The sequence below is a fragment of the Dasypus novemcinctus genome, chromosome X, assembly GCF_030445035.2.
Source record: "Dasypus novemcinctus isolate mDasNov1 chromosome X, mDasNov1.1.hap2, whole genome shotgun sequence".
In the NCBI taxonomy this organism is placed as follows: domain Eukaryota; kingdom Metazoa; phylum Chordata; class Mammalia; order Cingulata; family Dasypodidae; genus Dasypus; species Dasypus novemcinctus.
The window spans coordinates 106,043,633-106,314,375 of NC_080704.1; the positions used below are offsets into that span (position 1 = coordinate 106,043,633).

The 270,743-nt window shown below is 39.2% G+C and overlaps 1 protein-coding gene, 1 long non-coding RNA gene and 1 pseudogene across 3 annotated transcripts; 1 reads left to right on the top strand and 2 right to left on the bottom strand.

Moving 5' to 3' along the window:
- Positions 1 to 57,786: 57,786 nt before the first annotated feature.
- On the bottom strand, positions 57,787 to 157,629 carry LOC139438026 (uncharacterized). The gene is made up of 5 exons (XR_011647888.1): positions 157,313 to 157,629; positions 156,155 to 156,255; positions 130,294 to 130,403; positions 70,599 to 70,737; positions 57,787 to 57,895 (listed from the first exon to the last, which is right to left on the bottom strand). It is a non-coding gene; the product is annotated as an uncharacterized lncRNA (long non-coding RNA).
- A 127-nt stretch (positions 157,630 to 157,756) lies between these two features.
- On the top strand, positions 157,757 to 187,352 carry CSTF2 (cleavage stimulation factor subunit 2). 2 transcript variants are annotated; one of them, XM_058292175.2, is made up of 15 exons: positions 157,757 to 158,127; positions 159,135 to 159,213; positions 159,648 to 159,817; positions 160,509 to 160,645; positions 161,129 to 161,248; positions 161,363 to 161,500; positions 163,782 to 163,905; positions 168,635 to 168,697; positions 173,983 to 174,042; positions 174,779 to 174,920; positions 175,711 to 175,886; positions 176,154 to 176,446; positions 179,942 to 180,052; positions 180,862 to 180,987; positions 184,690 to 187,352. In XM_058292175.2, the coding sequence occupies exons 1-14, from the start codon at positions 158,070 to 158,072 to the stop codon at positions 180,982 to 180,984; spliced, it is 1,794 nt and encodes a 597-aa protein (XP_058148158.1). In that variant the 5' UTR covers positions 157,757 to 158,069; the 3' UTR covers positions 180,985 to 180,987; positions 184,690 to 187,352. The 2 variants fall into 2 exon arrangements, with proteins under 2 accessions (XP_058148158.1, XP_058148160.1); XM_058292177.2 differs by lacking the exon at positions 173,983 to 174,042 and having other exon boundaries at positions 157,812 to 158,127.
- On the bottom strand, positions 180,199 to 180,313 carry LOC111759973 (U6 spliceosomal RNA; annotated as a pseudogene).
- Positions 187,353 to 270,743: the final 83,391 nt, after the last annotated feature.

The following is a 270,743-nucleotide window of genomic DNA, read 5'->3' on the forward strand; positions in this document are numbered from 1 at the left end:
GATTATCCATCCATCCTTCTATTTTTCAAATTTTCTTCTGAATGTTAGGCCAAGACCCTTTCACAGAGCTGACTTTTAACATTCCCTGAGCCACAGGATTATCAGGGTTCATCCCTGAATATTTCCTCACTTGGTCCCTCAATCATTGCAGGTAAGCAGAGGGAGTTTCATCTTTCTCCTGGGCTAATTTAAAGGCCTTATGCAAGTTTTGAGATTTGGGTGTGGCCAATTTGGTCCCCTGTATAATGAGGTCTCTAAGATTTTTCATTTGTGCTCTGTCCCTTGGGTAATTATTATCCCAATCAGGGTCTGTGTTTGGGAATTTCTGTTCTGTTGCCATTAGCCCTGTCCAGGCAGATGCTGCCTTTCCCACTCCTTCATAGCTGCCCTCCATACCATTCTTCTTTCTTCTCCCATAAAGAAGATATTCAGTATGGACATAAGTTTAGGCCAGGTGTATAAACTAGGAACTAGGAATTGATCTACTTATTTAGTCAGCCCCAGTGGATCTTCCATTAGTGATTTCATCTCCTTTTTGAAGTTCCTTACTTCAGTAATTGTCAGTGGGGCATTTACATAGCCAATCTCCCCTGGCTCCATTGGTACTTTTCTTAGCAGATACAAAGGCTCAATGGAGTTTTGTTCTTTCACTCTCTTCTCCTCAGATGCTCTGGGAAATGGAAAATTTTATATATCTTTCTTACACTGTTTCAATTCATTCCTCAGATGTTGGTGGGTTGTAACCAGTGTGGCTGTTGGCCCCGCTTGATTCTCCAGTTCCCCAGGGTTTACAAAGGTTAAATTTGGTCTTCCAAATCGAATGGCCCTTCTCCTGGGAGGGGAGGGGGGACATAAGGAGGAGGGAGGTTACAGGGGGTTCCAGGGTTTAGTTTTTACAGCTTTTGTTTCTGCAGCCTTCATTTATGCAAGCTTAGTCTTGGGGTCTAGATTTTCAGGTTTCATAGGATAGAAAGTGGCCCCCTTTCCCTTTAACCAGCACATGGCATAGTCAGACTCTTTTTTGGAGAAAGGTGTTTTTCCATTAACATACAGTACAAGGTCAGCACAAAGCCAATCCTCATCTGTCCTGTATTTTGGCCAGAATACATCAAGTGGTAAAATACTTTCCTTGGTTCAGATACAACAGCAGTATTTAATCGTTTTCTTCTTGTCTTTTGCCTTGGTTTGATTACTATCGGTCCAATGCCTTAACATCCTCCCTAATGAACTATCTGGAGGAATGTCTCCAGGGAATCCTACAGATACCCCCTTCCCCTTTGTCCTGGTCAACTGGCTGCCTCTATTTCCCATTCTAAATCTTGTCTGGGTCTCTTTCTCTTGAATCTTTTTCTTTTCTATTTCTGGCCCTTTTCCTCATGGGAGAATGGAAATGTGAATTGGGACTCTGCACTCACTTCACACCATATGTCACGGATCTCATGCATGCACAGTGAACCTCAGATTCATCAGAATTCCTGACCACCAAGGTAATTCTTAATAGCCTTTGTTCTTACCTTGGTCCATGCATGGAGTCACCTGGTCAGGGAGAGGCAGATTTTCCCTTCCCTTTTTCTCATCCACAGTTAGCAGATCTAAGCATCTATTTTCAGGCCTCTTTGCTGCCAGAGGTGAGGCACCTGCCAGTGGAGTCCAAGATCACTTAAACAGTGGCATGTGCCTCCCCATCATCCACCCCAGGGGTCTGCTCCTGAAGCTTCAGAATCCCGGATGAGCCCCCAAAGCTGTATGAAAGAAATCTTCTGGAAGAAAATAAGGCTCACCTGATTGTGGAGAAAATAATTTATTATCAATCTTGCAAGAAGGGGTGCACAACCAGAAAACGTGGCTGGTGCCCCAAACAAAGAAAATGACATAATTTATACCCCTAATCCTAGCACACAAACCCTTCCTCTGTTTCTCCATAGATTGGATACTTCAAAAGTTACAACCTATCTGAGAAGATCTAACTTTTCCACACAAAAGTTTATGATTAACCACTTCCACCATTACATTCCAACCATTTTAGTTTTTACCTGCTCCCCTTTGCCAAATGAGGAATGGAATTTAGTGCTGAATTGGTATTGACTTAGCTCTTTTTTGAGCATCTTTTCTACTGCATATAGGACTGGCTTAAGCTGGTTTCCTTTGTTCCTGCTTAACCTAGGAGTGGGAGATTGAGCCAGTAGGCTGCCAGGTTATATTAATTAATATTTTCTTCTTCCCTGCTTTATATTACCTTTATGTGAAAACTAAACTGATCCCATTCTTTTACATGTATCAGTACTTCCTTTTTTATTGCTAAATAATAAAATAGCACATTTTATTTATCAATTCATCAATTGATAAATTGATCACTTTTTTGCTGTTATGAATAATGCCATTACAAACATTTGTGAACACATTTTTGTATGGACATACGCTTTTGTTTCTCTTGGGTACATACATAGGAATGGATTGTTAGGACATAAGGTAACTCCATGTTTAAACATTTGAGAAACTGCCAGACTACTTTCTAAAACAGCTGTACCATTTTACACTCCCACCAGCAATGTATGGGAGCTTTAATTTCTCCACATCCTTACCAACACTTGTTATTACATGTCTTTTCTAAAAAAATTATAAACCTAGTGGGTGTGAAGTAGCATCCCATCATGGTTTTGCTTTGCATTTCCTTAATGATAATTGAATGATGTTGATCATATTTTAATGTGCTTATTACCATTAGCATATCTACTTTGGAGAAATACTTATTCAGATCCTTTGCCCATTATTAAATTGGTTTGTCTTTTTTTATTGAGGTATTAGAGTTCTTTATATATTTTACTTATTCTTTTGGAAAGTATGGTAGATGTGTAGAGAAGAAAAGAACATTCAAAGTAAGTAACATGGAATTGTATGCAGATGCCAACAAGCAGGCTTTGATTCAAGAGAAGAGTATAGGGGAAACGGACTTTGGCCCAGTGGTTAGGGCGTCCGTCTACCATATGGGAGGCCCGCGGTTCAAGCCCCGGGCCTCCTTGACCCATGTGGAGCTGGCCCATGTGCAGTGCTGATGCGCACAAGGAGTGCCCTGCCACACAGGGGTGTCCCCCGCGTAGGGGAGCCCCACGCACAAGGAGTGCACCCATAAGGAGAGCCGCCCAGCACGAAGGAAGGAGCAGCCTGCCGAGGAATGGCACCGCCCACACTTCCCGTGCCACTGACGACAACAGAAGCAGACAAAGAAACAAGACGCAGCAAAAAGACACAGAAAACAGACAACTGGGGGAGGGGAGGGGAATTAAATAAATAAAATTAAATCTTTAAAAAAAAAAAGAAGAGAGTACAGGTCAGAGTAAAATGTGCTGAATTGTACTGAGACTGAGGATGGGTCCTTTGTATCTATGGCCAAGACTAATTAAGTACAGGACTGGTTTGTCCTTTGGAGGTTTGTAATGCAAGGCTGAAAACTGGAAATGCCAAAAAAAATCTTGAACTCATTAGGCTACATTCTAAGTCAAAGAAAATAAAACAATAACACTAATAGTGGATACATGTAGCACTTCAATTTTAAGTACTATTCTAAAACACACATATATTTAGTCCTCACAAAAATCCTATGAGGTAGATACTATTATTCCAATTTTTCAAAGAAGGAAACTGAGGCACAGAAAGGTCAAATGACTGTCAGGATTTGAGGCTAGATAGTATGGCTCCAGAGTCCATGTTCTTAACTACTACTCTATATTGCCTCTCAGTAATAAACAAATATATATATGTACAAATACATACACATATATTTATACACACATATATACATAAGTGTAGCAGTTTGATATAGTTATGAATTCCAAAAATAGACATTGGATTATGTTTGTAATCTGGTCTATTATTGGGCACAATTGAGTTATTATTAAGGCTTTGATTGGGCCATGTCTTTAGGGCATTGAGTCCCCAGCCCTTGGTGGGTAGGGACCACAGATAAAAGGTATGGAAAAGGACAGAGTTGGAGCTTTTGATGCAAGGGTTTTTGATGTTGGAGTTTTGATACTGGAGTTTGGTTCTGAAGCCTTAAGCTGGAGCCCCAGGAAGTAATCTCACAGAGAAAAGAGAAGCCAGCCCCAGGTAAAGAGGAACTCTGAGCCCAGGAAGAAGCAAGCCCTTGGAAGAAAGGAACCATGAACACAGAGAAAAGCAAGACCCTAGAAGGGAGGAACCCAGGAAGCTTGAACCCTTGCAGATGTCAGCAGCCATTTTTCTCCAACACGTGCAAATAGACTTTGGTGAGTGAAGTAACTTGTGTTTTATGGCCTGGTATTTATAAGCTCCTACCCCAAATAAATATCCTTTATAAAAACCAACCAATTTCTGGTATTTGGTATCAGCACCCCTTTTGGCTGAATAATACAATTTGTGTGTATATATATACATACTTAAACACATATATAGATAAAAGGGTATTAAATGAGACTTTGTTTTTCCCAAAGTTTTGACTGAGGCCTCAAGATTGAGTACAGTAGGAGATAGTTGGCCTTACAGTTTAATGAGAGGCACTAAACACATTCCCACAATACTTGCTAAGAGGTAGCCAAACTGTTACTTCAATTATCAATCCCCACCACTAAACTCCAGTTTATATTAGAAAATATTAGAGATTAATACAAGGATGGGAGAGAATTTTTTAAGGGAATTCAAAGAAGTAGAGGGCACTAGGGATCCCCTGCTCAAATCAATCAAAAATGTCTAAATTAAACCATTCAGAGAGATTGGAGATACTTATAAGAGGGGAGACTAGCATTTTTCTCTAGGCTGAAGACTTGCAGAGCTACAGAAATTTTAAGGCCTGTACTGTGTTGCCACTGAAGCAGGAAAAATTCATGGGAGAACCTCACAGGTGCCCCATGGCATTTGGAGAAGATAAAAACTTGTACTTTACATTTACCTGAACAAGTCTGAAGGCAGAAGCCTGGTTGAAATTGCCCACATGACAGGTCAAAGACAGAGGTCTAAGTTACAAAGGAAGAAATTTGTGTAGGCAAGAGCCAAGGGAGAAGATAGAGCAAGCAGTGTTCACATTGGAATGATGAAGGGAAGAAAGGATGGGAATGAGGGGATCTCTAAAGGAGCCACAAAAGCACACCACAAAGAAAGGCAGCATTTGGTCATCTACCTCACAAAGGGTGCTGAGACAGATTACACTACCACCAGTCAATTAAGACTCTCTCTTTTCCTTTAAGACTCCTCCCTACCTACCTCAACCTCAGAGGATCCAGAAATAGCACAACAAGTAGGGGAAGAAGTGAAACAAGGATAATGAAAACATAGATCAAGTAATTTCTTTTTCATTGGATATCTGTGGGATCTCCAGGTAGGCTGCTCTAGAGGTTGGGGGCAGAAAGAGAAGCTTTAAATTGGATGTGGGATGGAAGTTTTAAACTTGAGAGGTTGAAATGTTTGATACCTGCAAGTTATATTACTGCCAAAATATCAAAGCAGGGGACATCCAGGAAAATGGTTCAAAAGTAAGGAGGCAGAGTCTGAACCTCTCGCAAAAAAAAAAAGGTGGGGAGAGAAGACAGGGACCTACCTAAAGGAGCTTCGGATATATATAGAATGGGAAGGTGCTCTGAGTCATCTAGAAGGGTACCAGAAAGATAAAGAAGCCAAAGTAAAATCATGAGTTGCTCACCCCAGTGGCTGGAAATGGTACATATACACTGCCCTCAGAACAAGTAGCCTTGGTGCAACCTCTGGCTTGTTTCTGCCAATGGACTGGGGGGGGGGGTGTTCCCTGGAAGGAAGAGGGGTCAGACGGTGGACGGTGGTTTCTTTGCAGTGAGTTTGGTCAACTGAGCCTCCTTTGAATCTGGGAAGGGACCCTGACACGAAGGGGAAAAGGGAGTGGTATCTGCTCAGGCAGGCTGTCATGCACAGCCACCAGGGGAGAGAGAGGAACTATATTAGAAAAGGACAAGGGCCTAATCAGCAGGACCCTAGAAAACTGTAGTATAAAATGCCTAGGGGAGAGGAGGCATATAGGTTTCTGAAGACTGATTAACCTAAGGAGACAGTTCATTTCAGTGGAGGAATTTTGGCGTAGCATATGTGAGTCCCCTGGTTTGATTCCTTGGTCTCTTTAGAGATGTGGAGAAGTGATCCACTGGGTTATCAGAAATCCAGCTGATACTGTATGACATGGAACATATAGAAATTCTTTTTATTTTAGATTTTCTTGGATCTTTATATTTTTTAAGGTTTCCCTGTAGCAGGAGCTGACTTGACCTTTCCTGGATTTTTTGTGGCCCAGTATCCTTTCAGCTTCTGCTAAAGGGCAGTTAGTAAACACCCAGAGTTATCTGAAGCTAGCTGAAGCACCTGTTTCAGGGCTCCAGGAAACCAGAAGAGCATCCTGAAACATCCCTGAAGGAATAGAAGGAGGAGACTGCCCATCTGCAGAGAATACTCATAAGTAGAGTGCTCCACACCCCAGTGGCTGGTGACCAACCTTCACTGGAGGTACAAGGTACCTCAGGAGCTGTTCCACAGCTGGAATTGGAAGCACAATTTCCCAAAAATGGGGGAGGAAGAGATGGTTGGGCACCAACTTCAGCTACTGATGAGTAAATTCAGCAGGCTAAAGAATAATCCTGAGAACAGCTAAAGTCTGAGCCTGTCCAAGTCAGAAAGAGTCCAGGAGCTGCCATCTTAACTCCATGCCTGGCATGAGTGGAAGCATGGTGGACTGATAATCACAGTGCTGGTGGGGACTGGCTTCTTTCCATCCAGATCAGATTGCAGCTCTATTCTAGGCCCCAGTGCCATCTCCAGCAGGGAGGAAGCTGTAGGGACCTGCACCAGCCTCTCTGGGAAATTACCAGCCAAGCCACAGAGGCTGGTGATTATGCTACTCTGACAACACGAGACACCCCAGGAGTTGTTCTGTGGCTGGAATTGGAAGCTCCATTTCCCAAAAACAGGGGAAGAGGAAATAGTAGGCTGCCAATTTCAGCAACTGATTGGTAGACTCGGCTGGCTAAGATATAACCCTGAGAACAGCTGGGGTGTGAATCAGCCCAAGTCATAAAGAGCCCAGTGGCTGCCATTTTTTACTCTGCCCACAGCCTGAGGGGAAACCAGGACCCAAAATCATTGTGATGGCAGGAACTGGTTTCTTTCACGTAGATCAGCCTGCAGCCCCAGCCTAGGCTTTAGTCCCACCTCTGGCACAAAGGAGGCTGGAGGGCCCTGCACCAGCCTATACAGGTAACTGAAGGTAACTTTGGCTGGAACACACACTGCATAGATTGCAGCCCACACCGGCAGCTCTACCCCTGCCCCAGGCAGGGGAGAAAGGGGAGTGAAGCTTCATTAGTCCCTGTGGGCAACTACAATCTAGGCCTGCATGAATTGGATTATTCCACACAGCTGTGACTCTGACCCTACCCATGGCAAAGGAGAAAGTTGGAAGAAGCTTCATTGGTCCCTGGTGCAATGAGGTCAGCTTCAGCCTCCACAGTTTACAGGACGATCTATATGCTTGGCTCCTACTGCACAACCAGCAAGGAAGAAAGGGTAGGAAGCCTTAAACTAAACTAAAGAGAAAAAAATGCACCCAGAATAAATACTCCAGTAATTCAGAATCCAAGACACCAACAAAAAATTACAATCCACACCAAGCAACAGGAAGCTATGGCCTAGTTAAAGGAACAAGATAAGCCTCAAGATAATAAAAAGGAGTTGAGACAACTAATGATAGATGTCCAAGCAAATCTCCTTATAAATTCAATGAGATGACTGAAGAGATTAAGGATATTAAGAATACACTAGGAGGTGGGGCAAGATGGCATCTGAGTGAGTGCACCTCATAATCTCTCCTACAAAGAAGCGGCTGAGTAGGGTCAGAGTCCTGCTGGAGTGGGCTGTTTTGGGGGTTTGCAGGGCAGGAGGTGTCTGGACGCTGATTTGGTGAGACAGTGACAGAAGAGTTTCTTGCAAGAGGTAGAATTTTGGGTTTCTGACACGGAGGTCAGAAGTTGTGGGTGGGACCCTTCCCCCTAGGGCTGGTGGCTGTGGTGATCACTGAAAACTGTTGGTTGTGCTGTGGTGTTCCCAAACCCTGTGTTTCCTGGATGCGTGGTTCCCAGGTCCGTGTCCCCTAAACCCCTGTAGCCCATGCTCCACAGACTCACATACCTTAAGTCCGCAATACCCTGGACTTCCCATTCCTGAATCCAGTGCAACCTGAGGTCCGTCTGAGGTCCATGATTACCCTAGCCCTCTGCTTCTATTTTTTTTCTTTGAGCTTGGAGGAACATACCAGCTGGCTTGGGGAGAGCCTGGGAAGAAAGGAGAGGTGAATCTGCTGAGAAAGCCCAATTGACCTAAACGCCCTGGGATAGGAAACTTGGTCTGGGAGAAGGTGGAGTCAGAAAACCAACTAGCCCTCCCCTAGCACACCTAAGGGGGAGGGACTGTAGGATGTGCTTTCCAAGTTTCCAATAGCATATTTGAGGTTTCTGGTGAGGTGTAGGTGCGCTGTCGCTGGAAATAAAGAGTCATTGTCTTCTGTGTTGAGTTGGCTCATGAAGGACCCACTTGAATCTCCTATTGGACTGCTCATGCAGCTTTTCTGCTACCCTGGGAGAGAGGGAAGTGAGGAAGGGGGAATGTCAGATCCCTAAGCATTTTATTTAGTTGCAAAGATGATTCCTAGCTTGAGACTTTGATGTGTTTTTTGTTGTTGTTGTTGTTGCTGCATTGTCTCCTGTTTTTTTCTCTCTCTTTACCCCCCCAAGACCCTTTTTCTTTTTTTCAATTTTTCTTTCTTTGCTTGCTTCCCACCACTTTTTTGACCCCTTCACTTTTTTCTCTTTTTCTTCCTTTCTCTTCTTTTTTATTTTTTTATTTTTTTATATAACAAATGCTGCAGGGAGTGCTTCACATTTGCTGTGCTTCCTCATCCTCCCTTTCCTCTTTTCCGTGCGTATTGATTTTGGCCACCAACACTACACCCTTTCCTCTACATCTTTCTATCCTCCATCATCTATTGTTTCGCTTACATTCCACCTCCCTTTTTTGGCCCCCAAATTATCTGACTTTTTATTTCTAATACCTTTGATCTGTTTTCTTTTATTCAGTCTTTATATTATTGTCTTTCTTTTCAATTAGCAAATTTATTTGCAAGGGTAAGAGGTCCTGAATCACCAGAAACATGAAATAATAGTGATGGTTTTGGAATTGACAAAACACAAAAGTTGAAAAGAAATTGAAATAATAAAATAAAAATTTAAGAATTTTTGGCATTATGTCTTTCATCACTGTAAGATCTGTTGACTTGTATGTACAGTGACATTTTCTTCCATATATTCCCCCAGTGTCTTTTTTTTTTTTTTTCATTTTATCCTCAAAGAAGCTTTAGGTTACAGAAAAGTCACATACAGAACATAGGGGATTCTCATATACCCAACATCCTGCCCCCTTTGCCCTCTCCCCTATTAATAACATTTTGCATGTGGATGTACATTTGTTAAAATTGATTTATAAATACTGAAGCATTGCTACTAACCATGGTTAATGATTTACATTATGGTTTACATTTTGACCCATATACTTTTATAAATTTTATGAAATTTAAAATGGACTGTATCCAACCTTGCAGGATCATGCAGAACGATTATAATGCCCTAAAAATGTCCTATGTTCCATCTATTCTATTCTACTCTCACCCTCCCCTTGGGGCCTATGGTAACCACTAAGTTTCATTTTTAAGAATAAGTTTCTTTTTTTAAATCAGTTTTATTGATACTTATTAATAAAGCATACAATTCTTCCAAGGGGTACAATCAATGGAATTTGCTATAATCACATAAAATCACATGGTTGTGTATTCATCACTTCAATCATTATTAGACTGAAGTGATGAATTATTATTTCAATAATAATAATAAACAAAAAAAAAGAAGCAAACTAGAAAATTCTTCACCTTGAAGAATAAGTTTCATACGTAACCTGCAATAATATTAAGGGCTTGACATATTGGTCTGTTTTCTTTTATTAGGCACTACCTATATTCTAGAGAGACTCTTGCCCTTCTATTTGAGAATATAGCAGGACTCCCTAGGATGGGAGTTTAATATTTTCTTGTTTATTGTGTGGGTATCCACCCACTGATATAACACACTATACAAGATGAACACTTACATATTCTATAGAAGCCTTCTCTAGGTGTGCTCTGTCCTGTATGCCCCCCACGTCCAACACCCTATATTTGTAATCCTCCCCTGCCATATTTGCCAAAAGAACATTCTCAACACTGTAGTTTTAACCACAGATGTGCAAATCCCCAGCTTGTTCTTTTTATGTATTGTTTTTAGAAGGTAAAGGAATGGAACCAAGGAACTCCCATTTGGGAAGCAGGTACTCAACTTTTTTTTTAGATTTTAAAAATTTATTTCTCTCCACTTCCACCCCCTCCCCCCAGTTGTCTGCTCTCTGTGTCCATTCACTATGTGTTCTTCTGTGTCCACTTGTATTCTTGTCAGTGGCACTTGGAAAATGCATCTCTTTTTGTTGCGTCATCTTGCTGCATCAGCTCTCCATGTGTGCGGTGCCACTCCTGGGCAGGCTACACTTTTTTTGCACAGGGCAGCTCTCGTCCCCTTACAGGGCACACTCCTCATCCATGGGTCTCCCCTATACGGGATACACCCCTGCGTGGCATGGCACTCCTTGTGCACATCAGCACTTCATATGGTCCAGCTCATCACACAGGTCAGGAGGCCTTGGGTTTGAACCCTGTTCCTCCCATGTGGTAGGCGGATGCTCTATTAGTTGAGCCAAATCCACTTCCCTCAACTTCTTGAACTACATTCACTCTCCTTTTTTTATTTTTAAAGAAGCTTTAGATTACATAAATGCTACATGAAAAAATACAGGATTTCCGTATGCCCCACCACTTTCCCCTTCCACACTTTGCACATTAACAACATCTTTCATTAGTGTGGTACATTTGTTACAATTGATGAACACTTACTGAAGCATTGCTACTACTGACTATAGTATACATTATACTTTACACTCTGTCCCACACAATTTTATAGGTTATGATGAAATGTATAATGGTCTGTATCTGTCATTGCAATGTCATGCAGGGCAATTCCAAGGTCCCAAAAATGCCCCCATGTTACACCTATTCTTCCTTATCTCTCCCCTCACAACCTCTGGTGGCCACTGCCTTATATCAGTGATAAAAGTTCTTCCATTGCTAGAATAAAAAGTCTGTAGTAGAATAATAAGCCTACTTTAGTCCATTGTTCATTCCTCAATCTTGAGGATTTGAGGATGATGATGCCTACTCTGTTTCTAATGGAAAGGGGGCTTAGATCCCAGGGGACGGATGGAAATATCTTGCTTGCAGTTGCAGATACTTTCTGTTCCTTGTGATGGGAGTTGTCCATTATCATCTCCTTGTTAAGGGTCCCGGGTGAGTTCAATGAATTGGAGAGTAGGTGTTGCAACTCGGCAGAGATTCAGGGCTCAACTGGCACATAAATGGAGCAAAGATTTAAGCCTCTGGGACATATGTTTAACAAGTATAATGACAATTATAGGTTCAAATAAAAGGGGCAGAAGAGCCATGCATTGGGAAACTATAAATGAGTCTAATTCTGTTACACTGGGGGGCATAAATACCAAAGTAAGGTCCACTGAGAGGGTGCTGAATTCCTGAGCTTTTCTGCCCTGCTTACAGTGTCTGGATGTCTCTAAAACCCTCAGGATCTCCACTATTTGAGGCACTGTTTACTGTGGCTGTCAATGAGATCCTGGCAAGACATGTCATCCTGACTCACTTTGAAATCTCTTAGCCATAAAAATTCATTTGTATTTAATATTTCCCCCTTTTGGTCAAAGTCTTTTTCCAGATGCATTGCTAGTTGGCGCTTGGTAATAATCCCTTGGTGTCAGGGAAGCTCATCCCAGGAAGTTATGTCCCATGCTGGGGGAAATGTAGTGAGTTTATTTGCTGAGTTTGGCTTACAGAGAGCTGTATTTAAGCAACAAGCAGGCTTTCAGGAAGTAACTCTTAGGCAATATATAAAACTAGACTAAGTTTCAATTTCACAAGAACAAGGTTCATAAGTACAACCATCAATATCAAGGCATGGTGTTCCTTTGCTAGGATCTGCCTGTGTACTTGAGGGATTCTTGCCATTCTATTAGAGAATGTAGCAGGACCCCCCAGGTTGGAAATTCAATACAGTATTCTTCCCATTAATGTGTAAGTCTCCACCCACTGAGACAATATCCCATGAACACTTGAACATATTCATATGCCTTAGAGGCATGCTGCAGTTGCACCACTCCCTACACATCCCTCCATTACTGAGAACCTGCAAAAGTGATCCTCCCCTGCCACAGGTGTGACCCTTCTGTAATCTAAAACTTCTCCAAAAATGAAGCCAACAAAATAAATTTAATAAGAAAATGAAATATTTTAAGATAAAATAAATACAAGAATTGAAAATTTAAAAATTTAAAAATTTTGAAATAAAAAAAATTTTTTTATAACATTGGGTCTTTCATCACTGTAAGATCTGGTATCTTGTTTATACAGTGACAGTTTGTTCCATATATTCACCCAATGTCTTATTTTTTCCATTTTATCTTCAAATAAATATTAGGTTACAGAAAAGCCACATAGAAAATATTGGGGATTTCCATATATTCAATGTCTTCCCCCTTTTCCACTCTTCCCTATTAATAACATTTTACATACAGATCGTACATTTGTTACAATTGATGTACCCATATTGAAGCATTGCTCCTAACCATGATCAATGGTTTACATTATAGTTTAGATTTTGTACCGTATATTTTTTTTTATGGGTTTTGATGAAATTTAAAATGGCCTGTATCCATTAATGCAAGAACAATTCTAATGCCCTAAACACACCCTATGTTCCATCTATTCTATTCTTCCCTCCACCTCACCTCAGAGCCTATAATAACCACTAAGTTTCAATTTTTGAAATTTATTTTTTAATGTATTTATTTCCTCCTCCATTGTTTGTGCTCTCTGTCTGCTTTCTGTGTCTGTTCATTTTGTGCTTTCTGTGTCTTCTCATCTTCTTTTTAGGAGGCACAAGGAACTGAGCCCAGGACCTCCCATGTGGTAGGCAGGTGCCCAACTACTTGAGCCACATCCATTTCCCAGTTCCAATTTTTGAAGAATATGATTTATAGTTACTTGCAATAATATTGAGGGCTTGACATATCAATTTGTTTTCTTTGATTAGGTACTGACTATATTCATGAAGGACTCTTGTCCTTCTAATTGAGGACATAGCAGAACTCCCTATGATGGGAGTTTAATATTTTCTTGTTTATTGCGTGGGTCTCCACCCACTGATATAACACACTATGACAAGATGAAATACTTGCATATTCCATAAACCCTGATCCAGGTGTTCCCTATCCGGTATATCCCCCCACAACTGGCACCCTACACCAGTAAAACTCCCCTGCAATATTTGCTAAAAGAACATTCCCACCGTTAGTTTTAACCACAGGCATGCAAATCCCCAGAGTTCACCTGCACCTTCCGCCAACCCTCTCCCCAGTTCCATGGATAGTCCAACTCAACCTCCCTCACAACCATACTCCCCCTCACAAACCAGCACCACTGAACCCAATCACATCACTGCACCACTCTCAGGCCCAGTCACTGCCCAATCACACCTTTCCAACTTATTATAGATTATACCCATATGGGCATTGGCCCACCATGCTCTACTCCATTTTGGTCTCCTGTTACCCTATCTTACAGACTCTACATCTGTGAGTCTGCTCAAGTCATATCAGTGAGGTCATATAACATTTGTCCTTCAGTGACTGGCTTACTTCACTCAACATAAGGTCATCAAGATTCGTCCATGTTATCCCATGTGTTAATACTGCATTCCTTACAGCTGAGTAATATTCCGTTGTATATTTATACCATGGTTTGCTAATTCATTCATCTGTTTATGGTCATTTGGTATGTTTCCAACTATTGGCAGGAGTGAATAATGATACTATGAACATTGGTGTGCATAAATCTGTTTGTGTCCCTGCTTTCAGTTCTCCAGGGTATATACCCAGCCGTGGGATTGTTAGATCATATGGCAGTTTTATACTTAGTTACCTAAGGAGCCACCAAACCATGCTCCACAATGGCTGTACCATTCTACATTGCTACCAGCAGTGGGTGTTTCCTTTCCTCCACATCCTCTCGAACACTTGTAGTCCTCTGTTTTTTAATAGTCACCAGTTTAATAGGTGTAAGATGATATGGCATTGTAGTTTTGATTTGTATTCCCCTAATAGCTAATGATGTTGAGCATGCATCTTTTCATGTGCTTTTTAGCCATTTGATTTCTTCTATGGAGAAGTGTCTATTCAAATCTCTTGCCCAATTTCTAAGCGGGTTGTTTGTCTTTTTATTTTTGAGATGTAAGATTTTTTCATATATGCTGGGTATTAGGCCCTTATTGGATAGATGTCTACCAAATATTTTCTCCCATTGAGTAGACTGCGTTTTCACTTTCTTGACAAACTCCCCTGAAGTACAAAAGTTTTTAATTTTGAGGAAGTCCAATTTATCAATTTTTTCTTTCATTGCTCACAGTTTGGGTGTAAAGATCATGAAACCATTTCCTACTACAAGATCTCATAGATGCATCCCTACACCTACATTATCTTCTAGGAGCTTTATGGCCTTGACTCTTATATTTATATCTTTGATCCATCTTGAGTTAATTTTTTTAGAATCTATTTTTTAATTATCTTTTTAAAAGTTAATAGATCACACTAAATCTTACATTAAAAAACATGAGGTTCCCATATATCCCCCCCTAACCACATCCCCATCATTTTAATTGTATTTTTGAAGATACATAGATCGCAAAAAATGTTATATAAAAATATGAGTTTTGCATATACCTCCCACCTCCCCCACCCCACTCCTCCCACATCAACAACCTCTCTCATCATTGTGACACATTTATTGCATTTGGTGAATACATTTTGGAGCACGCTGTACCACATGGACAGCAGTCTACATTGTAGTCTACATTTTCTCCCATCACATCCAGTGGGCCATGGTAGAACACACAATGTCCAGCATCTGTCCCCACACTATCACCCAGGACAACTCCAAGTCCTGAAAATGCCTACACATCACATCCCCTCTTCCCTCTCTCCACCTTCAGCAACCACTGTGGCCACCCTCCCCACATCAATTCCACAATCTCCCCGACCACTAGTCACAATAGCTCTGCAGCAGAGTACCAGCAAGTCCACTACAATCCATACTCCACTCCTCCATCCTGTGGACCCTGGGATGGTGATGCCCACTCCACCTCTATATTAAGAGGGGGCTTTGATCTCACATGGTCAATGGACATGATTCTTCTGCTTGCAGTTGTAGGCACTCTCGGGTCCCTGGCATGGTGGTTGACCATCCTCACCTCCCTGTTAGTTGACCTGAGTAAGTCCAGTGAACCAGAGAGTAGGAGTTACAACTCCACTGAGGCTCATGGCCCAGCTGGCACATGGACAGTCCAGAGATCCAAGTCTCCTGACTATACACAAACCGCAGTGCCAACCACAGGTTCAGTAAAGGTGACACAAGAGGCATGTGCAGAAAGGTCACACCTGAGTCCAACTCCATCATACTCAGGAACACAAATTCCAAAGTCAGGCCCACTGACATGACATCGAACCTCAGAGCCATCCACCACAACCATACAACCCGTGGGTCTCTGTAGCCCTCAGGAGAACCAGTAGCTGGAGTTGTACCTACTTTGGCTGTCTCTGGGGTCCTGATGAGGCATGCATAAGCATGACCCCTCTGATGACCTCCTGACTCTTTTTTGAAGACTCTTAGGAATATAAACTCATTTGTCTTTCCATTTCCCCCTTTTATTCAAGGTCAAAAAGCAGGTTTTTTTTTTATTTTTTATTTTTTTAATATTTATTTATTATTATTATTTTTAATTACATTAAAAAAAATATATGAGGTCCCATTCTGCGGTCACCCCTCAGGCTGAAGTGTGGTTTGCTGGCCTGGCGAGGGGAGCAGCCGCGGCAGGCCAACCAGCTGCCCCATAATAGGGTGGCTGGTCGGACTCACCGCCATCCCTGAAGGAAGCTCGGCATGGGCGCAGAGTGCCCTCGGGTCTCCCCTTCTCGGCAGCCATGCTTCCGCGGCCGCCCATCCTCCCGGATGGCGCCACACGATGCCTGTGGGGCGGCACCCTTCTTCTTCTTTCTCCCTGCGCAGGCGCAGGGCGGAAAATTCCAGTCTGCCCTTTTCCCCTCCCCCGACAGCAGCAACAGCCAGGCGTGGGCGGAAAAATCCAGTCTGCCCTTTTCCCCTCCCCCGACAGCAGCAACAGCCAGGTGTGGGCGGAAAAATCCAGCCCGCCCTTTTCCCTTCCCCCGACAGCAGCAACAGCCAGGCATGGGCGGGAAACTCAAGTCTGCCCTCCACCCCAGCAACAGCAGCCACCAATCCCTAAACCCTGCCCCTTCCCCCAGCAACAGCGACAGCCAATCCCTAACCACCACCCCTCCCCCATCCAGTACCGCCCACTGACCTTTCGCTGGCAACCAATCAGAACAGGGCGTGGCTTCGACCAATCAGCCTTCCCCAGCCCCTATAAAACTGTTGCCTCTCCCTCAATAAAGTGGACTTGCGTGTTTACCTTGTCTCCGCGGTAGTTCTTCTGCCGTGCGCCCTCCAGTCCTGAGAGCCCCCGACAAGGGCCTGGCCTCCCTTGTCCCCAGTTCGTCACCTGCTTCTCCGGGTGACCCCTTCGTCGCCGGCTTCTCCGGGCGACCCCTTCATCGCCTGCTTCGCCGGGCGACCCCTTCGTCGCCGGCTTCGCCGGGCGACCCCGTCAGCCAAACCGCGCAACCCCTTGTGAGACCGATCCCTCGTCTGCTGCCGGACCGACCCCTCGTCCCAGGTGGGACCGACCCCTCGTCCCAAGCGGGACCGACCCCTCGTCCAGAGCTGGACCGACCCCTCGTCCGCAGCCAGACCCCACCTCTACCGACCGAGCAAGCTCTCGCACCATTCAACCCCACCGCCCCCGCCCCCCACTCCCCCCACAGCAACACTCTCTCCCATCATCGTGATACATCCATTGCACCTGGTAAGTTCATCTCTGAGCATCACTGCACCCCATAGTCAATGGTCCACATCATAGCCCAGTTTTTAACACATGGTCCTACATGTGGGCTGAGATATTCTGCTGGTCTGAGTTACCCTTTTATTCAAGGTCTCTTTCTAGTTGCATCACCAGTTAATGATTGGTAGTAATCCCTCAGCACCAGGGAAGCTCATCCCTGGGAGTCATGTCCAATGCTGGGGGGAATGTGATGCAATTACATGCTGAGTTTTGCTTAAAGAGTTAATTTTTATATAGGGTGTGAGATGGTGATCCTTTCCAATTCTTTTGGATATGGATATCCAGTTCTCCAAGCACCATTTGTTGAAGAGGCCATTCTCTTCCAGTTTAGTGTGCTTGGTAGCCTTGTCAATTATCAGTTGGACATATATGTGAGGATCTAACTCAACTCTAAAATTCTCTTCCATTGGTCAGTATGTTTAACATTGTCCCAATACCTTTCTGCTTTGACCATTGTAACTTTGTAGTATAGTTTAAAGTCAGGTAGGGTGATTCCTCCAATTTCATTTTTATTTTTCAATATGTCTTTGGCTTTCAGGGACCCTTGCCCTTCCAAATAAATTTCATACTTTACTTTTCCAATTCAGTAAAAAATGCTGTTGTAATTTTTATTGGGATTGCATTAAACCTATAAATTAATTTGGGTAGGACAGACATCTTAATGATGTTTTGACATCCAACCAGAAAACATGGAATATTCTTCCATTAATTTAGGTGTCCTTTGAATTCCTTTAACAATGTTGTGTAGGACTGCACAAATGTAAAGGACTGCATACAAGTCCTTTACATATTTAGCTAAGTTTATTCCTAGGTATTTTATTCTTTCAGTTGCTATTGTAAATGGAATTTTTTTCTTGATATCCTCTTAAGATTGCTCATTATTGGTATACAGAAATGCTACTGAGTTTTGCGTATTGCTCTTATAGCCTGCCACTTTACTGCTCTGTTTATCACCTCTAGAAACTTTGTTACAGATTTCTCAGGCTTTCTATATATAAGATCATATCATCTGCAAATAATGAAATTTTTATTTCTTCCTTTCCAATTTGGATGCCTTTTATATCTTTTTATTGCCTAAATGCTCAAGCAAGTAGTTAAAACATAATGTTAAATAAAAGTAGTGACAGCGAGTATCCTTATCTTGTTCCAGATCTTAAATGGAAAGCTTTTAGTATTTCACCATTAAATATAATGTTAGCTGTGGGTTTTTCATATATAACCTTTATCATGTTGAAGAATTTTCCTTATATTCCTATCTTTTGAAGTGTTTTTTAACAAGAAAGGTACTGTATTTTGTCAAATGCTATTTCTGCCTCCATAGTGATCATCATGTGTTTTTTTCTTCTCAATTTGTTAATGTGGTGTATTGCATTGATTGATTTTCTTATGATGAATCATCCTTGCATACGAGGGATGAAACCCACTTGGTCATGGTGTATAATTCATTTAATGTGCTGTTTTGCTTTTGTTACTGTTTTTCTAATTTTTAAATTTTATTTAATTGTTTTTTTAAAGATACGTAGATCACAAAAAAAATGCTATGTTAAAAAATATGAGTTGCCCTAATACCCCACACCATGCCCCCCCCCCCACTCCTCCTACAACAACAACCTTTTTCATTTTTGTGGCACGTTCATTGCATTTGGTGAATATATGCTGGAGCACTGCTACAACCCATGGATTATCATCTACATTGTAATTTACACTCTCCCTCTGTTCATTCAGTGGGTTATGGCAGGATATATAATGTCCTCCATCTGTCCCTGCAGTATCAGTCAGGACAACTCCAAGTACTGAAAATGCCACCACATCACACCTCATCTTTCCTCTCCCTGCCCTCAGCAACTACCATGGCCACTGGCTCCACATCAATGACACAATTTCTTCCATTACTAAAGTCACAATAGTCCTATAGTAGAATACCAAAAAGTCCACTCTAATCCAAATTTTATATCTCCATCCTGTGGATCCTAGGATGGTGATGTTCACTCCACCTCTAAATTGAGACAGGGCTTAGATCCCACATGGCTGATGGATGTGATTCTCCTGCTTGCAGTTGTACATACTCTCAGTTACCTGGTGAGGAGGTTGATCAATTTCACCTCCCTGTTAGCTGACCTGGGTAGGTCCAATGAACTGGAGAGTAGGTGTTGCAACTCTGCTGAGGCACAGGGCTCAGCTACAACAAAGATAGTCCAGAGATTCAAGTCTCCTGGACATACACCAACCCCAGTGCCAACCGGAGTTCAGTAAACGTGAAGAAGAGGTATTTGTAGAAAGGTCACATCTGAGTCCAACTCCATCACACTCAGGAGCACAAATTCCAAAATAGAGCCCACTGGCAAAGCACTGAACTCCAGAGCCATCTGCCCTGTCCATAGGACCTGGGTGTCTCTGTAGCCCTCAGGAGCACCTCTACCTGGTGTTGTATCTACTTCAGCTGTCTCTGGGATCCTGCTGAGGTGTGTGTAAGCATGACCCCTCTAATGTTCTCCTGACTCATTTTGAAGTATTTTAGCCATATAAACTCATTTGTCTTTACCATTTCCCCTTTTCATTCAAGGTCTTTGTCTAATTGCATCACCAGCTGGTGATGTTAGTAATCCTTCATCACCAGGGAGGCTCATCCCCGGGAGTCATCTCCCATGCTGAGGGGAAGGTAATGCAATTAAATACTGAGTTTGACTTAGAAAGTGGCCACATATGAGCAATATGGAGGCTCTCAGGAGGTAATTCTTAGGTAGCCAGCAGCTCTAGGCCTAGTTGAAATTTCAAGCACACAGGCTCATAAGCATAGTCATCAGTATCAAGGGTTTATCATTTTACCATCCTTCACTGGTCTATGCCCTTGCATTTGGGGGATTGTTGCTGTTCCATTGGGGAATGTGACAGAGCACACCCGGCTAGGAACTCAGCACTCCATCAGTTGTCATGTGAAACTCTACCTACTATGACAATACCCAACGAATATCCAAATACTTTTATATACCCTATATACATGTGCTGGAGAACATCCTCCCAACCATGTGTCCCCCATCAATGACAAGCCACACCAGTGCTCCTCCCCTGCCATAGTTGAACCCCTCTGTAATCTAAAACTTCTTCAAAAATGAAGCCTAATATATTGCCAAATTAAATTAGTAGAAAAATGAAATAGTAATGATAGGTTTAGAGATTAGAAATAGAATACATACTAATTTAGAAAGACTAAAATAAGTAAAAAATAAATTGGGGTATTAAAAATGAAAAATATCATAAAACTTTGTTTTTGACATTTTGCCTTTTATCTCTGTAATAGGTGTTGCTCTGTATGTACAGTGTCAAGGCAATCTTTTCTATTCCTTCCTCAGTGTCCACATCCTTTTTTTTAAAAAAATTAATTTTGTCTTCAAAAAAAGCTTTAGATCACAGTAAAGTCACACATACAATATACGGGACTCCTGTATACCCAACATCAAACCCTTTTCCCGTTCCCCAGCAATGATCTTTTTAGATGTGGATGTTATATTTGTTACAGCTGATGTACACATATTGAAACATAGCTACTAACCATGATTCCATTTTGGTTTACATTATGGGTTATATTTTAGACTGTTCATTTTTCTAAATTTTTAGATACATTATGGTTTACATTTTAGGCTATACACTTTTATAAATTATTGGTGAAATTTAATATGTTCTATATCCATCATTGCACGATCTTGTGGAACACTTCCATTTCCCCCAGTTATCCCCTATTCCATCTATTCTATTTCTCCCTCCCCCTCCCCTCAGGGACCACATGAAAACCAAGCTTCAGTTCTTGAAGGACCAGATTCATAGATACTTGCAACAATGCTGAGGCTTGACACACTAGATTGTCCTCCCCAATTGGAAGCCACCCATGCTCTTGAGAACATCAGGCCTCCCCAGGAAGGCGGTACAACAACTTCCTGATCATTGTATGGGTCTCCACCCAATGAAATAACACACTATGACAAGGTAAGCACTCACACATTACCTAGAAGCCTGCTCCAAGTGCACTCTGTGCCAGTTGCCCCCCTTTAAACACCTTAAACAAGTAACCCTTCCTTATTATATTTTCTAAAGAGTTTTCTCAACATTATAGTTTCAATCATGTACCCAAAAATCTCCCATGTTCACCTGCTTCTCCCAAAACTTCCCCCGAATTCCATGGACCATCTGACCAATCCTTCCAACCCTAGCCCCCTCAAGCCTGCAAAGCTCCACCCCATTGTTTCCCTATGCCCCTGTCTTATCACTTCACTGCACAAATACTTACCTCCACTTTATCATAGATTTCACCTCAGTGAGCACTGGCTCACAACCTTCCTCTCCCCGCCCAATTTCCCATAAACCTATCAAGTCTCTAGCTCTCTGAGACAGCTTGATTTGCTTAATTCATATCAGAGAGGTCATTTAGTATTTGTCCTTCATTGCCTGTCTTGCTTCATTCAACATAAGGTCCTCCAGATTCATCCACTTTATCCCATGTGTTTGTACTGTATTCCTTCTTACAGCTCAGTAGTATTCCATTGTATGCATATACCACATTTTATTTATCCATTCATCTGTTGATGGGCATTTGGGTTGATACCAACTTTTGGCAATAGTGAATAATGTCACTGTGCACATTGGTGTGCCTATATCTGCTTGGGTCCTTGTTTTCAGTTCTTCTGGGTATATACCCAGCCGTGGAATTGCTGGGTCATATGGCAACTCTATAGCTAGTTTTTTGAGGAACCACCAAACTGTCCTCCAGAATGACTGGCTCCTTCTGCATTCCCAGCAGCAGTGGATGAGAATTCTCATCCTCCACTTCCTCTCCTTATAGTCTTCTGTTTTTGTAATAGCCGCAAGTCCAATGGGTGTAAGATCATATCTCGTTGTAATTTTGATTTGCATTTCCCTAACAGCTAGTGATGTTGAGCATCTTTTCTCATGTGTTGTTGAACATGATTAGCTAGTACTTTCTTGAGGAGTTTAGCATCCAGTTTCATTAGAGAGATTGGTCTGTATTTTTCCTTTCTTGTGGCTTCTTCATGTGTCTTTGGTGTTAGGGTGATACTGGCATCATAGAATGAGTTAGGTGATGTTCCCTCCACTTCTATTTCATGGAAGAGTTTAAGTATGATTAGTGTTAGTTCTTTCTGGAATGTTTGGTAAAATTCATGTTTGAAGCCATCTAGTCCCAGGCTCTTCTTTGTTGAAAAGTTTTTGATGACTAATTCAATCTTGTTGCTTGTAATTGGTTTGTTGAGTTCATCAAATTCTTTTTTCATGAATGTAGGCTGCTTATGTGTTTCTAGAAAATTTTCCATTTCCTTTAAGTTATCCAACTTTCTGGCATACAATTTTTCAAAGTATCCTCTTATGATACTCTTTATTTCTGTGGGATCTGTGGTGATATCCCCTTTCTCATTTCTTATTTTCTGTATTTGCATCTTCTCCCTTTTTTCCTTGTTATTCTAGCTAATGGTTTGTCAGTTTTATTAATCTTCTCAAAGAACCAGCTTTTCATTTTGTTAATTTTTTCTAGTGCTTTCTTATTTTCAGTTTCACAGAATTCTGCTCTAATCTTTTTTATTTCCTTCTTTCTACTTGCTTTGGGATTAGTTTGTTGTTCTTTTTCTAATTCCTTATGGAGTAATCTTGAGCCTTGTTTCTCTCATGCTCCGTTATAGAGGTGCCTGTGAAATTTAGCCCAGTCTTCTGGGGTCTAAGATAATGGTGAGGAGGAAAAAAGAGTCACAAAGATAACATGCTTGTGGGCTGGAATTTCACTTGGTCTCACTGGATGAGAAAAATAAACTTAAATTTATGCTAAAACCCATATTTGGGAAAGTTTGCACAAAGTGATGGGCCATTCAACTAAATCCAGCAAACTTTTTATAGAGTCATTTAAAAAAATATATATTATATTACAGAAGTTATGGGTTTACAGACCAGTCATGCACAAAATACAATATTTCCACACACACCAACACCAGCATCATGCATTGCTGTCGAACATTTGTTACAATTCATTATAGTACTTTTTGTAGTTGTGCTTTTCTTAACAGTAGTTGCTTTGTAAAATTGATCAAAAATTATTAAATAGCACTCTTAACTCCTATCCATAGTTTAAATTAAGTATATTTTCCCCACATACCAACCCATTAACTTCTTTTGTTCGTGTCATACATTCATTATAAGTCAAGAAAGAACATTCTTATAATTACACTACAAAGTATAATCCATCATCTACAATAGAGTTCACTGTGATATATAGGCCTATGCTTTACCTTTTAGCTTTTATTCTAGTTTCATATTTGACCTAAAGTTTCCCTTTTTAACCACATTCACCTATATAATTAAGTGTTGTTAATTACACTCACAATAACATGCTACCATCACCATCATCCACTTCCAACCCTTTACAACCAACCTAAATAGCAATTCTGTACTAATTAAGCATCAACTCCAATTTCTTTAACTGCAATTTATCCCCTGGTAATCTATATTCAATACTGTAAATCTATGAACTTGTTAATTATAATTAGTTCATGCAGTGGAAACATACAATATTTGTCCTTTTGTGTCTGGCTTGTTTCACTCAACATAATGTCCTCAAGTTCACCCATGCTGTTTGTTGTATGCACCAGGCCTTTATTTGTTTATTTTATTTATTTTATTTTTTTTAATTTTTTTTCAAATTCTACTCAATTTATTCATTTTTAAAAAAATATTACATTCAAAAAATATGAGGTCCCTATTTGCCCCCACCGCTCCCACCCCACCACTCACCCCCCAATAACACTCTCCCCCATCATTATGTCACATCCATTGTGTCTGGTGAGTACATCTCCGGACATCGCTGCTCCCCATGTCCTGTGTTCCACACCATAGCCCACACTTTCCCACGTTCCATCCAGTGGGCCATGGGAGGACATATAACATCCGGCAATTGTCCCTGGGGCACCACCCAGGACAACTCCAAGTCCCGAGAATGCCTCCACATCTCTTCTCTTCCTCCCCTTCCCCACACCCAGCAGCCACCATGGACACTTTTTCCACACCAATGCCACATTTTCTCGATTATTAACCACAATAGTTCATGAATAGAATATCATTAAATCCACTCTGATCCTTACTGTATTCCTCCTTCCTGTGGACCTTGGCTTGGTTGTGTCCATTCCACATCTATGTCAAGAGGGGGCTTAGATTCCACATGGATACTGGATGCAATCCTCCTGCTTTCAGTTGTAGGCACTCTAGGCTCCATGGTGTGGTGATTGACATTCTTCAATTCCATGTTAGCTGAGTGGAATAAGTCCAATAAATCAGAGTGTAGGAGCTGAAGTCTGTTGAGGCTCAGGGCCTGGCTACCATATTGTCAGTCCAGAGATTCAAATCCCCTAGATATATCTTAAGCCCCAGCACCAACTACAATTCCAGTAAAGTAGCATGAAAGGCTTGTGAAAAGAGATCCCATCTGCGTCCAGCTCCATCATGCAGAAGCACCAGCTCCAAAGAAGGGCCAACTGACATGGCAGTGAACCCCATCTGCCATGACCATAGAACCTGTGGGTCTCACCAGCCCTCAAAAGGACCAATACCTGGGGTTGTATCCACTCCATCTGTCTCTGAGACTCTGCTCAGGTGTGCATAAGGGCAATCCCTCTGACAACCTCCAGACTCTTTTTTAGAGACTCATAGCTATATAAACTTATTTGTCCTTTCCATTTTTCCCCTTAATTTAGGTCAAACAGCATTTTAAACTCCTGTCATTATATGTAGACAGGGATATTCTGCTGGTCCGCGTTGAACCTTTAATTCAAACTCATTTTCTAGTTGCATCATCAGCTGGTACTTGGTAGTGATCCCTCGGTGCCAGGGAAGTTCATCCCTGGGTGTCATGTCCAACGCTGGGGGGAAGGCATTGCATTTACATGCTGAGTTTGGCTTTGAGACTGGCCACATTTGAGTAACATGAAGGCTGTTGCGGTCACCCCTCGGGCTGAAGTGTGGTTTGCTGGCCTGGTGGGGGAGCAGCCGCGGCAGGCCAAGCCGCTGCCCCCATAATAGGGTGGCTGGTCGGACTCACTGCCACCCCCGAAGGGAGCTCGGTAGGGGCGCAGAGTGCCCTCGGGTCTCCCCTTCTCGGCAGCCATGCTTCCGCGGCCGCCCCTCCTCCCGGATGGCGCCACACGATGCCTGTGGGGCGGCACCATTCTTCTTCTTTCTCCCTGCGCAGGCACAGGGCGGAAAATTCCAGTCTGCCCTTTTCCCCTCCCCCGACAGCAGCAACAGCCAGGTGTGGGCGGAAAATTCCAGTCTGCCCTTTTCCCCTCCCCCAACAGCAGCAACAGCCAGGCGTGGGCGGGAAACTCAATTCTGCCCTCCACCCCAGCAACAGCAGCCACCAATCCCTAAACCCTGCCCCTTCCCCCAGCAACAGCAACAGCCAATCCCTAATCACCACCCCTCCAACCGTCCAGTACTGCCCACTGACCTTTCACTGGCAACCAATCAGAACAGGGCGTGGCTTCGACCAATCAGCCTTCCCCAGCCCCTATAAAACTGTTGCCTCTCCCTCAATAAAGTGGACTTGTGTGTTTGCCTTGTCTCCGCGGTAGTTCTTCTGCCGTGCGCCCTCCAGTCCTGGGAGCCCCCAACGGGGGCCTGGCCTCCCTTGTCCCCAGTTCGTCGCCTGCTTCTCCAGACGACCCCTTCGTCGCTGGCTTCGCCGGGCGACCCTGTCAGCCAAACCGTGCAACCCCTGTGAGACCGACCCCTCGTCTGCTGCCGGACTGACCGCTCGTCCCAAGTGGGACCGACCCCTCGTCCACAGCCAGACCCCACCTCTACCGACCGAGCAAGCCGCCGCAGGCTGTCAGGAGGGAACTCCTAGGCACAGTGCTGCTCTAGGCCTTGTTCTTATTTCAGGTGTATAGGCTCACAAGCATAGTCATTAGTATCAGGGGCTCACTGTTGGACCCTCATTCCTTCCTGATCCTTACCGTTGCACCTGGGGGACTGCCGCTGCTCCCCTAGGGACCACGACAGAGCCCCCCCCCCGCCCCTGCCAGTAACCCAGTACCCCCCCAGCTGTTGTTTTTAATTGTTTCCACTATGAGTATATCCCCCTGGACTTATGCCCTGTATAACTCCCTGTCAACCATACATCGCCTGTCCATAACATCCCACACCAGTATTCCTCCGCTGCCATTGTTGAACCACTCTGTGATCCAAAACTTCCTGAAAAGTGAAGCCCAATATAATGTCAGGTTCCCTTAATAGTAAAATGGAATATAGCGATGAGTTTAAAGGTTATATATAGAATACATATTGATTTGGAAAAATTCTACATCCTATCTTTTTCTTTTCTTTTTTCCTAATTATTGAGCTTCTCTTCACAGGAGCCCTAGATCACAGTAATTCATATATACAATATACAGTACTCCCACACATCCACCATAAAACCTTTCCCTTCCACAGTGATAATCTTTTAATTTATTCATATCATATTTACTGAAAATTATGTACAGACTTTGAGACAATAGCTTTCAAACAAGGTGACATCTTTGATTACATTGTGGTCCATACTTTAGGATATACAGTTTTCTAAATTTTTTAGTTATCCTATGTTTTACATTATGGTTTACATTATTAGTCTGTTGTCCCCTATATGTTTTTGGTGTAATATTACATGTTTTATATTCATCCTTGTGTACTCTAGCGAAACTCCTCTCTTGCCCCCACATTTACCTTGGTTCCATCCATTCAACATCCATTTTCCCCTCCCCTTGGGGCCCACAGCGACAGCCAATCTCCATTTCCTGAGGAGCCACATCCAGAGATACTTGCAACAGTGTTCAGGGCCTGACTTGCTCAACTCCCCTAATGCCCTCGGAGCCACCCTTTCTCTCGAGAGATACAGTTCCCTCCATTTGATGGCATTAGTCCTCCCCAGGATGTGGGTCCACCCCCACTCTCACTACTTGGGTCTCTACCCAATGGTACAACCCACCCTGGCAAAATGAGCATTCAGGCATTCCCCAGGAGTCCGTCCGGTGTCAGACCATTCCCTCCGAGCATCCTAAATAGGTAACCCTCCTTATTATATTTTGATATGGTTTTCTCAGCATTTTAATCTCAACCAACACTTGACACTATCCTATGTTCGTATGTTGCCCCTCCCTCCCCACAATTTTTTGGGCAATATTACCCCTCCACCCATCCCCAGCCCCCATAAAACACGCAAAGCCCCACCCAAAGGCAACCCCTTGCCCCCACTTTATTTCTTCTTTATGCTCATACTTACCGCCAGCTCACCATAGATTCCACCCCTGTAGACGTCGGCTCACATCCTTCCTCCACCCCCCGATTTCCTGTAAGCCTATCTTCCAGTCTCTAGCTCTCTGAGGCAGCTTGCTTATTTCATATCATTGAGGTCATGAAGTATTTGTCCTTCAATGCCTGGGTTGCTTCACTCAACATAAGGTTCTCAAGATTCATCCATGTTATCACGTGTGTTTGTAGTGTATTTGTTCTTAAAGCCAAGTAGTATTCCATTGTATGTATATACCACATTTTATTGATCCACTCATCTGTTGATGGGCATTTGGTTTGATTCCAACTTTTGGCGATAGTGAACAATGCTGTGATGAACATTGGTGTACATATATCGGTTTGTGTCCTTGTTTTCAGTTCTGCTGGGTATATACCCAGCAGAGGTATTGCTGGATCATATGGCAAATCTATGGTTTATTTGTTTTTTTAGCTGAATAATATTCCATTTTATGTTGTGGCAGTTTGAAATTATTTTATGAATACCAAAAAGAGAAAGATTATATTTGTAAACTAATCTCTTCCTCTGGCTGTAATACCCTTTGATTTCATTAAATTCAGTTGAGGGGTCTTTGATTAGATTACTTGATAAGATTGCTTAGGGTTTTTGATTCATCAGGTTGCGTATCAGTCCCCTTGCTAGATCTGATATAAATGGACTTACACATACAGACAGAGGGGAAAAGGAGCCAGCATATCTGATTCTGTGATGTGTGAGAGGATTGCTTAATCATGAAGCTTCCAAGAGGCTGGACCCATGGAGCAGCTCAAGAGGAGACAACTCCTCCTTCATGCCTGATAGCTTACAACTAAAATTACAAAGAGAACAGAACAGCCAAGACTAATATAGGAGGACCAAAGAGAGGCAAGCCCTATGCCAGCTTGAAGCTGAAATCAGGAAGAAAGTGGAGCAGCTGAGCCTGAGAGAGGAAGCTCAGAGGGGAAGGCAAAGACCAGGCAGTGGTCATGCACCATCTTGCATCAACATGTGGCAGCTGAATTTGGTGAGAAAGCACCTTTTATGGTACCTTGGGTTGGACTTTTCACAGTCTTGGAACTGTAAGCTTATACATCAAATAAATCCCCATTATAAAAGTCAACAGATTTCTGGTACTTTGCATCAGCAGCTCTTTGACAAACTAAAACATATATATACCACATTTTGTTTATCCATATTTCTGTTGATAGACACTTGGCAATTGTGAACAATGCTGCTATGAACATTGGTGTGCAAATATCTGTTCAAGCCTTCAGGGACTCAAACAGATATTTGCACAGCATTGGTAGTTGTGGGATTGACGGGTCATATGGTAATTCTATACTTAGCTTCCTGAGGAACTACCAAATTATCTTTCACTGCTGTTGCACCATTTTACATTACCACTAGTAATTAATGAGTGCTACTATTTCTCAACATCCTATCCAACACTTGGTTGTCTGGTTTTTTTTTATTAGTAGCCTTTCTAGTATGTGTGAAATGATATCTTATTGTGGTGTTCATTTGCATTTCCCTAATAGCTAGTGATATTGAGCATCTTTTCATGTGCATTTTAGCCATTTGTATATCCTCTCTAGAGAGATGGCTATTGAAGTATTTTGCCTGTTTTTTAATTGTGTTCTTTGTCTTTTATTGTTTAGTTGTAGGATTTCTATATATATGTGTGTGTATGTATGTATATATTCTGGATATTAAACCCATATTGGATATGTGGTTTCTGAATATTTTCATCCAGAGTGTGCTGCATTTTCACTTTCATGACAAATCTTTCGATGCCCAAAAGTTTTCAGTTTTAAGGAGGTCCCATTTATCTATTTTTTCTTTCATTGCTTGTGCATCTGGATGTAAAATCCAAGAAACCATTGCTCAATATAAGATCCCAAAGATGCTTCCCTACATTTTTTCTAGAAATTTTATAGTCCTGCTGCTTATATTTAGGTCTTTGATAATTTTTAATTATTTTTTGTATATGGCATGTGATAGGAGTCTTCTTTCATTCCTTTTCATATGGACATCCAATTCTCCCAGTATCATTGGTTTAAGAGTTTGTTCTTTCTCAATTGAGTGGATTCGGCAGCCTTGTCAAAAATCAATTTACTGTATCAAAGAGATGGTCATGTGATTTTGTTTTTTTGATCTGTTAATATGGTGTATTACATTGGTAATTACATTGGTTAATATGGTGTATTACATTGATTAATTTTCTTATGTTAGACTATCCTTGCATGCCAGGGATGAAACTCACATGATCATCTCTATAGATGCAGAAAAAGCTTTTGACAACATACAGCACCCTTTCCTGATTTAAAAAAAAAAACACTTCAAAAGATAGGAATAGAAGGAAACTTCCTTAACATGATAAAGGTTATATATGAAAAACGCACAGCTAACATCATATTCAATGATGAAATGCTAAAAGCTTTCCCTCTAAGATCTGGAAAAAGACAAGAATGCCCACTGTCACCACTTTTATTTAACATTATGTTAGAAGTACTTGCTTGAGCATTTAGGCAATAAAAAGATATAAAAGGCATCCAAATTGGACAAGAAGAAGTAAAATTTCACTATTTGCAGATGACATGATCCTATACCTCAAAAGCCCTGAGAAATCTACAAGAAAGCTTCTAGAGCTGATAAACAAGTTCAATAAAGTAGCAGTATATAAGATCAATGCACAAAACTCAGTAGCATTCCTGTACATCAATAATGAGCAATTTGAGGAGCAAATCAAGAAAAAAAAATTCCATTTACAATAGCAACTAAAAGAATCAAATATCTAGGAATAAACTTAACTAAACATGTAAAGGACTTGTATGCAGAAAAGTTGACAGCATTGTTGAAGGAAATCAAAGGAGACCTAAATAAGTGGAAGAATATCTCCTACTCATGGATAGGAAGATTAAACATCATTAAAATGCCTATCCTGCCAAAACTGATTTGCAGATTTAATGCAATCCCAATACAAATTACCACAGCATTTTTCACTGAATTGGAAAAGCTAACTATGAAATTTATTTGGAAGAACAAGGAGCTCTTAAACACTGTCTTTATTTTGTTTACCATATGTTTGTCTTGTTTCCAATACTGTCTTTCTGAGTTTATGTCTAGGGCTGTGCCTCTCTGTACCTCTCCTAGCTGTCCTAAGCATAACCCCTGCTGTATGAACTGGGGTTGGCAGTTTATACTCAAACCCAGCAGGTCTACCACAATCTCTCCCTAGAGTTAAACAGCAGCATAAAAGAAGTCAAGTAAGAATGCTGTTTGCCATCAACTTTGGGAGGCTGCAGCCTCTGAAGGCACCTGGCCTTTCTCACTCTCATGTATGTCTTAGCTGGCCCCCTTTTAGGCCTACTTACCACCATTGTCTTTAACCTTTTAGTGGGGACACATATTTTCAAAATTCTAATTAAGTTTCTTTCTTACTGAATCAATGCCTTATTAGTCCTGTGGGGATTTCATCCAGTTCCAACCACAGTGTCAGACCCATCTTTCCTTGACCTCAATAGAATAGCTAGAGAGACTTATGCCCTGTCAGGCAAGGACTACTGCTGTAACCACAGGAAATAAGTACAGAAGAATGACTATCGCCCTTCAGCACCCCCTTCAAAATAAGGAAATGAACCCTCTGAGGGGAGAATGGAGGGAGGTTAGCACAGGGAAATGAGGAAAAGATGAGACAACAGACAACACAGCTGATAGACAACATGACTGACAGACAACATGGCCATGGGACCCCACTGAGACCTTGACCCTGACCTTGAGTTCCCAGTCAACTCTTTCTGAGGCCTCTCCTTGGCCCCAGACATTCCAGTTTTTTCCATTGGCCCCCACCATTGGTGAAGTAGCCAATAACAGCTGGGGCTCCTCCCCTTAGCATTAGCAATGTGAGGAATAATTAATAGTTTGAAAAGTAACCATACAAGGCAGAGTTCACCCTCTCTGCCTAGAGGAGCCTGTACCAAGTCTCCGTGCATATATCTGTCTTTCTCTTCCATCTCTCAGCAAGAGATTATTTCCACCCACTTCCCAATAAATTCCTCTTACTGGCTTAACTTAAAAAAATCACTTTACCATAAATGTGGTAAATTTGTAAACTCTCAGTTCAATTTCATTGGTCAATAGATTTATCCTTATGCTTATACCATACTGTTTTGACCACTGTAGCTTTATGTATTATGTTTTAAAATTTTTTCAAATAACTTTATTCACATACCATACACTCTATCCAAAATGTACAATCAGGTGGCAGACTTGGCCCAGTGGTTAGGGCGTCCATCTACCACATGGGAGGTCCGCAGTTCAAACCCCGGACCTCCTTGACCCGTGTGGAGCTGGCCCATGCACAGTGCTGATGCGCACAAGGAGTGCCATGCCACACAGAGGTGTCCCCCATGTAGGGGAGCCCCATGCACAAGAAGTGTGCCTCGTAAGGAGAGCCACACAGCATGAAAGTGCAGCCTGCCTAGGAATGGTGCTGCACACGTGGAGAACTGACACAACAAGATGACGCAGCAGAAAGAAACACAAATTCCCGTGCTGCTGACAACAACAGAAGCGGACAAAGAAGATGCAGCAAATGGACACAGAGAACAGACAACTGGGGTGGGGGGATAGGGAAGGGGTGAGAAATAAATAAATACATAAATCTTTAAAGAAAACAAAAAAACACACAAAATGTACAATCAATGGCTATCATTGTAATCACAGAGTTGTGCATTTATCACCACAATCAATATTATTGCATTTTTGGTGCTTTAGAAAGGAAAATCCCATATCCCTTATACCCACCTTTTATTGACCCTAGCATTGGTATAGTACCTTTGTTACAATTGATGAAAAAATATTACACTACTGTTAACTATACTTGATAATTTACATTAGCTATATTTTCCCACCTACTACCCTATTATTAACACCTTGTAATAACGATGTACATTTGTTTTAGTTCATGAAATAACATTCTTATAGTTGTACTATTAACTACAGTCATCATCCACAACAGGGTTCACTATGTTATACAATCCCAAGGTTATCCTCTAGTTTTCCTTCTATTGACATATATAAACCTAAACTTCCCCTATTAACCACAAGGACACTCACAAATGAGTGCTGTTAATTAAACTCACAATATTGTGCTCCCATCATCCACTTTCAAACATTTACAATCAACCTTATTTAAAATTCTGCACACATTAAACATTAGCTCCCCATTCTCTAACTTGTTTCTATCTCCTTGTAACCTATACTACAGATTTTAACTCCATGAGCTTACTCTTAATTAGTTTATATTAGTGAGACCATACAATATTTCTCCAATATAATGTTCTCAAGATTCATTCATGTTGTCACATGCATCTGGAAGCCATTTCATGTTATAGCTGAATAATATTCCATGTATGTATCTTCTACATTCTTTTAATCTATTCATTGGTTGATGAACACTTGGGTTGTTTCCATCTTTTGGCAATTGTGAATAAAGCCACTATGAACATTGGTGTGCAAATGTCTGTTTGTGTCCCTGCTTTCAGGTTTTGTGAGAATATACCTTGTAGCAGGATTGCTTGATCATATGGCAATTCCATACTTATCTTCCTGAGGAACCCAAAAACTGCCTTCAATGGCAGCTGTACCATTTTGCATTCCCACCAGCAGTAAAAGAGTGTTTCTCTTTCTCCACGTCCTCTCCAATACTTGTAGTTTTCTGTTGTTATTTTTTTTACTAGTAGCCATTCTAGTAGTTGTAAAATGATATTTTATTGTGGTTTTGATTTGCATTTCCCTAACAGCTAGTGATGTTGAGGATCTTTTCATGTGCTTTTCAGCCATTTGTATTTCCTCTTTGGGAAAATGTCTATTCAAGTCTGTTGCCCATGTTACAATTGCGTTTTTAGTCTTTTTATGGTTTAGTTATAACAGTTCTTTATATATTATGAATATTAAACCCTTATTGGATATGTCATTTCCAAATATTTTCTCCCATTGAGTGGGCTGCCTTTGCTTTCTTGGCAAAGTCCTTTAAAGCTTGTGCTTTGGGTGTAAACTCTAAGAAACCACTACCTACTACAAGATCTTGAAGATATTTCCCTACATTTTCTTCTATGAGTTTTATGGTCCTAGCTCTTATACTTATGTCTTTTATCCATTTTGAGTTAACTTTTATATATGGCTTGAGATGGGGGTCCCCTTTCTTTTTTTTTTTTGTATATGGATATCTAGTTCTCCCATCACATTTGTTGAAGACTCTTCTGTCCCAATTGTGTGGATTTGGTAGCCTTGTCAAAAATCAACTGACCACAGATATGAGGGTCTATTTCTGAAACCTCAGTTCAATTCCATTGATCAATATATCTATCTTTATGCCAAGACCATGCTATTTTGTCCATTGTAGTTTTGTAATATGCTTTAACATCAGGAAGTATGAGCCCTTCAACCTTGTTCTTCTTTTTCAAATGTTTTTGGCTATTAGGGCCCCTTTCCCTTCCAAATCAATTAATTTGCTTTTCCACTTCTATGAAGTTGCTGTTGGAATTTTTATTGGGATTGCATTGAATCTGTAGATCAATTTCAGTAGAATTAACATCTTAACAATATTTAGTCTTCAAATCCATGAATATGTAATGTCCTTCCATTTATTTAAGTATTTTTTTAAATTCCTTTTAGCAGTGTTTTCTAGTTTTCTGGGTACAAGTCCTTTATGTATTATTTAAATTTATTCCTAGACATTTTCTTCTTCTAGTTGCTATTGTAAATGGAATTTTTGTTGTTGTTGTCCTTCTCTGATTGTTCATTACTAGTGCATAGAAACACTATTGATTTTTGCATGTTGATCTTCTATACCAACAGTTTGCTGAAGTTATTTATTAGGTCTAGTATCTTTGTTGGGGATTTTTGGGAGCTTTCAATATATAGTCTAATGTCATCTGCAAATAGTGAAAATATATACTTCTTTCTTTCCAATTTAGATTTCTTTTCCTTGCCTAACTGCTCTGACTAAAACTTCCAGTAAAATGTTGAATAACAGTGGTGACAATGGGCATCCGTGTCTTGTTCCAGATTTTGAGGGAAAGTGTTCAGTCTTTCACCATTAAGTATGATGTTAGCTGTGGATTTTTCATATGCCCTCTAACGTATTGAGGAAGTTTCCTTCTTTTCCTATTTTTCTAGTTGTTTTTATCAAGAAAGGATGCTGTATTTTGTCAAATGCCTTTTCTGCATTGATAGAAATGATCACATGGTTTTTTCCCTTCATTTTGTTAATGTGGTGTATTACATTAATTTATTTTCTTATTTTGAACCACCCTTCCATACCTGGAACAAAACCTACTCGATTATGCTGTATAATTCTTTTAATATGCAGTTGGATTCAATTTGCTAGTATTTAGTTCAGGATTTTGGAATCAATTGTCATATGAGAAATTGGTCTATAATTATCTTTTTTAAATATTATCTTTATCTGGCTTTGGTATTAGGGTGATGCTGACCTCATAGAATGAATGAGGAAGTGGTCTCTCACCTAGTCAATATCTTGGAAGAGTTTGAGCAGGATTGGTGTTAATTCTTTGAGTGATTGGTAGAATTGAATTGTGAAGCCATCGGTCTTGCGCTATTCTTTGTTGGGAGGATTTTGATGACTGAGTCAATCTTTTTTTCTTGTAATTGTTCTGTGGAAGTCAGTGTATGTTACTCGCGAGTTTCTAGAATGTCCATTTCATCTAGATTGTCTAACTTCTTGGCATACAGTTGTTCATAATATCCTCTTATGTACTTTTTATTTCTGTGACACCTGAAGTAATGTTCCCTATCTCATTTCTTTTTTATTTATGATTTTATTCTCAGTCTAGCTAAGGGTTTGTCAATATTGTTGATCTTCTTGAAGAACCAACTTTTGGTTTTGTTAATTCTATTGTTTTTGTAGTCTCAATTTCATTTATTTCCACTCTAATATTTGTTTTCTTTCCTTCTGCTTGATTCAAGATCAATTTTCTGTTCTTTTTCTAGTTCCTCCAGGTGTGCAATTAGGTCTTGATTTTAGCATTTTTTAAAAAGTAGGTACCAGGTATTGAGCCCAGGACCTCATACATGCAAAGCAGGCACTCAACTACTGAGTTACACCCACTTCCCAAGTCTTTCTTCTTTTTTAATGTGGACATTTAGGGCTATAAATTAGCCTCTCAGCACTGACTTCATTCATCCCATAAACTTTTATGCTCTGTGTTCTCATTTTCACTCATCTCAAAAAATATTTACTTATATCCCTTGCAATTTCTACTTTGACCCACTGATTGTTTAAGAGTGTGTTATTTAACTTCTTTATATTTGTGAATTTTCCAGTTCTCTACCTATTTTTAAGAGCTTTATTGAGATATAACTCATTTATCATACAATTCAGTCATTTAAAGTGCATAATTCAATGTTTTTTAAAATATCTACAGAGTTATTTAACCATCACCACAATAAATTTGAGGAATTTTTCATTACTCTAAAAAGAAATACCATACCCTTTAGCTATCACCCCCAACACCCTCACCCCAACCTCATCATAGACAACCACTAATCTACTCACTGTCACTAGAGATTTACAGATTTGTCTATTCTATCTCTGCCTGTTATTGATTTCCAGCTTCATTCCATTATGGACAGAGAAGATGCTTTGTATAATTTCAATCTTTTAAAGTTATTGAGACTGGCTTTGGGACACAACATGTGGTCTATCCTGGAGAATGGCCCATGTGCACATGGATCCTGTTTATTGGGGCACAATAATAATGTTAATTATTGCAAACCTCTAACATTCCTAACTCTTTGTTTACATATATATCTTGGGGGACCTGGGTTTTGGGGTATACAGTACTGGGCAGAATGGGAGAGTGAGGAGATTTGGGGCATCAGCTCAATCTGGCTACTTCCTGCTGTCAAGGAGCAGAGAAAAGAAGTTCCCTTACATCCTGTACAGTGGGATGTGGTTTCAGGTCCTGCAGGGGTTGATATTGTTGTTCATACAGAAGAAAGATGCCATTTACATATTCTTGGGTTGTTGACTATATGATTCGGTGTATGAATCAGACAAGAAGCTGTAAGAGACAATGACTAAAAAGAAGCAGCAGCAATACTATTAGTAACGGTGTTATAATGGGTAAAATGATTGATTTTAGGGGTGAGGGGAATAAAAAAGAGAAATGAGGATATCCATGATTGATTTCTTTTTTAATTTTTTAAAATTGAGTTATTTTTTTTTAGATATTGTATTTCTTTTTTATTTTCTTTTAAATGTTATGTCCAAAAAATATGAGATCCCCATATACACCACATCCCACCCACCCAAGCCCTCCCACATCAACAACCTCTTCCATCATTGTGGCACATCCACAGCACCTGGAGAATACATTCTGGAGCACTGCTGCACCACATGGACAGTGGTCCACAATTGAAGTCCACACTCTCCCCCAGTCCACCCAGTGGGCTATGGCAGGACACACTATGTCCCACATCTGTCCCTGCAGCACCACCCAGGACAACACCAAATCCTGAAAATACCCCCACACCATATCTATTCTTCCATCTCCCTACCATCAGCAGTCACCGTGACCAGCCTCTCCATATCACTATTACAATTTCTTCCCTTGCTAATCACAATAGTTCCCCAGCAGAACAACAGTAAGTCCACTCTAATTTATACTCTATTCCTCCATCCTAGGGACCCTGGGATGGTTATGCCCAGTCCCCCTCTACATTAAGAGGGGCCTTAGATTCCACATGGATAATGGATGCAATTCTCCGGCTTGCAGCTGTACACACTCTTGGCTCCCTGGTGTGGTGGTTAATCTTCTTCACCTCCCTGTCAACTGGCCAGGGTAAGTCCAACAAACAAGAGGGTAGGAGTCACAAGTCTGCTGAGGCCCAGGGCCTGCCCGTCACATGGACTGTCCAGAGATTCAGGTCTCCTGAGTATACACCAACCCAAATACCAACAACAGGTCTGGTAAAAGTAACAGAAGAGGCATGTACAGAAAGGTCATATCTGAGTCCAACTTCATCACACTCAGGAACACAAACTCCAAAGTAGAGCCAACGGACATGGTCCTGAACTCTAGAGCCATCTGCTATAACCATAGAACCTGTGGGTCTCTGCAGCCCTCAGGAGAACCAGCACCTGGGTTTCCATCTACCTTGGCTGGCTCTGGTATCCTGCTGAGGCATGCATAAGCATCAGCCCTCTGATGACCTCCCAACTCTTATTTGGAAACTCATAGCCATATAAACTCACCTGTCCTTTCCATTTCCCCATTTTATTGAGTCAAAAAGCAGTTTTTAACACCTGATATTACATCTAGGCTGAGATATTCTGCCAGTCTGAGTTGACCACTTTATTCAAGGTTTTTTTAGTTACTTCATCAGCTGCTACTTGGTAGTAATCCCTAGGCACCAGGGAGGCTTGTTCCTGGGAGTCATGTTCTACTTTGGGGGAAGGCAATGCATCTACATGCTGAGATTGGCTTAGAGTGGCCACATTTGAGCAACATGGAGGCTCTCAGGAGGTAACTCTTAGGCACCCCACAGCTCTCAGCCTAGTTAATATTTCAGGCACACAGGCTCATAATTGTAGCCATAAGTATCAAGGGATCATCAATGGACCATCCATCTTTTTTGGTCTTTGCCATTGAAATTTGGGGACTGTTGCTGTTCCATTGGGAAATGTGATAGAGCTCCCCTGGCCAGGAACTCAGCACTCTCTCATCTGTCTTTTCCAACAGAAACCACTATGAAAATATCCAAACCATTCTATGTACTCTGTATACATGCCCTAGAGAACTCCCTCCCAACCATGTGGTCCCACCAAAAACACGCCAAATGAATGCTCCTCCCCTGCCATAGTTGAATCTCTCTGTGGTCCAAAACTTCTTCAAAAAGGATGACCAATATATTGCCAGGTTCCATTAAGAATAAAATAAAATATAGTGATGGGTTTAAAGGTTAGATATAGAATACATAGAAATTTAGAAAAATTAAATAAAGGAAAAATAAATTGGGGTATCAAAAAATGAAAAAAATGAAAAAGTTTGCCTTTCATCACTGCTATAGGTGTTGCCATGTATGTACAGTGGCAAGGCAATTTCTTCCATTTCTTCCTCAGTGTCTACATCCTTTCTTTGTTTTTTCTAATTATTAAGTTTGTCTTCACATGAGTTTTAGATCAAAGTAATTCACATATACAATATATGGTACTCCCACATATCCAACATCACTTTCACCGTTCCCAAGCAATGATCTTTCTACATGTTCATATTATATTTGCTGCAGCTGATGTGCAGATATTGAAACAATAGCTTTCAAACATGGTTCCATTTTGGTTTACATTATGGTTTACATTTTAGACTATACAATTTTCTAATTTTTACCTTATGTTTTATATTATGGTTTACAATTTAGCCTATAGACTTTTATACACTTTTGGTGTAATTTAGTATGTTCTATGTGTATCATTGCATGATCTTGTGAAACACTTCCATTGCCCCACAGTTACACTGATTCCATGTATTCAACACCTTTTCCCTCTCTTGTCAGGAGCCCACCATGACAAATCAATCCTTATTACTTGAAGGACCATATTAAGAGATAGTTGAAACAATGTTGAGGGCTTGACGTACTTGACTGCCCTAACCCATTGGGAGCCACCAATTCTCTCAAGAGATACAATTCCCTCTGTTTGAGAACATCAGTCTTCCCCAGGATGTCGGTATACTTCATTCACATTGTATGGGTCTCTATTCAATTATATAAACCACTATGACAAATTTAGCAATCACACACTCCCTAGAAGCTTGCCCTGTGTCAGATGCCCCCCCTTAAACATCTTAAACAGGTAACCTTCCACATTATATTTTCTAAAGAGTTTTCTCTACATTATAATTTCAAACACATACCTGACAATCTCCTATGTTCAAATGTTCTTCGCACCCTCCCCCCAGTTTCCTGAGCCATCTGACCCATCCTCCCATCCCTACCCTCCTCAAGCCCACAAAGCCCCACCCAAAAGTATTCCATTTTATCACTTCCCTGTACAAATAATTACCTCCAGCTTATCATAGATTTTATGCATGTGGCTGTCAGCTCGCAACCTTCCTCTAAACCCCAACTTCCTTTAAGTTTATCATCCAGTCTCTAGCTCTCTGAGACAGCTTGGTTTTCTTATTGCATATAGAGAGGTCATGTAGTATTTGTCCTTCAATGCCTGGGTTGTTTCACTCCACATAAGGTTCTCAAGATTGATCCATGTTATCACATGTGTTTGTACTGTATTTGTTCTTATAGCTTAGCAGTATTCCATTGTATGTATATACCACATTATATTTATCCATTCATCTGTTGATGGACGTATGGGTTGATTCCAACTTTTGGCAATAGTGACTAGTGCTGCTATGAACACTGGTGTGCATATATCAGTTTGTGTCCTTGTTTTCAGTTCTTCTGGGTATATACTCATCAGTGGAATTGCTGGGCCATATGGCAAATCTATAGCCAGTTTTTTTGAGAAACCGCCAAACTGTCTTCCAGAATGGCTGGATCTTTCTGCATTCCCACCAGCAATGGATGAGTGTTCCCATTTTTCCACATCTTCTCAAACAATTGCAGTCTTCTGATTTTTTGATAGCTGCCAGTCAATGGGAGTAAGATGGTATCTCATTGTTGTTTTGATTTGCATTTCCCTAATTGCTAGTGATTTTGAGCATTTTTTCATGTGTTTTTTTAAGTCATTTGTATACCTTCTTTGGAGAGGTGTCTGTTCATATCTTCTTCCCATTTTTAAAATGGGGTGTTTGTCTTTTTATTTTCAAGATATAGGAGTTATTTATATATCCAGGATATAAGTCTCCTATCAGATATATGATTACCAAATATTTTCTCCCATTGTGTAGTTTTTCTTTTCACTTTCTTGACAAACTCCTTTGAGGTGCAGAAGACTTTAATTTTGAGGGAGTCCCATTTATCTATTTGTTCTTTTGCTGCTTGTGCCTTTAGGGTGAATTTTATGAAGCCGTTTCCTATTACAAGGTCCTGTAGATGCTTTCCTACATTGCTTTCCAAGGTCTTTACGGTCATGGCTCTTATATTTAGATCTTTGATCCATCTTGAGTTGATTTTTGTAGAAGATGTGAGTTGGTAATACTCTTTCATTCTTTTACATATGGATATCCAGTTCTCCAGGCACCATTTGTTGAAGAGGCCACTCTCTCCCACTTGAGATGGTTTGATAGCCTTGTCAAATACCGTGTGGCAGTATATATATGGATCTATATCAGAACTCTCAATTCAGATCCATTGGTCAGCTTGTCTATACTTGTGCCAATACCATGCCATTTTCACTACTGTAGCTTTGTAGTATGTTTTGAAGTCAGGTAGTGTGATTCCTCCAATTTCATTTTTCTTTGTCAATATGTCTTTGGCTATTTGGGGCCTCTTCCCTTTCCAAATAAATTCCATAGCTAGATTCTCTAATTCATTAAAGAATGCTGTGTTGATTTTTATTGGAATTGCATTGAATCTGTAGTTTAGTTTTGGTAGGATCAACATCTTAATATTTAGTCTTCCTATCCATGAACAGGGAATATTCTTCCATTTATTTTAGGTCTTCTCTGATTTCCTTGAACAGTGTTGTGTAGTTTTCTGTGACTAATTCTTTTGCATCTTTTGTTAAATTTATTCCAAGGGATTTGATTTTTTAAATTTACTATTATGAATTGTATTTGATTCCTGAATTCTTCCTCATTGTGCTCATTATTGGTGTACAGAAATGCTAATGATTTTTGCGCATTGATATTGTAACCTGCAACTTTACTGAACTCATTTATAATTTCTAGAAGCTTTGTTGTAGACTTCTCAGTGTTTTCTATGTACAGGATCATATCACTGTAAATAGTGAAATTTTTACTTCTTCCTTTCCAATTTGGATGCCTTTTATGTCTGGTTCTTGCCTCGGTGCTCAAGCAAGTACCTCTAAGACTATGTTAAATAGCAGGTCTGATAGTGGGCATTCTTGTCTTGTTCCTGATGTTAGAGGGAAAGATTTTAGGATTTCACCATTGTAAATGATGTTAGCTGTGGGTTTTTCATATAAACTCTTTATCATGTTCACAAAGTTTCCTTCTATTCTGATCTTTTGCAGTGTTTTTATAGAAAGCATGCCCTATTGTGTCAAATGCTTTTTCTGCATCTATAGATATGATAGAGTGATTTTTTTCTTCAATCTGTTTATATGGTGTATTATATTAATTGATTTTCTTATGTTGAACCATCCTTGCATACCAAGAATGAATCCCACTTGGTCATGATGTGTAATTTGTTTAATGTGTTGTTAGTATGGTTAGCAAGTATTTTGCTGAGGATTTTTGCATTTAGGTTCATTAGGGAGATTGGTCTGTAATTTTCCTTTCTTGTGGGGTCTTTGTTTCGCTTTGGAACTAGAGTAATGTTGGCATCATAGAATGAGTTAGGCAATGTTCCTTCTGTTTTGACTTTTTTTGAAGATTTTAAGCAAGGTTAGTGTTAGCTCTTTCTGGAATGTTTGGTAGAATTCAACTGTGAAGCCATCTGGCCCAAGGCTCTTCTTAGCAGGGAGGTTTTTAATGACTGATTTTATCTCTTCACTTGTGATTGTTTTGTTGAGATCATCAACTTCTTCTTTTGTCAATGTAGGCTGCTTATGTGTTTCTAGGAATTTGTCCATTTCTTCTAAATTGTCATTTTTCTTGGGATACATTTTTTCAAAATATTATCTTAAGATAGTCTTTATTTCTGTGGGGTCAGTGGTGGTATCTCCTTTCTCATTTCTTATTTTGCATATTTGCATCTTCTCTCTTTTTTTCTTTGTTAGTCTAGCTAAAGGTTTGTCAGTTTTATTGATCTTCTCAAAGAAACAGTTCTTAGTTTTTTTAATTTTTTTCAAGTGCTTTCTTATTTTCTATTTCATTTAGTTCTGCTCTGATCTTTGTTATTTCTTTCTTTCTTCTTCTTTTAGGGTTAGTTTGTTGTTGTTTTTACTAATTCCTCCAAGTGTGCAGTTAGCTCTTCAATTATAGTTCTTTCTTCTTTTTTGATGTATGAATTTATGGCTATGAATTTCCCTCTCAGTGAAGCTTTTGCTGCATCCCATAAGTTTGGATATGTTCTGTTATCATTTTCATTAGTTTCAAGGTAGTTATTGATTTCTTTTGAGATTTCCTCCTTAACCAACTGTTTTCCTAAAATTGTGTTATTTAACTTCCAAATGTTGGTGCCAAATCTGGGTCTCTGGCTCTTTCAGATTTCCAGCTTCATTCCACTGTGGTCAGAGAAATTATTTTTATGATTTCTATCTTTCTGAATTCGTTGAGACATTTTTTGTGGCCTAGCATATGGTCTATCTTGGAGAATGATCCATGTGCACTTGAGAACAATGTATATTCTGCTGTAATTAGGTGTAATGTTCTATATATGTCTATTGGGTCTAGCTCCTTTAATACATTGTTCAAAGTCTTTTTTTTTTAAGATTTATTTATTTATTTCTCTCCCCCTCCCCATAGTCTGTTCTCTGTGTCTATTTGCTGCATCTTCTTTTTTGTCTACTTCTGTTGTTGTCAGCAGCATGGGAGTCTGTGTTTCTTTTTGTTGTGCCATCTTGTTGTGTCATCTCTCTGTGTGTGGCACCATTCTTGGGCAGGCTGCACTTTCTTTCACACTGGGCGGCTCTCCTTATGGGGTGCACTCCTTGTGTGTGGGGCTCCCCTATGCAGGGGACACCCCTACGTGGCACGGCACTCCTTGTGTGCATCAGCACTGCACATGGGCCAGCTCTATATGGGTCAAGGAGGCCTAGGATTTGAACCACAGACCTCCCTTGTGGTAGATGGATGCCCTAACCACTGGACCATGTCCTCTTCCCTGTATTCAAAGTCTTTGTTTCTTTATTCATTCTCTTTTGAGATGTTCTGTCCAAACTTGATAGTGGTGTATTAAAGTCTCCCACTATAATTGTAGAGGCATCTATTCCTTCACTTTGTTTTTCCAGTGTTTGGCTCACATATTTGGAGGCACTGTTGTTAGGAGCATAAATGTTTATGATCATTCTTTCTTCTTGAAAGAATATCCCTTTCACAAATATGTAGTGTACATCTTTTTCTCTCACAATTGTTTTGCATTTAAAGTCTATTTTGTCTGATAGTAATATAGCTACTCCTGCCTTTTTTGGTTATTGTTTGCTTGTAAGATTGTTTTCCAGCATTCACTTTCAACCTCCTTGAATCCCTGGGTCTAAGATGTGTTTCTTGTAGACAGCATATAGATGGGTCATATTTCCTTATCCAATCTTCCAGTCTGAGTCTCTTGACAGGAGAGTTTAATCCATTGACATTCAGGGTTATTACTTTCAAGGAATTATTTATATTAGCTATATTTTCTTTGGATTTGTGTTTGTCATGTTTGGTTTGATTTTCTTTTTCTGTTTTTGTCTTTTAGTTGTTCTTTCTCTCTCCTCCAACTCTGTCCTCTTGTTTTGTTCTTTCTTCCTGCAGAACTCCCTTTAGTATTTCTTGAAAGGCAGGTTCTTGTTGGCATACTCTCTTAGTTTCTGTTTATCTGTGAATATTTTGAACTCTCTATCATTTTTGAATGCTAACTTTGCTGGATAGAGTATTCTTGGTTGGAAATTTTTTTCTTTTAGTACCTTGACTATATCATACCACTGCGTTCTTGCCTCCATGGTTTCAGATGAGAAATCTGTATTTAATCTTATGGAGCCTCCTTTGTATGTGATGCTTCTCTTTTCTCTTGCTGCTTTTAGTATTTTCTCTTTGTCTTGAGCATTGGATAATTTGACAAGTATATGTCTTGGTGTAGATCTGTTGGAATTTATGCTATTTGGGGTGTGTTGTGCTTCCTGGAGATGTACACCCATCTCCCTCAATAGGTTTGGGAAGTTTTCAGCCATTATTTCCTCCAACACCCCTTCTGTCCCCTTTATTTTCTCTTCTTCTTCTGTGATTCCTATAATGTTTATGTTTTTGTGTTGCATTGTTATTCAGCTCCCTAAGGACCTGCTTCATTTTTTCTTTTTATCGACCAGTTCTACTGTTTGATTTCAGATGTACTGTCTTCCACATCACTAATTCTTTCCTCTGCCTCTTCAAATCTACTGTTATTTGCTGAGAATGTATTTTTGATTTCTTGAAATGTGCTGTTCATCACCATCATATCTGTTATCTTTTTGTATATGATTACAATTTCTTCTGTATTCTCTCCAATTGTTTTCTTCCTATTCTTAATCTCTTCATTCACTTCATCAAATTGGTCCCAAACATGTTTTGAGAGCTTTAATTACTTGCTCGATTTTCTGTTCTTTTTCCTGGTTTTTAGTTTGTTCATTGGATTTGGGCATGTCCTCCTGATTATTGGTTTGGTTTGTAGTTTTTTGTTGCTGTCTGGTCATCATTTTATCTTGATGGGTTTAATCGGTTGCTTAGCTTCTTTGTCTACTTGGAGTTTAATTAATTGTTGTTTTTGCATATGTGTTAAGTCTTCTCTTTGTCACTTTGTTCTTCTTATTCTATTTCCTTGTTGTTGGCTAAGTTCACTTGAAGGAAAATATTAGGGCCAGAGAAAGCAAAAGGATTAATAAAGGAAAATGGATAATATTAGTATTGGTAGTAAATATGAACAGAGGAACCATGTGAGATCTAGGAGAATGGATATTAGACACATGTAAGGTATGTAAAGATATACAGGAAGAAAAGTAGAGTATCTGCAATGAGACCGTAAACTGAATATGGAGAAGAATATAGTATGAATTAAAAGGCCAGTGTGTTCAGGAGAGAGGGAAAGAAAAAAGAAAGGACAATAATATTAATAGTGAACATAAGATAGAAAACAGAACAAAAGTATTAGAAATAAAAATTCAGAAAAATAGGGGTCAAACAAAAAGAGGTGTAATGTAAGAGAAACAATAAATGATGGAGGAGAGAAAGATGTAGAGGAAAGGGAATAGTGTTGGTGGCCAAAATCAATAAACACAGAAAAGAGGAAATGACGATGAGTAAATACCCCAAATATGAAGTGCTCCCTGCAGCACCTAATGTAAAAACAATAAAAAAGAAGAGCAAGAAAGAAGGAAAGGAAAGAAAGAAATTATGAAAGAAAGAAAAAGAAAGAAAGAATAAAGGAAAGAAGGAAAGAAAGAGAAAGAAAGAAAGAAAGAAAGAAGAAAGAAAGAAAGAAAGAAAGAAAGAAAGAAAGAAAGAAAGAAAGAAAGAAAGAAAGAAAGAAAGAAAGAAAGAAAGAAAGAGGCAAAAGGCAGGGGGATTCAAGCAAGAAAAAGAAAAAGAGAAAGAAAAAAGGGCCTCTGTCACTGTCTCTCCAAATCGACATCCACACACCTCCTGCCTTGCAAGCCCCCAAAACAACCTGCTTCGGCAAGACTCCAACCCCACTTGACCACCTCTTTGCAAGAGAAAGTGTGAGGTCTACTCACTCAGATGCCATATTGCCCCACCTCCTGAACCCATGATCAAATTCTGTAGCTGTTGTCTTGGGACCTCTAAGTGATTCTATGTTTGTTTTTAAGACTTCAAGATTTTTTTCTACTTTACTAGTTCTATTAATGTAAAAACAAGTTTCATTTATGATTGCACAGGTTCTTAGTACATCCTGTTGGATTAGAGGTAGGGGTAGGGGTTTGGGGTTTTTTGTTATCTGTTATTGGGGCAGGGGAAACTTAAAAATTTCAACACTTTTGGATGTGGTTGGGTGGAGAGGGAGAGCAGGAAAGCACTGTGTGAGTCAGTTATTGTTTTTATTTTGACACTGAGATATTTTGGCTTCTGGCTCAGCAGCTGGCACTACATTTTTGCAGCAGGAGAAGATCATGTACATGATTATGGGTGACATTTTGGATAGCTGTCTGGATAAACTTAGTTATTGCATGGAAGATGTATGGACCTGCTGATAGGAGTAGAATGAGTTATAATTGTGGTAATAGAAATTAATCAGGAAATTTAGGGTGGGCTGTGGGGTTACTGCCTCTAGGAGTCTGAGGAGAAGGAATAATAAGATTATACATTTGGCATTAAACATTAATGGCATTAATATTTGGCAGTGAAATTACATGATTTGAAGGGCTTAAACACAAAAAGTTTTAACTGGAATAAGAGACTTTAGAGTATGAATTTGTGGTTTCATAACTGTTTTTGAATGATTTTTATGGATTTAAGATTCCCAAACAACAGAGCTGCATAGACCAGTTATGGTGATCAAAATGACCATATTTTCCCCGTTTATATAGTTTGAAGTGCAGGCAACAACAAATTACTATTACTTCCCTTTAGGGGCTTGGAGCAGGTGGCACTTTAACTTGTAATTTATTTTTTTAAGATGTATATTTATTTATTTCTCTTTCCCTCCCCCCCACCGCCTCAGATGTCTGTTCTCTGTGTCCATTTGCTGCATGTTCTTTTTGTCCGCTTCTGCTATTGTCAGCGGCACGGGAATCTGTGTCTCTTTTTGTTGCATCATCTTGCTGTGTCAGCTCTATGTGTGTGTGGCACCATTCCTGCGCAGGCTGAAATTTCTTTTGCACTGGGTGACTCTCCTTATGGGGCACACTTCTTGTGCATGGAGCTCCCCTATGCAGGGGACACCCCTGGGTGGCACAGCACTCCTTGCATGTATTAGCACTGCACATTCCCTTACTCAATGCTACCACAATACCTTCTACAACTTGCCATATGTGTTCAAGTTTTGTCTTACATACTTCCATTCTGATTTTATAAAAACCAGCCATCTTACCTTAGGACAAAACACATTTCTTGAACAAATTTATCAAATTTCAGTCAGCACTCCTACAAACTTTACACTTCTTTCAATATCTTACAGTTTATTCTGTGAAGAAAAATAAACTTCTTTTTAATTTAGGCACAAACCATTTGTCATGAAGAGATTTGTAGCAATTTTATATGTTAAGGCTTATAATTTTTATCACTCATATCTATTTATTAATATAAGTGTTTAATTTTTGGCCATTTGAATAATTTCTTGTAGAAATGAATATTACCATCTGGAGGTATTAAAATATACACTGGCACTGAATAAACAGACAAACACAAAAAGAGTTATGACACACAGAGAAACAAAGTTTATTAATTTGACTTACAGTTCTTACTCATTTGGTATGGCTATTTTTGCTGCCTTAAAAATATATATTTTTTGGAATCAGTGTTGCTTGTAATATGCAACCTTGTTTTTGGAAACACTTTTACTAGTAATCAGCAACAGTTAGGAATATTTGGACATGATACAGTTAAACTTTAACAGTTTAGATAGACAGATATTTACCACATATATTTTGGATTATTGCCTTCTAGGAATATACATAGACTTAGAAGTCAGCGGAAAGCTTACTTGTAAGAGGCAAGCAATTGTAAGTTAAGGAAGTTTATTAGGGACAGCTGGGTATTGTTAAGTTGTGAGGGATCAGAGGAATAGGATCTGAGAAGGTGTTTGATTTGGGAGTGATCAGATTGAGAAGGGGATATGTTTTCTACCTCAGCCACTTCCTGGAGAGGGAGGACAGGAGCTGCAGAAGGAGCCTGGAGAATGAGGAGTTGGGCTTGAGAGTGGGTGGTGGGTGGGTAGAATGGAGCATGTTTACAGGGAGATGAAGGGGCACTGGGGGAGGATGGAGTAATTTGGGGTGCTGATGAGGCATACAGCAGTGGAGTAGGGATGCAATTGAAGAGATCTGAGTTGGAAGAAGAGTTTTCTGTGTACAGAAGCAAGGAGGGGTGGGGGGGGGGAGGTGAGCCCCAGCTCCAGCACCTGTATGAGGAAGGGAAAAAGTTGGGGTGGAAGGCAGTGAGGACCAGAGGGGGAAGAAGTGTAGTTAGGGAATGTGGAAGGTGGGGATGGATGTGATTTCTGAGGAATATATGGATGAAGTGCAGGGAGAATCTGATCAGTTGAATCAAAGTCGAGGTTTGGGGAGATTTAGGGGTTAGGAAGGAAGAAGAAGAAAGCTTTTGAAGAGGTTTTTGTTGTAAAAGAAGAATAGGATTGACAGAAAGAGGGGCACATACAAAGATGAGAGAAGGCCTGAGCATAAGGAATCTTGCATGTCTACTGCTGCTCTGGATAAAGTTCTTTAAGTCTTGGAGAACTTGAGAATTAAAAGTGCGCTTTTTCACAATTGACTTTCATTGTCCAATTGGTATTGCAACCACACAGAGTTTGAAGAGTTTGGGGTCTGATGTCTCTTTTTATGTACAGAGTTTTAAGGTGGTTGTTGTGGGAAAACAGTAGGAACATGTTTTGAAGTTGAAACATTTCCATAATGCAGACAAAAAGTGCAGGCTTAAGAACACCTGGCCTTGACTAGATGGAACACCGTCTGGTCAGCACAAAAACAGGTTTGTGTAAGGAGGCATTTGAACTTTGTATGACCTATACCTTATTATTGTAAATGTTGTACCTGTCCCTCATTATAATAAATAACAAACAACTGTTTGTTGGTTCCTAAATATATACTATTTGATATATTAATGTGGAAACTAGAGTGGAGGCTCTCAGTTCCAGAAGCTGTGAGTCCTCTGGTCCCGTCTTTATATCTTCTCTTGTGTCTCTCTCTGTCCTTTATTTTGTAAAGTTTTGTATTGCCTTCCCTTCAACCAACCTATTGTGAGCTGATTGCAGCAACTGGCATCCAACATGGGGCCCAAAAGAAGGCTCGCTTGGAGTGAAACTAAAAGGTGCTGTAACGGCATAAAGCCCTGAGTAGTATAGAAAGCCTTCCAAGTCCTTGGTAAGTAAGGACATTCTTGAGTGTTTTTGCAGGGTTACGATGGGAAACCGAGGCAGTTCAACAAACTATTGCCCATATTTCTGTCTTTTGAAACAACTCCTCAAAGCTGGAGGTGCTTAGGTCACTGAATCTTGTATTTTAGAACTCTTACAGGTTATAGAAAAATATTGCTCATGATTCCTAACAATAGGAAGTTTAGAATTAGGAGACTGCAGAAAAGTAGGAAAAGAGTTAGAAAAATTACTTGTACAAGATGTTCCACTCCCTGCTACTATTTGGCCCACTTTGATCATAATTAAATCTGTTTTGGAGCCTTTGTAAACAGAAAAGGATGAAGATAAAGAATGTGAGGAAATTCCTCCCATTGAATCTTTTGATGGTAACAAATCTAAAGTTGTTTGCCTTCAGCCCCTTCATTAACTGACTTTAGAAAATCATTTTCCCCTCCACTGACACCTCCTCCCCCTCCCATATCTGGAGATTCTCAGCCAAAGTTGTCAGCTTTACAACAGGGAGTCTTACAGGCTAGAAGGGAGGGTGATTTGGAGGCATTTCAAATGTCCTTTCCAGTTAATATATGAGAAAGAATAGCTCCTGGAGTAGATCCTCAAAACCCAAATGGAGTTTGAGTTCACCCATGAACCTTTCCCATTTAAAATTTTGAAAGAGTTAAAAGCAGCCATGCAACAATATGGTCCAAAATCTCCTTTTACCTGTGGAATGGTGCAGGCACTTGCTGAAGGCTCTGGGCTGATCCCAGGTGACTGGTGTACATTGGCATGCATCATCCTAGGGCCTGGAGAATTTTTACAATTAAAAACCTGGTGGACAGATCATGCAGGGACTCAGGATGCTCACAGTAGAGCCCATAATGTCCCCATTTCCTTGGATTAGTTAGTGGGGGTGGTGAATTGGGTGGGAGTAGATCTGCAATTAACAAGCCATTGCACAGGTTAGTCATTGTTGCTTAAGGGCCTGGGAAAAAATTGAGGCTAAAGGTCAGCCTCTGGTGTCATTTGAAAAAAATATTACAAGGACCTAGCTCAGTTACAAGAGGCTGTAAAAAAATAGGTCAATAATCTAGAAGCTGCTGATACTATTTTGCAGCTAATGGCTTATGAAAATGCCAATCAGGATTGTCAGAAAGCTATTGGGATTATGAAAGGTAAAGTGGATTTGACTGGATATATTAAATTGTGACAGGATGTAGAGATGGAGTTCCACTGTGCTACAATGATGGCTCAGGCTATGGCAGGAATGAAAATTAACAAGAGGTTCTCTGGAAAATGTTTCAATTGTGGAAAAACTGGTCACATAAGAAAAGGCTGTCGGAAAAGGTCTGAGAGAAAAACAATGCCACCTGGACAGAATATTTTGGCTTGGAAATTGTAAGGGTAAGGCCACATTGGGAAAATAGGAATAGAACTACATTAAGAAATAGGAATTGCAAGTGCCTTCAGATAAATAAATAACATAGGGCTGCTCCCAAGAAAAGTACCAATAAATAACATGGGGCTGCTCCCAAGAAAGGTACGTATACATAACATGGGGCTGCTCACAAGAAAGGAACCAATAAATAACATGGGACTGCTCACAAGGAAGGGCTTTTTAAAAAAGAAAAAATAGATACGCTATCTTCAGCTAACTGCAGTGTTCCACTTCTGTGCCTGCTTGCTTACTCGCTTACTAGTAGACCCCCCTCCTAAAAGGCTATATAAAACCACCTCTTCCCTTAGACTCGGGACGGCTCTCCCCTCTGCGCAGGTAGAGGCAGTCACCGAGCGGCTAATAAAAGCTCTCTAATTGGCTTCCAATCCTGAGTTTGAGTGTGATCAATATCGTGGGGCTACAACAAAACCATTTGAGCTGTGCCCCCACTGTGGTAAAGGAAATCACGGCTACCAATGTTGGTCTAATTACCATAAGAATGGCGCTCCCTTGTCAGGAAACTTCCAGTGGGGCCCACCCCTAGCCCCATTCCAAAAGGGGGTTTTCCCGGTTCAGCAGAGCAATCCCAGCACTCCCCTATAAAATTCCACTAGGGAATTGTTAAAACAGTTGATCCCACAGCTCATGGTAATTGTGCCATAATGACCACTGCTCAGGCTAGCCTCCTTGGATCACCCAAACTCCTCCCTCTCAAGTGGACTACAACTTCTCCAGTTTGGGTTGAACAGTGGCCATTAACTCAAGACAAATTGGAGGCATGTCATAAATTAGTTAAGGGACAATTAGACAAGGGGCATATTGAAGAATCTTTTAGTCCTTGGAACTCTCCAGTGTTTCCTATTAAGAAAAAATCAGGCAATTGGAGGTTTTTAACAGACCTCCAAGCAGTAAACACAGTCATTCAACCTATGGGTGCACTGCAGCCAGGTTTGCTCACACCAGCTATGATCCCTCATGGCTGGCCACTTGTTGTTATTGACTTAATGGATTGTTTCCTTACAATACCTTTGGCTTCCCAAGACTGTGAGAAATGTGCATTCTCAGTGCCTTCTTTCAATAACAAAGAGCCCATGAAATGGTTTCAATGGAAATATCTTCCTCAAGGAATGTTTAATAGCCCTATTATATGTCAAAATTTTGTGACTAAAGCTTTGGATCCAGTCAGATTGGCTTTTCCTTCTTGTTACATTATACATTACATGGATGATATATTGTATGCTGCTCCCTTTTCCCAGACTCTAGTTTTAGCATATCAGGCCTTAGAAAAGGGCTTAACTGCAGCAGGGTTAAGACTTGTCCCTGAGAAAATTCAAAAGGTTACTCCCATTTCTTATCTTGGGACTATTGTTTATAGAATTACAATTAAGCCCCAAAAGGTTCAGATTCATAGGGACTCTATTAAAACTTTGAATGATCTGCAGAAATTATTAGGAGATATAAATTGGCTAAGGCCCAAAGTGGGCTTTTCCACATATGAACAGTCTAATCTTTTTGCACTATTATGAGGAGATCCTCAATTAAACAGCCCCCAAGTTCTAATGAGAGAAGCAGAACAAGAATTAAAACTCATAGAGAAAAAAATTCAAAGTGCCCAAGTTGAGTGCATTAATCCAGAACAGCCACTGCAATTGGTTATCTTGCCTTCCTTATACTCCCCCACGGGAACCCTTATGCAACAAGATCATATTTTAGAATGGATATTTTTACCTAACGGTGTTGGTAAGACTTTATCTCCTTATGTAGATTTTATGGCCCAAATTATACTTAAAGGCCATGAATGCACTCGTGCCCTTCACGGGCAGGGCCTTTCTCATAACATTCTTCCACTTTTGCGCAAGGAAGTTGAGGCTTGCCTACAAAATCACTTACAATGGCAAATAGCCTTTGCTGATTATATTGGACAGACAGATAATCATTACCCTAGAAATCATATATTGCAATTCATTAAATGCATTCAATCAATTTTACCTAGCATAACTAAGTTACATCCAATACTTGATGCCCCTACAATCTTTACTAATGGGTCTGGAAATGGCACAGCAGGGTACACTGGGTTTAAGACTATGAAAATTCCTACTCCTGGATTTTCAGCTCAGCAAGCTGAATTAATAGCAGTACTTAATGCTTTGCAAGACATACCAGAGTCCATAAACATCCTTTCAACCTCAGCGTATGTCGTTCAGTTTACTCAATTGATTGAAACAGCTCTTACCAAACCTAATGTAAATCAGTTTCTTCAGAAGCTTTTTCACAAACTTCAATAGATAATTAGAAATAGAAAGAGTCCATTTTTTATCACTCACATTCGATCTCATTCAAATTTACCTGGACCATTAGCACAAGGCAATAATAAATTAGTCACACCTGTTTTTCAAGAAGCTATTCATTTCCACAATCTAACCCACATAAATGCAGCTGGCCTCAAAACTCATTCTCCTTTAACATCGGCACAAGCTAGGGACATTGTTCAAATTCTTAATAATCCAAAACAATCAGAACCTGGAGTAAATCCCCCGTGGTTTAACTGAAAACTCACTGTGGCAAATGGATGTAACTCATATCTCCTCCTTTGGAAAATTATGTTATATTCATGTCTCTGTAGATACTTGCTCAGGATTCATTTGGGCTACAGCTCAGATGGGAGAAACTGCTCTACACATAAGAGCATTTGTTAGCTTGCTTTGCTGTAATGGGACTTCCCCAGTCTCTAAAAATAGATAATGCTCCTGCTTATGCCAGTGTCTCCCTTAAAAGGTTTCTAGGTACTTGGAGTATTTCACACACTACAGGACTTCCTTATAACCCCCAAGGGCAAGCTATTTTCAAACGTGCAAATCAAACCCTTAAACTCATGTTACAAAAACAAAGGGGGAGACAGGAAGACACTGCAGGTGCAGTTACACAAAGCATTATTCACTCTTAATTTTCTTAACTGTGGAACAAACCTGGAAGGGACAGAAGCTGAAAGGCATCCCCAAAGTAATTCTAAAACTCAAACCCAAACTCTGTCTGAAAAGCTTTTCATTTGGTGGAATGATCCACTGACCAATGAATGGTCAACAGGGAAGCTGTTAACTTGGGGAAAAGGGTTTGTATTTTCCCAGAAGATGGAGTATGTCCTGTGTGGGCACCAGCTCATCGAATAAAACCATATCATGAATGCCAAAAGATGATGAAAAGTTCTGTGGAACCCAGAACCTCTGATCATGCTGTTGTAGAAGTTGAGAGAGGTTCAATTATTTGCATATAGAAAGGCCAGGATTCAGGAATGATTTTGAGAAGGAAAAATGGTTTATTGATGACCGGTGGGACTCGGGAGCTTTCTGTTTCAAACCCAAGCCCCGAACAAGATTTTCAAGTTCCTTTTATATAGGGTAAGGGCTAAATCGTTCTTGGTTTCAGTGCTCAGTAGGTTTGAATTAGCATATATCTTCCACATCCTAGGTAACCTTTTAGCATGGACCGTATACATTCTAGATAACCTTTTAGCACATTTGGTTTGCATTTTCCCTGAATATTTAAAGTTTATAGAGTTTGCATTGCTAAACTATTCCCTGGGACTGGAGTTGTTGCCATGGTCACCAAGGGCAGGACTGCAGCCTCTTACCGTCCCACACCCACAAGTCACAGACAGCTTAGGTTATCTACAAAGAGATGAAGAGCCTCCCACCCATAGCCCACATCAATGCAGACGGGAGAGACTGATGCTGAAAACTACAAGGCTGGGTCTCATTCCAAAGAAGAGAGCGGCTTCACCTCCCACCTGGGGGTGAATTAAAGCTCTAAGTCAAGAAGCCGAACAATAGCTGGAAAAGGAAGAATTGCTGATTACTGCTCCACATTTTATATCAGGATTGAGTCTTTACCTGAAATGCATGCTTTGCTATTATTCTTATGAAAGGTTTTTAAGTGTGCAAAAATGTTTATAGGAGTATTAATAGCAGCTATTATAGGCATTATTGCCCTTATTGCAGTTGCTGTGGTTTTTAGAGTGGCTTTACATCAAAGTATCTAAACTACAGAATTTGTTCAAGCCAGCATCAAAAAGCAAATATGGCTTGGGGAAGTCAAATTAAAATCAGTGAAGAAATTAATTCTAGGATGGTAGATTTGGAACTGCTTTTGTGTTTGCCTGTTCAAAATCACTGTGTGTGTTGTAATTTTCAGTGGATGTTGAAATGTTTTTTGTGATTGTTCATTGTCAGTGTATATCTTTTTTCAAGTAAATGTAAAATTTTTTTATTTTTTATTTTTTCTGTTTTTTGTCTTTATTTTTTTAATATTACAGTAAAAAAATAAGAGGTCCCCATATACCCCACCCCCCTCATCCCACTCCTCCCCCCATAACAACAATCTCTTCCATCATCATGAGACATTCATTGCATTTGGTGAATATATCTCAGAGCACTGCTGCACCTCATGGTCAATGGTCCACATCATGGTCCACATCATAGTCCACACTCAACCACATTCCACCCATTGGGCCATGAGAGGACATACAATGTCCAGTAACTGTCCCTACAGCATCACCCAGGACAACTCCAAGTCCTGAAAACACCTCCACATCTCATCTCTTCCTCCCATTCCCTACCCCCAGCAGCCACCATGGCCACTTTCTCCACAACAATGCCACATTTTCTTCTATTACTAATCACAATAGTTCATGAATAGATTATCAATAAGTCCACTCTCTCCATACTCTATTCCTCCATCCTGTGGACCTTGGAATGGTTGTGTCCACTCCACATCTGTAACAAGAGGGGGCTTAGATTCCACATGGATGCTGGGTGCTATCCTCCTGCTTTCAGATGTAGGCACTCTTGGCTCCATGGTGTGGTAGTTTACCTTCTTCAGCTCCATGTTAGCTGAGTGGGGTAAGTCCAATAAACCAGAGTGTAGGAGCTGAAGTCTGTTGAGGCTCAGGGCCTGGCTATCACATGGTCAGTCCAGAGATTTAGGTCTCCTGGGTATATATTAAATGCCAGCACCAACTACAGTTCCGGTAAAAGTAACAGGAGAGGCTTGTGGACAAAGATCACATCTGAGTCCAGCTCCATCACACAGAAACACAAACTCCAAAGTAGGGCCAAATGACATGGCAGTGAACTCCATCTGCCATGACCATAGAACCTGTGGGTCTCTGTAGCCCTCAGAAGAACCAATACCCGGGGTTGTATCTACTTTATCTCTCTCTGGGACTCTGCTGAGGTGTGCATAAAGGCAACCCCTCTGATAACTTCCCGGCTCTTTTTGGAGACTCATAGCCATATAAACTCATTTGTCCTTTCCATTTCCCCCTTGATTCAGGTCAAAAAGCATTTTTAACTCCTGGTATTATATATAGATTGAGATATTCTGCTGGTCCGAGTTGACCCTTTATTCAAGGTCATTTTCTAGTTACATCATCAACTGGTACTTGGTAGTAATCCCTGAGCACCAGGGAGGCTCATCCCTGGGAGTCATGTCCCATGCTGTGGGGAAGGCAACACATTTACATGCTGAGCTTGGCTTCAAGACTGGCCACATTTGAGCAACACCGAGGCTCTCAGGAGGTAACTCTTAGGCACCCTGCAGCTCTAGGCCTTGTTCTTATTTCAGATGCACAGGCTCACAAGCATAGTCATTAGTATCAAGGGCTCATTGTTGGGCCTTCCTTCTTTTTTGGTCTTTGCTGTTGCACTTGGGGGATTGTTGCTGTTCCTTTAGGGACTGTGATAGAGCTCCCCTGGCTAGGAACTCAGCACTCCCTCAGTTGTTTTTAATTGTATCCATTATGAAAATATCCAAACATTTTTATGTACCCTGGATATATGCCCTGGAGAACTCCCTGCCAACCATTTTTCCCCTGTCAGTAACATTCCACACCAGTATTTCTCCCCTGCCATTTTTGAATCTCTCTCTGATCCAAAACTTCCTGAAAAGTGAAGCCCAATATATTGCCAGGTTCCATTAATAGTAAAATGGAATATAGCAATGAGTTTAAAGGTTAGATATAGAATACATATTAATTTGGAAAAATTACGGTAAAAATAAATTGGGGTATCAAAAAATTAAAAAATGCTTTGTTTTTGATGTTTTGCCTTCCATCACTGCAATAAGTGTTGCCCTGTATGCAAATTGGCAAGGCAACTACTTACGTCTTTTCCTCAGTGTCTAAATTCTATCTTTTTATTTTCTTTTTTCTAATTGTTAAGCTTATCTTCTCAGTGTATATTTTGATACCTCTGGATGGTGATATAATTTGATAAATAAAAGGTTCTGAAAGAGCTCTATTCACATAGCCAAAAAATTAAATAAGCACTTATATTATTATCCAAATTTAAAAGGTTAATGAAATCTCTATAATTGTAAGTCTTGATTAATAGAATTACTAGAAGTCTCTTTATAAATAGTTCTTGCTTAATTTGAAATGAATAATTCATTTTTAATAGGATAAAATGAAAGATGTAAAAGTTAAACAATTACTGAAAAGGTAAAAGGTTTGTGGGAATGCCAACTGAAATTTAAGGTGTATTTTGTCTTAAAATAAAATGTTTAGTTTTATAAAATCAGAAAAATAGAGATATGTGGGGCAGAACTAGTATGCATATAGCAAGTTGTAAAAGTATTGTGATAGTATTCAGTGAAAAAACGTGTTTTGTAAAAGTAAAACAAACCTGAATGAATACAAAAAGTGCAAAAACTGTGTGAAAAGGTCAACAATGGACTTTTGCAGTTCTTCAAGGCTTTCTACCCTGGACTGATTGCAATTAATCTAGCTGTATAGAAGAAACCTGTGGCAGTGACCCTACTAAGAAACATCAGAGACAATGGTATCTTAAGGGCCTGGAATAGGTAAACAATTGGGACAAGATATAAGGTCCCAGTTACTCTCTCCAATTCTTAAATGTTGTTTAGTTGGGTAAAACAAAACTATGCCATCTACTGTGATTGATAAAGTACAATGTTTTCTTATGTTAATGAAATTTATTATATTCCTGGAATATTAAAAATCTTTCATCCATCACTTACTTCAAAACCATTATATGTGTTCATTGTAAAAGGCCCTTCGAGCAGCAAGAAATCGCCAAATGTATCATCACTGCACTGCAAAAACAAAAAGTGGGAATTGTTGTGGGAAAACAGTAGCAACACGATTTGAAGTTGAAACATTTCCATGAAACAGACAAAAAGTGCAGGCTTAGGAACACCTTGCTTTGACTAGATGGAACACAGTCTGGTCAGCACAAAAACATGTTTGTGTAAGGAGGCATTTGAACTTTGTATGACCTATACCTTATTATTGTAAATGTTGCACCTGTCCCTTATTATAATAAATAATAAACAGCTGCTTGTTGGTTCCTAAATATATATGATGTGGAAACTAGGGTGGAGGCTCTCAGTTCCAGAAGCTGTAAGTCCCCTGGTCCCATCTTTATCTCCTCTCTTGTGTCTCTCTCTGTCCTTTACTTTATAAAGTTTTGCATTGCCTTCCCTTTGAGCCAACCTATTGTTAGCTGATTGCAGCAGGTTGTGAAGGAGACAGCCCAGAGGCATGGTTTTTTGGGAGCCAAACTTGAATTCCACATTTTAGGTGACCTGGGTGTGACTACGGATCTCTAGGACTAAGGATCTCTTAGTGAGATAGGCATCCCCGAATCAGTCAGATATCTCCAAGGAAATGGGAAGCCATACTTGGAGTCAGACATCTCCGGAGCCAAGGGGTTTCTTCCCATGTGGATGCAGGCATACTGCCCAACATGGGCCACAGGGAATGGTGAGGATCCTGACCTAGTGCTAGGTTTTCCCAGTGGGTTGTCCTGGACAATGGAAAAAGAGAGAGAGGGACAGCAGGATCCTCCTGTGTTAAATCCTTAACTCACCCAGCCAAGATTTGATGTCTGGTGTTGGATGGGCATTCAGCTGTGGCAGAGGGGAGATTCCTCACTAGTCAATCAGTCTCAACATGACCCTAGTCCAGGATTTCAGCACCATATGTTGGAGAAAAATGGTGCTCACTGGGACATGGAGACTGATACGACCACAGGGAGAGAATTAATTGAGAAGCTCTCCCATGGGAGGGGGTCTGAAGAACAGACTTCAGCCCACTCCTGGAAGGGGAGTACTTGCATTTATATAGCACTTTCTTAGGCAGGGAAATGATAGTTGGTGGGAAGGGGTCAAGGGTCTGAGTGAGATGCAGGGGCCAATAGGAAACCCTGGAAGTGAAAATTTTCCCTTGTATGGCTAGAGGGTAGTGGGTTAGGGAGTTAGGTTTCCTTGGAATGCTAGAGGAGTGGGTTTTCCTTTGATATGCAGGGAGGAAATGTTTTTATCTCCCTTTGAAATGCAGGTAGTAAAGGTCTTTATATCCCATTATTTCCATCTCTACATGGTTTCTTTGTTTGATCTTTGGGGAAGTGTCCTCAATGCATATCAAGGGGAACTGAGCTACAGCTTGTTAATTATTGCAAACTTCTAACAGTCTTATATTGCCAAATTGATGATGTCACTCAAACATATTCTGTTTTGCACTAAAAAATATCTTCCATCCAACCAGTCCTTCAGGGGAGATACAGGCTCCCACCTCACAAGACTTCTTGGTAGATTCTCAGCATCCTGATTGCCACAGGTTCAATAAAATTAAAGAAATGTTTAACATTTCTTAATGTATGCACGTTATTTTTTCTATTAGATCTTATTTATTATTTCTTAATAGGACCATCAGAGACTGCTCTAGCATTTAATGCTCCATTAGAATAGTGCTAATTGTAATTGTATTGTACCTGCCTTATAATTCCTCAATTACTTGTCATCAAGAGTTGCACAAATACAAAAGACAGTTTGTGCTGATGCTTTAGTATATGGTCTGGCCATTTTCTTTTTACCACAACCTTCTTGCTCTCCTAATTGAGGCTGTTTTTACTGCATAGCTAAAGAGAAGTAAGACTGACAAAAATAAACTGCAAATAGATGTACAGGCAGTTAAGAAGTTTTAGCAAATTTGTTGTGTTCTGGCATTCATTTTAAGTAAATAAGTTTATTGAATGTCTACCTTGTCCAGATATCTTTCTACTTAAAGCTCTGTACAACTATCCCACTTCAGCATGAACCAAAAAAGTGCAACAATATTTCCAAAAAAAAAGATATTTTCTTGTCAGTATTAAAATGAAGAGTAGACTTTTTAAAATAAGAATATTTGGTCCCTCTGCTCTAAATGCTATGTTTGGCTTGTAGCAAATTTTTTACATGATATCTCTTTCTTTAGATCTTCAAAAAAGCAGAATCAAACCATTGTTTAGGGTAAAACTAGGGACTTGAAAAATAATAGAACAAAAAGACAGGACAAGCAGAAATGATGATGTCAACATTCCATGCTTCTGTTTCTACCACTAACTGTGCAGAGAAGGCAATTGCTAGAAAGTTGATGCTTCACTGAAGTAGTGAAATAAATAATCAGGTAAAGGAACCCCAGAAAGAACAATAATATATTAACACCAAATCAGTTTAATCACTGTAGTCCATACTCTGTACATATCTGCCTCTCTCTGAGGTCTATTTTCCCAGCCTAATTTACAAACTTTATGACAAAAGGGTGTATTACTTGGGGTCAGCATAACATTGGGCAGTGGAAAAGCAAAGACAGGGCATAGGGACAGGATGTTATACAAATACATAATAGTGTCATTTCTTTTGAGGAGATACAGGAATCAAATAGCAGGAATTTTTGGCTCTTCAGATTCTGAGGGAAAACAAAATGACCTTGGCATGTAGAAAATAAGCTCCAGTTCCAAAGATTGAAGTTTTAAGATTAGATGCTTCCCTGTGGGAACACATTTGTATTCTGCAGTCAATTTGGGATTAAACTTTTCAAGGCTGCTGGAGAATTAATTCATTCTTAACTTCTCTCTCTGGGCTGCCTTAGGCTCTAGAGGTTTCCAATTATTCAAAAGGAGCTTTGTGCAGGGCAGCCAGCTGTGCAACTGTGGTTTATTTACCCATGCTCCTGGCTTAGATTCCTCTGAGTGTGAGAACAGGAAAAGGCAGCCCCTCCCAAAGAGCACACAGGCCCAGCCCAGTGCAGCAGGACTTAGTACGGGTGGGGTCCACACTGTGCATCAAATATGACAGTCCAGAAACCCCAGTCCAAATCCCAAGTTTGCTTCCTCTTTCACTGTGTTTCTACATTTTCTTCAATTTTTCCTGCTTCACCCATACCACCACAGATGGGAGTTGTTAAAATTCCAAAACCCAAGAATTCATGCTGGCAATGCCTCAACTAGTGTCTCAAAAAAGTGTACAACTAGACATGTATAATTAAAAAGGACAGACACCAAAATGTTAACAGTGGCTATTTCTGTGGAGAGAGATTACTGTTGATTTTTATTTTCCTCTTTCTGGTTTCTTGTATTTTCTATGATGACCATGTATTACTTGTGTAGATTTTTAAAGTTTTTTTTTTAAAGGGATACTTTCTATGTGAGTCATTTGTATTTCCCAAGTGCTTTATCTCCAAGCATTATAGAACAGCCCAGACAGTGTACAGAAAAACACCCAAGTGAGGGACTTTTCCACTTACAGCATTATTGTTCTTTAAAATCATGGATATAAGGCAAAGGATAAAGATATGGCAAGACTTTATCAGCACTACCTCATCAGGAATATAATTCACCCCAGACAGTTCAGATGAAGAGAGTTTATACAAATACTATTCACAGGGGGTGGTCAGGGTTACATGAAGAAACAAGGGATCATGAGGCAAGAGTGGGAAATCATTACCACCCCTAAAGCCAAGGGGTCAAGCAAATAAAGAGTTACCAGAGCCCAGAGAAAGTTGGGATTATGGAGGAAGAGTTGCCCATTTGGTACTCTAGTTGTGCAGGGATACAGCTACTGCCAAGGATGCAGTGCCAGAGCAAGGAGGGGTGAGGAAGAAACATCCTAATCCCTCTCTCCTCCCACATTCCGATCTCCTACCATTTCTATCCCTTGATCAAGCATAATTAGAAACCATCAGGCAAGGAAGCTAAGACTACGCAGTCTGCAGTGGTAAAACTCCTAGGACACAAAACAGGACTAGAAAGGGTGGGAAGTGGATGGAGGTAAGGAGAAGAGAATAATAACCAGTACTATTTATTCTTTTTGCCACTCAAAAGCTATCCTCATCCTTTGTTCAACAGAAGTCTCATCTCCAACCTATAAGATGCAAAATTCTGTGAGTCACCAGTAAATATCACCTCAAATAGCAGGGCTCCTGAGGGCTCTAGACACATCCAGACACCATAGGCAGACTAGACCACCCAGGAGTTTGGCACCCAGCCAGTGGACCTTACCTTGAAATTTATGCTTCCCAGTGTGACAGGGTTGGACTCATCTGGGATTTCCCTACCCATGATTCTTCTGCCCTTTCTATTTGAACCTATAGGTAGTACTAGAGTTAATAGGTATATGTCCAAGAGACTTAAATCTTTGGTCCGTCCATGTACCAGTTGGGCCTGAATCTCAGCAGAGTTGCAATGCCTACTCTCCAGTTCATTGGACTCACTCAGGACAACTAACAAGGTGATGATGATGGACAACACCCATCCCAAGGAACAGAGAGAGTCTGCAACTGCAAGCAGATGCTTGACATTATATATCCTACCATAACCCACTGGATGTAATGGGGGAGAGTGTAAACTACAATTTGAACTATAATCCATGTGGTGCAGCAGTGCTCCAAGATGTATTCACCAAATGCAATGGATGTGCTGCAATGATGAAGGAGGTTGTTGATGTGGGAGGAGTGAGGGGGGTGGCAGTGGGTTATGTGGGAGCCTCATATATTTTTTAATGTAACATTTTTTGTGATCTATGTATCTTCAAAAAATATATAAAAAATAAATGCTCATAAAAAAGAAAGCTGTTTTTCTAATAACAGGTACTGTTTACTAGAACCCACCTCAGATGTAAAAAGTAAGTTTACATAAATACCTTTTATATAACAGCACTAGAGATATCCAAAGCAAGCTCAGATAAGATTCTCCCAACATACGAAATGACTGTTATTAATTCCAATAAACATATTTTTGTATATAAAAAAAGAGTTCCATCTATCTAAGCCTCCTCTCAATTAGAGGCACAGTGGTTATCACCATCCCAGAATCCTCAAGATTGGGGAATGAACAATGGACTAAAGCAGACTTACTATTATTCTACTATAAACTTACTGCTATTTTAGCAATGGAAGAACTATTATCATTGATGTGAAGGCAATGGTCACTGGAGGTTCTGAGGCAAAGGAGAAGGAAAAATAGGTGCAATTTGGGATCATTTTTGGGACATTGGAATTGTCCTGCATGATGTTGCAGTGACAGATACAGGCCCTTATATATTGTCATAATTTACAAAATAGTGCAGAACTGAGTGTAAACTATAATGTAAATTATAATCCATGGTTAATCACAATGCTTCAATATGTGTTCATCAATTTTAAGAAATTTACCACACTAATGAAGAATGTTGTTATTGTGGGAAAGTGTGGGAGGGGTAGGGAGAGGGACATATGGGAATCCCCTATATTTTTACCTAACATTTATGTAATCTAAAGTTTCCTCAAAATAAGTTAAAAAAAAATAAATGTCGGGTCAGTGTGACATTGAAAAATTTACCTAACATTTCTAAGTCTTACTTCGCCCTTCTGTAAAATGGAAATAATGATACTCATCTTGGAGGTTTGGAATTAATACAAGGAAAAGGATTGAGAACACATGTTCTTGGAACATTACACATAACACATACTAACTCTTTTTAAAATAAATATTTTATTAGTAAAAAAAATTCTGTGAGCCACAACATCATCATGAAGTAATATTGATTCAATTATATTCATATCTGGAACCTAAATTATAATATTAGCCACTACTAGTACTGTGGAGCAAGTTACTATACAGTTCACCATGGGAACACAGGCACAGGTAAAACAGAGACTCCCAGAAAATGGCAGATTTATTGCTTGCACACCACAAAGGGTCCATAAGAACAGGGGAAAAGATCCCACCTTGGCTGGCTCCCTGGGGAGGTCAATTACTCAAGTCAGGGTCATTGGATGGCAGCTCTGCACACTTCTCTGGCATGGTGTGAGATGAAAGTCCAATTGTAGCTGGTCCCCTGGAGAGGCCAACTGTTTGGCAGCCCCACATGCATCACCTCATGCTGAAGATAAGGGACACCTGCACTGATTGAGTGCTGAGCTTTTATACACTGGGGGGTGGGGGGAGGGCTTCAGCCAATGAGCAAACTTTGTGCCCTTGCAAGCAGCTGGGACTAAGTAATATTTAATGGCTTTCTTGGCTGCCTGTAGTCTCTGGTGAAGTAGAAACATAACCAACAACTACACACAAACAAGCATGAGGAGAAAGAGAGGAGGATAGGCAAGGGCTGGGAGATGGCTGCGCACTGTGTCCTTGACTTTCCCAACAAGTACTCTTCATCAAGGAAGCAAGAAAAGGAGAATGAAAAAAAGAAATAATTAATTAACATAAAATATGTATAGTTGCTACAATCCCCATTTCTTGAAAAACTAGGCAGTAACACACAAACACACACACACACACACATTTTCTCTGTTTATAATCCTTTCAGTGAATGTTCCTGGGGCAGTTGACAGACAAGTAAAGTACCTCTAAAGACTCACATTCTCACCTGCTCCAAGTCTGAATTCATTGACATAGGTATACTTATCCAGAATTTGAAATTTAAAGTGTTGGCTCAAGCACTCTGGTGTTTTGTAACAGTCTGTTAAATTGGCTTATCAAAGCCTGGGACTCAATGACAGCTTACAGTTATTGCAGTCAAAATCCCTGAACTTCTCTGACATCTTATAGAAGGAGTCTAAAGATTCAGGGGAATGGATATAATGGAATAAATCTATTTGTAAACTGTGAAGCTACCCCCTAACCACACCTCCTGGGAAGACACAGAGAACACTCCCTTCACCAAAGATTTTAAAATGCATAGGTGTCCTTTCTGTTCACTCCCATTCTTGGACAATTCAGTCTGAAAGCCATTAATTAGATGCGAGCAGAGCAAAGGAGGTGTCTGGAGGACAGAGTGTTATGCCCTGAGTAACAAAGGCATGGTACATCGTTATGGAGCCCAAACAAAATAAGGACACAGTTATGGAGGGCATCACACAGGGAGGTATAGCCTGGCATAGGGTGTCACTTAGAAAACGAGTAAAGGAAAGAATCCATACATAGAGGTGTCCTACATAGGGTATTGGCACCCAAGAAACAGTGTCTACACTAGAGGGAAGTCCACCGTGATGAGTCATAATCAGAGCAGGATAGGAAGGGCATGGAGAGGTGGCCGTGGGCCATCAGAGCCTGTGGTGTATGAGGAAGCATCCACATGGAGTGAAGGGGGCTGCCTGATGTGGGGGAGTCAGAGCCTAAGTAGAATAAGGAAGGTATCCATGTAGCCTGATGATGGGGTGTCAGAGCCCAAATAGAGTGAGTAAAGTATCCATAGGGAGGGATGGCCTAATATGGTAATGTCAAAGCCCAAATGGAATTAGAAGGTTGTCTACACTGTGGCACAACTCAGCCTACAGAGTCAAAGCTAAGCAGAGTAAGGAAGGCATTCATGCAGAGGTGCAACCTGGCATGTAGTGTCAAAGCCCAAATGGAGTGAGGAGGATGACCACGAAGACTAGCCACCTCTTCATATCAGATTCTGAGAAAGTAGAGGACTACATCCATGAAGTGAGGGAACAGCCTGACACAGGGGGTCAGACCCTAAGCAGGGTGTGGAAAGCATACATGAAGGAGTAAGGCCTAGTGTAGGATATTAGTGCCCAAGGAGAGTGAGGAAGGTATCTTTGAATGGGCAGGACCTTCTAGTATAGAGTAGGAGAGCTCAAGTGGGATGAGGAAGACTTCCATGCAGGTGAGGGAGCAACCTAGAGCAGGGTGTTTGACCCCAAGCAGAGTGAGGAGGATGTCTCCAGGGAGAGGTTGCCCAGCATTGTGGGCCAGAACCCAAGCAGGATAAGCAAACATCCACATGGCTTTGGGGGTTCAGAGCCTGAGCAGAGCAGGGGAAGGAGGACATCCCTGTAGAGGGGTGACCTGGCATATGGTGTCAGATATATGTGACTGAAGAGAGCATCCACAGAGTGGGGATGGGTGAGGGTAGGCAATTTGTGACATCAGAGACTGAGTGGGATGGAATGGGTATTCCCACAAAAAATGTAGTATGGTGAAGGAAGGCTGAATAGGAAAAGACCATTCACAGAGAGGAATGGCCTGACATCAGATGGGGTTAGGAAGCTATCTCCATATGAAGACGGTGGTAGAGGAGATGGCAAATTAGTTACATACAGGGGGACTAGCCAAATTATTAAGGATAATGGAAACTAGGTTTCTTAGTGTCAGAGAAAGGAGTTACCAGCACAGTAAGGGAAAAAACTAGAATGCACCTTGTGATATTAGATTGGAACTGAAGGTATCAGTAATAACTCAAGATTTTCAATATAAAAATAATATAGACGTAAATGTGTTTATGGATATATACATATTTAGACAGATTGAAAGAGAGAAGCCTAGATATACACTCCCACACCTCTACATATTTCTGACCTCTGTCTACTGAGAAGGCCTTGAAGCAATGACATCCCAGTAGCAATGAGCATACCTAACACACCGATCTTGGTTTCTAACAAATATTCTCAGCTAAAAGAATCCAGGGGTCCTTGGAGAAATGGCTGATTACAAGGCTGGGCCAGGAAAAGGATAAAATGAGCCTGGAACATTATTTTGTGCCATAAAGCAAGGTAGCAAGGAAGTGCTCAAAAAATGATGGGAGCATGTCAAAAGGAAAAAGAGGGAAGCAGCTGCGACTCAAGCAATTGAGTTCCCAATTACCATATGGAGGACCCAAGTTTGATTCCAGGACCTCCTGGTAAAAAAAAAAAAAAGAGTCCCAGATCTGTGCAGTGAGACTCAGGCCCACAAGCAGCAAGGAGAGGCACAGGCCCCCCAGCATGGCAGGAGGGGCGAAGTGTCACACAAAAAGATGATGACAGAAAGAGATATTAAAAAAAGGAAAAATACATCAGCTTGAAGGGGTTCCCACTGGCCAAATCAGTAGCAATTTGATTATCAAATTAATAACAGTAACAAATTATTAAATAAAATCAGAAAAATTATTTTCTAGCAGTAAATAAGTTTATTGATAGAAGTAAATAAACTTAAATGTTATGAGGAGTGAGTTTATTTACATAGTTTCTAAGTATCTCATCACAAAATACTTATTAATTACAAAAGATAAAAGGAGTAAGTTCACAGTGGAGAAACCTGGCAGAGACCACCTCAATCAAAAGAACAAAGTGAAAATCAGTAATGAGAAAAATGGAAATTGTTCAGCACCTGACAGGATGTGATACAAATAATGCAGCATCATTTTTATGATATTCCTGCAAAGATGCTCTATAGGTCAGGGTTCAATGAGAGAAGCATATATATATATATGATCTCATTATTCATGATAATGTTCTATAAAGTCATTGCAGACACTGAACTAGAGAATACTGAACCTTTGTTACTAGGGAAAATACAGCTTTGGTTCCATTTCAAACCCCTTATCACAATATTTTCACCAACCAATAAATAAATAATCTTTTTTATGTGTGTTTCTGTTTAAAGACACCTTATATAATATATGTTATTTGTTCATTAACATTGAACTTACAATCAAAAGCACCATTCTTCATGCCTGAACAAAGCTTATCTAACACATATATATTCTCTGTAAGGCACGTCACAGCCTTCTTGCACTTAGGAACAATAGACAGTACTTCAGCACTATGCTTGGAGGTGATTTTAAACAGCAAAGTCACCAAAAATAAAGAACAAAAATGTGAAAAATATGGCTTTAACTATACTGTGAATGTCTACATTATGAGAGCTAAAACGAGAGTCTTGCCATATTCAGCCTCAACTGGGAATGTGCACAGCAGGTGATTCAACTTTTTCACTGCTCTGTAATATATGAATTTATGAGTATTGATTTGGGGATTACAAATAAATGTAAGAAAGTAGGTGAATTCGCAAATATGGAATATGTGAATAATGAGGATTGACTTTGTGTCTCTGGGTAGGGTGGATAGATATATAGATGGATGGATGGATGGATGGATAGATTGATTGATAGATAGATAGATTGACATATGGTGCCAACTACATCAAGAAGGATTTATGGGTCTAGGAACCAAGTTGTGAAGGTGGGAGTAGCCTCTCTTACACTTAGCAGATCCCTGGAATAATTTTTGCTTCTGTTATAATGGCCTTGGGTTTGATAGGATTGAAGATCCTAGTGCTCTAAGAGAAGAATGCTTCTACAAGTGACCACAGTTAAGATTCTGACAAATTGGAAACTGATAATTCCCCCTAAGTACTCATCTATAAAAGTTAGAGAAAAACAGAAAATTAAATCCAAAGAAAGTAGAAGGAATGAATAAATAAATTAAAGGGATTAATAAACTAGAAAATAAATACAAATAGAAAGGACCTATAAAGTCAAAAGTTTTTTAAAGACTAAAATTGATAAACTCCAATCAAGAAAAAAAGTGAAGGAATGTAAGTATCAAGAATGTGAAAGGGCATATCATCATTTCAGATCCTACAATATCTTAAATAAGAGGTTATTGTGTACACCTGCATGCCAATAAATGTGAAAATGTGGAGAAACTCATGAATCCTTACAAAAATACAACTCAACAAACCTGACCTAAGAAGAAATAGGAAATATAAATAGTTCTGTAACTATTAAAAACATTGAATCTATTATTAAAAGCCATCCTATAAAGAACACTCCTCCAAGGTTAAATACTTTTACCAGTGAATTCTTTCAACCATTTGAGGAATAAATATGGCTATTGTATTAGTTATCTATTGCTACATAACACATTACCCCAAAGTTAGTGGCTTAAAACATTTTTATCTTAGAGCTTCTGTGGGTCATAAATCCAGGTGTGGCCAAGCCAAGGACTCTCAATGTTCAAATTGTTAGCTGGGGCTGCACTATCATCTGAAGGTTTAATTAGCAGAGGATCCACTTCCAAGTTCACTCGCATGGTTGTTGGAAGTTTCAGTTCCTCAGAGTCTGTTGGACTGAGGACCTTAATTACTCAATTACTGTTGGAGTCCTCAGTTCCTTAATACGTGGGCCTTTCCAGAGGGAAGCTCACCACACAGCAACTGGCTTATCTCAGAAGAAGCAAGCAAGAGTGAGTGTCTAAAACTGAAGCCATAGTCGTTTTGTATCCTGATGTTGGAAGTGACAGCCCATTACCTCTGCTGTATTCTGTTCATGGGATTCATTAACTCCAACCCACACTAAACCAGAGGGGATTACACAAAAGCATGAATGAATAGGATCTTTGGGGACCATTTTAGGGGATTCTTAAAAGCAAATAATGAAAATGAACTATAATTTAATTTGAATAATCTCTATTTCTTTCTTTAAATGACATTTTGGTTCTAGGATTATTAGTTAAATTTATGTCCCAAAAGAAATATGAATTATATGTTGACATAATAATGTTTTTGATATAGTGGGTTAAATAAAATATATTATTAAATTAAAATCAAAATAAATGTGAGCTTAGTTGGTGAACCCATTTTAATATATGGTTTCATTTTTTCAGAGTCTGAGTCATATACATATAATGACAAATCAATTTTATTGATACCTATTAATAAAGCATAAATCCATCCAAAGTGTACAATCAATGGCACTTGGTATAATCACATAGTTGTGCATTCATCAGCCCAATATTCCCAGAGCATTTTCATTATTCCAGTAATAATACTAATACTAAAAGACAAAAACAAAACAAACAAATCTCATCAACTCTCAATCTCTCTATGCATCCCCTGCTATACATAGCAGCTATTCTGTTTCCTTCTCTCTAGTTTATTTGTATTTATATTTTGTAGAAACAGATTTATATATGCAATATCTCCTATATTCACATTTTACATGAGGTTTCACTATGATATACAATCCCATGTTACATTTTTTTTTAGCTTTCCTTCTAGGAATATAAATGTCCTTACACTTTTCCTCTCAACTACTGTTGTATCCCTATAGTAGCTCTGCTAGTCACAAACAGTATGATGTGCTTTCACCATTTTCATTCATTTCCAAACTTATGGTTACTTTTTGAAATGCATTAAATTCAACAAATAATTAAAGTTTTTCATATATAGTGTTAGGTTTGGTTAAAATGGCATTGATAACTAAAAGTATGACATAAGTTTAGCTTATTCATTTTGCTCTTGTTCATTTAATAAATTAGCTATGGCCATCCAAAAAAAAAGAAAAAAGAAAGGAAAAAATGCTCTTCCAGCACTTGTCCAAATTAATTTTAAATTAAAATGTTTGGCTGATACACATTCTCAAGTCAAATTGTTTGTGTATTTTTGGATTGCCTAATTCTCTTGTTATCTCCATTATTATGGTTAACCACAAAATAACAAGCTCTGAATCACTTTCTTACCAGCTGAAAGGGCATACATTATACTTGCCCTCTGTTCTGAGCAAAACTCATGGTTTCAGTGATCAGGAAGTTCTGCAAGACCCTCTTGGGAGTCATTTTACACATTATGATCTTGTACTGGTTCAGAATCTACAAAATACTGTTCTCATGATTTGATATCCAAAGAGTTAGGCAAAAATCTACCAAAGGTGAAGCCATCCTATATAGTATAATATAGTCTACTGTGTTTATGGACTAGCCCATGATCTTTATACTTTTTAAACTCACCTTGTCATAATTGCACTGAGGGTAGTCTTCAGGCCATGGGTACTGGTTGAAGGCAATTTACTCATGGGAATTTCCATGAAGGTATGGGTCTTCTTCCAAGTCATGGAATGGAAAATACTTCAAAAGTCTCTGGCCTTTCCTGCACAGCAAAACATGAAATGAGGGAAAAGAATAGTGAGACAATACTTGCATTCTCATAAGAACAGCATGTGCAGAAGAAACATGAGTTCCATATCTCTTTATTTTCTTTTTTTTCTTTCTTATAATGAAAATTTTATTTTTAAAGGAGCTTTAGATTATTTAAATATTACATTAAAAATGTAAGGAATTCCCCTATGTCCCCCTCCCTCCCCTCCCACACATTGCCACATTAACAAAATCCTCAGTAGTGTGGTATATTTGTTGCAATTGATGAACTCATATTGAGGCATTGTTACTAACCATGGAGTACAGTTTATAGTTTATACGTTGTCCTGCACAATTTTATAAGTTATGACAAAATATACAATGGCCTGTATCCATCCCTGCAATGTCGTGGAGGATAAATCCAATGTACTTAAAGTGTCCCCATGTTACACCTATTCTTCCCTTTCCCATCCCTCAGAACCTCTGGTGGCCACTGCCTTTACATCAGTGATAAGTGTTCTTCCATTGTTAGAATAATAACACACTTTATAGTAGAATAATAATAAGGGTACTTTAGTCCATTGGTCATTCCCCATTCTTGAGGATTTGGGGTTGGTGATGCCTCCTCTGCTTCTAATATAGAGGGGACCTAGATCCAGGGAGGATATGGATGGGACTGTCTTGCTAGGTACTGTCTGTGACTTGGGATGGCATTGACCATCATTATCTCCTTGTTAGTTGTCCTGAGTGAGAGGAATGACATATTCAAACACTGAAGGAAAAAACTGTCAGCCATGATTTCTATATCCAGCAAAAGGAAAGTGAAATAGACAATCCAAGATAGACAAAGAGTAAGAGAATTTTTCATTAACAAATATGCTGTCTTGGTTTACCAGGTTGCTCTGACAAATATCACACATTCTTGGCCTAATCAAATGGAATTTATTGCCTGATAGTTTTAAAGACTCTAGGTCCAAAATCAAATTGTCAGCAAGGCTGTGCTTTCCGCTGGAGCTGTAGCATTCTGGCGATGGCAGTCTCTCATTTCACGGTGATGTCCTGTATCTCCTCCTGTGGCTATCTCTACTGTCTGTGACCAGATTTCTTCTGTTTATAAGGGACCCAGTATCACAGATTCAAGTCCACCCTGATTCATTCACACCACACCCAAATAGAATCCTAGAAGCTCCTATTCACAAATGAGTTTATACTTTAACTGATAATACAACTTCAAAGGGTCCTATTACAAATAGGTCCACACAGGAACATGGATTAAGAATGAGAACATGTCTTCTTGGGGATATATAATTCAACCACCCAAAACATGCCTTACCAAAAACATCTTTAAGCTAATGCTTGATATTTCAAAGAAATTACTCCAGACAAGGGCTCAAATTCACAGGGAGAAATGAAGAATATCAGAAATTATAATTACTTGAGTTAATAGAAAAGGTTATAGAGATATACTTTTTCTCATTTCTTGCCTTAACTTCTATAAAAGATTTAAGATTATCTAAATCAGTAATTATAATTTCATATGGTATATTCATAACATACATAGATATATTGAGAATGGCATACAGAAAAGGGGAAGACATGGAGGTACATTGGAGAAAATTTTCTACATTTTTCTGAAATTACATTAGCATTGATCTGAAGTAGACTGTGATTAATTTTTTTGTTTGTTTCTTTTTTTTTCCAAATTCTACTCAATTTATTCATTTTTTAAAATACATTACATTAAAAAAATATGAGGTCCCCATTCGTCCCCACCGCCCCCACCACACCACTCCCCCCACAGTAACACTCTCCCCCATCATCATGTCACATCCATTCCATCTGGTGAGTACATCTCCAGGCATTGATGCACCCCATGTCCCGTGTTCCACACCATAGCCCACACTTTCCCACGTTCCATCCAGTGGGCCATGGGAGGATATATAACATCCGGCAATTGTCCCTGGGGCATCACCCAGGACAACTCCAAGTCCCGAGAATGCCTCCACATCTTTTCTCTTCCTCCCATTCCCCGCACCCAGCAGCCACCATGGACACTTTTTCCACACCAATGCCACATTTTCTCGATTATTAACCACAATAGTTCATGAATAGGATATCATTAAGTCCACTCTGATCCTTACTGTATTCCTCCTTCCTGTGGACCATGGCTTGGTTGTGTCCATTCCACATCTATGTCAAGAGGGGGTTTAGATTCCACATGGATATTGGATGCAATCCTCCTGCTTTTAGTTGTAGGTACTCTACGCTCCATGGTGTGGTGGTTGACATTCTTCAACTCCATGTTAGCTGAGTGGAGTAAGTCCAATAAATCAGAGTGTAGGAGCTGAAGTCTGTTGAGGCTCAGGGCCTGGCTATCATATTGTCAGTCCAGAGATTCAAATCCCCTAGATATATCTTAAGCCCCAGCACCAACTACAATTCCAGTAAAGTAGCATGAAAGGCTTGTGAAAAGAGATCCCATCTGCATCCAGCTCCATCATGCAGAAACACCAGCTCCAAAGAAGGGCCAACTGGCATGGCAGTAAACCCCATCTACCATGATCACAGAACCTGTGGGTCTCTTTAGCCTTCAAAAGGACCAATACTTGGGGTTGTATCTACTTTATCTGTCTCTGAGACTCTGCTCAGGAGTACATAAGGGGAATCCTTCTTACAACCTCCAGACTCTTTTTTAGAGACTCATAGCCATATGAACTCATTTGTCCTTTCCATTTCCCCCTTACTTTAGGTCAAACAGCATTTTTAACTCCTGTTATTATATGTAGACAGGGATATTCTGCTGGTCCATGTTGAACCTTTAATTCAAGGTCATTTTCTAGTTACGTCATCAGCTGGTACTTAGTAGTGATCCCTCGGTGACAGGGAGGCTCATCCTTGGGTGTCATGTCCAACGCTGGGGGGAAGGCATTGCATTTACATGCTGAGTTTGGCTTCGAGACTGGCCACATTTGAGTAACACGGAGGCTGTCAGGAAGGAACTCTTAGGCACAGTGCTGCCCTAGGCCTTGTTCTTATTTCAGGTGTATAGGCTCACAAGCATAGTCATTAGTATCAGGGACTCACTGTTGGACCCTCATTCCTTCCTGGTCCTCACTGTTGCACCTGGGGGACTGCCACTGCTCCCCTAGGGACCATGACAGAGCCCCTCCTCCCCGGCCAGTAACCCAGTACCCCCCCAGCTGTTGTTTTTAATTGTTTTCACTATGAGTATATCCAAACATTTCCATGCACCCTGGACACATGCCCTGTATGTGTCCTGATAACTCCCTGTCAACCATATATTGCCTGTCAATAACATCCCATACCAGTATTCCTCCGCTGCCATCGTTGAACCACTCTGTGATCCAAAACTTCCTGAAAAGTGAAGCCCAATATAATGTCAGGTTCCCTTACTAGGAAAATGGAATATAGCGATGAGTTTAAAGGTCAGATCTAGAATACATATTGATTTGGAAAAATTCTACGTCCTATCTTTTTCTTTTCTTTTTTCCTAATTATTGAGCTTCTCTTCACAAGAGCCTTAGATCACAGTAATTCATATATACAATATACAGTACTCCCACACATCCACCATAAAATCTTTTCCCTTCCACAGCGATAATTTTTAATTTATTCATATCATATTTAATGAAACTGATGTACAGACTCCAAGACAATAGCTTTCAAACAAGGTGACATCTGTGCTTACATTGTGGACCATACTTTAGGCTATACAGTTTTCTAAATTTTTTAGTTATCCTATGTTTTACATTATGGCTTACATTATTAGTCTGTTGTCCCCTATGTTTTTGGTGTAATATTACATGTTTTATATTCATCCTTGTGTACTCTTGCGAAACTCCTCTCTTGCCCCCACATTTACCTTGGTTCCATCCATTCAACATCCATTTTTCTCTCCCCTTAGGGCCCACAGTGACAGCCAATCTCCATTTCCGGAGGACCCATGACCAAAGATACTTGCAACAGTGTTCAGGGCCTGACTTGCTCAACTGCCCTAATGCATTTCCCGAGGAGCCACGTCCAGAGATACTTGCAACAGTGTTCAGGGCCTGACTTGCTCAACTACCGTAATGCCCTGGGAGCCACCCTTTCTCTTGAGAGATACAGTTCCCTCTATTTGATTGCATTAGTCCTCCCCAGGATGTGGGTCCACCCCCACACTCACTACTTGGGTCTCTACCCAATGGTACAACCCACCCTGGCAAAATGAGCATTCAGACATTCCCCAGGAGTCCGTCCCATGTCAGACCATCCCCTCCGAGCATCCTAAACAGGTAACCCTCCTAATTATATTTTGATACAGTTTTCTCAGCATTTTACTCTCAACCAACACCTGACAATCTCCTATGTTCATATGTTGCCCCTCCCTCCCCCCAATTTTTGGGCAATATTACCCATCCGCCCATCCCCAGCCCCCTCAAACCCGCAAAGCCCCACCCAAAGGCATCCCCTTGCCTCCATTTTATCTCTTCTTTGTGCTCATACTTACCGCCAGCTCATCATAGATTCCACCCCTGCAGAGGTCAGCTCACATCCTTCCTCCACCCCCCGATTTCCTGTAAGCCTATCTTCCAGTCTCTAGATGTCTGAGGCAGCTTGCTTATTTCATATCATTGAAGTCATGTAGTATTTGTCCTTCGATGCCTGGGTTGCTTCACTCAACATAAGATTCTCAAGATTCATCCACATTATCACATGTGTTTGTAGTGTATTTGTTCTTAAAGCCGAGTAGTATTCTATTGTATGTATATACCACATTTTATTGATCCACTCATCTGTTGATGGGCATTTGGGTTGATTCCAACTTTTGGCGATAGTGAACAATGCTGCTATGAACATTGGTGTGCATATATCTGTTTGTGTCCTTGTTTTCAGTTCTGTTGGGTATATACCCAGCAGTGGTATTGCTGGGTCATATGGCAAATCTATGGTTAGTTTTTTGAGAAACCGCCAAACTGGATTCCCACCAGCAGTGGATGAGTGTTCCCCTTTCTTCACATCCTCTCCAGCATTTGTATTCTTCTGTTTTTTTCATAGCTGCCAGTCTTATGGGAGTAAGATGGTATCTCATTGTAGTTTTGATTTGCATTTCCTTGATAGCTAGAGATATGGAGCATTTTTTCATGTGCTTTTTAGCCATTTGTATTTCTTCGTTGGACAAGTGTCTGTTTAAATCTTTTTCCCATTTTTTAAATGGGTTGTTTATCTTTTTATTTTCAAGATCTAGGAGTTCTTCATATATGCAAGTTATAAGTCTCTTATCAGATATATGGTTGCCAAATAATTTCTCCCATTGTGTAGGTTCCCTTTTTTACTTTCTTGACAAAATCCTTTGAGGTGCAGAAGGCTTTAATTTTGAGGAAGTCCCATTTATCTATTTGTTCTTTTGCTGCTCGTGCTTTTGGTGTGATATTCATGAAGCCATTTCCTATTACACGGGCTTGTAGATGTTTTCCTACACTGCTTTCCAAGGTCTTTATGGTCTTGGCTCTTATATTTAGGTCTTTTATCCATCTTGACTTGATCTTTGTATAAGGAGTGATATGGTAATTCTCTTTCAATCTTTTCCATATGGATATCCAGTTCTCCAGGCACCATTTGTTGAATAGGCCATTCTCTCCCAGTCGAGAGGGTTTAGTGGCTTTTTCGAATATTATATGGCTATATATATGAGGTTCTATATCAGAACTTTCAATTTGATTCCATTGGTCTGTGTGTCTCTCCTTATGCCAATACCATGCTGTTTTCACTACTGTAGCCTTGTAGTATGTTTTGAAGTCAGGTAGTGTGATTCTTCCAATTTCGTTTTTCTTTTTCAATATGTCTTTGGCTAACCGGGGCCTCTTTCCTTCCCAAATAAATCTCATAGTTATTTTTTCTAGTTCCTTAAAGAAAGCTGTGTTGATTTTTATTGGGATTGCATTGAATGTGTAGATCAGTTTTTGTAGGATAGACATCTTAATAATATTTAGTCTTCCTATCCATGAACAGGGAATATTCTTCCATTTATTTAGGTCTTCTTTGATTTCCTTGAACAGTCTTGTATAGTTCTCAGTGTATAAGTTTTTTACATCTTTAGTTAAATTTATTCCTAAATACTTGATTTTTTTACTTACTATTGTGAATGGTATTTGTTTCTTGATTTCCTCCTGAGCTTGCTCATTATTGGTGTACAGAGATGCTACTGATTTTTGCGCATTGATCTTATAACCTGCGACTTTACTAAACTCATTTATGAGTTCTAGAAGCTTTGTTGTATATCTCTCAGGGTTTTCTATGTATAGGATCATGTCATCTGCAAATAATGATATTTTGACTTCTTCCTTTCCAATTTGAATGCCTTTTGTATCTGTTTCTTGCCTCAGTGCTTGAGCAAGTACTTCTAAGACAATGTTAAATAGAAGGGGAGACAGTGGGCATCCTTGTCTTGTTCCTGACTTTAGAGGGAAGGATTTTAGGATTTCTCCATTGTAAACAATGTTCACTGTAGGTTTTTCATATATACTCTTTATCATGTTCAAATAATTTCCTTGTATTCCGATCTTTTGGAGTGTTTTTATCAAGAAAGTGTGCTGTATTTTGTCAAATGCTTTTTCTGTATCTATAGATATAATCATCTGATTTTTTTTTCCTTCAATCTGTTTATATCGTGTATTGCATTGATTGATTTTCTTATGTTGAACCATTCTTGCATACCTGGAATGAATCCCACTTTGTCGTGGTGTATAATTCGTTTAATGTGTTGTTGAATACGATTAGCAAGTATTTTGTTAAGTATTTTTGTGTTCATTAGAGAAATTGGTCTGTAATTTTCCTTTCTTGTGGTGTCTTTGTTTGGTTTTGGTACCAGGGTAATGTTGGCATCATAGAAGGAGTTAGGCAATGTTACTTCTGTTTCGATTTTTTGGAAGAGTTTCAGCAGGATTGGTATTAGTTATTTCCGGATTGTTTTGTAGAATTCACCTTTGAAGCCATCTGGCCCTGGGCTCTTCTTAGTTGGGAGGTTTTTAATGACTGATTTTATCTCTTTACTTGTGATTGGTTTGTTGAGATCATCAATTTCTTCTTTCGTCAATATAGGCTGCTTATGTGTTTCTAGAAATTTGTCCATTTCCTCTGAATTGTCATTTTTGTTGGAATATCGTTTTTCAAAGTATCCTTTTATGATAGTCTTTATTTCTGTGCGGTCAGTGGTGGTATCTCCTCTCTCATTTCTTATTTTGTGTTTTTGCATTTTCTCGCTTTTTTTCTTTGTTAGTCTCGCTAAAGGTTTGTCAATTTTATTGATCTCAAAAAACCAGCTCTTGGTCTTGTTTATTTTTTCAAGTGCTTTCTTCTTTTCTATTTCATTTAGTTCTGCTCTTATCTTTGTTATTTCCTTCCTTCTTCCTCCTGTTGGATTACTTTGTTGTTGTTTTTTTCTAATTCCTCCAAATGCACAGTTAGTTCTTCAATTTTTGCTCTTTCTTCTTTTTTGATATATGAATTTATGGCTATAAATTTCCCTCTCAGTACTGCTTTTGCTGCATCCCATAAATTTTGGTATGTTGTGTTATCATTATCATTCGTTTCAAGGTAGTCATTGATTTCTTTTGAGATTTCCTCTTTGACCCACTGTTTTTCTAAGAGTGTGCTGTTTAATTTCCAAATTGTGGTGTGAAATCTGGGCCTCTGGCCCTTGCAAATTTCCAGCTTCACTCCACTGTGGTCAGAGATATTATTTTGTATGATTTCGATCTTTCTGAATCCATTAAGCCTTTCTTTGTGGCCTAGCATATGGTCTATCTTGGAGAATGATCCATGTGCACTTGAGAAAAATGTATATCCTGCTGTGTTCGGGTGTAATGATCTGTATATGTCTATTAGATTCAGCTCCTCTAATATACTGTTCAAATATTTTGTTTCTTTAGTGATTCTCTTTTGAGATGTTCTGTCCAGAGTTGATAGTGGTGTATTAAAATCCCCCACTATAATTGTAGATGCATCTATTCTTTCACTTAGTTTTTCCAGTGTTTGCCTCACGTATTTAGAGGCGCCCTTGTTAGGAGCATAAATATTTATGATTGTTCGTTCTTCTTGACAGATTGTCCCTTTCACTAATATGTAGTATCCTTCTTTGTCTCTCACAATTGTTTTGCATTTAAAGTCTTTTTTGTCTGATATTAATATAGCTACTCCTGCCTTTTCTATTGATTTAAGCTCCTTGCTTTCATTACTTTCTTTTTCTGCTCCTGTGACTTTTACACTGTCTCTCTAGCTCCTTTTCTCCTTATCTTCCCATTTATAAAGGACTCCAGTAAGAAGATTAAGAGCCACCCTGGGTCAAAGCCTCCTGGAGAACATTGCCTTAGTGCTGCAAGGCATTGTCTCATAGTTGGTGCTATGAGTCTTCAAAAGGCCATTCCAGGGGGCTGATCTAGAAAGATGGCATTGGTTTAAGTGAACAATCACCAGTTCTCTCACAAAAAATGGCTGAGAAGGGGGAAAACCCTGCCTGAGTAAGCTGTTTTGGGAAACCTCAGAACAGGGGGCTTCAGGGCATCAATCGGGAGGGACTGGGACAAAGAAATAGAAAAACCCAAGAGGAAACTGAGTTTCTTGCCCTGGTTGCTGGAAACAGTGGGCAGCTAAATCTCACCCTCAAGGCAAAAAGCTGCTGTGAACCACTTGATCCCCACCAGCCATAGAGTGTGAAGGAGCATCATCTAGGAGTAAAAGGGTCCTGGTGAAGGGTGAAGAGGGGTTTCCTTCCTGTAGTTTTGGTTACCTGGACCCCCTTTGAACAGGAGGGAACATACTACCTGGCAAGAGGTGGCCCACAGAAGAGGTGAGAGGTAAACCTGCTCAGGCAGCCTGATTTGCCTAGATGACCTGGGATAGAGGACCTTGGGCTGGGAGAGGGCAGAGTCAGGCAATTGACCAGTCTGGTGCTGAAAATTTTCAAAATTCCAACTCTTCAAAGGGAGGCAGGCAGTAGGAAGCCCTTAATTACTTCCAAGGACCTATTTAGGGACCCTGGGAGGAAGGGGAGGTCTGCAAATGGGTTTCCAGTGGTGAGTTGTGATACTAGGATGCCATTTGAATTTCAGAAAGGAACTCAACCTGACAAGGAGAGGTGAGGAGGGACATGATCACACAGGCTATCATATCCTGTTGCCCTGAGAGAGAAATCAGTAAGAATAGAAAGGGGACAGGGACAAATAGGCTCCTAATCAGCAGGTATCTACCCAACTGTAAAGAGTCAAACCTGCCTTAGGGAAAGTGACTGGATAGCTCTCTAGCTAACAGACCCAATGAGAAAGTTTAGCTCAGTGGAGGAGTCTCCCCTTTGAATATATGAGGTCCCTGGTTTGATTCCTGGCTCTCCTTAGAGTAGTGATCCACCAGGCTATCAAACACTGAACTGATACTTTAGGACAGGGAACACAGACATTATTTTTATATTAGTTCTTCCTGGGTCTCTTATTTTTCTTTTTAAAAGTTCCTTTTTTTGAAATTTAACTTAGTTGGGAAGTGGCTGTGGCTCAATTGATGGGGCTCCCATCTACGATATGGGAGACCCTGGGTTCACATCCCAGGGCTTCCCTGTGGAGGCAAGCTGGCCTGCACCCTTGGAAAGCTGACAGCCCATGCCCACAGAGAGCTAGCAGAACAAGATGACACAACAAAGGGAGACAAGCAGACACAGAAGAATGCACAGCGAATGGACACAGAGAGCAGACAGCAAGCAAGCTTCAGGTGGGGAATAAATAAATAATAAAACTAAAAAAAATTTAACTTAGTTTACTCACAAAAATCCTATTCAAAACCTGCAAAGAGCAAGCTGCAGGGTAATTAATTGATGAACAATGACAGTCTGAGAAACTCCTCAGGGGTCTAAGAGGGAAGGCTGATTTCCCTGTTTTTTTTTTTGTTTTTTTTTTTTTTATTGTTTGCCTGAGTGTTTGCTTTTTGTTCTTTTTTCCCTCTTTTCCCCCGCCCACCCTATTTTTTTAAAATTAGGTGCTGCTGTCTTATTTCTTGTTTGCTGTGTTTCCTCCTTCCTTTGTTTCCCCTTTTTTGTATTAAAATTTTGTCTACCTATGTTATTTCTTTTCCTTCCTTCATCTTCCTATCTTCTGCTTTCTGTTTTTATTCTTACATTCTGCCTCTCTTTGTTTAGTCTTCAGTTTTTCTTTTCTTATTTCTATCTCCTCTATTCTCTGTTCCATTTTTTAAACTTTTTTCCTCATTGTCTTTTCTTTTCTCTTTCCCTCTCTTCTTATCATTCTGGCCTTTTGATTCATTCTAGATATTTTTGTCTATTTGATTTTTCATTTCATTGCTTGTAACCCACTTTTTTATTCTTATTTCTCTGCACATCTTACATGAGCTTATTCAATTTCCTGGGACTTATATGTTCCTTTTCTACATTTTACTATTATCCTTTTTCTCTTCTTTCCTCTTTCCTTTCTCTGGCAGTAATATATTTCTTTCAGGGGAACATGGGCAACAGAGAGGAAATAGAATAAGAGGAACAAAGTGTCAAAGAGAAACCTTACCACACATGTAAAAATAGCAACTAAATAAAACCCAAGAGTAGAAAAAGAAATTAATCAACTGAATAAACCCATTAAGATAAAGAGATGCCTAAATACTGACAATAAATTATAAACCATACTAAGAAACAGGAATACATGGCCCAGTCCAATGAACAAACTAAAAATGAGGAGGAGATGCAGAACATGGGACAACTAATCACAGCTGTCCAGACAAATACCATGAACCAACTTAATGAACTGAAGGAAGAGACTGAGGATATTAAGAAGACACTGGTTGGGAAGCAGATGTGTCTCAAGTGATTAGAATCCTGTCTATAATACAGGAGGCCTGGGGTTCAATTCCTGGGACCTCCTGCTGAAGGCAAGCTGGCCTCATTACAAGCTGGCCAGAGTAGAGAGCTGACCCACACAGAGTGCTGGCCCATGCAAGAGTTTTTAGCCCATGTAGGAGTGTGGGCCTGCATGGAAAGCTGAAAAGCAGGATGGCACAACAAGAAGAGACACAGAGGAGAGAGAGTAAGAGATGAAGCAGTCCAGGGAGCTGAGGTGGTGCAGGAGATATGGCACCTCTCTCCCACTCCAGATATTCCCTGGAGCAGCTCCCAGTGACACCTAGAGAATATGAGCAGAAACAGAAAAGCACATAGTAAATGGACATGGAGCACAAACAGTGAGCACAAACCATGAGGGGGAGGGAGAAATATATAAATAAATATTTTTTTTAAATTTTAAAAATGAATGATGTCTTAAAATATCTCTCACCAGGAGAACATACGGAAGAGATTGTAAACATACATAAAAATATAATGGGTATGGTTGTGATGAAAGGCACAACCTGAGAAACAAAAATTCACTGAAAGTACATAACAGCAGATTTGAACAAGCAGAGGAAAGAATTAGTGATGTTGAAGACAGTACATCTGAAATCAAACAAATAGTAAAACAGACAGATAAATGATAGAAAAATCCAACAGGTACTTAGGGATCTCAATGACAAAGAAAGCATAAATGTATGCATTATAGTCATCCCAGAGGGAGGAGAGAAGGGAAAGGTGACAGAAGGAGTGTTGGAGAAAATAAGAGCTGAAAACCTCCCAACCCTATTGAGGGAGATGGATGCACGTGTCCAGGAAGTGCAGCACACTCCAAACACTGTAAATCCCAACAGGCCTACCTTAAGATATATACTTGTCAAAATGTCCAATGCTCATGACAGAGAGAGAATACTGAAAGCAGCAAGAGAAAAGAGAACCATAATATACAAGGGAAGCTCAATAAGATTAACTGCTGATCTCTCATCTAACACCTTGAAGGCAAGAAGGCAGTGGTATGACATAGATAAGCTGCTAAAAGAAAAAAACTTCCAGCCAAGTATTCTCTATTCAGCAAAGCTGGCATTCAAAATTCAAAAGTGATGGCAAATTCAAAATATTCACAGATAAAGAGAAATTAAGAGAGTATTCCAATAAGAATCCTGCCCTTCAAGAAATACTAAACGGAGTGCTGCAGGTTGAAGGGAAAAATCAGGAGAGAGAGAGTTGGAAGAGAGTGTTAAAAATTTGAAAAAACTAAAAGAGAAATAAAAACAATGTGTGACACACATAAGAAATATGGCTAATATAAGTCATTCCTTGAGAGTAATAACACTGGATGTTAATGGATTAAACTAACCAGTCAAGAAACACATATTGGCAAAATGAATAAGAAAATATGATCCATCTATATGCTGTTTACAAGAAGCCCACCTTAGACCCAGGGAATCAAGGAGGCTTAAAGTGAATGGTTGGAAAACAATTTTACAAACAAGCAACAACCAAAATAGGGCAGGAATAGCTACACTAATATCAGACAAAATAAACTTTAAATGCAAAACCAATTTAAGAGGCAAAGATGGACACTATATATTAATAAAAGGGGTAATCTTTCAAGAAGAAAGAACAATTATAAACATTTATGTACCTAACCAGGGCCCCTCAAAATACATGAGACAAAAAATGGAAAAACTAAGTGGGGAAATAGATGCCTCTACAATTATATTGAGGGAATTTAATACACCATTATTATCATGAGACAGAATATCTTGACAGGGAATCAATTAAAAAAAAAAACAAAAAAGAATTTGAATAATATAGTAGAGGATCTGGACCTAATATACCTATACAGAACCCTACACATAAATACAGCAGATATACTTTCTTCTTAGGGCACATAGATCATTGTCCAAGATAGAGCATATACTAGGCCACAGAAAGACTCTCAATGAATTTAGAAAGATTGAAATTATATAAAGCAATTTTTCTGATCACAGTGAAATGAAGCTGGAAATCCCTAAGTACCTGAGAACCAGATTAGGCACAAAGATATGAAAGTTAAATTATACTCTCTAAGATAAACAGTGGGTCAAGGAGGAGACTACAAAAGAAATCAGTAACTACTTTGAAATGAATGAAAATGGCAAAACAACATAACAAAACTTACAGGATGCAGTAAAAGCTGCACTGAAAAGGAAATTATAGCCTTAAATGCATACATCAAAAAATAAGAGCTAAAATCAAAGAGCCAACTGTACACCTAGAGGAATTAGAGAAAGAACAACAAACTAACCCCAGAGGAAGTAGAAAGAAGGAAATAACAAATATTACAGAAGAACTAAATGAAATAGAAAATAAAAAACACTAAAAAAAATAAACAAAACCAAAAGCTAGCTCTTCAAGATCAATAAAATTGACAAACACACTAACAAAGAAAAAAGAGACAACATGAAAATACACAAAATAAGAAAAAGGGGATATTACCACTGACCCCACAGAAATAAAGAGTATCATAAGAGGATACTTTGAAAAATTATATGCCAAAAAAAAGGATAATTTAAAGGAAATGAACAAATTCCTAGAAACACAAATGCAGCCTGCAATGATGAAAGAAGAAATTGATGAGCTCAATAGACCAACCACAAGTAATGGGATTGGATTAGTCATCAAAAACCACTGAAATAAGAAGAGTCCAGAGGCAATGGCTTCACAGGTGAATTTTAACAATCACTCTGGAAAGAACTAACAACAATCCTGCTTAAGCTCATCCAAGAAATAGAAGTAGGAAGACCATTGCCTAGCTATGATGCCAACATTACCCTAATACTAAAGCCAAAGGCACCACAAGAAAGGAAAATTACAGACCAAGCTCTCTAATCAACCTAGATGCTAGAATTCTCAACAAAAATACTTGCTAACCATTTTCAACAACACATCAAATGAATTAAACATCAGGGTCAAGTAGGTTTCATCACTGGTGTGCAAGGATGGTTAAAATAAGAAAATCAATCAATGTAATACACCACATAAACAGATCAAAAGAAAAAAATAACATGACCATCTCTACAGACACAGAAAAAGCAACTGGCAAAATACAGCACCCTTTCCTGATGAAAACAATGCAAAAGATAGGACTAGAAGAAAACATTTTCCACATGATAAAGGGTATATATGTAAAACCCACACTCCCAAGGAGTGTGGCAAGTCAGTATCAGCATGCTACAGATTTGAATGAGAAATCAATGCCTTGAAAACACCTTGATTTTGGATGTCTAGTCTCCAGAAACATATGCCAATAAATGTTTATTTAATTTTATTTTATAAAAAGAGAAAAACTCACAGCTATCATCATATACAATGGTGAAATTCTAAAAGCTTTCCCTCTAAGATCAGTAACAAGACAAGCATGCCCACTATCACCGCTACTATTTAACATTGTGTTGGAAGTACTTCTTCAAGCACTTAGGCAAGTAAAAGATATAAAAGGCATCCAAATTTAAAAGGAAGAAGGCAAAATTTCACTATTTGCAAATGACATGATTCTATACATAGAAAACCCCAAGAAATCTATAACAAAGATTCTAGAGATTTGCAGTAAAGTCACAGGTTATAAGCTCAATGCAGGGAAGTGGATTTTGCTTAATGAATAGAGCATCCACCTACCACATGGGAGGACCAGGGTTCAAACCCAGGGCCTCCTGACCCATGTGATGAGTGGGCCTATGCATAGTGCTGATACATACAAGGAGTGCCATGCCATGCAGGGGTGTCCCTCATGTAGGGGAGCCACAAACACAAGGAATGCACCCCATAAGGAGAGCCATCCAGTATGAATAAAGTGCAACCTGCCCAGGAGTGGTGCCACACACACACAGAGCTGACACAACAAAATGACACAACAAAAAAAGAGACAAAGATTCCCAGTGCTGCTGACAAGAATACAAGCAGGAGGCGGGGGAGAGATGGTTTCTGAGTGAGTGCACCTCATACTCTCTCCTGCAAAGAAGCAGCTGAGTAGGGTTGGAGTCCTGCTGGACAGGGCTATTTTGGGTGCTTGCAGGGCAGGAGGTGTCTGGATGTCAATTTAGTGGGACAGTGACAGAGGAGATTCTTGCAAGAGGTAGAACTTTGGGTCTCTTTCATGGAGGTTGGGGTTGTGGGTGGGACCCTTCCCCTGGGGCTGGTGGCCCAGGAGCGGGGATTCCTGAAGGCTTTGCTGTGCTGGGGAGTTCCCAAGCCCTGAGTGGGCTGTTTCAAGGGCTTGCAGGGTGATTGGTATCTGGAAGTCATTTTGGTGAGACAGTGATGGAGGAGATTGTTGTGAGAGGTGGAATTTTGGGTTTCTGACATGGAGGTCAGAGGTTCTGGATGGAGCCCCTCCACCTAGGGCTGGTGGCCGGGCTGCAGTGATCCCTGGGATCTTTGTTGTGTGGGGTGTTCCCAAAACCTGAGTGGGCTGATTCGGGGGATTACAGGGCAGGAAGTGTCTGGATGTCAATTTGTTGAGACAGTGACAGAAGAGATTCTTGCAAGAGGGGGAACTTTCAGTTTCTAACATGGAGGTCAGAAGTTCTAGGCAGAACCCCTCCCCCTAGGGCTAGCAGCCCATCCGCGGTGGTCCCTGAAAACTTTGTAGTGCAGTGGCACCCCCAGCAGGCTGTTTTGGGAGATTGCAGGGCAGGAGGTATCTGGATGTCGATTGGATGTCGATTTGGTGATACAGTGACAGAAGAGATTCTTTTGAGTGGTGGAATTTTGGGTTTCTCAAATGGAGGACAGAGGGTGCAGGTGGGAACCCTGCCCCTAGGCCTGGCGCCCAGCTGCAGGGATCCCTGAAGGCTGTGTTGTGCTGCAGTGCTCCCAGGCCACCTGTTAACTGGATGCGTGGTTCCCAGGTCTGAGTCCCCTAAACCCTGGTGGTCAAAACATCAGAGACTCACACACCTTGAGTCTGCAGTGTCACAGACTTCCCATCCCTGAATCCACTGTGCCCTGAGGGACATCTGAGGTCCTTGATTACCCTAGCCCTCGGCATTTCTGTTTTTGTTTTATTTATTTTTTCTTGTCTTGGTTGGTAATATTGCATTGTCTCCTGGTCTTTTCTCCCATCTTATCCCCCAAAGTCTTTCTTCAATTATTTAGGTTTTTTTTTCCTTTTCTTTTTCTTGTTTGTTTACTCCCCTTTTCTTTGCCCATCCCCTTTTCTCTTTACTTTTTTTTTCTTTTCTCTCTTTTTCTTCTTATTTTATTTTGTTTATATAATAGGTGCTGCAGGGAGCCCTTCACACTTGCTGTGTTTCCACATCCTCCATTTCCTCCTTTCTGTGTGAATTGATTTTGGCCACCTACACTATCCCTTTTCCCCTACATCTTGCCATCTTCCATCATTTAATGTTTCTCTTACATTCCACCTCCCTTTCTTTGGCCCCCAAATTGGCTGACTTTTAATTTCTAATACCTTTGTTCTGTTTTCTGTCTTTTAGCCACTCTTGATAATATTGTCTTTCTTTTCTCTTTCCCTTTCTCATGAAAACACCGGCCTTTTAATTCATACTATATTCCTCCCCATATTCAGTTGACTGTCTCATTATAGGTACTCTACTTACTGCTATAAGCCTACACAACTTACATGAGTCTAATATCCATTCTCCCAGATCTCACATTGTTGCTCTCTTAACATTTATTATCAATACTACTTTATACATTATCTTTTCTTACTCATTTTGCTTTCCCTGGCCCTAATATCTTCCTTCAAAGTGAACTTACCCAGCAACAAGAAAACAGAGTACGAAGAACAAAGTGACAAACAGAAGACATAACACTTATGCATGAAGAAAAACTAATTAATCCCCAAGACTAGATAAAGAAGCTAAGGAACTGATTAAACCCATCAAGATAAAATGATGGCCAGACAGAAACAAAAAAGTAAAAACCAAACCAATAATCAGGAAAACATGGCTGAATCCAATGAACAAATTAAAAACCAGGAAGGGGAACAGAACATTGGACAAGTAATTAAAGATCTCAAAACATATATTAGAGACCAACTTAATGAAGTAAAGGAAGAGATCAACAATATGAAGAAAAGACTTGAGAGGAAATTGCAGACTTATGCAAAAAGATAACATATATGATGGGGAAGAACACCACAGTTCAAGAAATCAAAAATACACTCTCAGCAAATAGCAGCAGCTTAGAAGAGGCAGAGGAGAGAATTAGTGACATGAAAGACAGTACATCTGAAATCAAACAGATAGTAAAACTGATCGATAAAAAGATATAAAAAATCCAGGTAGGACTTAGCGACCTGAATGAATGTGCAAAATGCTGAAACATACATATTATAGGCATCCCAGAAGGAGAAGAGAAGGGAAAGGGGAACGAAGGGGTGTTGGAGGAAATAATAGCTGAAAAATCCCCAAATCTACTGAGAGAGATGGATGTGCATGTACAGGAAGCACAATGCACCCCAAACACCATAAATCCCAACAGGCCCACCCCAAGACATATACTTGTCAAATTATCCAATGCTCGAGAAAAGAAAAATTCTAGAAACAACAAGAGAAAAGAGAACCATCACATACAAGGGAGGCGTCATAACATTAAGTGCTGATTTCTCATCTGAAATGACGGAGGCAAGAAGGCAGTGGTATGATATAGTCAAGGTACTAAAAGAAAAAAATTTCCAACCAAGAATACTCTACCCAGCTAAACTAGCATTCAAAAATGATGGAGAGTTCAAAATATTCACAGATAAACAGAAATTGAAAGAGTATGCCAACAAAACCCTGCCCTTCAAGAAATACTAAAGTGAGTTCTGCAGAAAGAAAGAAAAAAACAGGAGAGGCAGAGTTGGAGGAGAGTGTAAGAGCAACAGAAAAGAAAAAAGGAGAAGGAAAAAAAACAAACAAAATATGACAAACACAAGTCCAAACAAAATATGGCTAACATAAATAATTCCTTGAAAGTAATAACACTGAATGTCAATGGATTAAACTCACCTGTCAAAAGATTCAGACTGGGAGATTGGATAAGGAAATATGACCCATCTATATGCTGTCTACAAGAAACACACCTTAGACCCAGGGATTCATGGAGGTTGAAAGCGAAAGGCTGGAAAACAATCTTACAAGTAAACAATAACCAAAAAAAAGGCAGGAGTAGCTATATTAATATCAGACAAAATAGACTTTAAATGCAAAACAATTGTGAGAGACAAAGAAGGATACTACATATTAGTGAAAGGGACACTCTCTCAAGAAGAACAAACAATCATAAATAATTTATGCTCCTAACAAGGGCGCCTCTAAATACATGAGGCAAACACTGGAAAAACTAAGTGAAAGAATAGATGCATCTACAATTATAGTGGGGGATTTTAATACACCACTATCAACTCTGGACAGAACATCTCAAAAGAGAATCACTAAAGAAACAAAATATTTGAACAGTATATTAGAGGAGCTGGATCTAATAGACATATACAGATCATTACACCCAAATACAGCAGGATATACATTTTTCTCAAGTGCACATGGATCATTCTCCAAGATAGACCATATGCTAGGCCACAAAGAAAGGCTCAATGAATTCAGAAAGATTGAAATCATACAAAATAATATCTCTGACCACAGTGGAGTGAAGCTGGAAATCTGCAAGGGCCAGAGGCCCAGATTTCACACCAAGATATGGAAATTAAACAGCACACTATTAGAAAAACAGTGGGTCAAAGAGGAAATCTCAAAATAAATTAATAACTACCTTGAAACTAATGAAAAGGATAACACAACTTACCAAAACTTATGGGATACAGCAAAAGCAGTACTGAGAGGGAAATTTATAGCCATAAATTCATATATCAAAAAAGAAGAAAGAGCAAAAATTGAATAACTAACTGCACATTTGGAGGAATAAGTAAAAAAAACAACAAAGTAAACCCACAGGAAGAAGAAAGAAAGAAATAACAAAGATAAGAGCAGAACTAAATGAAATAGAAAATAAGAAAGCACCTGAAAAGATAAACAAAACCAAGAGCTGGTTCTTTGAGATGATCAATAAAATTGACAAACCCTTAGCAAGACTAACAAAGAAAAAATGAGAGAAGATGCAAATATACAAAATAAGAAATGAGAAAGGACATACCACCACTGACCCCACAGAAATAAAGACTATCATAAGAGGATACTTTGAAAAATTATATTCCAACAAAAATGACAGTTCAGAAGAAATGGACAAATTCCTAGAAACACACAAGCAGCCTATACTGATGAAAGAAGAAATTTATGATCTTAACAAACCAATCACAAGTAAAGAGAATCAGTCATTAAAAATCTCCCTAATAAGAAGAGCCCAGGGCAACACAGTTTCACAGGTGAATTCTACAAAACATTCCAGAAAGAACTAACCCCAATCCTGCTGAAACTCTTCCAAAAAATCTAAACAGAAGGAACATTACCTAACTCATTCTGTGATGCCAACATTACCCTAGTACCAAAGCCAAACAAAGACACAAGAAAGGAAAATTACAGACCAATTTCTCTAATGAACCTAGATCCAAAAATCCTCAACAAAATACTTGCTAATCGTATTCAACAGCACATTAAATGAATTATACACTATGATCCAGTGGGATTCATTCTGGGTATGCAAGGATGGTTCAACATAAGATATCAATCAATGTAATACACCATATAAACAGATTGAAGGGGAAAAAAATCACATGATCATAACTATAGATGCAGAAAAAGGATTTGACAAAATGCAGCACCCTTTCTTGATAAAAACACTGCAAAAATTGGAATACAAGGAAATTTTCTGAACATGATAAAGAGTATATATGAAAAACCCACAGCCAACATCATTTACAATGGTGAAATCCTAAAATCCTTCCCTCTAAGATCAGGAACAAGACAAGGATGCCCACTCTCTCCCCTTCTATTTAACATTGTCTTAGAAGTACTTGCTTGAGCACTGAGGCAAGAACCAGATATAAAAGGCATTCAAATTGGAGAGGAAGAAGTCAAAATTTCTTTATTTGCAGATGACATGATCCTATACATAGAAAACCCTGAGAGGTCTACAACAAAGTTTCTAGAACTCAAAAATGAGTTTAGTAAAGTCGCAGGTTATAAGATCAATGTGCAAAAATCAGTAGCATTTCTGTACACCAATAATGAGCAAGCTCAGGACGACATCAAGAAACAAATACCATTTACAATAGTCAATAAAAAAGTCAAATATTTAGGAATAAATTTAACTAAAGATGTAAAAAACTTATACTCAGAGAACTACACAACACTGTTCAAGGAACTCAAAGAAGACCTAAATAAATGGAAGAATATTCCCTGTTCATGGATAGGAAGATTAAATATTATTAGGATATCTATCCTTCCAAAACTGATCTACACATTCAATGCAATCCCAATAAAAATCAACACAACATTCTTTAAGGAACCACAAAAACTAGCTATGAAATTGACTTGGATAGGAAAGAGACCCCGAATAGCCAAAGACATATTGAAAAAGAAAAATGAAATAGGAGGAATCACGCTACCTGACTTCAAAACATACTACAAAGCCACAGTAGTGAAAACAGCATGGTATTGGCACAAGGAGAAATGCACAAACAAATGGGACCAAATTGAGAGTTCTGATACAGATCCTCATATATATAGTCATATAATATTTTATAAAGCCACCAAACCCTCTCAACTGGGAGAGAATGGCCTATTCAACAAATGGTGCCTAGAGAACTGGATATCCACATGTAAGAGAATGAAAGAGGATTACCATCTCACACCTTATACAAAGATCAACTCAAGGTGGATCAAAGACCTAAATATAATAGCCAACACCATAAAGACTTTGGAAAGCATTGTAAGGAAGTATATACAAAACCTTGTAATAGGAAATGGCTTCATGAACTTCACACCAAAAGCATGAGCAGCAAAAGAACATATAGATAAATAGGACTTCCTCAAAATTAAAGCCTTCTGCACCTCAAAGGAGTTTGTCAAGAAAGTGAAAAGAGAGCCTAAACAATGGGAGAAAATATTTGGTAACCATATATCTGACAGAAGACATAACCAGCATACATAAAGAACTCCTATATCTTGAAAATAAAAAGATAAACAACCCATTTTAAAAATGGGAAAAAGATTTAAACAGACACTTCTCCAAAGAAGAAATACAAGTGGCTAAATGTTCCATATCTCTATCTATCAGGGAAATGCAAATCAAAACTACCATGAGATAGCATTTTGCTGTCATAAGATTGGCAGCTATGAAAAAAACAGAAGACTACAAATGCTGGATAGGATGTGGAGGAATGGGAATGCTCATCCACTGCTGGTGGGAATGCAGAAGGATCCAGACATTTTGGAGGACAGTTTTGCAGTTTCTCAAAAAACTAGCCATAGATTTGCCATATGACCCAGCAATTCCACTGCTGGGTATATACCCAGTAGAACTGAAAACAAGGACACAAACAGATATATGTACAGCAATGTTGATAACAGCATTGTTCACTATTGCCAAAAGTTGGAATCAACCCAAATGCCCATCAACAGATGAATGGATAAATAAAATGTGGTATATACATACAATGGAATACTACTTGGCTTTAAGTACGAATACACTACAAACACACGTGATAACATGGATGAATCTTGAGAACCTTATGTTGAGTGAAGCAACCCAGGCATTGAAAGACAAATAACTACATGACCTCAGTGATATGAAATAAGTAAAACAAGCTGTCTCAGAGAGCTAGAGACTGGATGATATGCTTAAAGGAAAATGGGGGGTAAAGGAAGCACGTAAGCTGACACCTACATGGGTGAAATCTATGATAAGCTGGAGGTAAGTATTTGTACAAGGAAGGGATAAAATAGGGGCACAGGGTTACCTCTGGGTGGGGCTTTGTGGGCTTGAGGGGGGCTAGGGATGGGAGGATGGGTAATATTGCCCAAGAAATTGGGGGGAGTGTTGGGCACCATATGAACATAGGAGATTGTCAGGTATTTGGTTGAGAGCGTAATGCTGAGAATACTTTTTCAAAAATATAATAAGTAACGCTACTTAAGATGCTTAATGGGGATAATCTGATGCAGGACAGGCTCCAAGGAATATGTGAATGCTCATTTTGCCAAAGTGGGTTATATCATTGAATAGAGACCCTTATAATGAGAGTGAAGGTATATCCACATCTTGGGGAGGACTGATGCCCTCAAATAAAGGGAATTGTATCTCAAGAGAAATGGTGGCTCCCAGTGCATTAGGGCACTTGAGCATGTCAAGCCCTCAACACTGTTGCAAGTATGTCTGAACATGGCCCTTCAAGCAATGAAGATAGACTGCCACTGTGGGTCATAAGGGGAGGGGGAAAGAGGTATTGAATAGATGGAATCAATCAAGTGTGTGGGCAATAGAAGGGTGCCACAAGATTCCACAAGGATGGATATAAGACATCTTAAATTATACCAAAAATACATAGGGGCTGATAGGCTAAAATGTAAACCATAATGTAAAACAAAAGATAACTAAAAATGTAGAAAATTGTATAGTATAAAATATAAACCACAATGTACACACAAATGTTACCTTGTTTGAAAGCTATTGTCTCAATATCTGTACATCAGTTTCAGTAAATATAATATGAATATGTAAAAAGATTATTGCTGTGGAAGGGAAAAGGGTTTTATGTTGGATATGTGGGAGTACAGTATTGTATATATGAATTACTGTGATCTAAAACTTTTGTGAAGATAAGCTTAATAACTTAAAAAATAAGAAAAAGAAAAGACGTAGACACTGAGGAAAAGATGGAAGAAGTAGCCTTGTCAATTTGCATACAGGGAAACACGTATTGCAGTGATGGAAGGCAAAACATCAAAAACAAAGCTTTTGCATTTTTAATTTTTTTGATACCCCAATTTATTTTTACCTTAATTTTTCTAAATTAATATGTATTCTATATCTAACATTTAAACTCATCACTATATTCCATTTTACTATTACTGGAACCTGGCAATATATTGCGCTTCACTTTTGAAGAAGTTTTGGATCACAGAGAAGTTCAACAATGGCAGGGGAGGAATACTGGTATGGGATGTTATTGACAGGGGACACATGGTTGGCAGGAAGTTCTCCAGGGCATATATCCAGGGTACAAAAAAATGTTTGGATACTTTCATATTGGTTACAATTAAAAACTGAGGGAGTGCTGAGTTCCTAGCCAGGGGAGCTCTATCTCAGTCCCTAAAGGAACAGCAACAATCCCTCAAGTGCAATGGCAAAGACCAAAAAAGAAGGAAGGTCCAACAATGAGCCCTTGATACTAATGCTATGCTTATAAGCCTGTGCACCTGAAATAAGAACAAGGCCTAGAGCTACAGGGTGCCTAAGAGTTACCTCCTGAGAGCCTCCGTGTTGCTCAAATTGGCCAGTCTCAAAGCCAAACTCAGCATGCAAATGTGTTGCCTTCCCCCCAGCATGGGACATGGCTCCCAGGGATAAACCTCCCTGGCACAGAGGGATTACAACCAAATACCTGCTGATGATGTAACTGGAAATTGACCTTGAATAAATGGGTCAACTCAAACCAGCAGAATATCTCATTCCACATATAATACCAGGAGTTAAAAATGCTTTTTGACCTGAATCAAGGGGGAAATGGAAAGGACAAATGAGTTTATATGGCTATGAGACTCCAAAAAGAGCTGGGAGGTTATCACAGGGGTTGCCCTTATGCACACTTCAGCAGAATCCCAGAGACAGATAAAGTGGATACAACCCCAGGTATTGGTTCTACTGAGGGCTACAGAGACCCACAGGTTCAATGGTCATGGCAGATGGAGTTCACTGCCATATCATTTGGCCCTACTTTGGAGTTTGTATTTCTGTGTGATGGAGCTGGACTCATGTGATCTTTGTCCACAAGCTTCTCCAGTTACTTTTACCAGAAATATAGTTGGTGCTGGGGTTTAATGTATACCCAGGGGACCTGAATCTCTGGCCTGGCCATGTGATAGCCAGACCCTGAGCCTCAACAGACTTGCAACTCCTACACTCTGGTTTATTAGACTTACCCCACTCAGCTAACATGGATGTGAGGAAGGTCAACCACCACACCAAGGAGCCAAGAGTGCCTACAACTGAAAGCAGGAGAATTGCATCCAGCATCCATGTGGAATCTAAGCCCCCTTTTGATATAGATGTGGTATGGATACAACCACTCCACAGGATGGAGGAATAGAGTATGTATTAGAATGGACTTACTGATATTCTATTCAAGAACTATTGTGATTAGTAATCAAAGAAAATGTGGCATTGGTGTGGAGAAAGTGGCCATGGTGGCTGTTGTGGATAGGGAGTGGGAGGAAGAGATGTGATGTGGGGGCATTTTGGGGGGTTGAAGTTGTCCTGGGTGGTGCTGCAGGGACAGTTACTGGACATTGTATGTCCTCCCATGGCCCACTGTGGGGACTGTGGGAGAGTGTGGGCTATGGTGTGTACCATTGACCATGAGGTGCAGCGGTGGGACTTGGAGTTGCCCTGGATGGTGCTTCAGGGGCAATCACCGGACATTGTTAATCCTCCCAGGGCTCACTGGATGGAATGGGGGAGAGTGTGGGCCATGATGTGGACCAATGACCATGAGGTGCAGAGATACCCAGAGATGTACTTACCAAATGCAATGGATGTGTCATGATGATGGGAGTGAGTGTTGCTGGGGGGGAGGGGTGTGGTGGGGGTGGTGGGGTCGAATGGGACCTCATATTTTTTTAATGTAATATTTTTACAAAATCAATAAAAAAATAAAAAAAAAATACATTATGTGGAAAGATACTGAAGAAATGCCCCAGAAAAAAAAAAAAAAGAAATGTATTTATCAAATGCAATGAATGTCTCAAGATGATGGAAGAAGTCGTTTTTATGGGCAGAGGAATGTTGTGAGGGGGTTGGGGGGTATATGGGGACCTCATTTTTTTTAATGTAACATTAAAAACTAAAGACAAAAAAAGCTAAAAGCAAAAAAATTAGGGTGTTAAAAAATGAAAAATTAAAAAACAAGAGTTCCATCCATCAACCATATGGGATTGATGCCCCCTCTCAATTAGAGGTGGAGTGGCCATCACCATCCCCAAATCCTCAGGATTGGGGAATAAAATATGGACTAGAATGGACTTACTGGTATACTTCTACAGACTTATTGGGATTCTAGCAATGAAAGAAATTATATCATTGATGTAGAGATGATGGCCACTGGAGGTGCTGAAGGAAGGGAGAGGGAAAAAGAGGTATAATATGGGGGTATTTTCAGGAGTTGGAATTGTCCTGAATGACACTGTAATGACAGATACAGGCCATTATATATCCTGCCTTATCCTACAGAATTGAGTGGGAGAGAGTGTAAACTTCAATGTAAACTATAATCCATGCTTAGTGGCAATGCTTCAAATGTGTTCATCAATTGCAATGATGGTACTGATGTAGGCTATGCGTGAGGCGCTGCTCATCTCTTCATAGATAACCTGAGCTGTATGTGTCCCGAGTTGTGCATTTAGAACAGTGAGAACTGCCGCCCTGCCCTTGGTAACCATGACAACAACTCCAGTCCCAGAGAAACTGTTTAGCAATGCAAACTCTATAAACTTTAAATATTCAAGGAAAATGCAAGCCAAACGCGCTAAAAGCTTATCTAGAATGTATGAAGTCCATGCTAAAAGCTTACCTAGGATGTGGAAGATATATGTTAATTCAAGCTTATTGAGCACTGAAACAAAGAACAATTTGGCCCTTCCTCTGTATAAAAAGAACTTAAAAATCTTGTTTGGGGCTCAGATTTTGAATAAGAAGCTCTGAGCCCAGCCAGTCATAAATAAATCCTTTTTCCTTCCCAAAATTATTCCTGAGTCCTGGCCTTTCTATATGCAAATAATTGAACCTCTCTTGACTTCTATAACAGTACCACACTAATGAAAGAATTTGTTAGTGTGGGCAAAGGTGGGAGGTGTGGGGAGTGGGGCATATGGGAATCCCTTATATTTTTGTGTGTAACATTTTGTGTAATCTAAGAATCTTTTAAAAAATAAAAAATATATCTCATAAAAGCTATAGGAGAAGCTCCTGTCAAGCTTACTGGTCCTTCCCACACCCTACCCACAACACAGGGTAAAGCCAGCTTGTACTTCCATTGTGGGACTCTGGCCCTGTAGAAGAGGGAGCAGAATGGCCCCTGTGTGCATATTGGGGTGCATGTATATCAGTGCCAATCTATCAGGTAAAAATCTGAGCAACTAAGCCAGAAACCTATCTAGTGCTTGCCTTCCCAGAGTAGAGTTTGTCCTGAGGGCAGAGTAGCCCCTTGCAGATAGCTGGGACAAAGTGAGAAACAATTAAGTTGAAAGGGCCTGGAGCAAAGTCACAGCAAAGCTGCATTAAGTCACAGCAAAGAGCATCAAGGAAGCGAAGTTTTCTATTCCAAAGGGGGTTTATAGTTTACTACTGTAACCTATAAACAGGGAATTCCTGGGCCCACTCCATTCAGGATAAAATAAGACAGAGAGGTCTGTACTCCCATTTGCCTTGGGCTAATCTTCTTGATTGGAGGGTTAAGCTGAAGGAGAACACCAGCTGTAGCAGAGCCAATTCGTAAAGAGAGTGAAAACTGTTTTTGCTTTGTTTATTGTTGTTGTTTTGATTAGCTCCTGACATTCAAGAAAATTTCTGTCATATCACAAGTGAATACAAAATTAAGGGACAGCCCAGGGACTAAATCCCAGGGACTAAAATATTAAAACATACACTGTGGAACAAAAGATTACAAGACAAACAAAGAAACAGAAAATGATGAACCATCCAAAGGAAAAAGACAAAAATCCAGAAAACATCAACAAAGAGAATCAGACTTTTAAATTACCAGAGAGAACTTAACAATAATGATCCTCAATATGTTCAAGGAGCTAAAGGAAAACATGGAGAAAGAAATAAAAGGATAGGAGGAAAACAATGAACAAAATGGGAATCTTTCCAGAGAAATAATGGAGTTGAAGAAAACAATAACTGAAATGAAAAATTCCCTAGACTGTTTCAAAAGATCAGAGGTGTCAGAATAACTCAAAGACAATTGAAACCATTCAGAGTGAGGAGCAGAAAGATAAAAGAATTAAAATAGAATGAAAACAGTGTAAGGGACTTATGGTACATCATCAAGCATACCAATACATGAAATATGGAAGTCCCAGAGGGAGAAGAAAGAAAAAAGGGACAGAAAGAATATTTAAAGAAATAGTGGGAGAAAACTTCCCAAATTTAATGAAAGACATGAATATGCATATTCAAGAATCCCAATGAACCCAAACATATTCAAAGAGAAATATGCCCAGACAAATATTTATCAAACTATCAAATGCCAGGGTCAAGAGAAAAGCTACAAGAGAAAAACAGTTAAGCACAAGGGAATCCCAATAAGATTACACGTGTATTACTCATCAGAAACCTCAGAGGCAAGAAAGCAGTGGTATGAAATATTATAGTGCTGACAGAAAACAACTGTCAATTAATAATTTTATATCCAGAAATACCTTCTTTCAAAAATGGAGAAAGTAACACATTTTCAGATAAAATAAACCTGAGGAAATATGTCCCCACTAGACCTGTCCAAAAAGCAATGCTGAAAAAAGTTATTCAGACAGAAAGGAAAGGACTCTAGACAATGGATCAAAGTGGCATGGGAAAAAAAAACTCCAAAAACGGTAATCATACGGGTAGTTTTAAATGACAGATTTATTTTATTTTTTTGTTTATTAAATAACTACACTTCTTGCTTCACATGGGTGTTAAAATGGAAATGCACACACTTCCAGGAAGATGAAGGATTAGAGAAACACAGGACTCACTATTCTCCCAGAAAAATAGTGAAAGGACAGGCAGGAACTGTCCAGAACTATATTCCAGGGCTTAGGGCACCAGAGGAAGGATGAACAATACGCAGAAGAGAGAGGCACAAAGAAAAGGAGATTCGACAGGAAAGGTCTGTGAGTAAAAACTGCATCTGCTGGTGCTCATCACACCATCCTTGGAGCAGACAACATTGAACCCTCAAGCACTGGGCCAGCAGCTACAGATGGAGGGGGACAAAGGAGTTCCCCTCCCCAGGAAAGGGGAGAGAGAGACACAGCCTACAGACAACTCAGTTTTTGGCCAACAAACTTGATCTGCTGTTGTATTAGTCAGGATTCTTTAGGGAAACAGAACCAACAAGAGATATCTGTCAATAGCATGTGATTTTATAAGTCTCTCATGCAGCTGTGGGGACATACAGGTCCAGCTTCCACAGGCAGGCTGCAAACAGGGGCTCCAATGAAAGTCCAGTGAAGGTCCTGGATGAGTTCTGGAGGATGTTGGCTGTCCAAAGATGAGCTGGGAGATTCTCACCCAATGCTGGAATCACTTCCCCTTTTAAGACATTCAACTGATTGGATAAAGCATCACTCATTACTGATGTCAATCTCCCTGATTGATGTAATTGTAATCAGCTATCTACGATTTAGTAGTCAATGGTGACTAAAGTCCATAAATGCCCTTGTATTGCACTTAGCCCAGTGCTTGCATGACCAAACAACTGGGCACAATTACCTGGCCAAGTTGACACAATAGCCTAACCATCATAGCTGTGTCCCATGAGACACAGCCTTCCAGCCCAGGTGGCGCTCTTCCATTGTTTGGCCTGGTAGCCAGCAGGGGACTAAAAAGATCCTACCTTCCCAAGTACCCTTCCTACTGTCCTGGACTGATTGCTGATGATGCAGAGGGGAGTGGGATGATTTCCATCCTGGTAAAGGGAGGGGGCAACCAGGCCAAGGAGAGTACCTTCTGAGAAAGTTTGACTTGTGAGGTTTGGCCCTGAAAAGCCAAACTGAGGGGAAAATCTCCTTCACTTTGTTTCTGCACACAAACCCTGCCAGAGTTACAGTGTATACATTCTGACCTGGGTTTCAGCACATGTCTGGCAAAGAGTGCCATCTGCTGGCAGACCAAGAAAGTGCATGCAAGGACTTATAAAAGCAAATAAAGAAAAGAGGCTTTTTCTAGCCTTTACAGAGTCCCTCTCCAATGTTCTTAAAACATGGTCTCTAACCCATCACTGGGTCTGTGACCCTGATTTAAACAACTAAACAGGGACTATCCTAAAAGCCTAGAACAAGCTATACCAAGAATCAAAGAACAGCAGTAACACAGCCACCCACCACTAAGTCCCTATATAAGAGAAACTGAGCACCAGAGTAAATACACCATCATAATCATGTCTAGACAACAGCAAAAAATTAAAAGCCAAAATAACAAAAAGGAAGCTATGGTTTAAGCAAAGAAACAGATCAAAGCCCCAGATAAGATACAGGATTTGAGATAACTAATCAATGACGTTCATACAAATTTCTTAAATCAATGAGTTGAAGACAATATGGCTAAAGAGATGGACATCAAGACAAGGGACAAGCATAAAGAATAATCTGAGAACTTGAAAAGAAAAATAACAGAGCTTATGGGAATGAAAGACAATAGGTGAGATTAAAAACACATTAGAGGGGGAAGCAGCTGTGTCTCAATTTGGGGGCCTCCTGTCTACCATATGGGAGGTCCTGTGCTCATGTCCTGGGTCCTCCTTGTGAAGGCAAGCAGGCCTGCACCCATGGAGAGCTGATGGCCTGCATCTGGGGAGAGCTGATGGCCCATGCCCTTGGAGAGCAGACAGCCTATGTCCATGGAAAGTTGATGGCCCACACCTGCGGAGAGCTGGTGCAGCAAGATCACACAACAAAGGGAGACAAGCAGACACAGAAGAATGTTCAGCAAATGGACACAGAGAGCAGACAACAAGCAAGTCACAAGAAGGGGATAAATAAATAAATGAATAAATAAATAAAACACAGTAGAGGCATATAACAGCAGATTCAAAAACACAGAAGAAAGAATCACTGAGATAAAGGACAGAACAGCTAAAGTGAAGAGAAAGAACACTGAAAAGAATGAAAAATTTGACCAGGGCTTAGGGTGCCAAATGAAAGCATGAAACACAATAACATATGTGTCATAGGAGTTCTAGAAGGAGAAGAGAAGGAAAGGGGGCAGAAAGAATACTTGAGGAAATAATGACTGAAAAATTTCCAACTCTTATGAAAGACATGAATTTATATGTCCAAGAAGCACAGTGTACTCCAATCAGAATAAATCTGAATAAACTTACTCCAAGACACATACTACTTAGAATATCAAATTCCAAAGGTAAAGAGAAAATTCTGAAAACAGCAAGTGGTGCCCAGTAAGACTTAGCATGGATTTCTCATCAGAAACCATGGGGGCAAGAAGACATTAGTACAATATAATTAAGATGCTGAAAAAGGACAATTCCCAGCCTAGAACTCCTTATCTGGGAAAACTGTCTTTCAAATATGAAGGTGAGTTTGAAATATTCACAAATAAACAGAAACTAAGGGAATTCATAAACAATATTCTGGGAAACGGACTTTGGCCCAGTGGTTAGGGCATCCGTCTACTACATGGGAGGTCCGCGGTTCAAGCCCCGGGCCTCCTTGACCCATGTGGAGCTGCCCCATGCGCAGTGCTGATGCGCGCAAGGAGTGCCGTGCTACACAGGGGTGTCCCCCGCGTAGGGGAGCCCCACGCACAAGGAGTGCACCCATAAGGAGAGCCGCCCAGCGCGAAGGAGGGAGCAGCCTGCCGAGGAATGGCGCCACCCACACTTCCCGCGCCGCTGATGACAACAGAAGCGGACAAAGAAACAAGATGCAGCAAAAAGACACAGAAAACAGACAACCGGGGGAGGGGAGGGGAATTAAATAAATAAAAATAAATCTTTAAAAAAAATAAATAAATAAACAATATTCTGTCTCTGCAGGAAGCACTAAATGGAGCTCCACAGCCCAAAAGAAAAAGACAGAAGAGGAGACCATAGAAATGAAGATTATCAGAAAGGATAACCAAAAGGGTAAAAGGACAGATGAAAATAAGATATGACATATGAAAGCAAATAATCAAATGGTGGGAATAAATAATGCATTTACAGTAATAACACTGAATATGAATGGATTAAACTCCCCAAGCAAATTATATAGGCTAATGGGATAATTTAAAAAACATGAGCTACCCATATGCTGTCTACAAGAGACTTACCTTATTCTATGGTCATTGCAGATGGTTCTGGAGTTCAGGGCCATGTCAGTTGGCCCTACTTTAGAATTTGTGCTCCTGAGTATGATGGAGTTAGACTCAGATATGACCTTTCTACACATGCCTCTTCTGTTACTTTTACCAGACCTGTGGTTGGCATTTGGGTTAGTGTATACTCAGGAGACCTGAATCCCTGGACTGTCTATGTGACAGCCAGGCCCTGAGCCTCAGCAGACTTGCAACTCCTACCCTCTGGTTTATTGGACTTACCCTGGCCAGTGAACAGGAAGGTGAAGAAGATCAACCACCATACCAGGGATCCAAGAGTGCCTACAACTACAGGCAGGAGAATTGCATCCATCATCCATGTGGAATCTAAACCCTCTCTAGATGTAGAGGGGGATTGGACACAGCCATCCTAGGTCCCACGAGATGGAAGAATAGAGTATGGATTAGAGTGGACTTACTGGTGTTCTGCTGGGCAACTATTGTGCTTAGTAAGGGAAGAAATTGTAATATTGATGTGGAGAAAGTGGCCATGGTAGTTGCTGATGGTAGGGATAGGGAAGAAGAGATATGATGTGGGCACATTTTCAGGATTTGGAGTTGTTCTGGGTGGTGCTGCAGGGACAGATGCTGGATACTGTGTCCTGCCATGGCCCACTGGATGGAATGGGGGAGAGTTTAGGTTACAATGTAGACCACTGTCCATGTGGTGCAGCAGTACTCCAAAATGCATTCACCAGGTGCAGTGAATGTGCCATGATGATGGAAGAGGTAGTTGATGTGGGGGAAGTGTGTGTGTGTGTGGGTATATGGGGGCCTCATATTTTTTAATGTAACATTTAAAACACAATAAAGAAGAAAAAAGACAATTTAATAAATAAGTAATAATTTAAAAAATAAAAAAAAGAGACTAACCTTAGACCCAAGGATACAAATAGGCTGAAAGTTTGGAAAAATATATTTCACACAAACAGTAACTAAAAAAGAGCAGGGATAGCTACACTAATATTAGACAAAACAGACTTTAAATACAAAACAAAAATGTTATAAGAGATACAGAAGTCCATCACATATTAATAAAAGGCAAAATCCACCAGGAGGAAGTAACAGTCAATGATCTATACACCTATCCAGGGTACCCCAAAACACATGAGGCAAACTCTGGCAAAACTAAATGAGAATCAGATGTCTCTACAATAATAGTTGGAAACCTTAACACACTACTCACAACAACAGATAGAACAACTAGACAGAAGATCAACAAGGAAATAAAGAACCTGAACAATATGATAAATAAGCAAGACCTAACAGACATATATAGAACACTTGGGAAACGGAATTGGCCCAGTGGTTAGGGCATCCATCGACCACATAGGAGGTCCGTGGTTCAAACCCCAGGCCTCCTTGACCCATGTGGAGCTGATCCATGTGCAGTGCTGATGCGGGCAAGGAATGCCGTGCCACGCAGTGGTGTCCCCCGTGTAGGGGAGCCCCATGCACAAGGAGTGCACCCTGTAAGGAGAGTGGCCCAGCACGAAAGAAAGTGCAGCCTGCCTAAGAATGGCACCACCCACACGGAGAGCTGACACAACAAGATGACACAACAAAAAGAGACACAGATTCCCATGCCGCTGACAACAACAGAAGTGGACAAAGAAACAAGACGCATCGAATAGACACAAAGAACAGACAACTAGGGTGGGGGGAGGGGAGAGAAATAAATAAATAAATCTTTAAAAAATATATAGAACACTGCACCCAAAATCAGCAGGTTATACATTCTTCTCAAGCGCTCATGGATCTATCCCAAAGATAGACCACATAGTGGGTCAAAGCAGGTCTCAATACATATAAGAAGACTGAGTTTATACAAAGAATCTTCACAGATCATAATGGAATGAAGCTGGAAAACAATAATAGGTGGGAAAGGGGAAATTTTGCAAATGTGTGAAGTTTAAATAACACACTCCTAAACAATCAGTGAGTCAAAAGAGAAATTAATAAATATATCAAAGTGAATGAAAACAAAAATACAACTGGTCAAAACTTATGGGATACAGCAAAGGCAGAGCTGAGAGGGAAATTTATAGCCCTAAATGCCTATATTTTAAAAAGGAAGAGCTGGAGGAACTAGAAAAAGAACAGCAAACCAATCCTAAAGCAAAAAGAAAATAAAAGAACAAAGATTAGAACAGAAATAATGAAATTGAGAACAAAAAATAAAAAATAAAAACAATAAAGAAAATCAACAAAAACAAAAGCTCATTCTTTGAGAAGATCAATAAAATTAACAAACCCTTAGCTAGACTAAAAAAGAAAAAAGAATGATGCAAATAAATCAGAAATGAAAGGTGGGACTTTACAACTGACCCCACAGAAATGAAAAGAATAAAAGGATATTATGAGAAACTGTATGCCAACAAATTAGACAACCTCTATGAAATGCACAAATTCCTAGAAATACAAAACCAACCTACATTGTCTCAATGAGAAATACAGGAACTCATCAAATCAATGACATTTAAATTGATTGAATCAGTCATCAAAAATCTCCTAACAAAGAAAAATCCAGGACCAGTTAGCTTCACAGGTGACTTCTATCAAGCATTTTGAGAAAAATTAACACCAATCCTGTATGAACTCTTCCCAAACATTGAAGAGGAGGGAAAATTAGTGAACATATTTTATGAAGCCAACAGCAACCTAATACCAAAACCAGATAAAGATACTAAGAGAAAAGTAAATTACAGACCAATTTCTCTAGTGAACATAGATGCAAAACTTCTCAGCAAAATACTTGCAAATAGAATCCAACAGAATATTTTTTAAACAAATCAATTTTATTGGTACATATTAATAAAGCATACAATTCATCCAAAATGTACAATCAGTGGTATTTGGTATAATCTCATAGTTGTTCATTCATCATTTCAAGCATTATTAAAGCATTTCATTTCAATAATAATAACAATAAATAAAAACAGACAAATAAGAAAATTCATCCACTTTCAGTTTCCCCTGCTGTAAATATGTGCTATTTCTGGCTATTCTTGCACATTTATTTATGTATTTATTCAGCTATTTTATTGAGATATATTCACATACCATACTATCCAAAGTGTATAATCAATGGCTTTTAGTATAATCACCACACAATTAGTATAATTCATCACCACAAAAAATTTTAGAACCATTTTAATCCTCCCAAAAGAAAAACTCCACTCTTTAGCATACCTTCTCCACCACTACATAACCAAAAGTCTAATTTCATCTTTATAAATAGATCCATATTTATATTTTGTATAAATGGAATCATAAAATGTTATACAGTATATTTAGTTCATAGTACTGGAATCATAGTTTATTTGTCCTTTTGTGACTGGCTTGCTTCACTCAACATAATGTCCTCCAGATTGAACCATGTTGTCATGTTTTATGCCTTTATTTATTCTTACAGTTGCATAATATTCCATCATGTGAATACACTATAGTTTGTTTATCCATTCATCAGTTGGTGGACACCTGGGTTCTTTCCAACTTTTGGCAATTGTAAATAATGCCGCTATGAGCATCAGTATGCAGATGTCTGTTTGTGTCACTGCCCTCAGTTCTTCTGGGTATATACCCAGTAGTGGTATTGCAGGGTCATGTGGCAAATCTATATTCGACTTCTTTAGGAACTGCTGAACAGTCCTTCACAGTACCTGTACCATTCTATATTTCCACTAACAATGAAATTAGTGTTCCTGTCTCTCCACATCCTCTCCAACACCTGAAGTTCTCTGTCTTTTTAATAGTGGCCATTATGATAGGTGTGAAGTGACCTGTTTGTTGTTTTGATTTGCATTTCCCTAATGATTAGTGATATTGAACATTTTTTCATGTGTTTTTTGCCACTTGTATTTCTTCTTTGGACAAATGACTATTCAAGTCTTTTGCCCATATTTTAATCAGTTGGTCTTTTTATTGTTGAATTGTAACATCTCTTTATATAACATGGATATTAAACACTTACTGGACATGTGATTTCCAAATATTTTCTCCCATTGTGTCAGCTGCATTTTTATCCCTTTAAAAACTCCTGTGAGGTGCAAAAATGTTTAATTTTGAGGTGGTCCTATTTACTTATTTTGTTGTTGTTTTTGCTCATGCTTTGGGTGTAAGTTCCAAGAAACCACCACTTACCACAAGGTCTTTTTGTTTTTCTGATTTAACTTTTTTAAAGATACATAGCTCATACAAAATGTTACAGTAAAAAATATGAGGTTCCCATATACCCCCACTTCCCACCCCCACTCCTCCCACATCAAAAACCTTTTTCATCAGTGTAGCACATTCATTGCAAGGTCTTTAAGATGTTTCCCTACATTTTCTTCTAGTAGTTTTACACCCTGGCTTTTATATTTAGGTCTTTGATCCATTTTGAGTTGATTCTTATATAGGGAGTGAGATAGGGGTCCTCTCTCATTCTTTTGGTTATAGATATCCAATTCATTTAGTGACATTTGTTGAAGAGATTGTTTTGTTCCATTAACATGGACTTGGTAGGTTTGTCAAAAACCAGTTGGCCATAAAGGTGAGGGTTTATTTCTGGACTCTCAATTCTATTCCACTGATCAAAGTGTCTATCTTTAGTACCATGCTGCTTTGTCCACTGTAGCTATGCAATATGTTTTAAGGTCAGGCAGTGAAACTCCTCTCACATTGCTCTTCTGTTTTAGAATGCTTTTGGCTATTTGGGTGCACTTTCCCTTCCAAAAGAATTTTGTAATTGCCTTTACTAGTTCTGTAAATTAAGCTGTAGGATTTTTTAAAATATTGATTTTATTGGTACATATTAATAAAGCATACTATTCATCTAAAGTGTACAGTCAATGGTATTTGGTATAATCACATAGTTGTGTGTGCTTCACTTCAATCATTATTAAATCATTTTCATTATTTTAATAATATCACTGTTCATACAATAGATCTTATAGTGATGAAATACATAATGACAAAAGTTTTTAAATATTTTTTATTTTTAAAAATTCTATATTTTATTTCAAATTTTTTCTTTAAAATTTCTTGAATTTTATTTATTTTAAAAACTCATTATTGTTTCTTAATTGTATTTTGTTAAATTGTTAGCTTCATTATTGAAGAAGTTTTAGAACACAAAAGGTTACAACTGTGGCAGGGATCATTGGTGTGGAGTGTCAGAGATGGGGGATGCATGGGAGGAGTTTGACCTGGGGCTAACCTATAAGATCTATGAATATATTCAAGTGTTCATGGGGCACTCTCATGATTGGTGATTCACAAAACAACCCTAAGAATATCAAATTCTCATCATGGGAAGCTCTGTCAGTCTCTAGTGGGACATAAAGAATCCCTCAAATACAGGGGCAGTGACTAGTAAAGGAGGATGGGCCATTGGCAGGTCCTTGATACTGATGACTGTACTTATGAAACTTTACTTTTGAAATTGAAACTTAGCCTAGTTTTATAGAATGCCTAAGAGTTACTTCCTCAGAGCCTCCTTGTTGCTCAAATGTGGCCTCTCTCTAAGCCAAACTTTGCATATAAATGCATTTCCTTCCCCCCAGTGTGGGACATAACTCCCAGGATGGAGCCTCCCTAGCACCAAGGGATTACTACCAAGCACCGACTAGCAATGCAACTGGAAAACAACCTTGGCCAAAAGGGGGAAAGGGTAAAAACAAATGAGTTTATATGGCTAAGATACTTCAAAATGAGTTGGGAGGTCATTCCAGAGGTTATGCTCATGCACATCTCAGCAGGATCCCATTGACTGCCAAAGTAAATATTGCCTCAAACAGTGGGGCTTCTGAGGGCTCTGGAGACATCTAGACACTATAGCCAGGGTAGACAGCTTAGGAGTTTGGCACCCAGCCAGTGAGCCCTACTTTGGAATTTATGCTTCCCAGTGACAGATTTGGACTCAGGTTTGGTTTCCCTATACATTGCTCTTCTGCCCCTTCTATTTGAACCTATAGTTAGTACTACAGTTGATAGGTGTATGTCTAAGACCCTTAAATCTTTAGGCTGTCCATGCACCAATTGGGCCCTGAATCTCAACAGAGTTGCAAAACCTACTCTCCATTTCATTGGATTCACCCAGGGCAACTAACAAGGAGTAGAAGATGGACAACAACCATCCCAAGGAACAGAGTGTCTGCAACTGCAAGCAAGATAGTCCCATCCATCTGCCCCATGGGGATCTAAGCCCCCACTCAATTAGAGGCAGAATCCTCAGGATTGGGGAATGAACAATGGACTAAAGTAGATTTACTGTTATTCTACTATAGACTTATTATGATTCTAGCAATGGAAGAAATTGCATCACTGATGTGGAGGCAGTGGCCACTGGAGGCTCTGAGCGGAGGGAGAGGGAAAAATATGCATAATTTGGGGCCATTTTTGGGACTTGGGAATTGTCCTGAATAACACTGCAATGACAGATACAGGCCATTATATATCTCATCATAACTTACAAAAATGTCAGGGACAGTAAACTACAATGTAAGCTACAATCCACACTTAGTGGCAATGCTCCAAAATGTGTCCACCAATTGTAACAAATGTACCACATTTAATGAAGGATGTTGTTAATGTGGGAAAATGTGGGAGGGCTAGAGAGCAGAGCATAGGGGAATCACGTATATTTTTATGTAACATTTATATAATCTAAGTTTTTAAAAAATTAAAGTATATTAAAAATAATAAAAAACAAACAAAACTCATTACCTCTCAATCTCTGTACATAGCTAATGTTTCTGGCTATTCAACCCAAAGTGTATAATCAATGGCTTTAATATAATCACAGTGTTGTACATTCATCATCTCAAAAATTTTAGAACAATTTTATTACGCTAAAAAGAAAGACTCCACACCCCTTAATATTCCTTCCTCAGATCTACATAACCAAAAATCTCATTTCATCCTTATAAATTGATTCATATTTACATTTCATATAAATGGAATCATACAATATGTAGTACTGTGTCTGGTCTCCTTCACTTAGTATAATGGCTTTTTAAAAAATGAGATATAATATTTTATAGTATTAACTGACATTTGTTCAACTTCAAAGAAAAACAGTTATATATATGCAATTCTACCCATATTCATATTTCACATACTTAGTTAATAATAGGGCAATCATCCAGTATTTGTTCTTTTGTGTCTGGCTTGTTTCACTCAACATAAGGTCCTCCAGGTTCATCCATATTGCCATGTTTCACTTAATTTCTTTTTACCATTGCATAATATATAATAATCCATTGTGGGTATACTCAAAAATTTGTTTATCCATTCATTAGTTATTGGACACCTGGCTTGTTTCTAACTTTTGGCTATTGGCAATAACACTGCTATGAACATTGATGTGCAGGTACCTATTTGCGGCACTGCTCTCACTTCTTCTGGGTCTATACCTAGCAATGGTATTGTCGGGTCCCATGGCAAGTCTATATTCAACTTCCTTAGGAAATTCCAAAGAGTCCTCCACAGTGGCTGTACCATTCTACATTCCCACCAACAATGAATAAGTGTTCCTATCTCTCCCCATCTTATCTAATATTTACAGTTTTCCAACTTTTTAATAGCAGCCAGTCTAATAGGTATGAAATGATATCTCATTGTAGTTTTGATTTTCTTTTCCCTAATTGCTAGTGATATGGAATATTTTTCCCATGTGTTTCTTCACCATTTGTATTTCTTCTTTGGACAGTTGTCTTTTCAAGTCTTCTGCCCATTTTTTAATCAGATACTTTGTCTTTTTACTGTTGAGTTGTATGATCTCCTTATATATCATGGATATTTAAACCCTTATCAGATATGTGATTGTCAAATATTTTCTCCCATTGAATTGGCTGCCTTTTAGCCTTTTTGACAAAGTTCTTTGAGGTGCAAAAGAGTTGAATTTTGAGGAGGTCCAATTTATCTATTTTTGTTGTTGCTCATGCTTGGGGCATAAAGTTTAAGAAACTACAACCTACCACAAGATCTTGAAGAGGTTCTCCTACATTTTCTTCTAGGAGTTTTATGGTGGTTGTTCTTATATTTGAGTCCTTGATCCATTTTGAGTTAATTTTTGTAAAGGTGTGAGATAGGGGTCTCCCTTCTTTCTTTTGGATATGGCTATCCAGATCTTTCAGCACCATTAGTTGAATAGATTCTTTTGCCCAGCTGGGAGAGTTTAACAACTTTGTCAAAAATCACTTGACTATGGATGTGAGGGTCAATTGCTGAATACTCAATTTGGTTCTATTGGTCAATGTCTGTCCTTATGCCACCTTGCTAATTTTACCCTTGTAGCTAAGCAATATGCTTTAAAGTCAGGAAGTTAGAGTTCCCCAACTTTGTTCTTTTTAAAGACACTTGGTTTTTTGAGTTTTGTTGGTTCTCTCTATTGTTTTTGTTCTCAATTTCATTTATTTCTACTCTAATCTTTGTTTTTCTGCTTGCTTTGTGATTGGTTTGCTGTTTTCTAGTTTCTTCAGTTGTTCAGCTAGATCTTCAATTTTAGCTCTTTCTTTTTTTTCAATATAGACGTTTAGGGCTACAAATTTCCCTCTCAAGTGTCCCATGTTTTGGTAAGTTGTGTTCTCATTTTCATTTGTCTAAATATATTTATTGATTTCATTTGCAATTTCTCCTTTGACCCACTGATTATTTAGCACTGCATTGTTTAGCCTCCACACATTGGCGAATTTATCAAATTTACTTCTTTCCTATTATGGATTTCCAACTTCAATCTGTTATGATCTCAGAAGTTTCTTTGTATAATTTCAATCTTTTTCTACTTATTGAGAGCTGCATTGTTACCTAACATGTGATCTACCCAGAAGATCCATGGGCACTTGAGAGGAATCTATAACCTGCTGAGTTTTGGTGCAATGTCCTATATCTATTTTAGGTCTAACTCATTTATCATATTGTTCAAGTTCTCTGTTTCATTGTTGATCTATCTAGTTGTTCTATCTAATGATATGAGTTGTGTGTTGAAGTTTCCAATGACGATTTAGAGATGTCTATTTCTCCCTTCAGTTTTGCCAGAGTTTGCCTCATGTATTTTGGGGCACCCTGGTTAGGTACATATACTTATTCATGATTGTTAAATATTCCCAGTGGATTGTCCCTTTTATTAATGTATAATAGCTTTCTGTATCTTTTATAACATTTTTTCATTTACAGTCTCTTTCATCTGATAGTAGTATAGCTACACCATCTCTTTTTTGGTTACTGTTTGCATGGAATATCTTTTTCCAACCTTGCACTTTCAGCTGCTTTGTATCCCTGTATCTAAGGAGAGTCTCTTGTAAACCACATAGGGATGGCTCATGATTTTTTTTATCTAGTCTGTCAGCATATATCTTTTAATTGTGGAGTTTAATCCATTCACATTCAATGATATTACCATGAATGCATTATTTCCTTCAACCATTTTGAGTAGCATGTGTCTTGCAGTAGGTCTATATGTATTTATTCTGATTGGGGTATGCTGTGCTTCTTGGACATGCAAGTTCATTACTTTCATGAGAGTTAGGAAATTTACAGCTACTATTTCCTCAAATACTCCTCTGTCCCTTTCCCCTTCTCTTCTCCTTCTGGAATTCCCATGATATGTATGGTGTTGTGTTTTCTGTTGTAATACAAATCCCTGAGCCCCTGTTCGATTTTTTCCATTCTTTTCTCTTTCTGCACTTTTCCCTCTTCAATTTCAGCTGTTCTGATTTCAGTGTCGTGTATTCTATCATTTTTTGTTTTGCTTTTTTTGTTTTTATTAAAATTAATAGATCATAAAGAACATTATATTAAAAAACATAAGAGGTTCCCATATAACCCACTTCTGACCCCCCACCTCCATCATTTTTGTAAATTGTATTTTTCTGAAGGTATATACATCTCAAAAAATGTTACTTAAAAAACATAAGAGGTTCCCATATATACCCCAACTCCCCACCCCACTTCCCACACCAACAACCTCCACCATCATTGCAGCACACTCATTGCACTTGGTGAACACATTTTGGAGCACTAATGCACCATATGGATAATAGTTGACCCTTTCGTTCACACTCTCCCCCAGTACATTCAGTTGGTTATGTCAGGATATATGAAGTCCAGGATCTGACCCTTCAGTAACATTTAGGACAAGTCAAAGTTCCAAAAATGCCCCCTCATCACATCTCTTCTTTCCTCTCCCTGCCCTCAGCAACTACTGTGACCACTTTCTCCCCCTCAATGCTACCATTTCTTATATTACTAGTCACAACAGTTTTGTAGTAGAATATCAGAAAGTCCACTCTAATTCATATTTTATTTCCCCATTCTGCACTCCCTGGGATGGTGATGTCCACCCCACCTCTAGATCAAGAGGGGGCTTAGATTCCACATGGCTGATGGATGCAATTCTTCTGCTTCAAGTTGTAGGCACTCTTGAGTCCCTGGAGTGGTGGTTGACCATATTCATCTCCCTGTAAGCTGACTTGGGTAAGTCCAATGAACCAGAGAGTAGGAGTTGCAACTCTGTTGAGGCTCAGGGCCCAGCTGGCACATGGGCAGTCCACAGATTAAAGTCCCTGAAGAATAGACCATCCCTAGTGCCACAGGTTTGGTAAAAGTGACAAAACAGGCATCTGTAGAAAGGTCACATCTGAGTCCAGCTCCATTACACTCAGGAGCACAAATTCCAAAGTAGGGCCCTCTGACATGGCACAGAACTCCAAATCCATTTGCCAAGACCATATACTCTGTGGGTCTCTGTAGCCTTCAGAAGAACCAGTACCTAAGGTTGTATCTACTTTGACTTTTTCTGGGGTTCTGCTGAGGCATGCAAGCACAATCCCTCTAATGACCTCCTCACTCTTTTTTGAAAACTCTAAGCCATATAAACTCCTTTGTCTTTGCCATTTCCCCCTATTATTCAAGGTCAAAAAGCAATTTTAAACACATGATCCTACATGTAGGCTGAGATATTCTGCCGGCCTTAGTTGACAATTTTACTCAAGGTCTCTTTCTAGTTGCATCACAAGCTAGTGATTAGTAGTAATGGCTCAGCACCAAGGAGGCTCATCCCCGGGAGTCATGTCCCATGCTGGGGCAAAGGTAATGCATGTACATGCTGAGTTTGGCTTAGAGTGGCTACATCTGAGCAACATGGAGGCTCTCAGGAGGTAATTCTTAGGCACCCTGCAGTTCCAGGCCTAATGCATATTTCAGGCACACAGGCTCATAAGCATAGTCATCAGTATCAAGGGCTCATTATTGGACCATCCTTTCTTGTTGGTCTTTGCCACTGCACTTGGGGATTTTTGCTGTTCCATTGGGGAATGTGACAAGAGCTCCCCTAGGTAGGAACTCAGCACTCCCTCAGTTGATATTTGTAACTGTAACTACTATGAAAATACCCAAGATATATCAGAACATTTTTACATCCATATATACATACCCTGGAGAACTCCCTCCCACCCATGTGCCACCCATCAATAACACCCCACTCCAGTGTTACTCCCCTGCCATAGTTGAACATCTGTGTGATCCAAAACTTCTTCAAGAATAAAGCCTAATATATTGCCAAATTCAATTAATAGAAAAACTGAAATATAGTGATGACTTTAAACTTTAGAAACAGAAGGCATACTAGTTTAGAAATACCAAAATAAAGTAAAAATAAATTGGTGTTTTAAAAAATGAAAAATATTATAAAGCGTTGCTTTTAACATTTTGCCTTTCATCACTGTAATAGGTGTTGTCCTGTATGTTCAGTTGGCAAGGTACTTTCTTTCATTTCTTCCTCAGTGTCTACGTCCTTTTTTTAACTTTTTAGTTTTCTCTTCAAAAAAGTTATAGATACAGTAATTCACATATACAATATAGGGGACTTCCATTTTTCCAACATCAAGTCCTTTTCCCCTTTCCCCAGCAATGATCTTTCTACATATTCATGTTATATTTGCTGCAGCTGATGTTCAGATTTTGAAACATAGCTATCAAACATGATTCTGTTTTGGTTTACATTATACTTTATATTTTAGACAGTACACATTTTTAAATTTATAGTTTTATTATGGTTTACATTATGGTTTACAATTTAGCTTAGCTTTTTGTATAAGTTAATATGTCCTATATTCATCATTACATGATCTTCTGGAGCACTTCGATTGTCCCCAGTTGCCGTGCTCCCATCTATTCTATACCTCTATTCCCCTCCCCTCAGGGCCCACAGTGATAATTAATCTTCACTGCTTGAGGGACCAGATAGTTGCAGCAATGCTGAGGGCTTGACATACTAGACTGCTGTAACTGATTGAGAGCCCCCGATTCTGTCAAGAGACACAATTCCCTCTGTTTGAGAACACCAGGTCTCCCCAGGATGTGGGTACATCTTTACACTCATTATATGGGTCTCCATCCAATGATATAACACACTGTGACAAAATGAGCACTCACACACTCCCTAGAAGCCTGACCCTGTACCAGATGCCCCCTCCTTAAGCACCTTAAACACACAATCCTTCCTTATTATATTTTCTAGACTTTTCTCAACACTATAGTTTCAACCATATACCTCACAGTCTCCCATATTCAACTGTTCTCCTCATAACATCCCCCAATTCCTTGGGCCATCTGACCCATCCTCCCAACCCTAGCCCCCCTCAAGCCCACAAAGCCCCACCCAAACTTATCCCTATGCCCCCATCTTATCCCTTCCCTGTACAAATACTTACCCTCCAGTTTATCATAGACTTCACCCATGCAGGCATAAGCTTACAACCTTCCTCTACCCGCCCTCCAATTCCTTTAATCCTATCTTCCAGTCTCTAGGTCTCTGAGACAGCTTGGTGTGCTTGTTTCATAAAAAAGAGGTCAGGTAGTATTTGTCCTTCAATGTCTGGCTTGGTTCACTCAACATAAGGCCCTCAAGACTCATCCATGTTATCACATGTGCTTGTACTGTATTCCTTCTTATACCTGAGTAGTATCCCATTGTATGTATATACTACAGTTTATTTATCCATTCATCTGTTGATGGGCATTTGGGTTGATTCCAACTTTTGGCAATGCTGAATAATGCTGCTATGAACACTGGTGTGCACATATCAGTTTGTGCCCTTATTTTCAGTTCTTCTATGGCAAATCTATAGCTAACTTTTTGGGAAACCCCCAAACTGTCTTCAGAAATGGCTGGATCCTTCTGCATTCCCACCAGCAGTGGATGAGTGTTCTTATTCCTCCACATCCTTTCTAGCACTTGTAGTTTCCTGTATTTTTGATAGCTGCCAGTCTTATGAGAGTAAGATGGTATGTCATGGTAGTTTTGATTTGGATTTCCCTAATAGCTAGTGATTTTGAGCATTTTTTTCATGTGCTTTTTAGCCATTTGTATTTCTTCTTGGGAGAAGCATGTATTCAAATCTTTTACCCATTTTTAAATGGGTTGTTTGTCTTTTTATTTTTTGTATTATAAGACCTCTTTATATATGCAGGATATAAGTCTCCTATCAGATACATGGTTACCAAATGTTTTCTCCCATTGGGTAGGCACTCTTTTCACTTTCTTGACAAACTCCATTGAGGTGCAAAAGGCTTTGATTTTGAGGAAGTCCCATTTATCTATTTGTTCTTTTGCTGCTCATGCTTTGGATGTGAAATTCATGAAGCCATTTCCTATTATAAGGTCCTGTAGATGCTTCCCTACACTGCTTTCCAAGATCTTTATGTTCTTGGCTCTTATATTTAGCTCTTTGATCCATCTTGAGTTGACTTTTGTATAAGGTGTGAGATGGTAATCCTCTTTCCTTCTTTTGTGTATGGATATCCAATTCTCTAGGCATCATTTGTTGAGGAGGCCATTCTCTTCCAGTTAAGTGACCTTAGTGGCCTTGTTGAATAATGGATAAGTATATGTATGAGGATCTATATCTATATCAGAACTCTCAACTCCACTGGTCAGTGTGTCTAACTTGTGCCAATACCATGCTGTTTTCACTACTGTAACTTTGTAGTATGTTTTGAAATCAGGTAGTGTGATTTCTCCAATTCCATTTCTCTTTTTCAATATATCTTTGTCAATTCGGGATCTCTTTCCTTTCCAAATAAATTTCAAAGTTTTTCTAGTTCATTAAAAAATACTGTATTGATTTTTATTGGGATTGTATTGAATCTGTACACCAGTTTTGGTAGGATAGACATTTTGATAATAATAAGTCTTCCTATCCATGAACAGTGAATATTCTTTCTTTTTTTAGGTCTTCTTTGATTTCCTTGAACAGTGGTTTGGAGTTTTCTGTGTATAAGTCTTTTACATCGTTAGTTAAATTTATTCCTAGGTATTTGATTTTTTTATTTACTATTTTAAATGGTATTTGTTTCTTGATTTCCTCCTCAGATTGATCATCTTCAGTGTACAGAAATGCTACTGATTTATGTGCATTGACCTTATAACCTGCAACTTTACTGAACACCTTTATAAGCTCTAGAGTGTTGTTGTAGACTTCTCAGGGCTTTCTATATATAGGATCATGTCATCTGCAAATAGTGAAATTTTGACTTCTTCCTTTCCTATTTGTATCCCTTTTATATCTGGTTCTTGCCTCAGTGCTCAAGTAAGTACTTCTAAGACAATGTTAAATAGAAGGGGCGATAGTGAGCATCCTTGTCTTGTTCATGATACTAGAGGGAAAGATTTTAGAATTTCACCATTGTAAATGATGTTAGCTATGGGTTTTTCATATATACCCTTTATCGTATTCAAAAGGTTTCCTTCTATTCCTATCTTTTGCAGTGTTTTTATCAAGAAAGCATGCTTTGTCAAATGCTTTTTCTGCATCTATAGATATGATCATGTAATTTTTTCCTTCAATCTGTTTATGGGGTGTATTGTATTAAATGATTTTCTTGTGTTGAACCATCCTTGCATACCAGGAATGAAACCCACTTGGTCTTGGTGTATAATTTGTTTAATGTGTTGTTAAATACAATTAGCAAGGTTTTTTTTGAGGATTTTCACATCTAGGCTCATTAGAAAGATTGGTCTGTAATGTTCCTTTCCTGTGGTGTCTTTGTTTGGGTTTGGTATTAGAATAAGGTTGGCATCATAAAGTGAATCAGGCAATGTTCCTTCTATTTCAATTTTTTGGAAGAGTTTAAGCAAGATTGGTGTTAGTTCTTTCTGGAATGTTTGGTAGAATTCACCTGTGAAGCCATCTGGCCCAGGGCTCTTTTTAGTTGGGAGGTCTGTAATCACTGATTCTATCTCTTTACTTGTGATTAGGTTTGCTGAAATCATCAATTTCCTCTTTTGTCAATGTAGACTGCTTATGTGTTTCTAGGAATTTGTCCATTTCTGCTAAATTATCCTTCTTGTTGGAATATAGTTTTTCAAAGTATCCTCTTATGATAATCTTTATTTCTGTGGGGTCAGCTGTGATATCTCCTTTCTCATTTCTTATTTTGTGTGTTTGCATCTCCTCTCTTTTTTTCTGTTAGTCTAGCTAAGGGTTTGTCAATTTTATTGATCTTCTCAAAGAACCAGCTCTTGGTTTTGTTTATCTTTTCAAGTGCTTTCTTATTTTCTATTTCATTTAGTTCTGCTCTGATCTTTGTTATTTCTTTCTTCTTTCTTTGGGGTTGTTTTGTTGTTTCTGTACTAATTCCTCCAAGTGTGCAGTTAGTTCTTCAATTATAGCTCTTTCTTCTTTTTTGATGTATCATATTATGGCTATGAATTTCCCTCTCAGCTCAGCTTTTGCTGCATCCCATAATATTTTTGATATGTTGTATTATCCTTTTCATTGTTTCAAGGTAGTTATTTATTTCTGTTGTGATTTCCTCCTTGACCCACTGTTTTTCTAAGAATGTGTTGTTTATCTTCCAAATCTTGGTGTCAAATAGGGGTCTCTAATCCTTGCAGATTTTCAGTTTCATTCCACCATGACTAGAGAAATTATTTTGTATGATTTCAATCTTTCTGAATTCATTGAGACTTTCTTTGTGGCCTACCAAGTGGTCTATCTTGGAGAATGATCCATGTGTACTTGAGAAGAATGTATATCTTGCTGTATTTGGGTGTAATGTTCTGTATATGTCTATTAGGTCCAGATCCTCTAATACACTGTTCAAAGTGTTTGTTTCTTTATTGATTCTCATTTGAGATGTTCTGTCCAATGGTGATAGTGGTGTGCTAAATCCCCCCACTATAATTGTAGAGGCATCTTTTCCTTCCCTTAGTTTCTCCAGTGTTTGCCTCACATATTTGGAGGTGCCCTTGTTAGGGGCATAAATGTTTGATTGTTCTTTCTTCTTGGAAGATTATTCCTTTCACTAATATGTAGTGTCCATCTTTGTCTCTCACAATAGTTTTGCATTTAAAGACTATTTTGCCCTTTATTAATATAGCTACTCCTGCCCTTTTTTTTTTTTTTTTTTGGTTATTATATGCTTGTAAGATTATTTTTAAGCTATTCACTTTCAATCTCCTTGAATTCCTGGGTCTAAGATTTGTTTCTTATAGACTACATATAGACGTGTCATATTTCCTTATCCAATCTTCCAATCTGTGTCTCTTAACAAGTGAGGTTAATCCATTCACATTCCGTGTTTTCACTTTCAAAGAATTACTTATATTAGTCATATTTTCTTTGGATTTGTGTTTGTCATATGTTGCTTGATTTTTTTAATTCTCTTTTTGTCATTTTAGTTGGTCTTACACTCTTCTCCAACTCTGTCTCTCCTGTTTTTGGTTTTTGTTTTGTTTTGTTTTTCCCTTCTGCAGAATTCCCTTTAGTATTTCTCAAAGGGCAGGTTTCTTGTTGGCATACTCTCTTAGTTTCTCTTTACCTGTGAATATTTTGAGCTCTCCATTATTTTTAAAGGCTAGCATTGCTGGATTGAGTATTCTTGGTTGGAGATTCTTTTCTTTTAGTACCTTGACTATTTCATACCACTTCTTGCCTCCTTGCCTCCATGATTTCAGATCAGATATCAGCACTTTACCTTATGGAGTATTCTATCATTTTGAGTTTGCTGTTATATGCCTCCAATGTGTTTTTTATCTCACCTATTGTGTCTTTATTTCAGAGGAACCCTGTTACTTTTGCATTCAGGTTTTCAAATTCTTTGTGCTTGCTCAATGTCTTCTTTTTTTTTTTTAAGATTTTTAATTATTTCTACCTCCCCCTTGTTGTTTGCATTTGCTGTCTGCCATCTGTGTCTGTTCATTGAGTTCTTGTCCTCTTTATATGAGGCAAAAGGAACTGAACCTGGGACCTCCCATGTGGGAGGGAGGCACCCAATGGCTTGAGCCATTTTTGTTCCCATTTGTATTTCCTCATTATGTCTCTTTGTTGTGTCATCTCACTGTGTCATCTTGTTGCATCAGCATATCATTCCAGACCATCACATCAGCTGTCTTATCTTCTTTAGGTGGCACTGGGAACTGAGCCCAGGACCTTCCATGTGGTAGGCATGTGCTCAACTGCTTGAGCCACATCTACTTTCCTCAATGTCTTGTCTCCTCCCCCTGCTGTTTTTGCTGTCTGTGTTGTCTTCTCTTCTCATTTTCTCTCCACTAAGATTCACTGGGATTCAATCCTGGAGATCCCTGATGTAGAGGGAGGTTCCCTGTCAATTGTGCCACCTCAGTTCTTGGTTCCTGCTGCACTTCACCTTGACTCTCCCCTTGTCTCTCTTTTGATGCATCATCATCCTGCTGCATGACTCACTTGTGTGGGCACTGGTTCATCATGTGGGTCTTGTGCAGGCACTGGCTTGCCATGCAGACACTCAAGTGGGCACTGGCTTGCCATGCAGGCACTCATGTGGGCACTGTCTCACCATGCAGGCTCAGTTTCTCTTCTTTTGCACCAGGAGGCCCCAGGGATCAAACCTGGGTCCTCCCATATGGTAGGTGGAAGTTCTAACACTTGAGTCACATCTGTTTCCCCTCAATGTCTTCTTTTTTTTAAAAAGATTTATTTATTTCTCTCCCCTTCCCGCCCCCCCACCCCACTTGTCTGTTCTCTGTGTCCATTTGCTGCATGTTCTTTTTTTCTCTTTTTGTCCACTTCTGTTGTTTTCAGTGGCACGGGAATCTGTGTTTCTTTTTATTGCGTCAGCTTGTTGTGTCAGCTCTCTGTGTGTGTGGCGCCATTCCTGGGCAGGCTGCACTTTCTTTCATGCTGGGCAGCTCTCCTTATGGGGCACACTCCTTGCACATGGGGCTCCCCTACACGGGGGGCACCCCTGCGTGGCACGGCACTCCTTGCGCGCATCAGCACTGCGCATGGGCCAGCTCCACACGGGTCAAGGAGGCCTAGGGTTTGAACCGCGGACCTCCCATGTGGTAGACAGACACCCTATCCACTAGGCCAAATCCGCTTCCCCTCAATGTCTTCTTGATGCCATTTGTCTCTTTATCCATATTGTCTTTCAACTCATTAATTTGATTTTGGAAATTTGTGTGCATCTCATTAATTAGTTGTTTCAAATCCTATGTCTCTTTTAGGGCTTTGATATACTCCTTTTCTTGAGCCACGTCTTCCATTTACTTAGTATGCCTCTTAATTTTTTCTGCTGTCTAGGCATCTGATTAGGATGGTGAGTTTATTCTGATGCTCAATTTTTGTCTTTTTCTTAGGGATTTGGTTGTGGGAGGCTGTGTGTTGCTACTGTTCTTTGATTTTTGTTTCAACATAGTTCTTTAGGATTGTCCCTGTTAGTTGCTCAAAACTGGGCCCTGGACTCAGTAATGACTGCACAACTCTGTAATGAAACAAAGTCACTGAGTGTGCATTTTGGACAGATTGTACAAGACATTGGATTGTACAACACAGTGAAGTCTGTAGTGGATGATAGACTGTGGTTAATAGTACAAATATGGAAGTGTTCTCATGAACTATAACGAACATATAATACTAATACATGATGTTACTAATGGGGGGTTATGGGGAAAATATACCAAATGTAAGCTATAGACCATAGTTCATAGTAATATTTTGATAATATTCTTTCATAATCTGTAACAAATGTTCTACAACAATGCAAGGTGTTGGTGGAGGGGTGAGGTATGGGAATTCTGCATGCTATGCATGATTGTTTTGTAGGCTCACAGACCTCTCTAATAAATAAATATATATATATAAGAAAAAAAATCTACAGAATAGGAGATATTTGGAAACTATATATCTAATAAGAGTTTAATAGCCAGAATTTATAAAGAACTTCTACAATTCAAGAACAAAAAGATACAAGACCCAATTTAAAAAATGGGCAAAGGATTTGTATAGAAATTTCTCCAAAGATGATATACAAATAGCCGGTCAGCACCAAAAAGATACTCAAAGTCATTATACATCAGGGAAATGTAAATAAAAACTACAGTGAGATACTATCTCACATCAACTGAATGACTAGTATTAATAAAATAGAAAATAATAAGTACTGGAGGAGATGTGAAAAATAGGAACACTCATGCATTGTTGGTGGAAATGTAAAACGGTGCAACTACTGTGGTATAGAATTTGGCAGTTCCTCAGAAAGTCAAGTATAGAATTACTCTATGACAGGCAGTAACACCTCTAGGCATACACACAAAAGACTTGAAAGCAGGGACTTGAAAAGGCATTTGCACACCAATGTTCATAGCAGTATTGTTCAAAATTGCCAAAATCAAAGCAACCCAAGTGTTCAACAACAGATGAATGGATAAACAAAATGTGGTATATACATACAATGGAATATTATTTGGCCACCAAAAGAAATGAAGTTCTGATGCATGTCTTAGCATGGATGAACCTTGAAGGGATCATGTTGACTGAAATAAGTCAAACCAAAGGAACAAATACTTCATGACCTCACTTACATTAAATAAGCAGAAAAGTATATTCATGAAGCAATATACTAGAATACAGGTTTTCAAGGGCCATGTTGGGGAGGAGAATAGCAAGCTAATGTTTAATTGTTATGTAGTTTGGGGTGATTGGAAAGTTTTGGCAATAGAAATGGTGGTAGAAGCATAATCTTTCATGTATAATTAACACCATTGAATTGTATACAGGCCTATATCATTTTATTGCACTTAACAAATACTGTGTTTTTTAGAAATTGAAAGTGTATTAGTCAGCCAAAAGGGGTGCTGATGCAAAATACCAGAAATCTGTTAACTTTCATAAAGGATATTTATTTGGGGTAAAACTTACAGTTACAAGGCCCTAAAGAGTCTAACTCAAGGTACCATAACAGGTACATTCTCACCAAATGTCAGTTGCCACGTGTTGAAGATGGCTGCCAATATCTGCAAGGGTTAAGCCTTCCTCTTTCCACTTAAGGCTCCATGGGCCTAGCTTCTTCCAATCATAGCTGTAGGTTGGCATAAAGCTAGTCTCTCAGGGCTTCTCAGCTGCTCTGGTCTCTTCACAAGGTCTGCTATAAACTTTCAGGCAAATGTCTCTTCTTTCCTCAGGGCTTCAGCATCAAAACCAAGTTCTCTCCTCTGCTGTGTCCTTTTCTGTGTTATCTACTTCTCTGTGTTCTTGATTGAGTGTCCATTTATATAGCCCACCAAGGGGGCTTGGACTCAAACCTGCATACTCTAGTGACATCATCAAATCAAAGCCCTAATCTTGATTTAATAAAATAAAAGTGAAACCTCTGAATTTAATACAATCAAAGGGGTATCACACTCAGAGGAACAGAGCAGTTCACAAATACAATTGATATTTCATTTTGGAATTCATAAATAATCTCAAATTGCCACAGAAGGTCTGTGGCAGCCCTGCGTTGAACAAGCATATTGGTGCCATTTTTCAAAAAGCATGTGCTCACTTCATATCTCTGTGTCACATTTTAGTAATTTTTGCACTACTTCAAACTTTTGCATTATTATTATAACTGTTATGGTGGTCTGCGATCTCTTTGATATTACAATTGCAACTGTTTTGGGGTGACACAAACCATACCCATATAAGATGGTGAACTTAGTCGATAAATGTTATGTATGTTCTGATTGCTCTACAGACCAGCCTTTACCCATCTCTCTCCCTCTCTTTGGGTCTCCCTATTCTTTGAGACACAACAATTTTGAAACTAGGCCAATTAACAATCCTACAATGGCCTCTAAGTTTTCAAATGAAAGGAAAAGTTGTATATCTCTCACTTTAAATCAAAAGCTGGAAATGAATAAGCTTAGTGAGGAAGGTATGTCAAAAGCCAAGATAGGCTAAAAACCAGGCCTCTTGAAGCAGTTAGCCAAGTTGTGAATGCAAAGAAAAAGTTCTTCAAGGAAATTAAAAGAGCTACTCCAGTGAACACACGAATGATAAGAAAGTAAAACTGCCTTATGGTGATATGGAAAACATTTGAGTGTCTGAATAGAAGATCAAACCAGCCACATTACCTCAAGCCAAAGCCTAATCCAGGGCAAGGACCTAACTTTCTTCAACTATATGAGGGCTGAGAGAGGTGAGTAGGCTGTTGAAGAAAAATCAGAAGCTACCAGAGGTTGGTTCATGAATTTAAGGAAAGAAACCTTCTCCATAAAAAAGTGCAAGGTGAAGCAGCAAGTTATCCATAAGATCTAGCTAAGACAATTGATGAATGTGGCTACATAAAACAACAGGATTTCAATGTAGAAGAAACAGCCTTCTACTGGAAGAAGATGCCATCTAGGACTTTCATAGCTAGAGAGGAGAAGTCACTGCCTGGCTTAAAAGCTTCAAAGAATAGGCAGACTCTCTTGTTAAGGACAAATGCAGCTGGTGACTTTAAGTTTAAGCCAGTGGTCACTTACCACTCCAAAAATTCTAAGGTACTTAACAATCATGCTAAATCAACTCTAATTGTGCTCTATAAATGAAACAACCAACCCTGGATGACAACAGTGCTGATGCGTGCAAGGAGTGCCCTGCCACACAGGGGTGTCCCCTGCTAGGGGAGCCCCACGCGCAAGGAGTGTGCCCCATAAGGAGAGCCATCCAGCATGAAAGAAAGTGCAGCCTGCCTAAGAATGATGCCGCGCACACGGAGAGCTGACACAACAAGACAACGCAACAAAAAGAATCACAGATTCCTGTGCCACTGACAACAACAGAAGCGGACAAAGAAGACGCAGCAAATAGACACAGAGGACTGACAACCGGGCGGGGGGGGGGGGGGAGAAATAAATGAATAAATAAATCTTTAAAAAAAAGCATTATCCTACATGACAGAAACCACAGTACCGCATATTGTTTGACTCCATTTATATAAATTGTAAATATAAATAAAGGTATACATATATAATTAGATTAGCAGATATGGGTGGTAGGGGAAGGAGATAGGGATTTAGAGGTGACTGCTAAGGGGTGGGGAGTTTTTCTTTTTAGAGCAATGAGAATAATATTGATTATGGTGATGAATGAACATCTATATCAAAAGCCATTGATTGTACACTTTTGATTGATTGCATGGTATGTGATTATATCTCAATAAAATTGCTGAAGAATGAAAACTAAGGGAAACCATGTATATGATGACTCATCAAATAAAGACTATCAAGAAAAAGATAAAAGTTGGAACTAAATAAAAATTTTGGAGTTGAAGAGCACAATAATCAAAATGAAAAAATCATAGGAGGGGCTGAAGAACAGATCTCAATAGGCAGAAGAATTGGTGAACTTGAAGACAGATTAATGGAGATTTCCATTCTGGGAAACAGAAAGAAAAGATAATGAAAAAATATGAACAAAGTTAAAGGAACTGTGGGATACAATCAAGTGTACCAATATATACATCATGGGAGTTCCAAAAGGAGAGGAGAGAGAAAGGAACAAAAAGAGTAACTGAAGAAATAATGGGGGCGGCAGACTTGGCCCAGTGGTTAGGGTGTCCGTCTACCACATGGGAGGTCTGCGGTTCAAACCCTGGGCCTCCTTGACCTGTGTGGAGCTGGCCCATGCTCAGTGCTGATGCACACAAGGAGTGCCGTGCCACGCAGGGGTACCCCCGCGTAAGGGAGCCCCATGCACAAGGAGTGCACCCTGTAAGAAGAGCCACCCAGCACGAAAGAAAATTCAGCCTGCCCAGGAATGGCACCACACACACGGAGAGCTGACACAAGACGATGCAACAAAAAGAAACACAGATTCACATTCCACTGACAACAGAAGCGGACACAGAAGAACACGTAGCAAATAGACACAGAGAACAAACAACTGGGGCAGGGGGGAAGGGGAGAGAAATAAATAAATCTTTAAAAAAAAATGAAGGTGAAATTAAGACATTCCCAGAAAAAGTAAAACTGAAAGTTGATCACCAGAGAACAGTCCTACAAAAATGCTAAAGAAGAGTTCTTCAGGCTCAAGTATAAAAGGACACTAGATAACAATTTGAATCCACAAGAAGAAGTAAAGAACATCTGTAAATGTAATGATATAGGTAAATATAAAAGACAATATTAATGTATTTTTTATTGTAACTCCTTTCTTCTCTATCTGATGTAAAAGACAAGTGCCTAAAACAATAATCATTTACCTATTTTGGTGGACACAATGTATACAGATATAACTTGTGACAGTAATAACAGGAAGAATAGGGGTGGGAGAATGAAGCTACATATGACTATTGAAATGAAATTGATATTAATCTGAACTAGACTATATAAGTTAAAATGCTAAAAGTAATCTCCAGGGCAACTACTAAAAGAAGAATTCAAAATCAGAGTAAAAGAACTGAAAAGAAAATCAAGACAGTACACTAGAAAATATCTATTTAACCAAAAGAAGCTAGTAATGGCAGAATTGAGAAATAAAATGATACAAGACATACAGAAAAAATAGCAAAATGGCAGAATTCCTTCTTTTTTCAGTAATTAGATGTAAACGTAAAGAGATTAACTTTCCAATTAAAATGCATTAAACGATTACTGGATTAAAAAAAACATGATCCAACTGTATGCTGTCTGCAAGAGACGCACTTTATTTTTTTTTCTTTTTACATATATTTTTTAATTGATTTTGTAAAAATATTACATTAAAATATATATATATAAGGTCCCATTCAACCCCACCACCCCCACCCCACCACTCCCCCCCCAGCAACATTCACTCCCATCATCATGACACATTCACATTCATTGCATTTGATAAGTACATCTCTGGGCATCTCTGCACCTCATGGTCAATGGTCCACATCATGGCCCATACTCTCCCCCATTCCATCCCGTGGGCCCTGGGAGGATTTACAATGTCTGGTGATTGCCCCTGAAGCACGATCTAGGGCAACTACAAGTCCTGAAGGCGCCTCCACATCTCATCTCTTCCTGCCATTCCCCATACCCCATCAGCCACCATGTCCACTTTTCCCACTCCAATGCCACCTTTTCTCTGTGGACCTTGGATTGGTTGTGTCCGTTGCACCTCTATGTCAAGAGGAGGCCCAGATTTCACATGGATACTGGATGCACTCCTCCTGCTTTCAGTTGTAGGCACTCTAGGCTCCATGGTGTGGTGGTTAAGAGACGCACTTTAGATTCGCAGATTCAAACGAGGTTATGAATAAAAAGTCAGAAATATATATTCCATGTATTACTAAGCATTAACCCAAAAGGAGTTGGAGTGGCTATCCTAATATCAGACAAAACAGACTTTAAGACACCATTTGACTTACCCTCGCCAGCTGACAGGGAGGTGAAGAGGGTCAACCACCACACCAGGGAGCCAAGAGTGCCTACAGCTGCAAGCAGGAGAATGGCATTCATGATCCATGTGGAATCCAAACCCCCTCTTGATGTAGAGGGGGATTGGACACAGCCATCCTAGTTCCACAAGATGGAGGAATAGAGTATGGATTAGAGTGGACTTACTAGTGTTCTGCTGGGGAACTACTGTGATTAGTAAGGGAAGAAATTGTAGTAGTGATATGGAGAGGGTGGCCACGGTGGCTGATGATGTTCAGGAGAGGGAAGAAGAGATATGGTTTGGGGGCATTTTCAGGATTTGGAGTTGTCCTAGGAGGTGCTGCAGGGATGGATGCTGGATGTTGTGTGTCCTGTTGTGGCCCACTGGGTGGACTGGGGGAGAGTGTGGACTACAATGTGGACCACTGTCCATGTACTGCAGCGGTTCTCCAGAATGTATTTGCTGGGTACAGTGGATGTGTCACGATGATGGAAGAGTTTGTTGATGTGGGAGGGGTGGCATGGGTGGGGTGGGGGGGTATATGGGAACCTCATATTTTTTTAATGTATCATTTAAAAGAAAATAAAGAAGAAAAAATGACAACATTTGTTACAAGAGACAAAGAAGTTATTATATAATGATAAAAGGATGAATCCATCAAGAAATATAACAATTATAAAAATAAGAAAAGAAAAGAAAGAAATATAACAATTATATATGCACCTGTCAAGAGAGCCACAAAATACTTGCAGCAAAAACTAACAAAACTGAAGGGAGAAATAAACAGTTCAATAATAGTTGAAATTTAACTGCCTAAAAATAAGAATCTATACTAGGCTGTTCAAAACCCCACTTTCAAAAATGGCCAGAATAACTAGACCCAAGTTCATCAAGAAAATAAAAGACTTTAGTAACACTATAAATTAAATAGACCTGGCATCTATAGAACACTCTTCCAACAGGAACAGAATAAGTATTCTTCTCAAGTGCGCAAAGACCACGCTCTAGGAGAGACATTATGTTAGGCCACAAAACAAGTCTCAATTTATTTTAAAAGATTAAAATCATACAAAGTATCATCTTCAACCACAATGGATTGAAACTAGAACTCAGGGGAAACGGACTTTGGCCCAGTGGTTAGGGCGTCCGTCTACCATATGGGAGGTCCGCGGTTCAAACCCCGGGGCCTCCTTGACCAGTGTGGAGCTGGCCATGCGCAGTGCTGATGCACGCAAGGAGTGCCATGCCACGCAAGGGCGTCCCCCACGTGGGGGAGCCCCACGCGCAAGGAGTGCGCCCGTGAGGAAAGCCGCCCAGCATGAAAAGAAAGAGCAGCCTGTCCAGGAATGGCGCCTCCCACACTTCCCGTGCCACTGACGACAACAGAAGCAGACAAAGAAACGACGCAGCAAATAGACACCAAGAACAGACAACCAGGGGAGGGGGGGGAAATTAAATAAATAAATAAATCTTAAAAAAAAAAAGAAAGAAACTAGAACTCAGTAACAGAAGGAAATCTGGAAAATTCACAAATATGTAGAAATTAAACAATACGCTCCTACATAACCATTGGATCAAAGAAGAAATTACAGGAGAAATAAAAAAATACTTTGAGATGAATGAAAACATAGTATACCAAAACTTATGGGATGTAGAAGAAGCAGCGGTCAAAAGGAAATTTATACAGTCGATCCTCACTGGTGGATTCTACATTTGCAGTGCTTTCGTAGTCATTCACAGTCATGTGCAGAATTGTGAAAAATGTGAGTCACCCTTCTCACCTATTCCCAGCTGAAGATAAACAAGAAGAAGGTGATTTTCTGTCTTCTTGTTTCAGCTTTCACACTGTAAAGTGTTTAAATGTTGCTCTAAAATGTTCTGAAGGCACTGATACTGTTTGTAGATGGGGTTAAATGGGGGTAGTCTCTGAAAGGCTGTTGAAACAAAGAATTTCCTAGGGAATCATTGTGTGCAAATTTAAGGAGGAAGGAAAAGATGTAACAGTGCCTTTAAACAGAGACACATAAACAACAAGTTATACTCACCTGTTGATGAAAATGTTAGTGACCAGAGGTTGGCAGGAATGTAGCCTGTATTTTCCCTAGGGGTAATCAGTATTCACTAATTCAGTAATCAAGATGGCTTTATAGTATATAACTATCACAAATAAGGAGAATCTGCTGTAGTTGTAAACACCTACATTAAAGAATAAAAAAGACCTCAAACCAATAACCTAATCTTCCACCATAAGAAGCTACAAAAATAAGAGCAAACTAATCCCAAAGCAAGCAGAAGGAAGGAGAAGATAAAGAGTGGAGATAAACAAAATAGAGAATAGGAAAACAATAGGAAAAAAAGCTAAAAATCCAAAAATTGGTTCTTTGAAATGCTCAACAATATTGACAAACTTTAGCTAGTGTTATGGATTGAACTGAGTCCCCCAAAAACAATATGTTCAAGTCCTTATGCCCAGCCCAATGAATGTGATTATATGTAGAAATTTAAAATGTGATCTAATAGGGGATGCTAACACTCAGGATGTGGATTTTGGTCTTCATCCGCAGGGAAATACAAAGAGTTATTAAGAAGACCTATTAGTCTCCTAGAGTCATGCTCCCTGGATACCTGTAGAGGGGAATCCTTCCTTGCCACTTCTAGCCTAGGGTATTTGCTGGAAATCCTTGGTGCTGGCAATTCTTGCATTTGAATCACTACAGTCTGTCTCCAGAGTCACACGGCCTTCTCCTCTTTGTCTGTCAGTCCCTGTGTACAAACTTCCCTCTTCTTATAAGGACATTAGCCATACTGGATTAGAAGCCATGTTAATTCAGTTTGACTTCATCTTAACTAATCACAATTTCAAAGACCCTACTTCCAAATAAGGTCACATTCACAGGACCACTGGTTAGTACTTGAGCATATCTTTTAGGGGGTATATATTTCAACCCACAGAGTAGAACTGCATATTCAAAAGGAAGACAATTTCTTATTAAAGGAATCACCTAAAAGAGCTCACCAGACAAGGGGACACTAAATTTGCTAAGAGGGTAATAAAGAATTTCTATTCTATGGAAAAAAAAAAGATTTGGTGTTTAGTGTACTTTGATATGAATATATAACTGTGACAGTTTGAGATTATTTATGAATCCCAAAAAGAAAAAGATTATGTTTGTGAATTAATATATTCCTCTGGGTGTGATACCCTTTGACTGTATTAAATTCATTGATGGGCCTCTGATTAAGTTTACTTGATAAAATCAATTTAGGGCTTCTGATTGGGTATGATTCAGATTTAGTCCCCACACCCTCGGTGGGCTGATATAAACAGATACTCAAGAAAACACACAGAGGAGAGAACTCTGTCATTTTGATTCTGCCATGTGACAGAAAGAAGGCCAAACAGCTAAAGCCCTGAGGAGAGATGGACCATTTGCCGGATAGCTTTTACAACTGATCTTGGGAAGACAGCTGATACTGATACAGGAAGCCCAGGGAGAACGTGAAACCCTTGCAGAGATCGCCCACCATCTTGCTTCAACACATGGCAGCTGACTTTGGTGAGAGAGGGCCTCCTATTGTACTTGAGTTGGACTTTCCATGGCCTTGGGCCTGTAAGCTTTTACCCAAATAAATACCCTTTATAAAAGCCAACAACAGATTTCTGGTACTTTGCATCAGCACCCCTTTGGTAGACTAATGCAATCATAATCCAACAAAACAATTTTCTTATTGCCCAGAACAAAAAGATTTATAAATAATCAAGACTAGACTAAAGTTGAAAAGCGGCCCAAGGAAGATAAGGTTTCTTCAAGTCAATGGTCCCTAAATTTGTCACCTGCATAGAGGTCCACCAGCTCTTCTTCCATACAGGGCAGAGATGCCACTCAGAGCTTCTCAGTGATGATCCCAAAGGAGAACACGCACTGGTTCACATCAAATTTATATCTAAGAAAAGAAATACAACAAGTGGCCAGATGAGTAATATAGGTATCAACCAAACAAAAAGTGAGTGTTCACAATTGTTCACAACATTATAGTAGCAAGTTCAGACAAGTAAATAATTAAAACTAACAACAATAGCTAATATATAAAAGCTTTTTACATGCCAGGCACCATGTGAAGCATATGTTCTATCCCATTTAATCTTCATCACAACCTCATGAGGTTACTATACCCATTTTACAGATAAGGAAATTGAGGTTCACAGATATTGAATGACTAGACCAAAGTCACACAGCCAGAAAGTGGCAGAGCTGGGGTATAAATTTAAGATATCTCTTAGTTTGTGCTCTTAAATGGCCTCAAACTGTATAATGAACTGTCATTAAGGGGAGATTCAGATCATAACCCTGCCAGCTTCCTCTTTTTCTTTCTCCCGTTAACCACTTCTCCTCACACCACTCCAGATTGGTTTCCAATGGTTCTATGAGAATCTACTAGACTCTTCCATATTCACAAAGATATTATAATGTACTAAAAGGAACCAGGAATCCTTGGAAAAATGGCTGGTTCTAAGGCTGCTGAAGGAATATACAAAGCGAGCATTTTACAGTACCAGAAAGTAAAGAAGTACTAAAAAATAAAACCATGGGAGCATGGCAAAGGGACAAAGAAGCCAACATAAAAGAAATTACAATGGCCAAAGCTGGAACAATGAGAGCAACAAAATAATCCTTCTTATATATATGAACATTAAATGTTTCCCTTCCCGGAAGCAAACCATAATCCTCCTCAACCCTCATGGAGTAAACTTAGTGCATGACTTCCAAAGAAGAGTGTGGAAAAGGGAGAAAAAGTAGCTTTACAGTTGAGAATCCTGACAAACACTACTGTGGTCAGCAATCAAGGTCAACATCACCAGTGATAAGTCACATTGATCGCATGAAACTTTAATGTGATATAATAAGAATAGCACGTCAGGGGGAGCAGATGTGGCTCAAGCAGTTGAAGGACTGCCTCCCACATGGGAGGTCCTAGGTTCAGTTCCTGGTGCCTCCTAAAAAAGAACAAGCAGACAATGAGAAAGGAAAATAAAAAAGAATAGCACTTCACCTTTGTGGTCCTTCTCCCCAAAACCTATAATCTCAGTCTAATCAGGAGAATAACATCAGATAAAGCCCAATTGAGGGACAGTCTACAAAATACCTGACAAGTCCTCCTCAGTACTGTCAAGGTCATCAAAAACAAGGGAAATCTTGTGCAGAATTGTGCATCTAAGGAGAAGAAACGAAGAAGAGTGCATCTAAGGAGACATGACTACTAAATGTAAAGTGGTATCCTGGATTGGACCCTGGAACAGAAGAAGACATTAGGTAAAAACTAAGGAAACCTGAATACAGTACAAACATTCGATAGTAACATACCAATATTGGTTTACTAATTGTAACAAATGTAGCAAATTAATGTAAGATGTTAATAAAAATGTACCAAATTAATGTTTATTCAAAACTTTTTAAAGATTATTGAAAAAACAGTTCATGAAATCTGGAATGAGATTTGGAGTCAACCCAGCTATATACCTTACTAACAGTGTAACCTTGTGTAAGTCACTATCTGAGCTTTGGTATCCCTGTTTTTAAAAACATAGCATGCTAAGAGACAAACAGCAAGATGGTGGCACAGTAAGGAACTTCTAGAGTCAGCTGGTGCTACAGGGTAGTTAGTAATCATGCAGAGCTATCTAAATCACCTGTTTGGGGGCTCCAGGAGACCAGGAAAACATACTGCAACATCCTTGAAAGAAAGAAGGAAGAGACTGCCTGTAGTAGTTTGGCATAATTTATGAATTCAAAAAATAGAGGGAAACGGACTTTGGCCCAGTGGTTAGGGCGTCCGTCTACCATATGGGAGGTCCGCGGTTCAAACCCCGGGCCTCCTTGACCCGTGTGGAACTGGCCATGTGCAGTGCTGATGCACGCAAGGAGTGCAGTGCCACGCAAGGGTGTCCCCCGCGTGGGGGAGCCCCACGTGCAAGGAGTGCGCCCGTGAGGAAAAGCCGCCCAGCGTGAACAGAAAGAGCAGCCTGCCGAGGAATGGCGCTGCCCACACTTCCCGTGCCGCTGACGACAACAGAAGCGGACAAAGAAACAAGACGCAGCAAATAGACACCAAGAACAGACAACCAGGGGAGGGGAGGGAAGTTAAACAAATAAATAAATCTTTAAAAAAAAAAAATAGACATTGGATTATGTTTGTGAACTGGTCTTTTCCTCTGGGCATATTAGATTATATTGGATTCAGAGATTTCACTTTTACTTGATTAAACAATGATGAAGGCTATTGGGCACATCAGTAGGCCACTGGGGGTGGGGACTCACAGAGAAAACAACATGACAGAAGAGTTAGTCAGAGTTTTTGATATTGGAGCCCAGGAAGTAAGCACATAGCAGAGCAGAGAGAAGGCTCAATTAGACATGGGAAAGGACCTGGGAAGAGAGAGATGAGCCATTTTCTGATAGTCTACAGCTGGCCTTGTGGAGATAGCAGAGCAACTAAGCAAGGAGATGCAAGTCAGCAAGAGAGGAAGCTGAACTCTTGCTCGAACATGTGGCAATAGACTTTCCTGAGGGAGATAACTTGCAGTTTATGGCCTGGTAACTGTAAACTTCTACCCCAAATACCCTTTATAAAAGTCAACTGATTTATGGTATTTTGCATCAGCACCTCTTGGCTGACTAATACACTGCCCAACTGCAGAGAAGACTCATAAGTAGTGCACCCTATGCACGGTGGCTGATGCCCATTCTCCACTAGCAGCACAAGCTGCCCCGGAAGCTATTCCATATTTGGAATTGGAAGCACAACTTCCCAAAAATGGGGGAGGGAGAGACAGTTGGGCACCAACTTCAGCTACTGATTAGTAAATTTGGTGGGTGTGGGAAAATAGCTTGAGTTTGAATGTGGGAACCTGGCTTGAAGTTGAAATGTTTCCATAATGCAGATAAAAAGTGTGGGCTTAGGAACACGAGCCTTGACTAGGTGGAGCGCTGTCTGGTTAGCACAAAAATTGTTTGTATGAGGAAGCATTTGAACTTTGTATGGCCTATTCCCTAGTATTGCAGGTGTTGTAGCTTTAATAACAAGCAGCCTTGAAAGTAAACATAGATAAGTACTGCTTCGTAATTTCTAATAAATACAATGTGGAAACTAGGGTCAAAGCTCTCAGTTCCAGAAGATGTTGAGCCCCGGTCCCATCTTTAATTTCTCTCTTGTGTCTTTGTTTGTCCTTTTATTTCTCAGATCTGCATTGCCTTCCCTTCGTGCAACCCTATTCCTGAGCTGGTCTCAGCAATGCACCAGAACAGGGATTCAAGGGGAAGAATTGCTTCAAGCAAAACTAAAGGTATTGTCACAGCAGAGCCCCGAGTGGTCTAGAAGGCCCAAGTCCTCAGTGAATAAAGACACTCTCGAGCAGGGTTATGATGGGAAACGGAGACAGTTCAACATATGGCCCATATGTCTGTCTTCTAAAACAACTCCTCAAGGCAAGAGAAGCTGAGGCCAGTGAGTCTCATATTTTATAACTCTTAGATTATAGAAAAATATAGCTCATAGTTCCCAGCAATAGGGAGTTTAGAATTAGGAAGATTGGGAAAGCGTGGGAAAAGAGTTTAAAAATTACATGTACAAGGTGTTCTGCTCCCTGTTAATATTTGGCCCACTTGGACTATTATTAAATCTGTTTTGGAACCCTTGCAAACAGAATATGAGGAAGAGAATGAGGATAGAGAATGTGAGGAAGTTCCTCCCACTGAATCTTTTGATGATACTAAAACTAAAGTAGTTTTGCCTTCAGCTCCTTCATTAATTGACTTTAAAAAGTCACTTTCCCTTCCACTAACACCTCCTCTCCAATACTTGGAGATGCTCAGCCAAAGTTGTCAGCTTTACAACAGGGCATCTTACAGGCTAGAATGGGGGGAAATCATGTTGAGCCACTTGTGCAAGGAAAGACTAACTCACAAATACAATGTCCCGTACAGGCAACAGTGCTAAATAAGGCCCTTGTTAGTGAAATCATGCTTGTAAGAAAACTCTGTTAAAGTGTTGACTAGATAAGGAAAATATTCTGGCAGCAACTGTGCAAACCCCCTGCTGGCTACATGATAATGTGACTGTGGGCTAGTGGGGGCTGATAGAATTAAGCCACTGGAAGAGGAGGAAAACATGGCAACAGTGATGTTCTGTTTTGTTTCCATACTTATTCTGATTGGGCCTATTTAACCAAATAAAATTAGTACAAAATTTTTATCAAGGCGTTAAAAGGAATTTTCGGTTTTGAATCAGCTTACCCCTGCTTCAAGTCTCAGTCTCAAGTCTTAAAGAGTAGTAATCAAAAAAAATGTGTGTTAACTGTCTAAACTGCTGATTAAGAGCTTAACTGCATTTATGCTGCTGAAGTTATCCTAACTGGTTGCTGATTACTAATAACAGTGTTTCCAAGATTGCATGTTACAGGAAACATTATTCCAGAAGAAAATCTTTTTTTTTTTTCATTTTTTCATTTTTTTTTGACCTTTAGCACATATATTTTATTTTAGTTTTTTTATTGACTTTGTAATAATATTACATTAAATATATTTATATATGAGGTCCCATTCAACCCCACCACCCCCACCCCACCTCTCCCCCCCCCCCCCCCCAGCAACACTCATTCCCATCATCATGACACATCCATTGCATTTGGTAAGTACATCTTTGGGCACCTCTGCACCTCATGGTCAATGGTCCACATCATGGCCCATACTCTCCCCCATTCCATCCAGTGGGCCCTGTGAGGATTTACAATGTCCGGTGATTGCCCCTGAAGCACCATCCAGGGCAACTCCATGTCCCAAAGACGCCTCCACCTCTCATCTCTTCCTGCCTTTCCCCATACCCATCAGCCACCATGTCCACTTTTCCCACTCCAATGCCACCTTTTCTATGTGGACATTGGATTGGTTGTGTCCATTGCACCTCTATGTCAAGAGGAGGCTCAGATTCCACATGGATGCTGGATGCAATCCTCCCACTTTCAGTTGTAATCACTCTAGGCTCCATGGTGTGGTGGTTGTCCTTATTCAACCCCATCTTAGCTGAGTGTGGTGAGTCCAATAAATCAGATTGTAGGTGCTGGAGTCTGTTGAGGCTCAGGACCTGGCTATCACATTGTCAGTCCAGAGATTCAAATCCCCTAAATATATCTTAAACCCCAACACTAACTGCAACTCCAGCACATTAGCATGAAAGTCTTATGAAGAGAAATCCCATCTGAGTCCAGATTCATCACACATAAACACCAGTTCCAAAGAGGGGCCATCTGACCTGGTAGTTAACCCCATCGGCCATGACCATAACTCCCATGGGTCTCTTTAGCCCTCAAAGGAACCAATACGTGGGGGTTGTATCTGCTTTATCTGTCTCTCAGACTCTGCTCAGTTGTGCATAAGGGCAAACCTTCTGACAGCCTCCAGACTCTTTTTTAGAGACTCGTAGCCATATAAACTCATTTCTCCTTTCCATTTCCCCCTTACATTAGGTCAAACAGCCTTTTAAAGTCATGTTATTTTATGTAGACAGGGAGATTCTGCTGATCCGCATTGAACCTTCCATATAAGGTCATTTTCCAGTTGCATCATCAGTTGGTAGTTGATAGTGGTCCCTCGGTGCCAGGGAGGCTCATCCCCGGGTGTCATGTCGCACGCTGGGGTGAAGGCATTGCATTTACATGCTGAGTTTGGCTTTGAGACTGGCCACATTTGAGTAACATGAAGGCTGACAGGAGGAAATTCCCAGGCACAATGCTGCTCTAGGCCTTGTTCTTATTTTAGGCTTATCAGCTCACAAGCATAGTCATTAGCATCAGGGGCTCACTGTTGAACCCTCACTCCCTCCCGGTCCCCGCCACTGTACCTGGGAGACTGTTGCTACTCCCCTAGGGACCACGACAGAGCACCACTGGCCAGGAACCCAGTACCCCCCCCTGCTGTGGTTTTTAATTGTTGCCACTATGAGTATATCCAAACATTACCATGGACATATGTTCTGTACAGCTCCCTGTCAGCCATATATCACCTGTCAATGGTATCCTATACCAGTATTCATCCATTGCCATTGTTGAACCACTCTGTGATCCAGAACTCCCTGAAATTTGAAGCCCAATATAATGTCAGGGTCCCTTACTAGGAAATGGCATAAAGCGATGGGTTTAAAGGTTAGATAAAGAATACGTGTTGACATGGAAAAAATTCTACATCCTATCTTTTTCTTTTTTTTTTCCCCCCTAATTATTGAACTTCTCTTCACAGGAGCCCTAGACCACAGCAATGCATATATATAATATACAGCACTCCCATACATCCACCACAGAAGAAAATCTTAAAACAGTAAAATCTAAGATGTGAAATGATGAAGAACTTAAAAAACAGCTATACCAGAAAAGAATTATGAATCAAATTGTAAACTTTATTTCTGTTAGTATGTTGTAATTTTTTGTGTTTATTTGTTCATCAGTTTATATTTTGATACCTCCAGATGTTAATATAAATTGGTAAAAATACTACTTTACACTTTTCCCTTGCTTACACAATTGCCTTTCCCCAACACTAATACTTTCCTCTAAAGTGAACTTAACCAACAACAAGTAACTAGAATAAGAAGAAAAAAGTGACAAAGAGAAGATATAACACCTATGCAAAAATAACAACTAATTAACCTCCAAAAGCAGACAAAGAAGCTAAGGAACTGATTAAATTCGTCAAAATAAAGAGATGACCAGAAAGCAACAAAAATCTACAAACCAAACCAATAATCAGGAAAACATGACTGAATCCAATCAACAAACCAATAATCACGAAGGGGAGCAAAACTTGGCACAAGCAATGAAAGAACTCAGAACATTTATCACCAACAAATTTGATGCAGTAATGAAAGAGGTTAACAACATGAAGACATCACTTGGAGGGGAAATTGCAGACATACGCAAAAACATAACAGATATGATGGGAATGAACACCACAGTTCAAGAAATCAACAATACACTTGCAGCAAATATCAGCAGACTAGAAGAGACAGAGCAGAGAATTAGTGATGTGGAAGACAGTACATCAGAAATCAAACAGATAGTAGAAGGGGTCAATAAGAAGATAGAAAAAATCCAATTAGGATTTAGGGACCTGAATGACAATGCAAAACGCTCAAACATACGTATTATAGGCATTCCAGAAGGTGAAGAGAAGGGAAAGGGGTCAGAAGGAATGTTGCAGGAAATAATGGCTGAAAACTTCCCAAATCTACTGAAAGAGACAGAGGTACATATCCAAGAAGCACAGCGCACTCCACAAGTCATAAACCCCAACAGGCCCACCCCAAGACATATACTTATCAAATTATCCAAGGCTCAAGACAAAGAGAAAATCCTAAAAGCAGCAAGAGAAAAGAAAACCATCACATACAAGGGAAGCTCAATTAGATTAAGTGCTGATTTCTCTTCTGAAACCATGGAGGCAAGAAGACAGTGGTATGATATAGTCAAGGTACTAAAGGAAAAAAACTTCCAACCAAGAATACTCTATCCAGCTAAACTAGCATTCAAACATGATGGAGAGTTCAAAATATTCACAGACAAACAGAAACTGAAAGAGTATACCAACAAGAAACCTCCCCTTCAAGAAATTCTAAAGGGAGTTCTGCAGGAAGAAAGGAAAAAACAGGAAAGGCAAAGTTGGAGGAGAGTATAAGACCAACAACAACAACAAAAAAGACAAAAAAATAAACAAACAAAATATGACAAACACAAATCCAATCAAAATATGGCTAACACAAATAATTCCTTGATAGTAATAACACTGAATGTCAACGGATTAAACTCACCTATCAAAAGATTCAGACTGGGACATTGGATAAGGAAATATGACCCATCCATATGCTGTCTACAAGAGACACATCTTAGACCCAGAGACGCATGGAGATTGAAAGTGAATGGCTGGAAAACAATCATACAAGCTAACAATAACCAAAAAAAGGCAGGAGTAGCTATATTAATATCAGACAAAATAGACTTTAAATGTGAAACAATTGTGAGAGACAAAGAAGGATACTACATTTTAGTGAAAGGGAAAATCTGTCAAGAAGATTGAACAATCATAAATATCTATGCCCCTAACAAGGGTGCCTCTAAATACGTCAGGCAAACGCTGGAAAAGCTAAGTGAAAGAATAGATACATCTACAATTATAGTGGGGGACTTTAATACACCACTATCAACTCTGGACAGAACATCTCAAAAGAGAATCACCAAAGAAACAAAACATCTGAATAGTATATTAGAGGAGCTCGATCTAATAGACATATATAGATCGCTACACCCAAACACAGCAGGATATACATTTTTCTCAAGCGCACATGGATCATTCTCCAAGATAGATCATATGCTAGGCCACAAAGAAAGGCTGAACGAATTCAGAAAGATTAAAATCATACAAAACATTATCTCTGACCACAGTGGAGTCAAGCTGGAGATTTGCAAGGGACAGAAGCCCAGATTTCACACCACGATTTGGAAATTAAACAGCACACTCTTAGAAAAACAGTGGGTCAAAGAGGAAATCTCAAAAGAAATCAATGACTACCTTGAAGCAAATGATAATGATAACACAACATACCAAAATTTATGGGATGCAGCAAAAGCAGTACTGAGAGGGAAGTTTATAGCCATAAATTCATATATCAAAAAAGAAGAAAGAGCAAAAATTGAAGAACTAACTGCACATTTGAAGGAATTAGAAAAACAACAACAAAGTAACCCAACAGGAAGAAGACGGAAGGAAATAACAAAGATAAGAGCAGAACTAAATGAAATAGAAAATAAGAAAGCACTGGAACAGATAAACAAGACCAAGAGCTGGTTTTTTGAGAAGATTAACAAAATTGACAAACCTTTAGCAACACTAACAAAGAAAAAAAGAGAGAAGATGCAAATACACAAAATAAGAAATGAGAAAGGCGATATCACCACTGACCCCACAGAAATAAAGACTATCATAAGACGATATTTTGAAAAACTATATTCCAACAAAAATGACAATCTAGAGGAAATGGACAAATTCCTAGAAACACATAAGCAGCCCATATTGACGAAAGAAGAAATTGATGATCTTAACAAACCAATCACAAGCAGAGAGATAGAATCAGTTATCAAAAATCTCCCAACTAAGAAGAGCCCAGGACCAGATGGCTTCACAGGTGAATTCTACAAAACATTCCGGAAAGAACTGACACCAATCCTGCTGAAACTATTCCAAAACATCAAAACAGAAAGAACATTACCCAACTCCTTCTATGATGCCAACATTACCCTAGTACCAAAGCCAAACAAAGACATCACAAGAAAGGAAAATTACAGACCAATTTCTCTAATGAACCTAGACGCAAAAATACTTAACAAAATACTTGCTAATCGTATTCAACAACACATTAAACGTATTATACACCACGACCAAGTGGGATTCATCCCAGGTATGCAAGGATGGTTCAACATAAGAAAATCAATCAACGTAATACACCATATAAACAGATTGAAGGAAAAAAATCACATGATTATATCTATCGATGCAGAAAAAGCATTTGACAAAATACAGCACCTTTTCTTGATAAAAAAACTCCAAAAGATTGGAATACAAGGAAATTTTTTGAACATGATAAAGAGTATATATGAAAAACCTAAAGCCAATATTATTTACAATGGAGAAATCCTAGACTCCTTCCCTCTAAACTCAGGAACAAGACAAGGATGCCCACTGTCTCCGCTCCTATTTAACATTGTCTTAGAAGTACTTGCACGAGCACTGAGGCAAGAACCAGAAATAAAAGGCATTCAAATTGGAAAGGACAAAGTCAAAATTTCATTATTTGCAGATGACATGATCCTATACATAGAAAACCCTGAGAGATCTACAACGAAGATTCTAGAACTCATAAATGAGTTTAGTAAAGTTGCAGGGTATAAGATCAATGCGCAAAAATCAGTAGCATTTCTGTACACCAATAATGAGCAAGATCAGGAGGAAATCAAGAAACAAATACCATTCACAATAGTAAATAAAAAAATCAAATACTTAGGAATAAATTTAACTAAAGAGGTAAAGAACTTATACAATGAGAACTATACAAGATTGTTCAAGGAAATCAAAGAAGACCTAAATAAATGGAAGACTATTCCTTGTTCATGGATAGGAAGACTGAACATTATTAAGATGTCTATCCTACCAAAACTGATATACACATTCAATGCAATCCCAATAAAAATCAATGCAGCTTTCTTTAAGGAACTAGAAAAACTAACTATGAAATTTATTTGGAAAGGAAAGAGACCCCGAATAGCCAAACACATACTGAAAAAGAAAAACGAAATTGGAGGAATCACACTACCTGACTTCAAAACATACTATAAAGCTACGGTGGTGAAAACAGCATGGTATTGGCATAAGGAGAGACACACAGACCAATGGAATCGAATTGAAAGCTCTGATATAGAACCTCACATATACAGCCACATAATATTCGATAAAGCCACCAAACCCTCTCAATTGGGAGAGAGTGGCCTATTCAACAAATGGTGTCTGGAGAACTGGATAGCCATATGTAGAAGAATGAAAGAGGATTACCATCTCACACCTTATATAAAGATCAACTCAAGATGGATCAAAGACCTAAATATAAGAGCCAAGACCATAAAAACCTTAGAAAGCAGTGTAGGGAAACATCTACAGGACCTTGTAATAGGAAATGGATTTATGAATATCTCACCAAAAGCACAAGCAGCAAAAGAACTAATAGATAAATGGGACTTCCTCAAAATTAAAGCCTTCTGCACCTCAAAGGAGTTTGTCAAGAAAGTAAAAAGGGAGCCCACACAGTGGGAGAAAATATTTGGCAAACATATATCTGATAAGAAACTTATAACTTGCATATATAAAGAACTCCTATATCTTGAAAATAAAAAGATAAACAACCCATTTAAAGAATGGGAAAAAGACTTAAACAGACACTTCTCCGAAGAAGAAATACAAATGGCAAGAAAGCACATGAAAAAATGTTCCAAATCTCTAGCTATCAGGGAAATGCAAATCAAAACTACAATGAGATACCATCTTACACCCATAAGATTGGCAGCTATGAAAAAAACAGAAGAATACAAGTGCTGGAGAGGATGTGAAGGAAGGGGAACACTCATCCACTGCTGGTGGGAATGCAGAAGGATCCAACCATTCTGGAGGACAGTATGGCGGTTTCTCAAAAAACTAGCCATAGATTTGCCATATGACCCAGCAATACCACTGCTGGGTATATACCCAGCAGAACTGAAAACAAGGACACAAACCGATATATGTACACCAATGTTCATAGCAGCATTGTTCACTATTGCCAAAAGTTGGAATCAACCCAAATGCCCATCAACAGATGAGTGGATCAATAAAATGTGGTATATACACACAATGGAATACTACCCGGCTGTAAGAACAAACACACTACAAACACATGTGATAACATGGATGAATCTTGAGAACCTTATGTTGAGTGAAGCAACCCAGACATTGAAGGACAAATACTACATGACCTCAATGATATGAAATAAACAAGCTGCCCTAGATAGCAAGAGACTGAACGATAGGCTTACAGGAAATCGGAGGGTGGAGGAAGGATATGAGCCGATGTCTGCAGGGGTGGAATTTAAGACGAGATGGTGGTAAGTATGAACACAAAGAAGAGATAAAAGGGGGGCAAGGGGTTGCCTTTGGTTGGGGCTTTACGGGTTTGAGGGTGGCTGGGGAGGGACGGATGGGTAACGTTGCCCAAAAGTGGGGGGAGGGATGGGTAGTATACGAACACAGGAGAGGGTCAGGAGGTGGTGGAGAGTAAAATGCCGAGAAAATCATATCAAAATATAATAAAGAGGGTTACCTGTTTAGAATGCTCGGAGGGGAGGGTCTGATGCAGGACAGGCTCCTGGGGAATGTCTAAATGCTCATTCTGCCAGAGTGGGTGACACCATGGGGTGGAATCCCAAGTAGTGAGAGTGGGGGTGGACCCACATCCTGGGGAGGACTAATGCCATCAAATAGAGGGAACTGTATCTCTCGAGAGAAAGGGTGGCTCCCAGGGCATTGGGGCAGATGAGCAAGTTAGGCCCTGAACACTATTCCATCTATCTCTGGAAGTGGCTCCTCAGGAAACGGAGGTTGGCTGTCACTGTGGGCACCAAGGTGGAAGGGAAAATGGACGTTAAATGTGTGGAACCAAAGTAAATGGGGGGCAAGAGAGGAGTTTCTTGAGAGTACACAAGGATGGATATAAAACATGTAATATTACACCATAACATAAAGGAGATGACAGACTGATAATGTAAACCATAATGTAAAACATAGGATAACTAAAAATGTAAAGAACTGTGTATCCTAAAGTATGCACCATAATGTAAGCACAGATGTTACCTTGTTAGAAAGCTAATATCTCAGACTCTGTACATCACCTTAAGTAAATATGATATGAATAGGGCGTAAGAGTATCACTGTGGAAGGGAAAAGGTTTTCTGGTGGATGTGTGGGAGTGCTGTATATTATATATATGCATTGGTGTGGTCACTCCTGTGAAGAAATGCTGAATAATTAGGGGGGGGGGGAAAGGATAGGATGTGGAATTTTTTCAAATCAACATTCTTTATCTAAGTTCTTTATCTAACTTTATCCAAGTTCTTTATCTATCCTTTAAACCCATCGCTATATGCCATTCCCTAGTAAGGGACCATGACATTATATTGGGCTTCAAATTTCAGGGAGTTCTGGATCACAGAGTGTTTCAACAATGGCAATGGAGGGATACTGGTATGGGATACCAATGACAGGTGATATATGGCTGACAGGGAGCTGTACAGAACATAAGTCCAGGGTGCATGGTAATGATTGGATATACTCATAGTGGCAACAATTAAAAACCACAGCAGGGGGGGTACTGGGTTCCTGGCCAGTGGTGCTCTGTCGTGGTCCCTAGGGGAGCAGCGACAGTCTCCCAGGTACAGCAGCGGGGACCGGGAGGGAGTGAGGGTTCAACAGTGAGCCCCTGATGCTAATGACTATGCTTGTGAGCTGCTAAACCTAAAATAAGAACAAGGCCTAGAGCAACATTGTGCCTGGGAATTTCCTCCTGTCAGCCTTCATGTTACTCAAATGTGGCCAGTCTCGAAGCCAAACTTAGCATGTAAATGCAATGCCTTCCCTCCAGTGTGGGACATGACACCCGGGTATGAGCCTCCCTGGCAACGAGGGACCACTATCAACTACCAACTGATGATGCAACTGGAAAAGGACCTTATACGGAAGGTTCAATGCGGATCAGCAGAATATCCATATCTACATAAAATAACATGACTTTAAAATGCTGTTTGACCTAAAGTAAGGGGGAAATGGAAAGGAGAAATGAGTTTACATGGCTACGAGTTTCTAAAAAAGAGTCTGGAGGCTGTCAGAAGGATTGCCCTCATGCACAACTGAGCAGAGTCAGAGAGACAGATAAAGCAGATACAACCCCCAGATACTGGTTCCTTTGAATGCTAAAGAGACCCATGAGAGTTATGGTCATGGCCGATGGGGTTAACTACCAGGGCAGATGGCCCCTCTTTGGAAATGGTGTTTATGTGTGATGAATCTGGACTCAGATGGGATCTCCCTTCATAAGACTTTCATGCTAATGTGCTGGAGGTGCAGTTAACGTTGGGGTTTAAGATATATTTAGGGGATTTGAATCTCTGACCTGACAATGTGATAGCCAGGTCCTGAGCCTCAACAGACTCCAGCACCTACAATCTGATTTATTGGACTTACCACACTCAGCTAAGATGGAGTTGAAGAAGGACAATCACCACACCATGGAGCCTAGAGTGATTACAACTGAAAATGGGAGGATTGCATCCAGCATCCACGTGGAATCTGAGCCTCCTCTTGACATAGAGGTGCAATGGACACAACCAATCCAATGTCCACATAGAAGAGGTGGCATTGGATTGGGAAAAGTGGACATGGTGGATGATGGTTATGGGGAAAGGCAGGAAGAGATGAGAGGTGGAGGCATCTTTGGGACATGGAGCTGCCCTGGATGGTGCTTCAGAGGTAATCACCGGACATTGTAAATCCTCACAGGGCCCACTGGATGGAATGGAGGAGAGTATGGGCCATGATGTGGACCATTGTCTATGAGGTGCAGAGGTGCCCAAAGATGTACTTACCAAATCCAATGGATGTGTCATGATGATGGGAACGAGTGTTGTTGGGGGGGGAGAGGGGGGGTGGGGGGGTGGGTTTGAATGGGACCTCACATATATATATATTTTTAATGTAATATTATTACAAAGTCAATTAAAAAAAAAAAAGAAAATGGGAAGAAATGAAAAAATATATATAAATTGGTAAATAAAAATTTCTAAAAAAGCTCTATTCAAAAGGCCAAAAATTAAATAAGTGCTTATATTAATACATAAGTTTAAATGTTAATGAGATCTCTACAATGATAAATCATGTTGTAATTAATGAAGTTACTATAAGTCTCTTCATAAAAAATAGTTCTTGCCTAAATTGAAATTATTGAATAGTTTCTATTTCTTCACAGGATAAAATGAATGATGTAAAACTTAAATGAATATTTAAAAAGATAAAAAATGTATGGGCGGAAGGTTCAATGTGGATCAGCAGAATATCCATGTCTACATAAAATAACATGACTTTAAAATGCTGTTTGACCTAAAGTAAGGGGGAAATGGAAAGGAGAAATGAGTTTATATGGCTACGAGTTTCTAAAAAAGAGTCTGGAGGCTGGCAGAAGGATTGCCCTCATGCACAACTGAGCAGAGTCAGAGAGACAGATAAAGCAGATACAACCCCCAGATATTGGTTCCTTTGAGGGCTAAAGAGACCCATGGGAGTTATGGTCATGGCCGATGGGGTTAACTACCAGGTCAGATGGCCCCTCTTTGGAAATGGTGTTTATGTGTGATGAATCTGGACTCAGATGGGATCTCCCTTCATAAGACTTTCATGCTAATGTGCTAGAGGTGCAGTTAATGTTGGGGTTTAAGATATATTTAGGGGATTTGAATCTCTGGACTGACAATGTGATGGCCAGGTCCTGAGCCTCAACAGACTCCAGCACCTACAATCTGATCTATTGGACTTACCACACTCAGCTAAGATGGAGTTGAAGAAGGACAACCACCACACCATGGAGCCTAGAGTGATTACAACTGAAAATGGGAGGATTGCATCCAGCATCCATGTGGAATCTGAGCCTCCTCTTGACATAGAGGTGCAATGGACACAACCAATCCAATGTCCACATAGAAGAGGTGGCATTGGATTGGGAAAAGTGGACATGGTGGACGATGGGTATGGGGAAAGGCAGGAAGAGATGAGAGGTGGAGGCGTCTTTGGGACATGGAACTGCCCTGGATGGTGCTTCAGAGGTAATCACCGGACATTGTAAATCCTCACAGGGCCCACTGGATGGAATGGAGGAGAGTATGGGCCATGATGTGGACCATTGTCTATGAGGTGCAGAGGTGCCCAGAGATGTACTTACCAAATCCAATGGATGTGTTATGATGATGGGAAGAAGTGTTGTTTGGGGGGGAGAGGGGGGGTGGGGGGTGGGGTTGAATGGGACCTCACATATATATTTTTAATGTAATATTATTACAAAGTCAATAAAAAAAAAGAACAAAAAAAATTCATAAAAAAAAAGGTATGGGAATGCTGGCTGAAATTTAATGTTTGTTTTAAAAAGTGTGTTTTGTTCTCAAATAAGATGGCTGGTTTTCAAAAAATCAGAATGAGCATATGCAGGACAGGACTTGAATGCATGTGGCAAGTTGTAGAGGGTATTGTGGTAACTTTAAGTAAGAGAATGTGTTCTATGAAGGTGAAATTTGTCTTAATAGAATTATAGTCTACATGGTTATAAATAATTATAAGAAGTTTGTGAAACCATTGTTTGAATTAAAGTGTTTAAATGGCTAATTCCAAAAAGTCAGTATTAAACAAAAACTGAATTGATAATAATAAAAAGTAATTTCACAACAGGAAAAATTATTGGCAGGAAACCTCCCCTGTCAACTTGTTTCTAAAAGACTGTTTCTAGTATTTCATGCTACTAGGTATTTGAAATAAAGAAAAGTTATATTTGCATATAACCAAACTGAGTTATTTTTTCAACAAGTTTGTTTAGTGTTAATGGTAATTCTATGTTGTAAGAATTTTGCTTGGAAACAGTTTCCAAAATCATTTTCATAACCTATGTATGGAGGGTGTATAGAATGTGTTTTTATCATTAAAGAAACAGAAAATAATTTTGTCCTAAGATAAAATGATTGGTTATTTAAAAAGAGTAAAATGTGGGACAAAACCTGAATGAATACCGAAAGTGCAGAAGGTTCATGGAAAAGGAATTTTTATGGTTAAAGTTGAGTAAGATTTAATGGGTCTATCTATGAAGTTTTAAAAGCTTTAGTATCAAATAGTATACTGATGCAAAGTTAAAATTTTGTTCTTTCTCCAAGTTTTTCAATTTATTAGTCAGTTTTAGTAAAAGTTTATAGTTTTTCTCCTGAATAATCAGTATACCAAAAAAAGTCTGTTTTATCAGAATAGCTCCTTCATTTTCTTGGTTTTTAAGAAAGAAACAAGTCTTATCACTTTTTAAGGAATATAATTTTTGTTTAAAGATTTATTTCTCCCCACCCCCACATCCACCCCCATTGTCTGCTCTCTTGTGTCCATTCGCTGTGTGTTCTTCTGTGTCCACTTGCATTCTCAGCAACTCTGGGAATCTGTGTCTCTTTTTCTTGCATCATCTTACTGTGTCAGCTCTCCGTGTGTGTGGTGCCACTCCTTGGTGGGCTGCACATTTCATGCAGGGCGGCTCTCCTTGCAGGGTGCATTTCTTGTGCATGGGGGTCCCCTACATGGGGGACACCCCTGCATGGTATGGCACTCCTTGTGCATGGCAGCACTGCTTGTGGGCCAGCTCACCTTATGGGCCAGGAAGCCCTGGGTTTGAACCCTGGACCTCCTATATGGTAGGCAGACACTCTATCAGTTGAGCCACATCCGCTTCCAAGAACACGATGTTCAAACCTGCTTTACCAAAGTCAAATCTGAAAAGTATCTTTTTATTTCAAACTCTTACAAAAGACTTATTCTTTTACCTTAAAAAAATTAATGTAATAAAATAGTTAAGTCCCTTTAATATGTTATAAGTTGAATGGAAAGTATTGAAAAGTGTTATAAAATGAAAAAGATTATTTAACTCTTTGTTAAAGTTGTATGAGTAAAAAGTTCATCTGAATACTTAAAGTGTATAAAATTCCTGGAAATTTAATAATGTTTCGCCATAATATTAGACAAATATACAATGTGGTTAATCATGATGGTAATTATTAAAAAATAAAATAGTATGTGTCACAAAAACAACCTTCTACCATAAATTAGACACCACTGTAGTATGTAGCAGTCCCAAATATTACTAGTTTGTTGCAAGTAATTAATATCCAACTGTGTCACTGTCACTTTGTTTTAAAACTTGCTAAGACTTTCTTTAGTATCTTCTTAGACGAGTCAAGCCAGCCTGCATTCCCCTACCTATGGAAACCCCAACAATGGACTTTTGCAGTACTTCCCCAAGGCTGTGTGCATAAACCAACCATCTGCCTGGCCTGGTGGCAAAGAATCTGACTGTGTAGAAGAAATCTGTGGCTGAAACCCTACTGATGACATTACATTAACCAGTAATTCTTTTTTCAGAATTAAAAGAAACATCAGAGACAATAGTATCTTATCTTAAGAGCCTGAAATAGGCAAAAACTATACCCTCTGCTGTAATCAATAAAGTACAATGTTTTCTCATGTTAATGTAGCTTGTAATATTGTTGGAATACTAAAAATCTTTCATCCCTCACTTAGCTCAAATGTTTAAACCACTATATGTATTAACTGGGAAAGGTTCTTCATGAGAGTAGGAGGACCTCCAGCAGGCTGCTTTAAAAATTAAAAAAAAGAGGAAGAAGGTGGACATTGAGTTAGCCTATGAATTGGATGTGGCCAGCACCAATATTGGTTTTGGGTGGGGTTTGTGGCAGAGGCGACATTCTAAACAAGTACCCCTTGGGTTTTAGTCACAACTCTGGGAAGGGGCCAGAAGTATAATATAAAAAAGCAATTGTGTACAGCATAAGCAGCCCTTCTGAAAGTGAAAGATTTAACCCTTATAGTGTCTGGTCACTCTGAAGTATTTCAGAGTGCAATCCAGGGGTGGATTGCAAATACTAAAAACAAGACAGAAACAATGGACTGTTGTGAATCACTCTCAGATCTATGGAAGAACATTTGGGATGCCTGCCAGCAGTGACAGGTAACTGTCTATCACGTCCCTGCCCAATCCTCTAACATCTCTCTTAGGACTGTTGAGGCAGATGCCTTCATGAAGATCCAGAGCCATACCATTGAGATCTGAGAAGCAGCAGAGTGGCTCCACCAGAAAGGCAAATATCATTAGTACCAGACCTTGTGGTGCCTAGCCCAGCACACCCAGCTGCCTGTTACTGGCCAACAGCTCATGGACTTCACCCATGAGGGTCCTTCATGCTCACTCCAATGACTGTGACATCAGACCCCTCCTGCTCTTGGGAGGGATGAGGTAGGCTCTCACTGCTACAGACACTGCATCAGGACTATTATAATGAGACAGCTACTATTTTCTGACTAGAAAATGAATCCCCACACAATGGACTAAGATTAAATTCAGCAGAGTTGTGGCCCCAGGTCCAGCGAAGATGGTAAGAGCAGGACCAATGGAAGCATTGAAATTATGAGATAAACTTCCAGCTGCCCCACAGCCCAAAATGGGGGAATAACAATAATTTGTCATTGCCTATGCCTCAAACTATGCAAACTGGGAAAAATGAAGTCATTTTTGATCAAGCATTGGCCTATATAGCCTTGCTGGTTGGGAATCTTAAGCCCATGAGAAATGAAAGTCTATTTATTCAATGTCTGCTAGTTGGAAGTCTTATTGTTTGTTGTTGTATAATCTACTGACGTTATAGATTATGTATAAAATGCAGTTTTGAGCTTGACAGAAGAATTGCAAACTGTAAATATGTGCTTATGCCTACAATGTGATTGGAATAGATTTAGTTTTTGTGTGCCCCCTATGTATATAATAGCAATGATATTCCTTAGGAATCAGTGCAACATCATTTGTGTGGCCATAGAGATTATTTAAGCTTAGACACATCTCAATTACAAGCCCAAGTAACAAGTATTCAACATGCTCATTTGCAGTTGCTTTCTGCCTCACAAAATATGACAGAAATTGTGGATAGATTAAGATTCCTGAACCCTATGATATGCATTGAGAGTTGGGGAGGGTGTCTTCTAGAAGGTATATTATCTGTTCCTGACTGTTTTGTATTTAGTCCTTAGATACACACTACAAACCCTCTGGGGATTAATAGAACAAGAAAGCCCCCAAGCTATATTTATTACTTTGAAAAAACAAAAAGGGGGAAATGTGGGAAAATAGCTTGAGATTGAACGTGGGAACCTGGCTTGAAGTTGAAACATTTCCATAACACAGATAAAAAGTGTGGGTTTAGGAACGCGAGCCCTGACTAGGTGGAATGCTGTCTGGTTAGCATGAAAATTGTTTGCATGAGGAAGCATTTGAAATTTGTATGACCTGTTCCCTAGTATTGCAGGTGCTGTAGCTTTAAAAACAAGCAGCCTTGAAAGTAAACATAGATAAGTACTGCTTTGTAATTTCTAATAAATACAATGTGGAAACTAGGGTCGAGGCTCTCAGTTCCAGAAGCTGTTGAGTCCCCTGGTCCCATCTTTAATTTCTCTCTTGTGTTTTTCTTTCTGTACTTTTATTTCTTCAGTTCTGCATTGACTTCCCTTCGTGCAAACCTGTCGCTGAGCTGGTCTCAGCAGGTGGGTTAAAGTATAATCCTAAGAACAGCTAAAATTTGAAACTGTCCAAGTCAGAAAGAGGTCAACAGCCACCATTTTAACTCCACCCCCAGCCCAAGGGGAAGCAGCAGACTGAAAATCACAGTGCTTGTAGGGACCAGATTTTTCCACCCAGATCAGATTGCAGCTCTAGCCTAAGCCTCAGCCCCACCTCCAGCAGGGAGGACCCTGGAGGACCTGCACCAGCCTCTCCAGGAAAATACAGGCCACACCATGGAAGCTGGTGAACATCCTACTCTGGCAGCATAAGCCACCTCAGGAGTTATTCTGTGATGAAGTTGGAAGTTCTATTTCCCAAAAATGGGAGGGAGAGATAGTTGGCCATCAACTTCAGCTACTGATTAGAAAATTTGGCAGGTTAAAGTACAAACCTAAAAACAGCTAAAGTTTGAACCTGTCCTAGTTGGAAAGTGGCTGGTAGCCACCATTCTGACTCTGACTCTGACCCTGGTATAAGGGGAAGCAGGCTGACTGAAAATAACTGATGGTAGGCACTGGCTTCTTTCACAGGGATTGGACTGCAGCCCTAGCTGAGGCTTCTGCCCCACCTCTAACAGGGAGGAGGCTGGCAGGCCCTGCACCAGTCTCTGCAGGTAACGGCACATACATTAAGCTGACACAGACTGAATAGTCAGGACGTATACCAGGGAAATTGTGGTCATTTTGGATCCACATGGCATAGATTGCTGCCCACACCTGCAGGTCCATCCCCGCCGCAGGCAGTGATGAAGAGGGCATGAAGCTTCATCAGTCTCTCTGAGCAACAAGAGTCTAGGCCTATACAACTTGGATTATTACACACGGCTATGGCTCTGTCCCTACCCCTGGCAAAGGAGAAAGTTGTGAGAAGCTACATCAGTCCCATGGGCAATGTTGGCAGCTTGAGCCTCCATAGCTTACAGCACCAACTACATCCTCAGCTCCTACTGCACAACTAGCAAGGGAGAAAGGGCAAGGCCCTAAATTAAAGAGAGAAACTTCACCCAAAATAAATATATCTAGTAAGCCAGATGCCAAGACACCAACAAAAAATTACAATCCACACCAAGAAACAGGAAGATATGGAAGAAACAGCAAGATAAAGGAATAAGATAAGCCTCCAGATGAAATAAGGGAATCAAGACAACTAATCATAGATGTTCAAACAAATCTCCAATAAATTCAATGAAATGACTAAAGAGATTAAAGATATTAAGAAGACACTGTTGGATAGAAACCCATATAATGAGAGTGAAGATATACCCACATCCTGGGGAAGACTGATGTTCTCAAATAGAAGGAATTGTATCTCTCGAGAGAAATGGTGGCTCCCAATACATTAGGGCAATTGAGCATGTCAAGCCCTCAACACTGTTGCAAGTATCTCTGAACATGGCCCTTCAAGCAATGAAGATTGACTGTCACTGTGGGCCCTAAGGGGAGGGGTAAAGAGGTATTGAATAGATGGAACCAATGTAACTGTGTGGGCAATAGAAGTGTTCCACAAGATTACACAAGGATGGATATAAGACATGTAAAATTACACCAAAAATATATAGGGGCTGATAGGCTAAAAGGTAAATCATAATGTAAAACATAAGATAACTAAAAATTTAGAAAATTGTATAGTCTAAAATATAATCCACAATGTAAACACAAATGTTACCTTGTTTGAAAGCTATTGTCTCAAAATCTGTATATCAGTTTCAATAAATATAGTATGAATATGTAAAAAGATTTCTGTAGAAGGCAAAAGGGTTTTATGTTGGATATATGGGAGTACTGTATATTGTGTATATGAATTACTGTGATCTAAAACTTTTGTGAAGATAAGCTTAATTAGGAAAAAAAAGGATGTAGACACTGAGGGAAAGACGGAAGAAGGTGCCTTGCCAATTTGCATACAGGGCAACACTTATTGCAGTGATGGAAGGCAAAACATCAAAAACAAAGCTTTTGCATTTTTAAATTTTTTAATACCCCAATTTATTTTTCCCTTAATTTTTCTAAATTAATATGTATTCTATATCTAACCTTTAAACTCATCACTATACTCCATTTTACTATTAATGGAACCTAGCAATATATTGGGCTTCACTTTTGAAGAAGTTTTGGATCACAGAGAGGTTCAACAATGACAGGGGAGGAATACTGGGCTGGGATTTTATTGACAGGGGACACATGGTTGGCAGGAAGTTCTCCAGGGCATATATCCAGGGTACATAAAAATGTTTGAGTATTTTCATAGTGGTTACAATTAAAAACAACAACTGAGGGAGTGCTGAGTTCCTAGCCAGGGGAGCTCTATCACATTCCCTAAAGGAACAGCAACAATCCCCCAAATGCAACGGCAAAGACCAAAAAGGAAGGAGGGTCCAACAATGAGCCCTTGATAATAATGACTATGCTTGTGAGCCTGTGCACCTGAAATAAGAACAAGGCCTAGAGCTGCAGGATGCCTAAGAGTTACCTCCAGAGAGCCTCTGTTTTGCTCAAATGTGGCCAGTCTCAAAGCCAAACTCAGCATGTAAATGTGTTGCCTTCCCCCTAGTGTGGGACATGACTCCCGGGGATGAGCCTCCCTGGCGCCGAGGGATTACTACCAAGTACCAGCTGATGATGTAACTAGAAAATGACCTTGAATAAAAGGGTCAACTCGGACAAGCAGAATATCTCATTCTACATACAATACCAGGAGTTAAAAATGCTTTTTGACCTGAATAAAAGGGGGAAATGGAAAGGTCAAATGAGTTTATATGGCTATAAGTCTCCAAAAAGAGCTAGGAGGTTATCCGAGGGCTTGCCCTTATGCACACCTGAACAGAGTCCCAGAGGCAGATAAAGTAGATATAACCCCAGGTATTGGTTCTTCTGAGGGCTACAGAGACCCACAGGTTCTATGGTCATGGCAGATGGAGTTCAGTGCCATGTCAGTTGGCCCTACTTTGGAGTTTGTATTTCTGTGTGATGGAGCTGGACTCAGATGTAATCTTCGTTCACAAGACTCTCCTGTTACTTTTACCAGAACTGTAGTTGATGCTGGGGTTTAATGTATACCCAGGGGACCTGAATCTCTGGACTGACCATGTGATAGCCAGGCCCTGAGTCTCAACAGACTTGCAAATCCTACACTCTGGTTTATTGGACTTACCCCACTCAGCTAATATGGAGGTGAAGAAGGTCAACCACCACACCATTGAGCCAAGATTGCCTACAACTGAAAGCAGGAGAATTGCATCCAGCATCCATCTGGAATCTAAGCCCCCTCTTGATATAGATGTGGAGTAGACACAACCATTCTAAGGTCCACAGGATGGAGGAACAGAGTATGGATTAGAGTGGACTTACTGATATTCTATTCATGAACTATTGTGATTAGTAATCAAAGAAAATGTGGCATTGGTGTGGATAAAATGGCCATGGTGGCTGCTGGGGGTAGGGAGTGTGAGGAAGAAATGTGATGTGGGGGCAGTTTTGGGGGTTGGCGTTGTCCTGGGTGGTGCTCCAGGGACAGTTACCGGATATTGTATGTCCTCCCATGGCCCACTGGCTGGACTGTGGGACAGTGTGGGCTATGGTGTGGACCACTGACTATGAGGTGCAGCAGTGCTCAGAGATGTATTCACCAAATGCAATGAATGTATCATGATGATGGAGGAGGTTGTTATGGGGAGAGGAGTGGGCTGAAGGGGGGTGGGAGTGTATATGGGGACCTCATATTTTTTTAATGTAACTTTAAAAAAATAAAGAGAAAAAAATTAAAAAAAATAGGATGAATTTAGAGAATGGAAAGCTGAGGGTTAACTTGTGCACAACTGGTAAAAAGGATGTGTTAATCTTTGGAAATGATTAGAAAAGGTGAAAGCCCAACATGTTTGTAACTAGCAGTACTATTATGTAGGTATGAAAGTGGTTTAAAGGGAAAGTCTAAAGTCACATATTTTACTAAAAGGAAAGCTAAAAAATGTAACATGGAACTGTATGGTATAGTAAAACTGCATGTAAAATATGAATATGGTAAAATTGCATATATAAGACCATTTTTCTTTGAAGCCGAACAAATGTTAATACTACAAAATGTTAATATCAGACAAACAAAACCCCACATTATGCTAAGTAAAAGAAACCAAACAGAAAGCACTACATATTGTATTCCATTTATATAAAAGGTAAATATAAAGCAATTTATAAAGATGAAATGAGATTAGCGGTTATGTAGGGGAGGGAAAGGAATGCTAAGGGGTGTGGAGTTTTTATTTTTGGACCAATCAAATGGTTCTAAAATTTTTTGTGGTGATGAATGCACAACATCAGGATTATACTAAAAGCCACTGATTATATACTGTATAGATCATACGGTATGTGAATATATCATAATATAACTGATAAATAAATTATTGTGCAAGAATAGCCAGAAATAGCAAAGTGTACAGCAGGGGAAACAGAGACTGAGAGGTGAAGAATTCTTGTTTGTCTGTTTTTTGTTTATTATTATTCCTGGAATAACGAAAATGCTCTAAGAATAATTAAAGTGATGAATACACAACTATGTGATTATGCCAAATACCAAATACCACTTTGGATGAATTGTATGCTTTATTAATATATATCAGTAAAATTGATATTAAAAAAAAAAACAGAGACTGATTGTTCTACAGGTTACAGGCAAACAATCTCAGAGCCCCTGGAGATAATGGATTAATAGGAATCTCAGGGCGGCGGACTTGGCCCAGTAGTTAGGGCGTCCGTCTACCACATGGGAGGTCCGCGGTTCAAACCCCGGGCCTCCTTGACCCATGTGGAGCTGGCCCATGTGCAGTGCTGATGCGCGCAAGGAGTGCCCTGCCACGCAGGGGTGTTCCCCGCGTAGGGGAGCCCCATGCGCAAGGAGTGCGCCCCACAAGGAGAGCCGCCCAGTGCTAAAGAAAGCGCAGTCTGCCCAGGATCGGCTCCACACACAGGGAGAGTTGACACAACAAGATTACACAACAAAAAGAAACACAGATTCCCATGCTGCTGACGACAGCAGAAGTGGACAAAGACGATGCAGCATATAGACATAGAGAACAGACAACCGGGGTGGGTGGAGGGGGAAGGGGAGAGAAATAAATAAATAAATAAATCTTTAAAAAAAAAATAGGAATCTCACAGCCTCCTAAGGACTACCAAGCATGGGAGTCTGCAGGGGGCCTTGCTAATAAGATGAAAGAGAGCACAGACAAGCTCTAATTAAAAAGCTTAGACTCAGGAAGCAGCTGTGGCTCAATCAGTTGGGCTCCCGTCTACCATATGGGACACCCTGAGTTCCCATCCCAGAGCCTCCCTGTGAAGGCAGGCTCATCTGCACACTGCAGAGAGCTGCCAGCCTGCAAGTGCTGCGGAGTGCCGCCCAGCCCGCAAGTGCCATAGGGGGGCCGACACAGCAAGGTAATGCAACAAAAAGGAGACAAGTAAAAAAAAACAAAAAGAAAAAGAAAACACAGAAGAGTGCACAGAGAATGGACACAGAGCAGAGAACAAGCAAGCCACAAGGGGGGGGCGAATAAAAAATATTAATAATAATAAATACAGACACACAGAAGAACTCACAGCAAATGGACACAGAAACACAGACAGCAAGCAAGCCACAAGGAGGGGGGGGGAATAAAAAAAACTTAGACTCACCAGTCTTCATCAGGTGTCAGGGAACATTACTTGCCTCTTTGTCTCCTGGCTGCCTCACCAAATATGTTAGCAGACTGCTCTGGGTTCGAGGCTTCTAGGTTCTTGATGTCACATAAAGGAATTTAAGAACAAGGCAAGGGTAGGCAAGGGAGTAAAGAGTTAATTAAGAAACAAGAAGAGGTAAGTACAAATCCAAGGTATGGGTTTCCCGCCCTGCTACAGGGTGAGACCAATGCATGGGGCCCCAGGTTAGACTTTTTAAGAACTTTCCTCCTCCCCTTTTCTAATGTTGGGGAGGAGCCCTAGCTGTTCTTTGTTCTAATTGGTTGCCTTATGATTCCTACCTGTTAGCTCTCAGGGGGACCAATAAGGAGGCCTTTTGTTAAGAGTTATCTGGGGCTTCCACTTGGCCCCAGAAAGAGTTCCAAAAGTAACCTCATGGCAAGGGTCTCCAAGGGGTCCTTCTGGCTTTGTTCTTAGTAGGAACCTTGCCTCAGGGACTTTCTGGGCTCTTTCCCTATACTAACCTGCCTCAATGTTGCCCAAGTTGTCTGACTAAAAATCACCAGGGGCATTTGTTTAAAAATAAGGTTCCTCCCCTGCAATCTCATTCCATAGGCCTGGAGTGGAGACCTAGGACTCTCTACTCTTACTTAAGTATCCCCAGGTGAATCTTTTGCTCATTGAAGTTCGAGAAGCACTAGGTTAGAAATATAATTGGCCATACTTGTAATTCATCAAAGGTTCACCATAATAGGATGGACTCACTCCAAAACTCTTTGAAATTGCTTTTTACAGAGCTGTAAACCTTGTTTTGGACTATTTTATTACCCAAGGTGTTCTCTTCGCCACACAGTAATTGAAAATGGGACCCCAAAGTCATGGAAGTGGGAAAACTCTTCCCACTTTGTCAGAATCACTACTTGAATTGATGTGCCAAATGGTGTAAACCAGCATTTATTTTTTCCAACTACTTCTCTTCCTTTAAGTAAAGACATACAGACACTTCTAATATATCTGGGATTAATTTTAAAAGTACATATCTCAAATTCTGTAGATATTTTACCATCTCTGTCTTCCTTTTTTGGACAGAAAGTCTCTCAAAACGATCTTGATTCCTTCCTTTTTTCCACCCCTTACCCTGTCCTCTTTAGTTACCTTCCTGTGGATTTCCTCCCCACCCGGCAGGTTTTGTCTTCTGTGGCATGGCAACTAGTCCTGCACGCCATATTCCAGGAGCAGAATCACCAGAATTCAGTGATGTTTTCCGTTCTGTTTCCAATACCCTGCCTGCCAATGTCCTCCGCTCGCCCCTACCCTCCATCAAGCACTTGGAGCCCAGTGGCTACGCGAGAGCTGACTGTACTTCTCTATCACCCCATCTCCTTAGCTACCTTGGTGACATGACTTTAAACACCCTACATTCTCTCGCTTTCCTGGCTGCCGCCAATCTCTCTACCCACCTCATTCTATACAAATGCAGCTTCAGCAAAATCATAGTATGCATGATGCCGGGGGCGGGAACAAGCATTCCCCTCCCTCAATAAGGCGGAACTTAAATGGTATTCGCAAATGACTTCCCGGATCCCTTGTAAAGGCGCCACCGCCATCTTTATTGCGGGCAAGGATTACTTGCGTCAGCTTAAGAGAAAATAATCACACGGAATTCTACAGACTAAAAGTCTTCAAATTTCAGACTCAGAACGGAGTTATTACCACGCGGTAGCCCCCGAAGAGGGAGTTTCCCTCTTGTCAGCACGTGCGGCTGACGGAATGACGCCAGGGAAAAGCGTCCTGTACGTGTCCAGCCCAGGCGCTTCCGCCTCCTGCGCCGTACAGAAGTGTGGTCGGCGCCTGGGCTCACGCTCCGTACGGAAGTGTGCCCCGGAGCACCGGAAGTCGCCGGAAGAGAGCGATGGCGGGTTTGACTGTAAGAGACCCTGCGGTGGATCGTTCGCTACGTTCTGTGTTCGGTGAGGGAATTCGTTGGCGCCAAGCATCAGGGAGGGGCAGAAAGAGGCCGGGAGCAGCGAGGAGCGCCCCCTGCACCTCTCCCACCTCACGAATCGCCGCAGGAGCCGGTGATGGATCGGGCGTGGAGCTCTACCTATCCCTGTGGGGCGGCCAACCTTGTCTCTTGGACAGGGATGCTCCCCTTTCCCAAAGGTCCAGCAGCCTTTACGCGATATAGTTAGACGAGCGTTCAGCATCTATCCGTTTTTCCTGAACTTCATTTAATCCAGAAGCGAGGGCGCGTGGCGGTAGTCTGTCTCTGTCCAGTACTACTCATCCCATGTTCCAGAGTACAGATGACACGCTGAGTGGATAGATCCCTGTGACAGCTTCCCGCCTTCTCATAAGGACTTTGATCCTCTGCTTTTTACGATAACATATTAGTTCATCAATGGTGGTAGCGGGCACCTGGCATCTTGATGTAGACTATAAATGAATGAATAAGATCTCACAGGAATTTTAAAGAGGATCGAATCTGTTTTGAGAATTTTTTCAGCCGAAATAAGTCGTTTTTCAAAGGTATGTTGGTTCAAAAGCACCTTTTGAAAGAGACTTGGCAAAAACAGTTCAGAATAGTTTTTAGACATTGTCATTCTCCCATAAGTGTGTTTATGTGTTTGGAAATACAGACAGTTGAGCCTGTTTTAAAAATCTTAAGATGGATGTTTTTAGTAGTTATTAAGTGGGAGATCAGACTTGCAGACCTTCAGGTAAATACTTATACTAAGTATTTTCACCAAAGTTAAGGAAATTTTAACACTTGTCAGATTAATCAGAACTAACATAAAGGAGTGCCTACACTTTTTGTAGTCTCAGCAGTTTATTTCCCTATAATGAAAGTCAGGAGTACCATGGTACTGGGATTTGGGGAACACTGTATCCAATGAAGTAGATACTGTGTACTGTTTACTTTCTCACTAAATGTCTAGGTTACAAACACGGAATTTTAATCAACTTTCTTTTGTAGTGGGGAACATTCCTTATGAAGCCACTGAAGAGCAGTTAAAGGACATCTTTTCTGAGGTTGGACCTGTTGTTAGTTTCAGGTGAGGTCCCTGTCTTTTACTTCTTGGTAGGGGATTTATTAAAAATTGCCACAAATTTGGCCCTCAGGAATAACGACCAGTTGTTTTACTTATGACTTTTAACATTTTTTAAATTATTATTATTGAAAAAAGAAGGTTAAAAAATTTCTGTGAGGCAAATCAGAATTACAAGATTTTGTCCTACAGTGAGCCAAATTAGAGCTTAAAAATACTAGCAGGGAGCAGAGGTGGCTCAAGGCATTGGGCACCTCCCTCCCACATGAGAGATCCTGGTTTCCGTTAGGATGCCTCCTGAAAAGAAGATGAGGACACAGAGAGCAGACAGTGAGCACAAACAACAAGGGGAAGGGGGTTAAATAATTTTTTTTTAATATTAACAAGAACCCTGTGTATGTATATGACATTTGTGTGTGATACTTGGTTCTGTTCTCCAGGTTGGTATATGATAGGGAAACAGGAAAACCAAAGGGTTATGGCTTCTGTGAGTACCAAGACCAGGAGACGGCCCTTAGTGCCATGCGGAACCTGAATGGGCGTGAGTTCAGTGGGAGAGCACTTCGAGTGGACAACGCTGCCAGTGAGAAGAACAAAGAAGAGCTGAAGAGTGAGTATAGACTCAGCTTGTATGCTCTATGAGTTAATAAAGATGTTAAGTGCAGATTTTCTCTTTATAGTATGTTCTGGAATATCAGAAACTGTTAGCCATGAGATTTCTTTACTTGATCAGTCTAAGTTAGGGATGTGTATATCTTTGAGAAACAAGGTAAAGTTACTTTGAAAGTCCTTCAGTTGCCAAGGACTTTAGAAATAAAGTAGTTGAAGATGAATTTATTCAGGCACACCAAGCCATCAGTAGTGCTAATGATATCGTTAGTGTTTGCTACTCCTATGACTATGTTGCCAGATCTATGATTGATAGAGTACTAAGACATTCTTATGGCTTTTTTCATGAAGTAATAGAGTCAGGAATTCCATTTTCAAATTAGCATATTTTTCTCTTTAAACCGTTTGCTTCCAAAATGCCTTCTCAAAAGAAGTTGATATGCCTACTTTCCCAACCTAGATTAACATTGTCCATCTTTGTGATCTTGTTCCCAGCTTTCCTTAGAGAGCAGAAAATGTACTTTGTTGCTTTCCTCTACAGAAACAAGAAACTTACAAATCACTTATTTCTCAGCTCCAGAGAATGTTAAAGTAGTCAACTGGTCCTTACAGCAGTTTGGATAGTAAATATATGAAATGATTTAGCAATTTATTTTGTCTCCTTAACTTTCCTGTACTCTCTTCCTGATCAGGCCTTGGCACTGGTGCTCCTGTTATTGAGTCACCTTATGGAGAGACCATTAGTCCTGAGGATGCCCCTGAGTCCATTAGCAAAGCAGTTGCCAGTCTTCCACCAGAACAGATGTTTGAGCTGATGAAACAAATGAAGGTGGGAGGAGACATTAGGTTATGAATAAATCAAATCCTGTCAGATTTTTAAGGAATAATTATTAAACTTAGTGGAAATGAGTCCGTCATTTTAAAAGAAGGTTTATCTGTAGACTACCTTTTCCTATACTTCCAATATTGTGTATTTGCATAGAGTATTTTACATTTTTACAGAAACGTTCCATATCTGTACACAAAAAGCACATCTGTGTAAACAACCCGGCTAGGTTTTTCTCGCCCATAGAAATCAAATGTAGATATTAAAATGTGTTTTTCCCCCTAAATAGCTGTATTATGGTATATGAAATGCCTTTTCCCTCTCTTGCCTAACATGACCAAGATTTTGTATGCTTTGCAAGAATTGATGGTAACTTAAAAGACCATCTTGAATATTACATTTCTTGAATGGTAATGGCTTTAAATCACTATCAATCTCTAAGTAGTAAGTATTGAACCTGATGCTGAAACCTGCATTTTTTCTCAGCTTTGTGTCCAGAATAGTCCCCAAGAAGCACGGAACATGTTGCTTCAGAACCCTCAACTGGCTTATGCCTTGCTGCAAGCACAGGTAGTGATGAGAATTGTGGATCCAGAGATTGCCCTGGTGAGTGCTTCTGGTTCTTTTGTGGAAATGGTATGGTAAACCCTGGGTGGGGTAGGGACTGCTTGAATGCCTTGTTAAATTGGCAGCTCATAGGTTTGTCATTGTACTTTTTAGAAAATTCTGCATCGCCAAACAAATATCCCAACGCTGATTGCAGGCAACCCTCAGCCAGTTCACGCTGCTGGACCTGGCCCAGGAGCCAATGTGTCAATGAACCAGCAGAATCCTCAGAACCCTCAGGCCCAGACTTTGGTAGGGCTTTATCCTTTATTGTTCCTTTTATATCTTAGAATGTTGTTTTCTTTTTAGAAAGATATGTTGGAGGATGAATGGTCAGAAACTAGAGATAATTTCAACTTTCAAGCATAGAAGCAATTTCAGAGTTCAGAATACATGGCATCTGATGAATATAGATTTGGTTCCAAGTTCGTAAAACAAATCTTCCTGTGTCCTTTTTTTAAAAGCTATCTTCATGTATGTGCCTGCTTAGCGCTGTAGTTGATACCTTATTATTCCTTATGCATTCTCTCATTTAATCCTCAAAGCAATTTTATGGGGTTGGCACTCATATTATCTCCATCCTTACTGATGATGAAAGTAAAGCTTACTTTCCAAGAATGACACAAAACCCTGAAGTCATAAAAGAAAAGATTGATGCATATGAAAACTGAAAAATTTTCTAAATGGCAAAAAGAGATAAACGTCAAAGACAAATGACAAATTTGGAAAAAAAATTTGCCACACATTATGAATAACAGGCCAATCTAATTACCTTAACAAAGAGCCCTTAGAAGTGTTCAGGATGTCATTGCCACATAATTTATTATTAGTGAAAAATTAGAAACATCTTAAGTGTACATCAACAGAAAAATTGTTAAACCTTGGTATATTTATCCAAAGGAGTACTCTACAACTGTTAAGGTGAATTAACTACATATGTCAACACGAATGGCTCTCAAAAACATAATTCCATTCAGCAGATAAGATAAACTAGGCTACATGGTATCAACACAGATAGTTCAAAAACAAACGTGAATACCATACAGAGGTGAAAATAAGTGAATGTGGAAGTATTCCCAAAATGTGAGATATACATGTCAGCATAAATCCCAAAAACATGTTGAATGATACAAAAGAATATGTTCAGGATATGATTTATACACAATTTTGAAATATTTGAGAATTCTTGTTTAGGGAGGAAGATAGGGTACGGATGCATTTGGGAAAGAGGACAGAAGAGATTTCAGTTGTATATGTGATTTTTTTCCTAAGCTGTGTGATTATTTTATTTTCTCTGTCTCATATATAAAATTTTTCATAATAAAACAACTCCTCCTATAAATTAGTAAAAAAATTACCAATATCCTAGTAGAAAAGTGGGCAAAAGACAAACTTCACAAAAGTAGAAAGAAAAATATGTATTAAATATCTGAAAAGGTATTTAATCTCAAAATAAGATAAATGTAAACAAACTACAATGACCTACTATTTTTCACCTGTCAGAGTGACAGAGGCAAACACCTTGGATTGTACAAAGGTATAGGGCAGAGGTCAGCAAACTTTTTCTGGAAGTGGTCAGATAGTAAGTAGGCCATACTTGCATGCCATACTGTCTGTCACCACTACTCAATTCTGCCATAGTAGGACAAAAGCCATAGGTGATACATAAAACTTTATAAAATCAGTCATTGAGCCCAGACTTGGCCCATGGACCATAGTTTGTTAATCCCTGCTCTAAATAAATAAATAAATACTTTTTAAAAGATAGAAAGGAAGTAAACTAAGACCCAGAGAGGTTAACTGGTACAGAATAAGACAACAGGATTTGAACCTGAGTTTGTCTGACCTGATATCCTGTTTTCTCTTAATCACCCACTATACAGTTAACTATTTTCTCTTTTAAAGTTTGTTTCTGTTCATTATGTTTTTTATAAACATATCTTCTATTATTTATGTATTCAGCTCTATCCCAAGGAACTACTCAGTTCTCTGGAGAATACATAGATAAAAGATAACATTCCCTTTCCTTCAAGGAGCTTTAATGTCGCATTTTAAGAAATTGTATTTCCCCAAAACCAGAATTATATCTGAGGACAGGGATGAAAAAAGATTGGTTAAGTGAAATTTTTTGCTTTTTTAAAAAGTCCCAGTCTCTTCTTTTCTTCCTGGATTCAAGGAACTTTTTTAAAAAAAACTCTTATTGCCAGACCCCAGCCATGACGTGAACAATAGGTGCTATGTTGCCTTGCCACACAGATAAGACTTGGCAATTTCTACATTTAGATTATGCTCCATCTTAACCATGTTATGTATAACCAGGATTATCACATATATTGCAGCTTGCTTCTATGGAATTAAATGTAAATGTAAGTGTATTGTAAATGTAATGCTGCATTCAACATGCTATACAAAAAGAATGTTTCATAGAATATTAGGGGATTTTCAATTTGAAGAGAATTTAAAAGTCATGGAAGACTTAAGGTATTGAATCTCCACAGAGGCATATACATGCTCTGGTTTTTCTCTTGGTCAGGGTGGAATGCATGTCAATGGTGCACCTCCTCTGATGCAAGCATCTCTGCAGGGTGGGGTTGCAGCACCAGGGCAAATACCAACTGCTGTAACAGGACCTGGTCCTGGTTCCTTAGCTCCTGGAGGTAAGTTTCATCTTGAGTCTTCACCGTTACAATACTTCACTAAAGTTTTGTTGTAGCACATGCCAATTTGGTGTAGCCAAATTATTATGTGGTAGTGTTACCACTAACTATGGTCCATAGCTTACACTTGGTATTTTTTTTCATACATCTCCAAATATTAACACTATGCATTAGTATTATACATTTGTTATAGTTCGTGTGAGAACACTCCCATATTTGTACTGTTAACCACAGTCCATCTTCCACCACATGATTCACTGTGTTTTACAGCCTGGTAATGTGATTTTAATATAAAATTAATATAATGCTAGAAAGTATATATCCTAGGTGGAGGAAATAGTTGATTTCTTACATACAAATACTATATGTCTGATTAAGAGGGCAGGGAAAAGGACAGTAAAGTGGAAGAGGACAGTAAAACTTCCAAATTAATAAGGGGGACAATGGAGTGAATGGAAACTTGATCAAACCAGCAAAAACAGAGGAAAGGGAACATAGCATAAAGCAAGTAATAAACATAGAGTATGACTGAAGGAATAAAATCAAATATGGTTGTCATTTTGTTAAATGTGAATGGACTGAATTCTCTTTTAAGAGCCAGAGACTATTGGATTAGGTTAACAAAACAGATGTAATATGTGTGTTCACATTTATTTTATATTTAACAGTCATAAAATTGCATCTCAATAAATTTAATCAGACCAAACATATAACAAAAAGAAAGGAAGAAAATTTTTAAAACTGTACATGCTGATTGAAACTCTATATATAGACAGAAGAGTTCAACAATTGTAACTAAGCAAAAAGTTATGAATGCATAACTTTTAAAGCCTATATGAACACTTGGAGCAAATTAAATGTATATCAACATTTAAAGCTTTTAATAAAACAGACTTTCTTCTTATTAATTTATCTGCCCTGGATTAGAGTGACTGCCATGCTACCCATCAGGGAAAATTTGAATAGAAATTGTTCTGTTTTGCAGAGAAACCAGTCTCACAGAGCAAAGTTGATAAGGAATGGAAGAAGAGATGTTTTTTAAAGAAGTTTCAGGAAACTCAGGAAACTAATTTATCCTATAGAGTTATAGTTAAGTTGTCTTTCAGTGAAAGAAATTGATTCGGTTTTTTATATATTTTTGGGTTATAGATGCCTAACTAATCCTAAAATATCAGCCTTTGTAATGTGGTCTTACTGCACATAGCAAGTATGCAGCCCATGAAAATGTGTGACTTATATAAGTTGGAAAATACCCAACTAGTATATACTCTGCTCAGTGAGACAAATGCACTGATTACATACTTGGGTGTTGCAGCAATGTCTATAAACATTTCTAAATACCTGCTTTCAATTTTTGTACTTATCACAGACAAACATACAGTTCATGATCACTACCATCTGTGGATCACACGTTGAGTAGCATTGTGCTAGTGGACAAAAAATAAGTTAAGGACATAGAGCAATTCAATAATAGAATCAATAAATAGACTTGATTTAATAGAGAAAGAGAGCCTTACATATTTTGACTAGAGAACACACATTTTTTCCCAAAGGACCTTGGAACACTAAAAAAAAAAAAAGGTATGCTTCATACAAAGAAGTATAGGAAATAGTGAAAGCGTACTTAAAGGAAAATGAATATCCTTAAATGTCTATATTAATAAAGAGTAAAGGAGTAAAGGAACTCTTAAGTACTAGTTTTAAGGAATTATAAAAACAGTGAACCAGAAGAAACCAAGAAGAGGGAATTAATAAAGATAAAAGTAAGTTTATAGCATTTATGCTTCTGAAATTATCAAAAGTTTACTAAGATTTTTGAAATAACCTGTACAGAGCTCTGACACTTGATGAGAAATTAGGAAAGCAACCAAGTAGAAAAGTGGGCAGAGAAAATAAGTAGGCACTCCATAGAAGAGCAAATCCAAAAGGCCAATTAATTTATAGTCAGTAGTTTACAAATAACAGATTACATTATTATTTACTTACACCCTTCAGACTAGCAAAAGTTTAAAAGAGAGACGATACCTAATTTTAGTAGTGAAAGTGAGACTCACTCATATATTGCTGGTAGAAATGTAAAATTTTTCAGCCTTTTTAGAAAATAGTCTTGGTTTGCCAGAGCTGCTGTGACAATTACCACTCAGTGTGTTATCTTAAACAACAAACTTTTATTAGACAATACACATCATGGTTTTGAAAACTAAATGTCCAAAATCAAAATGTCAGCAAGGCCATGCTTTCTCCTGGGGTCATTAGCATTTTTATGATGGCAGTCCTTTGTCACATAGCAATCTCTCTACTCTCTTGCTTTTTCTGACTTTAACCAAATTTCCTCTCTTTATAAAGACTCCAGTCATATGGATTAAGGTCCACCCTGATTCAGTTTGGCCACACCTCAATAGGATCTTTTTTTTTTTAAAGATTTATTTATTTATTTCTCTCCCCTCCCCCCCTCGCCCCAGTTGTCTGTTCTCTGTGTCTATTCACTGCGTGTTCTTCTTTGTCTGCTTCTGTTGTTGTCAGTGGCATGGGAATCTGTGTTTCTTTTTGTTGCGTCATCTTGTGTGTCAGCTCTCTGGGTGTGCGGCGCCATTCCTGGGCAGGCTGCAATTTCTTGCCCGCTGGGCGGCTCTCCTGACGGGGTGCACTCCTTACACATGGGGCTCCCCTATGCGGGGACAGCCCTGCGTGGCGGGGCACTCCTTGCGTGCATCAGCACTGTGCGTGGGCCAGCTGCACATGGGTCAAGGAGGCCCGGGGTTTGAACTGCGGGCCTCCCATGTGGTAGACAGACGCCCTACACTGGGCCAAGTCTGCTTCCCCTCAATAGGATCTTAATATTCAAAGATACTATTTGCAAATGGTTTCATACTCACAGTAAGGCAGATGAAAGTTTGGACATGTCTTTTGTGGAGTACATGATTCAGTTCTCAACATTAACATTAAAAATGTTTATACACATTGAAAATGTTTATATACCAATTCCACTTAAGGGATATAGCCCATACAAATAAAAGTGCCATTATATAATGTATAAAATAAGAAATTGTGCCTATAATGCCTTCTGCCACTTCTTTCTGCAGATCCTAAATCTTTGTGTATATTCTTTTGGTGAGTGGTCTGGATGAATCATAGAAAGTTATTGCTAGAAGAGAGCTTTGGAATCATTTAGACCGGTGCTTATCAAACTTTAGTGTGCATCAGAATCACCTAAAGGGATGATTAAATCACAGCTTGCTTTTTCCCATCCCCATAGTAGAATACAGTAGGTCTGGGGTGGGGCCTGAGAATTTGCAGTTCTAACAAGTTCTCAGATGATGCTAACTGATCTGCTCATTAGGGATTCTACTCTGAGAACCACTGGATTAGACCAGTTCTTTCATTTACAGATAAGGAAGCCTAAAAATACAATGATTTTGTCAAAACAAGTTAGTAGCAGACACTGGACTAGAACCCCATTCTTAAGGTTCTTAATCCATGACTCTTTGATACTTAGCATGTTAAATGGAATAGGGAAATGTGAAGTGTACTTGCTATTTTATGTAAATATTAATGAACCACAAACAGTTCAGCTTCTGTCTTCTCCCCACTTGCAGCATATATTGCTTCTTTAAGGAAAAGGGAATTATTACTATGTATAAAAGACTAGACAAGGACTCTTGGTACATGATTATTCTATGTATACCAGTCATCGTACCCTAATTGCATAGAGTAGACCAGTGGCCTTAAACCTCATTAGACCCAGCATCTATTTTTGTAACATGTTTTTTACTATCCTGAAATGAAATTCACAGATGATATAACCTATTTAACATGACTCAAAAAAAAATCAATATAATGCCCTTCTTATAATAGAAAGGAGAACTAAAGGTAATAAAAAATGTTTTTTAATATGCAAGTGTTTAGGCCCAACTACACTAGAAAACAAAATGTAATAGTCAGATGCTTGCACTTATACATAGCATCACCACGAATGCAGAAGCTAAAAATGTAGACAGATACTTGTATGTTGTCTTGTCAACTCCGATAACCACAAATGCTGTTAACATTGGGGATTCATTGGCTAAAATGGTGAAAACTCTTGATAAAGTTCTTAAAACAAATTACAGTCCCCTTAATTTACTTAGTAATTACATTTCTGGAAAATTTATATATATTAAAACAATGCAAAGAAATCTTTGTGTTTACAAATCAAGCAGACTTGAGTTCTAAATTCAGATAACTATAAACAGATTTTCATTTATGTGAATTTCAGTGAGGCATTTAAATGTTCTGGAAGAATGACATACTTCAATTAAGAAAATTTTTAATGAAAAATAAATGTTGTAGAAGACACAAGGTATTTCTTGATTTTGCAAGGATTGTCTCATACATTGTAGGACATATAGAATCTTTGGTACCTTTTCATTAAATGCCAGTCATGCTCCCACAAATCATTGTCACATGCAAAATACCCCCAGGAACAATACTGCCTCCTGTGAAAATCCAGTGGATTAATGGTATTGTTTCCTATGTTACAGAGGAGCTTCCTGCCCAGATTTTCATAACCAGTGAGATTTAGTATTCTCATTTAACTTACTTTTCTGATGCTGAAGCATAAAGTATTCTAGCAAATCCCATCTTTAACTACATTGTTGTAATGGTAGCTTTCTTTGTAGGTTTCTGTGTGTGTCCTAATTTTTTTCCACTGTTCTAATTTGTGGCGTTATTCCTGCCCTTTATCTTTTAGGGGGAATGCAGGCCCAGGTTGGAATGCCTGGAAGTGGACCAGTGCCCTTGGAGCGGGGACAAGGTAAATAAATATTAATGTCTGATTAATGTGGACTGGATTTAGTACCTTCATCTTTTCCTGCGCTGTCCAGGATGGCAGCCGCTAACCACATATAGCTATTTAAATATTAAATTAAAATAAGAAATTCAGTTCCTCAGTCACACTGGCCATATTCCAGCCACATGTGACTGGTGGACACCTTACTATACAATGAAAATATAGAACATTTCCATCATTGCAGAAGTTCTGTTGGGCAAGTCTGGTCTAAACTTTTCACCTTGTGATTCAGAAACCATCTCTATAAGAACTGATGAGGAATCAAATGGATCCTTTGTTTCTATTTCATGTATACTGCCTTTTCCTGATAATCTAATTCCATTGTCATGGTCTCTCTCCCTCTATGGATATCTGTTGACTGAGTAAAGAATTTTAAATAATGATCATATGATTTGTGACTGGGTATATAGAAAGACTAGATTTAAACTACAGATAAAACGGGATCATATGTCTATAAAGACTATTTGATAAGTGTTTTTTGTACTGTGGCAATAACTGTATACAACAGCAGCAGTTGCTTCAAAATCACCACCTTATCTCTCCAAGTTCTTCGAGTTTGAAGGAAAAGAAAATGCAGTGGCTCAATTGTAAATAATATTAAGAGGCGAAAGGGTGAGAAAAGAGAAGGAACTAACAATAATCATTTTACTCTTCATAAACAGCTGTGTAAATTAGGTTGCAAAATCTCAGTTTTATAAGTAAAAAGATGGATGCTCAGAGTCTTATGTTACTTAAGGGGACAAGGTAAGTAAATACTAATATCTGATTAAAGTGGACTGGACTTGGTGTTCTCATCTTTTCTTCCACCTAGTAATGGCAGAGCTAAGATTCAGAAGTCTCTGACTCCAGAGGGACTTTCTGTCACTCTCCACGGCCACTATTAACTTCCAAAAATATTCTTCAGTGTTTTCTACTCCTAATGATTGAAACCTGTGATGAGAAAAAAAACTACCCTGGACAAGCATGGAGAAGCCTAAGTTTCTTTTTAGCATATGGCTTATAAGGGAAAACCATTTTTTAGAAAACAAAATAAAAATATTAAGCCATGGGCCTTTTTTATGGCTTGTATGCCAGAATTGGTTGCTTAAGTGATAGAATTAATCTTTTCTGCACAGATGGCTATCAGCAGGACACACTCCTGACCAGATACCTAATCTTTTCTCTAAGTAGCCTATGGTTTTGTGCTGTCATGCCCCACCCAGCCATGGCCACTATCAATAGATCATGTGTGTACCCCGAAGTATTTTTGCAGTAGTGAAAGGGGATTAGGTTTCAGTCATACTTTTACTTCTCTGCAGGCCATCAGTCTAAAAGCAGCTTTAACTATTTAATACGTACTTCCACAAGACATCTTCCTTTCTGCTATGGTTATCTTAACCTCTCTGGTGAAGGACAATGACTTATGTTTTGAAAGTCTACCAAGGATGTCTTCATGAAGAGATAAAAGGAGCTAGGTTTTCTTTTATTATTTTTTCTTCAGTACTTAGCAGATTTCTACCCAGTTTATCTTAACTTTTTCTGGAATCCATGCTTCTTTTGCACATTTGTAATGGTGAAAAGAGCCAGTGATATGTTTGAGAAGGTAATTCCTCTTTCTTTCTACCATCTGTATTTAGTGTTTGAGCCCTTGTCATCTCATCAGTCTTTGTTTGCTGTTGTCATAAGATTTGTTTATCACAGACTTGGCCTTGGCAGAATATTTGTTCTCTTCTGTCTTCTAAACTTCTTTCACTACATTTCCCCATTTGATTTTTTTTTTGTCATTCTTAAACTTTTTATTTTGAAATCATTTCAAACTTACAAGACAGCTATAAAAACAAACCCCATACAGAGACTCCAATATAACCCTTACCCAGATACCCAGATCCACTACCTTTTACCAGTTTGCCACATTTGCTGTATCATTCTGTCTATTCATTCATCTATCATCCCATCCATCTATCTTACCTATCCATCTATCCATTTCTCTGTTTACTGAACGTTTGAGAACAGGTTGGACCTATCACACTCCTTGAACCCATAATACTACCATGTACATTTCCTAAGAAGAAGAATGTTTAGTGCAGTTATCAAGTTCAAGAAATTTAAACTTTATAAAGCTTATCATTGAAATTCCAATTTTTTCAAAATGACCTTTTGAGCCTTTTTTCCTCCATTATTAGATCCCATCTGGGATCACTTATTGCATTTAATTGTCATTGTCTCTTAACATGCTCTTTTTAATTGTGGAACCATATATACAACATAGCTCTTCCCATCCTTCCCATCCCAACCCCTCCCAAGCATACCATTCAGTGAGATTTATCACATTCACAATGTTGCAGTACCCTCACCACCATCCATTAACAAAACTTTCCCTTCACCCCAAACAGAAACCCTATACCCATTTTGCATTAATTCCCCATTGCCCCTGCCCCCTGCCCTTGGTAACCAGTATTCTACTTACTGTCTCTGTAGATTTGCATATTTTCTAATACTTTCTTTGTAGTTATCATGGGGCTTAAATTTAACATCCTAAATTTTTGACAATCTCATCTAATTTAATACCAGCTTAACTTCAATAGCATACACAAAGTAGGTTCCTATATACCTCTATCCTCCTACCTTTAAGTAATTCTTATCTTAAATTATATATTGATACATTATTTGTTCGAAACCATTGTTGATTTCTCATTACATTTTATGCATTTGCCTTTTAGATCCTGTAGGAAGTAAAAAGTAGAGTTAGAAGCCAAAATTATAATAGTACTGGTATTTATATTTACTCCTAATGATACCATTACCAGAGATCTTTATTTCTTCATACAACTTTGATAATTTTCTAGTGTCCTTTCCTTTCAACCTGCAGAATTCACTTTAGCATTTCTTGTAGGGCTGGTCTAGTTGTGACAATGCCCCTCAGCTTTTGTTTATCTGGGAATGTTTTAATCTCTCCTTCACTTTTGAAAGACAGTTTTTGCTGGATATAGAATTCTTAGTTGGCAATATTTTGTTTTCAGTACTTTAAATATATGTCATCCCACTGCCTTCTTCCCTCCATGGTTTCCAATGAGAGATCAGCATTTAATCTTTTTGAGTCTCCCTTATGTGTGACATATTGCTTCCCTCTTGCAGCTTTCAGAATTCTCTTTCATGCATTTGATAGAATGATCATAATATGTTGTGATGTGGGTCTGTTTGGGTTTATCCTGTTTGAAGTTCATTGAGTTTCTTAAAAGTGTATATTCATGTCTTTTGTTAAATTTGGGAAGATTTTGTAAATTCATGTCTTTCTTTGAATATTCTTTCTACCCTTTCCTTTCTTTTGGGTCTCCCACAATGCTTTTTTGATATGCCTGATGGTATTCCACAGTTTCTTTAGGCTCTGTTCACTTTTCTTCATTCTGTCTTCTTTCTGCTTCTCAGACTGAATGATTTCAATTCTCTTATCTTCAAGTTCACTGAGTCTTTATTCTGCCAGCTCCAATCTGCTGTTGAACCCATCTAGGGAATTTTTTATTTCTCTTACTCTGGTCTTCCGTTTGGTTTCTTTTCATAATTTCCATCTCTTTATGTTTCTCTCATATTTGCCTAATGACCTTTAGTTCTTTGTGTTTTCCTTTAGCTCTTTAATCATATTTAGGGCTTTTTTTTTTTAATCTTTGTCTGGTGTGTCCCAGGTCTGCAAGTCTGGTTCTCTTTGTTGATGGTTTCTAATGCTTTAATCTCCTTTGCTTGGGCCATCACCTCCTGTTTCTTTCTATGTTTTGTAATCTTTTGTTGAAACCTTGATATTTTGATATTTGAATGGGCTGTTGCTAGAGTTGAGTATCTGGGGTGTCTGTTCTTAAGCTTGTACCCAGCTAGTATTAGGTTTATTTATTTATTTAATTCCCTCCCCTCCCCCGGTTGTCTGTTCTCTGTATCTATTCGCTGCGTCTTGTTTCTTTGTCCGCTTCTGTTGTCAGCGGCACTGGAAGTGTGGGTGGCCCTCCCTATGGGGAGCACTCCTTGCGCGTGATGCTCCCGTACGCGGGGGACATCCCTGCGTGGCAGGGCACTCCTTGCACGCATCAGCACTGCGTGTGGGCCAGCTCCACACTGGTCAGGGAGGACCGGGGTTTGAACCACAGACCTCCCATGTGGTAGACTGACGCCCTAACCACTGGGCCAAGTCCGTTTCCCCCCCAGCTAGTATTAGGGTAGAGCTTTCCCTGAATGCCAGGAGCTAACCAAAAAAAAAAGAAAAGAAAAAGAAAACATCTTTGCCAGTCTTTGCAGATTGGTCTGTGGGAATGCTCTTCTTCAGTGTTTAGCCATACAATGAATTTCGAGAATAGCTTTAGGCAAATGGGTAGAGTCTTCTCTGGTCCTTTCTGCACCTATAGCCTTGGGAATTCCTTATTTACAGATAAGAATGTCCCTTCTTCCCTAGGAAAGACATCTCCTTATAGTCCTGGGCACGGCACTGTACTGAATGTCCCACAGCCAGGAATCCCTTGCCCCAGGCAGTCACAACTTCATTGCTCTCCCTCAGCATTCTGCAGGAAATGTCTCTGAGCTTCCTTCTACATTCAGTGCAAGTTCTGGGACTGTAATCCCATGATAAGTGTCCTGCTTAAGTCTTTCAGGCTGCCACCAGACTGATTCGCCCAAACATACATGATCCCACTATGTCCCAATAATGTCCCTTGGGGCCTTTTTTCCTCCATTATTAGATCCAGTCCAGGTTGATATTTCTCTAACAGCAGAAATTTATATGCTCAAAATAAGGCAAAAAGACTACTTCTTCACTTCTCTTATGATCTCTATAGAATAAATCTTGCCTTCCAAATTCAGTACACTTTCGTGTTTCATTTATGAAAATGTGTTTATATTCTTGGCTTAAGTAGAGATTCAAAGCAACCCTTTTGTGTTTTGTTGATTTCTTTTTTGTTTTTGTTTGTTTAATGGAATTATGAGATTTAGGGGGAAACCTAGTAACAGAGGTGAAAATTGAAAATGGCTGGTATTTCTGCACAAATACATAAATGGCCCACAGGTTTTACCTTGGGATGCTGTCTTGTCAAATTGGAATTGTGTTTTGGATAACCAAAGGAACTAATATAGTTTAGGTTAACATCATTTAGGGAAATTTGGTAACCTGGGGCAAGCTCTTTACTTTTTAACTTATATGTGTAAATCTTCAGTCTCTGTGTATGTTTCTGCACATGTGTGCAAGCTATCTTAAGTGTCTGCTCTTTCTTCTTTTGAACTTACTGCTCACCTAGGAACCCTACAGCACTCGCCCGTGGGACCCGCCGGGCCTGCATCAATTGAGCGAGTTCAAGGTACCCATTGTATATGAGGTTTTCTTTTACTTTTGGTATTCAGGGTGGGACATTGAGAGGAAAAGAGCTGCTTGGCAGTCATCCTCACATTCAGAACCCAAAATGGTAGTGTTTGGGTTTTTGTTTTTTAGTTTTTTCCTGTTAATGCCACAAGTCTAATACTGACCTCTTCTCTCACATTCAGAAACCAAAAGGATAGTGTTTTGGGTTTTTGTTTTTTAGTTTTTATCCTGTTAGGGCCACAAGCCTAAGATTGACCTCTTCACATAGGGCAGAGAACATGGATGATATGGGTGCCTGTCCAAGGCTGTACTCCCTCCCTGTTGGTGTCAGGAGGCTTGGATGGAATCGCAGTCTGTAAGGAAACAGCAGGTTCTTGCAGAGACATGGCAGTATTCACCTATGCCAAGATCCTACCTTTCTTTTATGACTTTAGTCCATGAACTAAGATTGATTATAAGAAAAATCAAGAGCATAAGTTTCCCCAGGTTGCAGTGCTAGTCTTCGGCAGGTTGCTCCCCAGTTTGCTCTTTATATAATTACATCCATAACTCTGATATGGTACAGATCTTGCCTACATCCTCCTTCGGTTCTTGAACTTCAAGAGGATTCTGCTGTGGTGAGGTTTCACCTACTCCAAGGAGTCTGAATTGCACTGTCAGTGTTATATAAAGTCATTTCTTGTTTCCTTATGTGTCCGTCACAGCAGTAACTCCCCTGTTTGTTTCCCTGTCAGTACCGATGCAAGATCCCAGAGCAGCTATGCAGCGAGGACCCTTGCCTGCCAATGTTCCAACTCCTCGAGGTCTATTAGGAGATGCTCCAAATGACCCACGTGGCGGCACTTTACTTACTGTAACTGGAGAGGTAGAGCCTAGGTAAGCACTAACGTAGAAGGAGAAGATTTGAAAAATTAGAATTTTTCTTTATTTTGAGAAGACTTTCAATACCAGTTGTACCTGTTTGCCTGCTTCAAAAGTTAAATATTCATGGCCTCTGGCCAAGACTAAGCACTTCTCCTAGGACAGAACTGTGTAGTCAAGTATGTTCATTTTGAGCTAATAGTGACTACTAGATCCTCAGAAATAAAAAATTCTAGCACACATACCTCAATGGGGAAAACTTCTATTGCTTAGTGGTGGTAGTAATGTAACAGCAACAGCAATAATTGGCATTAATGTAATACCTGCCTCTGACTTTGTTCTAAGTACTTTACTTAGATCATCTCATTAAATCCACCCAACAACACGATGAGGTAGGTACCCTTATTAGTTCACTGAAAATGAAGAAACAGAAGCATAGAGGCATTAAGTAAATGTGCCCAAGATCACAAGCTAATAAGTGACAGAACCTAGATTAAACCCATACAGTCTGAATCCAGATCCCATGTTTTTAATCACTATACTGTATTGCCTCACTATAAATATGATAGATATCCATTCATTTCTCCCTAATTATGAGTGCCCCAACCAAATAATGAAATCCTAGAATATGTGAGTTTATGTCTGTAACTTTTCTTCAGCTTGTTTGGTTTTATTCTCATGTTATCATTTGTAGACTGATGTTTGCCTCAGATCTTTGTCTGGTTTTTACTTACTGATCTCCTGGTTGATTCTTTTTGTTGTTATTTTGTTCTGTTTTTAAATAAAATGTTTTTTCCATCTCTAGAGGTTACATAGGACCTCCCCATCAGGGTCCACCTATGCACCATGTCCCTGGCCATGACAACCGTGGCCCACCCCCACATGAGATGAGAGGAGGGCCATTAGCAGAGCCTAGACCTCTAATGGCAGAGCCAAGAGGACCCATGCTAGATCAGAGAGGTCCACCCTTGGATGGCAGAGGTAAGGAGTGACCACTTGCAAGGTAGTTGTTGGCTGGTGATACACCTTGCAGTCTTAGGCTCTAATCTGAGATAAAGAATGCTGACAAAATAGGGTTGGCAAGTGTTTTTAAAGTTTACCTACAAATCTGGAAAAATGGGGAGGAGAAAGAAGTCTCATATATTTGAGAGGAGACGAGACTGGAGGAATAGATTTCTATCTTTCTTGGTTCGTCTTGCAGTAAAGGTGAGTAGCTGTAAAATAGTTTTCTTACAACTTTCTCTGTAGCTGGTAGAGATCCCCGAGGAATAGATGCACGAGGGATGGAGGCACGAGCCATGGAGGCAAGAGGATTAGATGCCAGAGGATTGGAGGCCCGTGCAATGGAGGCTCGTGCAATGGAGGCCCGTGCGATGGAGGCCCGCGCAATGGAGGCCCGTGCGATGGAAGTCAGAGGGATGGAGGCCAGAGGCATGGATACAAGGGGCCCAGTCCCTGGCCCTAGAGGCCCTATGCCTGGTGGAATCCAGGGCCCTGGTCCAATTAACATGGGGGCAGTTGGCCCCCAGGGATCTAGACAGGTATGTAAAATACTCACTTTTAGCTTCTATGTGAAGTCTTGATCCATTCAGGAATTGGTTATTATTGCTTTCTGATAGGGGTTTTTTCTCAGCTTGTTGAAAGGGAAGACTAGGATTTCCCTTATCTATGTTCCTTAAGGTGATGATTTTCTATCCACCAAGACTTATAGTCCAGAAGAGTAACCTTGTTCTATTATTTCAGTAGTTACTCCATTCAGAGCCGAGCCCCTGAAAATTTAGGGGTTAGACAATACTCGTCATTCAGGATGTGAATCAACATCACATGCAGGGATTTTTTCAAAATAGACTTACCAGGACCTCGTCCCAGACCTAACTCTCAGAATCTCTATCAGTAGGATCTGAGCATGGATAGTTTTAAAAACCTCCCCCCAAATACTTCTAATGTACAACTCTAATTACAAACCCCTGGATTAGAGCATGTGAAGAGCTAAACATGGTCATTTAGGCAATCTTAGGTTTATAAAAACCTGTGTTAGTTTACTTTCATTGCATAACCCAAGTAAACGGTGGAGTATGAAATGCATTTTACTAATAATGCTCACCATAAAACCTTTAGAGTTGAATTCTTGTCTCTTGTTTCTCTTCTTTATTTGGCTTTCTTTAACTGTGTGGATGTGGTGGTCTGTCCTGTGATTACGTGTTATCTCCTCCTTTCCCCTAGTTGGTTGTAGGAAAATAGTATATGTGTATCTTCCATGAGTTTTTCATTTCCCTCAAGCTCCTCCACTTTCCTTTCTCCTATATGTGTCTTCATTTATGTATTTTTGTCTCTTTTCCCTCTGCCATATATTTACGTGCCGCCTTCCCCTCATATGCGTGCATGCGACATGCGCATGTGTGTGTATAAGAGAATGATTGATTGAATGTTAGAGCTGAAATGGTACATGTCAATCATCCAGATCCCTCATTTTATGGGTTTAGAAACTGTGGTAGAAGAACTCAGGTGACTTGTCCAAGTTCATGCAACTAACAGGTGGCAGAGCAAGGAACAGAATCCAATGTTTTTCTCCGCTGTATTGCTCTGTCCTGTTATCTGCACCTTTGTTTATACATGTATATATGTTTCTTGCCCCCTCTTTAATATGAAATATGAATATGTTTTTTCTGGTATGTGTAGAATAAAACAATTCTCTATTTGTCAGGATTTTTTAAAATTTATTTATTTGTAGGCCTTGATTTTTATTGTACCCTTTGTGTTAGGTTAGTAACCTCATATAAAAATGATATTTTTATGCATTCATTCAGTTATTTAAAAAATATTTACTGAGTACGTAGTATGTACCAGACATAGCTCTAGATACTGGAGATTATAGCAGTGTGAACAAAACCAAGTCCTTGCCCTCATAGCGTTTACATTCTAGTGGGGAAACAGGCAACAAGCCCAAAAAACCCCACTACATAACATGAGCTCTATCATTGCTTATGTAATTCTGTTGATAATTCTGTGAATAAAGCCATTGTAGATGATAGTAGGAAAAGCGGGTCTGGACAATGCCTTGTTCCTTTATCTCTGCTAGTGTGTAAGACCATTCCTCTATAAAATTTGGTTTATATACTTTTCGTTAGTAGATTCTACATAGCCAATTCGATATGAGGCAAAAAAGATTAAAAATTTTATCTTCAAACTTTTTTTTTAAATTTTGAATTGTTGATATATTCATTTATATATGTGATATATTCACTCAGATGTAAAAGATGTACATTAAAAATCTTGCTTTCTCTTGTCTTTCCCATGTCCTCCTCCAGCTTCAAGAGGTATAAAGACTTTTATGTATCTGTCCAGCAAATATAAATCTATATTCTTATTTTCACTCCTTTTACTGTTATGCACTTTGGTTTTTTACTTATCAATATATTCTTAAGTCATAATTTTAAGTAGGATTTTATAATTAACTCCATTCCAACCTCTTGTAAACTAATGGGTAAAAGGTTTATTCTAGGATGATTTTATAATTCATCATCCAAGCAAGGACACTTTTGAAATTGAAAGCATGCCAGCAGTAGTTACTCTGGGATAAGCATAAACTAGAACTGTCTTTGTCACCCTTACTCTTATCAGCCTAGAACAGGCATGCCTAGAAACTTTAAATGGCCATTATTGAGTGATTAGATCACATTACAGCAACAAATTGGTATTGACTAAAATTTCAAAAAGCTTATGTATATGGGTATTTCAGATCCATAACAAATCATTAAGTTTTCAAACAGTTGATAAAGAGCAGAAGGTGATAATATTCTCGCAATCTGTACAAAACTGTACTAATGATTCATTTATCCAGTGTCTTTGGGAACGAATCAATGCACGTAAGTGAATATCTGAGATAATGGCAATGTTCGACCATGTTTTTAAACATTTTTAATGAAAAATAATTTATGAAGTGTACTGTATACTTCCCTTCTTAAACAGGATACAAAAAAAATTATTTTAACCTTTTTTGATGACTCAAGGTCATCATGAAATATATTATTGTGTATGCTATAAAATCATCATCATCTCCTGTTTTGGTTTCTGTGTCTCATTCACTGTCTGACTGTCACCTGGCTATTCACATAGCTCTCATAGTATCTGCTCATAACAGTTGTTTATCCCACATTTTTCTTATGTTTTGCTGCTTCTTATGTGCTGGGAAAGCAGGTAATAAGTTTGTTAACAACTTGTGTTTAATAAGTACATATGCTCTGGATGAATGCCTGAGTACTCCAGCAACCTTTGAACAGTTATTCTGGGTACTCAGAGACCTTTTCCGTGAGTTCTGAGGGTTCTGGTAGTCTTCCAGAAGGTTGAAATGACTGAAGATCTTAAATACTGATTAGTATGATGTAAATGCCCTTTGTTTTCAGGTCAGTTATTTCCTGTATTTCCTAGTCTATGTTTACTAGAAAGCATCTGCTAAGTATTCTCTATGAAAAACTATGAAAAGAAAATGAAGCAAATATTGGGCTAATAGCTCTCTTTACCCCAGAGGCCTCCCCATCTCCTTTCTGCCCCTCTGGCATGATCGTCTCTGCCTTGTGGGGTAGGGCCCTTTGGGATGAACTACCTATGTATGATTGAACTAGAGGTAGGCCATATTATGAATATAACTTCCCAGTGGACCAGCATACATTATCTCTATAACGACTGGCGTTCATTTGTATTTCCACTGAGCACTCATTTCCAGAGTTCTCTGTTTTCCTTGTGCTTATTTGGCTACATTTTGCTTGATTTTGATGGTATCCAGTGTGCTGTGTAATATATGTTGATGGTGCTAGAGCTGTTGTAAGGAAATGTGTCTAACTTGCTAGGTAATCTCTGGCTAAACCCTGCCTTCTGCCATTGCTAACAGTAGAAAATGATCCTCAGAGTCATTCATTTGCTTTCTTTACTCATATCCATCTGCAGATCTTAGTTTTTCATATTGCTAGTACTAGATTCTGGCTACTCATATGTCAGAAGTTCACAAAATCTCTCCTCATCTCTCTTTCTGCACATAGGTCCCAGTCATGCAGGGAGCAGGCATGCAAGCAGCCGGCATACAGGGTGGAGGCCAGCCTGGTGGCTTTAGTCCTGGGCAGAACCAAGTCACTCCACAGGATCATGAGAAGGTAGGCAACACTGACTGCCTCCATATGCACAGATTTAGTCTTTGTGATTTTTCTCTTCACAGCTATGATGTTGAGGTCCTGGGTCTTCAAAGTCTCTGGAGGTGATTTTTACTCAAATTTAGAATTCTCCTAGCATTTTGCTATCTGAAAGTTTGTCACCTGCTCCTACAATTCTTCATGAATTTGCATGTCATCCTTGCACAGAGGCCTTGCAAACCTATATCATTCCAATATTAGTATACGTGCTGCCAGAGCGAGCACAAGGTCCTACATTTCTGAAGTGGGTGTAATTGCAGCTTATTTTCCATTTCAGGCTCATCTGCCAATAGCAGGTTTTTTTATGCAGGCCAGATTGCCCTGAAAAAACAAATCCCTTTCTTCCTCCCCTTTCTTCCTTATCCCTAAAAATATGGCAGACTCCCTAATATATTTTTCTGTTTTTTGTATTTGGCAATTATGAGGAGCTGATGTCTGATGGGAAAATTTGTAAAAAGCGCTTTACAAAAACCGAAGGTTTCTTAGGGTTCACAGATACCATGTTAATCTGCAGGAACTTTGGATTCGCAAAGGTGTCTGTTTGAATCTTCTCATCATAGGTGATTCAATTTGTACTTACTCTTCTCATTGTGCCTTTTCTCACCTGCTGTTTTCTGCATATGAAATATCCTCCTGCCTTTCCCCATTTTGCTTCATATCACACTACAGTAGCCTTTTGGGCAGTAAAACTGAATAGCTGCTATTGCTTTTTTTCTTTCTTTTTTTTTCTTAGCTGTCATTACTAAAACTCTACCTTTTTTTCCTCTGCACAGGCTGCTTTGATTATGCAGGTTCTTCAACTGACTGCAGATCAGATTGCCATGCTGCCTCCTGAGCAAAGGCAGAGTATCCTAATCTTAAAGGAACAAATACAGAAATCCACTGGAGCACCTTAAACGGTGAGCAGATTTCATCTCACCTGAGTAGGACAATCTCCATGTGCATTTTGGGTATATACTTTCAACCTTAACCAGCAAGATTCTTCTCTCCAAGGTCCTCAGCCCTTCCAGCTAGACTCTCTTTCCCATTAATAGGTGAGCAGGTGAGCCCTGATAGTGATAGGGTAAGGCTGTAGAATATTTTTTCAGTTGTTTCATTTGTTGTAATCTTTTTTTAACCATTCTTTCTTGATAACAAAAGAAATATGTGATCAGTTTAACAAAATTAAACAAATACAGAAAAGGAGAAAGTTAAAAGTAAAAAACCCCTCTATCCTCAATCTCATTCTCTAGATGTAGCCTCGAAGCATAGGTTGATGTATATCTGACCAGAATTATTTTTTTCCAAACTGTCCTATCCAAATGGAGAAAATGCAAAGCTTTTTAAAAATGTATGTAAATATTTTAGTTTCCATTTTCAGTATTTGGTTTATATGAATATTTTGATGTTAAATTATTACAGCACATAATTTGGAGATTGTTGTTCACTCCTACCCTTTCCTGCTTATCAGTCAGGAAAAAGGATCCAGATAACCTGCCTCATAAGTAATCATGTAACCTAACTTAATTACATGTATGTATTGGTGTGTTGTTGTTGTTTTTTTAAATTTTTCCCCTAACATCTTTGTATTTCAGGAACAATTCCATTTTCTCAAAACAATATTTACATTGTTCCAGTATCAGCTGGAATATCACATTTGAATTTCTACTTTTCCCCCCATTCATATTATAACACCCATTTATATGTAATCATATAATTGTGAGCTCATTTACACTAATTAGTCTTACTAAATATATCATATTTTAAAATATTGTGTATCCATATTTGAAAATACCTATAAAACATCAAAATTGTAAGTATGCATCATATCTGTATTTAGGCTTTAAATGACTGAACTATAATGGGAAGCTGTCATAAATGGTACAACAGTACTTTGGGTATGACCAGTATTTTAACATTTATTCCAGATAACCCAGGCATTTTATTTTCTTGAGTAAAAGCACAGACTACCTATTATATTCAGATGAATAGGTAAACTATTCTCCTCTTTTACATTATCTAATTTATGTGTGCCAAAGAATACATCCCTACAATGTGAGAATACTGTTATTTTTGGATAGTGGGGGTAAAAGTATTTCCAAAGGTTCTTTGATTATATATTCTTTACTTATATCTCACTTCAAAGCCTTACACATAAAGCATAAGGCAGAATTTTTTGTTCATTTGTTTTTTACCTTTTTTTTGTCTTTGATCATAGGCATTTTTAAAAATTTTTTTAAGTTACATAGATCACAAAAAAATGTTACATTAAAAAATATAAGAGGTTCCCATATACCCACACCCCACTCCACCTACCTCTCCCATTCTAGCAACCTTTTTTCATCATTGTGGCACATTCATTACATTTGGTGAATACATTTTGGAGCACTGCTGCACCACATGGATTATAGTTTACATTGTAGTTTACACGCTCCTCTAGTACATTTATTGGGTTATGGCAGGATCTATAATGTCCAGCATCCCTTGTTTTTTACCTTTTTAAAAAATTTATTAGTATATAGTTCACAGACCTTATAATTCATATATTTTAAGGGTACAATTCAATGCTTTTCAGCATTTTTTGTTCGTTGTTTTTGCTCATTGTCTGCTTGTTGTCTATTTTCTTTAGGAGGCACTGGAAACCAAACCTGGGACCTCCCATGTGGGAGGCGAGTGCTTAACTGCTTGAGCCACATCCACTCCCTGCTCATTTGTTTCTCCCCTCCCCCCTTGCAACTTTTTGCTTGCTGTCTACTTTCTGTGTGCATTCGTTGTGCATTCTTCTGTGTCTGTATTTATTATTTTTATTTAATTATCCCCCCCTCTTCTTGCAGCTTGCGTGCCATCTGCTCTCTGTGTCCATTCACTATGTGTTCTTCTGCATTTTTGCTTATCTCCCTTTATTGTTGCGTTACCTTGCTGAGTCGGCTCTCTGCAGAGCTTGTGGACCAGCAGCACTCCGCAGCGCCCAGGCTGGTGGCTCTCTGCAGCGTACAGGCGAGCCTGCCTTCACAAGGAGGCCTCGGGACGTGAACCCAGGGCATCCCATATGGTAGATGGGAGCCCAATTGATTGAGCCACAGCTGCTTCCTGCTCATTTGTTTCTACTCATTGTCTGTTTGTTGTTTTTTTTGAAGCCCATGTGGGTGGCAGGCGCTCAACTGCTTGAGCCACATCCGCTCCTGTACCTTTTTTTTTTTAAAGATTTATTTTATTTATTTATCCCCCCCGCCGCTTGCTTGCTGTCTGTTCTCTGTATCCATTCACTGCACGTTCTTCTGTGTCTGCTTGTCTCCCTGTGTTGCATCATCTTGCTGCGCCAGCTCTCTGCGGGCGTGGGCCATCAGCTCTCCACAGGCGCAGACCAACTTGCCTTCACAAGGAAGCCCTTGGAAGTGAACCCAGGGCCTCCTATATGGTAGACAGGAACCCAATCAGTTAAGCCACATCTGCTTCCCCTACCTTTTATTTTTAAATAATTATAGACTCAGAAAATTGCACAAATAATATATAGAGTCTCATGTACCCTTTACCCAGCTTCCCCCAATGATGACCATCTTAAGTATAAGCTCTAGTATAATATCAAAACCAGGAAACTGACATTGATATATTACTGTTAACAAAACCATAGACCTTATTCAATTTTCACCATTTTCTAAAAATCTGTTGTTTGTGTTTGTTTATATGCAATTTTTAATCAATTTTATTGATACATATTAATAAAGCATATTGTCTATCCAAAATGTACCAATCAGTGGTATTTGATATCATCACATAGTTGTGTATTCATCACTTCAATCATTATTAGAGTATTTTTGTTATTCCAATAATAAAAACAGACAAAAAAAGCTCTACCCCTTAATAATCACCTATTATTCTCTCTCTATGCTTCTGCTGCTGTACATAGTCGCTGTTCTGTTTCCTTCTTTCTAATTCATTTGTATTTATATTTGTATAGATGGAGTCAAACAATATGTAGTACTTTTTGTCTAGTTTCTTTCACTTAATATATTTCCTTTTTTTTTTACCCTTATCAGATTTGTTCAGTTTCAAAGTAAAACAGTCTTATATATACAATATTAATCTAAGCAAGGTTTTGTTGTGTATTTGCTGGTCCTGTTGCATACTGTGGCCAGAATGTTAGTTCTTCCCCCATTCTATACCTAGAGAGCTGTGATCCACCTATGCCCTTATTGACAGTGTTATATACCATTACCATTCAACCAGTGGTTCTCAACCAAGCACAAATTTGCCTGCTTAGGGACAACTTGGAAGAGTCTGGAGACACTTGGTTGTCTTACCCAGGGGTAGAAGTATGCTACAAGCATTCAGTGAGTAGAGTCCAGAGATATGGCTAAAAATCCTATAATGCATAGGATAGCCCCCACAACAAAGAGTTAGCTGGCCCAAAATTTTAGTAGCACTGAGGTCGAGAATCCCTGCTGTAAGGTGTGATTGCTTTTGGGAGACAGGAGGCAGACACTTTAGAAATCTGTCCCTGGTGATTTGTAGTGATCTTGTGCACATCCTCCCTCCCCAGCCGCCTTATTTTTTTCCCTGATGTTTGGGGAAGAGGACTTTGTCTTCATTTCTAATGGCTTTCTCTCAACTTTTTCTTACAGGTTTTCAGAAATACCTGGCAACAAATCTGGAGAATAATTTCATTATTTTGTTGAAATATTGAAAAAAGATGACTTCTACATCCTAATCCTCAAATGACTCAAATTGGTGCCAGGTGGAGGAGTCCTGTCACCACCTCTCCAAACAAAATCAGTTCATTTCTGTTGTCTTAGTTTGTATATTTTCCGTGACTTGAAATAAACTTTGAACACAATTTTAGAACACTGCAAATTACATGACCTTTTTGCTTTTAAAAAGCTGAAGACCAAGGGTGAACACTTAGATGTGTTTTCTACCCTTACCTCAGTATTGTACTGTAATGTTATATTGCCATAGCTGTTTTTTCTTTTAAGTTAACCATTTATTCTTCTTGATGAACGTATTTGAGAAATTCTCAGAAGCAGTGTTTTCTGAAATTTTTTGTTTAGTTTGCTTTCAGTAGGAATAATAAGGCTTTGCCTTTTGTGAACTTTCTAGAACTTCTTTCCAGAAAGAGAAAATAGCAAGTGCTTAAAACTGTAAAATGGCCAGAAAGCCAGCAATGCAAAGAGCCTAGCAGAGCAGAATGTTTAGTTTCAGAAAAACCCAAATATCAAATACATTTTTATGTTAACAGAAGATCTATTCATGTGCATTGTTCAGAATTAAGGCAAAGAATGTTATGTTCCACTGATTTGAGTGCGTGTCAACAACATGAGACTGTTAACATTTACTCGTATGTTCTAAAACTCTGGTGTGGGTAGTCAACTTTAAAAATGAGAAAAAAGCACTAATTTTTCATATGTTCAAGATTAAATGAAAACCAAACAGAAATCAAATGAAAAAATACATTTCATTCTGTCTTCCAGGTAATTACTAACCTACAGCTCTACCCTATGATCAAATTTATTTTGGTAAGCTACAATAGCAAACCCTAAAACTACATTTTTCTCATTTATTTTAAGAGGACCAAATATAGAGCACAGTCAGATTACCCATTAGGTCTGCCCCCACCGGCTTCCTTGCAAATAGGTATGAATATAAGTAGTGCCACTGGTTCTAACCTATGGGCGTTCCAGCCTAATACTCTTTGTCTCTCATAGTGGCATTAAGGGGAGACATGGTTTCTCCCCATCAGGTCACTGTCACAAGAGGTTGAGAGTTGCCTAAATCATTAGTCAAGTTCTACTGGAACTACTCTTGAACCTATTATTTATATTCTCTGACTCCTAACCCCTGGGTGAGATTTGTGATCAGGTGAATTGAAATCCTGGCATAGGCTTGGAGAATAATAGCATATTGCTCACATGTCAAGGGATTTTCTACTCTATATAAACACAAAAATGTGGTGGATAAGATATTTCATATAATGTAAGAAGAAAAACTTGCTCAAACAGCTGAGGAGCTAGCTTTCTGGGTATCTGCTTATTCCAAATTCAGGCTTGGGTGTTGATTATGAATAGGATTTATTATCATTTTCTGTCTACTGCCATGAATATTCAGGCCTTGATATATTGATATTGACCACAGTCGTATAATAAGTTTCAATATATCTAGACCTTGAGCGCAAGAGCAAAGCCTTTCTCATTAGGAACTCATAAATTTCAAGAGAGCACTAATGTTCCACATCAATGTCATTGAATAAAAAATTGTCATTTGGTTAGCAGTTATCTAATAGGAATCATATCTTCAATGTTCCATTGTGCATTTTCCTAAGGCCTTATTAAATTTAATATAGGCAGCTGAAATCTGAGTGACAAATTGGCAACAACAGTGGTATCACAATCTAACATGGAAATACTCATCAGTGTTTTTTACTTTTGTCAAATTAATCAACTAAATAGAACTACCATGAGTTCATAACCTGCTTTTATGGCTAGTGACTGAAGAACCAATCTTCTTAATCCTTCAGGCCATATAGGTTTCTAGATAGTGAGAAACAGCCATTTATTCATTCTTGGTCACTTGAGGGTAGAGAAAAAGGTTCTGTAATACTAATTCAGTAGAAACATTCTTAGAAATCTATAAAGAGTTCAATTGTCTTTGGACACAATGGAAGATGGCTTTTTACCCCCCTTTTAAGGTCCCTGTCTTAAAGTCTTAACTCCCAGTTGATTCGCTGTGATGACCAATATTCCAGAGCAGGTGTGGCCTTTGTAGGCCAAGGTTGAATAGATGGGAGAAATAAAAAGCATTTTAATGGGAGAAAGAAGGCATTTTGCTTCATTGGGTGAATGATTCCTTATTTAATAGGAGCCAGAAAAAAATCAGAATTCTAAATTCTTTAGAAGAAAAAAAAAGCTAGACGTTAATACCCTCCTCCAGTAGATACGTTAGTAAAGAGCCCTACTTAACTAAAAAATTCACCATAAGATGGAGTTCAAGTTTTCACATTATTTCCACTCTAATGACAATATAAACAAATTAGAATATTTAACATTTTCTTTCCAAGAGGGAGAGCCCAGAAAAAGTAACAAAAGCTCTGAGCAAAGAAGAAAATCCTTCAGTTTTTGACAAGTGAAAAGAAGGTCACACTGGGTAAGACCATGTTTAAAATAACAGTAAGAATGTACCTAGTTGGCGTTAATATGAGGATGGGGTCCTTGGTAATTGTATGTTCGTTGTTTTGTTATTTATGTTTATTATGCTTTTTTCATTATTCAATAAATTTTTATTTAAAAAGTCACCCTACTTAGCAATCTTCTGTGAGGGTAGAAGGGAGATTATGACCCAAAGTCCAGGAGATAATAACAATTAGAATCAGCAAAATCACCTGGGGCTAAATTGTGTAACTGTCAGTCACCAAAGCTCTGCTATCAGGCTTTACTGTAGTCAGGGTTTTCCAGAAGGACTTATGGTTATTTTCCTAAGAAATGATCCAGGGGCTTTGCAATTATTGTGACCTCTGAGGTTCTTAGGCTGGTGGAGCTCAAGTATAATGAAGTTGAATGCAATCAAAAAAGAATGCCAAACAGAACAGTCTATTCAACAAATGGTGGTGGGAGAACTAGATATCCATATCCAAAAGAAAGAGGGAACTGCTATCTCACACCTTAATACAAAAATTAACTCAAAATGGATCAAGGATCTAAATATAAAAGTGACAACCATAAAAATAGGAGAAAATGCAGGAAAACAACATCTTGTGGTATGCAGTAGTTTCTTAAACCTTAAACCCAAAGCACAAGCAGCAAAAGAAAAAATAGACAAATGGGACCTCCTCAAAATTAAACACTTTTGCATCTCAAAGGACTTTGTCAAAAGGGTGAAAAGGCAGCTGACTCAATGGGGGAAAATATTTAGCAATCAGATATCCAATAATGGTTTGATATCCATGATATATAAAGAGATCCTACAACTCAACAATAAAAAGACAAGCTACCCAATTAAAAAAGGGCAAAAATGGAAGCAGATGTGACTCAAGCAGGTGGGTACTTGCCTACCACATGGGAGGTCCCAGATTTGGTTCCAGTGCCTTTTTTTTTTTTTTTTGCATTTTTAATAATTATTTTAATTGCCTTTTTAAAAAAGATACATAGATCACAACGTTACATTAAAAAATATGATTCCCATATACCCCACATCCCACCCCACCCCACTTCTCCCACATCAACCTCTTTCATCATTGTGGCACATTCAATCGACCTCTTTCATCATTTTGGCACAGTCATTGCAATTGGTGAATACATTTTGGAGCACTACTGCACTGCAAGGATTATAGTTTACATTGTAGTTTACACTCTATCCCAGTACATTCAGTGGGCCATGGCAGGATATATAATGTCCAACATCTGTCCCTGCAATATCATTTAGGACAGCTCCAAGTCCCAAAAATCACCCCACATCACATCTCTTCTTCCCTCTCCCTCCCCTCAGCAACTCCCGTGGCCACTGTCTCCACATCAATCATACAATTTCTTCCATTGCTAGAGTCACAGTAGTTCCAAAGTAGAATACCAATAAGTCTACTCTAATGCATATTTTTTTCGCCTGTCCTGTGGACCCTGGGATGGTGATGTCTACTCCACCTCTAAATCAAGAGGGGACCTAGATCCCACATGGTTGATGGAAGTGATTCTCCTGCTTGCAGTTATAGGAACTCTTGTTTCCCTGGTGTGGCGGTTGACCATCTTCACTTCCCTGTTAACTGACCTGAGTAAGTCCATTGAACCAGAGAGTAGGAGTTGCAATTCTGCTGAGGCTCAGGGCCCAGCTGGCACATGGCCAGTCCAGAGATTCAAGTCTCCTGAATATACATCAACCCCAACACCAACCACAGGTTCAGTAAAAGTGACAAAAGAGGCATGTGTAGAATGGTCACATCTGAGTCCAACTCCATCACATTCAGGAGCACAAATTCCAAAATAGGGCCCACTGGCAAGGCACTGAGCTCCAGAGCCATCTGCCATGACTGCAGAACCTGTGTGTCTCCATAGCCCTCAGGAGCACCAGTACCTGGGGTTGTATCTACTTTGGCTGTCTATGGGATCCTTCTGAGACATGCATAAGTGCAACCCCTCTGATGATCTCCCGACTCATTTTGAAAACTCTTAGTCATGTAAACCCATTTGTATTTACCATTTCCCCCTTTTATTCAAGGTATTTTTCTAGTTGCATCACCAGATGATGATTGGTAGTAATCTTTCAGTGCCAGGGAAGCTCATCCCATGAAGTCCTGTCCCACAATGGGGGGAAGGTAATGCTGAGTTTGGCTTAGAGAGTGGCCACATTTGAACAACATGGAGGCTCTCAGGAGGTAACTCTTAGGCACCCTGCAGCTCTAGGCCTAGTGGAAATTTTAGGCACACAGGCTTATAAGCATAGTCATCAGTATCATGGGCTCATCATTGAATCATCCTTTTTAACTGGTCTTTGCCCTTGCACTTGGGGGGTTGTTGTTCCATTGGGGAATGTTACAGAGCTCCCTGGCTGGGAACTCAGCACTCCCACAGTTATTGTTTGTACTACTATGACAATACCCAAAGAATATTCATTTTTATGTCCCCTATATATATGCCCTGGAGAACTCCCTCCCAACCATGTGTCCCCCATCAATAACACCCTACACCAGTGTTCCTCCCTACCATAATTGAATCCCTCTGTGGTCCAAAACTTCTTCAAAAATGAAGCCTAATATATTGCCAAATTCAATTAGAAGGAAAATGAAATAGTAATGATGGGTTTAAAGATTAGAAGTAGAATACATACTAATTTAGAAAAACCAAAATAAAATAAAAATAAATTGGGATATCAAAAATGAAAAATAAAACTGGTTTTGATGTTTTGTCTTTCATCTCTGTAGTAGGTTTTGCCCTGTTCCAGTGCCTCTTAAAGAAGATGAGCAAGACAGAAAGCTGGCGTGGTGAGCTGACACAACAAAAATGCAACAAGGAGACATAACAAGGAAAAACAACAAGCAGAAATCGAATGTGGGTCAAGCAATTGATTGGGTGGCTCCCTCCCACATGGGAGGTCCTGGTTTCCTCCTTTAAAATAAAAAGAAAAGATGAGCAGACAGTTCACAGTGAACTGATATAGAAAGCAGACAGCACCTGTGGGCAACGGGGGGGGGGGGGGGAAGAAATAAAATAAATCTTTTAAAAAATGGGCAAAAGACTTGAAAATACAATTGTCCAAAGAAGAAATACAAATGGTGAAGAAACACATGAAAAAGTGTTCAACATCACTAGTGATTAGGGAAATACAAACCAAACCTTCAATGAGCTATCATTTCATACCTATGAGACTGGCCACTATTAAAAATTTGGAAAACTAAATGTTGGCGAGGATGTGGAGAGAAAGGAATGCCTATTTACTGTCGATGGGAATGTAGAATAGTACAGCCACTGTGCAGGACTGTTTAGCAGTTCCTAAGGAAGTTGATCATAGACTTGCCGTGGGACCCAGCAATACCACTACTAGGTATGTACCCATAAGAACTGAGAGCAGAGACATATGCACAGTGACACTCATAGCACATATGCACAGATGTATGCACAGTGACACTCATAGCAGTGTTATTCACAATTGCCAAAAGATGGAAAGAACCCAGGTGTCTATCAACCCATGAATGGATAAACAAATTGCGGTGTATGCACACAATGGGATATTATACAGCTATAAGAAGAAATGAAGTTGTGAAGCATATGACAACATGGATGAACCTGGAGGACATTTTGTTGAGTGAAGCAAGCCAGACACAAAAGGACAAATACTGTATGATTGTGCTATTATGAACTAAATATATTGTGTAAAGTCATGAAGTTAATAATTAGGATATAGGTCACCAGAAAGTAGAAAGAGAGTAGAGAATGGAAAGCTGAGGGTTAATCTGCAGAACTGGTAAAAAGGTTGTTTGTAAATCTTTGGAAATGAACAGAAATGATGAGAGCACATCATGGTGTTTGTAACTGGCAGAGCTATTACATGAGTATGACAGTGGTTGAAAGGAAAAGTCTAAGGTCCTATATATTACTAGAAGGAAAGCTAAAAACAGTAACATGGGACTGTATAATATAGTAAAACCTCATGTAAAACATGAATATGGGTGATATTGCATGTATAAGACTGTTTGTAAATACAAATATACTAGAGAGAAGGAAAAAAATAGCACCTGTGTACAACAAGGGAAACAGATGGAAAGATAATGAGTTTTGTTCGTTTTTTGTTTATTATTATGGGAATAATGAATGTGCTCTAAGAATGCCTGAAATGATGAATGTGCAAATATATGATTACACCAAATACCACTGACTGTACACTTTGAATGGATTTATGCTTTATTAATATGTATTGATAAAATTGATTTGTTAAAAAAAAAAGAATGCCAAGGAGTCAGGGCTTGAAAGACACATTATTACCCTTAAGTGGCTGCCCAAAACTGACCAGACCAAATAAGTTGTTGAAGATAAAAAGGAGAGATGAATTGCAGGTTATCATCCTTATTTATCCCTGTAATTCAGGAATTTTCTTTGTTGAAGTAGAATTGAACCTTCTGAGGATCCAGACTGAAGTACTGTTGACAACATTAGCTCAGGTTCTTTGCCAAAGGCTGAGGACCACATAGGAAAACTCCCACCACAGATCTCCAGGAATTGAACAATAGTAAGGGCTGGAATGCAAATCTATAGAAAGGAGGCTGGAATAATAAGGGCTGAATTCTGTTAGTGAGAATGGAGGAACTGCTAATTGGGTGTAATACAAATCACCTCAACTTCTACTAGGCCTTTATTATTCCCAACGACCTTGAATAAAATTTCATTTGTTGACTCCTTCCCTCATTCTTCATGGTAGTTTTCTAACCTCTGCTCTTAAGCCCAAACATGTTCTCAGTCCTTGCATATATTATTAAGAATATAGAGAGTCAAGAGACATAGTATGGTGTAGTGGTTAAATGCTATACTCTGGAGCCAATCCAGCTCTGGCAATTATCCCACCTGTATGATCTTAAACATGTTTCTTAACCTCTCTGTTTCAGTGTTGCCACCTGTAAAATGAGGATAAATATTGTTGCATACTGCATAGGGTTGTATTGAGGATTATATGAAAACCATGTAAAGCAATTAGAAAAAGTGTTTGACAACTAGCAAGTGCATATTTGTTAACCACCATTAAAGTCATCCATCTGTGAGCTTATCCCCAACACAAACTTCCTCACACTTAAGAGGTATGAAGAGGCAATGTTCTTTCCTTTTTTGTCTTTATTTATTTTTTTAATGTTACATTCAAAAAATATGAAGCCCCATATACCCCCCACCCCCCTCACCCACTCCTCCCCCCATAACAACAACCTCCTCCATCATCATGAGACATTCATTGCACTTGGTGAATACATGTCTGAGCACCACTGCACCTCATGGTCAATGACCCATATCATAATCCACACTCTCCCACAGTCCACCCAGTGGGTCATGGGAGAACATACAATGTCCGGTAACTGTCGCTGTAGCACCAACCAGGACAACTCCAAGTCCCAAAAATACCCCCACATCACATCTCTTCCTGCCACTCCCTACCCCCAGCAGCTACCATGGCCATTTTCTCCACACCAATGCCACATGTTCTTTGATTACTAATCACAATAGTTCATGAATAGATTATTAGTAAGTCCACTCTAATCCATACTCTATTCCTCCATCCTGTGGACCTTAGAATGGTTATGTCCACTCCACATGTATATCAAGAGGGGGCTTAGATTCCACATGAATGCTGGATGCAATTCTCCTGTATTCAGTTGTAGGCACTCTTGGCTCCCTGGTGTGGTGGTTGACCTTCTTCGCCTCCATGTTAGCTGAGTGGGGTAAGTTCAATAAACCAGAGTGTAGGAGTTGCAAGTCTGTTGAGACTCAGGGCCTGGCTACCACATGGTCAGTCCAGAGATTCAGGTCCCCTGTGTATACACTACCCCAGCACCTTTTGCATTTTTAAATTTTTTGATACCCCAATTTATTTTTCCCTTAATTTTTCTAAATTAATATGTATTCTATATCTAACCTTTAAACTCATCACTATATTCCATTTTACTATTAATGGAACCTGGCAATATATTGGGCTTCACTTTTGAAGAAGTATTGGGTCACAGAGAGGTTCAACAATGGCAGGGGAGGAATACTGGTATGGGATGTTATTGACAGGGGACACATGGTTGGCAGGAAGTTCTCCAGGGCATATATCCAGGGTACATAAAAACATTTGGATATTTTAGTGGTTACAATTAAAAACAACTGAGGGAGTGCTGAGTTCCTAGCCAGGGGAGCTCTATCACAGTCCCTAAAGGAATAGCAACAATCCCCCAAGTGCAATGGCAAAGACCAAAAAGAAGGAAGGTCCAACAATGAGCCCTTGATACTAATGACTATGCTTGTGAGCCTGTGCACCTGAAATAAGAACAAGGCCTAGAGCTACATGGTTTTGAGTTTTCTAGAAATGGCTGGCTTTGCCTTTTCTGGCAGTTCAGGTTTGTGCTACCTGCCCCCCACACACAGAGATCCAGAGGGGCTGGCCTCCTCACAGTTCCCCAGGACATTTAACTAGGGCTGAGCTTTGTTCAAATGGTGGGTTGTACGTGATGTCTGGAAATAACTCTTTGTACATCCTAAAGATTGACACAGGCTCGAAATTCTTCACTCTCCAGTTGAAGTGATACATCGCACACTGCATCTCTTTGGGAAGGCTTTTTATTGACTTTTTGCACTGGACAGCCTGTGCCACAGCTGGGTGACAGCTTCTCAGATATGCTGTATCAGTAAGCATGTGCCACAACACTCACCACTTACATGCCAACAAGCAGCCTCAGCTCCTCCTCTAGGGTCCTTGTAAGAGATTTCATAGACAACTTGGAATCCAAAATCATTGGCTTGCAGATGATCCCCTATCCCAGAGTACTCTAGAAAAGCCTGCTTAAAATAGCTTAGTTCTAGAAGAATCTTTTTGCAGTCAAATTTCATCTTGTCAGATAAGGGCTGTTCACAACAGAGTCCCAAAATATATGAAGCAAAAAACACAGAGGTGAAGGAAGAAATAGATAGTTCCACAATAATAGTTGGAGACTTCAATATACCACTTCCAATGACCAACAGAACATATAAATAGAAGATCAATAAGGAAAGAGGGGACTTCAGCAACACTATTAAAATTAGACTTAATGGATATATAAGAGCACTCCACCCAACAACAGCAGAATACTCATTCAAGTGCACATGGAACATTTTCCGGATAAAGCATATTATTCCCAAAATAAAATCTTAATAAATTTAAAAATATTGAAATCATGTTACAACAAGCAAGAAGGTGGCAGAGTAAGGAGTTCCTAGAGTCACACCTTCTACAGGGCAGCTAGTAAACACCCAGAGCTTTTGGGAGCTAGCTGAAGCACTTATTTGGGGGCCTCAGGAGGCCAGAAGGGCATCCTGCAACATCCTTGAAGGAATGGAAGGAGACTGCCCACCTGAAGAGAGGATTCATGAGTAGAGTGTTTCACGCCATGAATGTCAGTGCCCATCCCCCACTGGAGGCACAAGCCACCTTGGGAGCTGTTCCTCGGCTGGAATTGAAAACTCCTCTTCCCAAAAATGGGGAGGAAGAGACGGTTGGGGACCAACTTCAGTTACTGATGAGTAAATTCAGGGGGCTAAAGTATAATACTGAGAACAGCTAAAGTTTGAACTTATTCAGGTCAGAAAGAGGCCAGTGGCTGCCATTTTGACACCACCCCCAGCATGAGGGGAAGCCAGTCTGCCCAAAAATCACAGTGACAGTAGGAACCAGTTTCTTTCACCCAGATCAGTCTGCAGTCCCAACCTAGGCATGAGCCCCACCTCTGGCAGGGAGAAGATTGGTGGGCCCTGCAACAGCCTATCCAGGTAACTGCAGGTACATTTGTCTAAAACAGACTGAATAATTGGAAATCTACTGGCGCAACTGCAGTCATCTTGGATGCTTACTGCATAGACTGCTGCCCACACCTGGAGCTCCATCCCAACCCTAAGCAGGGGAGAAAAGGACGTGAAGCTTCATCAGTCTCTCTGGACAACTAGAGTCTAGGCCTTCACAACTTGGATTATTCCACACAGCTATGACTCTGTCCCTACCCTTGGCAAAGAGAAAGTTGGGAGAAGCTTCATTGGTCCATGGGGCAATGAGGGCAGCTTGTAGCTTCAACTACACCTTGGATCATACTGCACAATAAGCAAGGGAGAAATTGCAGGAAGTCCTAAACTAAAGAGAAAAACTGCACCCAGAATAAATACTCTAATAAGCCAGATGCCAAGACACCAACAAAAAATTACAATCCACACCAGGAAACAGGAAGATATGGCCCAAGAAAAGGAACAAGATAAGCCCCCAGATGACATAAAGGAGTTGAGACAAATAATCATGGATATTCAAAAAATCTGCTTAATAAATTCAATGAGATGGCTAAAGAGATTAAGGATATTAAGAAAACATTGGATGAGCACAAAGCAGAATTCAAAAACATACATAGGGTAAGCGGCTGTGGCTCGATCATTTGGGATCCCATCTATCATATGGGAGGCCCTGGGTTCACGTCCCAGGGCCTCCTTGTAAAGACAGGCTTGCCCACAAACTGCAGATGCCGTCCAGCCTGCAGGCACCGTGGAAAGGTGACTCAGCAAGGTGATGCAACAAAAAAGGGAGACAAGCAAAAACACAGAAGAGCATGCAGCAAATGGAAAGAGAAAGTGGACAGCAAGCCAGTTGCAAGGCAGGAGGGGAAATAAAATAAATAAATATATCACAGAAGAACGCACAGCGACTGGGCACAGAAAGCAGACAGCACACAAAAAGCCCCAAGGAGGGGGAGGGAATAAAAAAAGCATACATAGAAAAATAGCAGGTCTTATGGGAATGAAAGACACATGAATGAAATTCAAAAAACATTGGAATCATATAATACATTTGAAGAGGCAGAAGAAAAAATTGGTGAGTTTGAAGAAATGGCCTCTGAAAGTGAACATACAAAAGAACAGATGAAGAAAAGAATGGAAAAAATTGAACAAGGTCTCAGAGAACTGAATGACAGCAAAAAATGTGCAAATATACATGTCATGGGTGTCCCAGAAGGAGAAGAGAAGGGAAAAGGGGCAGAAGCAATATCTGAAGAAATGATAGAAAATTTCCCAACCCTATTGAAGGACATAGATATCCATGTCCAAGAAGCACAACATACTCCCATCTGAAAATATCCAAATAGACCAACTCCGAGACACATACTAATCTGAATGTCAAATGCCAAAAACAAAGAAAGAATTCTGAGAACAGCAAGAGAAAAGCAATGTATAACATATAAAGGATACCCAACAAGATAAAGTGTTGATTTTTCACCAGAAACCATGAATGCAACAAGACAGTCCTGTGATATATTTAAGATACTACAAGAGAAAAACTCCCAGCCAAGAATCTTATATCCAGCAAGACTGTCTTTCAAAAATTAGGGTGAGTTTAGAATATTCAAAGATCAACAGAAATTGAGAGAATTTCTAATCAAGAGGCCAGATTTTCAGGAAATTCTAAAGGGTGTGCTAAGGCCTGAAAAGAAAAGAAAGGAGAGAGAGGCCTAGAATAGAGTCTAGAAATGAATATTATATCAATAAAAGTAACTAAAAGTGTCTAAAGAGTGGTGAAAATAAAATATGACAGATAAAACTGAAATAGTCAAGAATAAACTTAACCAATGATGTAAAGGACTTGTATTGAGAAAACTGCAACCCAATGTTAAAAAGAAATAAAAAAGGCCTAAATAACTGGAAGAACATTCCATATTCACAGATTGGAAGAGTACATATCATTAAGATGTCAATTCTACTCAAATTGATATACAGATTCAATGCAATAAAAATTCCACCAGCATTTTTTCTTAAATTGAAACATGATCATCAAATTTTTGAAAGGGTAAGTGGTCGTGAATAGCCAGAAACATCTTAAAAAGGAAAAGTGAACTCTCCTCTCTCAACTTTAAATTACATTACCTAGCTATAGTGGTAAAATCAGCATGGTACTGACATAAAGACAGACACATAGACCAATGGACCCAAATTGATGATTCAGAAACAGAGCCTCACATGTATGGTCAAGTGATTTTTGACTAGCCTGTCAAACCCACAGAGCTCAGGCAGAACAGTCCATTCAACAAATGGTGCTGTGAGAATTGGATATCATAGCCAAAAGGAAAGAGGAACTTTATCTCACACCTTATCCAAAAATTCACTCAAAATGGATCAAAAACTTAAAAATAAAAACAATAACCATAAAACTTCTAGAAGAAATTGTAGGAAAATAGCTTAAGGCCTGGTCATAGGTGGTGGATTCTTAAAGGAGATAAGTGGAGAACTGAGATGGACTACTGATGTTTAATATGTGTGGCAGTTTTAATTAACTTTACTGTAAAATTGTGGAAATGTATGGAGTGGGTGGTAACACATAGTAACACCTAGTTTAAAACTGGGGATGTGGCTGAAAATGGTAGCCTAGGTATATAAATGCCAATTAACAAAATGCTAGAGAATATTCTAGGAACAGAATAGCATAGTAAACCAAGAGTTGGATGAGAATTGTGGTTGATGGTACAGATGCAGGAGTGTCCTTTGTTAGCAAAAGCAAATGTTTGTCACTATTACAGGATGGTGGGAATGTGGAGAAGCATGGGAAAGATACAATTCTGGAGTGACTTATGGACTGTGATTAGCAATAATAATTTAATATTCTTGCATCTATGCCGAAGATGTACTGTGTTGATGGCGGGGCTCTATGGAAATTGTGTGCCAGATGTATGCTATGGATGTGGTAACAATCAGATGATGTTATATTATTTGTAACAAATATTCCACCACAGTGTGGTGGGTTGATAGAAGGGTATTGCTTGGGGTTCTGCACATGTGCATGATTGTTTTATAAGTTTAGAACTTCTGTCATAAAAAATATATTTAAATATCATAGTAGGGTGGGTTGGGGGAAAGATATACCAAATGTAGGATAAGGACTGCAATTAGTATAAGATTTTGACAATATTCTTTCATAATTTGTAACAAACATCTCATGACAATGTTGGTGGAGGGTTGACGTATGGGACCCCAATATGATATTATGCATGTTTGTTTTGTAAGTTCACAACATTTCCTATACACTTATTGTTTATGTATGTTCAAATATAAATGATATAAATATAATATTAATAATGGGGGGCTGGGGGAAAATACTTTGTTTAGTAGTAATATTTTGACAATGCTCTTTAATCATTAGTTAAAAAGATTTAACAATGCAAGGTATTGGTGGTAGGGTGAGGTGCGAGAGTCCTGTATGATGTTATATATATTTGTTTTGTAAATTCACAATATTACAGTACACTTATTGTTTATGTATGTTTATGTGTGAGTGATATACTTCAATAAATTTAAAAAAATCTTTTTAAATTGAAATCATAAAAGTGTCTTCTCAAACCATAATGGAATAAAGCTAGAAATCAACAAGGAAAACTGGAAATTTTATAAATATGTGGCAATTAGCAAGCTAATAACCAACCAATGGGTCAAAGAAGAAATCACAAGGGAAACTAAGATCTAGAGATGAACAAAATGAAAATGCATTAAAAAACTCTATTTGTCTGAAATCTGGAAATAGACAATGCTACAACTTCCTCCCCTCTTTCTCAGTTCCTAGCACAATCAGTCAAAGCCCATTGTTTGCAAAAGATATAAAATTGTTTACAATAACTTAATTTTTTAAAAAAATGATTTATTTTATTTCTCTCCCCTTTCCCCCTACCCGTTGTCTGCTCTCTGTGTCCATTCACTGTGTGTCCTGCTGTGTCCGCTTGCATTCTTGTCAGGTGGCACCAGGAATCTGTCTCTTTTTGTCGCATCATCTTGCTGTCTCACCTCTCCACGTGTGCAGTGCCACACACACTGCGTTTTTCACACAGGGCAGCTCTCCTTGTGGGGTGTACTCCTTGCCCCCCTATGTGGGGGGCACCACTGTGTGGCATGGCACTCCTTGTACATGGCAGCACTGCATGTGGGCCAGCTCACCACACAGGCCAATAGGCCCTGGGTACTGAACCCTGGACCTCCTATATGGTAGACAGATGCTCTATCAGTTGAGCCATGTCCACTTCCCTTAATAACTTAATTTTGAATTGTGTAATTCCCATGACAGTGGTTTGGAAATGTTTCACCATACATTTATTCATATGAAAGATAATAGATTTGGGAAGCGGACTTGGCCCAGTGGTTAGGGTGTCCGTCTACCACATGGGAGGTCCACGGTTCAAACCCCAGGCCTCGGCCCGTGTGCAGCTGGCCCACATGCAGTGCTGATGCTCGCAAGGAGTGCCCTGCCATGCAGGGGTGTCCCCATGTAGGGGAACCCCATGTGAAAGAAGTGCACCCCATAAGGAGAGCTGCCCAGCACGAAAGAAAGTTCAGCCTGCCCAGGAATGGTGCTGCACACACAGAGAGTGGACACAACAAGATGACGCAACAAAAAGAAACACAGATTCCCGTGCTGCTGACAACAGAAGCAGACAAAGAAGAACACGCAGCAAATAGACACAGAGAAAAGACAACTGGGGAGGGGGGTGGGGGGAAGGGGAGATAAATAAAAATAAATAAATAAATCTTTAAAAAAAAAGAAAGATAATAGATTTAATGCATGTTAGTAAATGCATTTTATGGACATAATGTTTTACAATGGGTATTTTTGTTTAATAAACTCAGCTATAATTTTATTGTTTGTCATTCATAAAACAGACTGAAGGATCATTTATATTTTTATTTGAATTTTAAATTAAGCTTATATATTTACAGATGGTGACTATTTTGTTCTCATCCTTTTCTGTATTTTCAAAATATTGCAATATATAAATATGCAGTAATAATGCAATAAAAACAATTTTAAATTTTAAGCACTTATATTGAAGATATCTTTAAAAATTGAATAACACCTAGGCAAGACTAATGAGCTCCTCAGAGAAAAATTTTAAACTAGATAAAAGATTTCAGAGGCAAAACTCTTCTGAGAGCAGAATTTTCAAGATCCGTAGAAGCTGCCAGAAAAGGAGACAGGGAGTCAGTGCTGCAAAGAAATAAATAGACCAGAAACAGACTTGACTAGGCATAGAATGGACAGAGTATGCTAAACTCCATGGTAGGTAAATCCAATTTCTGTCCTCAGCTCTGAACAACTGGTTTCTGAGTGTGTTATGTGTATTTGGAATGCAGGCTATGAATTATGACAGTATTAGAGCAGCAGTAGGGGTGGTGGTGACCAGGACATTTTTGTTGTATTTCAGGTGACTGGTCAGTCTCACAGTGTGTGCCTATCAATGACTTCCTAAAAGGAAGAATAAAGGGTAGAGTTAATTTCTTAGTTTTTTCCCAACATTCTTTAAGGCACAAAAACTTTTTTCCATGTAACCTAAACCCGGGACAATGTGATATCAATTTAGTGAGCCAGATCAAGCTCTGCCTAGTGTTCATAATGGCTTGCAATGTTAGGCTGTTCAGTGAACAAGAGCTGCCCAACTGTTTTCCATTTCTGGCTCTTCCACATGACCTGTGTTTTCTCCCTCTGCTGAGTCACAGACCAACTGTTTTTGGTAGAAACAGCCTGTTCCATTTCTGAGTAAATTTCTTCTGCTCATCTCAGAGATCTCGTATTCCAAATTGGTTCCCACAGCTTTCTTAGTTGAGACACAGATGTTTTTTAAAGCTAAAATTGACAAGTGAATTGAAAATATAGGACTACAATTTCACAGCCCAGCCCTATATTCTGTGGAGGGCTTATTTGCATGGGATGAATTAGATTTGCTTTTGTGTATGTGAGAGGGAACTGCACACTGGAGCATTTTACATCACCATTTTGTTGGACTGGAACTCTGTTATTATTTTAACATATTATTTGTCTCCATTTGTTAGTATTTTGTTGAGGATTTTTTTCATCTATGTTCTTGGGATATATTGTTCTGTAGTTTCCTTTTCTTGGTATATTACTGTCTTATTTTGGCATTATGCTAATGTTAGAGTCATAAAGTGACTCAGAATTTGTTCTCTTCTATTTTGTGGTAGTGACTGTGCAAGGGATGAATTCTTTTTAGAGCAAATCTTTTCCCCCATTGCTGCACAATGAAATATTCCAATCTATGCTCATTTCTCAACATCAACACTAACTGATGTTATAATTGAAATGCTGCTGCCATTAGTGCCTCTTTGATTATGAATTTAAATGCCTTCTTGTGCTACTTATTTGCTCTCTGTGCTTCACTGTGAATCATATAGCTCCCTGTATTTTCCTAAGGTAAGCATGAATTTAAAAAATATCCCATGGAATGATTTAATTATGTATGGCACACCAATGTCATGGACTGCAATGCTCTTAACAGGATGAGAGTTATGTGGTGGTATAATGATGGTAAATACTTAACAACCAGTTTTCTGGAGGAGGGCGTTCCTGCTTTGCAGCATTTTCCAATTTCCATGATGTAAATATTCCCTCCATGGCAGATTTCAAGATACCAACCTGATGTCATTGAATACCATTGAATGCAGAGCTGGGAAAAGATGTACACAATCAGCTATTGCAAGCAGATATGAGTCTGTGCCAGCACACCACTGATTACGTACTCAGATAGGAAAGTATCTGAGGTGTAGTTTCCAGACTGATAGCTACAGTACAATCCCTCTGCTTCTTAAAACAAAGAAAAAGCAATGTGCCCAACTGTATGTGCTTATAAATTCTCATGGAACTGTACACCAAAAAGAGCAAATTTTACTGCATAGAAATTTAAAAGTGAATAAAAATAGTAGCAAAAACAGAAGGAAAACCTATGTTTCTGTGTGTTGGTATGCATATGTCAGTGTGTCACATGCCAAGCTATTAACAGTAGTTAACTCTGTGGCATGGGAATGAGAGGGGGACCTTCACATTTTACATATATACTTCTACATTGTTTAATATCATTGAAAGCAGCATTGTTTATAATTACAGTTTTAAAAATAGGGTTTTAAAAAACAAAACGCCCACAGGACATCAGCATGATTCATACTTCTGCTGCTGACTTTTAAAAAATTCATAATACAATTCAGCTTTTAATTACTAGTCACTTTCATTGCATCATTCTCTTAATAAAAAGCTATTTTTAAAACAAATTAACATTTCCTTGCCAAAGAAAGGTCAAAGACCAACATTTAAAATGGAAAACAGCAGAGTGAAATAAGTTATGAAGAGAACATTAAAATTAGTTGCAATCTTAACAAGAATTCCTTAATTATGGAGAGAAAAGTATTTAAAAAGGATAGGTTGTCTTTAAACATGTACACTGGGTCTTTGCAGAAAACTGATGAAAAAAGGCACCATTAAGGTGAAAGTGATTTAACCAAATCCTTTGCCCATTACTGAATAATAGAAAAGAGTTGGTAGCCATATTTGCTTTTCTAATCAGTAGTGTGCAGGCAGCTATCCTCACCTCCATGCTTCTTCTCCACACCCATGTGCTCCACCCCATCCCTATTCTTATTCCCTCTTCTGTTCTTGACCTTCCACTTCCCAAGCCTTATTCACTCCGCTGCCCTGACCTGACCCCATCTTTCTGCAGGTGTTGAGTTCTCCAGTTCCATCCATCCTACGGACTCCCTGAAATATCCCTCTTGTTTAATAAAGAGGTATTTGTTGCATGTGAGAATAGTTCACAGCAGTAGCTTTCAAGTTGCCTTTTTCTTTTTTTCCACTAATCTCTGTCTTAAAATTGTAAGCAGGAGTCCGTAAAACAAATGAAAGATGCTCTGGTTGAAGTAGAGCAGGAGCAAGAGCACTGCCCAGTTAGCCTTCCCTTTCACCCTGTAGGAATACCTGAGTTCCTGTGGAAACAAGTGTGAAAACCACTGTTTAAAAGTTTTCTTTAATGTACGCTTGCTTTTTGAGTCTGAGAAGTGTGCCTAGATAGGGTTGCCAGATGAAAAATGAGTAGTTTTTTTTTTTTTTCGGTGTAAGTATGTCCCATGCAATATATGGTGTACACTTAGACCAAAGAAACGGTTCATTGTTTATCTGGAGTTCAAATTTACTGAGAATCCTATTTTCTCCTACACCCTAACCCTAGAGGAAATCAGAGAATTGGGTCACATAGGAGCCAGGATCAGAGATAAGAAAAAAACAGAGATTCCTTACCTTGCAACTGTGATATTAACCCCAAGGATTTCTCTTGTGTAGTAGTACTTGTCAGCACTCTCATATGACAGAAAGGCATATACAAACAAGAAAACATTCAGCCCCAACCAACTAACCTAGTGGAAGAAAAAACAAGCAAGTATTAAAATGGAATTTGGGTATGGGGAGGAGTAGATAAGGGATAGGAAACAGTGCCACCATTTTGGTTATTTTATATTTTTCATTTTAAACGGGTACATTTCCACCAGTATCTAACTTATTTCTTCAGTGAATTAGCAAGAAGAAATAACTTTGAGACATGCACTAGACAATAATTATTAGAGCAGGAGTCAGCAAACCATGGCCCACAGGCCATATCTGGCTTGCCATCTCTTTTTGTACAGTTTGCAAGCTAAGAATGACTTTTCTTCTTTTTTTTCATATAAAATGAATGGAAAAAAACCAGAAGCATAATACTTTGTGACATTCAAATTGTATGAAATTCAAATCTCAATGTCCATAAAAAAGTTTTATTAGAACTTAACTATGCCCATTCATTTCTGTATTGTCTGTGGTTCTTTTTATGATAAAATAGCAGAGCTGAGAGGTTGTGACAGAGACTGCGTGGCTTGCAAAGTCTAAACTATATGCTATTTAGCCCTTCACAGAAAACATTTGCCCATTCCTGGACAAGAGCACTCAGACTACTATATGTAAAAGGTGGCAATAACTGAATAAATGGATTTCTGAATTAACAAAGAATAAATGTAACATCTAGAGCAATACCATCTGAACAGAACTAAACGATTCCAGATGGGCCTGACTCTTTAATAACACCCTGACACCCTTCTTCCTGTTTTTAGATTGTAAGTCTTTTTTCAAAATAACCTATCATCGCTTTGGACTTTGTACCATGGGATTTGTTTTAACCTACCTGCTTCACTGGGCTCTTTGTTTACCCCAGGCTCTGTCTGTGCATTAGCAAAAGGGGAAATTTGGAACCCACTGCCCACTGCCTTGGAGACCAACCAACTGGGCTCTAGTCTAAGTCTGTAATTCAGCAGGTCTCTGGGGGCACTGGGGTGCCTTTAGTATATTTCCCTTGCCAGCCGAATAGGTGAGAGCAATCTCAGACTACAGGTAAAGAAGGGTCTTTTAGTCCAGGGCATGGCCCATTCAGATTCCCAAAGTCTGGACCACTCACACACCCCTAGCTGCATAGCATAGTGATTTAAACTGTGATATTAGAGGCAAACTTCTTGGGCTCATATTATGACTCCACCACTTACTAGCTTTGTAATCTTAGACAGATATGTGATTCAACTTTCCTGAACCTCAATTTCTTCATCCGCAAAATGAGGATAAAAACAATATCTACCTCACAACAATATTTTGAGGCTTACCTGAGCTAATGCATGTAAAGTGATTAACACCTTGCCTGGAGGATAGTGAGAGCTCAATAAATGCTGGTGACAGAGTTAAGTTATTACCAGATTGGCTTTACCAATCAATTTCTTCCTGCCTTCTTTACTCAGACAACTTTTCCAGAGTTGGGTGTCTTCCAGAGACTTCTTGACTCCAAGGGAACAAGAGAGGCGAAAGCCCAAGAGTGTGATAAACAGAAGAGAGAAGCCTATTTAGAGGGAACAGAAATATTTCAGGATCAGAGAGGGTCACAGCAGCAAAGAATTCTGTGTCAGTCCATTATCAACTGTGGGCAAGGTGAATGATGAATTATAGTGACATCTGGGAATAAGGAATTTCATTTCCCACCTTGACTATTGTTTTCTCTACTATGAATGGGAAAGAAGGTGGAGTAGAAGACCTGGGAGGAAGAAGGAGTAAAATTTTTTAAGTAATTTATTTTTTATTAAAAAAATTGTGCCTAAGAGTATATGTCAGAGACAGCAAGAAGTCTGAAACTACCAGCAGGAATGGTGGGGGTGGAAATTCAAAGCTCGAGAATTAAACATGATAATCAACATGGGTGATGAACTCCCCCAGCAAAAAATAAGAGAGGAGTAAAAAACACAGAGAATTTTAAAGCTAAAATGTCCTTATATTTGTATCTAATCTAGTAACTTCATTAACCGCCACCACTCCCCACCCCCATACTGAAGGAAACTGAAGTCTAGAGAGGATAAATAATTTGATCAAGGTCACTCAGTGAGTAGCAGAACTGAAACTAATTCCAGGTCCCCTGTCTCCTAAACTGTGCTCTTTCTGCGATAGTACAAAAGGAATTAAATATAGGTCACTGAGAGTTGAAAATATAAGTCATGGAATAAAACATCAAAATAAACACTTGGCCTTTTGTTAAATGCAAAACAAACAGCCCTCCAGGGGAGCATAGTTCTTGTCCATACTAGTGTTCTGTCATTGCCATCTAGGCAGTCCCATGGAACCCAGAGGAAAACCAGGATAAAAGAAAGAAGAACCATAGAAGAGTGAAGAAATGAACTTCTAGGAAAGTGAGAAAGGACACAGGTAGTCACAATCTCAGGGGTGGCTTACAAATGGAAGAATGAGGTGGGGAAAGGTGTTTGTGTTGGGGTAAGGGATGGAATGCATATCATATGGTGACAGAATGCTGGCCTGAATGTTTGGGATGCTGGGTTTGAGTGACGACTCTGCAATAAACTCAGTGTGACATCTGGGTCTTATTTTTCTTTGCAAAATCAGGGAGTTGGTTTATATATGCATTATACAATAGGTACCTACTACCCACATCTGACTACTGAGCACTTAGAATGTGGCTAGTCCTAATTGTGCTGTAAATGTAAAACACTCATCACATTTCAAAGACTTAGTAAGGATAAAAAATGTGAATTATCTCAATCATATTTTCTATATCAATCACATGTTGAAAGTTTTTTTTATATATTGGGTTAAATAAAATACATTATTAAAATTAATTTCACCTGTTCTTTTAAGCTTTTTCAATATAACTACTAAGAAATTTTTAAAATTATATATGTAGCTCACATAATATTTCTATTGAACAGCACTGGGCCAAATGATCTCTAAGAGTATTTCCATCTCAAACAATCAATGGTTTTATGAAATCTTGATGTGAGCATTGTAGGAAGGTGAGAGAGAAATCAGTGCTCAATGGACATCAGTTAGAAGTGAGATGGAAGAGAAAAAAAGAAGACAGAAAAATGTAAACCTTGAAATTCCAGATACTCAAATTTTGGCAACATCAACAATTACATATTATTTCTATCTTTGTTTTCATCTGGCCTAGAGCTGGATTTTTTTTTTTTACTAATAGCTGGCCTTGATGAGCCCAATCATTGGCTGAAAAGTTTCCCTTTCAAAGAACTTTACAAATATTAACAAATATGATGTCTCCTTACTGTTAACTTTCCTAATTAATAGGAAGTGAAACATCACCTACCAGAAACAAAGTTGAGAACCAGCGATTAACCACCCAGTTTCCCATTGCCAAAGAAGTTTGGAGCCTCTCTAAGCAGCAGAACTGATTCAACAATCTGGATTCTGGTGGGGTCTGTTAAGGTTGGGACCTCTGTGCAGCTCAGGGTCTGTGAGTCTTTAAGATGTTGACAGATACACAATACCCACAAACCTTCTAGGAATGAATAAGTGCATTCCAGTTTCCTCCCTGTACAGAACTATTATCAACCTTAGTAGATGACTAGCCCGAAATGCAAGAACCGCAGGGGTTTTCCCCATTGGGGCTTTTTCCCCTTCAGGCAATCTTCTTGGTGAGAATATTCCCCTTCATCATCTTTTCAACATTACATAATTGAAGCACTGTCTTCCTTGATAAGAGATTTGCAAGAAAGATATAAGGCTGGGTTTGCAAACAAATTACCCCCAAGGGCACAGAATGTGTATATGTGTGTTAGGAAAGTTGCTTTAAGGTGGGCTCTTGGAAGAACTGCCACCTTTGCTGGTGGCAATTTGGACCTCAACTTGGCTAGCTCAGAAACATCAGTACTAGTTCCCCTGGAATTTGATCTGGTGCTAGAGAGATCTTGAGTGGCTGAAAGGATGAGTGAAAAGAAGGGCCAAATTTTATAAGATAAAATTTAGAAGGTATAAATGTACACTTTGGGTCAACAACAACAACAGAGGCAGAGTGCCCAAAACAATAGAGATGATTGTGTTCTAGTCTGATGGAATAGCTAGCTTTGTGTATTCAGTTCTGAGCACCTGTGAAATATATCATACACAGAAGAGTATATAAAACATATATGTAATTTAAAGAATAATTGTAAAGAATGAATATCCATGTACTCACTGGCCAAGTTTAAAAAAATAGAATACTGATTTCTAGTACTTTTAGAATCCCCCTGTGTGTCCCTCCTTGATTGTATCCCCCCCTTTTTCTCTTCCCCCTTCCCTACCACATGTAACCACTATCCTGAAATTTGGGGTAATCACTCCTTTATTTTTATTTATGGTTTTACTAATTATAAATGCATCCCTAAACAATATATTGTTTAGTTTTGCCTGTTTTGAATTTTTAATAAATGGAACCTCGCTGTATCTATGCTTCTGTGATTTGCTTCTTTCAACCAATCTCACATTTTTGAGATTCATACATGTCAAAACCCATAGATGCAGTTCGTTTACACTGCTATATAGCATAAAACTGAATGAATATACCATAGTTAATTTATTCAGTCTACTATTAATGGATATGATGATGGAACAATGTTGATGGAATGATATACATATGTTACAGTTTCTCTAGAGTGGAATTGCTGGGTCCTGGGATTTGCACGTATTTAACTTACCATATAATGCCAAACTCTTTTCCAAAGTGCTCACATAAATGAAAGCTATTACTACTTCTGTCTGAGATTGTAGCCAGTGAGGTAACCCAATGACAAGGGCGAGTCTTTCAACAGTTCATCCTTAAAGCACAATGCTTACTGTGAGTTTTTGTAGCTACTTGGCTACCTATTCTTATTCTACTTTATTTTAGCAGAAAAGCAAATATTTACTTAGAATAAAAAATCACAACACATTTTTAACACCTTTATTGAAATATAATTTATATACCATAAAATTTCCCCATTATAAAGGAACAGTTCAATGCATAGCACATTTTGTATTTTAAAAAGCCGACAAGTATCTTGAACACCACAAAATCCATAAAAATAACAGTTTCGCTAGCTTCCTAACCCACCTGCTACTTAGTGTCACAATGCCTGGTAAAATTGGCACAGTTGGGTGGTAGGAGTATTCCTGGAAGCTAGTTGACTATACATGGAAGTGTCTGTGAACAATATAATATATTTTCTCCTAAACCAAAACAAAATATACCACTAACTGTATTCCAAACATGTTCAAAGCCACTCCAGCATCACCCAACATGAGGGCTAGCGTGACAGAGGGCAAGCTGGAGTGGAAAGAGACAGTCATCTTAACTCTTTGAGAAGAAATATCTTACTTCTGCAAACTTTACCAAAACATTTGACCAAGTCCAAGATCATACTATAAAAAGAGAAACTAAAGCCTATCCAGGGTAGGGTAACCAGGGTGATGCAGTGATTTGAAACAACCCTGTATGAAAGAAAAGTTAAGGAATTTAGGGTATTTGGCCTGGAAAAAGAGGTTTGCCAGGGATATGGGTTTACCTATAGTTATTTGGAGAAGGTTTAGATTGTTTTGTCCATGAATCCAAGGAGTCAACCTAGGACTGGAAGCTATTAGGCACCATGTTTTTGTTCACCATAAAGCAGAACTTTCTAACACAGGTAATGAGTTTCCTTTTACTTGAAATGCCTACCCACTATTTTATAGGAGGAATTTCAGCACCTGATGATTGCAGTTAACTAAATGTTTAAGTACCCTCAAACTTTGAGGTCCTGTGATTCATAAGAGAATAATTTATAGTCTAAACGGAAATTTATATATTACTCAAATTATTATAAACACAATGCTGAATAGACCCTTGCGTCTGTGGGTAGGGTCCCGCATTCCTAATATCAGAGTACTGGGGAGTCTAATTGATAAGTTGGAAAACACAGAATCTGAGCTAAGATAGTCAGATGGTCTTAAGGAATATTACTATTAAACTGTAGAAGCAGGATCGCCTGACTCTTTCCAAAATAAAATTATACTAGCTAATCCAACTAAAATATTTATGTCTTATAATCTGAGCCCCCTATCCATTGAGCAAGGCTGGGCACACTAAAAACCTCCTACTTTCTATCTCAATTTTTTGTAAATTCTCCAAGATTTGCTTTCTTTCTGTTGGCTCTATATATTATACTTTTCCTCTTTGTTTTCACCAGACTGCCTTAATGTTTGCACTTTCCAGGTTTATAGATCATTTGACATTGATTAAGTTTGAGGTTGGCTGCTTCCTGGAGACCTTCAGAGAGTACTTAAATGTCATTAGTAACTTCCATAGTTATACCTTAGCCTGTAGTCTTTTAGATTTCCTGTGGACAGTTGATCCCACTCATGGTAGGCAGATTCTTATAAATTATAAAGAGTCCTTCCCTGACTTGCCTGCTCTGTCTTCTTCCTGATCAGTTGTTTCTGTCATTGTTTGTCCCAAGATTTAATATTCAACTAGCTTTTACAGCTATAATTCTTGAGCACCTCTTCCTGGAATTAATAAGTAGCAGTCAGTGCCGAATTACTTAACAGTTTAAACATGTGCTTAGAAAACCAGAAAACAAATCTTTTACGAATTTGATTTTTGGTTTTTCAAAACCAAAATTTTTTTATTTTGATGGGAAAAAATTAGTAATTTGTTGTGCTTATTTTACTGTTTATAATTGTTTTTCATTTGAACCCATAGAACATGGTGTTGGGAAGAAATCCTCTTTTTAGACCTTAGAGCCTCTACTAATCTGGTCTGATCACAGTGTCCAAAAATGTTACATCCCATAATGATAATTAGGGATTGATGCATGTGGAATCATTTGAAATCAATTCTTTTCACTCTGTTGGGTCACAAGCCAGACCTCACCAAAGCAGCCTGTGTTAAAGGAAACATGGTGTAATGGACTTAGAATTAGTCCCATGTCCCTGCTCACAACCAATACTTCCTTGGAAAAGTCCTTTAATTTTCTAGGCCTCAATTTCTTCATCTATAACTTAGTGAACTTGTTCCTCATGGAGAAAAGTATTCAAGTAGTAGCCTGCATTGATAGGCAGAAGAGGCGGGTGGTGGTGGTAGGGAGGAGTCTGTGTGGCAGTATATATAGCAGTCTGGAACACAGATTCCATAGCCGGTCAACATGGGTTTGAAAACTACCTCGTTTTATTTACCCATAAAAGGAGTTGTTGTGAGGATTAATTGGGTTAAAAGATGTAAAGCAATTAGAAAAATCCCTGACATATAAAAAGCACTCCATAGTTGCTTGCTGCTATATTGGTGATGGAGATGATGATGATGATGATGATGATGATGATCCTTAAGTGAATATAAGCAAAGCCTGAACCCAATGGCACTTTCTATTACAATTGAAAATGGAAGCAGCAAATATAGATCAGAATCTATTATTAGTTTTGGGGGCTTACAGGGTGGGAGGTGTCTGGAAGTCGATTTGGTGAGACAGTGATGGAGGAGATTCTTGCGAGAGGTAGAATTTTCGGTTTCTGACACGGAGGTCAGAGGTTCTGGGTGGAGCCCCTCCCCCTAGGGCTGGCAGCTTGTCCGCAGCGGTCCCTGAAATCTTTGTAGTGCTGCGGGGTGCTCCCAAACCCTGAGCCGGCTGCTTTGGGGGCTTGCAGGGCAGGAAGTGTCTGGATGTTGATTTGGTAAGACAATGACAGAAGAGATTCTTGTGAGAGGTGGAATTCTGGGTTTCTGACACGGAGGTCAGAGGTTGCAGGAGGGACCCTCTCGCTAGGGCTGGGGCCCAGCTGTGGGGATCCCTGAGGGCTGTGTTGTGCTTTGGTGCTCCCAGACCCCTGTTAACCTGATGCATGGTTCCCAGGTCTGTGTCCCCTAAACCCTGGTGGCCCACGCTCCAGAGACTCACACACCTTGAGTCTACAGTGTCACAGACTTCCCATCCCTGAATCCACCGCACCCTGAGGTCCATCTGAGGTCCTTGATTACCCTAGCCCTCAGTGTTTGTGTTTTTTTTTCTTTTTCTTTTTTTTTTTTTTTGGTCATGGTTGCTAATATTACTTTGTCTCCTGATCTTTTCTCCCGTTTATCCCCCAAGGTCCTTTTTCATTTATTTGGGTTTTTTTTCTCCTTTTCTTTTTCTTGCTTGTTCCCCCCCCCCCCTTTTCTTTGCCCACCCCTTTTTCTCTTCTCTTTTTTTCTCTTTTCTCTATTTTTCTTCTTATTTTATTTATATAATAGGTGCTGCAGGGAGCGCTTCACACTTGCTGTGTTTCCTCATCCTGCGTTTCCTCTTTTCTGTGTGAATTGATTTTGGCCACCTACACTAGCCCCTTTCCCCCACATCTTGCTAGCCTCCATCATTTACTATTTCTCTTACATTCCACCTCCCTTTCTTTGGCCCCCAAATTGGCTGACTTTTAATTTTAATACCTTTGTTCTGTTTTCTGTCTTTTATCCACTCTTGATATTATTGTCTTTCTTTTCTCTTTCCCTCTCACATGAAAACATTGGCTTTTTTTTTTTTTTAATTAATTTTTTTTTATTGACTTTGTAATAATGTTACATTAAAAATATATATGTGAGGTCCCATTCAATCCCACCCCCCCCACCCCACCTCTCCCCCCCGCCCAGCAACACTCATTCCCATCATCATGACACATCCATTGGATTTGGTAAGTACATCTTTGGTCACCTCTGCACCTCATAGTCAATGGTCCACATCATGGCCCATACTCTCCTCCATTCCATCCAGTGGGCCCTGTGAGGATTTACAATGTCCGGTGATTGCCTCTGAAGCACCATCCAGGGCAGCTCCATGTCCCAAAGACTCCTCCACCTCTCATCTCTTCCTGCCTTTCCCCATACCCATCAGCCACCATGTCCACTTTTCACAATCCAATGCCACCTCTTCTATGTGGACATTGGATTGGTTGTGTCCATTGCACCTCTATGACAAGAGGAGGCTCAGATTCCACATGGATGTTGGATGCAATCCTCCCACTTTCAGTTGTAATCACTCTAGGCTCCATGGTGTGGTGGTTGTCCTTCTTCAACTCCATCTTAGCTGAGTGTGATAAGTCCAATAAATCATATTGTAGGTGCTGGAGTCTGTTGAGGCTCAGGACCTGGCTATCACATTGTCAGTCCAGAGATTCAAATCCGCTAAATATATCTTAAACCCCAACATTAACTGCACCTCCATCACCTTAGCATGAAAGTCTTATGAAGGAAGATCCCATCTGAGTCCAGATTCATCACACATAAACACCAGTTCCAAAAAGGGGCCATCTGACCTGGTAGTTAACCCCATCGGCCATGACCATAACTCCCATGGGTCTCTTTAGCCCTCGAAGGAACCGATATCTGGGGGTTGTATCTGCTTTATCTGTCTCTCTGACTCTGCTCAGTTGTGCATGAGGGCAATCCTTCTGCCAGAAACTCGTAGCCATATAAACTCATTTCTCTTTTCCATTTCCCCCTTACTTTAGGTCAAACAGCATTTTAAAGTCATGTTATTTTATGTAGACAGGGATATTCTGCTGATCCACATTGAACCTTCCGTATAAGGTCATTTTCCAGTTGCATCATCAGTTGGTAGTTGATAGTGGTCCCTCGGTGCCAGGGAGGCTCATCCCCGGGTGTCATGTCCCACGCTGGGGGGAAGGCATTGCATTTACATGCTGAGTTTGGCTTCGAGACTGGCCACATTTGAGTAACATGAAGGCTGACAGGAGGAAATTCCCAGGCACAATGTTGCTCTAGGCCTTGTTCTTATTTTAGGCTTATCAGCTCACAAGCATAGTCATTAGCATCAGGGGCTCACTGTTTTTTTTTTTTTTTTTTTTTTAATTTTTTTATTTTTTATTGACTTTGTAATAATATTACATTAAAAATATATATGTGAGGTCCCATTCAACCCCACCCCCCCACCCCCCTCTCCCCCCCCCCAACAACACTCGTTCCCATCATCATGACACATCCATTGGATTTGGTAAGTACATCTTTGGGCACCTCTGCACCTCATATACATTGGTTCACATCATGGCCCATACTCTCCTCTATTCCATCATGTAGGCCCTGTGAGGATTTACAATGTCCGGTGATTACCTCTGAAGCACCATCCAGGGCAGCTCCATGTCCCGAAGACGCCTCCACCTCTCATCTCTTCCTGCCTTTCCCCATACCCTTTGTCCATTATGTCCACTTTTCCCAATCCAATGCCACCTCTTCTATGTGGACACTGGATTGGTTGTGTCCATTGCACCTTTATGTCAAGAGGAGGCTCAGATTCCACCTGGATGCTGGATGCAATCCTCCCATTTTCAGTTGTAATCACTCTAGGCTCCATGGTGTGGTGGTTGTCCTTCTTCACCTCCATCTTAGCTGAGTGTGGTAAGTCCAATAAATCAGATTGTAGGTGCTGGAGTCTGTTGAGGCTCAGGATCTGGCTATCATATTGTCAGTCCAGAGATTCAAATCCCCTAAATGTATCTTAAACCCCAACATTAACTGCACCTCCAGCACATTAGCATGAAAGTCTTATGAAGGGAGATCCCATCTGAGTCCAGATTCATCACACATAAACACCATTTCCAAAGAGGGGCCATCTGCCCTGGTAGTTAACCCCATCGGCCATGACCATAACTCCCATGGGTCTCTTTAAGGGGCTCACTGTTGAACCCTCACTCCCTCCCGGTCCCCTCCGCTGTACCTGGGAGACTATCGCTGCTCCCCTAGGGACCACGGCAGAACACCATTGGCCAGGAACCCAGTACCCCCCCTGCTGTAGTTTTTAATTGTTGCCACTATGAGTATATCCAAACATTACCATGCACCCTGGACATAATTAATGGACTTTATAGTGTGAGGTTTCTTAACATTGGGTTCTGTGGATAGAATTCAGGAGGGTCTGTGAACTTGGATGGGAAAAATATGACATCTTCATTTTTATCAATTTCTAACTGGAGATAGTAAACAAATCTGTCATATTAGCAATACCTGCTACTAGTCACCAATAGATATCAAAATTATTTTCATATCACATTATAGCTGTTGCCTATCTCAAAAGGTCGTTTATGGGGAAACAGATGTGGCTCAACTGTTTGAGCTCCTGCCTACTACATGGGAGGTCTCGGGTTCAGTTTCCAGTGCCTCCTGGAGAAGATGAGCAAGACAGCAAGCTGGCACAAAGGGCAGGCACAGCAAACTGATACAACAAGATGATATAACAAGGAGGCACAAAGAGGAAAGACAATGAAAGACACAACAAAGCAGAGAGCTGAGATGACTCACACAATTCAGCACCTCTCTCCCACATGGGAGGTCCCAGCTTCAGTTCTTGGTGCCGCCTAAAGAGAAGACAAACAGATATAGAGAGCACACTGAATGGACACAGAGAGCAGACAGTGAGTGCAAACATTGGGGAGGGAGAAATAAATAAAAGAAATCTTTTAAAAAAAGGTCATTTATGCTCACCACTATTTCAAAATTATGGTGGGTATTAGACATGCTGCTGTATCTATTAATTGCTGGGTTAGCAAAGAGCATGTGTTAATGTTAATATGCCATAAATTGTATCTTTAATATGTTGATAACTGTTATTTCAATACAATTAGTTTTAATGGTAATCCTATGTATTGTATTTTATGAATTAAAAACATGACTCTGAAAAGGATTCATCAGTTCACCAAAGGGCCCAGGCACAAAGAAAGTTAAGAATTCCTACTCTAATGCTGATTCAGATAGGAAAATATTAATACCCTGGGGTGTAGCTACCTTTGAGTTGTAGACACCTAAGTAGGATCTAGCAAATGCTAACTAACCACTCCAGGGTATATATTCCTGATTAGGATAATTCAGATGTTAATCCACCCCTTGGGTGTGAATTAAAAACTAGTTTACATACAGACCCAGTATTCTGTTAAGTCATCCATTCTGTGATCCAAGGTGTCATAGGCTGTAAGACCCACTTTTTTTTTAATGCATCAGGAAAAACTGTTGTCAAACTATGGCATACTATTAATAGTAAAATGCACCCCAATTTCAGAGCTGATAAAAGGTGAAAAAATACGCATTTTAGAATAGATGTAATAAGGTATGTCCAGCTGATACTCAACTGATTTGAAGTAAATTAAGGCAATATAATTCACTGCACATATACAATATAACATGGTAAGGAGTTTGGATTTTATTTATTTACGTATGATGAGAGCACTGGTTTCTGTTTTTTATAAGTATACTCTGGTAGTGGAGCAAAGAATAGATTGTGGGAGAGGGGTGTGTGACCCGAGTGGCTTGGGTTAGGGTGGTGGAAGTGGAGGTAGGAAGGAGTAGATTTAGGACATATTTTGAAGAGGAGGAGGAACTGGCAAGGTTTTTTTGTATTGAGTGAAAAAATATACAACTCATTGAGCAAAGAGTAAACTTTGCTATGTCTAAATAATTCTCAGAATTATTAGCTGTTGTTTTGGGGATTCGTTACTATCTGTGGCTTGTGGAAGCTCTACCAAACCCTCATTAGCTACAGTGCATTCTACCTCCAGGTGCCAGTATTTCATTAAATTGTAAAGGAGAAAGCAGCAGATTAAATTAGTTACACTTAGGTTTGAATGACTTATAACAGCCTCCTGGTGAGTCTTGCCCAGGAACATTAATATTTTTACATGGGCACTTTATCACAGCCCCCTATTAATTAGAGGTGGAGTGGACATCACCATCCCAGAATGCTCAGGATTGGGGAATGAATGATGGACTAAAGTAGACTTACTGATACTCTACTATAGACTTACTGTGATTCTAGCATTGGAAGAAATTATATCATTGATGTGGAGGCAGTGGTCACTGGAGGTTCTGAGGGCAGGAAGAGGGAAAAACAGTGTAATATGGGGACATTTCTGGGGCTTGGGAATTGTCCTGAATGACATTACCGTGACAGTTACAGGCCATTACAAATCTTGCCATAACCTACAATATTGCGTGGGAGAGAGTGTAAACTACAATGTAAACTATAATCCACACTTATATGGCAATGCTCCAATATGTGTTCCTCAATTGCAATGACTGTACCTCACTAATGAAGGTTGTTGTTAATGTGGGAAAATGTGGGAGGTGTGGAGAGCAGAGCATATGGGAATCCCCTATATTTTTTATGTGACATTTGTATAATTTAAGTACCTCTAAGAAAATAAAAATTTTAAAACCAAGCTATTAAAAAAAAAGGATACATGCCGCTCTTCAGAATAAGTGGTACATATAAAGAGATTAAATCAGTCTTCAAAAATTTCACAACAAAGAAAAGCCCAGGATCAGATGGCTCCACAGGTCAATTTTAACATTCCAAGAAGAATTAGCACCAATCCTGCTCCAACTGTTCTAAAAAATTGAAGAGGAGGGACCACTACCTAACTCATTCTATGAGACAATATCACCCTAATGCCAAAGCCAGATAAAGATACTAGAAGAAAAGAAAATTACAGGACAATATTTCTTATGAATATAGATGCAAAAATCCTCAACAAAATATTTGCAAATCAAATCCAAATCACATTTTAAAAATTATACACAATGAACAAGTGAGTTTTATCCCAGGTATGCAAGGATGTTTCAACATAAGAAAATCAGTTAATATAATACACCACATTAACAAAACAAAAGGGAAAACCTACATGATCAACTCCATTGACACACAATAGGCATTTGACAAAATCTGGCATTTTTTCTTGATGAAAACACTAGAAAAATAGGAATAGAAGGAAACTTCCTCAATATGATAAAGGGCATATGTGAAAAACCCACATCTAACATCATACTCAACTGTGAAAGACTGAAAGCTTTCCCTTCAAAATGTGGAAAAGGCAAGGATGCCCAGTGTCAGCACTGTTTTTCACAATTGTACTGCAAGTTCTAGCTAGAGCATTTGGGCAAGAAAAAGAAATAAAATGCATCCAAATTGGAAAGAAAGAAAGAAGCATAACTTTCACTATTTGCAGATGGCATGATCTCATATATATAGAAAGTTCCCCAAAACTACAACAAAGCCACTATAACTAATAAAAAGTTCAGAAAAGCGGTGGAGCACAAGATCCGCATGCAAAAATCAATAGTGTTTCTATACAGTAGTAATTAGTAATCTGAGGAGGAAGTCAAGAAAAAAAATTCATTTACAATAGCAACTAAAAATAATCACATATCTAGGAATAAATTTATCCAAGAATGTAAAGTAGTTGTACACAGAAAACTACAAAACATTTCGGAAAAAAATAAAGACCTAAACAAATGGAAGGACATTCCATATTCAGGGATTGGAAGACTAAATATCATTATGATGTCAGTTCTACCCAAAATCATTTACTGATTTAATACAATCCTAATCAAAATTCCAACAGCCTTCTTTGCAGAAATGGAAAAGGCAATTATAAAATTTATTTGAAAGAGTAGGGATCCCTGAATAGCCAAAAACCACTTCAATAAAAAGCATGGAGTTGGAGGTTTCACACTTACTGACTTAAAAGCACGTTACAAAGCTACAGTGGTCGAAGTAGCATGATATTGGCACAAGGATAGACATATTAACCAACTCAATCAAATTGAGACTTCAGAAATATACCCTTACATCTATGGCCAATTGATTTTGACAAGGCTGCCAAGTCTATTCAATTGGGAAAGAATAGTCTCTTCAACAAATGGTGCTGGGAGAACTGGATATCCATGTGCAAAAGAATGAAAGAGGACCCCTATCTCACACCATGTACAAACTCAAAATCGATCAAAGACCTAAATATACCTATGTTGTAAATTGGCCTTTCTCATTATTGGTGTAAGGTTCAGTTTTTTCAGCTCTACTGAGTAAGTTAAGCACCTCACCATCTGCCTTCAAGCTTTGAAAAATACTATTGCTACTAAATCCACCGCTATTCTATTGGTTCTTGTGAGTTGTGCATTTTTAAAAATCAGTTCCTGCCATTTTTTTATATTGGTGTATTATACATTTTTTAAAATATATGTTTTTATTTCTTTTAAAAATACTTAAATTACATAAATATTACATAAAAAATATGGGGGATTCCCATATGCCCCACTCCCTACCCCTCCCACATTTTCCCACATTAAAAGTACCCTTCATGGGAAATGGATGTGGCTCAACTGATAAACTGATAGAACTTCTGCCTGACATATGGGAGAATCTTGGTTCAATCCCTGGGGCCTCCTGGTAAAAAAGAAAAAGAGAAAGCATGCCCACATGACAAGCCAGTGTCCACGCAAGTGCCTGTGTGGTGAGCCAGTGTCTGCATGAGTGTCCATGTGGTAAGCCAGTGCCCCACGCAAGTGAGTCATGCAGCAAGATGATGACGCATCAAAAGAGAGACAAGGGGAAAGTCAAGGTGAAGCACCACAGAAAACAGGAACTGCAGTGGTGCAACTGACAGGGAACCTCTCTCCTTATCAGAGGTCTCCAGGATCAAATCCCAGTGAATCCTAGAGGAAAGAAAATGAGAAGAGAAGACAACACAGATAGCAAAAACAGCAGGGCAGGAGGAGAAAAAGGGGGGAAACTAAACAAATCTTTTCTAAAAAAGTATCCTTCATTAGTATGGTACATTCATTACAATTAATGAACCCATTTTGGAGCATTGCAACTAAGCATGGATTATACTTTACATTGTAGTTTACACTCTCATCTGCACAATTTTCTAAGTTATGGCAAGATATATAATGGCCTTATCTGTCATTGCAATGTCATTCAGAACAATTCCCATATCCTGAAAATGCCTCCATATTATATCTGTTTTTCCCTCTCCCTACCCTCAGGACCTCCCGTGGCCACTGCCTCCACATCAGTGATAAAAGTTCTTCCATTGCTACAATAACAATAAGTCTATAGTAGAATAACATTAGTTCTACTCTAGTCTATTGTTCATTTCCCAGTCCTGAGGATTCAGAGATGGTGATGCCACTCCACCTCTAATTGAGAGGGGGCTTAGATCCCATGGAGCAGATGGATGGAACTAACTTGCTTGCATTTGTAGGGTCTCTCTGTTCCTTGGAATGGTCATTGTCCATCATCATTTCCTTGTTAGTTGTCCTAGCTGCACATCTCTTTGCTTCTCTCTTACCACAGCTGTGGTTTTGTGGATCTTTATGAATCATAGAGACACTCCCATTGTCAAGGCAATTAACCGAGCTCTCAACTACATCCTGATTATCTCCCTTCTCCTGTGCTTCCTCTGCTCATTACTCTTCATTGGCCATCCCAACACAGACACCTGCATTCTAAGTCAAGTCACCGTTGCAGTTATGTTCACTGTGGCTGTTTCCACTGTATTGGCCAGAACTATCACCGTTATTCTGGCATTCAAAACCATGAAACCCAGAAGAACAATGAGATGGTTGCTGGCAACAGGAGTTTCTACCTCTGTCATTCCTGTCTGCACATTGATCCAGGTGAGTCCAATGAACTAGAGAGTAGGTGCTTCAACTCTGTTGAGATTCAGGGCCCAACTGGCACATGGAAAGCCCAAAGAGTTAAGTCTCTTGACCATAAAACTATCAAGTCTAGTACTAACTATAGGTCAAATAGAAGGGGCAAAAGAGTAATGTATAGGGAAACCACACTGAGATCAACTCTGTCACACTGGGGAACATAAATTTCAAAGTAGGACACCAAACTCCTGAGCTGTCAGACCTGCCTATAGTGTCTGGGTGCCTCCAGAACCTCAGGAGCCCCACTATTTGAGGCAATATTTACTGTGGCAGTCAATGGGATCCTGCTGAGATATGCATAAGCATAACCTCTGGGATGACCTTCTGACTCACTTTGAAGTCTCTTAGCCATATAAACTCATTTGTCTTTCTCCTTTTCCCTTTTTGGTCAAGGTCTTTTTCCAGTTGCATTGCTACTTGGTGCTTGGTAGTAATCCCTTGGTGCCAGGGAGGCTCCACACTGGGAGTCATGTCCCACACTGGGGGGAAGGAAATGCATTTATATGCTGAGTTTGGCTTAGAGAGAGGCCACATTTGAGCAACAAGGAGGTCCTCAGGAGGTAACACTTAGGCAACCTGAAATTCTAAGCTAAGCCTCAATTTCAAAAGTAAAGTTTCATAAGTAGAATCATCAATATCAAGGAACAATCAATGGTCTATCCTCCTTCTCTAGTCACTGCCCCTGTACTTGGGGGATTCTTGCTGTCCCATTAGAGAACGTGACAGAGCTCCCCAGGATTGGAATTCAATATTCTTTTGGTTATAGTGTGACTCTCCTCCCACTGTGAAAATGCCCCATAAACACCTGAATACATTTATATGCCTTATAGGTATGCCCCAGGTGAACCTCCTCCCATGCATCCCCCATCACTGACACCCCACATCAATGATCCTTCCCTGCCACAGTTTTAAACTTTCTGTGATCCAAAACTTCTTCAAAAATGAAGCCAACAAACTACAATTAATAAGAAAATGAAATAATAATGATAATTTAAAAACTAACAAATAAAATACAAAAATTAAAATTTTTTTGAATAATTAAAAATATAAAATTAAAAAAATTTTTGACATCATGTCTTTCATCACTGTAAGATCTATTGTCTTGTATCTACAGTGACATTTTCTTCTGTTTATTACCCCATTGTTTTATTTTTTTCATTTTGTCTTCAAAGAAGCTTTCAGTTACAGAAAAGTGATGTACAGAATGTAGGGGATTCCCATATACCCAACATCCTCCCCATTTCCCCTTTTCCCCTATTAATAACATTTTACATGTGGATGGTACATTTGTTACAATTGATGTACAAATATTGAAGCATTGCTACTAACCATGGTCAATGATTTACATTATGGCTTACATTTTGGACCATACACTTTTATAAATTTTGATGAAATTTAATGTGTCCTGCATCCATCATTGCAAGATCATGTAGAGCACTTCCATCTCCCCAAAAATGCTCCATATTCCATCTATTCTATTCCTTTCTCCTCCCCCTCCCTTCAGGACCCATGACAACCACCAAGCTTCACTCTTTGAAGAACAAGATTCATAGTTACTTGCAACAACATTGAGAACTTGATGTGCTGGCCTGACCTCCCCTATTAGGCACTGCCTATGCTCTTGAGAGACTCCTGCCCCTCTACTTGAGAACATAGTGGGACTCCCCAATATGAGAGTTCAATACCTTCCTGCTCACTGTGGAGTCTCCATCCACTGATACAACACAATATGACAAGATGAACACTCACACACTCCATAGAAGCCTGCCCCAGGTGCTCCCTCTCCCACATGCCCGCCACATCCAACACTCTAAACCAGTAACCCTCCCCTGCTGTATTTGCCAAAAAAAAAAAAAACATTCCCAACGTTGTAGTTTAAACCACATACCCACAAACCCCAAGAGTTCATCTGCTCTCTCCCCCAACGCTCCACCCAGTTCCACAGACAGTCCAACCCACACTCCCCACCCTACCACACTCACAAACCAGCACTACCCAGTCCAGTAGCATCACTGCACCACCATCATGTCCATCTGCGGGGATTAGTTCTACCACCTCAGCAAGGGCATGGTTTAGTGATTTCTAAAAGCTCATCTGTTCTTGCTCCAGAGCAAAAATAGCTCTGTTCTTGCTTATCTCTGTACAAGCTGTCTCTTTGCATTTGAAGTTTGAAAATGAATTCCTCTTGCATTTCTGCTGCTAGACAGGATGTGAGTCTAGGAACAAAGTTTCTTGTTCCAAGACAAAACATCCTTGAAAAATTTAACTTTAACCACTGCCCTTGGCCTAATTCGAAAACACATGGTATATAAGTAAGAAATAAAGCAGATGGAGCCCTCCCTGCATATGAGCTTTGGTGTGTGAGTCTTTCATTCGCACAGCACCCATCCACTGCACAACTACACCCTTCCAACTTATCATAGATTTTACCCATGTGGGCATTGACTTACAACCTTCTTCTCCCTTTCTGTCTCCTGTAAACCTGTCTTCCAGTCTCAAACTCTGTGAGTTTGCTCAGCCTGCTTAATTCATATCAGTGAGGTCATGTAATATTTGTCTTTCAGTGCCTGGCTTGCTTCACACAACATAAGGTCTTCAAAATTCATCCATGTTATCCTATATTTTAATACTGCATTGCTTTTTACAACTGAGTAATATTCCATTGTGTGTATATACCACAATTTGTTTATCCATTCATCTGTTCATGGACATTTGGGTTATTTCCAACTTTTCATAATAGTGAATAATGCTGCTATGAGCATTGATGTGCATATGTCTGTTCAGGTCCCTGTTTTGCTTTCATTTCATCTGGGTGTATATCCAGATTGCTTGATCACTTGGCAGTTCTATAGTTAGCTTCCTGAGGAACCACCAAACTATCCTCCACAATGGCTGCACCATTCTATATTCTCACCAGCAATGGATAAGTGTTCCCATTCCTCACATCCTCTCCAACACTTACAGTCCTCTGTTTTTTAATAGCTGTCAGTCCAATGGGTATAAGATGGTATCTCATTGTAGTTTTGATTTGCCTTTCCCTAATAGCTACTAATGTTGAGCATCTTTTCATGTGCTTTTTAGTCATTCTATTTCTTTGTAGAAGTGTCTATTGTAATCATTTAAAATGGGTTGTTTGTCTTTTTATTTTTGAGGTATAGGATTTCTTTTTATATGCTGGATATTAGGCCCCTATCACATAGATGGTTACCAAATATTGTCTCCCATTGAGTAGGTTGTCTTTTCATTTACTTGACAAACTCCTTTGAGGTGCAAAGGTTTTTAATTTTGAGGAGGTCCCATTTATCTATTTTTTCTTTCATTGCTCATGCTTTGTGTGTAAAGTTCATGAAAGCATTGCCTAATACAAGATCCTGTAGATACTTCCCTACATTATCTTCCCAGATCTTTATGGTCTTGGCTCTTATATATATATATCTGTGATTCACCTTGCATTAATTTTTGCATAACATGTGAAATGGTGTTCCTCTCTTTCTTTTGGATATGGATATCCAGTTCTCCAAGCAACATTTGTTGAAGAGGCCTCTCTCACCTAGTTAAGTGAGCTTGGTGGCCTTGTTGAATATCAGTTAACTGTATATGTAAGGATTTATATCAGAACTCTCAATTTGGTTCCACTTGTCAGTATGTCTATCTTTGCACCAATATCATGCAGTTTTGACCACTGTAGTTTTGTAGTATGTTTTAAAGTCAAGTAGAGTGATTCTTCCTATTTCACTTTTCTTTTTCAATATGTCTTTGGCTATTTGGGGCCTCTTGCCCTTCCAAATAAATTTCATCATTAGCTTTTCCAGTTCAGTAAAAAATGCTATGGTAATTTTTACTGGGACTGAATCTAATTTGTAAATAAGTTTGGGTAGGAGAGACATCTAAATGATGTTTAGTCTTCCTATCCATGAACAGGGAACATTCTTTCATTTTTTAGGTCTTCTTTGATTTTCTTTAGGAGTATTGTATAGTTTTCTGTGTACAAGTCGTTTAAATCTTTAAATTTATTCTTTGGTATTTGATTCTTTTAGTTGCTATTGTAAATGGGATTTTTTTCCTTGATTTTCTCCTCATATTGCTCATTATTGTTGTACAGAAATGCTACTGGGTTTTGCACATTAATCTTATAACCTGCCACTTTACTGAACTCATTTATAAGCTCTAGAAACCTTTTTGTAGATTTCTCAGGGCTTTCAAGGTATAGGATCATGTCATCTGCAAATAGTGAAATTTTTACTTCTGCCTTTCCAATTTGGACATCTTTTATATCTTTTTCTTGCCTAAATGCTCAAGCAAATACTTTTAGCACAATGTTAAACAAGAGTGCTAAATGTGGGCATCCTTGTCTTGTTCCAGGTTTTTTTCTTTCTATCTGTTTATGTGGTGTATTACATGGATTGATTTTCTTATGTTGAAACATTCTTGCATACCCGAGATGAACCCACTTGGTCATGGTGTATAATACGTTTCATGTGTTGTTAGATATAAATACAAGCATTTTGTTGAAGATTTTAGCATCCAGGTTCATTAGAGAGATTCGTCTACAGTTTTCCTTTCTGGTGGTGTCTTTGTTTGGCTTTGGTATTAGTGTAATGTTGGCATCATAGAATGAGTTAGGCAATGTTCTCTCCACTTCTATTTTTTGGAAAGTTTAAGCAGGACTGGTGTTGTTATTTCCAGAATGTTTGGTTGAATTCACCTGTGAAGTTCTCTGGTCCTGGGCTCTTCTTAGTTGGGAGGTTTTTGATGATTAATTCTATCTTGTTACTTGTGATTGGTCTGTAGAGTTCATCAGTTTCTTCTTTTGTCAATATAGGCTGCTTGTGTGTTTCTAGGAATTTGTTCATTTCCTCTAAATTATCATTGTTGGCATACAATTTTTCAAAGTATCCTCTTATGATACTTTTTATTTCTGTGGGATCAGTGGTGATATCCCCTTTCTCATTTCTTATTTTATGTATTTGCATCTTCTCTTTTTACTTTGTTAGTCTAGCTAAGAGTTTGTCAATTTTACTAATCTTCTCAAAGAACCAGCTTTTGTTTCTCTTTATTTTTTTCTAGTGCTTTCGTATTTTCAATTTCATTTAGTTCTGCTCTATTCTTTGTTATTTCCCTCTTTCTACTTGCTTTGGGGTTAGTTTGTTGTTCTTTTTCTAATTCCTCCAGGTGTGCAGTTTGGCCTTTGATCTTAGCTCTTCTTTATTAATGTAGGCATTTATGGCTATGAATTTCCCTCTCAGCACTGCTTTTGCTGTATCTCATAAGTTTTGATATTCTGTGTTGTCATCTTTGTTTTAAGGTAGTTACTGATTTCTTTTGCAATTTCCTCCTTGTCCCACTGAATGGCTAAGAGTATGCTGTTTAACTTCCATATCTTTTTACTTAATCTGCTTCTCTGCCCCTTACTGATTTCCAGCTTCATTCCACCATGGTCAGAGAAATTACTTTGTACAATTTCAATATTTCTGATTTATTGAGAGTTTTTCTGTGACCTAGAATGTGGTCTATCTTGGAGAATGGTCCATGTGTGCTCAAGAAGAATATACATCCTGCAGTATTTGGGTGTAATGTTCTGTATATGCCTATTAGGTCCAGATCCTCTAATGTATTATTTAAGGTCTCTATTTCTTTATTGATCCTCTGTCAAGATGTTCTGTTTAATGGTTATAATGGTGTATAAAAGTCCTCCACTATAATTGTAGAGATGTCTATTTCTCCACTTAATTTTTCCAGTGTTTGCCTCATATATTTTGAGGTACCCTGGTTACGTGCATAAATGTTTGTTGTTGTTGTTTTTAAAGAATTATTTATTTATCTCCTCCCCCTTGCTGTTTTGGACTGACAGAACACTGTGCATTCTTCTGTGTTGGCTTATCTTCTTTTTAGGCAGCACTGGGAACTGATCCTGGTACCTTCCAGAGTGGGAGAAAGGTGCTCAATTTCTTGAGCCACCTCAGCTCCCCGGTCTGCTCTGTCTCTTATTGTCTTTCCTCTGTGTCTCCTTTTGTTGTGTCATCTTGCTCTGCCAAGTCTCTGCATGGGCCAGCACTCCTGTGCAGGGCAGCATTCCACATGGGCCAGCACTCTGCATAGGTTGGCTGTCCACTTGGGCCAGCTCACCATGGACCAGCTTGCCTTTCACCAGGAAGCCCTGGGAATCAAGCCCTGGACCTCCTATATGGTAGGTGGGAGCCCAGTCACTTGAGCCATGGTCATTTCCCAATAAATGTTTATGATTGTTTTTCTTCTTCATAGAATACCCCTTTTATTCATACATAGGGGCCTTCTTTGTCTCTTACAATAGTTTTGCATTTAAATTCTATTTTGTCCAATATTAGTACAACTACTCTTGCTGTTTTCTGATTATTGTTTGTATGTAAAATTATTTTCCAACCATTCACTTTCAGGCTCCTTGTGTCATTGTGTCTAAGGTGAGTTTCTTGTAGACAGCATATAGATGGGTCATATTTCCTTATCCATTCTCCCAATCTGTGTTTCTTGATTGGAGAGTTTAATCCATTAACATTCAATGTTATTACTCTAAAGGAATTACTTACATTAGCCATATTTTCCTTAGGTTTATGTATGCTATATGTTGGTCTGATTTCTCTTTTTATCTTTTTGGTTATTCTTACACTCTCCTCCAACTCTCTCTCTCCCCTATTTTCTTTCCTATCAACCTGCAGAACTCCCTTTAGTATTTCTTGAAGGGCAGGTTCCTTGTTGACAAACTTCTTAATTTCTGTTTATCTATGAATATATTGAATTTTCCCTCATTTCTGAATGCTAGCTTTGCTGGATAGAGAATTGCTGGCTGGAAGTTTTCTCTTTTAGCACCTTAACTATGTATTACCACTGCCTTATTGAATTCATGGTTTCAGATGAGAAATCCGCACTTAATCTTATTGAGCTTCCCTTGTATGTGATGGGTCTCTATTTTCTTGCTGCTTTCAGTATTTTGTCTTTGTCCATAGCATTGTACAATTTGATAAGTATATGTGTTGGGGTAGGCTTGTTAAGATTTATAATGTTTGGGGTGTGCCACACTTCCTGGACATGTACGTCCATGTCCCTCAATAGAGTTGGGAAATTTTCAGCCATTATTTCCTCAAATACTCCTTCTGTCTGCTTTCCCTTCTCTTCTCCCTCAGGGATACCTATAATGCATATGTTTGTGCATTTCATGCTGTCATTCAAATCTCTAAGTCCCTGCTAGATTTTTTTTTCTATCATTTTATCTATCTGTTCTACTATCTGTCCGATTTTTCAGCTCTGTCTTCCATATCACTGATTTTTTCCTCTGCCTATTCAAATCTGCTGTTACATGCTTCCAGTGCATTTTTTAAAATTTTTTATTTTTTATTTAAGTATATCATTCTTACATGAACACACATAAACAATAAGTGTATAGTAAAGATTGTGAACTTACAAAATAAACATACATAAATCACACAGGGGTCTCATACATCACCTTTCCACCAACTCTTTGCATTGTTGTGAAACATTTGTTACAAACTATGCAAGAGCATCGTCAAAATATTACTACCAACTGGGAAGTGGCTATGGCTCAATTATTTGGGCTCCCATATACTATATGGGAGGCCCTGTGTTCACATCCTGGGGCCTCCTTGTGAAGGCAGGCTCACCTGCATGCTGCAGAGAGCTGCCCAGCCCACAAGCACCATGGAAAGCTGACTCAGCAAGGTGACACAACAAAAAAGGAAGACAAGCAAAAACACAGAAGAATGAGCAGCAAATGGACACAGAGAGAAAACAGCAAGCAAGCCACAAGGGGGAAGGGAAATAAAAAATAAATACAGACACAGAAGAGTGCACAGTGAATGAACCCAGAGAGCAGACAGCATGCAAAAATAAACAAGGGGGGAGGATAAAAAATGTATATATTACCACCAACTATAGTCCTTATCTTACATTTGGTATATTTTTCCCCCAACCCATACTAATTTTTTAAAATATATTTTTGTCACAGATATTGTGAACTTGCAAAACAATCATACAGATGTGTAGATTTCCCATACAACTCCACACCCTGGTGGAATATTTGCTACAGATTATGAGACAATATCATCAGACTATTACCACCAATCATGGTCCATAGCATACATTTGGCACAATTTTTCCATACACCTCCATTATCAACACAGTACAGCTTTGACATCGATGCAAGAATATTATAGCATTGCTGTTAAGCACACTCTATATGTCACACCAATTGTAGTTTTCCCATGCTTTTCTATATTCCCATCACCCTTCAATAGTGATGTACATCTGCTCTAGCTCACAGAAGGACTTTCTTGCATTTGTACCCTTAACCACAATTCTCAACCGCCTCCAGGTTCACTGTGTTATTCAGTCCCTAGATTATTCTTTAGCTTTCTTTCTATTGACATTTATATTTCCCAAACTAACTTTTTCAGCCACAATCCCATTTATAAACCAGTTGCTACCCACTATAATGTGTTACTATCAACTCTATCCATCTCCACACTTTTACAGTCAAGTTAATTGAAATTTCTACATACATTAATCATCCATAGTTCTTCTCAACCCTCTTCTTATCTCCTAATAACCTATACTCTAGGATTTAATTCTATGTGTTTATTATTTGTATTTAGTTCATATTAATGAGACCATGCAATATTTGTCCTTCTGTGACTGGCTTACTTCACTTAGTATAATATCTTCAAGACTCATTCATGTTATCACTTGTGTCCCAATTTCATTTCTTCTTACTGCAGCACTGTATTCCATTGTATGTATATACCACATTTTGTTTATTCATTCATTGCTGGAAGGACACTTGGGTTGTTTCCATCTTTTGGCAATCGTGAAGGCCGCTATGAACATTGATGTGCAGATGTCTGTTTGTGTCATAGTTTTTAGTTATTCTGGATATATTCCTAGTAGAGTAATTCCTGGATCATATGGCAGTTCTATATTTAGCTTTCTGAGGAACTGCCAAACTGTCTTCCACAGAGGCTCCATCATTTTATACTCTCACCAACAGTGAAGGAATATTCCTATTTCTCCACATCCTCTCCAGCACTTATTGTTGTCTGTTTTTTAATAATAGCCACTCTATGTGGTGTTAGATGATATCTCATTGTTGTTTTAATTTGCATTTCCCTAATAGCTACTGATATGGAACATTTTTTCATGTGCTCTTTGGCCATTTGTATTTCCTCTTTGGAGAAATGTCTATTTTAATCTTTTGCACATTTTAAAATTGGATTGCTTGCTCTTTTATTGTTGAGTTGTATGATCTCTTTATATAGAATGGAAATTAAACCCTTATTGGATAAGTGGTTTCCAAATATTTTCTCCCATCAACTGGGCTGACTTTTTACCTTTTTGATGAAGTCCTTTGAATCACAGAAATGTTTAAGTTTGAGACACTCCCATTTATCCATATTTTCCTTCATTGCTCATGCTTTTGGTGTAAGGTTTAAGAATCCACAACCTACCACCAAGTCTTGAAGATGTTTCCCTACATTTTCTCCTAGGAACTTTATTGTACTTCCTTTTATATTTAGGTCTAGTCTTTGATCCATTTTTGAGTTAATTTTTGCATAAGGTATAAGAAAGTGGTCTTCTTTTTTTCTTTTGGCTATGGGTATATGGTCCTCCCATTGAATAAACTGTTGAATAAACTGTTCTGTCTGCACTAGGTGAGCTTGACAGGCTTATCAAAAATCACTTGGCCATAGATGTGAGGGTCTGTTTCTGAACCATCAATTCAGTTCCATTGGTCTATGTGTCTATCTTTATTCCAATATCATGCTGTTTTTACCACTTCCAGTGCATTTTTAAAAAATTTATTGAGGTATATCACTCATACATAAACACACATAAACAATCAGTGTATAGTAATAGTTGTGAACTTATAAAACAAACATACATAACATCATACAGGACTCTCATCTTCACTCTTCCACCAATACCTTGCATTGCTGTGAAACATTTTTAAATAATGATTAAAGAGTATCCTCAAAATATTACTACTAACCAAAGTATTTCCCCCACCCCACCCTAATATTATTATTACCATTATTATTTTATATCATTTTTACATGAACATACATAAACAATAAGTGTATAGTAAAAGCTGTGGACTTACAAAGCAAATGTGCGTAACATCATACAGGGATCCCATATGTGAACACACCACCAACACCTTGCATTGTGGTGAGATATTTGTTACAAATTATGAACGAATATTGTCAAAATCTTACTACTTAGTCCTTATATTACATTTGGTGTATTTTCCCCTAACACACCCTATTATTATTTTTTAAATATATTTTTATGACAGAAGTTGTAAACTTTTGTAACAATCATGTACATGTTCAGAATTCCCATACAACACACCTCTATTAATACTCCACACCATAATGAAACATTTGTTAGATATTATGAGATAATATCATCAAACCATTACCACCAACCATGGTCCACCATGTACATTTGGCACACTTTTTCCATACTCCCCCATTATTAACACAGTACATCTTTGGCATAGATGCATGAATATTACATTCTTACTGTTAACCATAGTCCATAGGTCACTCCAGTTGAATTTTTCCCATTCTTCTCCACATTCACACCTCCCTGCAAGAGTGATGTACACCTGCTCTAGTTCACAAAGAACACTTTTGCATCTGTATCACCAACCTACAGTTCTCATCCTCCTCTGGGTTTACTGTGTTATTCAGTCCCTAGATTATTCCTTAGCTTTCTGTCAATTGGCATTTACATTCCTAGACTACCATTTTCAGCCACATTCCCATTTATAAACTAGCTGTTACTCACTATGTGTTACCATCCACTCTACATATTTCCACACTTTTACAGTAAAGTTCATGAAAACAGAGGCTATTTGCCTTGAGGGTAGGGCTTAGACAGATGTGGTTTCCAGCCACAGGGGTGAGCAACTCATGGTTTTACCTTGGCCTTTTTATCTCTTTGTCCAGTTCCCTCCAGAATGATGCCCTGCAGTCTCCTGCACTGTGGATTCCCAAAACAACCCATTTGGGTAGGATTTTGCCCCTTCTCTGCCATTTTTTGTGAAAGAGCTGAGGTGTGCCTACCTCCATCAATGCCATTTTCCTTCCCTGCAATTTTAATGGGACTTGGGGAAGAAGTAAAACAAATGCATGTGTTCAATCTGCCATCTTTAAGTAGAATCCTACATTGCTTTTATAATTTAAAATATGTATTTTCACATGTGAGTTAAAATTTCCAGAAGAGTAAAAGTCTAGTGAAAAACATTTTTGGGGTTGTGGTGTCTTCCCAGAACTCTTCATATCTCACCTTATAGACTGTCACTGAAACATCAGGTCAGCTCTGGGAAACACTATAATGAGTGGCAGGTACCCAGCATATGCCATGCATAGAAATAGATATCTTGTAAAAAATTGCCATTATATCATAACGTGTTCTCTCTTCCTCGCTCAGATTGCTAAGACAGGGCCCCTGAATAGGCTGAATACATGATGCCTGCATGGCATGATCGCAGGAAAATGTCTCACTTCCCTCACAAGTTTGTACCTCTCCCCCACCCTGCCATTACCACCATCCCTGGTGCCTGAAATCCCTTTAGCCAAGGACATAGCCTTTCCTTACCAACCAGAAAACAAACTCTGGGAGAGGAGCATGGTGATATATGATCACAAGAAGGTATAAATGGGGGGAGGGATGAACAGAGGGTGCTGAAACCACCGGGGCTGTGAGTAAGGTTAGAGAGAGGGCACCTTGAAGAGGGGATGGGAGTCAAAAATTCAGGGAGGCTTAGAAAAGAAAATCTGGGAACATTCGTGATAAACATGTTCTACTTCACAGCATTGAAAAAGATGGTGGGAGAAACTGAAACTGTGATATTTTGGAAAATATTGTCATCGAACATTTGAAGTCAGCATTTTGGTTTTCAAGTCTGCTGACCTGCCACAAGATGATGAGAGCTCACTCAGCTAAGATGGAGTTGAAGGACAACCACCACACCATGGAGCCTAGAGTGATTACAACTGAAAATGGGAGGATTGCATCCAGCATCCAGGTGGAATCTGACCCTCCTCTTGACATAGAGGTGCAATGGACACAACCAATCCAATGTCCACATAGAAGAGGTGGCATTGGATTGGGAAAAGTGGACATAATGGACAAAGGGTATGGGGAAAGGCAGGAAGAGATGAGAGGTGGAGGCGTCTTCGGGACATGGAGCTGCCCTGGATGGTGCTTCAGAGGTAATCACCGGACATTGTAAATCCTCACAGGGCCCACTTGATGGAATAGAGGAGAGTATGGGCCATGATGTGAACCAATGTATATGAGGTGCAGAGGTGCCCAAAGATGTACTTACCAAATCCAATGGATGTGTCATGATGATGGGAACGAGTGTTGTTGGGGGGGGGAGAGGTGGGGTGGGGGGGTGGGGTTGAATGGGACCTCACATATATATTTTTAATGTAATATTATTACAAAGTCAATAAAAAATAAAAAAATTAAAAAAAAAATAAAAATAAAATGTCTCTAACATTTAAAAAAAAAAAAAAAGATGATGAGAGCTGCAAGAAGACACTGACTGCAAATGGAAGCGAAGGCAAGTGCCACAGATGAAAGAAGTAACAACAACGAAAATGGTCTTTGTCTTTTGGGGGCTTCTAATGGATTTACTTCAAAGTTGATAATAATAAGCAGAAAGCAACTGTTTCAGAGAAGTATAAAATGCATATTTAATATCCTATTCTGCCTGTGTGTACTAGGGTATGCTCACCAGACACAGGTGCATGGGCAGCAGAGGATGACAATTCAAAAGGTTGGTGTAGGCAGCAGAGGATGACAACTCATTTGCAATCAGGCTGTTGGGGCAGTTTAAAATGTTTCAGAACATTCCTCAGCCCCAGGCAGCTTTAGAAGTGGCTAAATAATAAGCCGAGGCTGGCCACATAGTGATTCTCAATACTGTCAGGCAAAGGATACGTAATAGGGAAAAGCGCTGGTATATTTCCATGTGATGAGTGGTGAGAGAGATGAAATCTCTCGCATGCCATGAAGGCCAAAATTACCAATTTAAGCAACAGTAAAGAGAGACGTAAAGAGGCCTGGGATCACACACATTACTGGTGGGAATGCAAAATGGTATTACCTCTAAGGAGGGGAATTGGTCAATATAGTAAAATCACATATCAACACATATAGCAATCTCTCTTCCCAGAACCTATCCCAAAGACATACTGGAAAAAAATGTAAAGTGACATATGCCCAGTGCTATGCATTATAGCATTGTTTGTAAGATCAAAATACTGAAGGAAAAAAAAAAAACAGTGTACTCACACAATGGAGTAATATGCAGTTATAAAAAAAAGAATGAAGATAATTTTCATATATTGACATGGGATTATCTCCAGGACATATTAAGTGGAAAAGGCATAGTAGAGAACAATTTTTTTACTATGCCATATTTTGTGTACAAAAAGGGGAGAAATACATACACACATATATACGCACAAACATAAATATATGCATATTTGCATATATTTTTCAATATGAAAAATCAAAAGTATGAACCAAAATATAACAACTGGGGGAAGGAGGGAAAGGGTGCAATGATGGGGATGGAAGCTAAACTTCCCTGAATGTATTTTATGTATTATTGACTCTGGAACCATGATTAAAAATAAAATTAAGTTCAGAGAAAAATAAAAATAAGTTCCTAAAACTTGAAAATGAACAGAAAAAAATGAGCCTCCCTGTTAATCAAGTTGGTGGCATAATAGAAAAGAGAGTAACTTCAAGTGGCTTTAAAGCACAGTAATTTGGCTACAAATCTCTACACAGTATTTTGGTATATGGTCTAAGGATAAAATAAATCACAAAAAATCTTAAACTGCTTTCAGAAGTATTATTGTTAACAGTAATACTGGCATTGTTATTTTTAAATTATTGTTGGCTTATTTAAAATAAAGCAAATGAGTAGGAGTTTAGTGTAGTTAAAAACCCAGATTGTCAGGGTAAGAGGAGAAAAGATACAAGTATAAAATAAGGAAGTTAGATAAAACACTGCACTACTAAATTTGAATTGGAAATACCATTATGAACTCATGAGTTTTTTCTTTTAAAAACATTTTTCTAGCTCTGTCCACTGAAAAGCGTAGAATCAATGACAACCCAGTAGCAACAAATACCATTACTACACAGGCTTAGGTCTTTACATACCATTTCCCACTGAAAGGAACCAGACCCGTTGGAGAAATGACTTTCCAGATCTGAGGCAGTAAATGTCCAAGATGAGCCTAGGATATCATGGAGTGCAAGGAATATATGAAGGATTACAGGAATTTTGTCCAAGACATAGAAGCCATTTTGAAAGTGATTCCACTAGTCAATGATAGGACAATTTGTGCATTAAAAAATAACGAAGGGGGAAGAGGCTGTGGCTCAATTAATTGGGCTCCCATCTATCATATGGGAAGCCCTGGGTTCACATCTCAGGGCTTCCTTGTGAAAGCAAGCTGGCCCATACCTCAAAGAGCTGACGGTCTGCACACGCAGAGAGCTGACAGCCTGTGTGCACGAAGAGCTGACAGCCCATGCCTACAGAGAGCCAGCACAGCAAGATGCTGCAACTTGAGAAAGCAGACACAGAAGAGCACACAGCAAATGGACACAGAGAGCAGACAGCAAGCAATCTGCAAAGGGGGGGAATAAAGAAAGAAAGAAAAAATAAATCTTTAAAAAAAATATGATGTTCCCATATACCCCACCTCCCACACCCCCACACTACTCCCAAATCAACAACCTCTTCCAACATTGTGGCACATTCACTGCATTTGGTGAATACATTTTGGAGCACTGCAGTACCATAAAGATTATACTTTATACTGTAGTTTATACTCTTCCCCAGTCCATACAGTGTGGTTATAGCAGGATATGTAATGTCCAATATTTGTCTTGCATTATCATTTAGGACAACTCCATGTCCCAAAAATGTCCCACATCACATATCTTCTTCCCTTCCCCTGCCCTCAGCAACTACCATGGCCACTGTCTCCATAGCAATGATACAATTTCTTCCATTGCTAGATTCACAATAGTTCTATAGTAGAATATCAGTAAGTCCACTCTAATCCATACTTTATTCCTGCATCCTGTGGACCCTGGGATGGTGATGTCCTTTTCACCTCTAAATTGAGAGGGTGCTTAGATCCCACATAGTTGATAGATGCAATTCTCCTGTTTGCACCTGTAGGCAATCTCAGTTCCCTAGTGTGTTGGTTAACCAACTTCACCTCCCTTTTAGCTGACCTGGGTAAGTCCAATGAACTGGAGAGTAGGAGTTGCAACTCTGCTGAGGCTCAGTGCCCAGCTGGCACATGGCCAGTACAAAGGTTCAAGTCTCCAGAGTATACACAAACCCCAGTGCCAACCACAGGCTCAGCAAAAGTGACAGAAAAGGCATGTGTAGAAAGGTCACATATGAGTCTTACTCCATCACACTCAGCAGTACAAATTCCAAAGTAAGGTCCACTGACAAGACACTGAGCTCCAGAGCCATCTACCATGACTTTAGAATCTGTGTGTCTCCAAAGCCATCAGGAGGACCACTACCTGTCTCTGGGATCCTGCTGAGACTTTTTCACACATGACTCCCATGATGACCTCCTGACTCTTTTGGAAATCTCTTAGCCAAATAAACTCATTCGTCTTTACCATTTCCCCCTTTTATTCAAGGTCTTTTTCTAGTTGCATCACCAGCTGGTGATTGGTAGTAATCCTTTGGTGCCAGGGAGGCTCATCCCCAGGAGTCATGTCCCATGCTGGGGGAACATAATGTATTTACATGATAAGTTTGGCTTATTGAGTGACCAAATTTAAGCAACTTGGAGACTCTCAGGAGGTAACTCTTAGGCCACCTGCTGATCTAGGCCTAGTTGAAATTTCAGGCACACAGGCTTATAAGCATAGTCATCAGTATCATGTGCTCATCATTGGACCATCCTTCTTCACTGGTCCTTCCCATTGCATTTGGGAGATTTTTGCTGTTCCATTGGTGAATGTGACAATGTTCCCCTAGCTAGGAACTCAGCATTCCCTCAGTTGTCATTTGTAACTCTAACTACTATGAAAATGCTTAATGTGGGGCATCTGACATGGGCAGGTTTCTAGGGAGTGTGTGAGTGCTTGTCTTCTCATAGTGTGTTATATCATTGAGTAAAGACCCATATAATTAGTGGGAAGTTGTACTCCCATCCTGGGGAGGCCTGATATTCTCAATCACAGGTAAGGGTGTCTCTTGAGGGAATTGGTAGCTCTCAATTGGGGAGGACATTCTAGTGTGTTAAGCCCTCAACATTGTTGCAAATATCTGTGAATCTGGTCCTTCAGGCAGTAAAAATTGGTTGTCACTGTGGGTCCTGAGGGGAGGGGGAGAGAGGAATAAAATAGATGGAAACATGGGTAACTGGGGGGCAATGGAAATGTTCCACAAGATCATACAATGATGGATATAGAACATGTTAAATTTCAATAGCAATTTATAAAAGTGTATAGCCTAAAATGTAAACCATAATATAAACCAAAATGTAATAAAAATTTAGAAAATTGTTGTTTAAAATATAAACCACAATGTAAGGCAAAATGCAACATGTTTTGTAGCTATGTTTCAATACCTTTACATCAGCTGCAGCAAATATAGCATGAACATGTAAAAAGATCACTGCTGGGGAAGGAGGAAAAGAGCTTGATGTTGGATATATGGGAGTCCCCTATATTGTATATGTGAGTTTACTGTGATCTAAAAATTTTTAAGACAAAATTGAAAATTAAAAAAAACATTATGTAGACACTGAGGAAGGAATGAAAGGCATTGCCTTGCCACTGTACATACAGGGAAAAACCTATTACAATGATGAAAGTTAAAATGTCAAAAACAAAGTTTTATGATATTTTTATTTTTTCAATACCCCAATTTATTTTTTACTATATTTTATTTTTTCTAAATTAGTATGTATTCTATTTTTAATCTTAAAACCTATCATAACTATTTCATTTTCCTACTTATCGAATTTGGCAATATATTAGGCTTCATTTTTTAAGAAGTTTTGGACCACAGAGGAGTACAACTATGGCAGGGGTGGAACACTGCTGTGGGATGTTGTTGATGAGAGACACATGGTTGAGAGGGAGTTCTCCAGGGCTTGTATATAGGGTATATAAAAATGTTCAGATATTCATTGGGTGTTTTCATAGAAGTTCCTTTTAACACACCAGAGAACTCACATACAGAAGAAACACTATATTTACCATTAATATGGAAGTGCCTTTAGTCATCAGTACTACTTAAGCTAATCTAAGGAAATTCATAAGGGAGAGAACCCACATGAACGTCCTCTAAGTAGCAAAGCCATTAGAAGATGGTCTGATGATATACCATATGAGAGAACTCACAATATAAACCAAATGGAAATGAAGAGTTAGAGAAATCAAATGTGAGAAATTCCATGTCTTTACTCAATATGGGAATGTCTTACCTTACAATTTAAATAAAATAAGTGAAATCCACAGGAGTGAAACGTTAGGTCTGTAATCACTGCACACTATTATTCAGACAAACCAAAGCCTTGGTGTCCTAAAAAAAAACCTCAGGTTAGTGATAACTATGAAAACATGAAATAAGAAAACCCTATGGGGGAGTTTCAGAAAATCCATGATGCAGTATGTTTTCAATGGTAAATCGTTTATTCAGCAATTAAGGAGCTTATGGGCTTCAGTTATCTTGTCTCTGTAAGGGCTATTGTTTGAAGAGCTTGACCAAATAAGTGGGTATCTCAAGACTGAGTTGTGGAGGTCAGTGATGGAAAAGTTATACGTTTGAGAATAGGAGAATATGTGAAATTTATTTGGGAGTGTTCTAAGGTAAATGAATATAGTATTGTGGTTGCCTCTAATGGGTCAGTGATGGACATTTCTTTGAGCCAATGATTAAATATCTGAAGAATAGGAACAGACGTCCTTGCTTTGTTTCTGATCTTAGAGCACACAGTACTTCATTTAAGTGACTAGTCTTTATCAGTGCGTGAGAAAGTCCTACAGATAGTAATTCATTCAGTCAAGCAAAATGGCTGAATAGGAAGTATCAGTCAGAATCTACTGCAAAAATCTTGTTCATAAAAAGATAAGTAATATATTCTAAAATCTACAAAACTCATAGTGTTGGAGAAAATACGGCACTCACTGGGACATGGAGATAGAAATGACTACAGACAAAGATTTATTGAGAAGCTCTCCTAATGGAGGGGGTCTGAACAGACTGCAGCCCCCCCACCAGCATGGTGGGGGTCTGAAGAGAGACTTCAGCCCACTCCTGGAAGGGGGGGATTTGAATTTATACAGAACTTTCCTAGGTGGGGGAATGATATTTGGTTGGAGGGGGTTGAGGGTTCGAGTGAGGTGCAGGGACCAATAGGAAGTCCTAGAGATGAAAACATTCCCTGACAGTGACTAGAAGATAGTGGGCTAGGGAGTTATGGTTTTTTGGAATGCTGCAGGAGCATATTTTTGTTGTTCTGTAGGAATTTTATCTCCCTCTGATATGTAGGTATGGAAGATTTCCATTTTCCTTTGCTCCCATCTCTATGTGGTTTCTTTAACCTGTGGGGAAGCGCCATGCCCTTGGACCCATAGGCTTATGGGGGATGGGGTTAGCCTTTCCCCAGTGCATATCGGGGGAAACTGAGTTACAGCTTGTTAATTATTGCAAACCTCTAACACATATGCAATATAATTATGATGGTCCAGATGTGAAAATTCACTCCTTGATCTTAATTTTGGGAAATTTATAATCTGGAATGCCTCTATATAAAAACCTTCCAGTTAATTTCATACATAATTTTAAAAGACTGCTGTATGCTTTCCTACTAAAATTGGGACCATCAGAATTATTTCTGTTCTCACAAATACAACTCATACTTCATTCAACATTGAAAGACTGAATGCTTTATCCTAAATAGATAACAATAAAAAAAGTCTTCTCTCATCAGTTCAGTTATATATTGATATTATGATGGACTTTGTGTAATAAGTCAAAGGGTGGAAAGAAAAAGCAGAAAACATGGAAAAGAAAATTGGTTTTGATTGTAGATGGCATGATAGGGTATCAAAAACAACTATTAGGGAAGCGGAATTGGCCCAGTGGTTAGGGCATCTGTCTACCACATGGGAGGTCCGTGGTTCAAACCTTGGGCCTCCTTGACCCGTGTATGGTTTATAAACAAAAATTTTATGGTTTATGAACAAAAGTATAATAGAGTGGGTTGGGGGGGAAATACGCCAAATGTAAGATATGGACTATATTTAGTAGCAATATTTTGGAGATGCTCTTTCATAATTTGTTATAAATGTTTCACAACAATGCAAGATGTTTGTGGTGGGGTAATGTATGGGAGCTCTGTCTGATGTTATGCATGTTTGTTTTGTAAGTTCATAACTTTTACTATACACTTATTGCTTATGAATGCTCATGTATGAATGATATACCTTAAAAATTGTTTTTAAAATGAAAAAATATATACAAAAAAAGAAATGGGAAAGGAATCAAAATAGTACACTAAGAAAATCCATTTGAACAGAAAAGAAGGCAGTAATGGAAGAATTGAGGAATAAAGAAGGTATAACACATATAGAAAGCAAGTAGCAAAATGGGAGAAGTAAGTCCTTCCTTTTTAGTAATTACACAAAATGTAAATAGATAAACCCTAATTAAAAAGTAGAGAGTGGCAGAATGGACAAAACAACATGATCCAACTGTGTGCTCTCTATAAAAGACCCACTCTAGATCTACAGACACAAATAGGTTGAAAGGAAAAGATTGAAAAATTATTACATGCAAATAATCAAAAGAAAGTTGAGGAGGCTATGCTAATATCAGACAAAATAAAGTTTAAGACAAAAATTATTGTAAGAGACAAAGGACATTATATATCACTAAAAGGATCAATCCATCAAGAAAATATAACAACTGTAAACACATATTCACTAATGACAAAGCCCCAACACATAAAAAGCAAAAACTAAAAGAATTGAAGAGAAAAATACACAGTTCTGCAATAATACTTAGAAACTTCAATACCCTACTTTCAAAAATGTTTAGAATAACTAGACAAGAGTTTATAAGGAAATACAGGGCTTGATAACACTGTAAACCAACCAGCCTTAACAAACATAGATAGAACACTCCACCCAAAAACAGAATATACATTCTTTCCAAGAGCTTATGGGACATTCTCCAGGAGAAACCAGATGTAAGGCCAAAAACAAGTCTCCATACATTTAAAAGGATTAAAATAATATAAATATCTTCTCTAACCAGGATGGAATAAAATCAGAAATCAATCAGTAAAAGAAGGAAATATGGAAAATTCACAAGTTTATGGTAATTAAACAGCACATTCTTAAACAAACAATGGTTCAAAGAAGAAATTACAGGTAAATTAGAAAATATGTTAAGACAATGAAAATAAAAACACAACAAATCAAAATTTAAGGGATGCAGTAAAAGTAGTACTAATGAAGCAGGCTAGTAAGATAGGGAATCAATAGATGGATTTGAAACCTGGCAGAGAGTCCATGTGGACATCAATAATCCTGAAGATGTCTGCTGAAAGACCCTCCCCAAGATTCTGCCATTCAGAACAAAGACTTTTGGAAGCGAGGAGAAGCCCTGGATATTCCCCAAGGACTTTATCATTGGGCCCTCATGGGGGATTGATGGGTGGGGTGATCAATCAAAACAGAAAACAGTTGGAATCCCTCCCCTGCCATTAGCAAAGGAGTGGAGTAATTAATAGTTAAAAAACTGGGCATGAGGCCTGAATGCTCTCTCTCACCTCTGGACCCCGACTCTGGCTGCCTTCTCCTCCATTTGGATCACTGCAGAAGTAAACCTGGGGATTTATAATCTATAAGGGGAAATTGTAGTGTACAAATCAGCCCACTTTATCACTTTTCCACCCCTTCCTCTCTACCTGGAACCCCTTATCTGTTATTTTCTCCCATTTATTGTCCCTCCCTGCATGAATAAATTACTGGTCTAACTCACCCAACGTGATCTTGAAATTCATTTCTACAGTATAGTCAAGAACCTAGACAAAATCCGCTAACACTAAGAGGGAAAATTGTTGTTATAAATGCTTACTTTTAAAAAGAAGAAAAATCCCAAATCAACAATCTAACTTTACACCTTAAGAAATTAGAAAAAAGAAGAGCAAGCCAAGCCCAAAGCCAGCAGAAAGAAGGGAATAATAAAGATTAGGATGGAGATAAACAAAATAGAGAATTGAAAAATGTTAAAGAATCAACAAAACCAAAATTTTGTTCTTTGAAAAGATCAAGAAAATTGATAAGACTTGCACTAGACTGACCAAGAAAAAAAAAAGTGAAGTCTTAAGTTACAAAATAACAAATGAAATCAGGGGCTTTACCACAGGCCTCATAGAAATATAGAAAATTATAAAAGAATACTATGAACAAATGTATGCCAACATATTAGATACTCTAGAAGAAATGAAAAATTTCCTGGAAATACACAAACTAACAAAACTGATTCAAGAGATGCATAAGAAGTAAAGAGAGAAACAGTATTCAAAAACCCCCCAACAAAGAAAATTCCAGGACCAGATGGTTTCACTAATGAAATCTGTTAAACATGTATAGAAGAATTAACACTAATCTTTCTCAGACCCTTCAAATAACAAAAGAGGAGGGAACAACACATCCTAAATCATTCTAGGCAGCTAGCATTACCCTGATAACAAAGCTGGATAAAGACACAAAAAGAAAACTATAGACCAAAATCTCTTATGAATATAGATATAAACATCCTCAATAAAACACCAGCAAACAGAATTCAGCAGCATATTAAGGGGATTATACATCATGACCAAATGGAATTTATCCCAGGTACACAAGGGTGGTTCCATATAAGAAAATCAATCAATGTAACACACCACATTAATAGAATGAAAGAAAAAAAACCCTGAATATTTCGATTGATGAAGAAAAGGCATTTGATAAAATCCAGCACCCTTTCTTGATAAAAACACTCAGAAAACTAAGAATAGAAGATAACTTTCTCAATATGATAAAAGGCATATATGAAAAACCCAGCTAACATCATAATGGTGAAAGACTGGAAACTTTCCTTCTAAGATCAGGAACAAGACAAGGATTCACACTATGGCCACTGCTTTCAACTTTTCCTGGTATTCCTTGCCAGAGCAATTAGGCAAGAAAAAAATAAATAAAAGGCATCCATATTGGAAAGGAAGAAGTAAAACTATTCTTACTTGCAGATGACATGATCTTATGTATAGAAAATCCTAATGCATCTACAAGAAAGCCATTAGATCTAATAAATGAATTCAGCAAAGTGGTGCAATATGAGATCAATTTTAAAAATCAGTTGTGTTTCTATATGTCAGCAAAGAGCAATCCAAAAATGAAATCAAGAAAAGAATTCCATTTATAATATCAACTAAAAAATAATAAAATATCTAGGAATAAATTTAACCAAAGATATAAAGGACTTGTACCCAGAAAACTACAAACCATTACTGAAAGAAATTAAATAAGATCTAAGTAAATGGAAAGATATTCCATGGTCATGGATTGGAAGACTTAGTATTATTAAGATATCAATATTACCCAAAGCAATTTACAAATTTAACACAATCCCAATTGAAATTCCAAATGCCTTCATCACATAAACGGAAACACCATTCATCCAATCTATATGGAATTTCAAGGGGCCACAAACAGCCAAAGCCATCTTGAAAAAAGAACAAAGTTGGAGGACTCACACTTTCCAATTTCAAAGCTTATCATTATAAAGCTACAATAATCAAAATAGTGCAGTATTGGCACAATGACAGACATATAGGCCAACAAAATAAAATTGAGAGTCAGAGATAAATCCTCATATCCCTGGCAAATTGATTTTAAGCAAGGGTGCCAAGTCCACTCAATGAGGAACAAATGGTGCTGTTGAAAACTGGATATCTACATGCAAGAGAATGAAAGTAGACCCCTACTTTACTACATATACAAACACAAACTCAGAATGGATCAAAAAACTAAATGTAAGAGCTAAAACTATAAAACTCGTAGAAGAAAATGTAGGGAAACACCCATAGGGCCTCATATTAAGCAATGGATTCTTAGTCTTTACACCAACAGCAAGAGCAACAAAGAAAAAAAGCAGTCAAGTGGGACTTCATCAAAATATTAAAAATTTTGTGCATCAAAAGACATCATCATACCACACTAATGAAAGAAGTTGTTTACGTGGGGAAGGGTGGGACATGTGGGGAATGGGGCATATGGGAATCCCATATATTTCTTATGTAACGTTTTATGTAATCTAAGTATCTTTGGAAAATAAATTAAAAATACATTTAAAAAAATCTTATCAAAAAAGTTAAAAGACAATCAACAGAATTGCATTTCCCATTAAGGAAATGCAATGTAAAACCACAATGGGATACCACCTCATACCCATTAGAATGGCTATTATATAAAAATTAAGAAGAAAAATAAGCACTAGTGAGGATGTAGAGAAATAAGAATCTTAGTACATTGTTGGTAGGAATGTAAGTAATATAGCCACTGTAGAAAACTGTTTGGTAGTTCTTCAAAAAGTTAAACATATAATTACCATATGACCCAGCAATCCCACTTCTAGGTATATAACAAATAAATGAGGACAGGGACTTGGACAGATATTTATATACCAATGTTCACAGCAGTATTATTCATCATAGCCAAAAGGTGGGAGCAACCAAAATGTCCTTTAACAGATGAATGGATAAACAAAATGTGGTATAGACATATAATGAAATAGTATTCATCCTTAGAAATGAAGTACTGTCCCATGCTATAACATGAACCTTGAAGACATGTTGTTGAGTGAAATACATTAGGCACAAAGGACAGTATATTATTCCATTTATATGAAATAACTAGAATATGCAAATTAATAGAGACAAAAGGTAGAGCACGGGCTCCCAGAGGCAAGGGAAGGAGGAGGGAAAATGGGTAGTTAATGCATAATCAGTGCAGGGTTTCTATTTGGGTTTATCGGAAAATTCTGGTAGTGAAATTTGTAATTTTCTCCCTGCTAAAATGCACTCCCACCAATGGAAATCCTCCTTGTCCCACAATGCTTAATTCAAATCTCACATCCTCTGAGTACCTCTCAAGTACCTAGCCAGAATTGAATCTCCCTTTCCTAAGTACTCCCACAGCACTTTTCTTATACCTCATTGCCTCATACTACCAGATATTATAGGAAAATCACAAGCAGAAGCAGGTTCCAATGATTAAGCTTTAAACCCCCAATGGAAACTATCTCACCCAGAAGTATTCATTAAAATCAAGCATTTGCATTCCTTTTATTCCTGACTCAATATGCAGTTCCTCACTGGTTTCCAGGTCAGTCTACAGGCCTAGACTTGAGATTTTCCCTGTTATATACCTCCCCATCCTCCAAACCCCAGCTTTCAACTGCATTCTTACTTAAATAAGTTCCTGCTCTTCTGCTCTCATGCTAAATCCCTGGTATGGTTCTCTAAGCACATGGTTCTTCCACTCCTCTCTCAGGGAAATTCTAGTTTTCTGACCTGGCTATGCCTGTTAATCCTACTTTCCAAGCTGGAAGACAGGGGAGCTTGCCTTTCAGGTGTGAGTACCTTGGAGCTGAGGCTGGCAGGAAGAATTTTTCATTGGCAAGCTAGCAAATCCATTGGGGGAAGAGCAAATTGGAGAGCCATGTGAGGCCAAAAGTTGGTAAATTAGAGAAGCAGAGCCAAATGGGTCAGAAAATCAAAGTGGGACTGGAGCCGAAAGACAAGGATATGATTGCATGAAGGGCAAGGAACCATAAAGAAGAGTCTAAGACATAGGCTAGATTGGGTAAATATTAGATATAAGGGCCTTTTGTCTGTTCCTGTCTGTGTGAGGTGTGAATGGACCTGCCCCATTAAAAGAAACAAGAACAAATATAAAATATGCATTTAGGGAAGCAAACGTAGCTCAACTAATAGAGCATCTGCCTACCATATGGGAGGGTCCAGGGTTCGATAACCCGGGCCTCCTGATCCATGCGTGGAGCTGGCCAATGCGCAGAGCTGCCTCACACAGAAAGTGCTGTGCCATGCAGGGACGCCCCCGTGTGGGGGTGCCCCATGTACAAGGAATGTGCCCTGCAAGGAGAGCCATCCCATGTGACAAAAAGCACAGCCCACCCAGGAGTGGTGCCACACACATGGAGAGCTGATGCAGCAAGGTAACACAACAAAAAAGAGACGCAGTTTCCTGGTGCCACCAAGGGTGCAAGAGAACACAGAAGAACACACAGCTAAAGGACAGAGAGAGAAGACAATGGGGGAGGGGAGGGGAGAGAAATAAATAAAATAAATCTTTAAAAAAATAAAAATAAAAAAATAAAATATGCATTTGACTTCAGTCTTACCCAGCCCAAACCGGGGGACCCAACGCCTATGATAGGTGGTGTGGTAGAATGGAAAGAGTATGTATTTTGGAATAAAAAAGATCAAGTTTCAATTCTGGTTCTTCCCATCCCCAGTTGTGAGATCTTGGACAAGTCACTCTCAGCTTCAGCTTCTTTATGTGAAAAATGGAGATAGATAGCGTTTACCTCACAGGGTTGTTGTGATGATAAAATGAAATTATGTAAATGGCCTAACATGAAACTTGGTATCTAGTAAGCACTCAGTAGATTATAACCCCTTCCTTTGAGGGTTTCTGTCGGAACTTGCCTTGTATTTCTAGTTAATTGTATGCAGTACATGTCCATCTCTCCAGCCAGATCATAAACTTGTTGAGTGAGGGCAGGCATTGGTGTGAATTATTGTTTTATACATATTTATTTTTTTAATAATTTATTTTTCTGATTATAAATATTACATAAAGTTAAATTTATATATTGCAAAATACTTAACACAGGAGAAATCTCAAAAATCTCCCTCAGTCCAACCCCCAGTCAGAGAACTGTCATCATGAGTTTGGAGCAAATTCCTTCAGCTTTTTTTTTTGGTATTTAGCAAAAATGGAATAATTGTTAAAGTATGATTCTCAAAATGTTTAACAAACAAACAAACATAAGTCTCATATAAGTTTAGAGAATGTGTTAAAGTTTTATTTAACTCATCAAGAAGGAAACCAGCAGGATGGTAAGGTCAAGCCAATTCAAAAGAGGGGATAAGAACTACAATTTTATATATAGTCAGTGAAAAACAAAGGATTACTACATTAAAATAAAAACTGATTGGTGTAACACTAGTAATGAGCAATCTGTTGACAAAGGAAAAATTCCATTTACAATTGTGATTAAAAGAATCGAATTTTTTTAGGAATAAACTAAACCAAGGATATAAAGGGCCTGTACTCAGAAAACTATAATGTATTGCTAAAAGAAATCAAAGATGACCTAAATAAATGGAAGGGCATTCCATGTTCATGGATTGGAATATTAAATATTGTTAAGCTGTCAATTTTACCCAAATTGATTTACAGATTCAATGGAAACCTGATAAAAAATTCTAACAGCCTTGTTTTTTAAAAAATGGAAAAACCAATTATCAAATTTATTGGAAGGGTAAGGGAACAGGGTTTCTGGCCAAATAGCCAGATACATCTTAAAACAGAAGAACAAAGTTGGATGACTCTCACTTCCTGACTTTAAATCATATTATCTCACTACAGTGGTAAAAACAGTATGGGACTGGAATAAAGATAGGCATATAGACCAATGGAACCAAACTGATTATTCAGGAAAAGACCCTCACATTATGGTCAAGTGATTTTGACAAGGCTGTTAAGCCTAGCCAGGTGGGGCAGAACAGTCTATTTAACAAATGACGCTAGAATAAAGGATACCCATATCCAAAAGAAAGAAAGAGGACCCCTGTCTAACACCTTATACAAAAATTAACTCAAAATAGATCAAGAAACTAATAATAAAAGCTAGAACCATAAAACTCCAAGAAGAAAATGTAGGGAAATATCTTCAAGACCTGATGACAGGTGGTGGTTTCTCAAACCTTACACCCAAATTACAAGCAAGTAAAGAAAAAATGGATAAATGGCACCTCCTGAAATTTAAACACTGTTGTTCAACAAATGATTTTGTTAAGAAGTTGAAAAGGCGGCCTATACAACGAGAAAAAATATTTGGAAACTGCATATCTGATAAGAGTTTGATTTCCATGCTATATAAAGAGATCATACAACTCAACGATAAAAGGGCAAGCAATCCAATTAAAAAATGGGCAAGGGGAGAGGATGTGGCTCGAGCAGTTGAGCACCTGCTTCCCACATGGGCAGACCAGGTTTAGGTCCCAGTGCCTCTAAAAAAAGAAACAAACAGCAAGCAAGCAAACAAACAAACAAACAGAAACTCATGGGAGTCCATGTGGCTCAGTGGTTGAGCACTGGCTTCCTGGCCCCAGTACCTTAAAAAATAATAATAAAAAGTGGGCAAAAGACTTAAAGAGACATTTTTTCCAAATAAGAAAGCACTAGAAAAAATAAAGAAAACAAAGAGCTGGTTCTTTGAGAATATCAATAAATTTAACAAACCCTTAGCAAGACTAACAGAGAGAAGAAGCAAATACACAAAATAAGAAACAAGAAAGGGGATATCACAACTGACCCCACAGAAATAAAGACAATTATAAGAGGATACTTTGAAAAACTATATGCCAAAAAGAAGGACAACTTAGAGGAAATGGACAAATTCCTAGAAACACGTAAGCAGCCTACATTGATAAAAGAGGAAATTGATGATCTCAACAAGCCAATCACAAGTAAAGAGACAGAAACAGTCATTAAAAACCTCCCAACTAAGAAACTGTAGTAGTGATATGGAGAGGGTGGACACGGTGGCTACTGATGGTCAGGAGAAGGAAGAAGAGATATGGTGTGGGGGCATTTTCAGGATTTGGAGTTGTCCTAGGTGGTGCTGCAGGGATAGATGCTGGACGTTGTGTGTCCTGTCATTGCCCACTGGGTGGACTGGGGTAGAGTGTGGACTACAATGTGGACCACTGTCCATGTGCTGCAGAGGTTCTCCAGAATGTATTTGCCAGGTGCAGTGGATGTGCCACAACGATGGAAGAGTTTGTTGATGGGGGAGGGGTGGTGTGGATGGGGTTGGGGGTATAGGGGGACCTCATATTTTTTTAATGTAACATTTAAAAGAAAAGAAAGAAAAAAAATTTTAAAAATAAAAAGATTATATTGGAAAAACAAAACAAAACAAAACCTCCCAACTAAGAAAATCCCTGGGCCAGATGGATTCACAGGTGAATTCAACAAACATTCCAGAAAGAGCTAACACCAATCTTGCTTAAACTCTGCCAAAAAATCAAAGTAGAAGGAACATTGCCTAACTCATTCTAGGATGCCACCATTACCCTAATACAAAAGCCAAACAAAGACAACACAAGAAAGGAAAATTACAGATCAATCTCTCTATTGAATCTAGATGCTAAAATCCTCAACAAAATACTTGCTAATTGTATTCAACAGCACATCAAATGAAATATACACCATGACCAAGTGGGTTTCATCCCTGGTATGCAAGGATGGTTCAACGTAAAATAAACAATCAATGTAATACACCACATAAACAGATCAAAAGAATAAAATCACATGATCATATCCATAGATGCAGAAAAAACATTTGACAAAATATAGCACCATTTCCTGATAAAAACACTGCAAAAGATAGGAATAGAAGGAAACTTTCTGAACATAATAAAGGGTATATATGAAAAACCCATAGCTAACATCATTTACAATGGTGAAATCCTAAAATCTTTCCCTCTAAGATCAGGAATGAGACAAAGATGCCCACTATCACTGCTCCTATTTAACATTGTGTTAGAAGTACTTGCACAAGCACTGAGGAAAGAAACAGATATAAAAGTCTTCCAAATTGGAAAGGAAGAAGATAAAATTTCACTATCGCAGATGACATGAACTTGTACATAGAAAGCCCTGAGAGATGGCGGGGCAAGATGGCGTCTGAGTAAGTACACCGTCGTCATCTCTCTTACAAAAGACCAGCTGTATGGTGACAGAGTCCTACCAGAGCAGGCTGTTTCAGGAACCTGCAGGGTGGGAGGTGTGTGGACATCGATCTGGAGAGACTGCACCAGAATTTGTGTTTGCTGCAGGTTTCTAACACTGAACATGGAAGCCATGGGAACGTATATCCCTCCCCTCCAGGGCTAAGAGCCACAGAATTCACTGAGAACTGCCAGGTGTGGGGCAGAGTTTCCAAGCCCCATGTCCCCTAAATGTGTGAACCCCAAGTCTGTGTCCCCTGAACCCCCATGGCCCAAGCTAAATACCCTGAGTGCACATTCTCCTGGGCCTCTGTTTCCCAAGCCTAGCACTTCCAGAAATCTGGCACTGCCCTACCAAACAGGATGCAGAATAATTCCAGAAGTGGGAGAGTTTAGGTAGGAAGGGCAGAGGGGCCAAGGAGTGCAGGTTGAATTTTCTGATCGCCCTCCCCTTTCTATTGAGTTTGGAGGAGATATTAGCTGACTTGGAGAGAGCCTAGGAATAGAGAAGAGGCAAATCTGGTGAGAGAGCCCAATTTACCTAATCGCCCTGGTATAGGAAACTTTGTCTGGGAGAAGGCGGAGTCAGAAAATTAACCAGCCCCTTGTAGCACACCTAAGGGAGAGGGACAGGTGGACGTACTTTACAGGCTTCCAATAGCATATTTAGGGTTACTGGCAAGGGGTAGGTGCTCTCTCAAGAAATTAAGAGTCATTATTTTCTCAGGTGAGTAGGTTCACCAGGGACCCATTTTAATTTCCTATAGGAGCCCTCACACAGCCTTCCTGCTGCCTTGGGAGGGAAGGAAGTGAGGAAGGGAGAAAGAGGGAAGGTCAGACTCCTAAGCACTTTATTTAATTGCAAAGAGGATTCATTGCCTGAAGCCTTGTCTGGTCCTTTTTGTTGGTCTGTTTTCTTGTTTTTTCTTCCTCTTTATCCTCCCCCTGCCCTTTTATTCCTTTTTCTTTTTTCTCCCCTCTCTGTGCTTTTTTTTTCTTATCTCTTTCTTTCACCTTTCACCCACTCCTTTTTTCTTCTTTTATATTAGTGCTTCAGGCAACATTTCTTATTTGCTGTGCTTCCTTATCCTCAATTTTCTCTTTTCTGTGTGTACTGATTTTGTTACCAATGCTATCCCCTTTCCTTTACATCATTTTCTCCTCCATCAATTATTGTTTCTTTTACATTCCACCTCTCTGTTTTGCCCCCAATGTTTCTGATTTTTTAATCTCTAATACCTCTAATAGGTTTTCTATCATTTATTCACTCTTTATGTTATTGTCCTCTCTTTTCTTTTTCCCTCTCTCCTGATCACACTAGCCTTTTAATTCATAGTATATTACTCCCCATATTCAGCTTAATATGGCATTATAGATACTTCACATTTTTACTGTTATAACTATACACAGCTTGCATGAGTTCTATATCCATTCTCCTAGATCTCACATGGTTCTTCTGCTAACGCTCACTAGCAATACTACTATTATATTTTTCTCTTGTTACCCCTTTTGCTTTCTATGGACATAATATTTTCCTTCTAGGGAACTTAGTCAACAACAAGGAAATAGAATAAGAAGAAAAAAAGTGACAGAAAGAAGACTAAACATGCACACAAAAACAACAGCTAATTAAACCCCAAGGCAAGAATAATAAGATAATCAATAGAATGGAGCCAAAAAGATAAAATGATGAACAGACAGCAACAAAAAACTACAGACCATATAAATAATCAGGAAAACATGGCCCAATACAATGAACAAACTAAAAACCAAGAAGAGAAGTGGAACATCTAACAAGTAATTAAAGCTCTCAAAACATTTATCATGGACCAATTCAATGATGTGAAAGAAGAGATTAAGCATATGAAGAAAACACTTGGAGACCATACAGAAGAAATTGTGATCATGCACAAAAAGATCAAAGAGATGATGGGGATCAATAACACAATCCAAGAAATCCAAAATACACTCTTAGCAAATAACAACAGATTTGAAGAGGAAAGAATTAGTGATGTGGAAGACAGTACATCTGAGATCAAGCAGATAGTAGAATTAATCAATAAAAAGATAGAAAAAATCCAGCAGGGACTTAGGGACCTGAATGACAACAAAAAACACTCAAACATATGCATTATAGGCATCCCAGAAGGAGAAGAGAAGGGAAAGGGGACAGAAGGGGTGTTGGAGGAAATAATGGCTGAAAACTTCCCAAATCTACTGAGGGAGATGGACGTACATGTCCAGGAAGCACAATGCACCCCAAACAGCATAAATCCCAACAGGCCTACCCCAAGACAAATACTTGTCAAATTATCCAATGAACAAGATGAAGAGAAAATATTAAAAGCAGCAAGAGAAAAGTGAACCATCACATACAAGTGAGGCTCCATAAGATTAAGTGCTGATCTCTCATCTGAAACCATGGAGGCAAGAAGGCAGTGATATGACATAGTCAAGGTAGTAAAAGAAAAGACTATCCAACCGAGAATACTCTACCCAGCAAAGCTAGCATTCAAAAATGATGGAGAGTTCAAAATATTCACAGATAAACAGAAACTAAGAGAGTATGCCAACAAGAAACCTGCCCTTCAAGAAATACTAAAGGGAGTACTGCAGGAGAAAAGAAATAAATAGGAGAGACAGAGTTGGAGGAGAGTGTAAGAACAACTAAAACTACAAAAAGAGAAAAAAAATCAAACCACATAAGACAAACAGAAATCAAAAGAAAGTATGGCTAATAGAAGTAATTCCTTGAAAGTAATAACACTAAATGTCAGTGGATTAAACTCACCTGTTAAGAGACACAGATTGGAAGACTGAATAAGGAAATATGACCCATCTATATGTTGTCTACAAGAAACTCATCTTAGACCGAGGGATTCAAGGGCTTGAAAGTGAATGGCTTGAAAACAATCTTACAGACAAATAATAACCAAAAAAGGGCAGGAGTAGCTATGTTAATATCAGACAAAATAAACTTTAAATGCCAAACAATTGTGAGAGACAAAGATGGACACTACATATTAGTGAAAGGGATAATCTTACAAGAAGAATGAACAATCATAACCATTTATGCTCCTAACAAAAGTGCCTCCAGATACGTGAGGCAAACACTGGAAAAACAAAGTGAAAGAATAGATGCCTCTATAATTATAGTGGGGGACTTTAATACAACACTATCAACATTGGACAGAACATCTCAAAAGAGAATCAATAAAGAAACAAAACTTTGAACAGTATATTAGAGGCGCTGGACCTAATAGACAAATACAGAACATTACACCCCAATACAGCAGGATATAAATTTTTCTCAAGTGCACATGCATCACTCTCCAAGATGGACCATATGCTAGGCCACAAAGAAAGTCTCAATGAACTCAGAATGAAATCATACAAAATAATTTCTCTGGGCTCAGTGGAGTGAAGCTTGAAATCTGCAATGGTCAGAGGTCCAGATTTCACAAGAAGATATGGAAATTAAACAGCACACGCTTAGAAAAACAGTCAGTCAAGGAGGAAATCTCAAAAGAAATTAATAACTACCTTGAAACTAATGAAAATGATAAAACAACATACCAAAAATTATGGGATGCAGCAAAAGCAGTACTGACGGGAAAATTTATAGCCATAAATTCACACATAAAAAAGAAGAAAGAGCTAAAATTGAAGAACTAACTGCACACTTGGAGGAATTAGTAAAAAAAAAAAAAAATCAACAAAGTAACCCCAAAGGAAGAAGAAAGAAAGAAATGACAAAGATCAGAGAAGAACTAAATGAAATAGAAAATAAGACAGCTCTTGAAAAGATAAACAAAAACAAGAGCTGGTTCTTTGAGAAGATCAATAAAATTGACAAATCCTTAGCAAGACTAACAAAGAAAAAAAGAGATAAGAGGCAAATATACAAAATAAGAAATTAGAAAGGAGATATCACCACTGACACCACTGAAATAAAGACTATCATAAGAGGATACTTTGAAAAACTATATTCCAAAAGAAGGACAATTTAGAGGAAATGGACAAATTCCTAGAAACACAAAAGCAGCCTCTATTGATAAAAGAAGAAATAGACTATCTCAACAAACCAATCACAAGTAAAGAGATAGAATCAGTCATTATAAACTTCCCAACTAAGAAGAGCCCTGGGTCAGATGGCTTCAAAGGTGAATTCTACAAAGCATTCTAGAAAGAACTAATGCCAATCTTGTTGAAACTCTTCCAAAAAATCAAAACAGAAGGAACATTGCATAACTCATTCTATGATGCCAACATTACCCTAGTATCAAAGCCAAACAAAGACACCACAAGAAAGGGAAATTACAGACCAATTTCTCTAATGAACCTAGATGCAAAAATCCTCAACAAAATACTTGCTAATCGTATTCAACAACACATTAAATGAATTATACACCATGACCACTGTGGGATTCATTCCAGGTATGCAAGGATCATTCAACATAAGAAAATCAATCAATGTAATACACCATATAAACAGATTGAAGGGAAAAATCACATGATCATAACTATAGATGCAGAAAAAGAATTTGACAAAATACAGCACCCTTTCTTGATAAAAACACTGCAAAAGATTGGAATACAAGGAAATTTTCTGAACAAGATAAAGGGTACATATGAAAAACCCACAGCCAACATCATTTACAATGGTGAAACCCTAAAATCCTTCCCTCTAAGATGAGGAACAAGACGAGGATACCCACTGTAACCCCTTCTATTTAACATTGACTTAGAAATACTTGCTTGAGTATTGAGGCAAGAATCTGACATAAAAGTCATCAAAATTGGAAAGGAAGAAGTCAAAATTTCATTATTTGCAGACGACATGATCCTATACATAGAAAACCCTGAGAAGTTTACAAGAAAACTTACAGAACTCATAAATGAGTTCAGTACAGTGGCAGATTATAAGATCAATGCAAAAAAAATCAGTAGCATTTCTGTACACCAATGATGAGCAATCTCAGGAGGAAATCAAGAAATAAATACCACTTGCAATAGTAAATTTTAAAAATTACATACCTAGGAATAAATTTAACTAAAAGTGTAAAATACTTATACACAGAAAACTACACAACACTGTTCAAGAAAATGAAAGAAGACTTAAATAAATGGAAGAATATTCCCTGTTCATCGATAGGAAGATTAAATATTACTAAGATGTCTATCCTACCAAAACTGATCTACAGATTCAATGCAATCCCAATAAAAATCAACACAACATTCTTTAATGAACTTGGAAAACTAGTTATGAAATTTATTTGGAAAGGAAAGAGGCTCTGAATAGCCAAAGACATACTGAAAAAGAAAAATTAAATTGGAGGAATCACACTACTGACTTCAAAACATATTACAAAGCTACAGTAGTGAAGACAGCATGGTATTGGCACAAGAATAGACACACTGACCAATGCAACCGAATTGAGAGTTCTGATATACATCCTTGTATATACAGTCATATAATTTCCAATAAGGACATCAAACTCTCCCTCTCAACGGGGAGAGAATGGCCTCTTCAACAAATGGTGCCTGGAGAATTGGATATCCAAATGTAAAAAATGAAAGAGGATTACCAACTCTCACCTTATACAAAATCAACTCAAGATGGATCAAAGACCTAAACATAAGAGTTAAGACCATAAAAACTTTAGAGAGCAGTGGTGGGAACCATCTACAGTACCTTGTAATAGGAAATAGCTTCATGCACTTCACACCCAAAGCACAAGCAGCAAAAGAACAAATAGATAAATGGGACTTCCTCAAAATTAAAGCCTTCTGAACATCAAAGGAGTTTGTCATGAAAGTGAAATGTGAACCTACACAATGGGAGAAAATATTTGGTAACCATTTATCTGATAGGAGACTTATATCCGACATATATAAAGAAGTCCTATATCTTGAAAGTAAAAAGACAAACAACCCATTTAAAAAATGGGGAAAAGATTTAAAAAGACACTTCTCCAAAGAAGAAATACAAATGGCTAAAAACCACATGAAAAAATGCTCAAAATCTATAGCTATTAGGGAAATGCAAATCAAAACTACAGTGAGATAACATCTTACTCCCATAAGACTGGCAGCTATGAAAAAAACCCAGAAGACTACAAGTGCTGGAGAGGATGTGGAGGAATGGGAACACTCATCCACTGCTGGTGGGAATGCAGAAGGATGCAGCCATTTTGAAGGACATTTTGGTGGTTTCTCAAAAAACTAGCTATAGATTTGCCATATGACCCAGCAATTCCACTGCTGGGTATATACCCAGTAGAACTGAAAACAAGGACACAAACCAATATATGCACACCAATGTTCATAGCAGCATTGTTCACTATTGCCAAAAGTTGGAATCAACCCAAATGCCCATCAACAGATGAATGGATAAATAAATTGTGGTATATACATACAATGGAATATTACTCAGCTTTAAGAACGAATGCACTACAAACACATGTGATAACAAGGATGAATCTTGAGAACCTTATGTTGAGTGAAGCAACCCAGGCATTGAAGGACAAATAGTACATGACCTCAGTGATATGAAATATGTAAACCAAGCTGCCCCAGAGAGCTAGAGACAGGATGATAGTCTTAAAGGAATTTGGGGAGTAGAGGAAGGTTGCGAGCTGACACCTACCTGGGTGAAATCTATGATAAGCTGGAGGTAAATATTTGTACAGTGAAGGGATAAAATGGGGGCAAAGGGATACCTTTGGGTGGGGCTTTGCTGGCTTGAATGGGGCTAGGGATGGGAGGATGGGTAATATGGCCGAAGAAATTGGGGGGAGGGTGGGGGAGCTTATGAACATAGAAGATTGTTAGGCATGTGGTTGACAGTATAATGTAGAGAAAACTTTTTCAAAAATAGAATAAGGAAGGCAACCTTTTTAAGATGCTTAAAGTGAAGTCTGACACAGGGCAGGCTTCTAGGGAGTTTATGAGTGCTCATTTTGTCATTGTTGTTTATATCATTGGATGGAGACCCATACAATGAGAGTGAAGGTATACCCACATCCTGGGGAGGACTGATGTTCTCATATAGAGGGAATTGTATCTCTTGAGAGAAAGGGTGGCTCCCAATGCTTTAGGGCAGTCGAGAATGTCAAGCTCCATATTGCTGCAAGTATCTCTGAACATGGCCTTTAAAGCAATGAAGATTGATTGTCAGTGTGGGCCTCGAGGGGAGGGGGAAAGAGGTATTGAATAGGTGGAATCAGTGTAACTGTGGGGCTATGGAAGTGCTCCACAATATTATGCAAGGATGGATATAGGACATGTTAAATTACACCAAAACTGTATATGGGCCTATAGGCTAAAATGTAAACCATAATGTAAACCCAAGTGTAACCTTGCTTGAAAGCTAATGTCTCAATATCTCTACATCAGTTTCAGTAAATATAGTATGAACATGTAAAAAGATTATTGCTGGGGAAAAGACAAAGTGTCTGATGTTGAATATGTGGGAGTACTACATATTGTATATATGAATTACTGTGGTCTAAAACTTTTGTGAAGACAAGCTTAATAATTAGAAAAAAAAAGGATGTAGACACTGAGGAAGAGATGGAAGAAGTTGCCTTGCCAATGTGCATACAGGGTAACATTGCAGTGATGGAAGGCAAAACATCAAAAACAAAGCTTTTTCATTTTTTAATTTTTTGATACCACAATTTATTTTTAATTTAATTTTTCTAAATTAGTATATAGTCTATATCTAACCTCTAAACCCATCGCTATATTCCATTTTACTATTAATGGAACCTGACAATATATTGGGCTTCATTTTGGGGGAGGTTTTGGACCACAGAGGGGTCCAATGGAGGTGAGGGAGGAATACTGGTGTGGGGTATTATTGGTGGGAGCCGCATGGTTGGGAGGGTGTTCTCCAGGGCATATGTGTCGGGCGCATAAAAATGTTTGGATATTTTCATAGTGGTTGCAGTTGGGAATGACAGATGGGGGAGTGCTGAGTTCCTGGCCTGCAGAGCTCTGTCACATTCCCTAATGGAACAGTAACATTCCCCCGAGTGCAATGGCTAAGACCATTAAGGAAGGATGGTCCAACAATGAGCCCCTAATGCTAATGACTATGCTTGTAAGCCTGTGTGCCTGAAATAAGAACAAAGCCTAGAGCTGCAGGGTGCCTCAGAGTTACCTCCTAAGAGCCTCCATGTTGCTCAAATGTGGCCAGTCTCAAAGCCAAACTCAGCATGTAAATGCGTTGCCTTCCCCCCAGCGTGGGACATGACTCCTAGTGATGAGCCTTCCTGGCACCGAGGGATTACTACTAAGTACCAGCTGATGATGTGGCTGGAGAATGGCCTTGAATAAAAGGGTCAACTCAGACCAGCAGAATATCTCAGCCTACATGTAATATCAGAAGTTAAAAATGCTTTTTGACCTTGAATAAAAGGGGGAAATGGAAAGGACAAATGAGTTTATATGGCTATGAGTCTACAAAAAAGAGCCAGGAGGTCATCAGAGGGGTCGCCCTTACACACACCTCAGCAGAGTCCCAAGGACAGCTAAAGTAGATACAACCCCAGGTATTCATTCTTCTGAGGGCTACAGAGACCCACAGTTTCCATGGTCATGGCAGATGGACTTCAGTGCCATGTCAGTTGGTCCTACTTTGGAGTTTGTGATCCTGAGTGCGGTGGAGTTGGACTCAGATGTGATCTTTGTTCACAAGCCTGTCTTGTCACTTTTACCAGACCTGTGGTTGGTGCTGGAGTTTAGTGTATACTCAGGGGACCTGAATCTCTGAATTGTCCATGTGATGGCCAGGCCCTGAGCCTCAACAGACTTGCAACTCCTACCCTCTGGTTTATTGGACTTACCCCAGCCAGGTAACAGGGAGGTGAAGAAAGTCAACCACCACACTAGGGAGCCAAAATGCCTACAACTGCAAACAGGAGAATTGCATCCATCATCCAAGTGGAATGTAAGTACCCTCTCAGTACAGAGGTGGAGCAGACATAACCATTCCAGGGTCCACAGAATGGAGGAATACAGTATGGATTAGAGTGGACTTACTGATATTCTATTCTGGAACTATTATGATTAGTAATGGAAGTAAATGTAGGATTGAGATGGAGAAAGTGGCCATAGTATCTGCTGAGGGTGGGGAGTGGGAAGAAGAGATGTGATGTGGGGGTATTTTCAGGACTTAGAGTTGTCCTGGGTGGTACTGCAGGGACAGTTACTCGACATTGTATGTCCTCCCATTGCCCACTGGGTGGACTGGGGGAGAGTGTAAACTATAATGTGGACCATTGAACTTATGGTGCAGTAGTGCTCAGAGATATATTCACCAAGTGCAATGAATATCCCATGATGATGGAAGAGGTTGTTGTTATGGGAGGAGTGGGGTGAGGGGGGTGGAGAGTACATGGGGACCTCATGTTTTTTTAATGTAACATTTAAAAAAAATAAAGACAAAGAAATTTTAAAAAAAGAAATTCCTGAAAAAAAAAAAAAGAAATCCCTGAGAAATCTACAACAAACTTCTTGAAATTATAAGTGAGTTCACAGATTATAAGATCAATGCACAAAAATCAGTAGCATTTCTGAACACCAATGATGAGCAATCTGAGGAGGAAATTGAGAAAAAATACCATTTACATAGTAAATTAAAAAGTCAAATACCTAGGAAGAAATTTAACTAAAGATGTAAAAGATTTATACACAGAAAACTACACAACACTGTTCATGGAAGTCAAAGAAGACTTAAATATATGGAAAAATATTTCCTGCTTATGAATAGGAAGACTAAATGTCATTACAATGTGTATCCTACTGAAATTGATCCACAGATTTAATGCAATCCCAATAAAAATCAACACAGCATTTTTTACTGAACTGGAAAAACTAACTATGAAATTTATTTGGAAAGGAAAGAGGCTCTGAATAGCCAAAGATATATTGAAAAAGAAAAATGAAATTGGAGGAATCACACTACCTGACTTCAAAACATACTAAAAAGCTACAGTAGTGAAAACAGCATGGTATTGGCACAAGGAGAGACACACAGACCAAGGGAACCGAATTGAGAGTTCTTATATAGATTCTCATATATATAGTCATATAATATTCGATAAAGCCACCAAACCCACTCAACTGGGAGAGAATGGTCTCTTCAACAAATAGTGCCTGGAGAACTGGATATCCATATGCAAAAGAATGAGAGAGGATTATCATCTCACACCTTATACAAAAATCAACTCAAGTTGGCTGAAAGACCTAAATATAAGAGCCAAGACATAAAGACCTTAGAAAATAATGTAGGGAAGCATCTACAGGACCTTGTAATAGGAAATGGCTTCATGGATTTCACACCCAAATCACAAGCAGGAAAAGAACAAATAGATAAATGGGATTTCCTCAAAATTAAAGCCTTTTGCACCTCAAAGGAATTTGTCAACAAGGTGAATGGGAGAACATATTTGGTAACCATGTATCTGATAGGAGACTTATATACTGCATATATAAAGAACTCCCATATCTCAAAAATAAAAAGACAAACAACCCAGTTGAAAAATGGGCAAAAGACCTGAACAGATTCTTCTCCAAAGAAGAAATACAAATGGCTAAAAACCACATAAAAAATGCTAAAAATCACTAGCTTTTAGGGAATTGTAAATCAAAGCTACAATGAGATACCATCTTACTCCCATAAGACTGGCAGCTATCAAAAAACAGAAGACTACTAGTGCTGGAGAGGATGTGGAGGAATGAGAACACTCGTCCCCTGCTGGTGGAAATGCAGAAGGATTGAGCCATTATGGAGGACAGTTTGGCGGTTTCTCAAAAAGTTAGCTATAGATTTGCCATATGACCCAGCAATTCCACTGCTGGGTATGTACCTAGAAGATCTGAAAATAAGGACACAAACTGATATATGCACACCAATGTTCATAGCAGTATTATGCACTATTGCCAAAAGTTGGAATCCACCCAAATGCCCATCAACAAATGAATGGATAAATTAAAGTGCTGTATACATACAATGCAATACTACTCAGGTATGAGAAGCAATACAGTACAAACACATGTGATAACTTGGATGAATCTTGAGGACTTTATGTTGAGTGAAGCAACCCAGGCTTTGAAGGACAAATACTACTTGACCTCTTTGATGTGAAACAAGCAAACGAAGCTCTCCCAGAGAACTAGAGACTGGAAGATAGGCTTAAAGGAATTTGGCAGTGGGGGGAGGAAGGTTGTGAACTGATGCTTACATGGGTGAGGTCTATGATAAGCTGGAGGTAAGTATTTGTAAAGGGAAGAGATAAGATGAGGACATAAGGATATCATTGGGTGCAGCTTTGAGGGCTTGAGGGGGACTAGGGTTGGGAGCATGGGTCAGATGGCCCCAGGAATTGGGGGGAGGGCCAGAAGAAACAGTTGAATATGGGAGAATCTCAGGTATATGGTTGAGACTATAAAGTTGAGAAAACTCTTTAGAAAATATAATAAGCCTGGATTACAAGTTTAAGGTGTTTAAGGGGGGTATCTGGCATGGGGGCAGGCTGCTAGGGAGTATGTGAGTGCTCAGTTTGTCATAGTGTGTTAAATCTTTGGGTGCAGACCATACAATGAGTGTGAAAGAGTACCCACATCCTGGGGAGACCTGATCTTCTCGAACGGAGAGAATTATGTCCCTCAAGAGAATCAGTGGCTCCCAATGGGTTAGGGCAGTCTAGTATGTCAAACCCTCAAAATTGTTGCAGGTATCTGTAAATCTGGTCCCTCAAGAAGTAAAGATTGTCACTGTGGGCCCCAAGGGGAGAGGTAGAGAGGTAAAGAACAGATGGAAGCAGGGCAACTTGGGGGCAATGGAAGTACTCCATAGGACATGTTAACCTACACCAATAACTTATGCACATTATAAGCTACAATGTAAACCATAATGTTTAACATCAGGAAACTAAAAATTTAGAAATTTGTACAGTCTAAAATATAAACCACAATGTAAACCAAAATGGATCTATGTTTGAAAGCCATGTTTCAAAATCTGTACATTAACTGCAGCAAATATAACATGGACATGTAAAAAGAACATTGCTGGGGAAGGGTTTGATGTTGGATATATGGCAGTCCCCTATATTGTATATATGAATCACTGTGATCTTAAACTTTTTGAAGACAAAATTAAAAATTAGAAAAAATTTTTTTAAGGAATGGATGTAGATACTGAGGAAGAAATGAAAGAAAATGCCTTGCCACTGTACATACAAGGCAACACCTATTACAGTGATGAAAGGCAAAACGTTAAAAACAAATCTTTACAATATTGTTCATTTTTATTAATACACCAATTTATTTTTACTTTATCTTAGTGTTTCTAAATTAGTATGTATACTTCTAATCTTTAAACCCATCAGTATATTTCATCTTCCTATTAATTGAATTTGGCAATATATTAGGCTTCATTGTTGAAGAAGTTTTGGACGACAGAGAGGTTCAACTATGGCAGGGGAAGAACATTGGCATGGAGTGTTATTGAAGGGCGGGGCACATGGTTGGGAGGGAGTTCTCCAGGGCATGTACATAGGGGATATAAAAATGTTTAGATAACAATTACAAACGACAACTGAGGGAGTGCTAAGTTCCTAGCCAGGCGAACTCTATCACATTCCCCAATGGAACAGCAACCATCCTCCAAGTACAACAGCAAAGACCAACAAAGAAGGATTTTCCAACAATGAGCTCTTGATTGATGCTGATGACTTTGCTTATGAGTCTGTGTGCCTGAAATATGAACTAGGCCTAGAGCTGCAGGGTGCCTAAGAGTTACCTCCTGAGAAACTCCATGTTGCTCAAATGTGGCCACTCTCTAAGCCAAACTCAGCATGTAAATGCATTACATTCCCCCCAGCGTGGGACATGACTCCTGGGGATGAGCCTCCCTGGCACCATAGAATTACTAGCAAGCACCAGCTGGTGATGAAAATAGAAAATGACCTTGAATAAAAGGGTCAAGTCAAACCAGCAGAATATCTCAGCCCACATGTACAATCGTGTTAAAAACTGCCTTTTGACCTTGAATAAAAGGGGGAAATAGGAAATTCAAATGATTTTATATGGTTAAGAGTCTTCAAAAAAGAGTCAGGAGGTCATCAGAGGGTTCACAATTATGGACTCCTCAGGAGGACCCCAGAAACAGCCAAAGTGGATACAATCCCAGGTACTGATTCTCCTGAAGGCTACAGAGACCCACAGAAATATGGTCATGGCAGATAGATATGGAGATCAGTACCATGCCAGTGGGCCCTGCTTTGGAATTTGTGTTCCTGAATGTTCCTGAGTTGGACTCAGATGTGACCTTTCTGCACATGCCTCTTCTGTCACTTTCAATTAACCATTGGTTGGTGCTAGCATTGGTGTATACTCAAGAGACTTGAATCTCTGGACTGTCCATGTGCCAGCTGGGCCCTGAGCCTCAGCAGAGTTGCAACTCCTACTCTCTGGTTCATTGAACTTATGCAAGTCAGCTAACAGGGAGGTGAAGATGGTCAATCCCTACACCTGGGAACTGAGAGTGCCTACAACTGCACACAGGAGAATTGCATCCATCATCCATGTGGAACCTAAGCCCCCTGTCGATATAGAGGAGGAGTGGACATCACCATTCCAGGGCCCACAGAATGGAGGAATAAAATACGGGTTAGAGTGGATTTACTGATATTCTTCTATAAAACTTTTGTGACTACTAATAGAAGAAATTGTATCACTGATGGGGAGAAAGTGGCCACAGTAGTTGTTGACGGCAGGGAGTGGGAAGAAGAGACATGATGAGGGGGCATTTTTGGGACTTTGGAGTTGTCCTAAATGATATTGCAGGGTCAGATGCTAGACATTATATATCCTGCCATGACCCACTGGAATGTACCAGGGAGATTGTGAACTACAGAGTAAACTATTATTCATGTGGTGCAGCAGGGCTCCAAAATCTGTTTGCCGAGTGTGAAGAATGTGGCACAATGATGGGGGAGGTTGTTGGTGTGGGAAGAGTGGGGTGGGGGGATGGGGTTTACAGGAACCTCTTATGTTTTTTATAATGTAACCCTCTTTGTGATGTATGTATCTTCAAAAAAAATACAATTTACAAAAATGATTGGGTGGGGGAGTGGGGTGTGGGTTATATGGGACTCTCTTATGTTTTTTTTAATGTAACATTCTATGTGATCTATTAACTTTAATTTAAAAAGCTTTATTAAAAATAAAATAAAATAAACAAAAATAAATAAAAATAAAAAATAAAGTAAAATAAAAATAAATGAAAAGCACATGAAAAGATACTTAGCATCACTAGCTATTAGTGAAATGAAAATCAAAACTACAATGAGGTACAATTTTATACCCATTTGACTGGTGGCTATTTAAAAAACAGAGGACTACAAGTGTTGGAGAGGAGGAGGAAAATGGGAACCCTCATCCACTGATGGTGGGAATGTAGAAGGATCCAGCCATTCTGGAGGACTGTTTGGCAGTTCCTCAAAAAACTACCTTTAGATTTGTCATATGACTCAGCAATTCCACTGCTGTGAGTATACCCAGAAGAACTGAAAACAAGGACATGAACTGATATGTGCACACCAATGTTCATAGTAGCATTGTTCACTATTGCCAAAAGTTGGAATCAACCCAAATGCCCATGAACAGATGAATGGATAAACAAAATGTGGTATATACACACAATGGAATACTACTGAGCTGTAAGAAGGAATACAGTACTAACACATGGGATAACATGGATGAATCTTTTTTTAATTCATTTATGTGTTTATGTATGTATGTATTGTTTATTTATTTATTTATATATCTCCCCTCCCCCCCTCACCCCAGTTTTCTGTTCTCTGTGTCTATTTGCTGCGTGTTCTTTCTTTGTCCACATCTGTTGTTGTCAGCGGCACGGGGATCTCTGTTTCTTTATGTTGCGTCATCTTGTTGTGTTAGCTCTCCGTGTGTGTGGCACTATTCCTGGGCAAGCTGCACTTTCTTTTGTGCTGGGTGGCTCTCCTTACGGGGTGCACTCCTTGCATGTGGGGCTCCCCTACACGGAGTCACCCCTGCGTGGCATGGCACTCCTTGCTCCCATCGGCACTGCACATGGGCCAGCACCACATGGGTCAAGGAGGCCTGGGGTTTGAACTGCGTACCTCCCATGTGGTAAACAGACGCCCTAACCACTGGGCCAAGTCCGCTTCCTAACATGGGTGAATCTTGAGGACCTTATGTTGAGTAAAGCAAGCCAGGCATTGAAGTACAAATACTACATGACATCTCTGATATGAAATAAGCAAATCAAGCTGTCTTAGAGAGCTAAAGACTGGACAATGGGCTTACAAGAAATGGGGGGAAGAGGAAGGTTGTGAGGTGATGCCTACAATGGCAAAATCTATGATAAATGGGCGGTAAGTAGTTGTGCAGTGATGGGATAAGATGGGGGCATAGTAAGTGGATATGGCCCAATGGCTAGGGCATCTGCCTACCACATGGGAGGTCCAAGGTACAAACCCAGGGTCTCTTGACCCATGTGATGAGCTGACCCATGCACAATGATGATGCACGCAAGGAGTGTCATGCCACGCAAGGTTGTCCCACGCACAAGGAGTGCACCCAGTAAGGAGAGCCACCAAGTGGGAAAAACGTGCAGCCTACCCAAGAATGGTGCTGCACACATGGAGAGCTGATGCAGCCAGATGATACAACAAAATGAGACACAGATTCCAGGTGCTGTTGACAAGAATACAAGTGGACACAAAAGAACACACAGCGAATGGACACAGAGGGCAGACAACTGGGGGGGCGGGTAGGGAAGGGGAGAGAAATAAATAAAAAATAAATCTTAAAAAAAGAAAGATGGGGGCATAGGGGTAATATTGGGTGGGACTTTGCAGGCTTGGGGGACGTTAGTGTTGGGAGGATGGGTCAGATGGTCCATGGAATTGGGTGGGAGACTTTGGAGTGAGCAGGTGAACATGGGAGATTGTCAGGTACGTGGTTAAAACTATAATGTTGAGAAAACTCTTTAGAAAATATAATAAGGAAGGGTTACTTGTTTGGGGTGTTGGACAGGGCACATCTGGCACAGGGTGCAACTGGGGTAGGCTTCTAGGAAGTGTGTGAGTGCTCATCTTGTCATGGTGTATTATATCAGTGTGTAGAGACACAATGAGCAGGAAAGTGTTGTACCCCCATCCTGGGGCAGACTGGTGTTCTCAGACAGAGAAGAGGGTGTCTCTCGAGAGTCTGGGTGGCTCCCTAAATGGGGGACAACAGACTAGTGTGTCAATCCCTCAGCATTGTTGTAAGTATCTATGAATCTTGGCCTTCAAGCAGTGAAGCTTGGATGTCACTGTGGGCCTAGAGGGGAAGGGGAGAGAGGAATGGAATGGATGAAGTGGGGGTAACTTGAGGGCAATGAAGTGTTCCACAAGTTCATGCAACAATGGATATAAGCCATGATAAATCACCAAAAATTTATAAATGTGTATAGTCTAAAATGTAAACCATAGTGTAACCAAAAATTTAGAAAAGTTTACAGTCTAAAATATAAACCATAATGTAATCTATAATGAAGCTATGTTTCAATATCTGTATATCAGCTGTAGCAAATATAACATCCACATGTAAAAAGATCATTGTTGGGGAAGTGGGAAAAGGGTTTGATGTTGGGTCAACTCCTATGGGAGCCCCTATATTGTATAAGTGACTTTACTATGATCTAAAACTTTTTTGAAGACAAAATTAAAATTAAATAAAAGAATGTAGACATTGAGGAAGGAAGGAAAGATATTGCCTTGCCACTGACCTGTATATACAAGGCAACACCCATTACAGTAATGAAAAGCAAAATGTCAAAGACAAAGTTTTATATTTTTCATTTTTTAATACCCCAATTTATTTTTTACTTTAGTTTCTCTAAATTATTATTCTATTTCTAATCTTTAAACCTGTCAATACTATTTCATTTTTGTACTAATTGAATTTGACCATATATTAGGCTTCATTTGAAGAAGTTTTGGATCACAGAGGGGTTCGGTTATGTCAGGGGAGGAGCACTGGTGTGGGGTGTCAGTGATAGGGGATGCATGGTTGGGAGGGAGTTCTCCAGGGCATGCATATAGGTTATATAGAAATGTTTGGATGTTCATTGGGTATTGTCATAGTGGATAATGTTACATATGATAACTGATGGACTGCTGAGTTCCCATCCTGGGGAGCTCTGTTGCATTCACCAATGGAACAGCAACAATCCCCCAAGTGCAAAGACAAAGGCCAGTGAAGAAGAATGGTCCAACGATAGGCCATTGGTACTGATGTCTATGCTTATGAGCCTGTGTGCTTAAAATTTCAACTAGGCCTAGAGCTGCAGGGTGCTTAAGAGTTACCTACTGACAGCCTCCATGTTGTTCAAATGTGGCCACTCTCTAAGCCAAACTCAGCATGTAATAGCATTACTTTCCCCCCAGCATGGGACATGACTCCCAGGGATGAATCTCCCTGGCACCATGGGATTACTGCCATCACCATCTAGTGATACAACTAGAAAAAGACCTTGAATAAAAGGGGGAAATGGTAAATACCTTCTTCTTTATAATGACCTTTGTGATTACATCAATCCCACCCTGATAATCCAGGATAATCTCTCCATTTTAAGGTTACTTGACTATAAACCTTAATTCCCTCTGGCCTCATAACATAACAAAACATAATCACAGGTTCCAAGGATTAGGATGTGGTGCTGTTTTGGGTGGGAGGGGCATTTTTCTTCTTACCACACTCTTGTTTCCAAATTTTGGATAACTGTTCATGACCTCATCCTATACATTTTGTTCTTCAATTTGCTATTGTTACTTATCTTTTCACTCAGCAACATGCTGTATGAATCTACCCCAGTCTTCTTAATGGCTGGAAAGTATTCCAATTATGGCAATGCCAAAGTTTAATCATTTCACCTATACACAAAAAATTAAGTTGTTAACAATTTTTCACCATTACAAACAGTGCAGCAATGAACACCCCTGTTCATCTCTCTCTGTGCAGCTCTGGTTAATTCTATAGGATTAATTCTTAGAGGCTAAAATTCTGAGACAGAAATTATGCCCACTTTTTGATAAATACTGAGAAATCATCCTCCAAAAATTTATACTAATGTTTGACACATATCAGTAACATACAAGGGTGCCTGTTTATCTTCAATCTCACAGTATTCATTTGGGATTCATTTTTGAGTCCCTCAGTGTCTATCTATCATTTTTCAATATCCATACACATTTTCCTGGCACAATATGAAAGTTTAATAATTTTTTATGAATTTAATTGAAGATTAGAACAATGCGAATCCACATGTACAACTCAGAAGGCTTGTCTTAATGATGCATTAGTAACTGAGCTAATGTAGGTATTTGTGCCTTATGTATTCTAAAGTGCTATTCAGATGTTTATTATTATTTTCATACCTGGAAATGAGTTCTTTTCATACTTAGTTCTCATATTTCATTATGGTCTTCAATTGCACACAGGTTGAACTTGCTATTTCACAGTTTCACATGGTGTATGCTTTGTTACTAAGGCCTATAATCTACTTTCACTGTGCACCCCAGAGATTCTAAGGTCTAAAATGTATGATTGATTGTGCCAGTCCTTCAGGAAGAAAGGCATAAGATTATGGGCATACATGTCCCCTGAAGATAGTAAGACAACCCAATAGCAAAAGCTTCAGAGAACTAGGATCCCCACTCTTGGGTAGATAAATATTTTTGAGGATAAATATTTTGGAGGGCTTTTGGAGACAAAGCTCCATGGGTTTAGATGAAATGTGCTGATGAGTACTCTACCTCACAGCCACGCACCCTCTACTTCCATCTGTCATCCCCCTTCAACCCTGGGAAATAGCAGGAAACACTGTAATGACCTAGTGAGTAGTAAGGTGGAGGACTGAGAGGGCTGCTTGAAAGAGCCCCGAGAGTTGGCCTAGGCTCTCAGGACTGTGACAACTGAAGGAAGGGTGTTAATCTCCATCTCCCACATTACCTGGCCTTCATTAGAAGGAGTAAAAGCTTCTCAGCAAGAGTAAGAGCAGCGTTGGCAGAGGAAGTGAAAGAGAATGGCCTTTAGCACTGCCCTGCTCTGATTAGTTGTTTCTGGGAGCAGAGTTCATATAAACCTGAGTGGGAATTTTTCCCTCCAATTTTCTTCCCACAGGGTCTGAAAAGTGTGTGTTTATGAACATACAGGAGACCAAGTTGTAAAACTAGAAAGGAAATAGGCCTCTTTACCATCATTTCTCTACCTCCCAATCCTCCCACACCCCACACATACCCAGTATCAACCTACAAGTGCATATAAGCACACAGTTTTCATGACAGGCTTTTTAGGATTTGATCCCCCCCCCATACCCCACCCAGAGTGAACTGAGTGGTGTCCCCTGATAAGGAGTGTTTATGGGAAAGAATGTTTGATATGAACCCAGCCATAGCCCAGGAAATATTCCTGAAACTACTAACCTATTAAATAATTCTACAAGGGAAATAAGAGGACTTAAGATTCTTGTGTCACAATTAAGAGTGTAAGCTCTGGAGCCTGATTGCCTAAAACTGAATCCTGCCCCTGATACTAGCTTTGACCTTGAGCAGGTCACTTAAACTTTCTATGCCTTAGACTCCTCATCTGTAAAATGGGGGATAAACAGTACCTACCTCCTCAGCATTGTTGTGAGGATGGGATGAAATAATGCATATAAATCACCTAGTGCTGTGTCAGGCACACAGTAAGCACTCATAAATATTAGCTCTTATTTAATTCTCCCACAGTGCCTCACCATTCTATGCTCAGAGTCTTTAAAGAATTTGTGAAGTGAATAAAACTGAAAACTATTAGTTTATTTAATATATTTCCTTAATTTGCTAATTTGTCTGTACTTAGCCCACCAAATTCCTAATGATTTGAGGATACTATCTTAGCTGTTGATACAATGGCCTAGTTCTTTTCCCCAAACTCAGAGGTTCTTCCTTCCTTTTCCATTACCCCTTTCCCATTTGCTGGCTCCATCTCTGCCTCCTCTCTGACTCAGCAAGACTTTCCCCTTATACAAGTATTTCTGAGGGTAAAAGAGAGGACTAGATTAAAGAAGTGTTTGCAAACAGAAAGGGATGCTTCCTCTGTCCCATTGCATTCCACAATCCCTTTTTCTTCTATGTATCTGGAAGATTTCTGAGGAACAGAAAGGCCACCACCCATAGTAGGTTCTGAAGGTTCATTGACATAATGAATCATTAACATCTCTTCCCCTCAGGTGAGGACAGCAGGTTTTTCAGGTTGGAAGTTGTTCCACACCCTTCTCTCTGAACTTCTTGCATTCCCAGTGTATTAAGTCACTGAGGCGAGCGAGGAGATGTGGAGGAAAATATGACAAGGCACCCATTTCTGGCTTGTACATCTCTGCTCTATCTCTAATTGGCCTACCTGGTTCAATGTGTTGCTCTCTCTGTTTCCATAGCACCCACCCTTTAAGTAGCTGATTCACAAGGCTTTTATGGACCACATTATAGTTCCATACCGCCCCTGCTCTTAATTGAAGACATGTTGATAATTGGGGAGAAATTCTTTCTTGAATTCCAATGGGGCCGTATGTTCTTCTGGGGCACTGACAGATTTTTTTTTTTCCAAGTTCATCTTGAATGACAGAGTCAGAAAAGGTTATATTTAAGAAAATAACCTATGGTTCTTCTTCATCATGAAAAACAGAATGAGGGAGTAGGGATTAAAAAAAAGAAATGTCTTCTGCTCCAGAGCAAGTCACTTCACTCTCTCACAAATTAAGTATCCAATCCTCTTAGCCCCAACAGGGGTTGAAGATGGAAAAACCACCAAAAGCATGCCAGGAAATAGGACGATTCTGGCTAACAGCCATGCTACTTAGAAGAGGGGGCCGCCCAGCATAATGTCCTGACACTCTAATCCAGAAGAGGAAATGGCTAAAGACAAGTTCATAGCATGTTCCCAAGAGTAAAATTGGATGAGAGTGGGAAGATGAGATCGTTCATGATTTCTTGCAGCATTGTGGTGGCCACAACTGGTGCACTCTATCAGGAGTTCTCAATTTCCTAGTCTGTGAAGGGCAAGCAGCAATTTGGTAAATGCTGGGATGCTTGGTCCCAATAGGCAGTGACCATAGTAACCTCAATCCCCTGGTTACATTAGAGGCATCTAGTGCACATCCCTATCAAAATACCTAGCTAAGATGAAACGTAAATATTGACATCAATGAGAAAGGGAGATCTGCATTATCCACTGGGAGCATGGGAATGGACAAAGGGTTGATAAACATATATTCCTTTTTTTCTTTTTCTTTTTTTGATTTTTATCTCTTTTTATCATCTTATCAATTTTTTGTTATTTACAAATCCTTGTGTCGAGGGCTGACTTTCAACAGATCGCAGCAAGGTTGTGCCCAGAAATCCCAACCCGGAAGCAAGTTGTCTACAAGTGGTTTAGCACCAGGTTCCCCACGAACTTGCGGTGCATGACCGGGCAAGGGAGTGGCCCCCTTTCCAACCACTCCTCCTTTCCCCGGACTAGGGGCTCTCGGCACCAGACTGGTCCCGAAGCCTGGCGGGGGTGCACCGCAAGCGCGGGTGTGCTCTACCACCTGCAGTAGGGATGTGGGGTCTGGCTATCC

Coding starts and splice junctions, on each gene's coding strand:
- CSTF2 (XM_058292175.2), top strand. CDS start 158,070: ATGGCGGGTTTGACTGTAAGAGACCCTGCGGTGGATCGTTCGCTACGT. Junction 174,921..175,710: donor ACTGGAGAGGTAGAGCCTAG/GTAAGCACTAAC, acceptor TTCCATCTCTAG/AGGTTACATAGGACCTCCCC. Junction 180,053..180,861: donor CTCCACAGGATCATGAGAAG/GTAGGCAACACT, acceptor TCCTCTGCACAG/GCTGCTTTGATTATGCAGGT.